Raw genomic sequence first — 288,358 nt, forward strand, 5'->3', positions numbered from 1 at the left:
GTTTTGGGGTTTTTTTACATCCTGGAAAGGTATATAAAATAAAGTAATAATACTATATATTAAAATTCAGTAGAAATACTATAAATGTTTTACAGTAACTTGATATAAAATTTGTAGACGATTTTTTACAGTGCACAGCCGCCTCCAAAGGAAACATAAAAAACATGTTAAACATTTCTCTATAGGTGTGTTCAGGACAAGTAAGTTGTGCAGGTAGTTTCTTTTTTAACTCTTAAGTTATTCTTCATGTGCTTGTTTAAAAACCTGCATTACTGAATGCCTCAGTGGTCAGTGGTTTTCTGCTGTGATGACAGTGATGACAGGCGCGCATCTGTTCTATGTTTGTGTTTTGTTCGTAATTGTTACTCAGTTCAGTTTTATTTGTTCAGGGACTTTTCTTTTTTTTTAAATTTTACACAGTTACTCCACTCTCATAAACACTAGGGGGCAGCATACTGCGACTTTTGCAGCCGGAGAAAACTACTGCACAGCAAAGTTCAGTGAAAACTGAATATGAAGCCAGCGACAGACAAAGAAAAACACCGACAAATGTGGGGATGAATTAAAAATAAAAGCTGGATTTTGCGTAATACAAATCACATACAGCGGATGATGAGGGTATATCTGTAAATAAATAAATAAATGTGCATGTTTCACGGACCTGAATAAAGCTAAAGGAAAACAGGTTTTGATTTCACCAGGACTGTAAATGCCATTATCTATGAAATCGCATAAATAAAAACTCGGTAAACACAAAACAAAAAATATAAGGTTTTTGATTTAAGTCGATTAAGCAATGTTAAGTTGACTGATTCTCCTATAGCAGAAACTTGTTTTTAGCTGGCAATAAAGGAAAAAGAAATAACATTTTATTGGAATATCTTACTTTTTAGAGATATTTAATTGTTTTTTTCTTAATTAAACTTTCAGTCATCAATTAGTTATTTTATCTTTATCCTGTTAGTAGTTTGAAAATACTTTTAAAATTTGGATTTCATTTAGTCATATGATCCATGAAATACCAGAAATGGCTCCACAACAAAACAACAAACTTACATTTTTGTAGTGTTAAATAATTTTATTTATATTAATATTGTGACTGCGTGAAATATCTACGTTTTTATTTTCTGACTATAAGCCATTGACTAAACCCTGGCAATTCCTAAATAACTATAACTTGAAACCTTAGGCAGCGTCCCACAAGGAGCTGCAACGCTTTCAGTGTTGGGGCTCTTATTTTGAAATGTCACCGGATCTGTAGCGTTTGATTCCGTCAGCCTTCACAGCGGTCCGGAGCAGCCTGTCAGTCCTCCGGTCTACTTTGCTCGCATCATTCACGTTAGCTATGTGACTGTGTGGCTGCTTCTTCTGCTTCCCGGACCCCCTCTGCGTCCCGGTCTCTCCGGTCCAGCGTCTGTTCAGGATGGATCAATGCAGAGCTAAACTGGAGTCCACCAGTCTGGTGAAGCTGTACGGGGAATTTACGGGGACCAGTAACCGAAAAGGCAGGTGTGCCGTCATCCTGACCGAGAAGGACCTCGTCGTCCAGAGGCTCACGTCGGCACCTGTCGGACGGAACAAGGTGGTGCTCAGTCTGAAGGACTGTGTCGGCTGCCGGGCTTACCGGGGAAATGACAGTGCGGATAAGGCAGCGTACTTAGTCGCCTACTTTTACCCGCTCAAACGGCGGTGGATGAGTTCCAAGGTATCGCGGCAGAGAGTGGAGCAGGGCTTTCGGCTCGCCTCGCTCCAGGACCCGCAAGCTAACCTGGAGGAGGCAGAGAAGTGGGCTCGCGCTGTCCGAGAGCGCTCTGCCCGGCAACAGTTCCCTAGAAACGGTGAGTGTTGGATAGCAACGACAGCGGAAAGTTTGCAGGTAGTGATAGAAGCAGGATCCCACGCTGCAATTACATTCATCTCTGAATGAGTATACCACTGTGATACTGAGGCAAATATGAGTTTCAGTCGTCACCAAATGACTGTTAACCCACACCTTTGCTCACTGGTGAAAGAGAAAGGTTAGTGAAACGAGAAAGGTGCCGCCTTTTTTATGTATATTTTATCAAAAAGTAGGCAGTTTGCGTATAAGCAAAATGCTAACATGTTAAAAGCTAGGCTTAATCTAAAATCAGTATGCTCAGTTGTCCTCGCCTCGTTTTGCTGATATAATTTTAAAAAAAGACTAAAACAAGACACTTTTTAATATTTTATTCTCTTTTACTTCGTTTCTTCGTTTTGTAAGTGCAAAACATCGTGTAAGTCACCTTCTATTTCTATTTCTTCTATTTCAGTTAATTACCCCCCCCCCCACACACACACTATTTAACCTACTTCAAAATCTATGTAGGTGTTGACCTACATCTTCTTTTAATCCAGCATATAAAGGCTTTTAGTGGCACACAGTGCACTGTGTTTAAAGGTAAGCTCAAACATATTTGTGGTCTGTAAAATGTTAAACAGTCCAAAAAGTTAGAAGTTTGCTGTCATATAAAAAAGAAAAGCGGTGCATCCTCACAAGCTGGAAGCTTTGACCTTAAAATGTTGAACATTTTTGAAAATTAATTGATTTAAAATTAATTTTACTCAGAGTAGCTTATTATCTTGTTACAGTCATACTGTGTTATTTATGGTCATGGATTGTAGTGGGAGGAGCTTTAACTGCTTTTACCCTATGATTAAAAAAGGTGATGAATCACTAAGTCTGTTCTTTGTTGTTGTTGTTTTTTTTTTTTTAACACAATTACACAAATACCAGAAGCATGATTAAATATAAGGTGGCTTTTATTTCTGTTCAGTTTCTGTTAGATTGTTAAAGCCTTAAGTGGTTATTAAAAGCAATGCAATGTACCATTGATGAGTCATCACCTTAAAACTTCACCTTTGTCTTCCTTTTTTTAAAATGCATTTCTCACTTTTCAGGTTCTATGAAATTGTAAAGTACAATTGCACTTAATGTTTACTATACAGGGCCCACTGGTTTTTCTTTCTTGGCTTATTCTTGTATCACTAAATTTTTCCCCGAAGCACCACTGTTACTTAGCTGTTAGTATCCTTATTCATTTCCTATACCAAACAGGTTTCTTGGCACTTTGTCAGATCTCTCCCGAATACCTTTAAACTGCTCCTTGGATTAATAAAACAAAAGAGCCAGTCTAAACAGAGTCGTGTTTCAGGATCTTTTAAGAAACCTGAAAAAAACCACAAGGGATTATTGCTGCTATTGAGTTAAGGTCCAGTGAAGAGGTATGTCTTGTACAGAGTCCTTACTATCAGTTCTGCTTCATCATATTTAACCTCCTGCTTACATGGATAAAACAATTGTCCTGGTGTGTTATGGAGAGTCACTTTTCAGTTCAGTATTTTCAGCCTCCTGCAAACAAACCCACTTGACATAAAAACACACCTGAGAAACATGAGACAATATTGATTGCTTCTTTTGTTAACGTAATGCTGAGACGTATGATCATTCCAGTGGGAGCTATTCTATAACCCACGATTATACTAAAGATAAGTAAAGAAATTATTTGTCCTTAAAAAACAAAAATCCAAAACACTTTTTCCATTTTCTGTCATACATATTATTTCCTTCACACAGAGCACTGTGACCCAGTTAGCATTTTCCACAAAATTTATTTTTAACAAGACAAAATATACTGCAATTCTGCTCTGCCTGTCATTGCCAGAAGAGAAGAGAGTAGACTCTTAGTAGCTCTGGAAAGTTTCATTTGCTTTGAAATGTCTTGTAATATAAGTGCACGGGTTGTAATCCGATACAGTGACTGAATGAGTGTCCCAGGTTGGGACAGCAACCCAAATAAAAGAGGCTCAATGACTTCACCTGATCTAGCTCTGCCTCTCTTATTACTGGTTTATTCAGACCAATGCTTTGTTTTTGGCCTAGTTTTTGCTTCTCACGCTGTATACTACTGACTAATTTAACACATCAAGTGTCATTGTTGCAATGATGGTTGCTCAGTTTCAAGCAAAAGTAAAGAAAAGGAGATAAATCATTTTGAAGTTCCACTGAATGCTATTTCTTTTTGGTTGTAGTACTTGTAGTTTTTTTTTTTTTCATGTTTGCATGAGGTGTTTTGTGAAACAATAGATTTGATTTATAATATAATAATGATAATAATAATGATGATGATGATGATAATAATAACTTAGATCTGTATTGTGCCTTTCAAGAAACCTAAGGATGTTTTACATAATAATACAAAAGAGATGGGAAAAGCTTTGTTAGATAAAGAGTTTTTTGATAAAGATTAAATTTATCTCACATGTTTGTAAGAGGCGTTGATGTGTAAACCAGATAAAGAGTTTCTGAGTTTTTTCTAATCTCTTACACTTACCTTGACTACCAAATACATAGGTTTTACATAGTCAAAAACTTTCCTATTTTTGGAATTCTTCTTCTTTTATTGTTGTTGTTGTTATTGTTATTATTATTGTTCAGTAATTGTTCAGTAGCACCATCACCTCACAGCTGGGGCCTCTCTGTGTGGAGTTAGCATGGTCTCCACTTCTCCACAGTCCAAAGACATGCATGTTAGGTTAATTATTAGGATAATTGCGTGTTTGGTTTACTGTAAATTGGCCATAGGTGTGAGCGTGAATAAATCTGTGTTAGCCCTGTGACAGACTGGCAACCTGTCTCACAGGTGGGGTAGACTCCAGCTCCATTGAAGATGGATGAAGTTAAGATAACAAACACTGAATATTGTTCTTGATTCTTATACATTTTCCAGTTGATCTTGATTGCCTCTTTCCTTGGCTGTTTTTGCGTGCAGTTGGGATTCTCGGTCTGCGTCCATGGCCAGCTTTTCTGCTGCATTATGTATGCTTACTAGGGATATACTCCCTGCTGAGGTTAGATCTGGATGCTATGCTTTGGTTGCTACTGTTGGTTGCAAACTAGTTAGCTGGAGCTGTTACAGACTTACAGTATGTATATTCCTTTCTTACTTTCTGTGTGAGTTGGAAACTGTTCATTACACTGACAAGCAGTAAAAAATAGTATGCACGAAGTATTGTTTTTACATTCACACCACTTCAAATGTGGAAAAATAGACAGGTTGATTGTGGCAAACTGTGTTTATGCTATATATGATTTGCTGGGGTAATTTTTTAGTCAGTTGGTTTATTGGTACCTTATATTATAATAAATTGTTGATATTTTAATTTTAGTTGCTAGTTACTGATTTGGGGGTCTAGAAACATTGGAGTGAGGAAGTGTTCCTCTTATATTTGATAGTTGTAGTAATAATAAAAGATTAATGACTCCTCGATGAAATCACCTGAATGCTGATTTTCAATTATTGTCACCTGTCTGGGTTTTGTAGGATAAAGAATCAAATAGAAGTACTGAGAATAAAATATCAGCTGAAAATGAGTCTATTTCAGCGCTACCTGCTGATGTGTTAGATTTCTGAACATTTTCACAGTCAGTTGTGGTAATTTCAAACCTCATTGTAGCTGCAGGGTCTTTGGTATCTTTGGAACAGGCTAATATGATTGCAGCCTGAAAGGGTGTCTCCAGTTAGTTACTCATTGTGCCCGAGGCCTCATGAACCATACTAAATCATGTTCAGGAGCTCTGCATCCAAACCATTACTCTAAATGAGGTCAATGCAATCCTTTCTGACCTCTCCATCAGTATTGATGCTTGTGTCATTGGCTTAACGTCAGGTGTGCTCAAAGAGTTATTCAGAAAACATCTATTTTCTATACACTCATTTTCCTTGTGTTTGTTTCCTTGTGAGATAGCTTATATAGGCATATTTCATGTCTGCTCAACTTGTCCAGTATTGCTTCTCTGCTCTAATGGTTGACACTGAGTCAGCTGCACTTTAGATCACACATACTAGTTTGCATGATAATGATCATTTATCCAAACATCTGTTAGAGGCATGACTGAAACCACCACTTGGTGCTTTTTTTGTGGCTTAGAGAATTGGTTAGGTCACAGGCTGATCATGATACCGCTGTAATTATGCAATGAAATAGTCTGTCGTACTTATTCTCACTGTTGTATTCCAATTAAAGTATTTTCATTGAGAGACATTGAACACAGCGTTGCTTGCTCAGAAAAAGGAAGTGAACAATACATTGCAGGTCATTACCAGCTGTCAGTTAGCTCTGTGGTGTGATGATGTGAAACCTTTGAAAAAATGACACGAGGTGACAGATGAGTCAACAACTCGCCACGATGGCGCCAAAAAAGACTGATACATTCCTTCTTTGGAAATTACAACTGACACCTCAGCTGCATTACCTGTGTTTTTTTTCTTAATGGTATTGTCCTGAGGTTACAAACATAAAATTTGAATGAAAAGACTGAATTCACTTGTTGACAGCATTATGATCATAAGGAAGGCGATGGTATCAGACAGAGAGGTTACAAGTATTGATTAAACCCGACAGAATATATTGTCATCTCGCTCGAGCATGTGGTTGCTGATGTCAAATGATAATGAACTGCAGCACTGCAGTGTATATAGTGGAAGTGTAATCAGCAGTTATTGTAATTCCATTTAATCTGTGAACGAAAATGTTACTGGTGGCTACACAAATTTCCAAAAATGGCATAAAAACCTGAAGATTGTGTGACACAACAACACACATCTATGAGAGCGTTAAAATTAGACAAAAATGATGAAACACAAAGAAATGACAATGAAAACAGGCTATTTCTCAGAAAAAATGGGCCCGTGAAAGAGAACAGTGTGCTATTCAAAAATGCTGCTTAAGGATACAAAAACCTTAGCTCAGCAAACTGACCCAATCAAATTACAGAGATCTCAACCAGGTGGTATAGCTGTAGCCCTGTGGTTGCTCCAGTCTACATGCCCATGTATCTTGCGTTATATAAAAACAAGTTCATTTACCATTGCCATTTATATTAGCAGAGCAAATCATAATAATGGTAAACAGGGAAATTAAAGGGACAATAGCTAAACTCAAAGAAACTCTATTCCCCTCCGTATTGTCACAGCAGATGGTTCTGTCCATTTGTTTGGCATCTTTAGTGAGATTTTGCAGACATAAGTCACTTTGTTCACACAGGTTGAGAGACCTGTACGCAATCATTTAGTAACTATCAGTCATGAGGGGAAAAATGATCATTCCCCAACTGGCTGTGTGTAATTGGTGGAGGTTAATGGCAGTCTTTGGCAAAAGGATCGCTAAAGTCATGCATGACTGCGACTTGAACCACCAGCTACCACCAGTTGCTAGGAAAAAATATATATTCCAATTGGTTGGGAAAAACTTCCTTGTGTGTTTGGTCCCAAGTATATTGCTGTGGACATAGTTTGAATGGCTGTAACAGTATAATATAGTGTAGTGTGATAAAGGGTTTTGGAACAAATCGACCATATTAGCAAAACCAAACAAGCAAACTGTTTATTCACAGGGATGACTGAATGGGGCACATTGTAAACCTGAATAGTGTGTCCTTGAGGAACAAACAAAAAAATGAAAACGTGATGATACTAGATGGATGATAATATGGGAGCAGCTTGTTTTTCGTGATGTTGGTGCCTCAGTGTCAACTGTAGAATGATGTGCTGTTTGTGTAGAAAGAGACACTTTTTGCTTAGCATCATGCAGTCACTAAGATTGTCACTAGGATTTTGCACTAATTTGTAGAACAACAACATCAGCCATTGAATTTTTCTAACATTTAGTTTAGAGTTGCAGTCCTACCACTACTACATTTATTTTAATTAATTAATATAATATATATATTTTTTTAGTATGGGTTTTGTAGTCAGTCAACATCAGTGCAGAGTTGAACTCCAGGGCAGAGCGGTGTCATTGTTTGGCCTCTTGAGACAATGTCATTGTCACTTGTAGTTCCTCATTGTCTGGATGATTTTGCTTGTGTGTGTTTTTACCATCAGACGTTTTTGAATTTCAGCATCTGCTACAGCCATGACCCCAATTTCTAGTTTTCCTTTACAGCCTTCGTTATTTGGACGATAATTTAGGTATTGTGTGTATAGAACAAACAACACTGCTGTGACTGTTATTATTTATCTCTGTAACTGAAATCATGAGTAAGGGTTTTGTTCAGGTAGTACTGTAGTGATACACTGAAGGTAATGTTTTGAGTCACTACAGGGATAATGATTTGTGCTAATGCAGTGTAACTGAATATGAGTGTGAAACAATGCAAATGGCTCTGAAGGATCTTATCTGACGTTCTCGAGGGGACTGGCATGGCTTCTTTTAGCTGCAAAATCCAGGCCTCTCTCAGCCAGTCGATGCCGTTACTAACACGTTACCTCAGGCTGAGAAAGTTGAAGCTGGGACACTGGTTTTTGTCCTGCTGCAATAGTTTATAAGTGCAAAGTAGAGTTCTATGTTATATGAACAAGTGATCAATCTTTAGAAGCAACCATTTGTTCTTATTAGCAAACTCAATGTTTTTATTCTTGGACTGTACCAGAGATTCACATCTGTAAATAATGCTTATTTGTCTTAAACTGGGTCTTGGTGCTGCACTCCCGTTCAATCACTGTATGAAATAAGCAGTATTAACTCCTCTCCATTTAAGCCAGCTTTCTTCTAATTGGCTGCCCATTACAAACAGAAGGTTTGAACAGCAGGTGGGTGGAGCTGTGTATTTGAGATGACTGCATTAAGGAAAAGAGAAGAGTAGAAACCATCTGTCAGAAACCAAACGTTTAGAGGTATTTGACTACCAGGGAGTGCTCACAGGATACTTTTCATAGTTAAAATCACGTACAGCATTGTGCTACTGTAAAATCTTGAGTCACCTCTCATTTCTTTATGATTTGGTAGGAAAATGGGACATGGGTAGTAGTTTATTAAAATGTGCAAACATACATGGAATGACTGTATAAAAGGCAGAAACAGAGTTTGAACAATGCTAAGAAGCTTGAAAGTCTATATTTAGTATGATCACCTTTATTCTTCAACATAGTCTGAACTCTCTCACCCAAGCTTTCTTGTAAATTCTTAGTCAGTTTATCGTCATTTTTGGCAAGATCTGCAACACCACTTGCTGAAATGGAGGCTCAAACTCTGACAGAGGCTGGATCCATCGTTGTTGTTGTTTTTTTTTTTTGTTTTTTTTTTACAATTGGCTGTAGACATTCACTGCTGTACTTCTCCTGCATACCAAAATTTTCAAATTTGGGTTCATTACATCATAAGACCTGTATTTTAAAAATACATATTTTAAAACGCAGATCTTTTTTATAATGTAGTAAATACGTACACAGTAAACACAAAGTACAAAAAGCGTGGGTGCATATGCAAACACAATAAGTACATTTGATAATTAGACACAAAAAAGAGCAGGTGCCATTATTTTACAAATACATGTATTTGTATTTCAAGAAATTTATGTTTTCATCTGATTTTTGCCTTTGTCAACTTTGGTTTGTCTATTGCAAGTCGTTTGAGAAAGTGCACTCATTTCTTTGACTTTTTTTTTTTTTTTTGGGATGGTCATATTTGAACTAAAAGTTATGTACTGTAACCAGTCTTTCCCCTAAATTAACCACTACCTTCTCCACCCTGTTTGTGGAGGGGAAGCATACCTAGACACACAGGCTAGGCAGGCTTTTTGGTGACACTAATTTAATGCATAATTTTCAAGCATGTCACCCCTAAATATGATGTTCTCAGCATAACCCTAACACCAAGTCTTAACCCTTAAAAAGGCATATTTGCATTACTTTATAGGAATGTAGTTACACGCGTTCTATGTTTGTCTTTGGTTTCCTGTGACAAATGAGTTCAGTCATTCATTCATTTTTAGATGAGCGGTTCTCGAGAAAGCTGCAGACTGCAGTCTGCCCATCCTGCACGTCTACGTTTTGAACAGATGCAGTCACACATCGAACACACACACACACACACACACACACACACACACACACACACACACACACACACATTCAGCAAGTTTATCGTTATAGCTGTCCTATATTTAGAACAGTAACTCTGTGTTTTCTTGTATGTTTAATGGGCATCTGTAAATTGTAGCTACAAAAAATAAGATAAGTTACGCTCACTAAATAAGCTCTGCATTATTATTGTCGTAGCCACAGTCTCCACTGTAATTCATCCCAAAGATTATCTGTTCTTTTTGGCCAGCCAAATTCTTCCACATCAATCTCACTCATCCGTGTCTTTATGGACCTGGTGTGCAGTCATGTTGGAATAATGACAAATTGTTCAAATAAAGAGGGGAGCGTGAAATTGTCCAAATTGTTTTGATATGCTTAAGCATTCAGGTGCTTGACTTTATAAACCCGTGGCCATGGAAGCGATTTGAGCACCTGATTTAGATTGATGAGTGAATAGTTTGGGCAGTATAGTGCAGTTTTACTGTTCTTCAATCGTGGCATTTGTTTAGTCAGATTGAAGAAGTTCAGAACAACAACCCGGGTGTGGTTTTTCTCACATTTAGAAGCATGTTTAATTTAGGTTCACACTCTTCTGATGAATCGGTCGTGAACTGTCAGTAGTAATTAGGGCTGAACGATTATGGAAAATAATCTAATTGCGATTTTTTTGCCCCAATATTGCGATTGCGATGCGATATGCGATTATTTTTTAAGGTATTTGTCTTCTGTATTATTAAACAAAGACAAGCAATACATCATATAGTATGGCCAATACTATATTACATTAATTTTAAACTGTTCTTTCCTGGAAGACAGACCTCTGTTATGATGACATGAGGTGATGCATGAATTGATGACTGACATTTTTATTTAACGTCTTCAATCACAACAGTATATTTGAACATACACAATAGTTTATTTTTAGCTTACAAACATCTGAGCATAAAGTGCTGACAAGGAACCCTGGTGTAAACATTAAAATGAAAGTCAGTACAATGTGCAGATTGCAGAAATATACATAAAAAAATCTGTGGCTTTACCACACTCAGTTTTTCGACAAACTACTAGACAGTCATTCAATTAAAAAATAATATTAAATAAATAAAACTAATAAATAAAAAATACACACATCTTACTGATCTCTGCAGTCAGTAACATTACACAAACACGCCTTTAAAATTTAAAGGCGTGAAATTGGACGGTCTAGTTCTGATTAGCGTCACCGCTGTCTCGGTGGAGTTTAATAAACTCGGCCGTCTGCTTCTTGCTATCTAAAATATAACCAGACACTGGTGTAAATTCTCGACTGTCTCATACTTCTGTTTAATAAGTTTTCTGTTTGACGTTTAGTCAGCTGTGTGAAAACCAAGGAGGAACCCACCCGGGGGATTAATAAAGTTTTATTTTATCTAATCTAATAACTTTAATCTCAGCCAAACCGATTTACTCACGAACAAACAAAACACTGAAAAAAGCCCAACAATAACATTTTTAGGTTGTCTAAGTGACTTATATATTACGTTTAACCCGAGCAGCGAAACTCCGCGGTGATCTGAAAATGATGTGCCGGGAGTTGTGCCGTTCTCGGCCGCATCAGTAACCCTCGAGCTCCCGGCTAGCTGTCGAGCTGGTGGGTAGCAGACGCCTCTGAAAACGTCGAAGCACTTTTGCAAATATGGGATATCTTGATAAACCGAGCAGATATTTGATGTTTACACAACTACTTTCTCGCCTGAAAATATGTTAAAAGTTTATTTTGTGACCCAGAAAGATTAGTATGAGTAATTTTAAAACTTAGTAGCGGCCGCCATTGCTGGAAACTGGAGTTTGGCTGGGCCACGCTATGAATTCTGGGATATGGTAGTAATTTGGACAGCCTTCGGCGCGTCGCTGTGACGTAATCGGTCTACAAATGCGGCCTCAGGAGGATGCAGCCCATGAATTTGGACATGTCCAGAGTATAATCGCAGCCTTTGCGGTTAGAAAATTGCACTTGATCATGTCGCGATATTATCGCAAATGCGATATATCGTTCAGCCCTAGTAGTAATAACGCTTCTCAATTCTTGGAAGTGAACCTACATATTTTATTCATAGCAGGTTGTCTGTGTTGTACAGGATCAAAAGAGAAGTCTACAATAAGCAGAGCTTCATGAGTTCTCACTGCAGCGTTGGAGGCATTGGTGTGTGCAGTCAGACAGCAGTGGCAGCAGCAGTTTTCTCCCAGTGGACCTTACCCAACATACGCAGCAATAGAACTTGATGTGCTGTCTGTAGCTCGAGTTCAGTGTCTCGTTCTCTCACCGGAGCTCACTGTAGGTACTGAGGCTCGCTGCAGCTTTGTGTCTGTAATGCCCCTCTCTGTCTAACTATGAAAAAATGCAAACAGTACAATACATTTCAAAGAAACCCTGTGAGACTTGGATATAGATGCAGGAGCTGAATACAAAACAAGAAGATGACTCTCTGTACATTATAGCAGTGAGTGCAGAAAGTTTTCTGTGCTTCGCCAGATTTCTATTCTCAGAAAAGGCTTCTCAAGTCATTCTTTGATACGCCGACAGCAGCAACCACAGTCCATTCAGGCTACAGCAGAGCAGCTGCTACACCTAAGAGTAAGTCAGTCTTTCCTAGTTTAAAAAAAAAATGTGGTTATGGGTTTTTTTTTAAGGTGGAAAACATTTACATTTCTTCCAAACAGCAGCAGTGTACACTTTTTCTTGTATATTGCTGCATTTTAGTTTTGTTTTTTGTGCTCTTGTCTTGTGACTTTACGTAAAAAAAATTAAAAAAAATAAATAAATTTGAACTAAAGGCCAGTTTGGATAACGTTAAGTATCTTACTTGTTGGTTGTTTTCTAACCTCCCTTCCCCAATCTCACTCTAGGGCCTAAAATACACAGACAGACAGCTATTAAATCCTCTTTCTCCTTTCACAACCTTTCCATTTATCTCTTAGCTCAGGATACAGTAAGGGCAACTGCGTAATATACATGCAGGGTGATTTCAATTCAAACCTCAGTGTCGTAAACTCTCTGCCTTACTTAATATAGATTTACAGAAGGCTAACCACTGCCACCTCCTCCTGCTCCTCAGCCTTCCACACCCTTTGTGGTTCTGGCTCAGCAGAAATTTGCTTGTGAGCTTGAGGAGCTTCCACTCTTTGATTTACAAACCGCTTGAAGAGTTATCACCTCAGTGCAGCTAAGTGCTCCTGCAGTTAGCTCCAGTCAGACGAGATGTGGTTTCTTTAAAGGCAGAGCCTATGATTCAGTTTCAAAAGGAAAGTCTTAACCTAAAATATCACTTTAAAATACTCTGTCAGGGCCTTTAATGGACACTTTGTTTTCTGAAGCATGGAAAGTTTCATTTATTTAAATTGGTAAACACAGATGGTAAAGCTGAGTATACACTGTGCTGATGAAAGATGACTAGCGTGAAAGATACTGTTTGTCGTGGCTTCGAAACTCACACAGTCTCCTGTATGAGGTCGATCTTTCTACAAAAAGAATTTTAAACAATGGCAGAAATTTGGGATGATCAACTCACAATGTGACTGCCACTATGACCTACAGCTGCTAACCAGCCAATAGGAAAGCAGCAGCAAGCATGCAATAGTGTGATCAACGTCACAAAGACACAAACAATAACAAACTCAAATGGAATGTATTGTAGTAAAATATGCAAAACCAAGTGTTTGGAATTCCAACAAAGAAGAAAATCTAGTTTAGGTTTGGTATCGGAAGCTCGTCTGCACGATATGTCATTTAACACTTATCCAAAGTTAACTTTCTAAAGAAGACAAATAGTTGAGGAACTGTTCCCACGATGGAGCCCACAGTTCAGCTGGGATTATAAACCATACCATATACATGCAACAAACTCAATGTCCTAACAGTTTATTAGCTTATTATGCTCCACAGTTTGTCTTGTAATGAATTTATAGGATCCTAATAAGTATACTTAAAGGATTTTGCACGTTGATTTGACTGCAAAAACATAATTAATGGCAACATGGAAAATATGGTGATTTTTGCACCCTTTTCATTAAGGCTCTCATTTTGTTCAGTATTGAGATCACGTTTATTTATCATGACTATTTATTGATTTTAATGACATCTCATGTAAACAGAACACTGCTCTCACGTCTTCACATCTAAATTTTGTATTTAAAAAAATGGTCATCTTTATTCACATAGCTTCTTAGGTAGGTAGATGGATAGATATTTTGGCGAAGGTATGTGTTTGTTGGAAAACACATCTCTTGGGCAAATGGGTGCGATTGGTTGGCGGATTCAGTGCATCTTTGCGATCTGGATGGATACACGGATGCACTGCTCTGGTTTGCCAGTCAGTTGAGTCTGTTCACCTGCAGGTAGCGTTTTCAGTGGGAGAAACATTTTGTCACTCGTCCTTGTGATGACTTCAGTGACCAGAATAAACTTTCTGGGATTTCCTTACCTGGATGATTAAGCATGTATTTTCAAAACCTACACAGGCTTATTTTGATGGATGTCTGAGGTGATGGTAGTTGATTAATGGTAGCAACCACTTCATTGTTTTTCTTGGGCTTCATGCATTAATTACAGTGCAGTTTGTGGTATGTTTTCAGGTGGTTCTATCTAATCTGAAGTATTTCCAAACAAGCTTGTCAAGCCCTGTTGTTCTGTTTGTATATCTGTCTTTTAATTTGTTCTTACTTATCTAGACTAGTCCAGGAACAGCTGTGATTGTCACATTCTGATTTAGAAAATGCTTGAGTTTATATTGCTTTGCGTTTCATGTAGAAGTAGGTGCATTTTAAATTTCGCTCCATCATGCTCATTTAATTGTGGGAAGCCAAAATCATGAATGAGATTAAAATTCAATTAGTTGTAGAACCCTAGAAACATTTCTCTCAGATGTAATCACTAAAGTGGCTTCCACTATTTATTTAATTTTTGTTTCACCTCATGTTTTTGGTAGGCTACGTTAAAATAAAAAACCCATTAGAGCGACATAAGAGAATTACTGATTTTGAAATAGTTTAACTCATTGAATCTGTCACATTGCGCAGAGCTGGAAGAGCACGTATTGTGTCAAATACAGTACGAAATAGATGTTAATCCAATAATCTCTTAAATGTGGAAACTGGATTCCTTCCTAATGGGTGTTGTCAAGGCTTAGAGTGCAAATCTGCACTGAGCAACAGGCAGAAGTGTGAGCACAGCCTGTGGTGTATCTGTCTTTCCTTCTACATGTTCTTTAGGTGAATTTTATGCAATAATATTAGCTACCAAAAAAGGTCATGTAATGTTGTCTGGGATTTCATAGACTCTTCTGTGGGTTAATTTAACACAAATATATGTAAATATATGTAGTTACCTATCTCTTAGTTTTGAATTATAATGTTTTTTTTTTTACTTCTTGGCTAGTTGTAATCATTGTCTGAATCATGGTCATCTTTTCCTATATGTGAAACGGACATTAAGACTTAGAGCAAAATATAACCCGATGTCTCATCTCTCTCTTTAAATCCCCAGTTTTCACTGAGTTTTGACAGTTTGACTGGTCCCATCTGCAGATTTATGCTGGCCGAGATGCGGGCTCAGCAAAGCGTAATGAAAAGCTCGGAATTTTTCATCAAAAATTGCAACATTATAATTTCCTAATCACAGACGGTTGATGCTTTGTCATACTTCACTGCTGAAGGGGAACTGAGATACCGGAACTACTGACTGATGAGTGCAAGTCATCACTGTTAGTCAGACTGAGTCGTAGAGCAGTGATCACACTTCAAACAGAAACAGTGACCATGTAAGGTCATAGAAATAATGAAGATGCAGCTTGATGAATATCCCTGTGTCCCTTCCTAAATACAAACACTGAATTTATATAACTTCAATTAAAAAGAGTATTAAAAAGACTGGAGAAGTTTTCACAAAAAAATTGGAATAAGTGCATTTGAAGTTTACCATGAGACATTCATGTCTGTGTCTGGTTTATACAAGCAGATACAGCAGGAAAAAGAAAAAGGAAGCTGTTTGTTCTCACACTATATATGCACCCAGAAAGCTACTATAAGAAACCTTCCCAGAAAATGTGTTTTGTTTTTTTTTTAATGTTTTTTCTTTTCTTTTTTTACTGCTCCTGGGTTTTCCCTTTCATTTAGGTTGTTATTTCCTGTGGCGAATAGCTCAGTAGTGATTATTCCATTAAGATCTGGGACGGTTCCAATGCTGTTGGTTTGAAGAGAGGAGATGAGACGTCCGTAATCACAGATCAAGTAAACGTAGTTGAGGCGCAGAGCATAGCTTTGTTGTTGGAAGTTTCCTGTCATTTTGTATCTTGATTGTTGTTTGTGAGGTTACTTTTTAATTTACACAGTTCCCTTAATCGCCTCATCCAAGATGCTGAGTTTCTTGTTTTCACCAATTTTCACCAATTGTGTGAAGATGTTCCAGTTTGACTTCTGCTGCAATTGTTATTATTTTTTTTTTATGCTTTATTTTTTTATGATAAATTGATTGGCATTTGCGTCAGCAGGGCTTTCATCAGGACTATACAGATCATCAGCAAATAAACAAACACGACGCTTATCTGCTGTCATAAAACTCCAACCAGTAGACTGTTTAGAAAAAAAAAATATATATATATATATTTGCTACAGTCTTTTGCATCTTATATTAGATGTTTTGGCTCAGTGCCATGTTGCTGCTGCAGCAGAGTTAATGATAGAGGAGGAAACCCAGAGCGTGGACAGACAGACGAGAAGATAGTGTCCTCTGGAATGTTTGTAGAAAAGCGCTATATAAATACAGGCCATTTACCATTTACCATTTAGAAGAGGAGGGGTGCCACACAGGAAGTGGCATAGGACTGGGTTTAGCCAGCAAGAACTGCTGTGTGGGTGTTGGGATGCACACACACACACACACACACACACACACACACACACACACACACACACACACACACACACACACAGACACACACACACACACAGACACAGACCAAGGTCAGGGCGTTCGGTGCCAGCTGTCGTGCAGCTGATTCATGAGGGCACTTTCTTGTCTTTCCCTCAGGAGTCCAGTCGCTATGATTTTGAGATTACTGCATCTGAATGATACAAGGAAATGTGACGTTAACGCTCTGCATTTATAAAAAGACATAACCAGCCTTTCTTGAATGCCAGTTTATAGACTAATGTGATTATTGTGTACCGTTACATACAGGTTTTACCTGCCATTACCGTTACCCGAAGGACCTTCTGCTAACCCGAAAAAGAAAAAAGAAAAGTGTAAATGTTTTTTTGTTTTTTTTTTTTAATTTATATGCTCTCATTTTATATGAGCTCAGAGTGATAGGCTGATACGTTTTGCTTTCATTTAGTCACAATAGTTTCCCTCCCTGTATGTGTGTCTGCATATGTAAACCCTCTTCTCAGATACATGAAGCAGAGCCCAGTGAAGTGAAGATAACCTTAATTACTTTAGGTTATGTTACTGTGAAGGTAATAAAACAACGGAGAGAGTAAGAAAAAAGTATTCCTGTTTCCTGGATCCATCCATCCCACAAAGCATCAGCTCAGGGGAAACCCTGCACTTAATTGTGCACAGTTCACTTGTTCAGGCTCGGCCTTGGCCACTGGAGCGCCTTGAGGCGACTGTTGTTGTGATTTGGCGCTATATAAATTGAATTGAATTGAGTTGGAGCTTATTGTACCAATGCTTTGGTGGAATTGCAAGCATTATCTTGCAATTCCACCAAAATGTGGTGTGGCTCATTTCTGAAGTGACACAGAAACTGCTCTCACACCGGTCAGAGTAGTCCTGGGTGTATTTTCAGCAGAAGCCTCGTCAGTTTGCACAGAGAGGACGAGGAGTCAGCAGGTCAGAGGAAGGATAGAGAGTCTGGTCGATTAACAAAATAGAGGAACCTGTGCATGTATTCCTGGAATTACTACAATCAAGGACACGGGTATTGAGTAATACTTACCAGTTCTTCTGCTTTACTGAAATAAAAGGAAAAAATTGAATTCTTGGGAAAAATGAGAAGTAATTAAAATGAAATTGCATACTTGAAGTGAAAATATACAGAAAACCACGTCATATTACTTCTTAAATCAAGTCCCCAACCTCTCCTTAGTGTCTAGAGCACTGATGACCTTATACAGGAAAATAATAGTGGGGATAGTGTGGGTTGTCCTCTATTAATGGATAAAGTTTTATTTGTCACTAAAATACTTTAATATATTTAAAATTACTCACTTTGGGGATTCTGATTCATGTTGATTTATTATACTGTGATTTAAATGTAGCTGAGCATTGTGACACTTGTATTTTTCCTTTATTTGCTGTTCCCTTCTGAGTTATTCCAGCAAACTAATAATGAGATAACAAATGAGAATAAATAGAATAAAAGCAAATATACTCAGGTGTGTCTATTGGCTCTAAAGCACGAGCAAAGATCGAGCTTTGCACCACATAGTCCAGATTCCAGAATTACCGGTTTAATCCACAGATGCTGCAATATTACTTAGATAGTGCTAATAAAGTGGCAGCAGTGTGTATAAAGTTATGGCAATGGTTCAGTTCAGGATTACTGAAAAAAGACTTAACGCCTGAAGAGTTCACCTCAGGTCAAACTGTTAAGGTGCCGTAACGTGTAAACCTCTTTCCGACCGGTTTCTCTGCATTCCAGCGGTATCACTGTCAATTAGGTTTTTAACCAGTTAGACACACTCATCACTAAAGCATTTCAGTTGTTCAGCTGTCAGACGTGCTAGGATGAAAATCCAATCAACTGCAAGAATCAACTGTGAGAATTCTCAGGAATATCACTGTAGGGTTTTTGGATATTGAGTTGAAACAATATAGCATGACACCCAGACTTTTTTTTATTGGATCACACTATTTTTAGAAGAGTTTATTCCCCCCCCTGTACCTGTTTGTAAAATGATCCCTTAGCTGCAGCTTGTCAAATGTAGCGGATAACTTCACCAGAGCTTTTTTTTTGCCTTTTATTTTAAATATTTCCCATCTGACCTCCAACAAAAACACACTGAAAGGGAGAGGAGGAATGAGATGGAAAATTCATGAAGTAGTTTGCTTATAGGTTTTGTGTGGGGAGGCAAGAAATGTTCTTTCTATAACTTTCTAAAACATTTGAGATATCACCATGATATCATCTTTCGTTTCTCTCTCAGAGCTCGTATCGTACTTTGCATATTAAGTAATAATCTTTCAGATAAAATGGACCTTTTAGGCTAATGTGTAATTTTTATATTAAAATGAGCACTTATTTACCTTATACTGGTAAATACAAAATCCAGTCAGTCAGTTCTTTCCCTTTAAGTCAGCGTTCCTTTAACTGGGCGCCCCTTCATAAGAACTGCAGGTGGATGCTGCTGCTCTGATTAGAGTCAGAGCTCTTCAAAAGGACGTCCCCTCTCACTTCCATCACGAGGATTCGAGTTTTAAAAACTGACTGAAAGAGCACTCTGAAAAGATTGCATTCAGGATTGCTGTACCTAATTAGTCCTCCTCAGAGGAACAGAAGGCCAGCAGCAGTTCTTCTCTGTTTTTTTTAAGCCCCCACACCCAGTCTTCTTCACTGTGTTAAAAAGATCACTGTGAGATCTTTGTAACCCTCTGATAACTGTTTCAATCCCCAATTTGCATCAACCCCGCAGTTAAAAATTTAGCAAAGAGCTCAGAGCTGTGCACATTCATCTTGAGATGCAAGCTGTGTCATTGGACTAAGTTAGTGTGTGCCACTGACCTTTGTTTCTGCTTGCGTCCACAAATTTTTCTGTCAGGTCTGTGCACAAAGTCTCCTTATCAGTGGGTTCTTAAGTAAATGAGCTGTATTTCATAGCAGCTGCAGGTACATTACAGGTAATATCACAAAATTAAATTCAGATTAAATAAAGTACATTTATCACATTAAAAGAATGCACAAAATTTGCAAAAGATCAGCTGATGCAGAAAAAATACCAAAAACAGTGGGTCAACACATGCATGCATCAGCCAAAAATCAGTTCACATTAATGTGCAGAACATTCAAGGTTCTAGTTCATGCTGGAAGTGTTTCTGTGTATGGCCCATGTTTCTGTCGCTGAAGGCATTCATTATCATGACCTTTTATCCCGCTGGGTCTATGCAGGCGATTCAGGCTTGCACTCCATCGGTTCCTTCCTGTTGCGGTATTAATGAAATATTTTAGCAGTAACAATCGTTTTGCACCTCCATCCTCTCCTTTACACGAGGCCAAAGCTGGTTAGGAGAGATAAGGCTACTGTTTGTGCATGCATCTCCAAATATACCAGTGTGCAGATTCCCAGGTGTCCTGGCTTCTGGCTTTTCTTATGTAGGAACATTTAGTGCTGTGTCTTTTGTGTTTAATATTTTATGACATTTCAACAAAAACTACTTCCTTTCTTGGTACAATGTGTGTACCCTTACTGAAATGTCTAAATGCTAGGGGGTGACCTTATTATTAGCCAACTCAATGCAAATTTGCATTTCAGCTTGGCACAGTGGATGTAAACACATTACCCTGATTAACCTTGCATCGTGTGTGCATAAAAAAATAAAAATAAAACAAAAACTATTCATCTCTCCATCTCTGTTTTTTCATTTTATTCACAAGCATTTTTTTTATGGCACTACAGAACACATACATCATCCTGCCAGGCCGTCCTCCCACTGGTGCTGAAGGGGCACAAAACACTAAAGAAAACAAGGCGAGAATTATGATGGTCTATCAAAGATATAGTATAACACAGAGACGTGTGCAGTATGAAAAATATCCGATATAATATATAATATATATATTTTCTTTAAATCATTTCTCAAAGAAGCAGTCAAGTTTCAGTTTCCCAGTATACAATTTGTGGTGTATCTTCAAACCCGTCGTACTTATTCTGATCATATTTGTGGATTCCTTTAGTTACATTTTCTTTCCTCTGCATTGTAGGGGTGTTGATGAGCCAAATGTCCCGCCCGTGCCAGATGATGCTGCTGGTGAACCCACAGAGTGGGAAAGGACAAGCACTCACGCTGTACAACAACCACATCCAACGAATGCTGAATGAAGCCGGCATTAAACACACTCTGGTTATCACGGGTGAGTCGCAGGCACATATTCTACGCTCATTTTGGTTTGATTTTTAATAGATGTTTATTAAAAAGAACTTCACATGTGCACTTTGAGAGCAGAGCTGCAAACAAACAAAACAAATCAGTCAAGCTTTTTATTCCCAGAGAATTCAATAACTGTAACTAATTCATTCAAGTCTGAAAAAGACTTGAAAATGTAAATTAATATTCACTCTATTTTTGTCTGATTTACCCTCATTTGAAAAACGAGACAGACACTTGATTTGTGCCTGATGGATTGATGAGTATCTGACTTTTAAGATAAATTGGTAATATTTAATGAATCCATCCAAGGAGGAAAAAGTCCTTGAGTAAGATCTCTGTTTGCTCCACAGGACTGAAAGAAATCATCTATTATACATGAATCAAATCATCTTCTGGGATATTTGAATTGCTGGCTCAGTTGACTGAGTGCTTAATAAAATAACGGAATAAAAAGACACTGAATTGGGAACGTTTATGTGGTTAGCTTAAAGATTCACAGTCAGCTGGTGGCTTTCTGCACAGAGTTTACATGTTCTTCCTCCCACAGTTAAAAAGATGTTGTGTATGAGGATTATTGGCGAGTCTAAATTGGCGAGCTTTTTGTTCTTTTTGGTCAGCCGTGGCTTGGATGCCATCTTTGCCCAGATCGTTCTTGCTGTTGAATCATGAACTCTGACCTTAACCGAGGCAAGTGAGGCCTGCAGTTTTTAGATGTTGTCCTGGGTTCTTTTGTAACCTCCTGGATAAGTCATTGATGCGGGCATGCAGTCTTAGAGTAATTTTGGAAGGCCAGCCCCCCCAGGAAGGTTCATCACTGTTCCATTTGTGGATAATGGCTCTCACCATGGTTCGCTGGAGTCCCAAAGCCTTAGAAATTGCTTTGTAGACCTTTCCAGACTGATTCCAATGACTTTGTTTCTCAGCTGTTTCTTTGCATGATGTGTTGCTCTTTGTCAGATGTGTCGCTCTTTGAAGTGATTTCTTGAATCTGGCACTAATCAGACCTGAATTTGACTACTGAAAATGAATCAGCTTTCCTAAAAACTGCGTTAATCACAGTTAATTCCTGATTTAAGAGTGGCAAATACTTTTTCACAGCACTGTACAAGGGGGTTATCAGGTGTGGGTTTTGATGTTTATGGGCTGATAATATTATTTTATATGTTTGGACCACCTTCAGATCTGGTGGGTTTTTTAAAAGGAAGTTCCATTCTCTTCCCTTGACCCTGTGCCTCTTCTCCAGTGTGTCAGAACCGTTATTCTTTAGCTTAATTTTCAGTAAGTGGATAAAGTTACAGGGAGACACAGCTGGTGATTAGGCAGGTAGTGAGCAGCAATGATGTTGGTGTGGCCAGAAAAGTTACAGTGACACGCTAAATGTTCATCCTCAGCACCTTAAAGAAACTGCAGTGAATTGGAGGACTAATTCATGGAGCAAAACATAGTCAGTGTATTAAAAAAATGATAAGCAGATTTGTCTTGGCATCTCTTTTTAGCTGAGACGCTGAATTTATGCTTAGGCCTTAGACGTGGGTTTGATCATTTTAAAAGAGAAGTGGATGCTTAAAGTTTGTGGTGAAATCACATTGCGAGGGAACATTGCGAGTGGTCATAATAGGATTTCCAGGGAGGAATCTAAAAATAGCAGATGCACTGATATCGGTCCGGAGGAGGGTGAGTCAATGATCTTAAACAGGCCAGGTTTGTAATTTTTATGGATGTATTGCTGTAATATTTTAATCACACCTCATATTGTAGCAGTGCATACTTACAAGTCAACCTCCCACTAGCAGGATGAGTCAATGATGACACCAACCAACACACACAGCTCAGCAAAGGCCACACCTCCATTCATGGATCTGCTTTTCTTTCCCTCTCTCTGTCTCTCTATCTACTGCTGCCCAAATCCTCTTGTTTTCATGCTGCTGCCACCATTATGTTGACCAACTGCCTCTGAACCGTAAGCATGCTGTGCTGTTATGTAATAACTTTGTGTGCACACACTCAAATACACATATGGATAAAAACAGGTCCATCATAAACACACACACATTCACACAAAATCCCCTTTAGCTGTAATGTGCTTTGATATAATCTCACGGGCCCCAATTCTGACATGTTCACCGTTGACTCTGTAATCTACTCTGGATAGTAATGATCTTATAGTGCGTTGTTAGAAACTCATCTAAAACTGTATCATGGCAGACAGATAATTCATCAAATCAGTGGAGTTTTTTTTTCTTTGAGTGTCTGTGTTTGTTCGTGAATCAGTGTCGTGTAGGTTAACAGGCAAAAAAAAGTGGTTTTCATCACAGTCGGCGGTGCACCAAGAAAGAAAGGAGGGCAGAGGGAGAACAAATCACAGTCAGGAAGAAAGAAGAAGAAATCCTCTTACGGTGCCGTGCAGAGAATGTCGAAAAGACAAAAGACTTTTTATGATTTCAGAGATGTACTTTTAGACAAGTTAATCCCGGAGAACGAATAAGAATAGATTAATCCTCAAATCTACATCTATGTAACAGCATGGCCACTGACAGGAGAACTTGATTACAACAGCGATGGACAATCTGATCAACTTCTGAAATAAATGTTTCTCTCTAATCTCTCTCAAATAGCCTAGAATTATGTCTCAGTACTAAATATCTCCACCAGGCATGTTCAGAGACCAGAGGTCAGGTGGTTAAAGACAAAACGTCATTAAACAGGGCAAAATAGTGTGTGAGCACGATCCCCAAATAGCACTGTGGGTAGTTTTACAGGTGATTTACAAACGTGATGCTTTCCTAACCAAGGTGTAGTCAGTCCAGTTTAAAGTGCAAAAAGTAGCACAAGCCTTTTTTCTGATTTAAAGATCTGCATTCCTGTTGTAGTATCTGTACACTGGCATTCACAGTTTTTTGTGTACTTTGTGAACCTTTTATGATTTTTCAGCAGGTGAACGTAAAATCAGTGTTTTCAAACTCTGAACATACTTAATTTTGCACACTCAAGGTGGAACATCACAGTGAACGAGCAGTGACCGAAACTCATGTTTGAGTTACTTTAACTTTAAGTTCAAAGTAAGGGGGCACGATATGGCCTCAATATTAGATCGTAATATCCCTTAAAGCCATCCTTTACGACCATGTAACCACGTCAGTAATACGGACTTACTGCTTGCCTTTCCTCTCATATGGAATGCAACTACTGACGCTCAGTTGAGTCATTTATTTACATTTGGTCCACACCTTACCTGTGCCTGACGTGTGATTCTTGCTCATTCCTGGGTGTGTCTCTTTGTTTGTCTGACATTTTTACATTATTCATATATTTATGCCTCTTTGCGATATGATATGGCACAGTCCTAGTTCAAAGATCACTGGAATACAACAACTGCTAATCTGCTGTTTTTTTGTTTTGTTTTTTTAAAAAAGAAAGAAAGAAAAACAGAAAAAGAGTGTTAACTAAGGTGCAGCGTCCGAGTCGAAAGATGAAACCAAAACAAAAGTGCCAAAAACTGCAGCTCCTCTTGTGGCAACTTGAGGCTGGTTTCAAAAGAGTCGATCACCACAGATTCCCATGTTAAAATATCCCACTCTGCTGCATTAAAAAGCATGATGACAGCCTGGTGCGAAATACTGTACTGGCCTCTGGACTCTGCTAAGCCTCATCCACTAGTTCCAGTCATTACATTAGAGCTCCTCCACTACCTGTGACTATTTTGTATTATTATGTTTTCCTGTCATTTGAGAAGGAATTAAAAAGTGGTCAATTTAAGTTGTTTATACCCATGTGTTAGCTCATTGCCTGTGAAAAATATGCTTTATAATGTGTTTTTTGGCACCCTTACTTTGTAACAGCATGTTTGTCTGCTCCTGTGTGTTCGTGGCATCTGTATGAAGCATACGGCTGGAAGCGTTTGTGGATGCTCTTGTAAGCGGATATTAACAAAAGTGGACAGAGTCATTATTGAATCTTGCTGTGTGGCAGCTGCGGGCACTGCCAGGGGTGGAGGATGGATGAAGGATGACTGCACTGCTGTGGGGGTCCAGTGTAGAGGAGAGAGTGTGTTGTTCTGTCTGTGGTTGTGTTCTTGTTAGTGCACATGTGAAGAAGGCCTGCTGATTCCTCACAGGCACTCTGAGATGACTGTCAGACAGTATTAATTAAACAATGTCATGCTTTTCTGCTCCGGCTCATAAACTCAATACAGACTACAAATATTTACCAGAAGAGATGGCTATTCCCTGAAACTGCTCTGTTGCTGTCTTTCTTGTTCAGTCTTTTGTTCTTTCATTTATGACAGCACTCGTCATGCTCTTTTGAAATCTGCTGTACATCTCGGAGCTCTTATTCTCTGTTGTGACCCACGTGAGGATGTTAAAACATTTATTGCATGAACACTAGAAGAAAGGGCAACGAGAGAGCAGGAATTTTCCTAGATCTCACAAAATGTTGAAAGGAAACTGTTTAAAAATCTATCGCAGCCTCCTGTTAAGCAGGAATCCAGGAAATCACACTGGAGCTGTGCAATAAAGCTGCACAAAGCGAGTGACATTTTGACAGCTGCTGTAGACAAGTAAAAGGCTCAAAATAGTAAGGAGACATTGATCTCAAATGCCAGAAATCCTGGGAGATAACACAGCATACCCGGGTACAAAATTGGCTGGGCAGTGATGCTTAAAGGGGAGTGCTGCCAATTTTACACATGAAGATACATATTACAGTGTTTGACAGTCCATATTTTGTGGCGACTCTCAGGAGGGACCAGAAATGAACCCTTTAAAGCCTGAACGATGAAATAACTGACAGAAAAGTAGTTTGTCTGACAAATTTAAAAATATTCATTTGCTTGTTTCTTCTTCTTTTTGGTCTTAAAAATGTCTTGTGCAATTTATTTAGGTTTTTACTGCTTTACTCATGTCTCCTAAACCACAACCAATCTAATATTATCAGACTGTTAATCTGGAATACTGAAATACTCTGAAAATCAGTTAAGAAAACTATACTTTGTCTATGTCGATACTTTATCCTCTATACTCTAGCATTCATGGAGGCACTCATTTTTAGGCTTTGAGAGCTGCGTAGCCAGTGTAGATAACAATTGTGGGAATACTTGTTTGATATGGAGGTTTCCACTTAACCACCACATAGTTTGTGTTAAGCTGCAACTAACTTGTAAAGTTGGTCCACGGCTTTACTGTCACTGAGTCGAGGTACGTTTTCCTCGGACACACGGAGAAGAGGGCGGTGGTGTTTAAACTCCTGTTGGCTGATCTTGCTTGAGGCCGAACTGAGGGCGGGAAATGTCTGTCAGCCCATCTGTGTCTCCATGGATCTGCGATGAGATGTTTTTCTGTTACTGTTACTACAACCTCAGAAGTGCTGGGTCAGTGGAGTGAAAGCCAAGAATTAAACAGAGTGTGCGTGTGTGTGTGTGAGAGAGGGGGGGGGATATAATTTTTACAATTGTGTGTGTACAAACTTTGGGTGGCTTCACCGTCAGGCCGCTCCCGGCAGCTGAGAAAGCTGTCGCAGTGTTTAGTGTTTCCTGCTCTATACACACACACACACACACACACACACACACACACACACACACACACACACACACACACACACACACACACACACGGTATGTTGTGCTGTTTAACTGTCATCACCTGCTGTCATGTTGCTGGAGGAGTGCAGCTGCTTAAAGATTGCTGCGGGCAGGAAACGTAAAAAGCAAGGTGGAGGTTTATTAAGCTGCCTTTAGCTGGAAGATTAAGGTCGACAGGAGGACGAGGCTTTCTGTTACCTTACATGCACTTAAACCATCACAACAGAGGAATTTGATATGTGGAGAACTGTAATGTCATTTGTGAGGCTGTCATCTCAAGAAGAATGGCATTTAAGGAAGTGCACCCAAACAGGATTTGTTTATTTTCAAGTGACACTGTGCTCTTGCAGCTGTTCAAGCCCTTGCAGGAGCTGATGCTTCAGTGCCACAGATGGGCCGGTCAGTCAGCTGGTGGCAGGATTTTACTGTAAGCCAGTAGGCTGAGATTGATGATAAAGTCTTTATAAAAGTAAGTCTTACCACTTCTCAGCCATTATAGTAATGCCTGCAGGCCCATTTGTAAATGAATGTGGAGTCTCTCAACTCTAATTTCAATATTCAAAGGGACCTAAAAACTGCATATATCATATCACTGACCATCGGGTTTTAACAAACAATTGAAAAGTTTGTGGTTTGGTGACAGCATGCAGTGCAGAAAAGAAAATCACACAGGATGTTGACTTTTACTACAATGTTTTCTGTGAAACAGCATGTATTTGATTATGGGCTGGAATCTGTCTTCATCGTGATCCTCTCACAGTGGCCTGTAATCTTCTGTTGTAGCCATCTGCTGCCCTCGTTTTCACAGCTCTGCCAATCTGTGCCAATCAGTTCCAGAGTCAGTCAAATGTTGCTCAACATGAAATTGCAGTCGGTACATTGCTGTTAAGTACCTGTTCAAAGCTAGAAACACAAAAGTTCAACAGCACTTGATTTTGTCTCCTCTCCACTGCAGCAACTACTATAAAAACCATAACAAGCAGTTCCACCATCCCCTAATGGTTTGACCGATGTGAGGAGCTATCCTTCAGCCACACCGCAGTGTTGCTGCTCTGCAGCTTTGTTGCTGATTGGAGGCCTTTTAAACCTTTTCAGTGTTCAGACTCTGCGCAAATAACTAAATGTGATGTGACTGGACTGATGAGGAGGAATTGATCCCTTCATTCTGTGGGTTTCAGGGAAGAGGAAGTAGAAAGAAAGGAAGAAAAAAATAGATCCGTCACTAGAGAGAAGTGCATGTGTGTCTGTGTGCTGGGTTAATTAATGCATGGAATCTGCATGTATCTTTGCATTAAAATCAGAACTTTAGGCATTTTTACAGAAGTAACCCAGTAATGAATTACTTCATATTTCTTCATATTTCACGTTCTGCTATTTATGGTATGTAATGATCGGTTCTCAGAGCTGTGAAAATGTGGTCTGGTCCGAAAAGACACCAGGACCAAACTGGCTCGCAACGGCACTGGAGGCGTATTAGTGTATTAGCATAACTAACAGGCTGCTGAATGAGAGCAGTGTCTGGTTTCTGTGTTCCTATTTAAAAAAAACAAACCCATCTTCAACAAAGCAGTGCGTGGTGGTATTAAAAAAAAAAAAAAGTTGTTCTTAATAGCTTCTTAATAGCTTTTGTAAGTATGAAATATAAGCACCATGTTGAATATGTAATACTAAATGTCTAAATACTTGATACTTTTAGTGGGGATACAGTGAGAAATCCAGTGATTCCATTATTTCAACAACCTAAAGTCCAACTTTACTGAAATGCTTCATCGTTACCTTAATTTTTTTTCTTATCTAATCAAATGAGAGAATGATTGCTGCTTTGTAAAGAAAAAATAAGAAATATGAAACACAGAAACACAAACCAGTGGTGCTGCTGTGTGTGTGAGTGTGTGTTTTACGCCTCAGAGCACTTCTTCTGCCCTTTAACCTTGAAACTGTTGAGAAGGAGACTCTGACAGTGAAAGAGCGATACAGAGGATTCCTACAAGAGCAGACAAACGCGAATGGAATATTCAAAAACCTGATTAAGAAAACTCACGAGGCTTGTGCAATAAAATGTTCAGATGTGACACGCGTGTGTAGGGCTGTTCGATATAACGATATATATCGGATGACGATATAAAAACGTCTATGTTTTATTTTACGTTATCGTTTGTTTCGTGGTGTCGCAAAATAAACTCTTTACGGCAATATTTTTCCATCGTTAATTTCTTAAAGTTCTCTCTGTCTCTTATATTTTATATAACCACACTAAGGACGGACAAGCGCCTCTTTTTATGTGTTGTGGTTAGCAACAACGACGGTAAAACCATTGCGTGTCCGCTTGTTTATGTTCCACATAAACCTTTCACAATAAAGCTCAAGATCCTGTTGAGACTTTTCAAAATAAACTGAATCACATGAAAGAGCAGATTATTTACGGAATCAGAAGTAAAAAAAGAGCCGCCAGGTGCTAAAAAATAGACCTTAGACTCAAACGTTAGGACAGGCTTTTCCCCGCAGCACGCTGTGTAATATGTAATGTGGGCGATCGTGGCTCAAGAGTTGGGACTTCGCCTTGTAATCGGAAGGTTGCCGGTTTGAGCCCCGGCTTGGACAGTCTCGGTCGTTGTGTCCTTGGGCAAGACACTTCACCCGTTGCCTACTGGTGGTGGTCAGAGGGCCCGGTGGCGCCAGTGTCCGGCAGCCTCGCCTCTGTCAGTGCGCCCCAGGGTGGCTGTGGCTACAATGTAGCTTGCCATCACCAGTGTGTGAATGTGTGTGTGAATGGGTGGATGACTGGATATGTAAAGCGCTTTGGGGTCCTTAGGGACTAGTAAAGCGCTATATAAATACAGGCCATTTACCATTTAATAAATACTCACAAAGAAAACGGTGGCCGTTACAACTTATGTCTAAAAAAGTAAAGTTTCATGCATCTGTTAAAACACTCGACTCCAGCTACATGACGCGCAGCTGGAAACACTTCCCGCAAGTCGAGCTGCCCGAGATTCACAGAATTTACAGAAAATGTTACATTTTTGTGATTTATATCGTTATCGGGACGATAGAATTCTTATATCGGGATATGAGATTTTGGTCATATCGCACAGCCCTACACGTGTGACAGCCTTACAAACACAAAACCTTCTAAATACTCATGGTTTTGATGTTGTGGTTTGTTGGTATGTCCACAATAATTAGTTTTTGGGGGGATTTGTCACCTTTTTTCTGAACTTTTGTACACGTGTACCTGCTTTGTACCCATCTGGATTTTTTCTCCTCATTTTAAAGTCTAAGCTTTAATCATGAACACCAAAAAGTAGAAAAGTTTACTCCTGTACCTTCCAAGCAGCTGGCCCATTAGCGACAGACGCGCATCAGATTATTCATTCTCGGAGTAATTTGACAGAGTGCTCCTGAGTAATTTAGCTCTCTCAATCTAATTGGCGGTGTGACAGGCGCTTCATTTAAGAGCATATATCAACTTTCCCTCCCACGGTGATACTTTAATTTGGAAACTGAAGGGAAGGAAGACTAAAACTACAGGAGGAGCAGGGATCTACTCAGACTGCCTCAGATGTTCGTGTTTGTGTCATGTTGCTGTCTTTTGGCCGTCCTCGCACAGCTATGCTATTCAGCTGTAACACAAGTAGCTACACCTCTGAGGGCCAACCATGACCTTCCTCTGAGGAGGAATGAAGCTGACATTTTGAGAAGGTGTCCCCCTTTTCAGATTTCTCTTCCAGGAAAGACAAACCTGCATGAGTCAACATACTTTACATATTTTCTCTGTTTGTCTTGCAGAGCGGCAGAATCACGCTCGGGAGATGGTGAAAGAGGCCGACCTGTCGCAGTGGGACGCTTTAGTCATCATGTCAGGAGATGGACTTCTGTATGAGGTAAAGACACACATGTGCACTATGTTCATAACCAAAAACACCACCGTAATCTCAAAACCAATCCAGCTGGAATATATGAACTCAGCTGTTTATTTATTCAAATATACTTTTTATAAACTGTATGTATGACAGTCAAGTATGTTTCATTTGGCCAGATTCTATTAAAAATAATGTTTTACATCGTTTTATATTTACATAAAAGCAAATTATGTGAAATCAGCATTTTTGGGCATAAATGTTTTGATTGTATGGTCATTTTTTAAAGACATGGGCAATTTCTGACATTTATTAGACAAATAACTAAAAATGTAGCCTGCCAATCAAAAAAGAGCAGGCCAGTAGAAACAGCAGTCAGCTACTCAACCCACCAAATTCACCTCACAGTCATCCATCACACAGACAGTGTTAGGTTAAATGTACATAGGCTCTGCCTGGGTTATTTCGGTCTAAAATGGTTAAAATTGCATTCCTAAAAGGTAAAATGAGTGAGTACAATGGCGTAAACACACTAGTTTTCTATTCTCTCTGTGAGCACATGAATATTAGCACTCCACAGTACTACAAAAGATTGTGCTACCAGGCTGGATGCTGACTGTTGGAGCCTGACCAATACCGGACTTTTGGAGCTGATGACAATGACGTGTTAGAGTTGAAATGGGAAAAATCATGGGTTATTGTTTCTCCCCACCACAGTATTTCATACAATACTTGCTACATAGAATATGTACAATGCTAGAAATTTCAGCAACACAGTGTAGCATTGGTTAGCGTTGTCAGCCCACACAGAGGTTTCCTAGTTTGAACATTTCAGCCAGCAGGAGCTTTTCTGTGTTTTCTCCCCTGCCTGCATGGATTTTGTTCAGGTCTTTGGTTTCTTCCCACGGTCCAAAGACGTGCGTATTCGGTTGATTGGTGATTAATTTATGTTAACCCTGTGATAAACTGGCATCATGTCTCAGGTGTACCCTTCCTTTTCTCCTATGACAACTGGGATAGGCTCTAGGCCCCCACGACCCTGAATTGGACAAGCAGTTAAAAAAGTGTATGGATGGATTGGTGGTTGGAAACTTGCTGTGCAGATGCCATTCGACTCTGCTGCACTGCTGCATGCACTGCAGGTGTTTCTAAGAGTATCATAAACTGTTGATATGATATCAATATTTACAACCTGCATTACTGTACTTTCAGCAAAAAATACATTGTAAATGCAAGTAAACTATGGACAAAATTGGGCCACACTTTCTCTTGATATCTGAATGTAGCTGCTTTCATCAAACACCTTGTGAAAAGAATCATTCTAAAGAGCTCACTGAAGTCAAGCGTGTGACTGTAACAGGATACCGCTGCTGCAGCAAGTCAGTTTATGAAATTTCTTCCCTCCTAAATATTCTATGATCAGCTCTAAGTGCTATTATTGCAAAGTGGAAGTGTGTGGGGACCACAGAACCTCAGCCTTACAGTTCCAAACCTCCTCTTGCATTAACATCAGCGCAAAATCTTAATTGCATGGCTTTCCACGGTCACCAGCTGGTGCAGGTGGCCCCGTACTTTGGTCCATACAGTGTATATCTGTCACTGGCTAGCTGACACAGTAAATTTTTCAGGCCACCTTACTGAGGCTGTATTTTCTGTGTGCGTCAGGTGATAAATGGTCTGCTAGAGAGGCCAGATTGGGAGGAGGCCATCCGGACACCGCTGGGTATCCTTCCTGGTGGATCAGGCAACGCCTTGGCTGCATCCATACATCATTACTCTGGGTGAGGCATGCACACACATGCACAAATCAGTCATCAGCACTCTGTAGAAACCTCAAAACCTTGAACCTTTTTTTTTCCAGTTTTGGACTGTTGGATAGATAAAGTAAAACATCATCTTAAAAATAAAGATCTTTTGGTTTTGCAATTTTAAAATTACGCTAATAATTAATGAGCAGATTAATCGGTAGTAAAAAATGATTCGTTTCTCATGATGAACCCCTGGTGTAGAGCTCCACCGAAACCAGTCCAGCCAGTCTGTGAACATACCAGCCTGAGCCACACCATTACATGAGCAGCATGCACATACCTGTGGTTAAGTGATTTAAATCACATGCAGTGTGTAGTTTCAACCAAACAGTAGCTGTCATTAGTAATTACTTTCTTAGCAAGTGATTGTAGCAGGAGGAGGTCTGTCTATTTTTATTCTCACGTAAGAACAAAGATCTGCAGACAAGGACTCTGAATCGTGGCTCTGATCCCTTTAAGTGTGGTTCAGTGGGGCCTGTTGAACCTTCTGTTTCTCATCAGTCATATAACAACAGCTTTTTCTGTAAAATGTTGTGGACATGTTACAGAAATCAATAGGACGTATTTATGTGCAGCGTTGCTGTAGATACAGCATCTTTTGCACAGCTGAACCTCAGACACACATGGTCCTGACTCCTTTTGGTGCTTTTCGTTGTAAAATGCACTCCTCTCATCTGAATTAATTATTCATGACTCATTCAAATGGGTTATTGTTTGGAGATCATTCAGCCTGAACACAGGACAGAAAGAAGAAGTCAGAGGGACAGAAGATAAAGGAACTCGTTTACTCTATACATGCAGTGACATTTATTATAACACAAATACATACAAGCAGCTTACTCGCGTATCACACACTATCCCTGCAGTGACACAGTTTGGTCTGTAGTTAGTGGGAAACTCAAACACTCAGAACACAGTTGATGGGAGGAGTTTAAAAATCAGTTAACCACATATCACCTAATAATAAAGCTGTCCTCAGCTGATATCAGCATATGTATCAGACCACGTTTATCTGTAAATGTTCATGTAGCATAAACTGTTACTAACTACTGTCTAAAAAGAAAAAGACCAGTGGCGTTGTTTATGAAGTACAGTGTCATCGGTTTGAGTCTGAAACCTGCAGTACATCAGGGGTCAAGGACATCGTAATGATCCCTGAGGGCTACAATCAGCAGAAGTCACTCAACCATCAACCAAACAGTTAAATGCAATAAATATAACATCATAACACGGAAACATCTGGAATAAAATATTAACATTAAAAGCTGTTATTTAAAAGGTCAGTGGCAGCAGATGTTATGTTTTCCTTTTTTTAATTATCTGTGCAATAATAATGATGATGTTGATGATGAGAAGAAGAAGCATACCTTGTTTTTTGTTGTATTTTTTTCCAGTTTGCAGTAAATACTGAACCATTTATTGGTTACATGACATAATTTACTCATTGCCTTCACATGCTGGGCCAGTGACTCCTAAATCATCTTCTTGATGTGTCAGGACTCTTTATGCACTCATACTTCCTTGTAATTACCAGAAGCATAAAACAGGACTGTCACTCTTAGCAGGGCACGATGCCAAATCATCACTTTGTGCGGCCGTTTCTGTTGCATCTTAACATGATGCTGCAGTCACATTAGAGAAAACAGTGGATGGACACTGGGGCACGTCCAAATTATTGCATTTGTGTGCAGTGAACGAAACAGTCTTGACAACAATCTTTTAAATGGTCAAGTCAAAGAAAGAACCAGGTATGGGCGACTCGCAGTCAGTTGCCATCTTCAAAGCAACTGGATTTGAAGATTTGAAACATGATTAACAAACACAGCCTTGATTTTATGTAGGAATATAACAAGAGTGCAACCAGTTGCAAACCAGTCGAGGCCCCAATTGCAAAGAGATGTTTTACAGACAAGTTGCACAAATCAACACAGACTGATTGATTGATTGCAACATGTTGCCCTCAGGGTGTTGCTGGTTAAGTTGACCAGTTGGTCACTGTAGCTTCTTGCAGTTGGTCTCCAACAGCCATTGCCTACAATTGTTTCTTGGTTAAGGACTTGCATCTCTGTTTAAGTGGCTCGTGTCAGGTGTTCTCAGTTCTTCTTACTGGTATTTATTTCCACTAATAGGCAGCTCACACCACTGGAGAGTGTACGTGCCTAAATCATCCCTTCGTTTGGTACCAAAACATGTGACACGCAGTTAATTTTCTTACAGGTGGTTGGTTTGTTTCATAAAGATGTGGCTTCTTGGTCCATTTCTATACAAATTTGCGTCCCTCTATGTAAACAGCTTTTGAACTGTGGCTTCTATTTGTGTGTTTAGATATTCTGCTCTTTATACTCTAAAGTCACCATGTGGGAAATGGGGAAAAAAGCTTGTTTAAGTGCTTTGAGGCGCTTCCTTTTCAAGCTGCTTCTTTTTTTGTAGGTCACATGAGCTTTATCTGAGCGCCTCGCTGTTTTATTTAATTAAATAATTTTTCACTCAAGTGTTGTTTTTTTCGGCGGGTGTTTTTTGTAGTCAAGCAGTTTTTTGTCCTGCTGTCTTGGATTTAAAAAAATAATAATGGGGGGGGGGGATTCCAGACTGAATAAAAGTTAAAGTGAATATAGTCAAACTGAAGAAAACACCTCTCACTGGTGGTTTATTCTTTCATCTGCCAATCAGCTTCTCATCTCAAACAATAGTCTTCCAGTGAGAGCGGCAGCAACAATGGGAGGAAGGGACCAGATTCTGCATTGTTTACTCTCCTCTCACAGTCCCGGGGCATCCAGAAAATCTCTCCCTCTCTGTCCTGCAGTAGCCCTGGCCAGATTGTATTTGGTATTATTCCCAGCTGAATGTCGGGTTCACCGAGGCTACGTGGATCAAACGAGCGACAGCTAGAATGTATTTGGTGTTATGCAAAACACTGGCAGTGTGCAGGTTTGCTGGCTGAGGGTCTAATTTGCTTCTGAGCAGGAGCTACAACGTCATCCAACCATCAATGGCAAGCCATACAGTTCTATATCGCTTGTCACAACGGTACCACCCCCACCACATCCGTCATCCCATCAGGAGAGCAACAGATTTATTGCCCACTCAGACAGGAATAACAAGGAAATGACAGAGAGCAAAGCCCACAGCGCCAGGCGCACCACTGATGCTGTGGACACATGACAGAAGACTCCGCGGAAGCGGCAGGCCCTGACAGGAGTCCTGGATGGGTGCAGCAAGGCTTCGCCGCTTAACTAACACCAGCAGCTTCAATGTGTGTCTGTCACAGGCTGTAGTCTCCCAATGCTTCAAAGCTACCACCATTATTCCAGTTTGAAAGAGACCAACCACTTCAGTGAGCTACACTAACATTCAGACCTACTGACTGTAAATAAAAGATGGATAGATATGGAAAACGGCCCATTGGCTCCCTCTATCCATGACTTAATTTCACACTTTCCTGATGAGTTAGTTGTTGAATACAGTGGGATGTTTGTGTTGTAAAATGTGAATAAATATGTAAGTCAAAGTCTAAGAGGATAAAGCACATTTTTAGTGCAGTTGTACTTTTATCCTTCTTTTGGACTCTAATCTAATCTATTAGTTGTAATCAATGAGATTTTAAACTAGTGATTGAGAACCTAAAGCAATTAGAAAATGTTTACACAGGTCAAGTGATCCAGGAGGTCATTTTTATATGTTCTTATCCATGAGTGAGACCCACAAATAGACCTTGATGCATCATCAGTGAGCAGAAGAGTGTGTGTTATAGTTAATGTCACTGCATGTTTAATATAGGAGAGAAATTAGTGCATTGAAATGTGGACAATAAATGCAGTTTAACCTCGGTGTTCCTCAAGGCTGCATACTGGGACCCCCTCTGTTCTCATTCATGTTACTGTCCACTTCACACACAGTGAATACAGCTGCGCACGACACCACAGAAACAGTAGTTCTCAGATTAAACTCAAGCGATGACTTATGTGCTAAACACCTTTAAGACACTTTGCTTTTCATCGGTGGACATCAGTCAAAGGAAGATGGCTGCCGTTCTTGAGCCTCCATCTGAAGCTTTTTTCTGTTAACACCGAGCTTCTCCTCCACATTGTTGCTGTGCACTTACTCTATACTTTAAGGTATTGTACAATGAAGAGCTACTTTTGGCTGGTTCCCTATTCACAAGGTAGGCAGGTAGCTCCACATGTTCTGTTTTTGTTTTTTTGACATCAGATGGCCTTTCTGGCGCAACCCCAAAGGGATTTGTGTCTCCTCCTGGGATCAAACCGGTGAGCTTTCTTTTGTTAGGTAAATCACTAAACTTAAGATCGTGTACCATGATTGGCCAAATATTTGACTATTCAATATTTGTTCGTTGGGTAGGCATTCAGTTTTTCATTTTGGGTATTTGAATCTCTCTTGTTAACCTGCTTTATTTCACCTCATTGTTGCTAACATGTTGCTAAATGTTTGACATTTTTATGCCACAAACAGCATCCTGCTGCTCTCTGATCGCGTCTTGCTCTTTCTTCTGACATTGACAGAACTATCTCTCTGAAAGTAAATGTTGCTGAAATCTGCACACAGTTGCACGCTGCTCACAAAGGTTTATTTCTTTGCTCTTTATTACCCCAAACAATCCAAGAGCACGTCTATAAATCATGTTGTGGTTCGGTGCTCTATAAATTGAATTAATACCTTTAACACATAAAACTGAGAGGCAAAGCAGGATGAGCTGGAAATCGCCTTATAATCAGATTATTTCTTGACCTTTTTACCAGAGCGTGATTATACAGTAACAGAGCTGTGAAAATGTAGATGAGTTTGTTTGGAAAGCTAGACTGATGAATAAATTCAGGATGTTGAATATGGAGATATCTGAGCTCCGCTGAGACGTCCATTCCTCGCTGTAATTGGCCGTTGGCTGTAACAGCCGGCAAATCTGTGGGTGCGTGTTAACGTGACCTTCCACCTCTGTATCCGTTCTCCCAGATGGGGTCGTCTTTGTTATCTGAAGGCCCACACTGTCCTTCGCCTACACCCCCACCCTCTGAGCTTTGTAGGGGCTCCACCTCTTCTCTCCCCCACCTCAGTGATTTCAGATAGCACAACAAGGTCACCGTTAGCCCTGTATTGTATAACGCCACTTTTTAAAGTTCACTTACAAAAACACAAGGATGCCTTGACCCACTTCCTAAAAATACAGAAGGAGCCTTTCTGTTATATTTTGGTGTCTTTATCTTGTGTTTGAAACCAGATTTTTTAACTGCCTCCTCCTGCCAGACTGATGAGGGGAAACTCTGTCTGCAGAGTCTCAAATGATTTGTTGTTGATATTTTATGAACTGAAACATAAATCAACACTGAAAATCAGCTTTAGTTTAGTTGAGGGTCTAGATATGTTTCCAGTTTGGATCAGACGCCTCTGCTTTACATTACAAAAGCCCGTCGCTCACATTTAAATAGATTTCATTGCAAATAATGATTAAATGGAACCAGAATGGAAGCTGTTCTGAGGTGGATGTTTCTCTTTTTATAAATAAAGCTTGGATTGTGGATCAGGAGGTAGAGCAGGTCATTTCGCAGTAAGTCTGTGGAGGAGATCTCCACCTCCACAGTTTGCATGTTGACGTGTCCTTGGGCAAAATGCTGAACCCTTAAACCTGCTCCCCTCCCATGTGACTGAGTGTGCAGCAGGAAATGCATAAATGTGCTTGTACAGAACAAAAAACACAAGGAGAATGTGGCCTGTAGAGGTGATTTCTAAATTAAGCTGTAGCAATAAAATAAATATAAGTGGTCTTTGGGTTTTTAAATGTCTAACTTGCATATTTACATGTCAACGTTTCAAAATCTTGTCGTATATTTACTTTAAGGCTGAATATTCTGATTATTTAATAATATGCACACTGCTTTCTTGATTAACTGATATATTGTTGTGAGTTGTTATTTTTAAAAATCACATTTATCCAACAGCTGAAGATGTACAGTTAACAACGACATTAATTAATCACCACAATACATCCTAAATAATTTACTTGCAAATCACTTATAATTTATTCATGTGGTTGTTTCAGCCTAACTGTGGTCGTGTCTGAAAGCAGGAGCTGCCATGAAATGTTTAGCTGCCATGAAGTGTTTAAATGTCCCCTCTCCTCCTGCAGAGCCTCTCCTGTGACCAGCGAGGAGCTCCTGGTCAGCTGTGGCTTCCTGCTCTGCAAAGGTCTGGTGTCCCACATGGATATGGTCTCCGTCCATCTCTGCTCCAGCCCCCGTCTCTTCTCCTTCCTGTCTCTGGCCTGGGGCTTTGTAGCGGACGTCGATATAGAGAGCGAGAAGTACCGTCACTTTGGCGCCGTCCGCTTCACCATTGGCACGCTGGTGCGGCTGGCCTCTCTCCGTGTCTATAAGGGCAGGCTGGCTTACCTGCCCGCCACCAAGGACCACAACAGCGAGGAGGCTTTGAGGAGTAACACAATGCTCTGCAAGGATCGGGTCCCCCCCGTGACACTACCTGCTGTAAGAGGAGACTCCTTCCACAACTCCTGCCACTCCAACAACTCCCTCAAAGTGAGGCGGGTGGAGAGCACGCCTTCCCGAAGCGTCACCAAAGCCCTCCCCGGCCCACACGATTCCCTGCTGCCACCTCTGGATCAGCCGCTGCCCGACGACTGGGTGGTGGTGCCGGAGGAAGACTTTGTCCTCATGCTGGCCATGTACCAATCCCACCTGGCGGAGGATCTCCTGGCGGCACCAGAGGCCACCCCGGACGACGGCGTCATTCATCTTTTTTACGTTAGAGCGGGGATATCGCCCACCGCGCTGCTGAGGCTGTTCCTAGCTATGGAGAAGGGTGCACATCTGACTACTAACTGCCAACATCTGGTGTACACTAAGGTGCGGGCGCTCAGGCTGGAGCCGTACTCGCCCAAAGGAATAATTACAGTAGACGGAGAGGTGGTGGAGTACGGCCCAGTACAGGCCGAGGTGCACAGAGGCCTGTCGAGGTTAATCACTGGATGAGACTGAACAATCTCGACTGCCCGCTTTCATCTCTGCTCTGTGACGGCGTTTAACAATAAATGTGTTTCACCTGTCGCATCAGGAGCTGTGCAGCTGCAGGAGCAAAGCAGCGGATTCAAGCCTCCTGATGTTATTACATTAAAATGAGCGGAGTGTTCAGTATTAGACAAATAATGAAACAAACTCCAAATAATGCCATCAATTACACTAAAAATGACTTTTTTTCAAGCTTAGGTTGATATTTTATTATTAAACATTCTTTTCACAATAAGAGATTTTAGTACAGATATTTTGACCTGTAAATCAACACAAACTGAGTCCGTTCAAAGTTGATGCAATTGGCTCATTTCAAGCTCCATACTAGAGTAACATCAGTGGCTCCACAGTGTAGTGGTTTACACGCCCCAGTTCTAATTCCAGGAAGAGACACAAATCTCTAAACATGCGTAAAGCCCTGTGTGAAATTTGGGAACAGCCAAAACTGACCTTTTTATTATTCACAGTTAGCTTCCCTTCCCTTAAAACTGCTCGACGACATCAGAAAGATTCAAGAGTAGAGAAACAAATGTCTCAAACTGAGTGTTCAGCTCAGTTTTTCCTCATTTCCTGAAGTCTGTGAATATGTTTCTTTAATGGTTTTTGTTTTGTTTTACAACATTTGAAAAAAGAGGAAATAAACATTAATTTAGCAGCACAAACAATTCAAAAAGATCTGATGTAACAGGCTGTTATTGTGAAAAGATTTCATTTAAAAGTATTAAGCATCATTAGGTTTTTAATTCTGATTATTTAATGTGACTGTTAATTTAATACTGAACACTCCGAAGCCATGACTGTGTGAACTGACGGCAGTCCTGCCTCATTTGAGCTAAAACACAAACACATAAAGACCCACACGTTTCATCATCCATTCATCAAACGTTCAGCCTCCGGAGAACGAAAATCCATCACCATCTTTTTCCCGGCGTCTCGTTTCATCGCGGCTGCACGGACAGCGACGTTTGTCTGCGTCGCAGCAAACACATCAGCCAGAATTACAGCATCTTATGCAACGACGGGGGATTAGTTTTCTCTGGCCTTTACACTCCTCTGCAGTGCAGCGTGTTTGTGTCTGTTTGTGTGAGAGAGGCTGAAACTCGTAAATGAAAGCCTTTATGGACCTGACCTTCAGGAGGGAAGGTGCTCGTCTGTGTCACGGGCGACGCCAAGGCAGGAAAACGTCTGTTTCTTCATGGTATCTTAAAGTGAACCGCAGCTAAGCACATTGTATAAATAATCATTAGATATAAGTATTTATATTTAATTTATTTATATTTATTTTATCATGTATCAGAGCTTCGTGGGGCGCTCCTGCACCAGCGTTCCTGGTTTCTGATCAGAGGCCGTCACGTTGTTTCGCTCTCTGAAGAGTTTCTCATTGTTGCCTTAAACTCGTTAACTTGATCCTGTTTCTTAAAAGCACTAAAGGGTATTTCACACATTCAGTAGCGCCTCCCCAGTTCCCGATTTTTAAACCAGCCACGTTAACTTGTCCAAGCAGAATTGCGTTCAACATATCTTCATCCAGCCTAGAGGCTGTGTGGGCCTCAGCAAGTGAATCACACCAAAATTTAAGTAGAAGTCCTACTGGAACGTTGGGAAATTGAGTTTCAGCTGTGGAAGCTGCTGCCTGGCATCAGTGGATCCAGACTTGTCTGGGCGAGAGAGGTTCCCTGATTGCCAAATTTAATAGATTACAAATACGAATATGTATTCCATCGTTTAAGTGAATCACGGGTTAGAGTTGGGGTCACTGATGGCGACGGGTGAGAGTGAATGTAAAGAAGCAATCCACCTTAAAACACAGTAAACAAGCGGTCACACCCACAGAAATCTCACACAGCTTTGGCACCGTTTTCACGTTCATATTTCCCTCGTGACTCAGACTTTCTTTTGGCACGAGATTTTCATAAAGCGGCAGGAAAACATCAGAGGAGGAAAATTCGTTAGAGGTTTTGTTGACATAAACAGGGTGTGAAATCTGCGAGGCGATTGCTGCGCTTCCATCTTCACTTGCGACAGTTTTCAGTTTTTGTGTCTGTTTTTTTTGGTTTCGCAGGATGAAACCGCTCCAGTGAAAAATGTTCACAGGCACATTTTGTGTGGATGTGAATTCTGATTAAGCCCGATTTGTTTTTACACTCGCAACAAACAAAACTCCCTCAGCCGTCGTGCTGCATGCCGGACCTTAAAAGCTGCAGAGCTCTTTGCCCGTTTAGAAAAACCACTACACCTCCAGCAAGTGTTTAAGTGCTCGCGGGTGGAGTTTCTCCCTCAAACAGCTGTGGCTCTGCTCCTCCTCACTTACGTGATGCTTCAGTTTGTATTTTTTTTTCCTTGCCTCGCTCTCTGCCATCCCGTCATTCTCACCATAGCACCCATCATCTTCTTCTGCTTTCAGCCATCTATTTGTTGCTTTTGGTGCCACTGCAGAGCAGTCACAGCGCGCACACACAGTGGCAGATTTATCATCACCGAGGTGTCCTTAGCATTGAGCTTTAAATCACAGAAAAATGGCTGCAGATTTCAAAATGTTTGTGAACACTGAGGAGCCTTAAACAGGGGTTTTGGGTGGAGCTGGTTACACAGAGTGTGAGGGAGTGGACATGGAGGAGGAGAAGGGGGAGATATTGACTTGTTAAATGCTGCATGAGGTGGGCGGTGTTGTGTTCCTTCCCCCTCACCCCGGGAAATCATTGGGGAACATTAGTAGACTGTCCAGATGCAGTGAGTCAGAGGAGGACGTGTTTCACTTCAAGCTGAGCAGTAAAATGAGGGAGGGGAGAGGCGACGGTGATCTTTAAGTCCACATACGAAGGAAAGTTGTGGAGCTTCGATGTGCCTACAGAGTCGCAGTAAACATGCTGATGTTTCCATGTTTTATTCAACACGCCAACGACTGTTTGAATCTGCAAAGGCTCAATCGTTAGAGACCAAAATTTGTTCCCTCTTCCGTGTTTTTTGCACAATGTACGCTTGTTGCCAACGCCACGTTAAAGCCTTCGTGGGACGTCGAGGTTGTGCTTCCATAGTATAAGTGAATCACGGGCCCTAATTTAAGTTTGTGCAATCGTGCTGGAAACCTGCTCGGTCCAGCTGGGGGATGAAGCAGGATCAACCTGCTATGATGATGTTCAATTATCTGGAAATTTGACTAAATTTAGAAGAAAAATAAACCTGCTCTTAAGCAGCAGCAGGTTTTCTGCTCTGTCTGAAAAAGCAAACATTATGTAACATTTAATTTTTTTTTCTAATGCAGAGTCCATTAGAGCACTTACATCTTTTATTTTTAATTTTTTTTTCAGTGCAGTCAAATGTTTTGTCCTGTGGTAGTGTGCCTTGATTGTGCTGCCCCCCGGTGGTTTAAGTGTGGCAGTGCAGTTAACTTGCTGCTTTTGGGTCAACTGAAGAAATGCTCATTTGTTTTTTTGGACACATTTAGAGACACCGATGAAAATATTTTATTATGAAAATTAAAAATATGCGAGAAATGGATTAGCTCTGACACGTGCTGACCCCATTTTTCTTCCTTTCATCTGATTGGCCAATGTCACATCAATCACAAATTTAACAATCCAATCAGAGAACAGATGGGTTTGGCTGTCATACAAAGTATGTACAAAATATTTATGATCACAATTTGAGCTCATACATGGAGAGTCAGACCAGTTTTCCTCTGTAGGTCGATGTGACTGAAAATCCGAGTGATAGGGCGATGAAGGACCTGACAATTTGCTGTTTGTCTTTATCTGCTGCTTCTGAACCGCTGTCATCTTCTGTGTTTCAAAGTTTACGGTGAAGGGAAGACGAGTTGTTTTTATTTTATTTTATTTTTCAGTCATGCTGATTATTGAATGATTGATTCTTTATTCTAAGAGAGATCTATTTTTCCATTTAGATGAATGTAAGTTTTCTAAACTAATCAAATCACTCTACTGACGTGCTTTTGACTGAAACAAATAAATTGAATTATGACAAAAAAGACAAACTAGTGTTTGGTTTGTGAAACGCTGGCTGCGTCCTCCTCCTTCCTGCTGTCAGGATGAACTTCTCCAAAAATCAGATGTTCACTGAAAGGTTTGCCTGCACAGCTTATCTTATATGTAGGTCAGGGACACAGTAATTGCGTCCACGTGGCCTGAATACAAAGGAGGAAGATATCATCATCATCATCATCATCATCATCATCATCATCATCATCACCACCTGCACAAGGACAGAAAACTCAAAGGAGAAAAGTTTAAGTCATGACTGGGTCATGCATCCTGCATCTAGCTGCATCACAGGGTGATTTTGCAGGTTTACTCTCAGGTGTGTTACGGCTTCAAAACTACACCTGAAGACATAATCTATCACTGACAGGAAACCTGCAACGCAGTTCTTTACGATTAAATGTTCAAGTTGCTTTACAATTTCTGACATTGGACCAAAATGAGTGGGTAGGTATGCAGCGCTGCAAACCTCTGATCTGGTGTGTTAATGAGGGATGTGTCCAACTCAAATCCACCCTAGGGAGGATTATTGAGGACAAATGTTCCACATTCAGGGCTTTTGATAAAAAGTTATATTAATCTTGAGTAAATATGATAATTAAATAGTTGTTGAAATTGTGGAGCTCATGTCTCCACTTTACCAAGATCTGGAAGAAGACCTGGACTGCCATCCTCAGATGAGAGGAAGCTGGTTTGGTTGTTCAGGAACAACCCAGGAGCCACTGAAGCTCAAGGAGTTATTAGAGGGTGCCAACCAAGAAAGAAGCCCCTACTCCAAAATCATCATCTTCAAGCTCGACTCGGCTGCCCACACAAGCCAAACGCCTTCAGGAGAAAAGACTGAGCTTTTTGGTTAGAGGAGTAAATGTGAGGCTTTCAAAGAACACTGTACCAGTTGTCAAGCATGGTGGTGGTAGAATCATGCTTTTGGGCCGTTTTGCTGCCTGTGGTACTGGTACATGACACAAAGTGGTGGAATAATAAAGAAAGACTACCCCTCCAAATTCTTCAGCTTCCCCTCAAATCAAGAGCTAGACAGTTGAAACGTGGACACAGATCTTCCAACACACTAATGATGCCGAACACACAATTATTATTTTTTTTTAAAGTAGATAAAGGCGGATACATTTTAGCCCTGGGTGGATTAGAGAAAATCCAACATAAATTCAAACTAGCACACCTAATTCTTGTTTTTTAAAATGATTAAAGATGCTGTACAATCATCCCAACCCTAGAAAAAAGAACTCATCAAGAGCCCAAAATTATGACATTCATGCCCATGATGTTCATATGACAATCTCAGCTGATGGGCTGCAGGAAAATCAATTTGTTTTATTAAATGTTCTGCCTCTGCTGACTCGAAATCTCAGTTTCACAGATACGGATTTATTTTGGTTTAAACACCTGGAGACGCTGGCGCCTTCATTTTGACCTCGACCCGGTCTGAGAGCATTTCAGCTTCATCATCTGGAGGGAAAAACAAAAAAAAACTACAACACAGCATCTCTCAATGTTTCAAACCATTCGTGTGTTTGAGGCAGTGTAGCTGAACTAGCCCCGAGGCTTTGCCATATTCATCTCTACAGCAGCCATAACTCTTTAATTCAACCCAATGAAAAGGGACCAATTTCTTAAACAGTCAGACCAGTGCATTCAACCACCAACTTCCTAATCACCTGTCCAAGTAGGATAACAGGTGAGGCTGGAGCTCATCCAAACAATGGACAAGAAGCAAAGTTCCCTCCGGACAGGTTGATAATCCAGCGTTAAGAAAACGATCATCCGTGCTCATGTGCCGCTCCATACACCTGCATACTTTGTTTTTCTTTCCCGTTCACAGCTGCATCAGGGTTTGGATACACAGGTAATTGAACCTGTTCATTTCCAGCATGTCCTCCACTACAGCAGCAGGCTTGATTCACACTGGACCTTTTAGCTCCTCCCCCTTTAACCCAACTTTTTTCTGATTGACTGCAACGTGCAAACAGAAGGTTTGAACAGCAGGTGGGTGGAGCTTCTGTGCCTAAGATAATGATATTCAGGACCTCCCTTCTTTCTGACATCATACAGGTACAAAAAAATAAAAAGTCACTGTAAGAGCTTGTATCTGACAGAGAAACAGGTTAAAAGTGGAGCAGGTCGCCTTTAATAACATTCATTCATTACCGAGTTTGTACTTTTCAGGTGATTTCCTTCTTATTATTTTTGTATCCGGCACAAATAAAGCCACAAAGCTTCTATGGTAATGCTTGCAAAGTTTAATACATCACTGTACAGTCGTCTTAAAGCAACAAAAGTAAACCATTAAAAAGATGAAACAATAAGTACAATACACACTCAGCATTTTGTACATACTCTACGCCCCGACTCATCACAACTCAAGTTTGTGTTAAATATATACTGTATGTATTCATATATTTCAATATAGTCATGATGTCTGTACAGAGGGAATCAGGCTACAAATTATAACTGAGTTCCTTTTTTTTGTTTGTTTTTTTAAATATTATATCAATAACAGGCCACTGTGGAAATGTAGACATCGTACAGTCAAGTCTTGTGTGTAGCCCATTCGAAAGGCTTAAAGCAACAATGTTACATGCTTTGGCTGTAAAACAAACCTCTCGCATTAATAATAATAATAATAATAATAATAATAATAATAATGGTTTCAATCTGAAGAATATACACACATACACAGAAAATTATACAAAGCGTCATGGGCTTGATATCCTGTCGGACTTTTATTTTGAGATCTAGAGATGGATTCACATTTTCTGTTAATGCTTCTGTTGATAAATGAGGACGAGGGCGAAAGATGAAGATGGCGGGAGTAATGTCACCTCCTGGTTCTCGGTGGAGCCGGGGAGGGAAACACGCTCCTCTTGAGATGTGCGACATTTTACGAACAGCAGCATGATGACAGGAGGTAAAAAAAAAAAAAAAAAGAAAAAAAAAAAAAAAAAAAGAAGAGGGAAACGATGCTAGAGGCAGCAGTAAAGGCAGTGAAATCATGAAAAAAGTAAAATCTGAGAAGAGGAAAACAAATCGCGGATGCCTGATTTCCACATCTGATACAGGGGGAAGAAAAGAAAAAAAAGGGGGGGGGGGGGGGGGGGGGGGGGTAAAAAAAAATGGAAGACAATACAAAACAAAAAATACCCTCATGTTTATTCGTTTATTAATTATTATAAGTCTCTAAACGCAGCGGCTCTTGGCTTGTTGTTTCTATACTTTCATACTCTTCTGTTACTGCTTTCTCATCCACAAACACTTCTCAGCATCACAGATCAGCACAGGCAGCGCTATTAAAGCATCACAGGGCATGTCTGACCTGTCCAATAATAATAATTACTAATAATATTTAGTAGAATAAGAATAACGAATGCAATTCTTTCAAAAGTTGTAAACACAGAATGCAGATTTTCCTCAGGAAGCACGATTGGACCCAAAGGTTTGAGTTTCACAGCTTTGTGGAAACTTTGTAGCTAAAACCCCTTTTTTTTCTCCTTTCATCCAAATGTAAGATATTTACTGTAGAGGCGTCATCCCATTGGCCACTTGAATCAGAAAACTAACTAAAAATGAACAATTAGGCAGATTAATTATATCATCAACATTCATACTCGACTGCAGTTTACGTTCTGATCTAATTCAACTGGGCACGTGCAGTTTGGAGGGGGAACGAATCAGAACACGGCAGCGGTGGGAAGGGGAATGAGAGAAGGGAAAAAAACAAAAAACACTGGAGCAGGATTTTAGTGGTTTTTAATGCGTGTCCAGGCCTGCGTGGGTTAATGAGTAAAGCAAGACACAAGCAGCTCTGTACACAAGAGATCATTAAGAACAATTCAAGTAAGGCAACATGTTGACATGAGATGGCGGAATGGATGCCGTGTGGATTTTTTTTGTTGTCGTTTTTCATTGTTTAAGTTGTGTCATCTGCAGTGATGTGGGGTTGACTACAGTTCAGTGTAGGATCAATGGATCAAAAGTTCGACGTTGGCGTACGAACCGCCTTGATAAATCCTCCGACTAAACTGCGCCACATACACTCGCCCGACTGGCCGCACCGCGTGCTCCTCTGCACGCACACCAAACAGCTCCAAACCTCCGGAGGTTGATTCGTATGTAAACTTTGCCACTCGATGTTCGCCGCGTGCTCCGGTGATGAGCGAAGGAAGATGCCAGCGAGCGTGTGGTGGTAGAAGTGGTCTGTGGTTGGCAGTTTTACTGACGTTCGGCCTGTTCTTCTGTGAAGATTCGCGTGAGTGTGTGAACAGAGAGAATTTGGCAGAAAGCGTAACAACCGGTGAGAAAAAGTGGTTTTATGCGCGTCGCCTCTCCCAAACTTGATTGTCCTTTCGTTCGTTCGCTCGTTGTAGTGCAGGATGGTACAGTGATAACATCAGTAGTGCTACAGATAGCTGCAGTCGACCCGTCGCTGACCGGGAGCTGGGCTGTGCAGTTTTTCCAGTGGTACCCAGTTACTTCTTCATCCGGCAAATCCCCCCCCCCCCAATACGGCAGAGGATGCTGGAGGCTAGTGGGATCATGAGAGGGGGTGTAGGAGAGGACATGGCACCGATTCCTCATCTCACTCTTTTTTTTTTTTTTTCTTTTTGCATCCACGCCACCACAGTTCTTACTGGCGCCACTTTTTTTCCCCCTTTTCTGTTTTTTTTTTTTTTTTTTTTTTAACCTGCGTCCATGAAAAGATGACAGTGTGTGAATGACGAGGCAGCTCCCTCAGGTGTGTGTGCAGGTGGGTGAGTCGCTCTTTATGCTTCGCACTCGTCTGCAGGGACACTGAAGGAAACAAAAACATGATCAAATCGTCGTCCCGAGCAGAGCCCGCTCACGCTCCCGATCAAAGGTGCGGCTCTCTTGCAATCGTGGTTCGATTATGGGGGCAAGAAAAGGCAGAATGTTGTGGAGTTCAGGGCAGCAGGAGCAGTAAAGACTAAGAAATGGAGGTAAAGGTTAAAAATGTGGGCAGTGCTGGGGGCTTAGTGCAGCTCTGGACAGGGGTACAGCAGACAGAAAGCTGTAGCCCCCCTCTCCCAGACAACAAGTAATGGATCCTCCTCGACGGCTTGAGGCGGATGAAAAGGTAGAAGAAGAGGAGGAAAAGGAGCAGGGAACAGTGCAGTGGCATACTGGGAAAGGATGAGGAGGCACTTACTTGTCCTCTGTGTGCTCGGGGATGCCTGCGGCTGCCAGCGCAGCTCGGTACTGCTGCAGCACGCCTCGGACGCTCTTCACGAATCCCTTTGAAAGCGGGAAGAGCGGGAAGCCGATGTCGGGGTAACCGCTGCCCTCCGGGAGGAAGCTTCGGTAGCTCTTTCTCCTTTTCTTTGGTCTCACCACTGGCTGGCTCCCCGAGGAGCCCGCCCCTCCTGCGCTCGCTGCGGCAGAACCCAACTCGGACGTCCCGGTGCGGCTTATGGAGCCGGGCCCCGCAGCGCTGCCCCTGTTTTCACTGCCCAGAGAGCTGTTCCCCAGGTTGCTGTCGCAGTCTGAGTTGTTGCCCAGCTCCTGCTGAGAGGCTGCTGTGGTGGAGGGACTCAGTCCTGAATCCTCCAGCTCCTCCTCCATAATACTGGTGACGCCTGCTCCCGTGTATCCCTCCTCCCCCGCCTTACCGGGGCTGCTGTGGGCCACCGCCACGGGCCCCGATCCCAGGGCCAGCTGCTCATCCAGAGGCTCCACAGATGAAGGTCGGTCCTTGGAGTGCTGAGCCCTGCAGTACGGGTGTGCGGCCTGCCCTCGCTCCGCAGAGTCGTGCAGCTCCAGCCACGACTCCAGCCGGTGGACGAGCCGCCAGCCATTAGAAACAAAGTGCTCCTGGATCTCCTGCTTGAAGACCTCAATGGGATTCTGGAGGAGTTGCGTCATAGACTGCACCATCTTGATCAGAGCCATCTCATTGTAGCAGCGACTGTTCTCGTATCCCTCCTGGAGGCCTCGGTCACTGTCGAAGCCGGCCTCGTTGTAGTAAGGCTCATTGACGAGGATAAGGCCTGCAGGCACACATCGAATCAGGATTTGTGAAAAACAGAAAAATAGCTCAAGACTGTGAAATCTGCTAATTCAACTGCAACATTTGAAGCTAAAAGATATCCGAGATTTAAAACCTGGATTCTGTTAGTCTGGCAGGCTGCAGATGTTGTATGGACATGGTGTCATGTCTGTGTGTGAGGCAGATATATTTAGTTGAGTAACTTCTGAGCAAATGAAAACATGAATAAAACATTTTCAGCTGCAGAGAAGAGAAGCAGCAGTGTGTGTGTGTGTGTGCTTGGTATTACAGCAATCTGGGGACCTACATCAGTTTCATGTTCACATTGTGGGGACGTGTCTTCCTTGTGAGGACAATGTACTTTGTTAATTTAGGAATGCAAGCTTTAGAGGTCAGAGTAAGTAAAGGTTAGACCAGGGTGAGAGAAAATCTGCAGGAAATGAAAGTGAGTCAGTGTGAGGTCCTCTGTAGTGATGGATGCACAATCTGTGTGTGTGGGTGTGTGATTGCACTAACCTTGTATCGAGATGAGGACTTGCAACAGGCTGGACTTGCTGGTCCATCTCTCAGTGCCCTGCAGATCACAGCAGCATTAAAACAGCTCAGCACTGACGTCTCTGACTAGTGAACAGTTCACTTAACGCTACAATAAGCTAAAGTAAAGTCGTCCCCAGATTACACTTTTCTCACATTAGATTACAATAAAACATCCAAAGGTACTGTGTGTGTGCAGCCCGGACACTTTAAACCCCAAAACATTCAGCAGTTATACAATTCGTACTTTAGGTTCATATGTTGAGAGTTTAACTGTAACTATAACCTGGTTGGTTACAGTTACAGTGCTGTTTCTAAGTTAGTCCTCTATTCTTTTCATTAAAGGTGAAAGAAATGTGTGTTATTCTCCGTGTCTCCAGCTATCTTGTCTCCCTCTTCTCTTCCCTGAGCCTGGTTCTGTAGGAGGTTTCTTCCTGTTAAAAGGGAGTTTTTCCTTCCCCCTCTTGCCAAGAGTCATATATCCACCCTGAAATCCACACCACTCTAATCATCCATAGTGGTTGAATCAGCCACACTGAAGCAACAGTGGAAAAAAACAAAACAAAAAACCAACCTACTACAATCAGGAAAATCTGAAATGTGACACCTCGTACATCAGACACACCAGAAAGACTCTACTGACTGCCAAGTCCAATTAATTTAAAAGTTTAAACTGGTTTAACAAAAACACTTCAGGGTGAGCAACTGAATCTTTCAGGCTGAAGTTTGGAGAAACACACTTCACTGATGTTGTTTATGATTGGGTGATGAAGAAGAGGGACAGATTGGTGAACACCGTACTGCAGTGACCTGATAAAAGTCCACTGAGAATACTCTGAATCATGTGCTCGGGCTACAAAGACCATCTTGAGGCTGTCCACACCTCCGGCACTCACCTTGCCTATCCAGGTGCCCAGCAGGCTGACGCAGACCTTGCCGTTGTCGTAGAGGTTGGGATTGAGGCGGCCGCTGCACTGGGACAGGTATCGAAACAGAGGCGGCACAGCTGGGTAGATGTTAGGCAGCTGGATGTCAAACAGGAACACACCGTCCTCGTAGGGCGTACGAGTCGGCCCTTTGATCAGAGCCGAGAACAGGTCCTGTGGTGGAGCGACAAAAGAGAAGTACATGTTTGATGTTGTAATCTAAAGGAGGCCGATGTTCAGGCGTCTGCAGGAGAATACGTATGAGATAGCAGAACAAAGTACAGCGCAGCAGACGTAAGAGTAAAGCCTGGCTGCTTCTACCTTTCATTCCCTGTAATTTTTTAAATATTTATTCTTTTATTAATACTTTTAAACCTCATGCTGGCATTTGGGTTTGAAAAAGGCCCATTAGTGATCATGAGGCTTTTAAGAACTAGCAATTTAATTTTATGCTGTCAAAACGACTTTTTCCAACTTAAAAATGTAAGTTGTGTAAAAGGAATGAAAATATTTTCTGCACATTTGTGGCCTTGAATCTCTGCTGAAGGCATTTTTTTAATACAGCGGAGAAAAACAAAGGCTTTTGAATTACTACATATCTACAAATGGTTGATTTCACCTAAATATGAAGGTGGTGGTAAATTTGTGTCCTTGTTTAGTGTCTTTTAGTAAATCTACAGATTTTCCAGCATTAAATGAAACCGTCCAAATTTGGAGCATATTACTAAAGAAGAATAATCTGTTTAATGATTGGGATCATTTCCTGCTCCATATTTTTACTCTTTGACTCCACTACACTAGCTTTGCATAACCTACAGTTCAAAATAATCCTCAGCTTTTACGCAACCTTCAACTCAGCTCTTCAATTAATCTACACTGTAAACAAGACAATTTAGCTCCTCCCCTTTTAAGCCTTCAGACACGCTCACAAACTTTCTGTTTCCGAGAAGAAACCAAAGGTGGAAAATCAGGAAAAGCAGAAAAGTTTAATTCTGAAAAATGACAATAAAAGCATGCACTGCTTTACTTTCCCGGCATTAATGACAGGAAACCCACCATGCGGTCCTCAAAGGTTTTGACCATGATGCCATCAGGCAGCGATGTCGCTAGCAGAGCCATTTCCTTCCTCACCGTGCTGAAGAACTTCTTCGCCTCCGCAGGCTGGAACTCCATTTTCTTAAACGAGTGAGTTTCTGTGAGAGACAGAAAGGAGGACGGCGACGAATGATGACTGAACACGACCACAGTAAGAAAGAAATCTACACAATTAACTGAGCATTCAGTACACAAAACGATGCGTTCACAGGTGCGACTGTGTTAGTGAAAACCATGCAGGGAAAAAATAAATCCTAAAGCAGCAGATCAGGCTGATGGTGATCTGACCCACTTCTGACACGACGTGTATATTTATTGTATTTGCCGTTCATCCTCTGTCCTCCTGAACGATCTGCAGGTCTCTACTGGACTTACAGGTTCAGCTACACCGATGATGTAAACCACCCGATTGTGCCCATAAACCATATAAAGCAAACATGGACTCAACATCTGTGTTTTGGCCGCAGCTGTGTTTGTGTTTTGGAGCCAAAATTGACCATATTTGGATGAGGGGGCGGGGTGTTTAGTTATCAGCTACGGCGAGTTTGGGAAACCATCCGCAGAGGCCATAACGGTTTTCCTGCAGGCTGTAAATAAACTTCTGTTGTCTCTATTTTTGAAGCCAGCTTAAAGGAAGTGCACTTTTTTAACATTTCAAGTTTACTTCATTTTTCAGCTCTGGAGAAAAACCAACAGCAACATCTCAGCGCATTTATGTGGTTTGTCAGTACTTTTTCTTTGTAAAGTTAACAGACAGAAATTCCTGCCTCAGACAGTCGAGCAAGGTTCAGTAAAGATCAAGACACTGGAAAAATAAAACCAAAGGAGATCTGGAGGAGGATAGATGGTGTAAAACAAAGACAACAAGCGTGGGGGAGGAAGAGGAGGCGGAGGGGAAGAGAGTCACAGGTTACACATCTGAATGTCTTACCTGGTGCCCACTCTAGCACCGAGAACACCTCCCCCTTGGCACTGGTAAATGTCACACCGGGTTTGCCGCCGCTCTGCTGGCACAGTACCGGCGTGTCACTGAGAATCTCACTGGGCCACTCCTGCTGACCTACGGGTGTCTGCGCCTCCTGCTGGGGCTTTTCATCTCCAGCTCTCTCTGCCTGTAACGCAGCGACAGGTAAGACGCGGTCTAATGAGCGGAGATATCTAAACGAGGTAAGAGCAAAATGATTGTACACACCTGTTTAACACCCGCCTCCATCCCTGCTCCCACACTCCCCACTGCCTCCACCACAGCTTCCATCTTCTCCTCCTCCACGATGGCCACGTTGTCCAGAGTCTTCCTCAGGTTTTCCTGGAGCTTCTTGATATCGTCTAGGAAGCGTTTCTCCTTGGTTGGTTTTTCTTGGGTCGTCGGCGTCACCGAACTCGCCACGTTAGTCATGGAAGCGGGTTCGACGGAGGTCGGGGAGGTTGGGGAGCCACCGGTCCAGAGCTGCTCCACAGTCATATTCTTCAAGCTCTCCAGGATCTTCAGCGCCTCTTTCAACTCCCTGAAGCCCCGAGAGGCTCCATCCTTACCGGGTTTCTCCGCTCCGTTCACAGCTCCTCCTGCAGCGGTTCAGACACAAGCCGACAAAATGACCACAAAAGCAGTTTACAGCAAAAGACAGAAACTGTTTCTTTGATGCGAAAGCACCGTGTGATTTTGATTATTGACTGCATCAAATTTTTTTTATTGTTTTTGCTCCATTTGACTTATTTTTATTTTTTTATAAGGGGTTTAAATATACTGTTTTATATACACAAACTAGTCAAAATAAATGCAAATAAATCCATAAAATGTGGTCAACAAATTCCACCAAAATACCAGAAACGACGTCACATTATATATTTTTTAATATCTTCACTCTTTGCATGAAAAACATCCACGAGTCTTCAGTTTATAGGTTAATTTCTTTTTTTTTTTAAACAGCCAGGTATCATAGTTTTTAGCATCCAGTATTCAAAAAAGAAGAAAATTTGAACATGTTGAGGGTTATTTTCAGATTAATAAACAAACATGCTGATCTAACAAGTATTTAAGGCAGCAGGACGGTGGATGAGTCATAGTGAACTACAACTAGAGGCGAGAAATATAATATAGGAAAATGCCATCAAGATAAATACTGAGATGTTTTGCAGAATTTTAGAGCAGCGTGTGACTGGAATACATAATACTTGCCTAAAGACATGAACTGCACTATAAAGTTTGATGGCAGATGTATCTGAGAGCTCATAAACCAACATCTGTTGGTTTCTTGTTTCTCTGTGGTTCGTCACATGGTCCATTTAATGGCTGACTGGTTACAGCTCCATCCAGCTGCAACCAGCAGCTTTTTTCTGCAGCTGTTGATGACAGCTGTCTGAAATAAGCTCGTAAGACCAGACTAATATTTTTTTTGTGTGGATGAAACTTCTTCCAATGAGTTCCTACCTCCACCAGAAGCAGGACTCGCCATAGACGCTTCGCCCTCCTCTCCTGAGACTCCTTTGGTGGGGCTGGTAACCCCGGCTTTGCTGCCCTCCTGCGGTGGGATGATGAATGTCGTGGAGCCAGTGGGCGTCGGGGTCGGCGTTGCAGTATCCGTGGCATCCGCGTTGTTCACGTGGCTGTCGTCCTCTGGGGTCAGACCGTTGTCTGTCTCCCAGCTGTCGCTCTCGTCCTCCCACTCCTCGGTCGACAGAACGCTGCTCGTTTCTTCCACCGAGTCGTAGTCCGTCTCCTCGATCTCCGATTCCACGTTGTAGAGGTGCTGCAAGAGCGATCGGGGGTCAGAAACAAACGTTTCACCTGCGATTACGCAGACATCACAATGAGCTTCAATTGCTTACCTGTGGCAGGACAATGGTCCTCGAATTGTCTGCCCACACCACCTCTACTTTGCTGCTTACATCCACCCTGTACACCTGACCGACTGACGTCTGAAAGGAGGCAAATATAGGGACGATTATCAGCAACAATACAATATGAAGACTAAGAGGGACAAAAGTGCAGCAGCTAGTGTGTGAAGTACTGCCTAAAAAGCCTTTTTAGGATTTGATATTGACTTTTCCCCACGGAGAGGTGCAAAAGAAGCAAACTGTTTCGAGGCTGGGAATCAGTAGAGGTTCACTCCATGTAAAAATCACCCAAATCTGAAAAGAAATTTCCACCTGACCTCCTCAGAATCAGCCGTTACGATTTTTCTGTATAACAACTTGATGAATGAAGCCCTGAAGGCCCTCAACTTACAAAGAAGGTGGGCTTAACATGTGGACTTGATTTGTCTGGATTTGAGTTCTCATAACCTTTACAGTCCAGGAGAAAGACACGCGTCATTTTCATGACTCTTAAAAAAAACAAAAAAACAAAACAAAACTGAGTGTTTCGTGTGTTGGGCGGTCGGTCGCATCACTTTACCTCATTTTCACAGTCGTTCTGTCCGTTTTCCGAGTTCCATATTCTGATGACGATGTCGGTCGTGCGGAAGTGAAAGTCCGGATGATCAGCGATGTCGTAGACACTGACATCCTCCTCCAAACCGATGACCTAAACAACACAGAAACAAACGTTTATGGCCTGTTTCTCCTCGTACCTCTGTCGCCCACAAACATTCAAACATTAAAGCTTGTGATTTTCACAAGCTTTAAATCACAATCGCTGTTTTTCCTCCTGACTGACCTCCACGTCGTCACTGGTGGAGTTCAGTTTGATCCATTTCACCACACACGTTCTGCCTTTGTGATCGCCAGACTGGATCATGCCGTACACCCCGGGGTCCTGCAGCGCTTGGGCTGAGGTGAGCACACATGCATAGCTTAGAGATCAAAGTAAACTCTGTAAAACACAAATATCTGTACTTTTTGGATTCCCGTTTTAAAGAATATTATGATGTGAAGTTAACCTCTATGGATTCTACATAAAAACATTTTCATTTGCCGAATGGCACTACCGTACATGACTGTAACATCACCATTGTGATGTTAATCCCGGTGTATTCAGTCCATTTTACAGAGACGCTTTGGCACAGTTACAGAAAATGACCTACATACTGCAGGTACTAAGTGGCAGAGAGGCCCATACACAAAAATACCCACCAATCTGAGATCAAATCTGAGATAAAAGCTTTTCCTTACGTCGTTTATCTACTACAAAGTCGCCGGGGCAAAACTCGTGGCTGTCCAGGTGCTGGATGGGGTAGAGGTCGTTCGATCGGATCCCCTTCTCCACCCGGCCGTCCTTCCACATCACATCAGCCGTGGTATTCGTGGATACGACTTCCACTGCCACTCTGCAAAAAAAAAAAAAAAAAAAAAAAAAAAAGAAGAAAAAGACAGCAGAGACCTCAATCTTCTCTCCGATTTCTCAGTTTTCCTCAGATGACTTTTATCCTGCTTCACTGCCATCCGTCTGGTCCTGCTGCATCCATTGTGATAACAGTGTGCAGTACAAAAGTGGAACACTCTTACACTTAACCTCAAATGCAGCGTGTGAGCAGAGTATGAGTGTGTCTGTGTGGTTGAGGAAATGACACCATTACTGAAAGACTTGACGAATCGAGTCGCAAACCCTTAGACAAATGAGAGCTGGATGGACAGACATGCAGTCAAAGCGAGAGATGGCAGGTCTTTCCGAGAAAGCAGCTGCAAATTTAACAGGAACAGGTGTCATTCCCACGTCTCTTACAGACAACTCTAAAAACATAAACAGTGGACTGCTAACTCTGGTGACAAACAGAAGAAACTAGATGGAATTTACTCTCGTGTGCCGGCGTTTGTGATTTTAACCCACCGGTCTCCGGGCTTGAATTCGCGGGAGAACTTTGTCCTCTTCTTCTTGTGCTTCCTCTTCAGGTTGCGGATGGAGAGCGGGATGCTCTTCTTGCGGTTGGTTCCCAGACCGCCGCTCTGAGAGGAGGCTGTGGAGCTCGCTGATGACGTTAAAGAGCTGCAGCGAGGGAAACAAGTTCTTTATGCAAATGCAATTTTCTGTGTATTAAGCATGCAAAAACTCATTTTTCCCCTCAGTATTAGGTTTACTGAGTGATGTCTTTGGTCTGAACTGTAATAAAATGATGAGAAACAAAGTGGGTCCAGTGTTGAACAATAAATTTATGCGCTCAACACATACAGGAAACATTTTAGACACAACTGTGCAACAGATCTGCAATAAATCCCACATTTATGAAGCTTTTAAGCTCCACGTGATGTTGAAGTCACATTTAGAGCAGTTTTTCCCGCTCAAATTTCCACTTTGGACTGTTTACTCACACGCGCATACAGCACTTTATTTTGTGCACTCTAAGCATTTAGTCTTCATGTCCATGACCAATTTAGAGTCACCAATTAACCCAACATGCATGTCCTGGGACCGTCTTTGGTTCGAGACACGATGATTCAGCTGAACTGTTACTTTCTCTAAACCAGGCTTTAGTCTCTCTGGTTTCCAACAAAACACATTTACATCCCTTTCAGTTTAATATAATACCGAGTTAAAATGTGTAGAGCTGTCCGATATCTCACTTTCCCCAGAATCTCACACTTACGCTGTGTTTTCATATCTTTGTGGGGACATAATTGACATAATGCTTTTTCTAGCCACTTAGCCTAAACCTACCCATAACCTTATTGCAACCCTGACACTGAAACCACATTTTGAGTCTCAAAATGCCTTCAAACTCGTGGGACCTGGATTTTGTCCCCATAAGGGCTGTTGGTCCCACAAGCATAGTAAACTTACAATTTTTGGTCCCCACAAAGATATGTAAACACACACACACACACACACACACACACACACGACTGATTTTAATTAACAAGCAGCTCAGCTGTATTAATGATGTACACTGAACCTAAACATCTGCCGGGCATCTCAGCTGATTAATTACAATAAGCAGAATAATTAGCAGCAACTCTGACATAACAGAAAGCTGACTTTTTATTTCCTAATGCAAAAAAACCCCCTCTGTAACCTCTGTAATCTAACTGAACCACTCACGAGGATCATCACAAATATATATTAAAAGCGTTTCCTACTGTCAACCTAATTCTCCTCCATTTAGTTTTAGACCAAAATGGTAAGCCCTCACTTATGTTTTCAAAAAAAAATTAAATATCACACGAATTAACTATGAATTTTAAAATTATTTACATCTACAAAGAAGCGGTTTGTATAGATGTTTGTTTTAAAAGCACAGAAATAAAAGATGAAAAAAAAAAAAAAAGACATCGTTGAGATTCTACCAAACCATAACACAGAATTCATTCAAACATGCCTTACATTATAAATGATACTTTTCTTATTATTAAAGGAAACTGACAAGGATTGTGTCAAGTTTTTAATTTCTTAAATTTGAATAAAAATGACTCAAAGCTATAATAAATTATATTAGAGCATTTTAGAATTGCTTATAGATAAATTAGACAGCATAAATGTTTTTGTAAAGGGTAATAACTAGGACCCTGACCTGGTGTCGTCGGTTTCCTCTGCAGCCTCGTCATCAGCGTCCTGCTCGCCGTGTTCAGCCGAGGCGTCGTTCTGCGAGTCCGGAGCGTTCTGAACGGGAACCGCGGGACCGTTGTTGTTGTTGGGATGATTCGAGTCGGTCTGTTCAGATCTGTGCTCGCCTACAGGGAGAAACAAAGTAAAAAAATAAATACATTTAAAAAAGGATTATTTACATTCATCCAGTCAAAAGGAAAAATCATCAAAATTCTATTTGAGAAAGAATTTAATTAGCAACAAAGAAGTTATGGTTCTGTAAACCAGGTGAGGCTCTATAGTACAAAACCTGGTTATTTATATACGCTAGAATTGTATATAAGAGCCACTGGAAATAAACAATATAAGGAGGTGGGGAGATTATAGACTCAAGAATATTCTCCTTAAAAAAATGTTTTTTTAAATTAAAAGGGACTGAATCCTTCCACCTCTTAAAGTTCTCTGAATCTGATCTCTTTTTGATACATGCTGTATTACTGGGTGTGTGTTTTATGATCTTCTGGATGTTTTGGCACCTTGTAATTCGGCGTTCTCTGTCTTCTTCCCAGAATCCTTCTTGAACATCCTTTTCAACTGCGCACACGCACACGCACACACACACACACACAAGCAGTGAGATAGAGCAAAGGCTTGAAGATGATCAAAGAGTGTTTTTAGGTGCTATCAGTCCTTCTAACACTGAGTGTTAACAAACATTCGAGAGCAACACTCTGAAAATACACCAGCATCAGAGATCGTCCCCGCTCTTGTGTAAAGCAGCTGGTTTAAGGTGCTAATGTGCTTCTCTGGGGAAAAAAATAGCTCTTTACAGAAGGAAACAACCAATTAAGAACACATGAAAAGACCAGTGCAAGTTTATCCACACCTTTCTGGCAACAGGGTCTTCAGGCAAAACAGGGGCGCCCTCAGGTCCATCACAGGTGATGCGTGTGGCATCACCTTTGGCCGGGAATACGTAGAGGGCCCTCTCTCCCAGCTGCCTCTGGGTGTGGTCGTAGTAGCCCAGACGCCTCACCCTAAATCCAAACGGGAGAATGACTTTAACTTAAAATCTAAACGATATCAATACACGATGCAAACTGCACCCAATAAGCAACGGTAACAAGAGCAGCTTGTGTACGGAGGCAGACGTAGCTGCAGTGGGCACGTGTGGATGAGTCACTGCACTGACCTGCAGAGGTTTTCCTGTGTGATGGTGGAGGCAGGCGGATAAACGCTGTCAGAACCTTTGGGCGAGTAGCTCTTGGTGATCCACGTCACTTTCAGCTCCACCACCTTCACCTGAAGGAAGCAAGATGACATCCAAGTGAGTGTTTACATTCATGAAGAAGTACATTTACACATAGACTCCAATTCATTAAAAACAACTGAACGTGTTAATTAAAAGAATATTGTTCCATCTGCCTGAATTCATCTCTCGAGTGATCGCTAGCTTTCGCTGTAAAAGTAAATAAACATTTTAATTACAAAAAAATCCCCAAAAGGCCTAAATTAAGATAAATAATTCACTTAATGGTTTTACTGTTTCTTCCCATTTTTTTAGAAAGGGCCCCAGGTGGTCCAACAGCTGTTGGTGTGATTAAAATCAAAGAGCATTTTCTTATTTTATACAGAAGGGAAGAATTCAAAATGTTCATCCAAAGATTTTAATTTAAATTCAGTCGCTTATTATTCAAAGGAGAAAAGTTTCAAGGCATAACAAACTTATATAATAACCAACGAACCCTAAACGAGTTGCTTTCCATCTCACATAATGTGGCTGCTGCATAAAAGAAAAGATTGCGTACCTCTTCTACCACCACCCTGAACTTGCACTTCCTGCTGAGCACAGGTTTGACCCCTGACAGCCACTGGACATTGGAGAAAACTTTGGCGGGACCAATCAGGACCTGTCCCGGGTAAAAGCCGTACGCCTCGTCAAAGAACAGACCCTGGATCCCAAAAACAACAAGAACGTCACAAAACCAAGAAGTGAGAGCGCAACATAACAAAGATACAAGTACATGTATGAAGCTTCATCAATGTAACTTTTATTAAACACACAATGCCAAGTACATTTTTAATTTGTTTTTCTTGAAGCTGCACAAAACCGTGAGGAAAGAAAAAAAAGTCAGCAATGGGATGAATGATCTATACTTCATAATGATGCTCATCAGGGAAAGACTAAAACTTTGGGCCTCTGAAAGCGCAGACCCTCTCATCCTCATCATCTTTCCTGGAAATGCCAGCATTAGTACAGTGGGGCAAAAAAGTATTTAGTCAGCCACCGATTGTGCAAGTTCCCCCACCTAAAATGATGACAGAGGTCAGTAATTTGCACCAGAGGTACACTTCAACTGTGAGAGACAGAATGTGAAAAAAAAATCCATGAATCCACATGGTAGGATTTGTAAAGAATTTATTCGTAAATCAGGGTGGAAAATAAGTATTTGGTCAATAACAAAAATACAACTCAGTACTTTGTAACATAACCTTTGTTGGCAATAACAGAGGTCAAACGTTTACTATAGGTCTTTACCAGGTTTGCACACACAGTAGCTGGTATTTTGGCCCATTCCTCCATGCAGATCTTCTCGAGAGCAGTGATGTTTTGGGGCTGTCGCCGAGCAACACGGACTTTCAACTCCCGCCACAGATTTTCTATGGGGTTGAGGTCTGGAGACTGGCTAGGCCACTCCAGGACTTTCAAATGCTTCTTACGGAGCCACTCCTTTGTTGCCCGGGCGGTGTGTTTTGGATCATTGTCATGTTGGAAGACCCAGCCTCGTTTCATCTTCAAAGTTCTCACTGATGGAAGGAGGTTTTGGCTCAAAATCTCACGATACATGGCCCCATTCATTCTGTCCTTAACACGGATCAGTCGTCCTGTCCCCTTGGCAGAAAAACAGCCCCATAGCATGATGTTTCCACCCCCATGCTTCACAGTAGGTATGGTGTTCTTGGGATGCAACTCAGTATTCTTCTTCCTCCAAACACGACGAGTTGAGTTTATACCAAAAAGTTCTACTTTGGTTTCATCTGACCACATGACATTCTCCCAATCCTCTGCTGTATCATCCATGTGCTCTCTGGCAAACTTCAGACGGGCCTGGACATGCACTGGCTTCAGCAGCGGAGCACGTCTGGCACTGTGGGATTTGATTCCCTGCCGTTGTAGTGTGTTACTGATGGTGACCTTTGTTACTTTGGTCCCAGCTCTCTGCAGGTCATTCACCAGGTCCCCCCGTGTGGTTCTGGGATCTTTGCTCACCGTTCTCATGATCATTTTGACCCCACGGGATGAGATCTTGCGTGGAGCCCCAGATCGAGGGAGATTATCAGTGGTCTTGTATGTCTTCCATTTTCTGATGATTGCTCCCACAGTTGATTTTTTCACACCAAGCTGCTTGCCTATTGTAGATTCACTCTTCCCAGTCTGGTGCAGGTCTACAATACTTTTCCTGGTGTCCTTCGAAAGCTCTTTGGTCTTGGCCATGGCGAAGTTTGGAGTCTGACTGTTTGAGGCTGTGGACAGGTGTCTTTTATACAGATGATGAGTTCAAACAGGTGCCATTCATACAGGTAACGAGTGGGGGACAGAAAAGCTTCTTACAGAAGACGTTACAGGTCTGTGAGAGCCAGAGATTTTCCTTGTTTGAGGTGACCAAATAGTTATTTTCCACCATAATTTATGAATAAATTCTTTACAAATCCTACCATGTGGATTCATGGATTTTGTTTTTCACATTCTGTCTCTCACAGTTGAAGTGTACCTCTGGTGCAAATTACTGACCTCTGTCATCATTTTAAGTGGGGGAACTTGCACAATCGGTGGCTGACTAAATACTTTTTTGCCCCACTGTATGTGCTGCTTTTATGTGTGCTTCTTTTATCTCAAACATAACCCTCCACAGAGCAGTTTGGACCTGCGGCACCTTCGTGTCAGGGTAAGCCCGGGATTAAATCTGAAGTTATCTACTAAGCCTAAAATTCTGCTCCATAGTACAGGCTCCTGGACACCTGAAGCTGAGGACTGATCCTCAAATAACAGCGAGCACCAGAAGAAATAAAATACAAAGACGGGAGCAGCACGAGTGGAGAGGGACAGCATTATCAGAGCATGTTCAAACTTAATTTTAACAATTTCACACACACAAAAAAAAAAAAAATGGTGAACAGACAGCTGTCACTTAAATTTCAGCCTCTGTGGGGGCTATGACCTCTGAGCAGCAGCCGGGACAACACACGAACAAAGCGAATGTACCTGAAGTGACAGATCAGAGCCGGTGGCTACGTACCGAATCACTGACGTGTGGACAGACATCATAAAGCTTGGCACCGTCTTCCACGCTCATGGAGCACCTGGAGGGAGCGAGACGAGACATTCACTGGATGTGGCACCGATCGACGTACGTTCACGCGATCCAACAGACCGTCACATGGTCACAGTACACACTGCCTGCACACGCACGCACGCACGCTTTACCTGGCTCCATTGGACAGCTTGAGGATGATGTGATTGGTCAGGTCGTACACTTTCCCCAGCCAGAAGTCGTAGGCGATGTAGTCGCCGTACATGAAAGACTGAAAGCAACAACAGCAGGAGCACATCAGCTTCACACTGTGTCAGAGAATTAACTTATGAAGGGCTTTTTCTTCTCGACTCGACTAGATTCTGCTCCTCGGTGTAACCTGACTGCTTAAGAGAAACTGAATATAGTAAATGTATCTAAAATCCAACAATATGAGGACAACTTTGGATAACAACATCCAATTACATCATTTTGTGTCCATCGTTTACTCAAACGTAACAAAAGGTGCATTTAATCCTCTTAATGACTGATGCCAGAAATGATCTTTAGAGTAGTTTCCATCCACATTTGTTGATATTCATCTGGGTTTTCCTGCACATACAAACATTTGTCTTCCACCAAAGATGTTCTGGCCTTTCAATAAAGGAAAAATCACTTTTAAAATGTGCTTTCAATCCCTTTAAATTTCCTTAAGATAGGGTTTAATTTACTCAACAATTACTCATAAAAACAAGAAAAACATTCTTTTAAATCAATGAAAACCTCTGGGCAGCTGTGGCATAAACCTTACATTGGTTAGTGGTCTTATAAGCTTGAAAAACACTGTATATTTGGACCAATCAGAGTTAAATGTATGGTCACCCCCTCAAAGGCACAGTTTGAGGTAACGAAATCTGATTTAAATGTCAAAGTATTAGAATTTATTTCTGCACTTCAGTGCTTAAATTTCTGCAATGTGCACAACAAACGTGCGCGGACGGTGACCTTTTTAAGAAGATCGCCTCGTTAGCACTTGTTGTGGGAAGTGAGTGACTCTCTGCTGTCCCTGTGAAGTGCAGCTGACAGGACAGCAGTGATTATGTTACTGAAATCAGCTGTAAGGTTTGTAGACGAATCCAACAGTCGGTAAAACAGCTACAGGAGTGCTGTGCACCGCATTTGATCTCAGAAAAGGAAATAAAGACTAAACCCATGCAGTGCTGTGAAAGCATCTGTGTGTGAGAGCAAAGGCTAGTTAGCAGCTATGAGCCAGACTCACACTGTGAGTTCCAGCTTTGCGTTTTCCATTCAGTTTAACATCAGTTTGTTTCCAGAGCTGGTTTGCTCCTGTCGGCCTGTTTAAAAATGTTTCCTTTTAATGCCGTTTCTATTCATGTGTGTGTTTTCTTATTAATACGTTACAGGTCCTATTAGGAAGATGCTTAGAACAGCAGAGATACTGGAGAGATACTCCACTCTAAGAAGGTCAAATGTCAAACTTTTGCACCACTGTTTCCATCAGGTCGGACGTGTGGATGAATCTGACTGAAGACTAAAACTAAACACACTTCCTGCATTTTTATTATAAAAAGATTTGTAGGTGCATAAAATGCTTTTATTAATAATAATAATAATAATAATAATAATAATAATAACAACACACACATACCAGTTAGTGTGAAAAAGAGCTTTTTTCTTACTCCTCAAATGCGGCTGATGTAAAACACATTTAAGGTGGTCGTGCATGCTTTATATCTTTATGTGTTACATAATTCAAAGGTGTGTAAACATCACGCGAGAGGTCTCAAACAGGACTTTTATTTCACTGGTCTCAGCATTTCCACTTTCACTGTTGTAAATAAATTCAGTCCGATTTCTACTTCCTGAGACTCGAGCTCTTGCTCTTTTTAATTTCTCCCAGCTAACTGGGATTAGTCAAACCTGGTAAGTATCGCTTCTGAAAGTAATTATTTTTAGTTTGTTATAGGCTTGCTTAAGAGCCTAACACAGCAGAGGCAAGTATAAAGTGCAGAAAAGCCAAAATGCAATGTCCCCATATGAAGCTACAGAGTCTCTAGAGGTCAATTTAGGAAAGTTGTTCTGACCAGGACCACCTTCCCTGTTATTAGAAGCCTTTGCTTGCAGTAAGAAAAGCAGTTAACTTGAGTAAAGTATAGATTATTTATATAGGACTGTTTAAGGCAAGAACGTGTCACTGAGTGCTTAAGTTGAATTCTCCTCACGTCAAACATCCACAAACGTTAAAAGAAAGCAAAGCAGAGAAACTAATTTAGCTTAAAGCAAAGCAGGGCAGAGGTTCTCACGCTGAACTGAATCTTAGTAAATTTGGTCTTTCGGCTCATCTTCTTACCCAGATGTGCTGCAGGTCTTTGCTGTTGACTGGATACAGAACGCAGTTGGTTCCAACTAATTTCACTGCACACTCGATGTTCATGTTGGTCACGGAGCCACACTGGTTATCCTGAAACACAACAGAGACGCACATCAGCCTGTTAGCACCTCAGACCTTTTAGGAGTTTTTTGCATGCACAAGACCTCGCACTGTGAAGAAAACCTCAGAGCTTAATGTTTCATTTGTATTCAGACTGCGTGTTACACGAGGTAAGAGTCTCCTTTCAGTCCTCTACACGAGCAGACCTGCAGTAATATTCGGGTCATGCCTGATGCAGCAAATGAAACAGAGTGATGAACAGTGACGTGACTGTCAGAGGGAAAACGAGAGAGCGGCGCAGACAGAGAGAAGGTGAAAGAGTTCCAAACAGGCGGAGGGCCGCACTCACATTAGAGTTGTTTCTTCGCACGAAGTCTCTGATGACGATCGATCGATCTTCAAGTTTTAACTGCAAGAGAAAGAGCAAACGGTTTGAGAAAATGGTGGCTAACGCAGCTGAGTGACTTCATGGTTAAGACATCTCAATGCTCACAGAAGCTGCTGAGTGTGTGACACTGAAATTGGATCATCATCTTCTTATAATAACCCTTACAGCAGAGGAGAACGCTGCACATCAATAACTCTAATGGAGCCTGGACACAGAGCTGGAAATTAACCAGCAATGAAATCTATTTGCACTCGGACCATAAGAGCGCTACTTATGCAATTTGTCACACGGGCATCCCGTCCTCACCCACACGACCACTCGGCAGAGCTGCAACGCCCTCTGAGAGCAGATAAACGACTCTGCTGTCCAAACAAAGAGACGCATTTCACTGAGCCGGCCAGCAGGAGTGTTTATTCAGCACCGGACGAGTCAGCAAACACAATTTCACTTTCAATTGCTAATCAAAACACTGAAATAAAAGAATACAGATCCAGTAAAACTGAAATGGTTTGTGGATAGTCTGAGGGGCGGACAAAGTCACAGCTTGCAGCGATCGGAGAGGGCAGAAAACAGAAGCTGTTGGACTAAACTTGGCATCGGATCAACTCTCAGAGGGAAACATTGTTCCTGTGAACTGAATTCTGCTGTGTCACGCCATGCCTGTGCGCAGGAATCCAGACTGAAAACAGGCCTGCAGTAAATTAATTAAAAAACTAAACAAAAACATGCCTGCTGTAATGAACAATGGCTGAGCAGCAGCTATAGAGAGTTTCAATGCTTTTTGGATGCCAACACACAGATGGTTTATAATTAATGCTTAGAGAACAACATTAAAAAACGATCAGCAGGTAAACGGCATAAAACGCACTCCTCATGTTCTACCAGGAGTGTGAGCTCCCCGTTATCAGACTGATTTACAGCCCGCGTCCAAATTCAGTTTCCATGATAGATATACACCTTCTCTGTTCACACATGGGTTTTTCTTTAGAGAGGATACGTTTTAAAACGTTTTTAAAAATCCATTAACTGCTGGCCTGATCTCCAAATATGACTAGATCATGTACACAAACTACATAAAGGATGTCAAATTAATTTGACATCATGGGCAACATGAGCTGAAGTGGCCTGGACTACTGAAGACTGCCCTTTCTGCCCATGTAAAGAAGTTTTGCTGCGTATTTAACCCCTGAGATGTCTTAATGATGTCTTCATTTCAACTGTACATCGCAGTTTTTCTCCTTGATAAAGGAATAGACCCTGCCCTTTACTGTGGATTTTATTTCACTTATATGGATATCTTGGTTTCTCCTTTAAAAAAAAAAAAAAAAAACCCCAAAAAAACAAACAAACACCAAAAACAACTCCGGCTCACATCCTTGCTGTGCATTTCCTTCACCTTTAAACCACAGCATGCAGGACTTCATGGGTTCATACATGAAACAGATGAAACACCAGTGAACAGCTAGTTTAGTTCAAGGTCATACAGGGAGAGCAGAATTATTAGGCAAATGAGTATTTTGTCCACATCATCCTCTTCATGCATGTTGTCTTACTCCAAGCTGTGTAGCTCGAAAGCCTACTACCAATTAAGCATATTAGGTGATGTGCATCTCTGTAATGAGAAGGGGTGTGGTCTAATGACATCAACACCCTATATCAGGTGTGCATAATTATTAGGCAACGTCCTTTCCTTTGGCAAAATGGGTCAAAAGAAGGACTTGACAGGCTCAGAAAAGTCAAAAATAGTGAGATATCTTGCAGAGGGATGCAGCAGTCTCAAAATTGCAAAGCTTCTGAAGCGTGATCATCGAACAATCAAGCGTTTCATTCAAAATAGTCAACAGGGTCGCAAGAAGCGTGTGGAAAAACCAAGGCGCAAAATAACTGCCCATGAACTGAGAAAAGTCAAGCGTGCAGCTGCCAAGATGCCACTTGCCACCAGTTTGGCCATATTTCAGAGCTGCAACATCACTGGAGTGCCCAAAAGCACAAGGTGTGCAATACTCAGAGACATGGCCAAGATAAGAAAGGCTGAAAGACGACCACCACTGAACAAGACACACAAGCTGAAACGTCAAGACTGGGCCAAGAAATATCTCAAGACTGGTTTTTCTAAGGTTTTATGGACTGATGAAATGAGAGTGAGTCTTGATGGGCCAGATGGATGGGCCCGTGGCTGGATTGGTAAAGGGCAGAGAGCTCCAGTCCGACTCAGATGCCAGCAAGGTGGAGGTGGAGTACTGGTTTGGGCTGGTATCATCAAAGATGAGCTTGTGGGGCCTTTTCGGGTTGAGGATGGAGTCAAGCTCGACTCCCAGTCCTACTGCCAGTTTCTGGAAGACACCTTCTTCAAGCAGTGGTACAGGAAGAAGTCTGCATCCTTCAAGAAAAACATGATTTTCATGCAGGACAATGCTCCATCACACGCATCCAAGTACTCCACAGCGTGGCTGGCAAGAAAGGGTATAAAAGAAGAAAAACTAATGACATGGCCTCCTTGTTCACCTGATCTGAACCCCATTGAGAACCTGTGGTCCATCATCAAATGTGAGATTTACAAGGAGGGAAAACAGTACACCTCTCTGAACAGTGTCTGGGAGGCTGTGGTTGCTGCTGCACGCAATGTTGATGGTGAACAGATCAAAACACTGACAGAATCCATGGATGGCAGGCTTTTGAGTGTCCTTGCAAAGAAAGGTGGCTATATTGGTCGCTGATTTGTTTTTGTTTTGTTTTTGAATGTCAGAAATGTATATTTGTCAATGTGGAGATGTTATATTGGTTTCACTGGTAAAAATAAATAATTGAAATGGGTATATATTTGTTTTTTGTTAAGTTGCCTAATAATTATGCACAGTAATAGTCACCTGCACACACAGATATCCCCCTAAAATAGCTAAAACTAAAAACAAACTAAAAACTACTTCCAAAAACATTCAGCTTTGATATTAATGAGTTTTTTGGGTTCATTGAGAACATGGTTGTTGTTCAATAATAAAATTATTCCTCAAAAATACAACTTGCCTAATAATTCTGCACTCCCTGTATTTGTGCTTTTCATATGTATACCGCTTCCTTTAAGATACGATTCATTTATCCCAAACTTGGGAAATTCCTTTAATTTCTTATTTGACAGATACGGTAAAACGCTTTACTGCAGCGGTCTCCAACCTTTTTTGCACCACGGACCGGTTTATGCCCGACAATATTTTCATGGGCCGGCCTTTAATGTGTCACAGAGAAATACAACAAAATAAAACTAGTACCGGTACCGAAAAAAAGAAGATTTATTCATAACACACGTGAAAAGACCCAGGAAAACCGAGTTAATGATCAAAACAATAACAAAATAACGCTGAAAACCGATAAAAACCCTGAAACTCATACATTTCACACCTGAGCCTCAACTCTCGCGACCCGGTACCAAACGACTCATGGACCGGTACCGGTCCGAGGCCCGGGGGTTGGGGACCGCTGCTTTACTGTACTTAAATGTTAAGTTTACTCTACTTTTAATCATTAAAAGTAGAATAATCACAATTAGAAGTATTTTTGTTACCTCCATAGTGCCAGTAGTTATGCTTGACTAAATGGTATAATGCTAGCTAACTCAGTTGTTGTTGGGCTGTTGATGCCTTTACATGGAACAAACTGCAAAAATAAACAAAAACAAAACTTTGAATCCCACGGAGGCAGGCGCTGTTCAGTTTGTGCATAAACACCACACACTACACCCGAGAGGACAAAAACACCACCTGCTGTTACCAAAAATTCATCTACAAAAATACTGGCGGTGACCAGTAGTACCCTTTAGCCTCCTAGTAGAGACACCTACAGCATGAATTTCAAAATGCTACGTGACTGTGTTCTGAAGTTTTCACATTCATAAGATTTTTAGAAAACTTGACCTTTGACTTCTAACCTTGAGGTCAAGGTCACTGAGACTCAAACTTATTTGAGATTTTTAGTAGAGTCGAGGTGTCACATTCACAAACTTGTGAATGTGACACCTCGACTCTGTGATCTGTGATTGTGAATGTGACTTTGTGATCACATTCACAAGTTTGTGAATGTGATCATGTCGCTTGCGTGCCCGGCAGGGTCAAAACAATACCCCATCAGACTTTTACGGCTGAGGGGGGAAAACGTTCAGGGTCCAAAATCACCAAAATGTGCAAGAGCGAGGTTTTAATGCCTCAGATTGCTACATTAGGTGTTAAGAGTCCAGTCAGGGCAGAAACACAAAAGTGCACCAACGTGAGACTGTAAGACGTGGACCGTTGCTGAAGACACAGGACTCTAAATGGGGGAAGTGACCCAGAAGTAGCTCTTCAGATTCTCCAAATATGAAAAGAAGGTGTTTGAGTGCTTCTTTCATTCTCCTTTAGGACGAAATACACTGAACCACCCTTGAAAGAAACAAGGATAACACAGCCCCCACAAGGGGTTCATTACCTGGGACTTTCCATCAGTTCTAGACCCAAAGAAGCATCTTGAGAGGTGAAACATCTTCAAATAAACCTAAAAAAGCCTATTTGCCTTCTTTTAAACTCTAAAGATGACACACAATTCACAGAGACACACAAATAGTACAGCTCATGTAAATGTTAACCGAGCGTTATGAGAGGTGAACTCTGAACGGTACACTGCTGTGATAAAAATCGGACTTTCATGAAGTCGTTCACCTGAATGAAGAAGCTCTAAACAACAACAATGAGCTGCGTGAAAATAAAAAAGTGAATTTCAGGCTTAAAGCAAATTCACTTTGCATTTGTTAGGTCCTCAGTTTGATCGCTGCCATCTTGTAGCCTCATTTTTTAATTTTACAGCCTTAATGAAAGGCGGGAGTTACCCTGGATAACGATACGCATGGACAGGATGAGCAACTAATTTCAAGACAACCACCTCCTCTGTTCCTAGACAACTAAACCGTGTGTCCAAAAACATACAAGCGAGAAAAGTGACTGAATGAAATGAAGAAACACCAGCACTAAATACCACCACCCTCGCAACAGAGTTTAACATTCCTATGCAGCACTCAATCAGGTGCTGGCTCCCAAACTGGCACTCAGTGATGAAAACTTTGAAAACCCCTGCTGTAAAAAGGTGACCTGTGGGAGGGCCTATTTTCACTATAGGCAAGTGGAAAAGATGGCTTTACTGGCAGGAAGAGAAGTGGCAGCGAACCAAAAAACCAGAGTTTGGACAGACGCAGATGGAAGTAGAGGAGAGAGTAGAAATCGAATAAAATGAGAATAAGAAGAGCGAAAGTTGATCGTTAACTGAAACGGATGAACCAGAATTGGTTTGTAAAAATGCTGCAACTTCAGTGGTGTGGAACTGGTTTGGCTTTCGTCCGTCAGACACACAACAAAGCACTATTTTTGGTAGAGCATGCTAGCGGGCCGTCGTTATTGCAGTGTTTTTTTGAAAATACGGCACACTTAGATCAATCCTTTGATTTTTCTGAAAATCGACAGTGCCCCTTATAATCCCGTGTGCCTTGTATGAATTCTGGTTGTGTTTACTGACCTCGAAACGATTTATGTGGTACACGGCGCTTGAAAATCTGTCAAATGTTTTAGTGCGACTTTGCTAAGCTACGAACCCGGATTGTTGGAGCATTACGGCTATCGTAGGCAGGCGCCTCGCGGAGTGATACGTACTGTGCTTCAACATAATATTACCGTGTTGTGTGTGTATAACCTCTTTGTAAGTTTTGTGGATATTATACATGGTTATGCTGAGGATATGTCGGCCAATTGCCACTGGAAATGCCTTTTGGTTAAACTGTCAGCAACGAATTTGCATTTGCACTGTTGAATTTTTATATAACTTTAAACAAGCAGCTTTTTTAAAGTGCATTAAGTGCAAATACATTGATGGTTTTTTTGTTTGCACTAATAAAGTTGAGTTGTAAAGAATTTTGTCTAGTGTCAATTATATCGTCAGTTATATCGTTATCGCAAATTTTCAAATGTATATCGTGATAAATATTTTGGGTCATATCGCCCTGCTCTAATGGGGATGGAGAAAAACAGGAATATATACTTATATCAGACTCATGTGTAGGTAAGCAGGTAATACTGCTATTATTAGAGCTGAAACAATCAGCTGATGAGCTGACTGATCAGAATACTAATCAACACAATCCATCCATTTAGTTTGTTAACTGCTTATCCACTTCAGGGTCATAGCGAGGCCAGACCCTGGACAGGTCGCCACTGTTGGGCTAACACAGAGAGAAGGCCACTCACACCTGCAGCCAGAGTCACTAATTAACAAAACATCACTCCTGTCTTTGGACTGAGAGGGTCATTTCTGGGTCATTTTATGCCTGCACAGCAGAGATTCAGAAACAGGGCTAAACTCTGCATCAGGACAATCAGCACACAACTCTTCAATGTTTGGAAATACATTTTTAATTTTACTGCAAAGAGTTGGACTAGAAATGAGCACAGCAACAAGAAGGTGCTGGAGATAACAGTGAAGACTGTATGGCTGCAGTTTGTATGAGTAAAGATGCCCAAACATCCTGTTGAGGACAGTATGAAAAGCGCCTGCAAGCACACACACACACACACACACACAAGCTCTTCAGCTTTATCTTACACTGTAACCCAACTCCTCTGGTTTCTGGGAGAGGAGCCACTGAGTGTGTGTGTGACTGTGTGGAGGGGATATAATCGATGGGTCGCCATGTTCCCTTGTACTCGATTAAACATCAGCTTGTCATCTCCTCATTTCTCTGCAGCTCAGGATTAGAGCATGTACACACACCAACTTCTGTCCCTACTTATCTGAAGCTTTTAGCCAAGAGAAGAGCTTTTTTTGGACAGACCCACAAATGCAGCTCTTCTTCATTAATATTCTTTCAGTGCTTTGTGCTGCAGTGCGCTGCTGTAGTCAGAAACGCTGCGTTTAAAGCACAGGTACAGAAACATAACCACCGAGTGCGAACGCGCTGGTCAGGCAGCTGTTAAAAGTGTCCTGTTGGTATCAAAGTATAATCCACTTAACATGTGTAACTGTAATTTTAATCCACCGTACACCTTGTAACTGGATTATGTCATTTACACTCTGTTCCTTAATTCTGCTAGGGAGCTGCATGCCCCCGCGGTGGTAGCGACGACTCTCCAGGAAGAGGTGAAGTTGAGGAGGAGGGACGGCGCTGCCATCCCATCGAGCAACGCGTTACAAAAGTGATAAAGCAAAAACATTTTCCCCTCCTGATACTGTTATCTCTCAGCAGAGAGGATCGCCTGGGCTTACAGATCTGGTAGAAGCTGCTTTAACCACCAATGAGCTACATGCACCCAGTTTTGTCTTACCCTTGATTTAACTGTATGTTTGTGTTCAGCATCAACACACATGAAACATTAGAAACCTAAACCTTCGAGTTCCTTTTTTTATTTAAAATGCGTGAGTTGTACTGATGTCTAAAAATACAAATGGTCACCATCTTACAGTCTACGTCTCTTACTGCCTAAATGAGTGATTTAGGCAGTAATTGAGGAACTAAAGGGAGATAAAAAATAAAAAACCATATATTACACCTTTTTTTGGCTGATCTTAAGTGCTCTTGTTTCATCCAGCAGTGTCTTGGTTGACCTTTGCATTACTTACTCTCTTTTACCATGTGTGTAAGAAAGAGAAAGACTTAAAGGGAGGTAGGGGAAGGGGCAAAACAGCGAGGACAGAGAAAGAGAAAAGACGAGGAGAATCATATACAGTAAACACTGGACAGCCTGGTATCCCCGCTCCAAGTATCTAGATTTTGTCTTCACAGTTATTTGAGCCATACCTGGCCTAGCCCCTTACCTTTCCTTGGAAAACCCTACATAGACCAAGCAACCCCTAACAACACAGCTACTGGGGCCAGTAGATGAGGTGTTTTGGGTGTGTCCTGGAGGGGATCTGGGGACAGAGCCAAAACACGATGGAAGGACTTTGTCTCTCAGAGAGCTTGGGATCGCATCAGTGTCCTGCAGGAAAGGTCAGGACGTCACTGCTCAGACTAACAGCAGAAACTGAAATCAGTGGAATCAGAGGAGTTTGTGTGTTATGTATCTGTGTGATAAATAGTGAAGCTAAATGAAAATAAAACTGAAGTTGTCATTTTTGGCAACTTCAATCACATCGATAGCACTCTGGGCCCCCTTTCCTCCTATTGTAAAACACATGTAAAAAACCTCGGTGTCTACATTGATGGTTCTTTTAAATTGAATAAGCAGGTGAGTGCAGTAGTTCAGTCCTGCTTCTTTCAGTTAAGACAGCTAGCCAAGGTAAAGCCATACCTCCCAGCTAACGTCTTTGAACGTGTTATTCACCTTTTCCTTACTTGCAGATTGGACTACTGCAATTCATTGTATTTTGGTCTAGACCAGGCCATCATCCATCGTATTCAGATGGTCCAAAATGCTTTTAGCTTCTTTACACTGGCTTCCTGTCTCCTACAATTTAAACTTTTACTTTTTGTTTTTAAGTCACTTAACGCCCGAGCCCCTCCTTACCTGTCTGAGCTCCTCTCTGCTTATGCTCCAGGAAAAACCATGAGGTCTAGCTCAAAATTGATGCTGTCTATCCCACAGACTAATCTCAAATCTCGTGGTGATAGAGCCTTCTCCGTGGCAGGTCCCAGACTTTGGAATAGTCTCCCCCTAAATATTAGATCTGCACAAACACTTGAGCAATTTAAATCACAATCGCTGTTTGAAATGTGCTATATAAATAAACTTGACCTTAAAATAAGTCAGAAGCCAAGTACTAATGAAAGGTCACAGCTACTAAACTAATGATGCAGAATTAAGATGATTCCAGTGTACAGTAGCTTGAAAAACAACATTATTAAACTTGGATGTTGATAGAAAAACGTGACCCTTGCAGAAATACTGATGTTCGCAAAAAAGTAAAAGACAACTTTTAAGTTTTAAGCACAATTTGCTCAGGTTTGTGAATTTACTCTCACATCTGATTTTTCTGCAGAGCAATCTGGTGAGCATTAATTTAGCACAAAAAACAAACAAACGAACAAAAAAAAAAAAAACAAAACCTTAAAGAAATCCTCCACATTAGCAGTGAAGCGATGATATCTCCTTAAGGAGCAGAAAGAGTTTGACAGCTTTAAGGTTTGTTTGGAGGTCAAATTAAAATGAGGCAGCGCTGTGACTTTGTGAAATCTGAATCTGAAAGCAGATGAAGGAGGAAGGTTCCTCCTCGTTACTCACATGATGCACACAACTCCTCGAGGCACCTTGAAATCAAAGCTGTGTCTCTGCACCACTGCTGCTGTGGTGATTTATGCATTTCTTCCAAAGCCACAGGTTCACACACACATGCGCACTAATTAAAACTGGACTTTGACACGCTGAGTGAATGGCATATCTCTTGACATTACCGGTAACACACACACACACACACACGCACACACACACGGCTGATTACCCTGCTACACCGATGGGTCACAGCAAAGCACTTGACTGTTGCTATGGCTCATATAGAGATGAGGAGGAGGGAGGCGGTATGATGAGGTGGTGGGCACAGACTCCGACAACAAAAAGGGAAAAAATAAATAAATAAATAAAAAATGTTTGTGTGTGGTACTTGCCTCGGAAAAAAGAAGAGCAGCAACCTTGGTTGTCTCTTCATCCATGCTTTTAGGGCAGAAGTGGCCAGATTGATAACAAGAATCGATGGAGGCTTTGATTTTCCAGCCTGATTTGCACGAGTCATTATTCAGGTGCGGCACAAAGATGGAGAGGAAGATGGATGCTGCAGAGAACTGCAGCTTGGGGGCCACGCCTGCTCTCTGACAGACAGCTTTCTATACCGGGCTCACTTCTCCTTCACTCTGTTGTCCATACAAAGAAGACACCCGAGCCACAAACACGGGCGCATTCAGTAGTAACAGGTAACATTTCTCTCCACACACGGCTAACTTCACTGAATATGAAGCCAGAAGGTGAAATTCCACCCACAGATGCTGCTAAAAATCTGTGATAATGAAGGTGCGACGTAGCACAGCTACATCCTGCACCTCCGCCTTCAGCCACAGGCAAACTATGCTTCAGCTCAGTGGCGTTTGGGAGAAAAATCGAAAAAAGTAATTTGCAGTTTTGAAAGAAGAGACAAACAAACTGTAAAAGAGCAAGTGAGGCCTTCTGGGTTACGTGGATCCTGTGAGAACTGCGCTCTGGGTGGCTGCCGAGTTGTTTTTATGTGAATGACTTCAATGATTTGTAAGTGCACAAAGAGTTGGCTGAAACTGGTTTAAAAGCAGTGTGTTAGCATACTCAGTAACTGAGTAAGCCAAGTTCTACAATTCAGGTAATCTGTTGCAGAGCTACTATAGGTTCACATTTCATAGTTCCTGCTTGTTCTGAGCTAGATAGGTACAAGGTACAAGACTGTGTGAAGAACTACTTTTTTTTTTTTTTCCACAGTTAAAAACTGCTCATCCCAGAATGCATTGCAATTCTAGACATACGCAGACACTCACTCTGGATGAACTTCTTGAATTTGAACCTATTAATCATCCCGTTGTTGTATAATTTTTTTGTATATATTTTATCCTTGTTATCAATGTAGCACAGTGCTTCATGCTCTACAGCAATCACCACTCTCGCCATTTCTGAAGTTTACCGTTTATTAAGCTACCTGTCTTCACAGGTAGAAACATTTCCATGGTAACAGAGACTTCCACCAATCACAGATGTGGTTTCAATTTAGGACTGTGGGCACGGTAGTTCTTTTCCGCGACTTTTCCGGGGGGTGAGGGGGAGTCTGCTTTGGATGCTTAAAATATTATGGCTCGTAATCAAAATCCCTATGTGGAATCTCAATGGGATTATTACCTCACTGCATGCTGGACTATTTGTGAGCAGCAAGATTTCAGAAGTCCAGAAGAGGTATTAACTTTTCTCAATCATGTAGACATCCAAGTATCAAACAAACCAGATACACCAAAACCTCACGTAAAGGTTGGGATGACCATTGAGAAAGACTAAGCTCGTTCACATCAAACACGACATGAACTAAAGAGGTGAACTGATGCAAATCCACATCCATGCAAGTTAAAAACGTTTCAGGCAAAGCCAGTACACTCAGATGCAAATGTACAGTAGGTCCGTCAGGACGATGTAAATTACATGTGCAAGCTAATTAAAAAAAAAAAAAAAAAAAAAAAAAAAATGTATTGAAAGTTTTATTTATTTGTGACTCAAAAATACTTAAATGACTTTGCTAAGCAGGTCGCCCTGATAATAACAGACCTACATGCACGGGCAGAGCTTCGCCCCATGCAGTAGCTGAATCAAAAGCTAAATTAGCTCATATATCAAAAGTTTTACAATTCAATCAAAAATTAAATGCATAAAAACACGAGCTGTGTTGTGAGTAGTTTCATGATGTTGAGCTGACTCATCACAGTCAGTCTTTGAGTGGTGCTGCAGTCTTTTCTCACTTGTTGCATTTAACAGTGCACCAACAGCATTTGTCCACTTTCAAAAACTGATCGTTAGTTTATATAATTTATTAATTAATTAGTAATTAATTAAGACTTCACAGTAGAATGGAACAATGTCAGAGTCTGCACTGTGGGTCTGCTGAAGCTGATTATGGATAAAACTGAAACGTGTCCGTGTTGAGTTAATGTGAACAGCCTCTGGATCAGATATGTGTGGTGTAGAAGCGACTGATGTAACCGTCTCAAAGGAAACAGGGTCATATAAAACATTTTAGATGTTGTTTGTAGCATCTTTTCAGAGCCTGATGGTTTATGTTCATAACTAGGGCTGAGCATTTAATCTGTTTTCACCTTCAATTACAACTTTGGTTCCCAATGACTTACAGATTACTGTGATCCCAATGATTTACTGATCATCAAACCTGTTGCCATAACAACAAGCCAATGTTTGTATACACTACGGTTTTGTGACTGTAACCATTGCGTTACACTGACAGTTTTCCTACCATTTTTGTGTCTTTTAAAAGCCAATTTCATTCTGTGCTGTTATAACAGTCACCAAATTCTATTTGTTTTTATCTTTCAGCAAAGACAAAGTACCTTAATCTTTGACACAGTTTGCCAGTTCTTCTGCCAAGCGCGTCTCTATTAAGCATCTAAACATAATGACACGATGAGTCAGCGTGGGATCACTGGTTTCATTTTCATCAACGCCACTGATTAAAATCTCATAGGACTCAGAAAAAACATTATGATAAATTTCCACTCATTTTACATTTATGTAAATATTTTGTGATGTCCTCCTAATGAAGTAGCCACAGACATAGCATTAGCTAATGTCCTGCTCCACCACGTTGTCTACTAATCAAAAGGTTGATAGTTTAATCCCCATGTCGAAGTATCCTTGGGTAAGATGCTGAACCCCGAGTTGCCCCTGATGCATCCATCAGAGTGTGGGTATGTGAATCTTAGGCTTGTATGAATGCATGCGATTGTGCGTGAATGAGGCTTATAATAACTTTGCGAATGTGTTAAAAGTTAAAACAGCTCTGCAGACATTAACTTGACAGCTGGCGTATGTAAAGGGGCTATGAAAAGAATTCTAATAATAACTGTGATACACACCAACTAACTGCTAAACACTACACAGGCTGCTACTAATTCAGCACTAATTACAATACCGTTAGGAGACCCTTTGAACTTGTGTGGGTTGGTTTGTACACATTAAAGCCTCTCGCTCTCACACTAGTCTGAAGAACTGCTGTCACAGCTTTGTGATTGGCTGTCTGATGCTGCACAATGAGGTTCTCACATCAGACACTGATTCTGCAAGGATGGTGATCTTAAAATAAAGTAAATACAGTAATCCTGAGTTTATTTAAAAGTGATGAAGCAAAAAAAAAAAAAAAAACAAAAAAAAAAAAAACAGATCAATGATTAGTCTTTGCAGTTTTGTTTATAAGGCAATAAACTGCATCACCAATAAATCCTCACACCCTGATAACCCTTCTTGCTGCTGCAGGACAGCCTAGCTGAAGCCTATTGATTTGGACACAGGAAGGGTGCACGGCTCTATTAAAAACAGAGAAGGCACAAATCCTTTTACCGATGAAGACCACAGGGGATCGACAGAAGGACTAATAGCACAGTATCTATTATAGAGCAATCTCCTTGCTGTGTAATTTGAGAGATGAAACAAAAAAAAAACCCAACAAGGAGCACTAAGAGCCGCAAGACAGCACTGTACTGTATATCAGCAGGGAAATGAGTAGCAAAAAGAAAAAGAAGAAAATGCAGTCACAAAAAGGTGGAGAATAGAAGATGGAGACAGGAAGAGGGTGGTGGAGGATACTCGAGAGTCAATCATTAAGACAAAGAAATGGATGTGGGGAAAAAGAAAAGAAAAAAACGTCAGGAGAGAAGATGCCGAAGGGGAGGAGGGCGCAAGGAGCTGGAGACAGGGTGTGACGGGGAGAAAATGAGGATGAGCTGTGAACGTGGTACAGACGAGAAAGCAGCCAGCCCAACAAGTGGGAGATCGAGACAAGTCCCAGGAGAGAGACAGAGAGTGAGGAAACCAGAAAAAGCAGGAGCCAGAAATAGACAAGAGTGCAGCAAAAACAGCAGATAGTAAAATGGAAATACAAAGGGGAAGAGCGAGCGGGAGAAAGTAGACTGTCTCCCCACTGGGCAGGACCAACACTGCAGAGGAAAACAGAGAGGATGGGAAGATGAAGGAGGGAGAGAGAGTGAGGAGGAAAGGAGGCTGGCTCTTTAAGCAAGGCAAGTCACCTCAGAGTGCAGCTATTCCTGTGTGTGTGTGTGTGTGTGTGTGTGTGTGTGTGTGTGTGTGTGTGTGTGTGTGTGTGTTCCATTATCCCATCCAGTCAGCACCACATTACATCAACAGTCTCTAACACGTCTCTGTCAGGACGCTGGCTACGGCTGTATGAAGGAAAAGAAATATCGATACAAAATTTAAACAAAAATAATAAAGAGCGAACAGGTCCAAAACATATTAAAAATGTAAAGAAACTAGTGTGGTAGTCTAAAAACTAGACTTTTATTACAAACCCTTGAAGTGGACCTTTGGTGTATATTTCCAGGGGGTTTCTTGGACTCAGTAAGAGTAGCTTTGCATGATTCACAAATCAAAATACTCCTCATTTGTCTTATTTTGAGCCTTTTAGAACAAACCCTTTTAGCTTCTCTGCCTTTACAGTCAGTCTCCATAATCAGCCCTCACTGATTGGCTGCCCCTAATGAAACAGAACGTTTGGTGGGTATGAGGACATCCACTCTTGACATCATACATATAAAAAAAAAAAAAAAAGAATTTAAAAAGTCTGAGCTTTTAGCGCATAGTTGAACACGCACTAATAATTAAACTACTTCGTATCAATATGAGTAACCATACAAGTGAGGCTGAAATCAGAGAGAAGCACATTAGCTCTACCTTAAAAAAAATGAAAGAAATGAGTCACAATAACAAGCGCTGCAGTGAACATGACGTTATTCTGTCCATTTAACTGCGTCAGAGCATGTAAACACCAGATTATATGAAAATCACATCCCACAACAGCTGATTTTATTCAGAATGAAAAAGCTGTGAATGCAGCTGCTGTTAATGAGAAGGTGGAGAAGGTGAAGGAGGTGGTGGGAGGTGGGGGAGATGAGGAGAACGCAGGGGAGCGAGAGAAATGAAGAAGGGTGGGATGGAGATAAAGACACGTTTGAAAAAAGAAAAAGAAAACAAAAAAAAACAACTCTCAGACACAACAGGCACCTTTTATCCTTTAAAATCATCAGAACTGATGATTTTATGTCTAAATGAACACTTTAGTCACTTTTCTGTAAAAGCTTGAACGACAAGTCTGACAAGTCGTGATGAGGAACACGCATGTTTCACTTTCAAGTTTGAACGCGGTGCTGACAACAGTGGAATTAATGCAGGGATTAAGGTTCCTGTCTGCGCTCGTCTCTCGTGCAAGCATGTCTGCTCACTGTAGACACGGCAGACAGGAAACAAAATTCATCTCCCGGGTTACAGTAAGAAAACCGTGACCTCATACATTACACATCAGTTGGTGTTCTATGCATCTGTTAACCAAGCAGCAGAGAAGGCTAACGTTAGCCCCACTCAAACTAATCTGAGATCAGACTTCAGTTAAAACCGAATGTAACCAACGGCTTAAACGGTTCTTTGATTTACACCATATTAGTACAGACAGTGTTTAACCTCATCCATTAGACTACTCAGGTTTGACTGTTTCATGACTTTAGACTAGTGAGCTAGTCTGATTTTACTCCCTGTCCTGGTCGTGGGCAGGTCTGAATACCTGCTGGACATCTAGTTTAACCAGCTCGGTCTGACAACATCTCAGTGAAAATGAAGTTTAATGTAGGCTGTGTCAGAATAAACTGGCACTGCACCAGAGCAATGTGTAACCAAATTCCCAACAGGCAACATGGACTTTAACCAGCAGGAACAGATGGCTGCTGGTGCCACGATTAGCCAAAGTCTGCAAATTAACACAGCACCAATGTTTACCCACATTTTAAAAGGTCGATTTAAAAAAAAACAAAAAACTAAATTGCCCAAACCCTCATACAGTCTGTAACAACTTGGATGTAGCTTAAATGGAAGGAGGATAACAGAGCAAGATGATCCACGAGGCCTGAAGTCTTCAGAGAGCACAGCAGATTCACAGCTTGTCCCGTCCATTTCACACTTTAACAACAAACTGGTTGCACTCTAAAAGCCATGACCCCCGAGGAGGAGGTCTAAAAGGTGAAAAAGAAAAACATCAGACATATCCTTCCTTTACCTGCTGAGCAGCTTCATCACAACCTACCTAGACATCCTCCATGTCCGTCTGCGTTTTCATGATTGCTCTGATGGATAAGACAACAAAGCAAAGTCACCGCGCATTTAGCAGCATCGTAGTCGTGTGCCGTCTAGAGCACCATCAAATGCTGTCAAATCAATAAACTATCACACACTCAGTACAGCATGAGCTGCACTCGCTGCTCGTGTGTTTATGGGTAATTGATGGTTGAAAACAGCAGCCGAGGAGTCCTCAAAGTTATTGCTTCGTGTCTATTTATTTTTGACGTTTCGACGCAATAGTACACGGACTGATTTGCATTTTATTTAAAACTGGTTAGAAGTTTTTCCCCATTTTCTTCCCCCTGTTATCATACAGTTAAGTTGTCTTTCCTTCAGCATGCACAGCACTTTGTTCATTTTAAAATGTGCTTGTGAATAAACGTAATAAACTTGAACTACTTTAGTGTAACAGTAACGCACAAAATGACAGTTTCAAAGAAAAAAAATGAGAAGTTTCTGATTTATTTTTCCCCGAACAATTCAAACAAGACAGCAAGTTGACTAAACATGATTTAATGTTGACGAGCAACATTTTCAGATTTTCTCCTGATCCAATAAAAATAGGTCTAAACACTGCATAACTGTTCTAGTCGTGAAGCTTGTGTTTTACCAGTCAGAAACCATCTCCAAGAAGACAAATAAATAACTTTAACCTGAACATTTTCTTGAGGGATGAACACAAAACAGATGTTTGCATCCACTATTCACAGACTTTTGCAGCTACCTGCTGCAGCATGTACAGTCAGCATTAAAGAAAAAGAACTTCATGCAATTTTAGGAGGATTTCTTCAGGTGTGATGAGCAGCTGCAGTGCAGCGCTGCAGCTGCTTCACTGTTCTTCGAGGAAGCGTACAGTACGGTGGCTGGTGCCCTGCCCCTCGTCTGTTTGTTTCCCTGCCTGGCACCTGCACAAACCATAACCAAGGCTCTGGGCTCCAAAGCTCCGTTGGGCGGGCCTTGGCAACAGCTTCGTGTCCCAGATTACGCCAACGTCTGCCAGCCTACCACGAGCACCTGCGGGAGGCTTCTGAGCAAACTCCACTGACGGATGCATACAGTCATCTGATGGGTATTAGTGCTGAGCAGTGTGCGACATCCGAGTAGCTGTTTTGACAATCGGCAACACTCAGGTGACCTTTAAAAGACATAAGACCACAGCTCTGAAGGACTTAATCAAATTCTACTGATCCTACTTTTTTAATTTTTAAAAACAAAAACGTTTGATTAAATCCAACTTGAATTGCGGCAGGTTAAACACAGAGGAACTGGCAGAATAAATGATTTAGGTTTTAAACAAGCTGAGCAGACTAAACAAGTGGAGATAAGCAATGTGATTAATATCATCCGCTCAGTCCAGACAGTAACTGTGTTTGCTGCTTTATCAACTAATCAAGCTTAATCAATAAGGACGACACACGCAGTCTGACACCACAGCGAAGTGAATGAACACTCAATTTTTCCTTTGTGTGTACTGTGATGTATTGCGCGATCATCCTGCAGTCAGACTGGACTTAAAATATTTGTGTAATCCAACACAGTGTCATTTTCGGCTATGTAAGAAACAAACAGGGAGGCATCCACACAAACCCCTTCCTGCAACCACAGGAGTCGTTGTCTGCTGGCCTGCTTAGGAAAAATGCAAATGTAAGACACTTTGCACCATCTCCACTTTTCAGACCCTTTAGTTAGAGCCATCCTTTATATACAGTCTATGAATGCAAGCCATGTTATCGTTAGATAACTGAGCTAAAAATGCACCACAAGTTTGGTAACTTGAATAAGCAGAGGTGAAGCCAAACACACACAGGCTGTCCATCGACCTGTCAGTCAGAGCAGCCACACCCCAGGAATAAAATTTCAAGCCTCTTCGTACAGTTGTTATAAAGTGATAGAACTGTGGTAAAGACTAGAACATGGACCCTCTCATTCAGACCTCCACCACTGGCGTCATTTTTAGCCACAAACATTACTGCTTGCTTGCCATGTAATGAGTGTTTGTATAATTTGTATCATTACATTGCTAATTCCCACCCCTAAAGCTAATCACACCTATTCTACTCGGTCAGATTACTCTGTGCATTTCTTGAAATACTGTCCTCGGTGATCGATTTACAGTAGGGCTGCCACAAACGATTATTTTGATAGTCGACTAGTCACCGATTATTTTTGCGATTAGTCGACTAATCAGATCATCATCCATTGAACGTAAAAGTACAGCTTATTGCACCAGCAGCATCTGCTCTTATATAACTATCATTAGCTTACAGCTTTAAGTGTTTAAGGTCTGTGCTAACTAAAAATAAAGACAAGATGATAGTTAATTGAATTCTAATTAAATGTGCAGATTGTTTCGGTGGAGTTTAATAAACTCAGCCGATTTACTCAGGAACAAATAAAATACTGAAAAAAGCCAAACAATAACATTTTTAAGTTATCTAAGTGACTTGTATATGTTTAACCTGAGTAGGGCGGTGGGTTTGAAAACGATCTGCCGGGAGTCCGGTGCTCTCATGGCCCCCGGCTAGCTATCGAGCTAGTGGGTAACAGACGCCTCCAAAAACGTCGGAGCGCTTTTGAAAATATGTGGTGTCTTGATAAACTGAGCAGATATTTGAGGTTTACACAACTACATTCTCGCCTGAAAATATGTTAAACGTTTATTTTGTGACCCAGAAAGAATAATAAGAGTAATATTAAAACTAACTAGCTGCCGCCATTGTTGACAACTGCGCTGGGCCGCGCTATGAATTCTGGGACACAGTTTCTTCTTCTTCGGGGTTTAACGGCAGCTGGCATCCTTGTACATGCAGTGCTGCCATCTTCTGTTTCAGTCCGTTATTACACTCTTAAATCCTGCTACTTATTCCTGCTTTTGGGATCTTACAAAGCTTCAAATGACGCGTCGACTATTAAATCAGTCGTCGACGATTTTGATAGTCGACGTAATCGTGACTAGTCGACTAATCGTGGCAGCCCTAATTTACAGTCACTTTGTTTAGCCTCCACGTGTTTAACAGAAGAACCAGAAATAAAAAAATAAAAATACAGCCCGACCTCGTGTTTTAAACGCATTTCAGCAGTAAGATGATCTCTTCAAGTGCTCGGCAGCGCTGCAGCTAAAATGCTTTTGAAGAGGCGAGGGCTCGATGGGACTAAAAGCAATGTATGTGATCATGACCAGAAGATGGATAAGAGGTGAAAGAAAACCGTGTGGTGCAGTGGCCCGAGTGTAAATCAGCAGTCAGCCCACACAGTGAAAGACATGTTTCTATTGTGTAGGTCAGCTGGGGGGGTTGACCACACTTGTGTAGCTGGATGGATGGGGGCAGGGTGGAGGGCCAGGTTGACAGATGGGAGTCACCCTGCGGTTACAGCATTCAGCTCTTCCTCCCACTTGAAATTTTGATGGATTTTCCCCCCATTTGCTGCAAACAAGAGCAATAAACCTGTTGTTCACACAAGAATTTAAACTAATTAAACTACAAGCCTGAGAGACAAACAGACTGATGGCTGCCATCACCGTTTCCATGCTAAGGATAGCATACAGTGAATATAACCCCCGCCCATGTAGGGGTGTTCATGATTTCCTAATAACAAAATAGTCATCTTATTATCAAAAAAACAAAACAAAAAACAAATAGCTTATGTAACTATGATTTCTCTTATACATTTGCATTTTCTTCCATCCAGCAACTAGTATGACGTAACACAAATCTGCTATAAACTAGCAGGAGTCAGATCAGCAGATCTTTTCCAGTGAGATCCAAAATTTTTAATTTTATTAATTACAAACTAAGCTCTACATTATCAGGCTTGAACCCATGCTAAACATGCTTGAATGTACTGTATGTTGGGATATGTACACTTATTCCTTTTCATGTACTTTGTTAAAAATTGCTATTCACTCAGGACCTGCACGATTTTTCAAAATTCCAGGTTTCACCAGACTGGCGTGTTTTAACAGCACCACATAGTGACTGTGGTACAGGAAAATTGGAGTTGTGGTACAAAACTGCAGAACTGTTCCCCCCGTAGACCAAACAGAAGAAACCTGCACAGACGGACTGCTACAGCTGCCAAAAGGTTCTGTGTGCAAGTCACAAGTCTACCAAAACTATTCAGTAATTTGAGAGCACTTTGAGTTGAAGGACAATCCAAAGAAAAGGTTCCCATATAAACGCAGCATCAAGCTTCCCTAAATAACTTGCTCAGCAGTGCCTTTAAAACAAACAGAAAAAAAGAAAAACCTTCCAGCACGATGAAAAGGCAAAAATAAATGCAGTAAGACCTGGAGTCTCCCTATTCACCGGGATTTATTTATGTCTATTGATCCAGAACTTCCTGTTTCAGTTGCAACATAACGATAATGGCTTAGCATAAGCGACAAAATGCTAATGTTTTATTTCCTCATTTCACCGTGGGGTCAAGCACTGCGAGCAGCCGAGTGGAATTTATTAATCACAAATCAGATCAGTCTGATTTGTATTCAGAGCAGTGAACCTTAATGAATGCATAATGCTGCTAACTCGAGGGCATTGTAACGGGCAAGAGCAGCGAAAGTGGGAGCTCATCATATGACAGCACGCCAAGAAAGCCCTGACAATTCAACTGACTCTGAGAGCAGAAGGTGGGATGAAACCATTCCCAGGGTACAGAAAAAGCCTGCACATTACCATAACAGCCACCTGGGACTAAACTGTCAGCATGTCTCATTTCCAGTCAACATTTTTATTTTTTTTAAAATTCACTTTCTCATGGTGTAATTCACTATTTCAGTGAGGTTGGTCTGAGCATGATGGGCTGATGTTAATTAATGACCCATGACAAAAATTCAGCACGCTGTCTGAAAGTGGAAGCAGACTCCATCGTATGAAGTTTTAGCGCCACGAAAAGGGAAATGCCATTTCCTTCCTCAGAGAGAACAATTCCACCTACCTGAATTAAAAGTCACCAAAGATCAGAAAGCACAAGTTTTGGTTGGTGCTCTTGGATGGATACATCATATCCATTGCTTACATTTCCCAGAGCTGCTGGACTGCAGTTTGTTGGAATTTCCTGCTGATTTTCAGATTCAAGCACGTTCCTGAACATCCCGGCTCTGTTTGAATGGTCAGGAGACCAAAAACTGTAATCGCCAGTAGAGTTTGTGTCTTCCGACATGTCCAGAGAGACGGTCTTGGCGGAAACACTCAAAAAGCACCACCTGGTGGTGGTGATGTGGTCAGGTATGTATAGTTGGTATATGGTGTCATAGGTTTGACAACACGGAAGATGAGGTCATCCATTATTTAGGTCAATTATTGCTATTGTTATGTTTTAGGACATAGGGTATTTTCTGCACTATGAGGCACTTAAAATCCTTTAATTTTCCTTATGTATGAATTCTGGTTGTGCTTACTGACCTCGAACCGATTTTATGTGGTACAAAAATCTGTCAGCAAATGTTTTAGTGCGACTTTGGTAAGATAGGAAGCCGCACCGCTTGATGGATTGTCGGAGCTACCGTAATCAGGAGCCTTGCAGAGTAATCAGGGTCCAAAACTCCATCCGCTTCAGGACCTGAAGTCGAACGAACACTGCCGCATCTTTGAAAGTTAAAAACTGTCTAAATTCTTTCATCTGTAATAAAATGATCAGTGTTGCTGCTTTACCAGGTGTAACAATTAAGTTTAACATCCAGGCATCCATGAAAACAGAATTTATTAAATTTAACGGAGTTAAAAGTTAGCAGGAAGTTAGCTCGCTAGTTTCCACCTAAACATGATATACCATGTCCTGACAGAGATTTCTGAAAAAATTAAAACGTACAGCTCTGCTATCACTTCCAACATAAATGAAGACCGAAAACTAAACAGCAGTGGCTTTTTAGGGTTACTGAAGTTGGGCTAGCTGGTATATAATGATGTGCTACGTGATTACCAGCGTCACAGCTATGTTAGCATAACAAACACAGTGAAGCTAGAAGATGAACGCTAACTTTTTTCCACTCGATCCAATGGTTGGGGACAAATGCAATCGCATGGCAGGATGCTGTAAACTTCAGTCAGGAGAACAACTGAGATAATCCATCCACAATACGAGGTTAGTGATTAATATACTGCAACAACATGGGAATAGAGCAGCTGCGAGAGAATTCCACATTAATTAATCAATGGTACGGAAGTGGAGGAAGCAAGAAGAATGAGTTTCGTAAAGTTTGACTTATCTGACCGTTTTGTTTCACTTAATGCCCCTTATAATCCTGTGCGCCTTATGGCCCGAAAAATACGGTACCGGTAATTTAACATCTGTGAGTGATACATAAACTGACAATCACATAAAAGTAATCATAAATTAAATCATATAACAACAGTTGTTTTTCTTGTGCAATTGAATGGTTTTATTGGCTTGACATTGCACAACAACTCAAAGTTTATGGCGTCGAGAGCTGCTAACGCTCTGACCGCTGCTAACGCTCTGACCGCGACAACCTCTTTAACATCAGCAGCACAGCTTCTCATATTGTCCCCACCCTTCACCATATTAGATATTGGGCAGGCTTAAAAGTAAACACGGATGTTCTCAGATGTTTAGCGCACCGCCAAATAGCTATTTAAATGTACACTGATGTCGCTGGTGCATTTTTAAATAAACAAAGTAACACCGAACATGTCGTACACGATGCATGTTCACACCACAAGCTCAGCAAGCTTGCCGTTTCATTTTCACTGTTCCTTCCTCGATGTGCGTTATACTAAAAATCAATGGGACCGTGTTGTAACGTCAGTCAGGAGGGTGACCACAAAGCCCAGATAGAGTTTTTAAAGAGTCTGCAACATGCAGATAAGCTCATAGTCGTTGATAGTTTTTTATATCAAAAGTAATACCAGTGGCGTACGAGGCTGCTCGATGGGGCACCACGCCTGCTGGCAGATCTTCATTAAACTGACCACTTTGTTTAATCTCATACTGTTTCTGGCAACACTACGTTTGTGTACATTTTAAATCTTTGCGAGGCTTCCTCGTTGTGCAAGCAGAGATTTTAGCATTTCAATCATTTTAACTTTGAACGGTTTCACTTTCATGCGCTAAAATGAAGCAACAAAGAAACTACATTAGACTGATCGCCTTGTATCATTTAGAGTTTGCACATAATGGTCGCAATGTCCAAAATCTTATTTCGCTGTGAAAATGTCTGCTTTATGAAACCCGAGAGTAACTCTAAGCATCACTTTTCTCTCCACTGATCGCTCCTGAGAGAAAACGTGAAGTGAAAATGAGGTGCAGCCTGCAGAAAAAAATAAATAAATAAAAAGTTGAAATTTTGTGCAAACAGCACCTTGAAGATGTGCAACTTTGCATACTGCAGGATGTGATCATGAATGATTGATTAGGATGTAAAACTGTACTCTCAGGATTTATGCAAAATGAGCTTGCTGAGACTGGGCGTGCAGATAAGCACAGGAGAAATCACGAATACGACACACAATGAAACCCATACATGTGCACATCGACACAGAGGACATGGTGCTGCGTAAACATCAGCGTCATTGTTTAAGGGGCGCGTCGTTCTGCCTTTGTTCTGACTGAGGTCTGAATGACACTCAGACCAGAACTTTTCTCATTTAACTGGAAAGACAAAGCAAGGCAGCGCTGGGCTCTAAAATAGGCTTCTTCTGGTCGCATCCTGTCTCTGAAATGAGTCTGTGTGAGCTTGTTCCAGGCCTGTCCTCCTTTAAACTCTGTGACCCTTTTCCACAAAGCCCAGGAGAACCCCAGAGAAGCTTAGAGGATGCACAGAACAACAGGTTTGCAAAGTCTGCACCTGCTAAAACGTCTTCATTATCTGGTGGTAAAATGGTAAAACTACACAAAGATGTACGCAGCAATTTACATGTCTAACTGAACTGAAGCTGACAAGAGGTTTTAGAAGGCTGAGACTGTAGTTTATACCGATGCAGGTTAGCGACTTTCTGTACCAACATCACATATGTGCTGTCCAGATTCGACTGAATTCAAGGTCTGATGCTGAAGCGCTCCACACTGCTGTTCCTCGAGGCTGGCTCCAAAATCCAGTCACTACAGACTTCCATGTTAAAATGTTCAAATGTACAGCATTAAAAAGCATGTTAACTGCCCAGGAGAAAAATGGTTTTAATCTCTGATTTTTTTTTATAATTCATCCAGGGTGGAGTGGGTGGAGACGAGTGTCGCAGGTGATTTGTGACAGAAGAATAGTGGCTAAAGCAAAAGGGAAGGTTTCAAAGATGGCTGTGAGGAGAGAAATAAAGGGAGTCAACCTGGAGGTGGCAGAGTTGAAGATGCTCAGAAGAAATAAGGCTATCAGAGGGACGGCTCTGGTTACGGTTTTGGAGAAGAGGTTAGAGAGGCAGGGCTGAGATGGTTGGACCATGTGCAGAGGAGGGATAGTGGATATATATGACAAAGGATGTTGAGGAGGTTTCATGGATGTAGTGAAGGAGGACATGCAGAGGGCTGATGAGACAGAAGAGGATGCTAGGGATAGAGTGTGATGGAGGCAGATGTGAAGACCCATATAGGGAGCAGCTGAAAGTAGAAGAAGAAAGGATGCTAGAGTTCAGGGCGTGGCCACTTAGACAAATACAGGCAGCAGCTGACTGCACCAGACAGTCAAAGTGTTACGGACCATTTAGATTCCTCTGGTCAATTTTTGTAGAGCTTAAAATCTGAGTGTCTGGCACTGTTACCAGCATTCATGCTTTTGTGTGGTACTCTGTTAATTATTATGAGTGAGAAAAAGGAAAAAAAAGAAAAAAATCAATACAGCATAGTGTCAGTGTATTTTTGCATTGTTATATTGTTTCGATACAGGGGCGCCAAATATGAATATTTCGTTAAATAAATACATTAAATACAAATACTTTGGGAATATTACGACCCAGGGGGTTCAACCTACCTGATGGGTGGCAATCTTTCTACAAGCTGTTGCAGTCTGATTTGGACTGACTGCAATCACTCAGAGAAATCGCCAGAGGTTTGCAAATATTTGCTGTCTACTTTATAAATGCAGACTTTAAACTTCAAAACAAATGAATGGCGTCCAGGAGTCTAAATCTATATTTCATACCTCAATAGCCTTCAGAATTTTAATCAATCACCTTGATATCTCAGTTAAAAGGTATTGATTCATATTGGTTGCACTCCACATAATCGCCCCAGTGTTGAACATACTGGTAGTATCAACAAACTACTGATCAACAATGACAGCTGAATTTTTAACATACAGGTTCACAGTGTCCAACCACCACCAACGAGTGATGTAATTAATTAAAGTTAAAATAATGTCAACTGTACTATTTGGGATGCAAGAGTCTAAATTCTTGGGTGCTGGTTTAGCTCATGGGTAAAGCACCTGACCCATATCAAATCTGCCTGAGGACATTTGCACAGGCTTCCCTGATCTTTGTACCCTTTTTGTACCCTCTTCACTTAACAGCCCCTCCCAAAAAATACAACCTACACTAGGTTTAGTGTCCTTAAGGATGATCTGAAACTATGAATTAACCGAATCTCCAGGCGCTGATGCCCAGACAGGGTGCTGCACCAAAAAGCTCTTTGTGATTGCTGTGGTCACTCGTCCTTTGCAGAGAAGACTGACTTCTTTATTCGCCAAGTGGCAGTGAAACTGAAGAGTGCAACACTTGTGTGTTAATAGCTAATGTTTGCCTTCAAAGTAAAGAGTTACGCCTTTTGAAAGATGGTGGTTTCAGCAGTAAGGTACAACTCTTACATTAAAGGTGAGCAGTGTAAATTTCACTAGTGCTCAATGGTTTGTTGGCAAATACGGGCAAGTTGACACCTTCCATGCAAACTACAGGCGACTGCAGCAACCACAAGGAGGTTATTGGCACAGCATACAGTTTGCAAAAGACAGCAACCTCCAGCAACCACTCTCCATCCAGTCTCTAGGTCTGTGTGAACTAATGCAAAAAACTAATTCAAATCTTCTTGGTAATGTTCCCGACATTTGAAACGACAGAGAAAATACAAAGCACAGTAATCAACAAGATTTGGATTCAAATGACTAAAAGGACACTACAGAACCCCAAGGCATGGAGGTAGATCGAGCAGATAATTGGGTGGAAGCAATTATTGTTAGTGTTAGATATGTAAAACCCTGCTATAGAGGAGCATTAGAAATTATCAGCCATAGACTATAAATTCTCAGTTCAGCATATCTGCACTATCAAAATTATATTAAAATATTAAAATGACCAGCAGCCATAAAAAAAACTAAAAAAAAAAAAACTAAAAAAATATGCTCACAATGATGCAAAAGAAGCAGCACGAGTTTGGTTTCAATGTTCTGAACTAATTAAGGTAAATAATAAACGCAATGAAAAGTAAATGTGCTCTAAAGAAATTAAAAATTTCAAATTAAATCCCTGCTGTTCAACTAACTCATTCATTGTGACTGAGCTGGAAAACATCTGCAGCTGATAGAGGGGACAGGGCAACGATTACAGCCTCGTTCTCCTGGTCTGACCTCGGTGCTTGGGATCAGGTTCAACTCAGATATGTATGTTTATATAATAATAAGAGATCTATCACACACAAAGCTTGGTCTCAGGCCAGGTCACACCCAGCTGAGGATCTACACTGAGTCAAGGATGAGCTAATCAATAGGTGTAAGGTGTCTAAGCAGGGAGGTGCACCTGACAGGACCTGTGCAAGACCCTACCTGTCCGGTCAGTGGTGTGTGTGTGTGTTTGGTGTACTAGCAGCGAGCTGGCTGCAGTCAGGTGGATCAACCCTGCTCAACCTGCCGGGACCAGCTGAAATACATGAGGCTACGAGCTAAACTGCTAGCTAGCTTGTGTGCTTGAATGCTAGCCAATTAGCGAGCTAGGCTGCAGGTTTTAGTCTGATGGATCAGGTGAAGCTGATGACTGCTTGGGTAACAAGTCCGCCGATCACCCCCCTCTCCAAAAAACCACAACAGGCAGGTGAAACAAAGCAGTCCTGACGTCAGGCTGAGATAACCACCGACTGCCGGGGTAAACAGTAAGCACGTTAGCAGCTGTGTGGTACCTTTGTCTCCCTGATGTCCTGCTTCGCACCTTCGGGGTACCACTGGACGCGGACAAATCCCCTCCCGAGAGGCCGACTTGGGGTGTCCACGGCGCTCTCAGTGTCCGAACCGCACGGTACTCGTCCGCCTCCTCCACCGCCGCCGCCGTCTCCGCCTCTCCCTCCGCCATCGTCGAGGTCCGAGTCTGAGTTAAAATCCTCCTCGCCGTGGATCATCCGTACGAGGCCAAACCGGACTGAGCCGCGATATCGTCCGGAGACCAGGTCGTGGGAGAAGAGCAGCCGCTGTGAGCCGTCCGCGGTGGGGGAGAGAGCCATGGAAGGAGGCTCGGAGCCCGGGCTGGCTACGGGAGAGGGGCCCGGTGTGGGTGATGATGCCGCTGCTGCTGCGTCTGTCTTGGCCGCTGCATCCGATGCTACGGGCTCCGCCATCGCCGCTGTTGTCAGGGAGCGATGCTGGAGCGCGAGGATGACGGTGGAATAAAAAAAAACTGTAACCTGGAAGCAGCGAAGCGCACGTGTTTACGTAGCTACGCGGGCTACGTATGAAGCGCAGTGTGGCAGCGTCATCACGCAGTACCCGCTGTCACCACTGAGGGGCGCCGAGAGCCAGAAACAGGAGCCACCGAGAAAGACCGCAGGCTGTACGTAAAGTATGATTCGTAATCTGCTGATGGGAGACTCTCTAACTTACTCTAATTGTGTACATTTTTATTTTACGCCAATATTTTAATGGTTACATTTCGTTTTCTGCTGTAAATTACTAATATTTATTATTATAAATTTCATCATATTTAGCTATGTTCCCTTTTAAATTATATTTTCCTAAGTAACGATAGTTAAAAAAGACATCTGTGTGTGTGTGTGTGTGTGTGTGTGTGTGTGTGTGTGTGTGTGTGTGTGTGTGTGTGTGTGTGTGTGTGTGTGTGTGTGTGTGTGTGATCCTTTGTGGATCTTACCTAAATGATTTAATATTGTTGCACAGTGAACACTATACAAATAAACATGCAGCTCAGTTAACAATAAAAAAAGTTTTCCTTTATTTATTATTTAACATCTTTCCACAAATATACATCTGAAGTAGCCTGAGTTTATTAATTTTCAGTGCCCCATAATTAAACATCAGTTGTTTGCTTTAAGGATATATCTGTTTTGTTTTAGATTTGGTTTTTGTGGGGATTTTTATGATAATCTTCTCAGTTTCCAAGTTCTCAAAGACATTTACAAAGTAAACCCCATTAGTGTACAGGAGACAGAATATGTGACAGTTTAATCTGTTTTTAAAGGAACAGGTCTATAAATTTGTGAAGACTGAAAACCAGGAAATATTCTTGATGTGACTTGAATATTCCATCCTCTTCTACTTATCTGATTCAGGGTTACCTATCTCAGACAGATTGAGAGGCAGGGAATACTTTGAACAGGTTACTAGATTATCACAAGATTCACACGTAGAGAAAGACAACCATTGACACCTACAGCCACCAAATAACCCAACCCAGGCATGTCTTTGTGACGAAGACATTGTATCCAAAAACAAGCTACAAAAACACAGGGGGGAAAAAACACGGCATTAACAATATTTAAAACCGTCTCATACCTAAAGACACAGGAGAAAACACAGATAACAGATTATTTATATTTCCTTTGCTGAACAGCACTGTTGCGACTGTCTCAACATCTTCAGCACAGTTGCAGTTTTGCAAACAAGAACATGTAAAATTTGTCTTTTAGGAAGAACGTGGGGATAGAAGTGTTTAGTGTCAGAAAAGGAGGTGTCCCCATTACATTTATTACATCACCTGACCTATAAACATGAGCACAAAAGTCAACCACTGAAACTAATTTTTCTGTTCAGCACTGCAAATAAATAGCTTTCATTTGTTATCTTAATAAAAAGCTTTTTTTGTAAATTCAAGGATGACAACAATAATTATCGTTTCGCATTAAATAAGCACACTGGTGAATTTACTATTAGACAAATATAAGTCATTTTGCTAATCATCAGTATTGTTAATTTAGTGTAACTGTGGCATAAACCTCACATTTAGGTGGTGTTTTAATAAATTTGTTAAGCATTGTATATCCTGCTCTCGGTGTCAGTTTGCATTAATTTGTTGGGAAATGCCCTCTAAAAGCGATAAAATGCAGTAAATTATTTTATGATTTCATCTCATGAGGGTAAAAGTTTGTTTGGAGAGGATAAATTCTTCAGGGAGCTTAAAACCCCACCAGGTGACAAACAAGCTCCTACACATCCTGTAGCCTAATCCTCTTACAGAACTGGAAAAATAACCCATGGAAAAATCGTGAACTCTGCTTAAAGCGGCTATGGATAGACAAAAGTCTCCTTCGGAGAAATCACATGAAGAGTGGTAAGTCGAGCCCTTAAGTTGGCCCAGTTAAGAAACACGCAATCTCCTCAGTGTGACAATTAATCATCACTGACGTTCTGATGATTAACCAGCCAGAAAATAATTTTCCAAATATCTATACCTACGTTATTGTGTTTATTCCAACCCAGTCGCGTCACTTTATGAAACTTAAACCTGACTTTACAGCAGGCGAACACGAGTTTGGTGTAGGAACTAAGCAAATCCAAATCGGTTGGTCTGATGGAGGCAAGACGATTATCCCTCCTGTAAATATGTTTATGGTTCAGTTTACTCACGGGGAGTAAAGGGTTTATCCATACAGCTCACTTCAGGATTACAAACGGTATAAATACTGGAAGCGCTCCACTCTGTTCAGTCTGCGCCAGTTCTCGCTGTACAGTTACGCGCGGATCACGGACAGCCAGACAAGTTTCATCTCGTTGTTTAAAAAGAGACTGACACGAAATCAGACAGGAAATTGTCAGCGCAGCACTCTTAGTTTTCCTGCGAAACTTTCTGGGAATAATCAGGACTATGTCTGTGGTGAGCGCAGTGCCTTTCCTGAAGCCTCTCCCCATGCGCTCTCCGGTGCCTCAGGGCCGCCGCCACACGCTGCCGGCCAGCGAGTTCCGCTCCCTCAGCCCGGAAGATGCCATCAGTGTATTCGAGATTGAAAGAGAAGGTAAGCAGACTCTTTGAACTTACGTTACAGAGCAACGGTGCTTTTAAATACCTGCCTGAATTTCTTCAGAGGACGCGCGTATTTATGCAGATTTACGCACGCCAAGCGTCTTTTAAGAAAACTGCGGGGAGAGATTCTCAGCTAAAAACACAGATTTTATTTATGTTCTCCGACTGAATAGAAAGCTCTCTACAAACCTGAGCCATCACTGATTTTATTCACGGGCAGATTCTCTTCAGTTAACTGTCCTGTACACTTTCCTTGTGCTTAGCAGTCAGTACATTTGGGAACATTACGCTCAGCTTCTTTAACATCCTGCACAACTAATAAAACTGTCTGATTGTGGCAACCGTGACCCTTATCTTCTTCCTCCTCCTCCTCACACAGCTTTCATCTCTGTCTCCGGTGAGTGTCCTCTCCACCTGGACGAGGTGCGTCACTTCCTTACTCTGTGTCCTGAGCTGTCTCTTGGCTGGTTCGAGGAGGGACGGCTGGTGGCTTTTATCATCGGCTCACTGTGGGACCAGGAGAGGCTTACCACGGTAAGACGGAGCGGAAGACACCTGGACAGTGATTTATCTCCGGTTGAGAGTCGAGCAAAGATTCAACACAGATTAAGAGAGGCGCTTCAAGTGCATAAAATTCAGTGTATGGTGATAAATCTTGCCGACATACGAGTTTAGTGCCAACCGAAGAGAGAACAACAATAATCATGGAAGCTGCCTGACAATTTCTTTTAAGCCTGCAGCTGTACGAGTTTTAAGTTTCCACCTAGCAGAAACAATAAAAAAAAAAAATCAGATCTTAAATTTCTTCATGATGACGCAGTTATGCGAATCCAACCAAGAATGAAAGACTGTTTGCTATAAACATTTAATATTCGAGGACTGCAGGCTGGAGTCAACATGTAGCTGATATATTTTCAAAATATGCAGCTTTTAATCCCAAATACAATCATCATTATCATTCAAGAGTTTATTCACCATCTTTTAATTCTCATACTTTTCATTCAACTAAAAGTTATGATGATGAATCCTGCTGACGTCATTTTAACTCCAATATGAAATTATTTTTAATGAAACCAGAGTCATTTAAACTTGAGCCCTTCATTTAGCTTTAATTATTAAAGATGGTTTTTGGGGGTCTTTTAAGCTTTAAATATTTCTGTGGGTACCCAGCAGGATGTTTTACTTCTACTGACAGCTCTCCTCTTCCTCTCCAGGACGCCCTTACGCTACACAAGCCTCACGGGACCACCGTTCACATCCACGTTTTGGCCGTCCACCGGACCTTCCGCCAGCAGGGAAAAGGCTCCATCCTGATGTGGCGTTACCTGCAGTACCTCCGCTGCCTGCCCTACGTCCGCCGTGCCGTGCTCATGTGTGAGGACTTCTTGGTCCCCTTCTACCAGAAGTCAGGCTTTAAAATGCTAGGCCCCAGCAACATCACGGTGGGGCCCCTTAACTTCACAGAAATGTTCTACCCCGTGAGGGGCCACGCCTTCATGCGGCGCAACAGTGGCTGCTGAAGACACAGACTTGATGTGGATTCTCTATAGCTGTGAAAGGAGGTGAAGACCCCTGAGAAACGGGGTACAGGGGGCACGTGATGAGCGGTGCAGTGAGTGTTTGTGATCATCGCTGTCTGTGAGTGAAGCCTGTTTGTTTGGCAGGAAGTGACGTGTGAATTCTGACCCGGAGTCTGCAGAGAGCCAAAAACAGAGAGATGTCGACAGCAGTGGTTTGCAAAAGTGTCCTGAAAGCAAGATTTGATTTGCATTGTAGTGAGTTCGTTACACAAAAACCAAAATCCCAAATCTTTATTTTGATAAACGCTGGACATTTGTGTCCAACAGAACTGCTGCCTTCTTTATTTCTTTTATTTTTTTAAACAGTGAGGACACGTTTAAATAAAACTAATTCCTTTAGTAATTCTCCAATAATATGTAACAGCAGTTAAAATGACAAAGGAGGGATATCAGCAAGGCTAAATATTAACATTTAACTTCTATTAAGACTTCAGTGATCCCGTGACTGACCGTTTATAAATCGGACGTGTGGCACTTTAAAAGTCTGTCTTCTTTATGGTCTTGTCAACTTTTTCTTGTAGACAGCCTCCATTTTTGCCTCGGAGTCTTAAATCAAGACAAACTCATTTTTACACTGTTTTGTTCTAATAAAAATTTTATTTTCTAACCTCTCTGTCTTCATATGTTATTTACATTTTTAATTACTGCTGAACATGAAAGGGGGATGTTCATTTTGACATTTTTCTGGGCTTGCTGAGGACCGAAGTGTCTGGAAAAACTGACATTTAAAGTTTGTTCTTGACCGAAGAAAACAGCAACCGAGGAAACATATCTGAAGCTTTCAGCCTTCAATAAATGTCAAACTCATTTTACGACAAAGGCCATATACAACCAAGTGACGACTGAAACTCCGCTTTGTCAGTGTAAAGATACTTAACTACACATTTAATCTCTGTGATATCTTAAACAACCGGAACTTTCTCTTATTTAATTGTTAATCTATTACTTAGTTGTAGTTTAAATGGCTGTGGGGGAGGTCTATCAGTAGAAAAAGATGTAAAATGTATAAAAATTACAGTTAAAAAAGGTCCAAAAATGTACACTCTCCTTCATATTTTCCAAAGCTGTCCTGCAGGCCGGATTGGAGTCTTTGCCAGGCCAATACTGTCCCCCTGCACTAATATATAAAAATAAAAAAATCAAGTGATCTCTATAAGTCTTCCTTTTCTCCACATCTACAGCAGTTCATCATATGATGGGTGTATTGCTGGGGAGTAAGTGCAGTCAGGTTTGGGAAAACATGAAATCAAACTACTCACAAACGTATTGTTGACAGTGTAATGTATTTTCACATGGTTGCTTCAATACACATAATTTCACATATAACAGTACCGTGAACATCTCCTCTAATTAATTTTAGCATTCCCCTTTTGTTCCAGTAAATAGGGGGGGGGGGGTGACATTATTTGGTCCCGATGCACATGCAGCTGGCCGTACAGCTGCTGCATACAGACATGATGGTGGAAATGGCTTGTTGTGTTTCATGTTAAACATTCAGATGCGCACACGTCAAAAGGCACAGTAAAGGTTTCCTTAACAAAAAGAAGAAGAAGAAGAAAGAAGAGAGGTGGATGTCTTTGTTCACACTTTACCCGCCAAATGCACGAGGGCACGTCTGTATGAGTCCTGTGGCTCCAGCAATGCAAAAAACAGTGACACAAAAACTCAAAACATCTGAAGCATCCAACAAGAGACCTACTCTGGATGTTTTTGTGTTGTCTTAAACGCAGGATTATCCATCAGTCAGTCCTATAGACTAACTCACGTAATCTGATAATCACTCAGTAACTAAACTCACATAATCCTCCACACAACGGTCAATATTGTGGTTCTAACAGTCCGGGTCAACTCAAACAACAACCCCGAACAACAACAACACCCGTGATGGGGAATCAGTTTCACTTCAGGCTGTCGGGCCTCTGAAACATGTCGTTTCCAAATCTGCTTGTATGTGTGCAGAGAAGTTTGTCCAGGTTTGAAATCATTTCAGAACATTACCGAGTGAAAATGGAGAGGGCGACGCATTTTACGGTGCATTTCACCAACATTTCAGTACCTGGGCGAAACATGGAGGTGATCCCGTGAGTCTGACTGTTTCACAGAGTTGGAAATGTAGTACAAATCTTAATTTGATCTGAGAAAAGCAGCCCGTGAGATCACTGCTAAACAAATACCGTTTTCTTGTGTCCATTTTTTTTCACAGATTAAATTAAAAAAAAAACAAAAAAAAACCCCAAAAAAACATACAGTTTAGGCACCGCTGTGTTACCAGACACATACGATCAAATAGTGATTAAAAAGTAGAGCTCAAGTAAAAATTTGTTCGTGGCATTGGCATACGGAGAAGTGGCTGTAAAAAGATCATGCATACACGAGCTCATAAAAGCAGCATGACAACTTGCTTTGGTAGCTGAGGGTCAAAAAATGTCTCATTATTTACAAAGTTGATTACAAGCAGTATTCAAAGTATAACAAATGCCTCTGTTTAAGGCAACTAGGTGCTGTAGACTGAACCGTGCCTTAACTGCTGTTAGTACTTGGATCACATCATTAACTTTAGCATAACATTTCACTGCTCCGGAGACTATCGACATGCCAAGTGCATACGCGCAATGGGCAAATACAAAAACAAAAAAAAAAATACAGCAGCAGACGGCGTCTGTAGTGTTAATCCAGTGTTACCGAAAACAAGGAAGCATCTGAAATGGGCTACAAGATGCTTGATGACCCGCTGTGGTATCGTCGTCCACAGAGTTAAAGGGAAACGACTGTCAGACAGAGTCGTTCAAACCTCCTTCTTTGACTCGGCTTCTTTACTTCAACACGACTCTTCATATACACTGAAGGAGTCTCTCACTCCGTAGATCTTTTGGATCCATCAGCTCTTTGCAGTTTTAATGTCCTGAGTGCCTTTTCCTTTTTTATGTTCATCAGTTAGCAAATTAACATTGCAGGTCGTACCAGACACAGAGGACTAAAAAAGGACTGGATATGTTTTATGGAAGGAGGAAAGTCACCTGACTTTTGAGGAGGAAGTGATCCAGTTCTGGTTGCATGGAGTTTGAGTAGAAAACAATAAAAAAATAAAAATAAAAAAAGAGAGAGAGATTTAAAAGTTCCCACCCAAATGACTGATCACATCATTGCTAGTAGGCCGTCAGCACAGGCAGTTTGATAATTTAGATGTCATCTGTGGCCTCCAGACTAGTTCACCACATGTTCGATGTCGTGGTCTATGTCGTATTTTTCACAAAACTTGTTTGTGATCGGTAAGCAGGTCAGATGCTCCAGCCAGTGCAAGTTAATTCGGCGAATATAAAACCAAACGATGAGGGAAGCGAACAGTCCAACGTAGGCCAATAGCGAGACGGCGATGAGGATACGTTTCCGGTACTTGTCGAATGTCCCGAAGGTGACGTAGGGCAAGAAGGCAAACGAGAGCAGCAGGCCGCTGAGGAAACCGAAGATGTGGGCGATGTTGTCGATCCACGGCAGAAGGCCGCACAGGAAAAGGAAGAGCATGATGCACGACAGTTTAGAAAAGGCTTTCCAGGGCTTCTCCAGCATCTGCCAACCCTGAAACAGCTCAACAAAGAGGCAAGCGAGGAGCCCAAACTGAGACCCCGCTGGACCCACCTGTCAGGAGAGAGAGAGAGAGAAAAAAAGCCAAGTTACACAGGAACTAAAGAGGATTCCTGCAGCATGCACGCTGCTTCACACAGTGTGCACAGAAAACCTAAACGCCTGACGCACTGGACCAACGCATGATAAGCATCAGGTGCTTTTAGTGTGTCCTGTTAGGGGGCAAACAGGATGTCAGGGTGACTCTAACTGCTCCACTTAATTGGCACATTACACAGGCTCACACATGGTGGTAGTAGTGGTGGTGATGGGTGGGAGAGGGGGGACAACTCCTGGAACAACTTTCCAGGAGTTGTCAGAACTGTAAAATTTAATTTATTTTTTAAAAAATAAAAACACATTTTAATAAGATGATTTGTCGAACTGTGTTATTTGCAGAGGAAACCATTAAAGTGAACTGTGTTTGTTTAAATGCGAACCAGGTCTCTGAATTAATCAGTGATTTAACAACAGCAAATAAAGTGCAACAACCAGTTAGCTCGCTGACAGACAGACCAGGCAGACGCGCCGTTTAGGCCCAGAGGAGCAAAGATTTAACCTGATTACCGAATCCTGGCAGCAAGTACCAGGATAGTATTTTAAGTAACAATTATTTAAATCGACTCATTATGAGTGACACTAAGAGGCTTAATGCAGTGTAAACTGTAGTTACTGCAAGTAAGGTAAGGATAAAAACTCACCAGCATCTCTCATAAATTATTCTTTAAAGCAAAGCAGACAGAGGTTCAGAGAAGTTTCTAAGCGACTCTCAGTGCATCCATACTGAAGCTTTCTAACCGTAATGCAGGTTTAGTTGTGCACAGATTATCTTATGTTAAAGATCCAGTTCTGGGGAAGATGTGCAGTATGAGCCCAGGGTCACGCAGTAAAGGTGAGCAGATTAAGGTGACGTCAAAGCTTGGCCTGGTGAGAGGCAGATGGCTAATCGGCAAAGACATTAAACACCCACAAACATTTTTAAAAAAAAAGAAAAAAAAAGTGCACGGCAGTCCACCCACACACCCCACACACGCAGGCTGACACGCTCCTCACACGAGTCGTCGTCACTATTAAACCCCTCATTCAGAAGTAACCTGCTCACTGCTCTCAAACTGAATCAGAAGCTTTGTGTGTTCCCGTATGACTCTCTCATAATCACCTAAATGTTTTTGTACAAATAATCTAATGAATTATATTAAGAAGTGTTCTGACAGACAGACACTCCTCTCCAATTTCTCCTTGAAAGTAACGTATATAATCTCCAGGTATCCCTTTATATTTCTCCAGAAACCACTCTTCAAATTCTTTCACTCAAATACCAAGATAAAGAAGAAAACTCACCGACGTCTCACTGTCAACACGCTGACTTTTGCACTGTTTGGATTGTTTTTCCTGTTGTTTAAAGCTTTTAGGTTTCACATTCTCACAGTGTCAGGATTTAATTAATTCTAAAATGTCAAGTCTATTAAAGTCTCTGAGCGTGAACAGCTTTAATCTAACTGAAGGCAGGTAAATGTGTTGTAATAACTCCACAGTGAATTACTTCTATACTGTTAAGCAGCAGGACAGGAAGCACCTAAAACGGAGCCAAACAAAAGTTTAAAACTGAAACAAAAACTCAAGATAATATATAAACAGTGGACATAATATTAGTCAAGCTGACTCTATTTGTTACAGTAAAAGCAATAAAAACATCGTTTTAAAAAGTTATCCGTTTTAAAGACACCAAACCCCAAAACATGAAAGTTGGGTCGAGAACTGATTTTTTAAAGCATCCAACCTGAGCAGGTGCACCTCCTGAAGTATATCAAAGCCTTTTAATGTAACTTAAACTGCTTGAAGATGTTTTCTGGCTCCTAAGAAAAAAAATGTTGTGGTTGTAAATGTGAAAGGAGGAGGAAGGTATGGTCAGCATACTTTATGTTGTATGCAGCACTTTTACATTTAGCGTACCCTGCACTGGTGGTTAGCAAAGAGACGTTTGACTGACATTATCAAATAATAAATATTCATGCTTGCTCGTCTCTCGGCAGAGCTTAATGAACTGAAACTAAAGTTGTTCCTTCACAAATCCGTAGAGCTCCTTTACTTGTGAAAACTATTATTTCCAGCCACAGCTGCTGTTTGAGCCATTTTTGCTAAAGCCACAGGGGCTCCTTAATTCAACAGTAAAGGGATAATCCACTTAAATCGCCTCCTTAAGTGGCCTCACTGCATGTGCTTCCTCTGGTTATTCCTGGTGCGTGAAGACATGTGAGCTGGTCACTGATATTTAGAACTACAGTAATTGTCAGGTAAAAACAACTGGAGCTCGCTTATAAAATCAAGCCATCGTGTACGTAAATGTGTTACATGTTGGTCTCTTTATACATTAAAACTGTCCCCTCTATCAGTGAGGAACTGTTTCGTGTGTGTGTGTGTGTGTGTGTGTGTGTGTGTGTGTGTGTGTGTGTGTGCGCGCGCGCGCGCGTGTCTGGACCTGGACCTGTTCAGGCACGTGTGGACCAGGTCTGGTCTCTGCAACAATCGTCTTTGTTTAAAAGGAAAAACATGAAATCCCATTCACTAAGTACCACAGCAGTGGCCTTTGTTAACCCGCACAATGGCATTAGGCTAATCTCTTAAAGGGGAAACTGGACTATATAGATACATTCAGAAGAAAGCAGGCTTGCTGGTAAAAAGCCCCCCCCCAACGTTTATTCATTTGTTGTTGGGGTTTGTTTTTGCAAAAATGACAATGAATCACTTAAAGTAGTGACCATAGTAGTGTTACTCTTTAAAAAAAAAAAAAAAGAAAAAGAGTGAAACACTACTGCTTCAGGCGAGATCTGCTTTCCTCCTTGTAAATATTTACGTGTATGAAATTCAACCACATCGGCTGATTTAATCTAATATTTTCTGGTGAGTTTTTTTTTTTTTTTTTTGTTGTTTTTTTACAAACAATAATGCAGACAAGGCAGACAACAAAGGAACAGCATCAACTATTTAGAGCCTTTTAAAACGACATACAGACATCAGTTAACATAGCATGTAGCTGCAGCTGATTCAGCAACTATTTTCTATCTCACACTTGATCTTGTGTGAGGATTGCCTCAACTTTCCTTCAGCACATCCAGCAGTACGGTTATATGCAACAGAACTGTGAATAACAGGTCACCTTTCTTTCTTTATCCCTGCACAGTCATAACTGATTACCCTGCTGGTTGCTGTGCTGTTACCGGTCACTGAAATGTTGGGAGCGCTGTGACACGTCTTTCTTGGATGCTTTACGCTCGGTTTGGTGGGGCTGCTGCTTTCGCAGTAAAGTTGTCTCATGTGCTGTTAACCCAAGTTCGGTTTCTCCAGGCACTTCCACAGTTAATACCACAAGTGTTTCCTGCACCCCTCTAAACCTCTAGACTAAGATGGTCAATTCTGCTCCAATAATCCCCAACAGGAGAAACCCTCGTCCAGTGAGTGAACTCAACTAAGCTGAGCTAAGCCACAGAGTTTAGACAGCAGGCACAGAAACTGCAATTCAAATAAGAATGTAACACAAAACTAACGAGAGCTGGAGCTCACACAGGTGACATTTAGACCTGAACTCAGATTATAGTGTAGCGAGAAATACATGAAGTGAAACAGCATGACGGTTTCTCCCTTTAGATAATTTAGGGGGTAAATGAGGAAGAAAGCACATAAGTATATACAATGTCTGATTTTACATCGCAGAAATTTGACAGTGTGAAAGTACCTGTGTGTCAAGTGTGAGTGCTTAATCAACAGAAGTACATCCAATCCTGTCAAAAGTCACTGCAACTCAGATATGTTGGTGTTTAGAACAAAGTGTGTGAAAAGCTGTTTTTTTCTTTCTTCAGCATCGTGTCCAAGGACACACTGGCATGTGGGCTGGATCGAACCAGACCTTCTATTTAGTGGGCGATTTGCTCCTGAGCCCCAAGTGCCCCACATATACAGACTTAACAGATTAAACAGAGTTTCCTTATAGCGGATGCGACTGGAATATTCACTTACCAAGGACACTTAACTGAAGGTTTAACATAAACTTTCAGACAAATGAATTTAAAAAGCTTAAGTGCACAAAACTTCACATCCTGTGTGCCTTGAAACTTTCAGAGAAAAAAAAAAAGTGTATTAATGTGTATTTACATATATGTGACGAACTCACCTCGGCTCTGTAGGGCAGGAAGAGGGCAGAGGCGAGGTTACCAGTGATCCCACTCAACATGTAAATGATGGAGATGCGAAGCCAACCTGCCAGCTTCTCCAGGTCCCTCAGTATGGTCATCTGGAACACTACGGACACCACGCAGTGTAAAAGCCTACACACACACACACACACACACACACAAACAAAGGTTATCACTGGTAACTAAAACTCCTTTCCACCACTGCATTATCACAAATATGCATTTAGGATTTTTTTTTTTTTCCCCCATTAAGCTCCTTTGGCTTGTTTGCTCGCCTGCTTTTAAAGGGTTACATCTGAGGGAAATCCCTTGTGCCTGCCTGGTATTAGTATTACAGTTCTCATGTGAGCGAACGTCTCACGAGCACTGGGTCCTCAATTAGAAATGTTTCATTAGTTTTGAATCCTCAAGGATGCTGACACAGTGAAACTGCATTAAGTAATCACTCATAGCAAATTAATGAAACAGTTCATTGACTGTGTAAAAGGCTTTGTCATGGCATATTACACAGTCTCACAATATATCATCAATGCTACATTCAGCTGAAATAGCTCATTCATAGATAGACGTGTCAGAAATTAAAAGATCTGTGCAACATAGCCATAAAACATGACCACAGGAAAAATAAATCTTTGTCTTAGGACGTTGCTGCAGGGGGAAGTGCGTACCCAGCATGTAGGAAGAGAGAGAGCCAGAGACGGTAGACTTGATCGGGAACGTCAGGATTAAGGAAGGGCAGCAAGCCGCACACATCATCCAGACAGTGGACCTGTGTAACAACACTGCAGTCAGAAACATACTAAAGAAAAAGACACACACACTCATCATCATGCACACACAATACCTGTGAGCAGAGGGTGGCTTCCTCGTGGAAGTAACCATGCATGAAAGTGCAATACTCTCTGGTTGCGATTTCACATCTACAAATAAATACATAAATAAAATTTTATTTATTTATTTAAAACAGATGACCTCAGAGTAGCAAAGCGCTTTAGCAAACACATGTTTCGCACCTGCCCTTAGTTCCTATGCAGCAGGGCCGTCCTTTGATGTTACAGTCCATGTGTCTGTAGCCTGTGTGACTCCACTTCTTTGGATATGTACAGATCTGACAGCAGCACAGGTAAAACCAAAAAAAAAGGAAAAAAAAAAAGAAAAAGGAAAATTAATATAAAATGTGGTTCAGATGCAAGTGAACACAGAGTAGCAACAGAAAAATGAAGAATGAACGAGGCAGCGGTGGCCCCTCACCGGCCACGTGGTGATGTCATCCTTCCATAAATGAGGCTCTGCAGAGGCAGGCTCCTCACATATTCTGTTCACAACAAGAAAAGCATCAAAGTGGTGAAACGCTGCTGAGTCTTTAATGACACACTTTAATTAAGCTTCATATCCTCACCTGGGGTCCTGGTGACAGACAGAACCGGACGACCTACTGATGTTTTCCATTTGTTCATTGTCCCATTTAATAAAGGTGGCCAGCGTCTCCTGCATGAAGTTATTATACATTTATATTATTATAAATATTTAAGACACAGTTTTCTTTCTCATTTACCAAGCACAGCAAAGAAATGAAAAACGGATTATGTTTCTTTTTTACTGCACACCCAAAATCTGCATCTAAAGGGGAAAAGTTCAAGAGTACAGCAAAGACACTGTGAATGATTAGCACGAGCGTTTAAGTGATTATATGCTTAAAGATTATAAACTCATGTGCACAGGTATGTGTATATTATCACGTACAGAGCAGCCGGAGCTGAGGGTCTGCACACATCCGGAGTTGTCATTCTGAACGCAGCAGCCAGAATCTTTCTCGAGCTCTCTGGCCTTCTCGATCAGGCTGACGATTTGTGCATCCCGACGGATGCAGGGGGAGAATTTTGCCCCCAGGTGGATGAGGTCTTCCTAAAAATTGATGGAAATGATTTTAAAGATCAAAAAAAATGTGGTAACACACATGCTAAACACAGATTAAGATGATAAAGAAATAAACTGGTGCCTGTCTATCTTTTAAATACACAATTTTCCCCAAAGGTATTTACTCCTGTATCCAAATGTTGATGTTGGCTCTGTTCATCTGGACGTAGCGTTTTTAGTGGGGGAGACGTTTCATCACTCATCCAAGTGACTTTTTCAGTCTCAGCTGACTGCAGGTTCCCTCAACCTTATAAACAGCAAATTTGCACAATGACTGAACGTAGCACCACTGAGGGAACAATGGGCTGTGAGGTCAGTTCCTTGATCATTAATATGCAAATTGTCATGACCATTGATCAACAACCACTGATCAAATCCTGTTGATCAAAGACCACTGATCATTGATCAAGGACCACTGATCAAAGGCCATGAGTACCATTCACAGAAAGTTGGGAAATGGCTGCAATCACAGCATTGTAAGAAGGTGAAGATGCCCCCCTCCTCGATTCAGAGATGGTCTTTCCCTTTTTACGTAAATGGCCTCCTTGACTCAAACCTCCATAATGACATCTCTCACTTTCTCAACAAAATCCACGTTGTTCTGGATGTGGTGTTCAGAGCTGTCTACAAGCGGGTTGAGGAGATCAAAGCCAGAAACTTTGAGATGTTATAGGTGACCGAGTTGATCATACAGACAATTAGTCTTAAAGGTAAACCCTGTTTATTTATCTTGGGTAAACCATACAGACTTTGTGTAGATTCGCCTGGGTAAAACCTGTGGTATGAGGTCCCGTCAATACCATTGTCTCATTCTAACTGCATCAGACAATCTATCACCCTCTTCCTGTAACCACTTCCTGGGTCTCGTTTCAGGGGTTTGTAAGTATTTACAAATTACATATCACGATGTCATAAGTCACTGGACACTGTGAACATCCACGGTCACCACTTCATGCATAATGGACCTTCCATGTATATGGACATGTGCAGGTATATATGTCTGTATATGTATACATATGTATATTTAGTGTGTACGTGTCTATAAATAGGAATAGCAGTGGTACAATAGCTATATCAAGCTATATAGTTTATGTCTTCCATATTTCCAACTATATCCATAATCACATACTGTGTATGCTACCATTGTATATAGTGTATTATCTTACTTTTTTTCATTGATTGCACTTATTTGTATTTTTGCATTTCCTTCTGATATCTGTACCTGAGCTGAGGTGACGCAATAATTTCCCCGTTGTGGGATCAATAAAGTCTTATCTTATCTTATTTTTGTCACTGAGCAGTGACAAAATTTTTCTCATGATATTCTTCCTTGCACTTATCCTTGTCTGTTGGAAGGATGATAATGTTATTGTCATTACTAAGAAAGGTCCATAAAGTCATGGATGAGCAAGTGTAGAAGAGACTGACTGTCTTAATCTCAACCCAAGTTCATAAGGGTGTGAAGGCAGACGAGTGGATACTTTTGGCAACATAGTGTATGTGCTCATGCATTCAAACATAGAAGTTCCGTTATTTTTCTTAATAAATTACTAAAACCGGTCAGCTCAGCCTCCATTTAAACAATTTACTCTCACAACTGAAACGATCAATTTTAAATGCAGAAAATAAATTGACATTTTTAGGCTTGTAACTTAATAAATGCAGTAAATCATCACTGATAAAACATGAAGTGAGAAAATAAAGTAAATGCACTGGAGGAGGGCAGAAGTGTCCCACCTGAAAACACAGCAAACCTAAACTTCACACCAAATGTGAGCTCCCTTTAGCTGTGCTAGTATCATACATTCTGGCTGTGTTCATTTTACCATATCGACCATTTTTGGGAGCTGTTCCCTTAGGTTTTGCACATCTAGACAAACATCCAAAGCCGTTCTAAGCACATTAATAATACAGCTAAACTTACAGAGCTTGGACCAATCCAGAAGTTCTGTTGTTGGACATACTTAACACTCTCATAAATGCCTTTGTTCTTCAGCACCTACAGAGGGCAGCAGAGCATCACAGTTTACAAATGAGTCTGATCAAGGACTTGTGAGTATTAGCTTGCACAGTAATACACATCTCTTTCTGTGAGTTTTAGGACACAAATACAGCTACTAAAAAGTTGGTAATATATTTACATTGAGTGTTCAAGAGCAAAAAAAGGAATTCTAATTTCAATACTGAGTTACACTACGAAATGTTAACCTTCAATTTTCACACTGATATGAAACCTGTCATGTCAAAAAGTATATTTTCTATTTTTAAATATTGCTCCAAATTAATCTGTGAGATATATACTTACCAGCTCAGTTGTCGAATGTTGTGCAAACCCAACAGGGGCAAACCCATACGTGCAGCAGGCCAGCAATGTGATAACGATGTGGACAAATGTAATCCAGTAGGTAAAGTAGGGTCTGAAATCATGCACACCACAAAACAGTGCTGTGAATCGAGTAACAGCTAAAACAAAGACTAACCAATAAATACTTTCAGCACTTTGTCAGCCTAATTAATTATCTCTCTCTGAATTGTGTTATGTTGATTTAAATCAAGCAAATAATTCACTTGTATATATGCACAGTGCTCATTCCCAACCTGTGGCTGTGGAAGTCGTCCAGCTGCTTCTGGACGTTGCTGCTAATGCTTCGTCGATACTGTCGGTTTAGCCATTTCCCCACAACTCCCAAACCATACTGACGTTTTTGCTTGTCAAACGCAAAGTGCTTCACTTGGGAGGCAATGCGACGTCCGCGACGTGGTTGAGCCATTTCGTGGAATAGTGTTGGCATTTTAGGAGCCTGTGATAAATCCTTACTGGGACTGAGAGGAAGACAGGTATGCAAGACAGAGAAAGAATTAGGGTTAAAAAGGAAAAAAAACAAAACACAATGTGTGCAATTCAGAGACTTTGGTTGAGTATTTATATTTACTCACAGGCTGGAAGGTTGCTCGCAGGGAGCAAAAGAGGCAGACAAGGGAGGCGACTCAAAGACATCATCGGCCATGGAATATAACTCATCACGGACATCACCCTGTACAGAGGTAATGCAGGACACAGAGGACAAAAAGAGAGGGCAGTAATTAACGTGTAGTCACATGTTATGTGTTGCTGTATGGGACACAAACAGCGAGGAAGACAGGAGGACAAAAAAAGAAAAATACAGTCACAGAAAAAAATGGAGGCTGAGAGAAGAAGCAGGTAAACAATGACAATCGAATGAAAACATAGAATTTTGTCAAACAGAGTAAAAGCAAGGAAAGAAACTGCTGCAAAGATCCGGGTGCCAAACGGGTGGCTGCGAGAGCTGCTGCTGACCTTACTGAAGAAGAGCGACTCGGATGCATCTGCAGAATCCACAGTGTCCTCGTCCATCCAGCTGGGCCTGACAAAGCTCTTCCTGGGGAAACTGCGACCAGCCTGTGGGCCTGCCAAGCTGCTGCGACCCTGAACAACAAACACGCCACATGACATGCGGTTCTTCAAGTGCATAAAAAAGGAGAGATTTTAATGATGCTAATAATGATAAAAACAATAAATGCTGGCATTTACTGTCATTTTATTCAAAGGGATGGCTAAAAAGCATGCAAACACAGAGGAAACATTAAAGGCCGGGATTCGAACCAGTGCTCTTGCCACTCTGCTTTTCATTTCCACCCACCCTCAACAGGTTGGACGCAGCTCTGATGCTCATGCGCGCGACGGACTCTCGCTTTCGTTTGGGGAAGCGACTGTACCCGGAGCGCTGGCTGGTGAAGGAGATGAGTGAAGCGACGCCTGGTGTGACCGGACCCCCTTGAGCTGTTTGAGGTGTTCTTGGAGAGCGGCTGTCCAACTCATCCTGGCAGCGGAAGGCTCGCCCTCGTGCCAGGGGGTCCACAATCTAGCAGAAAGAGAGATTAGGGTCAGCCTGATAAAAATACTTCACTGTGACAGTCACGTGAATTTGAACTGGTAAGCATCTTTACATATTCCTACTGTGCCGACGTTGAAGAAGAAGCACTCTGTGGGTGAGCATGACAGGATCATATTTATAACTTACAAACTTCACAGTGCTGACACTGGGAGAGAGAGAACTGCTTTATGTGTTTGTGTAAACGTACATATATGTAGCAAAGAGGGAATGATGGTAGGTGTGTGTAGATGAGGACAGAGAACAAAAAGATGAAAAAAATATTGGATGAGTGGAGCAGAACTGTCTGGCACAGACTGAAAGAGAGACATGATTCGTCTGCAGCACAGATGGTCCACGTCTGTAACTATGCAGCACTTTAATACAGTGTCTTCTTGAGAAATCTCTCCACTTCATCAAGTGAAAAAATGCAGGTGGAGAACAAAGAAAAAAAGTTGAGCTTCTTGGCAGTTTAGAAATGGAAAGTCTTAGTAGCTACACATGGAGCCTGCTGTGTGTCATTCTGTTTAGTTTCCTTCAGAACAAAAAGTTTTTCTTTTCTTACAAAAGTATCAGAATATTAAACAGAAAGTGCATCATGTTTCCTGGATGATGTTCTCCACTCAAGTTAAAATTACCGATAAGGTAGACATTTAAATAAAACTGTAGCATCCTAACAGTAGGATAACACACTAAGTGACGCTGTCTTTGTATGACGGTATTATACCCTGGGCATCCTGTGGGCAGCTGGTGAATCCAGGCTCTGGTCGATGCTGGTGGCCGTCTCGGGCTCTCTGTACTGGGGCTTCAGCTTGCCATAGCGCTGGCTGCAGTGGCGCAGGCTCTTCCGGTGCCAGACCTGCTGATTAGTCTCACAGTCTTCGCCCACACCGAACCACTGGGCTGTACTCCTGGAGGGACAGAAAGATTGTTCAGCTAAAAGAAGATATTCACAAAAATGACCTGAAATGTTTAGCATATACCTATTCTTAAAAGCTACATAAACAAGAAATGAAACGAAACATCCGAGTCTTGTTTTTCACCTTATATGAAGAGAGTAGATACTACCACAAAAGAAAAAAATAAACAGTTACATTTTGACACCAAATTACACAATGCAGCTTTGTTCAAGCTGATGTAGCTTGGATAACTTTCATATAAGGGAAGTCAAAAGTCACGTACTGTGCACTCTTAAAGACATTAGTGCACTTTATTACCAAACATTAAATGTCTTGACGCTTGCTGCACGCTCAATGACTGGACTATTAGGACATGTAGTTGATAAATGGGAGTAATTAAATGACTGCAATTAGGATTAGGATTATGAAGAGGAGATTTCTGGATGAATGAATTGTGTGTGCTTGATAGTTTTAGGTGAATGAACTGCAGGGAACAACACCCAGACTTCTTTGAAATACACTTTAGGGGAGAATGCTTACATACATTTGATTTTTTTCTGTCTCCCAAAGCTACTTATGCCTCCACTGTAGGTGGAGTCACACTTGACTCTGAGACAAAAACAACAGCAGAAGCAGCAGCAGAGCTTACTTTCGGATGCTTTGTGAGAGCGATGTTTGTCTGCTAAACTTCTCCCGTCTTTCTCTTGCTGAAAATTCTCCATCTCTATGTCCATCGACGCTCTCTGACACAGAACCGGTCGCTTGAGCACTTGGGGTTTTTTTCAGGGATTGTCGTGGTGGCTGACCAGAAGAAAGGAAGCGAAGAAAATGTTGTCATCAGAAATCTTTGCTGCTATAAAATATATAAGCTATAAAAACTAAATAATATTGCCTGTGCAGGGGGAAAGCCTGTCAAACGATCAGGTTGCAAGTACCTTCATAATTAGGCCATGCTCAATCTCCTTCCAGAGGAGTGAGGACAAATGCCCTCTTTTACACCAGTGGCTCTTAAATGTTATTCAGTTCAATGCTCCAAAAATGTTTGTGCCCCACGTGACAATTTTTAACATCAACAATTTAAAAAGGCATTAAACTCCCCGTTTCTAGCTCCAATCACCCCCCCCCCCCCCCCCCCAAAAAAAAAACAAACAAAAAAAAAAAAACACACACACACCTTCTGAAACAAAGCCTTGTTGAGCAGGCTCCAATGGTAACATTGACTGACTCCAATGACAAAAACGTATAAGACTTCCTCTGTAATCATTTTTTCTTAAGATCTAGTTGTTATTACTCTACTTAACTAAAATGCTTTTCATATGTAGTTTTTGTTTTCAGTTTTAGTTCAGAATAATAACACTGCCTCACACATCCTGATTAAGTATTAACTATGGCACATGATGCAGCAAATCAGTACCAAATTTAGGATGATCTAAAATTGTCTTTGTAATGGAAAAGCTAGTAGCATAAATACCTGCAGTGCAAAGCCACAGCACAAATTTACATGTTTATTACACTGCTTGCCTTTTAGAACAGTTTAAATGTGACATGCTCAGTTGAACTCTGAGCACCAACTAATTTGTGTAGCTAAAATGCCTTTGTTTGTGTTGCTAGCATGAGGCCCGCCGTTACAAATATATGGGCTACACAAACTGCCAGATAGTTGTGCCAACAGCCTGCTTGCGAGAGCAAGTGGCAATTACAGAGGCATCGAGGAACACTGTGCTGCTTTAATGTGTTGTAAACTCTTAAAAGTAAAGTACTGCCCATCATCGTTTATTTTCTTCTACTGTGCATCCTGAGTCAAATGATTATTACAAACCATTTATGAAGTAGTCCATCAGCCCATTAATCCATCCATTAATTTTCATAATCGCACAGTGAGTGAAACCGAAAATTGATCTGAACCTCCATGTGAGCTACCCACAAAATATCCAGACATGTTTTTTGGACCATGTTTATGAAGCAGATTGAGAGGAATGTGCTCTTTACTAACACAAAATGAATAAAAAGCCTTTCTTTGAAGAAATTTGTTCAGTAACAATCACAACACTCGGGCTTTTTTTGGCTCTGTTTTAATTCTGTGTTCATTGAGCTGATCTTTGCTTATCTCCGTTTAAATGAAGAACTTTGTGCTATACGCAGGAGTGAGTGATTCACAATGAGTTATTTTACAGGTCACTTTTTAGATTTCGCTACATTACATGTGATGTGAGAGAGTATGGAGCTTGACAGGCCACTAGTAGTAGTAGCACAAGAAAACAAAAGCTAAATAATGGTAGAGTAGAGAAGACATTTGTAAATATTTTCACACATTTTTCTGGGGAGAAAAAACAAGTTATTTTAAAATTGTATAATTGAGAGAAAAAAAACCCTTTTAAACCCTTTGACAACATAAAGAGTATATCAGTATTATGTTTGCCAGTCTGTGCTAATAAGAAAATCACCACACTTTGTGGGTAGTTTGCAGTATTGTAGACCATGTTAACCTAGTGCAGGACAGACTGTAGTGTCCGTGATCAACGTCAGCTCAGATGTAGTAGTCATCAATTTGGATTTCAGCCAGTAACGCTCTTCAGTATCACTTAGCAAATTACACTTTTACTTCGGTTTTTTAGTGGCTAGCCACCGGAAGGCATCCATGATAGTTCATTTAGCATGTACTAATATCTTGTAGAATTCATTGTGTTAAATCCACAGAGAGCAGCAAACTTCAGAGACAACAGAAGCACAGACCTGCTCATGAGTCAGTCTATATTTTCAGAGTTAGGGTCCATGTCAACCCTACGTGTTATGTGACAACACATTTAAATAACTGTTGCATGATACCAAGCAGTGAAGGACAGGGTCAGGTAAAAAAAAAAACACAACCAGCCTACCTGGGACATCACTGCTTCTGGTGGAGGGATGGCTATTACAAGGCTGGGTGGCTTCTTGCTCTTTAAACGACTATCTGTTCGGCCCTGGTACGGAGGAGGCTCCTCCCCTTCGTGTGATGCCATCCTGTCAGAGTGCTGGAGCTGAAAAAATCATGACAAAACAAAGTTTGTATTATTATTTGATAATCTGCATATATGCATGTCTACGGTGAGTCTCCATACATCAAACCTCCAGTAGGTGCAGAGATTTACTGGCAGGTTAAAACATAAATGGAAATACAGTGTAAGACAAACACGTTGAAGTCCGGACTCTGGGAGAGGCTAATCCATGACTGATACTGCTCCACTGTTTTTGTCTGTCCAGGTCTGCTTTTACTGCATTGGCAGTGTGTTTGGGATCATTGTCATGTTGAAAAATGAAGGTGTTCATAATTCCATCAATTTTGACAACATCCACAACACCACTGGCTGAAATGTAGCCACAAACCATGCCAGAGTATCCACCATGTTTTACAGATAGCTGCAGACATTAATGGTTAGCCTCTCTCCTTACCTCCTCAGCATATTCATTTTTTATGTTTGAATTATTCATAGGTCCGTGTTAAGTAGTGCAATTAAAAAAACAAACCCAGGTTGCTCCAAAAATAGTACAAGACTGGACTGACAATGAATGTAAAAGCAGCCAAAGTCCACAGAAAATCTCTGAAAACTTCAAGAAAGTCTGGGGAACACTTCAAAAATAAAAAATAAAATAAAAATAATTAGAAAGTCAGGCTCCTTGGAAGTAAAATATAAAATAATGAGGTGTGGCACAGTACTGTAGGCTTCAGTATTACTGTTCATAAATATAGTGATTAATGCTTACTTACAAAATGTTGTACTGAAATATATCGAAAGAATATTGAATGCTCTAGCAGAGTCTTTATTTAAACTGGATTTATGAGCATGCATAATATATATTTATTTATTTATTTATTTATTTTTTTCCCTCCCAGGTAAGGTCAAGAAGAAAAAGAAAGAAGAAGGACACATAAAGAAAGAGAATAAAAATGTCATATTTAGAAAATGAAATGCTTTTGTTTGCATTTATATCAGGTCTCTGCTGTGGCAGTGGACCTAATGCCTTCCTTCCTACAGCCAACAATAACCGAAAAAAGGAAACCATTACAGTCTATCCAAACAATCAGCCTCTAACAGCAACTGGCTCCCTTCCAGTTCCATCTGCTACTAAAAGGGGAAAAAAAACACTGCCAACTTTCTTTGCTTTTGCTTTCCTTGCTTTTTGATTCAAGGCAATTTCTTAAGTGATTCTTTAAGGCTTTGCACAGAAATTGTGCTGTATTAAGAAGAGAAACCTTCTCTTACATCAAAGTGTTCAGGTCACTTATGCTTATGTAATTTTAAAGGATGAGGAAAACAGGGCAGAATGATACATCTCCCGAGTGTTTCAATTACATGTATTTAGCCAAAACATCAAATAAAGCAATATATTTGTTTAAGTTTATAGTTATAAATATTCATTTTATTAGTAAAATCTCTTTGTAAGAAGGTGATACATGTGATACTACACTCAACAAAAATATAAACGCAACACCTTTGTTACTGCTCCCATTCCCCATGGGATGGACGTAGAGACCTAAAATTCATTCCAGATACACAATATAACCATCCCTCCCAAACAGTGGTCACAAATCAGTCCAAATGTGTGGTAGTGGGCACATCTGCTATATTGAGATAATCCATCCCACCTCACAGGTGTGCCACATCAGGATGCTGATCTGACATCATGAGTAGTGCACAGGTGTACCTCAGACTGCCCACAACAAAAGGCCACCCTGGAATGTGCAGTTTTGTCTCACAGCAAAATGCCACAGATGCCACAAGCAATGAGGGAGCGTGCAATTGGCATGCTGACAGCAGGAATGTCAACCAGATCTGTCGCCCGTGCATTGAATGTTCATTTCTCAACCATAAGCCGTCTCCACAGGCGTTTCAGAGAATATGGCAGCACATCCAACCGGCCTCACAACCGCAGACCTCGTGTAACCACACCAGCCCAGGACCTCCACATCCAGCAGGTTCACCTCCAAGATCGTCTGAGACCAGCCACCCAGACAGCTGCTGGAACAATTGGTTTGCACAACCAAACAATTTCTGCACAAACTGTCAGAAACCGTCTCAGGGACGCTCAACTGCATGCCCGTCGTCCTCATCGGGGTCTTGACCTGACTCCAGCTCGTCGCCGTGACAGACTTGTGTGGGCAAATGCTCACATCCGATGGCGTCTGGCACGTTGGAGAGGTGTGCGCTTCACGGATGAATCATGGTTCACATTGTTCAGGGCAGATGGCAGCTGAGAATGTCCCAGTTCTTGCATGGCCAGCATACTCACCGGACATGTCACCCATTGAGCATGTTCGGGATGTGCTTGACCGGCGTATACGACAGCGTGTACCAGTTCCCACGAATATCCAACAACCTCGCACAGCCATTGAAGTGGAGTGGACCAACATTCCACAGGCCACAATTGACAATCTGATAGACTCCATGCGACGATGTGTTGCACTGCATGAGGCAAATGGTGGTCGCACCAGATACTGACCGGTTCTGGGTCCCCAGACCCCCAATAGTGCAAAAAACTGCACATTCCAGGGTGGCCTTTTGTTGTGGGCAGTCTGAGGTACACCTGTGCACTACTCATGATGTCAGATCAGCATCCTGATGTGGCACACCTGTGAGGTGGGATGGATTATCTCAATATAGCAGATGTGCCCACTACCACACATTTGGACTGATTTGTGACCACTGTTTGGGAGGGATGGTTATATTGTGTATCTGGAATGAATTTTAGGTCTCTACGTCCATCCCATGGGGAATGGGAGCAGTAACAAAGGTGTTGCATTTATATTTTTGTTGAGTGTATATCTTTTCTGGAAATATACAACATCATGAATGAGTTATTTATCAAAAACAACTGAATGCGAAAAAAGAAATGGAAATACAGCACTAGTGAAAAGTTTGGACAATTAAATACCTAAATATTTTAACTAAGTGATGCAAAAATGATGTAATTATGAGACCACAGGCAGCCCTGCTCATTGATTTTTAAACAGTTAGAGGGATAGCTCCACCACACAAGAAAATCAGTCATACTGTGACTCTGCTCAATAAGGAGACTCTAAAAGAATTAAAGATCTTTGACTTCGAATGAAAAAGCAGCTGATAAACAATGATGTCACATAACGGTGATCAATAGTCTCCGTTAATCATGATACATTCGAGGTGGTGAGTAATCGCTATTGTTTTCTCAGCTTATTTTATTGATTGAATGTAATAATGGTGATCTAATAGCTTAAGCTTCTCCTACTAATGCATGCATTAAAGAATAAAACAAATACCTGTATTTATATTTTTATAATGCAATTGCAATTTTGTCAGTTGTAAGAGCAGCACACACAGCTAAATAATTAGAAACTTGATATTTTCAAATCAATGCACTTTAGTTAATTTTCAAGTTCTAAAATGTCAATCTCAGTTTTATATGTAAAAACAAACAAAACAAACTACAATTAACACTTTTTTACAATTTAAATAATGTGAATTAAGACTAAGCAATAGCAATATAAAGTTTTCAATCATGCAGTGCTGTTTCTGCCAGTCTCAAAGTGAATCATTTCTGATTTCTGACTTTAGTTCAGACAAAAACAAACAAACGTGAAAGTCACTTTGAGCTGCCGCTTCAACCATTTACACTACTTACAGTTTCTGTTAATGTAAGCTGTGGAGATTATGTGCTTATATCAATAAAGCTCCACACCACACTGTAGAAAAATACTCAAAGGACCAACAGGATGACTCCTTTTAATATCACTTTGTCTCACTGTCAGTGTTTACTAACAACAAATCGTATTTATTGAATTGCATTGCGCGGATGACACAAATGACATATCCTCAACTTCGTTAGCCAAGTTGATGGAACGGAGCTGGTGAAATAGGACTCATTATTGTCTACACAGGGACTGAATTATACCGTCAAACTTACTTATCTTTGTCTCCCTGTCTTTACAAATCTCAGTTAATGGTGTAGCAAGCAGCCAGTCTATTCCTGGAGCTCAGAGTGTTTCACATAGCATTACACAGTGCATTTCCAGAGAAATTCAAGGCATTGCAGACATAAAACACCACACTGAACATAATGTCATTTTGCTTGGCTTGGCCAAAACATCCATTATGTCATTATGGTGTTCAGAGCCCTGAATGCTGTCCTGGAGTTGTGGTTTATAAAATCAATGCGAGTCCCTGAGTGTCTGGGACAGGAACGGCTGCAACATGGAAACCTGACACCAGCTCGGCCTAGTTTCCACTACAGAGCTGAGGAATGGCTGCGCAGGGCTAACCATAGTGTAGGCAACACTTACTCTGTCCACATACAAACAAAAAACACCATTTCTAAAATACCTTTATGTTATTACGAGTGTACATTTCAACACGGATCTCAATTAGGTGTGCTAAATATTTGAAGCTTAGACAGAATGCCTGGTTCAGCCCTCCAGAGACAGAAGAGGTTACTGGCAATCCAGCCTCTGGTTCAGTAGAGTAGTGGGCAGGGGCTGGAAATCACTCAGATAATGAAATAGCTAGGAATTTAGCTAATGGATGGAGTACTCGGGTCTAACCAAGTTTATCAATGTATGCAGGCAGTTGTTAGGGTCCATACTAGAAAACATATGGGTACAGATTGTAGAAGGATAACAGCGACATATAAAGAATAGAAACACAAGAATTGTATTAATTTTTGCAATGTTTCCCCCCCACATACACTTTACTTGCTGCCAAGGTAATAATAACTGTTATCCAATTAATTTTTGTGTTTATTTTTACTCCATTTGTATTTTTTTAAATCTGAAACTATCACTCACCCTTCACAGTCATTTTGAAAGCTCACTTGACAACATTTTTTGAACCCTGGACCTTTCACACAGAGAGAGCAGATTTACTTGAACTTCAATTATAATGATGTGTCTCTGTGATATAAAAATAGTGATATAAAAACAAACAAATACACAAAAAACCAAAATGAAAAAACGAAACAGAAACCAAGGATTTGTTTCCTAAGCGTCCTTTAAGCCACTTCAGTGGGACTTTAAGCCACGTCAGCCTTAGACTAGTCTAACTCTAATACAAGTATAATGCATTATCCACCACTTTATGTTGCAACTCTACATGCATTATTTTACAATTGAGCATCATTTTAAGCTAATTTAACAAAGATGTATTTTAGCTTCTGTTATGATAACAGAACATAACACAGCCGTGTCAATTGTTAAGAAATGTTGGTATGACAGCTGAAATCAACAGCAAGAAAAGGATCCTGGCATCCAACTTTTCAAGTTGGTCAATTTTTTTTTTTTTAAAGAAATTTGGAAAACAAAGAAAACAAGTCCGGATCCTGTTCAACAAAATGTCAAAAGGCATTCTTGTTTGTTCTTCTGTAACTTCATGCAAATGCAAACAGATTGCCAGCATGTTGTCATCAGTCTGAATGAGTCTTTGTCAATGAGCACAACTCGAGGGGACTTGACCCAACTGGCTGCCAGCTGGTTCTATTCTGCCTTTATTCCCATAGAAAAGGAAGGTTAATGAGCATGAAAGTAAAAGTCAAATGTGAAGATCTATCTATGAAGACATCAACCAATATGCCATTTTTGATGGTTTATCAAAATTTATTTTAACTGGTGTATTACTAGAAACAGATTGGTTAACACCATGGTTATTGTGCTCTCTGCCTGTCAGAGAGCACCAGGAACGCTAACAAAGTCATATGAATGAGACCATGTGAGAAAAAAAAAAAGATCATATATGAAACTAATTTAGTCACGTTATGAAACCCTATGATCTTCTCTAGCTGTGTGAAAGCCTTTACCTCAACCAGAAGTAGAGATGGCACGATACCACTTTTTTATGTCCGATACCGATACCGATATCATAAATTTGGATATCTGCCGATACCGATATGAATCCGATATAGTGTTTTTTAATCAACAAAACTGTTTTTTAAATATCTTGCTGCATTTTGTATAAGTTCATACTCAAGTTTAAAACAACAACTACACTAAAGCTATTCTGTTATACCTGTATGCAAAAAAAAATATTTCATAGTACAGCAATACTGATCAATCTAATAAACTTAAACCTACACCATCCTCCCTATTCTGGTATTTTAAAGAGTACTTAGCATAAATATTAAGCAACCTAACTAATAGGGTTCCAACTCCCAGCAACAACAAAAATAAAAAAATAAAAAAATAGGGAACCACCCCTCACGCTCCACCTCATGATGCTTAATCGCCGTAATCAACCTTAATTTGATGCAGTGTGAAAAAAAAATGCACAGAAATCAATTATTTTTCAAGAAATATTAAATAGATTCAACATCTTTCTTCAACAAAATTGCAGACTGCACAGATGGTACCTTCCCAAAGGAAAAAGTACTATAGCTTACTAGGGTATATATTAGACTTAATAGTTACTATATACAATAATGGACTTCTATTCATTTTGCATCAAATTAAAACTTTGGCTGTCAGATAATTATTTATTAAAAGCTAGACATTTTAAATGAGAATAAGAAAGAAAAGTATGTCTTTGTGCCCCCTTTTCCCTGTTAATGCCCTATCGGCCCCCCTGGCTAAACTTTGCTAGATCCGCCCCTGCACAGTTACCAGCCGTCAGCTACGTAGAAAAAGATCCTCGAGTAGAAAGTAATATTAAATACATTCTAACAACAGCTTATCAAGCTTAAACGTGCTGCTGTTGTTCAGCCGCTGGTTTCCTCTTTCTGGTGCAAAGTGGGCCAAAAGCAAACAAGAGACACGGACTCGCGACAGAAAAGCCGATCAGCTGATCGTTAAGCAGTTTCATGATTGAAGTAGCAGCAAGAAGAGGCAGTCGCTCCATATATCGTTTGTTAAGCTTAACGCAGGAATGCTTTACAAACATTCAGAGATGGACTTACACACTTGCTTTACTTCTCTCGGGGATAACTTTGTCGGAGATGAAATGCCGGGTTGCTAGCGAAGCTCCAAATGCTATCCAGACCACCGACAGGTCCCGCATGCCACAGCCGCTCTATCACGTGATGCATACTGCTCCGACGTGCTAACCTGAGGTGAGTTACGGTGTGTTGCAAGTTTTGTGAGGTGCTTTCGTGATATTTAATGGATCGGATTACATTTTTTATTTTTCTCCGATATCCGATCCAGTAATTTAGGTCAGTATCGGACCGATACCGATACGTAATATCGGATCGGTCCATCTCTAACCAGAAGCAATGACATCAGAGCATATTTTCTAAAGCACCGAGAAGCCTCCCTTTCAAATCCATGTGCATTCCTTCTTTCATGTTGCAGATATGTTTCTATAAAAACTGAAACAGTGATACAAATCAAAAGCCAGCTGTTCAGGTTGGAACTGAATAAGAAACAAGTAAGATGTAAGATAAAACTGTTTGCTTCCACAGAACAACAAGAATAAACCACAAGAAAGACAACTGGAGGGGGAGTAGATTCGCTGAGGAAAGGACAATGACCACAATGACATAATCAGCAGTTTGTCACATGATATGGAAAGTACTGACACATCTTTGCCTCTCTAGGGTCTAATAATTCAATGCCTCACCTAACTGCTCCCTACTTGACCATTGACCAGCAGGGATGAATGTGCATGTGAGTGATGTCACATGGTCCTCTGAAGGGGTGTCATCATGGTTCAGTTTCCCCCAGTGTAAGGCCTGTCCTCCGCGTATTCTTGGTACACTGTCTAGTTTTAGCAACATGTATGGGCTGCAGACGCACACAAGGCACACTCTCTCTACCTGTTAAACCTCATTCACAGCATCTTAATGCATGTGCAATCCTCCAGGTAAGTAAATCCCAAAAGGATGATTCTCTTCATCTGGACGTAGCGTTTTCAGTGGGAGAAACATTTTGTCAGTCATCCAAGTGACTTCTTCATTCTCAGCTGACTGCAGGTTTCCCCAACCTTATAAACACTACATTTGCACAATGACTGAACGTAGCCCACTGAGTAAACTATAGGCTGTGAGGTCAGTTTCTTGATCATTAATATGCAAATTGTCACGACCATTGATCAACAACCACTGATCAAACCCACTGATCTCATTCATGGTCCACATGAGGAAAGATGATGAGTTTCATTTTATGCCACACTCGCTTTGCACAGCAACTTAGGGATTCCACTGATCTCAGTGATCAACAATGGTCACCAATCAGCAATAGCTGGCAAGTCAAATTGATATTTAACCAGAGTTCCCCACCAATGATCAGAACAAACAAACAAAATCAAAAAAACTAAACAGAAACCAAGGATTGGTTTCCTAAGCGTCCAATGGGACTTTAAGCCACTTGACTCTTAGACTAGTCTAATACTAATAAGTCATACTGGTTATTACTTAAATAAATAAAAAATATAATTCATCATCTACCAATTTATGTTGCAACTCTATCAGTACTAGATTTATATTCATTTGAATTAACCTCACTATGGTTTCATGTTGACATCCATGGCACATATGCATGCAAAGACTCTTGCAACACAGAACTGTCTGGCCACACACGCAAGTTTATGTCATTACCCCTGCACTGAAAATGAAATGCATGAGTCATCTATTATCATGACCATCATAAGAAAACCGAAAGAGCCAGTATCTGTCTGTTATTCTGATTACAAATTAGACCTTAATAGAACTGGTGAAGGTGAAAGTGGGATGGAAGGCGAGCATTTTTTTAATATAGGAGGGGACTGAAAAATAACTACAGGACAAAAGACAGAAGTTAAGAGTCAGGTTAAATATTATTAATGAATGCCATTTTAGCTGCTCAGGCTATATCTGTCCACTTATAGTTACTATTACACAACGCTCTCACGTGGAGTCTACGTTCTCTCTCTGGAAGTGAGAAATAAACTCCCACTGTGTGCTCTCTCACCAGTGTTGTGTTTTCTGTATTTGGGCCATGCAGCATCCACCTCAGTCCCATTCTCTGACCTGGCAGCAATTCTGTAGTATCATTTACTGGAAATCGCACAGGGGGGTTGACAGGATGATCGGACTATGGCAAAGACCCAAAAACCTAGACTGCACTACTGGTACAGATAAGAGAGGGAGAAAGAGAGCAAACTGCTGACCTTCTAGTTAAGGCATTGCCCACGCTGGATCCAGTGTCTCAAATTACTATGCATCACAAAGGCTGTGGTTCCCACCACACTAAAGTCAGCCTCAGGAGATTTTCAGGTACTTCTTCCTGATTTTGAGGTTTGGAGGTGACCCAAAAGTCAAATCCGAAACCCATGCTTGCAAACCTGTTAGCATTCTCAATGTGCTGTAAGTAGGAGTTAGTTCAACTTCATCTGCTCCTGTGAGTCTATTGCTGTAATTTGGGAGCTCATCAGCTAGTCTGCTGACTTCGAATGGAATTATACTTGGTTTTGGATGTGCAACAGGACAGCTGTGCATAATAGTCCTTCCAATTACACTATTTCAAGTCTGCTCAAGTCTCCCTGAAAGATGCATGTGTGTGCATGCACTTACATCCCCTGATGACTGTGAACATATGGAAACACGTTTTAACAAGCTAATAAAAACCCAAATTATTGCAAGATGGAAAATGCAACATTGCTATTGCTCTCTATGAAGATTGTGTACTTATATAAAAATTATGTTTAGGTAACTGCACTTGGCCAACAAGAGGACAACAAAAGGGAAACATTAGTCTATGTATAATATAAAATATAAAACCACAAAAACAAAATATCTACTACGTGTTTTGGCAGCAACTCAGTGTGTATTTTTGGCATATCTGAAGCAGGGGAATGGTTGGAAAAACAAAATCGATTCTGTGTGCCTCCACAGCAGTAAAAACAATGTTCTTGGTGTTTACTGTGTGGAGAAAAAGCAGAAGCTTGCTGAACTGGGTTGACTTCAATGTTGCAAGTACCAAGCCCAGAATTGTTTTTCTACATTTCCATTTTAAGCATTCTAACCAGAGGAACTTAGTAGTAGTTGCACAAGCCTTACATTTGCTTCATGGATGCACATAGTGAGTACTGACAGCAGCAGGAGTTACCAGAGTGCCATGCCACTACATCCAATCAAGTAGTGGAGCTATGAGCTAAAGACAAATGTGAAATCTGAGTTGACTGCTGGCTCCTGACTGCAGACAGCTTGATAATGTTATCTGCACAATAGGCAGACTGTAATGAATATGTGTCATCACTGCTCAGATCGACTGTGCAAGGCATATATCATTTGACTGAATTGTATTCCACTCAAAGACTCAGCCTTGTGAGTTATTGGCCAATAAATCCTCCAAATGTCTCTGATCATACAGTTCAGTGATATCTACCAGGTGTGCAAAATGGTTTTAAAAGGCGTGTCATAGTCTCCATGTCCACAGGTCTGCTCAAGTCCATTTGGGTCCAAGAAACAAACAGAACAGAACAAAGATCGTAAAGCTTCATCCTGACCTCTATGTGTCTGATTTTTTATTTTATTTTTTTTGCAACCATGTGGACTTGTGTGTAGAGATAATTCAATACAGACAATGCACCAGCAATTAAACCTGACTTTACTTGAATATAACAGGACTGATTACTCAGCCGCAGTAGCTGACTTTTGTTAAGTAAGGTAACCAAGCATAAGAGCATGGCAATAATCAGAAGACGGCTTTCAATCACCAATTCCTCCAAGTGTTCTTGGTTGCCCCCAGAATAAGGAATAAAGCACCATATGAATGTGTGAATGTAGCCTGAACTAAAGAAGAATAGAATAGAATAGAATTCAACTTTATTGTCATTGCACATGCACAGGTACAGGGCAACGAAATGCAGTTTGCATCCATCCAGAAGTGCTTAGTGATATAGATATATTACAGTATATATTAGCAATAATATAGATATGTAAGTATATTACAGAAATGGGTCTATTATGTTATAATGTACACGGTATGAAGTATGTTGTGAATATTCTATAACTATAAGTATGTACAGGCTGTAGTGAGTACAAGCTATGTACAGGATATGGACAGGATATAAATATGAAAAACTATACAGAATATGAAATAAATAACTTTACAGGAATCTGAGATATACAGCTATACAGAAATGGGAACTATGCAAGTTGTAAACAGTTGTAGGATTAAAAAATATCGTATGTACAGAATGATTGTTTACACAGAGCTATACAGTAGTGCAGTTAAGGTAAGTGAGGGTGTGGATAATTTCTACAGAGGCTATATAAAGTGCTAGTGGTTGTGAGTGGTGGTTCACTCCATGTTATTATTGTGTGTTTGAGGGTACAGTTGTCCATTGTGTGTGTGTGTGTATGTTCAGTCCATGAGTTAACGTGGGTCAGATGTCAGGAGGCAGAGTTCAGGAGTCTGACAGCTGTGGGGAAGAAGCTGTTCCGGTACCTGGTGGTCTTAGTCCGGAGGCTCCTGTGGCGCCTCCCAGAGGGCAGGAGGGTGAAGAGTCCATGTGATGGGTGACTGGGGTCTCTGATGATTTTCCCAGCCCTTTTCAGACACCGCTTCCTGTAGATGTCTTTTATGGCAGGAAGTGGTGCTCCGGCGATGCGCTGGGCAGTTTTCACGACCCTCTGCAACGCCTTCCGGTCCGAGGCAGAGCAGTTCCCGTACCAGACTGTTATACAGTTGGTCAGGATGCTCTCGATGGTGCAGCGATAGAAGTTCACCAGGATGTCTGAGGACAGGTGGTTCTTCCTCAGAGTCCTCAAGAAGAAGAGGCGCTGGTGAGCCTTCTCGAAGGCTCGAAGTACTAACTATACTACTAGTCTTTTTCCCCATCTCTGCCTTCACTATATTTGGACTAATGGTGCTTACACGGCAAGTTCCAATTTAAGGCAGGAAAAACTCTAAGCACGATAGTGGAGGAGTGATTATTCTCAGAAAAGTATTTAATCTTGATAATAGCCTTGAGTGAGCCAGTGATCATGTCACATGGTTGAGCTTCCAACATGAGTTAAGACCTAAGATGCACAATTACGCTTTACTTTTTGTCATAAAGACTTGTGAATTTACTTCTCTGTTACTTCTATTATATAAAGACACTGTTTTTTTTTTAATTACAAACCCTACTCCAAAACTGCCTTATATGCTTTACATTGAGTTATTTTATGATTTGCACTTATATTGTCAAATTAGCATGCAGAAGAAACAGCTGCTGTTCCCAGCACTGACTTGGAGGCTAAATGAGGAACTAACCCACATTACTGCCTCATAAGTTCTTTTTTAACATCAAGCCTTACACATGCACGTAAAACTTGACAGGCACGCATGCAAAAAGCAATTCTACTGTTCTACTTAAACACATTTGTCTTCAGAATACTTGCAAATAAACAGGAGTGCACTGGTGCAAAACTGTTCACTGAAATGTGAGCTCTTACAGTTTGCTAATGAACAGTCCTTAACCTCTGCAACATGCCACACACATCAGAAAAGAATAAATATGCATGGACACAAATCTAAAATCCATAATTTCACACATGCAAGAACTAAAAGGCTTAGAACAAGTGTGAATCATATTATGAGACATCGGTACAATGACGAGTGAGAAATGAATAATAACGCAAACTGTAATTTATTTCATTATTAAGCTGAGAACAGCTTTGAGGGTTGAAGTCAAAGAAGAAAAAAAGAAAAAAGTTCACACCCTCGCACAGACTACGTCTCACATCATCATTAAGAGCGTGGACAACTCTGCCAAGTGCCAATTTGTATGTGGGACTTGTCTACACCAACACTGCAAGCCTGGACTGTAACATTAACATTGTGTATTTATGCTGGCTGTAGCTCTAAATGAAAACAGGGTAAAAAAGATAATTACATGCCGATAGAAAACGACGCACACTACATCTGAATCTTATGTTATTACATTAGCTGATATGGTGCAATCAGACATCATCCAACATTTCTACATACACATTGACAGCGCAAAAGAACAACTGTTTGCCTGGTGGTAGCTGCAATTAGGCGTCGGGCTGGTTTGTTTCAGCACAATTTCATGTTTTTCATTGGTAAAAACCAGCAACTGGGGTTGTCATGACTGAGCTGAATAAAGTTAAGGCACAGGGTCTCTGTTGCCTTACTTAACAGAAGTATAAACATTTTTCTGTCATTTCTAGGCTTTTTTATTTATTTATTTTAGGTTTTAGCAAATTAAACCTCAATTTTAAAGTTTAGACATCTGGTGAATGTCCATTGGGGCATGGCCAAAACCTCTTTTGGGTTTAACCTGGGGTTCAGCATCTTGCCTAATGATAATTCAACACATTGACAGGAGGAGCCAAGGATCAATCCACTGATTGGTATATGACCCGCTTGACCACCTGAGCCATATGTGATGGCTCAGACAGAACAGTGTGTATGAAATCAGTTAACTAGAATATGTGGCTAGATAGTTAGAAAAACATTCATGTGCTGTCCAAGTGTTACCTCAGGCCTGGTGTCTAAACCAGACAATAATCTGACCGTCAAGAAATGGTACAGTGGTATATATATTCATCATCTGTTATTATTAGTATTATTTCATCAGGTCAGAACAGTTCTTCACTTCTCAGAAAGAGACTGACTCACTGGCTGACCTTTATCAGTCCAAACTTTGCCTTCTAATTCTCACATTTAATGGTTTCCATTCAACATTTTATGGCAAATACAGGGGTGTTATTACTTCAGCCCTTTAACTTCTGAAAGCTGAGGCAACTGGAAGGAGAAATGGGACAAAGTTTTGTCTGTTAAAGGTGCTGAACATCAACGGCAGCAGTCATATTCTTTACTCCACTCAGTTACACAATCAGCACATCTATACTGCTGGGCAGATGTATGCAAACATGACTCTAAACAACACGCTATTTGGGATTAGATTCCTAAATTCACAGCCACATATTTATATAGACTTGTTATAGTCTATATAGAGTGTTTTTAAATATTCTTCCAAACAATCAAGAATCCAAAGTAAAGGACTCATAAAAAAAGAACATGCTGCTTATGAAAATATATTTCCATCCTATCTAGGCTTGTTAATGGAGCCTTTGTGTCTGGTCAAACAGAGATGGCAAAGAAACACCGTGCTGTAAACGAATGACTAGACACGATAACGAAAGGACTGTGAAAAAGACTCACAACAACCTGGCAAGCAGCCAGCAGCATACCTTAAAGCAGCGGTCTCCAACCCCCGGGCCTCGGACCGGTCCGTGAGTCGTTTGGTACCGGGCCGCGAGAGTTGAGGCTCAGGTGTGAAATGTATAGTTTTCAGGGTTTTTAAATCGGTTTTCAGCGTTATTTTGTTATCGTTTTTATCGTTAACTCGGTTTTCCTGGGTCTTTTCACGTGTGTTATGAATAAATCTTTTTTTTCGGTACCGGTACTAGTTTTATTTTGTTGTATTTATCCGCGACACCTTAAAGGCCGGTCCGTGAAAATATTGTCGGGCATAAACCGGTCCGTGGCCCAAAAAAGGTTGGAGACCGCTGCCTTAAAGGTTTTATAATATGTGACAGCGTGAATACAAACAACTACATGCTAGAAGGAATATAGTAGATTACAGCATCCTTAGCAAAGAATGAAGTCATAATCTTGCAGTGCATGCTGCAATCTATCCTCATCATTATCGAGTTTTGTTTATGTCCCGCAGCACGTACATGTCTGTGGATGGGAGAAGATATAAATGTAGCAAGAGAGTGACCTCCCAAACTCCACTGTTAAAGCCAGAATCCAGTCCAGAGTATTCAGTCATGTGGAATAAGACAGGGAAAAGTGCAGTCTGTGCAAAACCCTTAAAAAAAATTTAAATAAAAATAAATAATGTGGGAAAGAAAATTAAGTAGAACAAAATAAAAGGGACCTCAGTAAATCACTTAATGGAATGAAGACAAATAAAATAAGCTTACTAAATGTAACCAAAAAAGGAGAAGCACCGAAAGAGTCAGATGGCATTAAAGTGGCTCAGCATAGTGGATGGTGTGAATGTGTGTGTGAATGGGTGGATGACTGGATATGTAAAGCGCTTTGGGGTCCTTAGGGACTAGTAAAGCGCTATATAAATACAGGCCATTTACCATTTACCATGGTGCACACCCAGTGCTTCTGAATGTCTAATAAATGCACCTGTCAAAATAAAAAGGAGTACTCTGCTTTAACAAAAACCTTTAATGTAATGTTAAAGCAGAGGACTCTTTTGAAGTGAGATTCTCTTGGCTTTTTTTTATAGAAGAGGTCTGATTGTTACTGTTGCTAGGTGTGTAGGGTTAAAACTCATCATGACTGAGCCGACAGTCATTATGCCAGCAGGCACAACAGTTGAGTGCTACTGAAGGCGTAGGAGAGTGTGCGAGTTTCAGTGGTGTCTGTACGTCTCCAAAGAGTGAGAGCAACAATCAAAACTGCCCCCTCATTCTTCGCTTCCAACCACAATACCTCTTGATGATGACTGGCTCTAAACAAAACCTTAAATCTTTACTAATACCATTACATTTCTTTGGCTGACGATGATAGCACTTTGGTGGCTAAAACAGATCAATCGTTCCATTTCAGATCCATTAGAAGATGATAAGCACGTTTGAGAAGCACCTTGACTGTGACCTAACGCATCTAAAACGCTGCACCTTTTCCAAGAGTCTTCATGCCCAAACTTGCATACCAGCAAGCTTTGCAATGCTGCAGCTACAGCCTTGGCCCACGCCATGAGTTCCTTACAATCCTTAACATGAATAACTAATCTTACACAAAACAACACATGACACATGTGAATGTTGAAATGCGACACTCAGAAAACTGCTAGCGTAAGGCTTTTGCCAGATAAATTCCTCTCAGCTAGCCCAGCTTGCCTTTTTAAAAAAAAAAAAGCGAAACAGATGAAGCAGTCGCAAATCTGCTGCTGCAGTGCCAGAGACAGAATATGAGTGAGGACATTTTGTCTCCCCTCTGAAACTGGCATGAAATGTGGAAGGAAATTAGCTTTTCAATGCCGCAATAAATATGCAAAGTGGACATGGACTCCTCTGCACTTTGAAGACTTCTACATTATCAACAAAAAGCTTTTTTGCAGATTTACGCGTCTTTGGATTTCAAAGCATTCCTAGAACGTTCCCATATTTTCAGATAAAATGTCATGCATTGTGGAATGAGGTTTGGCATGGAGGAAAAAAAATCCCAGCATATGAGCCAGTAGCTTGATACTCCCGTAACTTAAGTGGGTGGGTTTTTTTTGTTTGTTTGGGTTTTTTTTTTGTTTTTTTTAAAGGGGCTTACCATTTTCTGGGTGTGTTCTTAGCTGAAAACAGATAACATCATGGAAGACCCCCAAAAAACAAAAGGACAAGCTGAGGGCTTTCCATACTTACCACTATAAATGCATGGAAATGAATGGTATCTTTTCCAGCCTTTGTTGTTGAGAGAAAAAGAGGACTGTGGTTTGACAAATGGGGAAGTAACAAAAAATGAAAACTTAAACCTCTGAGCAGATGTATCTGACAATCACAGTTTCACATGAAAAGAAACCCCGTAAGGTTCAACGGAGGTAGAACCTAACAGCTTGTTTCCATCTAAAGACGATATCTCATTTTCTAACTGAACTATTTCTAAAAGTTAAAACTTCCGACACTGCTCAGTCACGCTAAAAGAAGAAGTTACTTTTCATTGCTCCCTTGTCACAAAGAAGTTAATTTGGCAGAGCTGGCAGAGTTTTTGTGTCTCTGGCTGAAACCAAACAGACAAAACTGAACCAAGAAAACTTTTGAGATTAGACCATCCACAACACGAGGACAGTTATTAAAATGCCACTGCGTAGTTTGGATTACTCGCTGTGGAAACAGGTTAAGGTTAGTTGGTTTGACAGTGATCCTTGTCTGAAGTGTTAAAACATGTTATTTTCAGGGCTGGAGTATATGCCACCCAACATAGGATCAATACGTCATCAATTAAGAACCTTTAAAATCAGTTTGACAAACAAGTAAAAGCAGAACACGCAGATAACGCATATCCCATAACGTCCAACAAAACTGTGTACTTTTTGAGAAGTAAAGCTAAGCAGATTAATGGCATGACTTCTGAAGGTAAAATAAACGAATTTGCTGACCTTTGACTTGTTAAACTTGAGCTTAGATCCTTTTGTGTTATTGCTGATTGATAAAAACGGGGACATGTGACATTTTTGGCTTTTTTCTGTGGGAGGCTGTCAAACAAGTAAGATGAACTTTCTGAATGAAACTAGGCTACAGTTTTCTTTTGTAAAGAGGTGACAAATGTGAAACTGGTGCAAACATCACATGACTCCAACCACACAGAAACAGCTGTTTGCTAGCCATTACATGGAAACACCGTGCCTTCTGTGCCTGTTTATGTGCCAGTGAATTTCCTCTTTTTTCTGAATTTCCTTCATGATTGCATAAAGTTAGTAGAAAGTTAATGTAATAAGCATATACCGCAATAATTCTCTTTTTATTTCATGTTGTACACAGAGATGCAGAGCTAATACAGGTTTCAGTTTCATCCTGTGATGTCAGTGAGGCTGGGGTGAGCAATATAACATAATGATTTCATTACATGACTTTAAAGTCAAACTGTGTGATGATGTGATACTTATTGCAGTGATCATTTTGATCATATCACCCACCTCCCTCCCACATATCAGGGGTGGGTGACAATGACGCTACACTAAATTTCAATTTTAAAATTAGCTCCTGAAGTAACCGTGATGCTTCGAACTACTTGCAAACCATCATTAAACAAATATGCAGTAAGAGGCGGTGAAAGAGAAGACCTCCACTGAGTATAACTAAAGTATATCTGCAACACTTTTTTGTCTCGACATTAATCAACATGTGCTTGATATGTGTTTGCGTCTACACGGCTTTCTGCCTCCAACCAGTGAATCAGAGAAGGTTCAATGCTCTTTTTAGTAACAAAAACAGAGTAGACAACTCTCTACAAGAGCGATGTCAAACACGTAGCCCTCCAGAAGGTCCAGTTCAGCACCATGGATGGCTCTGCATTGTGTTCAGTCATTAATTATGTCATGTTTTTCAGTAAAACTGATATTTCTGTCGTAGTGTTGGTGCCTGGATTACTATAAAGAAGTAACAAAGTATTTTTGGATCTAGACACATTATTTGAAACATAAAGACATAAAATGCTATTGTTCTATATTTACAAATCCACTATATGTGAAGATTTTGTGCCTGTATAGCTCCACTGTGTACATATCATAGTAAAAATGTATTGACAGTAAATGAATGTGTCAAAACCTGAGATCTATTATTTAAAGCTGCCTCTTTTTTCCCCCATTGATGTTCCTGTACTTCTTTACAATGTTCTCAAAGAAATTTAGAGGGATATGTTTCCTCCCCCCCCCCATATAGGTTATTAAATTATAGCTTTAGCCCACTTGAGATCACACTGAGCTTTGTGTGTCCTATGATAACCCAGGACTTAATTCCAGGAAGTAGGTTTAACAAACAACTCTGAATTTGTTAACCATAAGTTAATGGAAAACCCACATTTTCTGTTCTAGAGAGTTAACTTAAACTCTGAGTTAGTAACCAAGGTAACAGACTCTGCGAACTAAATCTGCTCACTGGCAGATTTTTGTCAACATAGTCTAAGTTTCTCTCTGACTCCTCCCCTCCTGCTGCACCCAAATCAGCTGACTGACCCTCCGATTCATTTTCTCATTCGTAACGTTCTTTAAAATATTTAACTGATCGCTTTTACAATACTTCAGTTGTCAGTCTATATGGACAGAGAAAGCAATTACATAGCAGATTTATGATCAGCTCAGAATAAATTGCCTCCATGTTTCTAAGTATGTGACTCTATGGACAGTACTGCAGCTGTCAGCCAGTTTCCCTCCACTGTAAATATTTTTGGACTGTAACAATCACTCTTTAAAAACAACCTTATCTGTCAAAGCTTTAGAATAACTTACTGGTTAAGGATTATTTATTTGTTGTGCTGTTTTTGGTCACACGGATGGAAAAAAATGTTTGTCATACTCAAAGATGATTGATCTGTGATTAGCCTTTCTGAAAGTTCTCAAAGGTTCTCAAGTCTATTCTTAAAAAGTTTTTTGAACATGCTTCCTGTAATACGACCCTGCTCTACAGTGCATAAGGAGGGAAACAAACAAAACACAGGAAGTCCTAAAAACTGTGGTTCCTTTAATGGGCACATCCAGCTGGCTCCAGAAGAGCGTCCCAAAAGACTCCCACATTAACATGTCCAACTGTACAGCATTAAAAACCATGCTTACTGCGAGGTATAAAGCCTGTTTTGGCCTCTACTGACAGTTTCCCACCTAAACACAAAACCATAGTGTTTTTTTTTTCTCTTTTAAACATGTCCAACTGAATGCTGGAGTTAAAGGTGTAGCCACTTTAAATGACAGGTGTCCCAACACAGGAAACTGAAGCTGGCTGCTGTCTGGCAGGCTTTGGGTCAACAAACTGAACCTCTGAGTGTTTGTGCAAACTGTCCAGAAAGTTTCTGCTTCTCTGTGCGTGAAATTGTAGAGTTTTGTTAGTCTGGCGGCAGCAGATTTGCAAGTCTGTGGTACAGTTAATAGATGCAGATTGCTAACCAAGCCCGCTAGCTAGAGGATACCGCAACATGCCACTATCTCTCCCAAATATGGTCACATGTGGCTTCAAAAGATTAACACAGCTTAATACTGAGCCTTCAAAAAGACTCCAAACCAGTGTGCAACGTCTTTTATATACAGTCTTTGGTTTTAACTTTAAGTACACTGACACTTGAACGCAACTATTCCTACCTGTTGTGACTTGGTTAACTTCTAATCAGCATTTCAATAACTCACCGCCCTGCCTCTGTTTTGGTAAAAACTAACAAATGGAAACACACATTTTCAAAATCAGCAGTGACACACAAATGGTTTCACGTTAGTTGTGTCATACTTTCATGTGAAACCGTCCGTTCCTGTCATTCCGGGGAAACATGGTGTGTCAAACCCACCTCTTACCTTCCACGAAAAATAAATGGGAGGGGTGTAAGGCTTACGGCAAATTCAATTTTTCGGCACACGGCGACTACGATTAACTTTAGAGGGAGAACATGAGAAAATCCAAGAGGATTAATTGCATTCATATGCACTTGTCCCAACAGGCAGAGCAACAAAGGGCTTGCCGAGGCGTGCTTTCAGCCGCTACTCTAACATTAGATGTAAACGACCGTTGGAAGCTAACGCCGACACTGGAAATGTCATTATTAGCAGTGCTGTTTGTTCCTGTTTAAACGCTTTGACTCATCTAGGATCGCATACAAAAAAAACAGTAAATATTACAGCATTAGTACACCTTATACTGAGCTATTAGGTGCTTTCATATTAAAAGCGTATTAATAATGACCGTTGACCCCCGACCCTAAGTTAAGTTTTAGCGATTGCAGCGTCACAAAAACAAATAAAAGAGCTGTAGAGTGCTATTCCACTCACCTCCAGGAAGAAATGCCTAGATTATAATTCATTAGCAGAGAGAATATATCCGAAATGCAACGATACTGTGGGTTAGTGTCCAACAGCGTGTCACTACTTCCCTCTTTCTGCTTCCAACATCCTTGAAGAAACCAGGGGCGGAGCTAGGACCCCCCGACACGGGCCTGAAAGAACAGGAGCCCGAGAAGCAGGGGCGGTGTCAGTATATGTGTTCTTGTCAAAGTCTCCACATACACAAAAACTAACCGAAATAATACTGGTTCCTTAAAAATGGAAATTAGTTTTACTCCTTGTAACTTTGGTCAATGTACCAATTCTTTTGCATGTGTTTCTTGAGGCTGGGATGTTATGAAGTTCAGCCTGTGTCATAGTTTCTTTTCTGAACTTCTTAAATTTTGAAACATAGTCACATAGAGATGGAGAGGACATGCTAACTCCACACAGAAAAAAGCCCCAGTCAGATGGTGGATGTGAATTCATGACCTTCTTGTTGTGAGGCAACTATCTATGTAGCTGTCCCTAATGAAATGACAGCTTAAATAAGAGTTTTGATATTTACTGGTATAGAAAAAGGTATTCCCTCCTACAAAAAAGAAAAAATAGCTTCCATTTATGCTTATTGTATTTACTTTACAAGGGAGTTGGGATGATGTCATTCAAATCAAATACATTTTTCTTGTTCTTCACATGATTACTGCCAAACCATTAAACGTCACACTTTGTGTGTGTGCATATTTAATGTTTGTCCCATACAAACATACCTTTTAGCTTACATTTAGAGCTTGTTGTGATACAATCACCATTTGGTGGCAGAGGGTGACAAAGATCATTTACTTGATCAGAAATAAATATAGTGGTGCTCACATGCAGCCATGAATATCATAGTGTTTTGAAACCTGATGTGAGTAGCAAGGTTTAAATCAACTGAATTCTCAATAATCCTCCTAACTCTTAGACTGACCATTATTTACAAAATGAACTTCAAGGTTAATTTACATACATCGACCCCTGCAGGCCATTAAAAGAATACAGGTTTAATGTATTTCTGAATTAGCTTCACTTTTTATAACCAGAAAATACATCCATCTCTTACATGTGCATCATAATAATGGATGTTATAATATAGCTTATTATATAAATAGACATAAATCTATTTATCATAAAGTAAAAAATAATAAATAACTAAAGCTTTGAAATAAATATTTTGGAGTGCAATAGCACCCTAACCGTAGCCAAAATACCAAATAAGAAATACATAATAGTGGATACATAACAGTGGGCTACAAGCAGAATTTAGAAACACTTATAAAACTTTTAGTACATTAAAACTGTACTTCAGTAAAGTACTCAGAATAGAGTAATTGTAAAATTACATTATTACTGCAGCTGTCCATTGCCCCCTCACCACACTCATATGCATAGAGGTCATTTACTCCAACTCCTACACAAATATGCAGCATGCTTCATTGCACTGTCTGGTAGCTTATTCATTAGCAAACAAGCTGCTTATTCTACATTACAATCCTGTGATTTTAATAGCAATGTGTGTACATTACTTTGTACCCATTCAAAAATCAGTCTTAAGGAATAGTGAACTACATTTTGCAGTAGTTGCTTTGTATTTGGACCAAAGTCATATTTGCATAGTAATTCAACAAGTTCAAAGACTAGTTTACTACTGAAATATTTCTCATTACTATGTAATTTGTTAACCATTAACAGATCAAGCTGTTGCCAATTTCAAAGCAGTAAGGAGTAATTCTGCAGCTGACGCACCTGCATTTCTGGATGTGTCTGATCAGTTTTATTTTATTATTTTGCAATGATGTTAAATTTTCGTTCGTGTAAACTGTAAATGTTTTTCCATGTAGGTTTGCAGTACTTCAGGTACTCGTGTAACATTGCCTACTATATAGCTCGAAAAACATTCCTTTCAACACTTAGGGAAAAATAATATATAGAAACCAAAAGATCAGTGTGAATACAGAATTTGCCTCTAAAGCAAAGTTAAGCTTCTTATTCTCCCAAAATATTTCTGCAAATACTTGCGAATATTCATTTAAAGGAACTCCAGGATTTTAGTGTCCAAACAGTTGGAAGTAAAAATAAGATACTGTTGGTCAAAGCCAGAAAATTCTGAACTGTATACATGTCACTCATTAATTTATTTCTCCAGATTTTTGTGGACTTTTTTGGTGGGTTTAAAAAACAAACAAACCCACACACAATGGTGATATTTCAGGTCATGTCTTTATTTGCCAACCATAAAAACTGTTCTTACTCATTGAAACATGTTTTTATTTTAGCTTTTAAAAAAGAAAAGAAAAAAAAACAAACCTCAAACAGCTTACTCTTATATAGTGATCATTGTGACCGTTTAACAAATCAAAATAGTTTTGTGAAAAAAACAAAACAAATGAAATGCAATTACTTGTGAGAATATTCTGAATTAGAGTCAAGAAGAAGAAAATAAAACTCCTCCCCACCCACAATGACTGCACAAATTAGAAGACCAGTGTTACGAACAACTTTGTCATCAGAACTTACAGCAGACCCAAACCATTAAATACAGGATCGAAACAGAAGGAGTCATGTGATAACATTCTGAATTAATGGTCAGGCAAATAATTATTATACAAATCATCATCGTCTACAGCGAGGTTTTAGATTTAAGCTCACTGCCCAACAAGTCATTTACAAAAAAAAAAAAAAAAAAAAAAAAAGTAATTTTACTGCTTTGCAGCATCACTTAAACAATTGCACTCTGAGATAAAAGGAACATTTTAGTAAACAAATTCATTTAGATTTCTTAGATTGAAATATGTTAGAATAAATGAAAAAACAAAAAAAAAAAAAAATCCATCCAGACCTTAACATAATCATGCTGAGCATTTACAGATACAGAGCCGATACTGTCAGAAACTGAAGCTTTGAGAATCCTAGCGTGCTGAACTTGATCTTCTCTCAGCCCCAAATTTTTTCCACCGTCTCAAATGTGCACACTGCCTCTCAGCTGTCCAGTGAGCTCAGCTCCTATTTATGGAGCACCAATACGGCGGACTTGCCATGTGACATAATGTTGGTCATTGTGTGGGAACAGATGCGGAATAAGAAATAAGAGAAGAGGCAGACAGATTCACCTTTTTGACTGAAATAAGACAACTGGAGGATTTAGGCAGTTAAAGGCTTGTGGGGACTACAGCTGGTGACGTGGGTTTACAGCCGACTGCAGCAGATGCTGTTAAAAACGGCCACATTTCTGGGGTACAGATGCTGAACATTTGATACTAAAACAAAATCACAGATTTCAAGTGAGCCATCATTTAGCAGTGACTTTTACGATCATTTTATTACAATAAGTGACTGAAGAATCTCTCTTTATGAAAAAGTTTTTCAATCGAAAATTGTATCTGAAACAAACGGAAGTCTGCCATGTTATTGGTTGAATCTTGGTTGAATCACTGATGTGAAACTACTCCTTAAGCAGTACCATGATTGATAAATGTTATGGACAAACAAAAGCCTCTTCAAATAATTAAGAACAACAGTTTGTCACCCTGATTTTACCATTAGCCGATTGCCCACATTATGTAACAATCAGACATTCTGTACTTGCTAGAAGAGAGAGGGAGAAGAAAAAAGGAAATTTCAGGCATGCAGCAAAGAAATTGAGGGGAAAAAAACTGACCACAAATAATACTTTGCAGTAGATGTTCTGTTCAAAAGGCAGGTCAGTCTAAAATTGTAAATGTGTGATTGTTAGTGTTAAAGCTATTCTTCAGGTCTCTCAGTGGGCTCACTTTATCAATTTTCAGTCTTGGTTGCATTTCCATTTCCCTTCATAAGACACATCTACTCACTTTAAATTCCCTTCTCTCACTCTCTACTATCTTATAGGGTTAGTTCACCATCTACCATGGCCTTAAGAGGGCTAATATTTGAAATATACCAGCTGGTAGCTAGTAAAAAGCCTCATGGGATAGATTAGTACTGTTGAGCCTGCAGAGTCAAAGGGTCCGGCCAGGAGGTGAGGTTCATGGATCAGTTCACAGTTTGGACCGCAGAGGCTTCAGGTACTTGTGGAAAGATTCGTGTACCTGTAGGGAGGGGGAAAAAAAAAGTTGCTGAAATAATGCATTGCATTGTACACAATGATCACACAAACAGGTTTAGTGTGAGGTTGGATTTGCCAACATCTTCATTTTCATATAAAACACACTCGAGTTCCACGCTGCTGATAAATGCAAAGAGCAGCTTAGCATTAACACTGTGACCATACAACCTCGTGGGCTCGACTGACCTCTGTAGCATTGAGGGGGGATTTGCGAGCCCACTCGAACATGTGCTCATAAACATTCCCATCGTATCGTCCCAGGACCGAATTCAGCTTCTTGTCGTGGATGTCAAAGGCATCCGCCAGGGCCACAGCGTTGGGCCTCAGCTGAGCCAGCAGCTCCTTGATTCGACTAGAAATCTGCATCACCTGAGGCACACTCAGCAGTCCGGCCTAGAAAAAGAATTTGAGAAAAACAAAAAACAAAAAAAACCAAACCCACAACACCAGCAGCTGTAGAAATTTGGATCTTAGATCAGACCAAGCTGAGCAGTAGAAAGAGCCTTGAAACAGCACTGTTGTGCTTATCTGCTGACCACACACATGATGATTTTGCTTACCTGTAGGAAGTCTCCAGAGTTCTTTGTGATGCCATACAGGGTGTAGAGCAGAGCCAGGGTTGACAGCACTGAGTGTACTGCAGTATCAGCAACCTCCCCAAGCTTGTCAGTAAAGAGTTTCACTACAACATAGTGACAGTGGGCCTGAACACAAGAGAGAAAAAAAAAAAAAGAATATACATATACACACATATATACACATACACGGGGCGATCGTGGCTCAGGAGTTGGGATTTCGCCTTGTAATCGGAAGGCTGCCGGTTCGAGCCCCGGCTTGGTCAGTCTCGGTCGTTGTGTCCTTGGGCAAGACACTTCACTCATTGCCTACTGGTGGTGGTCAGAGGGCCCGGTGGCGCCAGTGTCCGGCAGCCTCGCCTCTGTCAGTGCGCCCCAGGGTGGCTGTGGCTACAATGTAGCTTGCCATCACCAGTGTATGAATGTGTGTGTGAATGGGTGGATGACTGGATATGTAAAGCGCTTTGGGGTCCTTAGGGACTAGAAAAGCGCTATATAAATACAGGCCATTTACCATACACACACACACACACACACACACACACACACACACACACACAAGAAACAGAAGAACCGAAGATACTGACTAGTAACAAACAACCTCCAACTTTAGGGCAATATTCAAAGGGTGACAGATGTTTTAGATATTCTTTTCAAGTAAAACCTTCCAAGGTTAGTCATAATTTATTCATAAAAAAGGACAATCAAGCAAAATTGAACTTACATTTGAGGCTCTGACCAGGTCAATGGCGCTGTTGTTCCAGGCATCCTCCTGACTCTTCCTGCGTTGCAGCTCCTGCTGGATGCTCTTCGCTGCCAGCTCCACTAGACTATAAACACAGAAACATAGCGTGCATTAAGCAACAAAGCCAGAATTACCTCCTTGTGGTTGTAGGTAAGCTGCAGTTTTCCATCCCAGTATGTCTAGACTAAAATGTGTACCGAATGCTCTTCAATGGATCAACATTAAAGATTAGCGCTGACCTACAGAGTTGCATACTGAATACAACTAAATGTGAGTACGATCAGTCTTCTCTTTTTGATCTATAATTGTGAACGAAGAGTGTTTCATGTCACACTAAAGTTGACTTTTAACCTTTTGTGATGGAAAACAAAAAAAGATGAGCCCCTCCTATGACAGTAACTAGTGTTTGCATAATAGACTTAATAGATAAATAGCAGGTTTACACCAAAGACTTGGAGGAAGATAGTACACTAGTTAACCTACAACATTCAAGCTTCAATGAATACATCTAAAATTGGGCTTAGACAGGGATTATGAAGTCCTGGATTAAGGCAAGTAAGCTAAAAATGAGGTTTTATGCTGTGAAATAATGATAAAAAAAACAAACAAACAAACGTTTTTGTGGCATTGCTGATGTTATGACAGATACTGTAAGAGCGGTTTCTTCTTTGGTGGTAAACAAAACAAATGCAGGGGTACAAAGAGAGCATTTTACAACTTGGGGAGGCAGAGCAGCCACCAACCTTAAACACAAATTAACTGAATTAGTTTGAGTCCGAAACGATACAGTATGTGCGCCCTTTGGATGAAACGAGAAACTTCCAGGTGCCTCAAATAATCAGAAACACGTGGATTAAGATAAAAAGGGGAGATGAGAGAAGTTGCCTACGCTCCCTGACAAACACTGCTGAGTCCAAGTTAAACCTGCCTCCCTGATGGATTTATTTAATCTTCAATTTAGAGACGCTTTAATCCTCCCTCTTGCAATCGCCTTAGTTAGAGCAGGCAGAAATGTACGACTGAGCAAATGTCAGACTGTGCAAGTCCATTTTTAAGAAACACCAAACAAGCTTTTTAGTCTGGTTCTTGACTAAAGCCTCACCCCTCCCAAGCCTTACCTACCTGCCAACACAGAGTCAGTGTTTGACACCATAACACTCATTTAGTTTTTTCAGATATGTCAACTCCTCTTATGAAAAACTAGCCTTTTACTACTTTCTTTTCATCTGTTTAGTCCCAATACTTTAAGCATCATTTTCTTAATACTATTAAAAAAAAAAAACAAAACAAAACAAAAAAAACAAAACACCCAATTATAAATGCATATTTGCCTTTTAACCCTCTGATGTTTAAAGTTGGACCACATTTTAAAAAAAACCCACACTTCCACCACAGTTGACACTCCTTGCCGGATGGGTTTCGATAATGACAGCTGCATATCATGTCACATGCAGGAAATGACCAACAACTGCAGGTGTAAGTCAGACTTGCACTAGCAAACTGAACTATTAAAGAGATCAGTAGTGACGACTGCAAAACTTGTTTTTAAAAAGAAAATACGGTGTATAACATTTAAGGAAGGACAACACTCAGTGGAAACCCATTCCCAAATATGAATGGGAATCAAAAAGCAACTTTGTCAGAGACCATCGTGATCATGGTTCTCAGTTGTGAAGTGGCAGCATGGAGAGGGCATATTTTACCACCCCGACTGCACTTTACTGTGTAGAAATGTTACTATACACAGTAAAATACACAGATTTCTTCTCTGTACACAGTTTAAAATTTTTTGTACACAACTTCTTTTATGGTTTTTCATTTTTCTAATATCTCCAATTGACTTTTCTTCCTGACTTCTTCCTTTTGCTGCTGGAGCGTGAATTTCCCCAGTGTGAAATCCAATGTTCAAGTTCCACCACCTTTTCTAATGTACGAACCCAGAAAACCTGTACAATTCTACTAGATATATAAATATTAAGGGCAAATAAAAGGAAACGGGTAATATTTCATGTAACAAGGTCATCATCTTTCCCACTGCTTTCTTACATGGCTGCTCGGAGTTTGTAGACCTCCGTCAGGCTAGTCAGGTCATTGATGTCAACCACTGTTGGCCTGGCAGCGACGGGCTGTGGCTGCACCCTCCGCACATCTGCTTCGTTCAGGTATGACACAATGCCGCTCAGCTGCTGGCCTGCCTTAGCCTGTTTGTAGCTCTTCACCAGGTATCTGCAGACACGAGTGCTCAGTTTAACAGTTAGATGCGCAAGATAGCTAGCAGCTGCGTTTCTATCAATTGAAAGCTTTACAGAAATATTTACTGTACCTATTAGAAATAAAAGTTAACATATCTTCATTTTTCAACTAACTGCATGTTTTAGTCATCGGTGTGAAGGTGAGTTTATGAACGGAGCTTATATGTTACACCACCAATACTGACACATAATTCAGCTTCAGTAGTTCTCTAATTTGTGGTGTTAAATGTCACTTTGCGTTACCTGGCAGTCTGCAGCATCATGACTGTATTCTCTCCTTCGTAGGTGCAGGTAGGGGTAAACTCAACATAAATGTCCGGCAAGGCACTGCTTCGAGAGTAACCGTGGCCACCACATGACATGCGGCACACCTCGATGGCTGAGGTCGCTTCCCATGAGGTGAAGGCCTTCAAACCCGCAGACAAGGCATGGAGCTGTGAATTAGAGAGCAAAGCAAGTGAAACAGATTAATTCATAGCTATGAATGAATTAAACTTAAGAAATGGGAACAAATATATGGTTCTGAGACAGGCTGGACTGAAAGTAAGTGGAAGAAAAAAAAAAAAAAAAAAAAAAAAAAAAAAAGCAGTCTGTCCAAAGAAAGAGGACAGGCCACCATTCCACCAAAAACCAGCAACCGTGCCATCAAACAAAACCATATGCCACACAGATATGCTTCAGAAATGTCTGGTAATTGCTTTTCTAACATTTTGCTCAAAATTCCAAACAGATTTGTTTTTTTAAAATGTAAAGTGTAAAAATCTATTTAAAAAAAAAAAAAAAGAAAAAGTGTTTTTAAATGTTATGTGATTAATCTGTCCATTGAGCAATTAAGCTTTGCTGCCCCACATGAGGATGGCTGGTCAGTACCTCAGGCATCTCGCTGAAGTCTCCCTGGTTGATGTCTTCAGTAATGCGGTGGTAGGTCTGCCTCATGTACTGGCCAACAAAAGTGAAGGCATAGGCTGTGGCCAGCAGAGGGAACAGCTTGTACTGCTGTGTCTGATAGTCGAGGATCTGAGGCTCTGGCTCTCTGTGCAATAGAAACACAAAACTATTATTATTTTTTTTTTTTTCATGATTGAAACAGTGACGCAGACGAGTGAGACCACCGAGTTTAATGTCTCAGGTCTTTTTTTATAGTCACCTATGCAAAAGTTGCAGATGTGTCAATCCTAGCTGTTTGCACTGCAGTATACTTCACATCACATACCGCTGGGATTCATTTTTCCTTTATGCTGATATTCGGGCAAACTAGGAACCACTAGTAGAGTGAAGTACTTTAAAGTACTAGTGTAACGTTCAGCCTGTTCACTTGATTTATTTCAGCTCAACTACAAATTTGTTTTTACTCACTACTTTTGAGTCATGAGATGTTTGTGCAAATGTTTGCATTGACAGCGATCAACTGTCCACTGACCCTGGCCGTATTTCAGACTGGTGACGCACGGCACTGTAGCGGATGGCAATGGTGGAGGACTTTGCAAGGGCTCGAGCTGACTCGGCGACAATCATGGAGCGGATGAACACCATGGTGCCGTAGGTCAGCTTAGTACTTGGTGGTTTCACATAGGTTCCATCTGGCTCCACCTGGTGGACAGAGTCATATTGAAGCCCCACTTGAAATGTATTTATTCTGTATCCATATAACCACCAACAACACCAAGTGTCAATGCATATTACCAAATTGAATAAGTATTTTTTGAGTAATTCTTGCAAGGCATTTGCAAATGTAATCCCAATGAGGACACAATTTCTGACACTCATCAGTTAAACCACCACTGTTAGCACAGATTGGCGCTTGATTATAAAATAATCTGCATGGAGCAAAAGGACAAGAAATGGTTGAAACATGACCAATAACTGTGCATTATTGCAGTAACGGGGTATAATTTCAAGATCAGCTATTCCCTTCCCAAACATCACAAACAAAGAGCTGAGGTAAATTAATCCACTCATGGCGAATCACTGCTGTTAAAAAGACAAACTTTCATTTCACCTTGGCGTATTTCATCAGCATGTTTTCCCGTGGAATTCGTACGTTCTCCAATTTCAGGAAGCCGTTGTCAACTTCATTGAAGCCAAACTTGGGGCCAATGTCACCAACAACAATACCTGAGAGAGAAAGACAAACAAAGCTAGTAAGAGAAAAAGTGAGATGGACAGAAAGGATGAGGACTTACTTTACAAATATCACATTCAGAAAGTCATCACAGACTGTGGTTACCTGGCAGGGGTAAATGTGTGTTCATATCTCTGATGGGTACGATGAAAGCATGCAGACCATGGCAGTTTCCAAGAGTGTAAAGCTGTGCTAACACTATGGCATGGTTGGAGGTTTTCCCAACTAGAAAGAGAGGGTGAAATGGTTAAAAGCAAAACAAGAAAACCCCACAAACGCTATTCATGATGAAACCCCAGACCTAACGGAGTCAAAACACTTACGTCCTCCGGGCCACCACTTGATGGAGCTCACAGTGGGACTGTTCAAGACAAACTCTTGAGTGGCTGGATCATATGTGGCTGTGGTCTCCAGCCCTCTAAGGTGTGTGCCTGGAGTGATTCAATATGTCAAAGGCCACCAGACACACATGCAGAGAACACAGTTAAAAAGCAAAAGTAGTGCATCACAATGCTGGTTAGACATTAGCAGTCGATCTGATGATTTTTATGCAAAACTACTACTACTGTTAACAAACATGCCTAGACTAAAAATTACATTTACAGAACACAACTTTAGCATCAGAGATGGAAAAAAAAAATCTAAGTTTAAACTTATAATAAATTGACAGCACATTTGGCCCTTGAGACTTAAAATGGAGTATCCAGTATAAATTGACTTAAGTAAAATAGCTGAATCCACTTCTCTCCGAGAGAAGCTTGTAGGTGTTTGACAGATCTTAATTTTCAATCACAATTTTAAGATGATTCAGTTCTATGCTGTTTAAGCTGGATTTTACTGGTTTTTAGTTAAAGACATAACAGCCCATGCTGTTAAAGTATAGTAAAGATTATTAGTGAAGACAAGAAAACAAAACAAAAACACAAACCAGATAAGAAGAGCTACTGTGGAACAGGAGGGGTGGCCAGGGAGTAGAACAGCCAGTGAGAAACTACTCAATGTTTCTCTGTGTTTACATTTTTTTTTTAAAGTTCTGAAAGGAAAACTTTACACTTGTCCAGTGGCCCCGTGGACACAGATGTTATGTAAATGAATCATTAGTTTCAAGATTTTTTTTCTCTTTAACAAAGAAAACACTTCCACTGTTAGAGATATACTGGATGCATTTACCATCATCTAATCTTAAAGTAGCACAGTGGTTTAACTCTTACTTTGTTTGCAGCAGTTCTCTAGTTGACTAAATTTACCTAAATTCCTTGAAGTGTCTTTAAATAAACCACTTGTACACCAGCGCATATTTTGGTTGGTGAATATACATATTTGAATAATAAACCAGTGTTGAATGCCATGTGTAAAATAAGCAGCACTAAGTTCTTTCTTACTTTAAATTGCAACCAACCTGACTCAATAGTTTGTGGGAATATCGACAATAAAATTAAAAATGGCATCGTGTTCCTAACTGGCCTACTCTGTTTCGGACTTCATTTTACCGTGGCCCATCTCAGTCTGAGCGTAGGTGCCGATGATCTTTAGGGTCCAGGCGGGCATGAAGAAACGGTCCATTTGCTCTGGGGTGGCCTGGTTGAGTAGTGTGGGCAGGAACATCCCGAGATGAAGATCCAGGGGCTCTGGCCTGTCAGGGTGCACACATCTTGGCCACGCAAGGCAGTGGGAAATGGGGAAAAAAAATCAGGTTGTAATGTAGAAAGGGCGAGGAGAAGGGACGCAGATGGTGGAAATGATTATGAAGAGTTTAAGACAACGTTAGCAGAGATGAATGAGAAGATAATGATGCAGTTTTGTATCCGCAGAAAGAATTATTTACAGGAATTGAAATAGTGATGCAAGAATAAAAGACATGTGCACAAGCAGCAGAGAAAGAGGTGACAAAGACAAATTAAAACAATTTGTCAGCATGACATGCATATTGGAATTGCTGATTTGATCATGTGGTGAGAATCTAACTTCAAACTTCATAAATGCCATTTTCCAAAAGTTTGTCTTTAGTAGCTGGATCTACACATTTACCCATACCACTGACAGGGATGACCAAGACTTGAACTTTAGCCTACTCTCAGTTTGGGTTGCTCAGTTGGCAACAACTCAAAGCCACCAAAAATGTTTAGGGGAGTTGAACGGATACATAGATGTAAACTGGACCTGCTTGTTACAACGCTGACAGAATGTATATTAATTAAGTCTAAAGAGATAACTGGTAGTGTTATTTATATGCTCGTTTTGAATATGATACTAGTCACATGTTGGGAAATCAAGTTGGGATGGGGCAGCCAAAGTGGAACATTTAATTATTAACATGACTTTGTAGTTACAAAAACAAAACAAAAAAGGATAGTGCTTTCTTTGGTCCTGAGATCATTTACAATGGACAAAAATTGTTTAATGATTTTTGGAACCCATGGTTAGAGTGTCCTGCAGGCTAAAGAGGAGAAGGAACATTAAACAGTCCAGTCATTGAAAGGATTCAGTGTGTCGTGAAAAAAAATAAACAAAACCAAACAAACAAAAAAAAACCCCAAAACAAAACAGAAGCAGTTAGTTCCTAAACAAAGGAGCAAAAATGTGCCACCCCCAACTTAAATAAAATAGTGTAGCAGGCAGCAAATTCAAAATGAGCAACTGTTGCCAACACACAGTGCAGAGTTTTTATTTTTTTTTTGCATCATTTTCAGTGAATATGGGGTCTAAATCGCAAATTCCAGCAGTCTGATATTAGGAATAGCCTCACAAGAGTGTTAAGGCACCCTTGACCACAACTAAGTGTTCTCTCTAACTGACCCAGTGTAGGCTCAAACCAAACTGAACTGGTGAGTGAATACAGGGGTAAATATTAAGTGCAGCTTTGTGACAGATTTACAAATTCAAAATAACATCCACCAGGCTTTTTAACAGAAAGCCACCAAACAATAGCTGCTTGGCCTACATTCTCTCTCACATAGATTTGCTAATTTCTCAGATTACAAAGAGACATTCAGAGGCCTCATTATGAACTCATGAGCCACAAACTTCTGCAGCTTATAATGCTGCTTCTCTTACTCTTTCAAGACTTCATGAAAAAGACAACTGAACTAGTTTCATGTTTCTAGTTCCCATCATTTCAAATCCACAGGCCAAACAAAGACAGGCCATCTCTGATCAGTTATTCAGTCTTAATTGTTAAAATCATGCATAGAAAAGAGTGCAAATCAGGGGAGCAATCAAAATATACACAAGCTTCATAATCGGGGCATTATCAACATAGAAAGGGGAATGAAAGAGTCAGTGGGAAGGAAGTAGACTTAGAAACTGCTTATGGGAAAGTGTTGATGACATAAAACTAGTTTAATATTTAGGGTCTAAATGGGAACTTCTACTGAAGCTACGCTAATAGCATGGATAGATCTACATGTAGCGTCTTTTAGAAAAGCATGCAAACTGCAAACACAATCATAAGGACACACATGCAACTACTTTGGATTTTCTCAATATTTTGCTTCTGTCAAACACATACAAGAAATTAGAGTTATGGTTTTAAATGTTTTATTCTTTTGCTCAAATGTGACTGCTGATCATTTATCAGCAGAGGATGATAAAGTTTTGTCCAAGGGCCTTAATCAACATTCAGTAAGTTCAAAGCTAAGTCCAGGACTGACCGTGACCCATCTCAGTTTGGGCATAAGTGCCCATCACCCGGTAGGACTCTGCCAAAGGCAACCATTTCTTTTTTTGGTGATGGTCACATTGGCTGTGCAGGAATGGGATGAACATGGCAAAGTGTAGTCCCAAAGGCTCCTGATTGTTGCCTTTGACCATACTGGGTAAAGGGAAGTGTACACAAGTGTGGTTCAGACAATGTTAACTCGCATATTAGACATGGATAATTTGATTACATCCAATTGGAAGTTTTCTACATACATCAAGTTTGGATCTGTCAAACACATACAAGAAATCAGAGGTATTCTTGGTGTTAAACACTTTTCCCATCCTGCTTAAAATGGCATTTTGCCTGGCCTTAGAGATCATTTATTAAACTTTTTTGGGGAAAAATAAAAATTGTAAATTTGAAGCGTTTCAACACAGAATCATTAAGTTTTGTCTAAGGAACTCCAGAAAAATTAAGTTAATTTGTGTCAAAAGCTAAATCCAAGACTGACCGTGACCCATCTCAGTTTGGGCATATGTGCCCACCACCTGGAAGGACTCTGTCAGAGGCAACCATTTCTTTTTTTGCTGAGAGTCACACTGGCTGTGCATGGTTGGAAGGAACACCCCAAAATGTATTCCCATAGCCTCAGGGATGTTGCCTTTGACCATACTGGGTGAATACAAGGTCAGATTTACCATCAACTCAAATGTTAGATGACTGCATTATTTTATGACATCAAGTTTATTTCCTATATAGTGATATTAAGTTTGGATCTGTCAAACATACAAGAAGAGAGAGACACTCTGTTCAACAGTTCCCAGTTTTGCTAAAATAAAACAACCCCAAAATAGTCTCGTCTTCCCCAAAATATAACTTAGATTAAACTCTCAAAAGTTGCAAATTTGAGGCATTTTAGCACAGCATCATGAAGTTGTGTCTAAGGGTCTTAAATAGTCAAGCCAATAAGTTTAAAGTAAATCCAAGAATGACTGTGACCAGTTTGGCCAGATTTTACCAAGTGGAGCAACCCCCCCCCCCCCACACACACACACAAAAAAAAAGCAAAAATGCAAGTGAAGAGATCTAACAGTACTCATTTTAAAACAAAGATGCATGGACTTTAATGTACAAAGTGTGCTAATTAGCCAGTCAAAAATAAATATACCCAATGAACCCAGTAAATAACCAAAACAGTGTGTGCATTAGGGCTGCCACAAACGATTATTTTGATAGTCGACTAGTCACCGATTATTTTTGCGATTAGTCGACTAATCAGATCATCATCCATTGGACGTAAAACGTACAGCTTATTGCACCAGCAGCATCTGCTCTTATATAACTAGCATTAGCTTACAGCTTTAAGTGTTTAAGGTATGTGCTAACTAAAAATAAAGACAAGATGATAGTTTGTTTCAGTGAAGTTTAATAAACTCCTTGCTATCTAAAATATAACAGGACACTGGAGTATATTCTGGAGCATCTCACACTTCTGATAATCAGCTGTCTGCTTGACGTTTATTCAGCTGTGTAAAAACTATAACTTTAATCTCAGCCAAACAGATTTACTCAGGAACAAATAAAATACTAAAAGAAAAAAAAAAAAAGCCAAACAATAACATTTTTAATTTATCTAAGTGACTCATATGTTTAACCTGAGTAGCGAAAGACGGCGGTGGGTTTGAAAACGATTTGCCGGGAGTCCGGTGTTCTCACGGCTCTAGTTAGCCTAGCCCCCGGCTAGCTATCGAGCTAGTGGGTAACAGACGTCTCCAAAAACGTCGGAGCGCTTTTGAAAATATGTGGTGTCTTGATAAACTGAGCAGATATTTGAGGTTTCCACAGCTACATTCCCGCCTGAAAATATGTTAAACGTTTATTTTGTGACCCAGAAAGAATAAGAGTAATATTAAAACTAACTAGCTGCCGCCATTGTTGGAAACTGAGCTGGGCCGTGCTATGAATTCTGGGACACAGCTTCTTCTTCGGGGTTTAACGGCAGCTGGCATCCTTGTACATGCAGTGCTGCCATCTTCTGTTTCAATCCGTTATTACACTCTTAAATCCTACTACTTATTCCTGCGTCTTTTGTGATCTTACAAAGCTTCAAACGACGCGTCGACTATTAAATCAGTCGTCGACAATTTTGATATTCGACGTAATCGTGACTAGTCGACTAATCGTGGCAGCCCTAGTGTGCATGGAAATGCAGATTTTAAACATGTGCTTCTCTACAAAAGCATTTAACAATTCAGATGAACTGGAGGCAGTGGAAGGAAAACCAATAGGGAATGTTTGGTTTTCTTTTTTTCTTTTTAAAAATGGGGCAACCCTCTTAGAAATTGCTGGGGACTGTGTGCAGATAAATCTGTACGATCTCTAGACAGATCCAACAGCTCAAGTGAAATACATGACAAACTATTACAGCGATTGTGTAGATAATGAACAAAGAACTTTGCTTACAGTCAGATCCTGACCCATCTGCTTTTTTAATAAGTGGAAACATTTTTCCCTGTATGTTATGCAATGTTGCAAGCCAAAGCCCCATTAAAAGCTGTATTTTGGCAGACATTTCAGTACAGCATGCATTATGTGGTAGTGGGGAAATTTTAAAACATTTAAAAATTAAAACAAACAGGTAACATGTCATGTTGCAGAGCTCTGTGTGTATGCACCTCTGAGAAAAAGGCACAGAGTTGCTCTTGTGCTCTTTGCAGTTTTCATTGTGGATCAATCTCTATGCAGAAATATGACATTCAACCTGAAACACTCCAAACCCATCTGCTCACTGTTCCTCATCAAAATATGACAATAGTCTTCAGTAATATGAGGACCAGAAGAATGTGGGGCTCAGCTCTAAACATGCAGGGTGAGAACTCAGTGACGAGCTACAGATCATTTGGGGATTTTTGACTGTTAATAAATCTGGACATGTGTCTTGACAACTCAAAGGATTTGTATGAATATGTGCAGTTTACAGTGGAAGTAAAGCTGCACTGCATGGTAGAGCTTTGAAGAATTGAGTTTAAGTAAATGCACACAGCTCATGAAGAAAGCGCACGATACGTGGCAGATTGCTGCCCTCTAACACAATTTTAATCTTTTGCGAACTTTGCTCCAGCTGCTTTTGTTGTTGACTTAGTTGCCAAGACTGGTTTAAAAAAAAAAAAAATCTACTTGATTGGGTTCAATTTGGAGGGGGGAGGGGGGCTCTTAACCTCCTAGGACCTGGCGTCCACATATGTGAACATCACATTTTGGGTTATTTAGACCAAAATACTAAAATTTGCTCTACAAGGGCCTGATATCCACTTACGAGGACATTATACTGCTACTGTTCTATCGAAATTTTAAACAAAAATCCTCATAAGTGGCTCTCATTTTTCTCAGAAACAAAAATTAGGTAAAACTTTTTTTATTTTTTTTTAAGTAATTCTTTGTTTTTACATTCATCAGGTTCCAATCAGCCCAAATATCAAAGAGAAATTAAAAATGCATGCCGTGGAAGAGTTCGGGTCTTAGGAGGTTAATTAAGAAAACTATATTAGGGCCGTTCATGTAACATCTGTGACACTGTTTGAGATTATTGCTCGGGAACAAACATTGGTTTTCGTTGCTTTGCATATCGCACACGAGCTGACAGAGAAGGTGGGTGGATAATTTGATTACTGTCAAAGTACAGTCGGGGTGTAGTAACATTAACGTACACCACATACACGATACTTTACCTTTGAGCCTCACATCATTTGCTTCATAAGAACATTTCGTTAAGCCTTTTTATGAGTATACGCTGAAATGCACTGAGTGTGATAAGCCCCCCCTCCCCACTTATACTTCTACAGATGAACAGCATCTACACACAAACGAGTGGATTTAAACATTTGCAGGCTGTTGTTTAATAACAAACCCATTTACTTTAACAGTTGGCTTTATGAGCAGATTCCTCTACCACATACCTCTTATAGTGGTAGATCTCCTCTGGGTCAGCAATACCATACTCTCTGAGCTTCAGGATCATTTGGGCACTTTTTCTAACGGCTTGGTCATAGCGCTCACTGCGGGACAAGAAGTTTGGGTCTTCTTCCTTAAAGTCTGGGTCGCTGAAAACGAGTGACTCTACAGTGGAAATTCAAACATTCATGCATTAGTAAGGCAGCTACTAATTGAACAGGTATGGCACGCTGAAAAGGATGAATCCCACAAATACCTCAAGGCCAAACACATAGTAAGCCTGTTTCACCAGAATTGAGTAGGACACAACCACTCAGCATCCTATAATAAACTGTAAAGAAGTCATTCGCTTAGCAGAATGGTTTTAGTGTCCCCCCCCCTATGTAAAAGACAGTAATTACATTTCTAAAAGAGGTCACATGGGAAGCTGGGATTGCTGCAAAGGTAACTCTACACATAAGCTGAGTTCAGTTCTGCTTAATATCAATAACTAATTCTTTCTCTTTATGAAGTTATTGGTGTGATTCTCCAGTCCCATGTGGCCCCTTGGGAAAATTAATTGTTCCCCCCTGTCCTGTGATCCCTGATGACACAAGAAACAGCTTCCGTTAGCTTGGCATTAGCAGTTTATCAGTTTACATGAGAGACACATTAACCTTTACTAAAAAAAAACACTGCAAATGCCCGTTTATTGATTTCCACAATGCCAAATTCCAGCTTGAATTTGGACATTGGAGTACCGGATGAAAGATTTCACTGTACATAAATATACCTCCATAGTAATCAGTATGCGCCTCAAGTTGTACGTGCTGAACTAACATTACACGGGACGTGTCAGCAGTTTGGGTTCATCTACCGCTGTCCACAATAAAAAAAAAAAAAGAGGAAAAAAAAGAAGTGGGTTAAAGTGCATTGCTTCAGTACAGTGAAACGCATGAAACGTAATCATAAATATAAATGACACTAAAGCCGAATTTAGATTCGGATCGCATAAAAATCATTGTGGCACAGTCACCTTCAGAAATGCCACTTTAAACTAATAATTCTGAGACTGATATCTAAAACATATAAAAGTGTGTTGCACCCCGGACACTAAAAGTCACCTGCAGGTTATGAGAGCTGCTAACACCTTAGCTAACAGCCGATGGAAACACGGCTGTGCTAACATTAAACTTCTCTTACCTTCACGTGAGTGTTTTTTACTTAAATACAAGTACAGGTCCCATGATCGTATTAAATCAAAACAGTCAGCAGCACCAAACGCGTTAAAATAACATGTTTTGATCAAGGAAGACATTTACAATCTCACCAATTTCTCGCCTTCTTCTGGTCTTTTCTGGGCCACCGTCCAAAATAAAGGTCAGTTTTTCGACGTCAAACGTGGCATTTTTTCTTTCCTTAACGATATCAGGATTCATGGTTCCGTCTCAGACTGGAAACAATACTTACTACTTAAAACTCCTGCAAACTGACGGCTTCTCCTGAATCGGCCTCTTATCCACGCAGGCGCAGAGAGGCGGAGGTAAGCCACGTGACATGTAGCGCGGAAGTACCAAGTCGTCTTCAGTTAAACGACTCTTAAATTTTAAATATACAAACCAAACATTTTTTTTTAAGAAATCGGGATGCTGCCCTTAGCTGCAGTTTTTCATTTCCCCTGGGAAATAAACTCTGGAAGCGTGGAGGAAGGACAATCAGTCAGAACATTTGGCAGGTGGGTTTTGTTTCAAACTAGAAAAAAATCTTCCGTGTGTGGTTAATGAGATCACGAACAGCCAGTTGTGACAAGCATAATATCTTGTATATACCTGATCTAATGTGGTCAGAGAGGACAGAATCAGACTTATATTAGTAGAGCTACGACTTTTGGTTGTATTTCAGTAAATTCGATATTTAATTTAAATTTTCTAAAGCATCTGTTTGTTGATTTAGCCCACACACCTTTATTCTTCCATAGGCATTAAGAGGGTAAGTAGCAACCAGATGCTGAGAATCAAATGCAGTTGAGCTATTGACCATGGGTAAAATGTGAACTTTTGACAGTTTTCTGGCTAGGAGCATTCAGATGTCTTTTAACATGGTGCCAAGGAGGAAAAATATCAACAATGATCTTTGATCATTAAAGCAATCTTCACTGCTTATCTGTCTGAGATGGATTACAAGACCAACCAATCTAAAGTCCATCGTTCAATAGTGAATTATTCACAAGTGGAAAAATATTCAAGACCGTTGACAGTCTTCCCAGAGGTCCATGCCCCATCAAATTCAACTAAAGGTCAGCCGTCTAATGGCCAGAGAAATAGAAAAAATGTTAGTTGTCAAAGTATCTTGAACTCTACAGGCTTCAGTTAGCCTATTAAATATTAAAGTTCATGATCATACTATTAGAAAACAAGACCAAAGCGGAGATATTAGACTATAATGAACAGCACCACATTTGGCAAATCAAATGCAGCATGTCAGCACGAACATTATGGGCCATAATTCCTCCACAATGATATTAGACACCGATAAAGTCATTTGTCAGAAAACGATTACTTCACGTTACTGTTGTTAAAGGTCAAACCACCTTCAAGTTACTGAATCATGAGGTGTACTTAGTTTTTCACTGCATGTGTTACAGTTAGAGACTTATTATACTTTCACAAATTAAGGCAATAGGATGCAGTACAAGTAAAAGGTGTTTGTAAGATAGTTAAAGTCTGAAAAACTGTTATTAAAACCATACAGTTTCTGAAAATTTCCTCTTAAAAATGAAAATCTTTGAAAATGAACTTTCTCTGCACTCTAGGATTTTTGCTGTCTTCACTGACTGGCAGCAGCACTGAGGGTGGTAGATGTTGACTCAGGCAGAAATGACTGTGTAACTGACATTAATGATTTCATAGCGCTTCTCTGCTCATACACCTTTATTTATCGTTATCCCCTATTCTCCTGTTTGTCACCTAAAACGTAAGTAATTTATAAAGTTTACTTTTATAATTAAAAAGTAAACATATGTCTGAACACAGACAGAACACAGACAGTGGAAAAATGTCAGTCCTAGTTTTACTGGATCTCAGTGCAGCATTTGATACAGTTGACCACAACATATTACTCAAACGACTGGAGAACTGGACAGGTCTTTCAGGAACTGTACTAAACTGGTTCAAAACATACTTAGAAAACAGGAAATACTTTGTATCAATAGGTAACTTCACATCCGAGCAGACAAGTATCACATGTGGAGTTCCCCAAGGTTCCATCTTGGGACCCCCTCTGTTTAACATTTACATGCTCCCACTGGCACAGATTATAAAGAACAACAAAATAAACTACCACAGCTATGCAGATGACACACAAATATATATCACAATGTCACCAGGAGACCGAGGCCCTGTACAGGCTCTTGGTAAATGCATTGAGGAAATTAATGACTGGTTGTGCCACAATTTTCTCCAACTAAACAAAAACAAAACTGAAGTAATAGTCTTTGGCGCCAAAGAAAAACGATTACAGGTCACCAGAGAACTTCAATCTATACATCTAAAAACCACAAACCAGGCGAGAAATTTGGGTGTAGTGATGGATGCAGACCTAAACTTAGAAAAACACATTAAGACAATAACAAAATCAGCTTACTATCACCTCAAGAATATATCAAGGATAAAAGATCTGATGTCTCAACAGGACCTGGAAAAACTAGTCCATGCATTCATTTTTAGTAGGCTTGATTACTGTAACAGCATCTTTACAGGTCTACCTAAAAAATCAGTCAGACAACTACAGCTCATTCAGAACTCTGCTGCTCGAGTCCTCACTAAGACCAAAAAAGTGGACCACATCAGTCCAGCTCTGAAGTCTTTACACTGGCTGCCTGTCCGTCAGAGGATAGACTTTAAAGTTCTGATGCTGGTCTATAAAGCTCTGAATGGTTTAGGACCAAAATACATCAGTGACCTCCTGACCCAGTATGAACCTTCCAGATCCCTCAGGTCATCTGGATTTTATCAGTTCCCAGAGTCAGAACCAGACACGGAGAAGCTGCATTCAGCTTTTATGCTCCTTATATCTGGGACAAACTCCCAGAAAGCCTCAGATCAGCTGAAACACTCAGTTTATTTAAATCCAGGTTGAAGACTCACCTATTCTCAGCTGCATTTGAATAAAGCACCAAATCCACACTTTAAGCTTAAATTTCAAAACTTACACTAACTACTGATCTTATCTGTTTTGATTTTATATACTGTTTTGTTTGTTTGTTAAGCTTAAATTTCAAAACTTACATTAACTACTGATTTTATCTACTGTTCTGATTTTATCTGTTTTAATTTAATATACTGTTTTGTTTGTTTGTTTGTTTGTTTGTTAAGTGGGTTTAGAGCTCTGGGTAGCTCCCCAGCTGGGTCTAGACTGGGTCTAGAGAGTATTTTAAATTCAGGGAATTTAAAATAGAAAGTAGCTCGTCCACAGAAGGACTGGTAGCTCCCCTTACGATAAGGGTTCAGATCGCGCGAACAGGTGTGAAATGTGTGTGTTTAGTTAGTTTGTTTGTTTGCTTGTTTTAATCAATTTTAAATCATGCTTTTTATTTGTTTTTGTTTCTAATGTCTCTGTAAAGCACTTTGAATCACCTTGTTGTTGAATTGTGCTATACAAATAAATTTGCCTTGCCTTGCCTTGCCTCACCTTATTACTATCAATTTAAAAAACAAATGGAGCAGATTAAACATACAGAAGCTACTGTGTTGTTCACACTTTATGGCCCCATTGGCTGTTCATTAAACCACTAAAACATACACAGATCAGCGATTATATCTTCTACATAGATTTAGACCGTACTGCCCTGTTTACACACTTTTTAAAAAAAAATATTGAAGGGTAGCTTTTGTGAACCGGTTGTGTAAATGATTATTTAAATTGTAAATCATACAAAGTTACTCTTGTATAGCTCAATAACTAAACCACGGATCTGGAAATGAACCAAATTCACTTTAAAATGTTTTACTCATTTTTTTTCAGACTTGTATGCTATCAGCCTGAGGAGTCCAGGGCTACGCTGTCAGCACAGCATGCTTCTAAAGAGCACCGTGTGGTTGTCCACACCTTGTTTGTGGAGCCCTTCAACCCCATAATTGGAGCCCAGTACACTGTGCTGGGTGAGATAGAAAATGATGAGAGTAAGAGAAATATTTCACACAGACAGACAGTGTGCAAAAATGTTGCAGGGGACTGTTCAGATGTTAATTTACCCTCACATAACTTAAAAATGGGAAACATTAAGCAAGTGTCAGTTTGTCCTGTGTGTGGTTGACCTGATGCCAGCTTTAAATGCTATGTTTGTTTGTTTGCGTTTGTTTTGGAGCGACCGTGGCTCAGGGGGTTGGGAAGTGTTGGGAAGCGTCTGTAACCGGAAGGTCACTGGTTCGATCCCCGGGCTCTCTGTCCTGGTCGTTGTGTCCTTGGGCAAGACACTTTACCCTTCCGCCTACAGGTGATGGCCAGAGGGGCCGATGGCGCGATATGGCAGCTTCGCTTCTGCCCCAGGGCAGCTGTGGCTACAACCGCAACTTGCCTCCACCAGTGTGTGAATGTGAGAGTGAATGAATAGTGGCATTGTAAAGCGCTTTGGGTGCCTTGAAAAGCACTATATAAATCCAATCCATTATTATTATTTTGGGCAAATGTAAATTGCAGTTCAGTACCAGTGAAATTTCTTTGACTCTATTTAGCTTTATGCTGCCTTTTGAAAAATTTAATTCAGGGATGATGTTTTAGTGCTATCACCTGCCTGTGTTTGTAACTTCTTGTCCTACAGGAGTCGGTGCAATGGTCCGTGCCCGTGTGCTGAACTGTGTTGACGGTGTAAACATTGCCCTTCTGGAGAAAGCCATCACTGAACAAAGAAACTTCTTCACAGAGAGGGAGCGCAAACTGGGTGCACAACCTGCAGATGCAACATGATCAGGGACTTTATTCATGTGGTTTCTTTGGTCATCAGAGCTGCAGTGATGCCCCTTGCTGTGCTGTCTGAACAGTGAACTTAATAACTGTCTAAATTTGCGTAAAAGACACGGGTTCACTTCTGAGAGTTTAAATGACTGTCCTGATCTGGGATTTTTCTGCACTTGATCAAGGGATTGCTTTTAAACAGCTAAAGCCCCGCATTAGTGGGGCATTATTAGATTTTCTTGTAGGGTCATTAAAGAGTTACAAACAGATGGTTTGGGTTTATGGCTCATAAATATGTCACATTTTTAGTTTTGTCTGTGATTCTGAAGACTCAAGGTGATGATTCGGCATGGACACAGCTTTAAAGATATGAGCAAATATCCGTATGCATGTAATATGATAAAACTTCACTATATGTCCAAACATACTGGGCCATCAGGAGCAGCTTGGCCATGGAAACATCAGTGCCAGAAGAGGTTAGGATTCTGCAGCTGTTAAGCCAGCAGAGTTTTGGTGAATATTATGCATTGCACCTCAAGCTGGTGCCCCCTTTCTGTAACTGTGCGTTGTCTGCTACTTTGAGACTGAATTGCGTCCTAAAAACTTTGCAAACGTAATATTGGGAAATCTCATCTGACTGTTAAAGTTTAGGTCAGGTTTATGTTGTCTGTCCCATTAATTTTATCAGCCAAGTGTGTTCTTAGCAGAAGTTAATATTAAGAAATGATCAGATGTAGAAATTTTTGTACAAATTGAAATAAAGGATTGTTTGAGTCATCAGTGGCTTCCTTTTAAGCCCCTTTTTGGAATCTATCATTTGCCTTAAATGTTTCATGAAAACAATTTTAATATTAGTCTAAGATCACCCAAGTAAATTTAAAAATACAGGTTTTATTGATTAATTTATTTAATATTTGATGATTTAATTTATTAAGGAAAAAAACTATCCAAACCTACGTGGCCCTATGTCAAAAACTAATCCCCCCACTTTTTAAGTCATGAATTAACCGTGATTGAAAACTTTTTGTTGGAAAGCTGGGTTCTAGTTCACTAACCATACCCAAGCCTGATCACTGTCAGGCAAGTAGAATAAAAAAACCCACTTAAATAGAACCTGTTTGATAAAGTGAAGCGGCCTAAAAGAACTCACAAAGCAACACATCATGCCACTGTCTAAAGAAATGGCTGAGAAACAAAGTTACTGACATCTATCAACCTGGAAATGGTTACAAAGATATATCTAAGGCAGTGTTTCCAGTGAACAACCCTGTGAGCCTTTATTCACAAATGGAGGAAACAGTGGTGATCCTTCCCAGGAGTGGCCAGCCAACCAAAATTACTCCAAGAACACATCATCGACTCATCCATGATTTCACAAAAGAACCCAGAACAACAGTTAAGGTCCGTGTTATTGATTCAACAACGGGAAAAATACAGGACAAAGATGGGAGAGTTCCAAGATGAAAACCACCGCTGAACAAAAATAACAGAGAGTCATTGCATATTTACCAAAAAAACATCTTACTGATACCCAAGACTTTGGGGGAAGTAGTCTGTGGATTGATGAGATAAAAGATAAACTTGGTGGAAGGGTTGTGTCCTGTTGCATCTAGTTGTTTCATAAAAAGAACATCAACCCGACAGTCAAACATGGTGGTGGTAGTGTGATGGTCTGGGGCTCCCCTGCTGTTTCAGGACATGGACGATCAGTTCATTCACTGAAGCCCAAGCTCACTTGGACAACGACTAAGAGCACATCAGCAAGTCTACCTCTGAATATCTCAATAAGCAAATAAAAAAGAAGGTTTTGGACTGCCCAAGTCAAAGTCTTGTATTTAATCTTGTTGAGATACTTTGGCATGACCTCTATTACACGATTATATTATATTTTTCTAATATTAAAAGATGTTTGATGATCTGAAACATTTAAGTTTGACATATATAAAAAAAACTAAGAAATCAAGATGAAGTAAATACTTTTTCATAGCATTTTTCTTTACTTTAGAGACTGCACAGCATTGAAAATGAGAGTCCATACACTTTAACCATTATAATTTATTTTATTGATATTTGTTTCTTTATAAGGTATCAAACAAGATAAAATTCAATGAACAGTTTTGAAGAAAACCCAGGAGTAATACAGAATCAATTAATCTTGGCAAATACCATTGCACCATGTCCCAGTATCCCTAATAACACATTAATATTAAAGATAAACTTCATTTATACTGTTTTTAAATTAAACCAAAAAAGAAAAATCTGCCCACATCAAACATTTTTAGTAAACAAAAAAACTCAGCAGCAGTTATTTTGGCTAGAGAGAAAGCTTTGCAGTAGAAGACTTTTCCTGAGTCAAAATGTCCATTATAAGTAATGTATGGATTTCATATAGAAAAGATGTCTCCAAAAAGTAAACATATCTAAAATCTTGCATATCTAGTCGAATTGTACACTGGACTATAACCAGACCCTTTGGAAGAGGCAGGCAGCATTGGTAAGCCTGTATTTGGGTCTTTCCTGCAGCGATTCAGAGCTTGCTTGTAGTTGATTTTCTCCTTTGTGATTGGGTCTATAATATCTTTGATGTAGGCGGACTCAGTTTCCAGGTCTCTCATTATTGTGTTGTCAATCATTCTGGACCCAACGGCATCCAAGATGCTAACTCTGTGACCGGTATCTGGATCGACCAGCCCTCCGGTCAGGTGCTGAGCCTCCATGAAGCGAATGGCAGTGTCCTTCGGCATCCAGCCTTTCTGAACAGCCTTTCCCACAGACAAACGCTCTTTGGTCACAGGGTCTTCAACTCCAGTGAAAGCCTTCTGTGCATTGAGCAGTCTCTGGATTTGACTATCCTCGATGAGGGCTCTGTTTGCTGCCTTGTGAACCGTGTATCTCCCTTTATTGCTGATGTCAATGATTCCTCCTGTTGATGCCTGAGCCTCCAGAAGTCTTTGGGCAGTTGTGGAATCAATTAGCTTACTCACGGTGGCATTGCGTATTGTGTAGCAGGTGTCAGTGTCTGTATCTATTATTCCAGCAACTGGGTAGGTTTCTTTGGCAGCAGATAGGTTAATAGGTGCTGAATTGAGTGATGTGGTGGATTTTGGGGTGATTGAATTGAACTGGGACTGCTTCTTGTTGTCACCAGCGACGAGCAAGGCAAATTCTGAGATGGGAATTTTTCCTTGTTTGTACTGTTGCAGATCATATTCTGTCAATCTTCCGTCCTTCAGCGCATCTTTGATGGAGTACTGCTTTCCACTCTTGCGATCCTGGAGTAAAGATATCTCCCCATCAGGTCCCAATGAAGTGATCTCCTCCCAGTCACACTCAAGCTCTTGCAAGTGAATGTACTGCGGACGATCAATCAAGCCCTGAAAGTAGGCATCATAAGGAGACATGTCTTTGCCGGTAACTGGGTCCAAAATTGTGATCTTTGTAGAGACATTGGTCTCTTTGGTTCTTGTTTCTGCACTCTCCTCTCTCTGTAGGTTCTGTATAAGCTCACGGATGATGCTATCTCGCTGATGGATCTTGTCTTTTTCGTCCAAGATATCCCTCTCCAAACGCATGACATCAGACTCCATCTTAATGCTTCTCTGTCTGCTCATCTGTGTTCTTTCACTCATCAGTCGGCTCTGCTGCTGGAAGGACAGGCTGATATCGTGCCTCTTGCCATCAAGGGATCTAAGTTCACGAGTGAGGTCTTCCTTCTCTCTCTGTAAGGCATCTCGGTTCATAATCAGGGTTGTCTCCTCTCTTGAAGTAGCAGATTTGCTGTTCATTAGGAAATGGATTTTGTCATTGAAACGTCTAAGTTCATCCTCGAGGTCTTGTCTGGCAAATTTACTTTGAGACACCTGTTCTCTCAGGCGATCCCTCTCAGCCTCAACTGCCTGGTCTTTTTCAACACGGACAACCTCTTTGTAGACTGTCCTCTCACTGGACTTCTCTTTCTGCAAGATTTCAAGCTTTATGTTGATGTTACGGATTTCTCTCTGCAGTCTCAGAATATCACTGGTTTCCTTGTCCATGTCTGACCGCAGACTGCTTGTCAGCCTCTCCAGTTTCGGGTCTCTCTCCACCTTGAGCACCTCCTCGACAACTATGTTTTCCTCAACAGGTGGTGGGGCATTTTCCAGCTGTGAGATACGCAGTTTAATCTCTCTGACTTCAGACTCAGCTTGAATCCTCTTTTGGCGTTCAACACTCTCTCTGAGGATCCTCTCTTTCTCTTCCACCTTTGTTCTTAACTGTTGTAGCTCCAGTTCAAACTGACGCCGGTTCGTTACTTCTTCATCCAGGTTCCTGCTAAGCCTTTCGTGCTCGACCATTTGCCTTGGGTCTTTCTGCAAACGAACAACCTCTTGGAGAACCACCTTCTCTTCTGGTTTCTGTCTCTCCAACTGGATGTATTTATTTTTCAGGTCAAACACCATCTCTTCAATGGTGCGCCGAATCTGTGTCTCTTCCCGCACATTATTTCTCAAGCGGTCAAACTCTTTCTCTTGGAGTGGATCGGGCTCATACTTAATAACTTCTCTGGTGACAAGTTGGGTCTCTACCTTTGACTTTTCAGCCTTCCACTCATCTCTCTCTTGCCGGAGCATTCTCAGCTGGTCTTGGAGGGAATCGTAATTGCTGTGTAAATTATGCACCTGGTCATTTAGCCTCTGAATTTCTCTCTCATTTTCGGGGCTTCTTTCCTCTTTAACCACCTCTTGGAAAACTTCTTTTGTTTCAATTCTTGGCTTCTCTGACTGAATGATGTTGAGTTCAGTTGTCACCTTGGTGAGCCCTCTTTCAAGGTCAGAGCGCTGCTTGCTGCAGTCTTGTATCTCTTTGCGGAGCCGCATTATCTCCACCTCTGTGTTTGGGTCTATCCTGTAGATCTCGTTAACAATTTCCTTCACCTCAACTCTGGGTTTCCATTCGTAAACTTCTCTGTAACGGTTGTGGAGCACCGTCAATTCATTGACCAGAGAGTTGTTTTCAATTCTCTCTTCCTCCAGGCTTGTTCGAATATTCTGGGATTCGTTGATTAGGTCTTGGTCTTGTTCAATCTTTTTGACTTCTTTAGTGATTATCTTAGGCGCAATGTTAGGAATCAGCCTCTCTAGTGCATTTATCTGACTCCTTGTTTGGAAGATGTCATCATTGAGGAGCTTGGTCCTTTTGCTCTCGTCAGAAATTTCTGTCTCAAATGTTCGCACTGCTCTCAGCATCTCTGGGTCTTTCTCCACTTTAACCACTTCCTTCTTAACCACCCTCTCTTTGATTGTTGGCCTCTTCTGCTGGAGAATTGTTACTTCTGTCTTCATCTGAATATGCTCCCCATCCCTCATCCGAATTTCTTCTCTCATCTTCGTTATTTGATCTCTCAGCTTAGCAGCCTCTGTATCCAGCTGGGGATCTTTCTCAAACTCTGTCACCTCTCTAGTCACCAGTTTTGGTGGAGCGCTCTTTACGGTTTCTGCCAGGGTGGTGACTTTTTTGTTTGTAACCTCAACCTCAGTTTGTATGGTGGTGCGCTTCATGATTTCCTCATGTAGCGTCTGCTGCAGAGCCCTCAGATCACTTTCCACTTTTGGGTCACGGTAGTACTTTAGTACTTCTTTCTCCTCGACACGTTCAACTCCACGGCGACTCTTCAAAGACAAAAACCTGTCTTTGAATGTTCTCAGGTTTGTCTCAGCATGAGTCCTCCTCTCCTTCTCCTCCTCCAGCTCTTTTACCAGACCATCTAACTCAAAAGCACTCCTTTCAGACCGCACTTGCTGCTGTGCCACTGCTTGAACTGTCTCTTCATTCTGCAGCAGGAAAAGCAAATTTATTCAAAGTAATATTATTTGCAATGTAGCTTTAGTTTTATGGAAAGCATAATCTAAATGCATACAAAAGATAATAAATTCATTCACTGTTTTCTTACTCGTGATATGAGATTCTTAGCCAGGCCCATCTGTTTTTGGCGCTGGGTGTTTTCAGCTTTTGTTTCAGCGTAGCGGTTCACCAGACTCTTTTCCTGTAATAAGCAAACCTCATGTCACCTCGATCTATAAATAAATGTGAGAAGTGTGTATCATGTTGAAAAACACACAGACATTACCTCTTTCTGAATAGCCTCAGACAGTGTGGGCATACGTGGTTTCTTCGGAACGGTGGCGCCGGCGTCCTCAAGCGTACTGTTGTACGTGTCAACGTTGGTCTCGTACTCCTGCAGAGACGTGAAGATTTAAAATCTTTGAATTGTTTCATGTCATTTGTTGCCTATTTCAAAATCTTTAAGTACGAGCCATGTCTGCTAATGTTAAAATTAAAATGTATTAATTTACTTTCTGTGTTGCCTAAAATGCATTTATGCATTCTATGCTTTTTTAACTTTCAACACATTTGTCTTTACACTGGATGCCCTTCCTGAGGGAAGTCCCATTAGCCCCAGGATTAGCATTTCCTCCCAGGGTTGTACCGCTACACCATGGTTCCATAAATTATTGTATTATATTATTTATTATAAGTTAGGAGTCTTACATTGAGGAGTTCCTGCAGGTCTTGAGAGAGGCTTGTCACCTTTTCCATGTCAGCTTCCTTCCGCGTCAGGTCGTCCATCACCCTCTGCAATGAGTAGGTATAGAAATATTAATCACCTAAAGTTACTGTCCTGTCATAATCATAGTGAATTTCTACAGGTTCATATTGAGAATAATGTTTATACATCCATAAATCAAAAAGACATTATGTGTGGAGTGGGTAGCCAGGTTGTTATTTTATTCTTATGTGATACTTAAAGGTAAATAATCAGAAGACAGTCTCACCTCTTGAGAGCTCTTCTTAGCAGCAATCTGAGACAGATCGTCATTGGGGCTTATCTTGTTTGTTGGCAGGTTGTCCAAGAATGAGTTCAGGGATTTACATGTGCTCTGGAACTCCTGGTTCTTTCCTGCAGTTTCGAGTAAGGTGCTTTCTCTGAGAGGAATATGAGAGGTATTAGGCACATTATGAGGTATTGGTGTATTAGGTACATTATGACAACAGAAACGCCTTATGTAATGAAACCTGTTTTACCTTTTAGTAGTGTAGTAGCACATTTTTATAGGTTATATATAGATGTATATAGATTTATAGATGAAGTACAGATGAACCCCATTGCAGGTTGCAAATACCCGATCTAATCGTAAAGGTACTTCTCACTTCCTTGTTGCTTGATTTAAGTGATTTAAAAGGCTGATGAGGGAAAACCACTGTAGTCTGTCTTTCTAATAAAGCTGAAGGGACTGAGATGATGTGTTCACAGTCTGACTCTCACCTCTCCTTCAGCTGGTTGGCAACATTGGTATAACGTGCTTGTAGCTGCTTGACCTCTGTTTTCTGGCACTGGATGTCCGGGCAGTACTCCTGGTAGTCCTGCTGCAGAGAGCTGCACAGCTGCTCTGTGGTCTCCAGATCCTTGCTGAGCTTCTTCATGTCATTCTGAGCAGCTGCCACAGACTTTTGCTGGCTCTAAACACCACAAAGGAGATGTTCAATTCAAAGTGAACATTAGAGATATGCAAGAGAATTCAAATTTGTATGGTCAAGACTTCCTTACTTGAATTTCCTCAGCACGGGTTTCAATTGCTTTTGGGCCATTAGGGATCGGACCATCTTCACTCAGCCTTTTCTCAAAGCCGGAGACGAGACCATCCACCTTCTTGATCTGTTTCTCCAGGTTAAGTGAGGCATTTGCTCTGCAGAAAAGAAGATAAATAAACTACTAAATATACTAAGGTTATCTGTTATCTAGATCATCTACTCAAGTAACACAACTTAACAAAGATGGATAGAAGAATGAAAAACTGATTTAAGTTTTTAAAAATGTTGTTCCAAAATCAAACCCCGCCATAAAACAAGCTCTTACTTCTTATTGTAAAGGTCAGCAAGTGCAGCAAGGTTGTCAGACTTGTTGCTGGCAGCACTGAGTTTGAGCGGCAGTCCCAAAGAGGTCCCGTTGGGATCTTTAGCCAGCAGGGGCTGCATGCCAGCCTGTGCAGCCTGTTGCTGCTGCTGTAGAGCCTGTAGTGTCTGAGCAGTTTGCTGTAAAGAGCATCCATACAACCCTCCATTAAACATGAGATATAAGTATAATTCACAGCATAATCATTTCATGCTGACAGTCTGCAGGAGTGAAGAATCCCTTTATGCTGTATAGGGTATGAATGCATACACACACATACGAGGATAATAACAGCAAAATAATGGCTTTTATATGGTTTGTTTTAGTTTCTTGGTGTCACATGGTGAATGATATTTAGCTGGTGCTGATGCTAGTTTGTGTTTTTTCTCACCTCCTGCTCCTTCATCCTTTTGGCCAGATCACCAGCGGGATCACTGCGGCTCAGCGGGGCTCGCAGACGGCTCAGCATGCTCTCCTCAGCTTTGGCCAGGTCATTGTCCAGCTTGTCCAGCTGCTGAGAGAGGGCTGCTACTTTGGGGTCCATGGGGGCAGAAGACACTGGGGCTGAAGGAGGAAAAGGAGAGCTTTTTAAATGGTTGATCTCACTTTAGTTGTGGTTTAAAGATGCAGTGATTGCATATAATGAGGACACTTATGCATTTAATTAATTGACAACAACCTAACTGCTGGGCCCTGGAGATTTCTGATTTGTTATTCTTCAGGGAGTCGGCCAGAGCGGCTCTTCTCTTCTTGATGTCTGCAAGCTCCTGGCCCAAACTAATGAACAAAAAGAAAGGGGCGGAGTCAAAGAAAGGGCAGACGTCGGATGTGCCATTTGAGCTGTTTAATAATAAAGCTTGTCAGCACTTACAGGTCCACTTTATCAATGGCCTCTGAGTCAGGTGGTGGGATCTGGAAGCAAACTCCTGGGAATTTTTTAGTTTTTCCATCAGTGGAAATGACATTCCAGTTCGCAACGTCTGAGTTTGATTTTAAGGTGAACTTGTCTCCTCTTTGCAGAGAATCCTAAAAAAATAACGATTGATTCAGTCAGACAAGTCACTTTTCAAAGTTGTTGTTGTTTTTTACTGCAGCCACATGCAGTTAGAGTTTTACATTTAGACAAAAATTGTTCCCCACCGTGCCTGTTTCCCAGTCGCACAGGGACTCCACAGTGATGGCTCTGCTGGGGGTCGTACGTCGCAGTTTCAGTGGAGCGATGGTGGTGCTGCGTTTCCTCAGGTCAGCCAGCAGCTGTTCACATTTCTGCACATCTTTCTCCTCCGCCTGGTAGGAAAAACACGCAAAGATTAAAAAAAGATTCCAAACATATCTTTTCACATAATTTTTCTGCTGGGTTTAACAAACTTAGTGTAATATCCCGCAAAATGAACCTCTGTTTCTTCCTGATTTCAGTACCGTGGCAATGAAAGACTGCTCTATAACACATCTCAATCAGTGGGTGGTGGCAAACCAGGTGTGTGAGCACCTTTAACTCATTTTATGTATTTGTTTTTGTTAGTTCTGGTGTATATTGGCAGGACTGTAAAGTTTCATGTGACCTGCCCAGCAAATTAACAGTTTTCCTTCAGTCTGCTGTGTTTACACCTTATATTTTCTCATATATATGTCCATTTACATATGAATAAATAAATAAACTTTGAGAATTATTCAATAAATATAACTCAAAGACTTTATAATTTCCCTTTTTAGGCTTCCACTGAACAGAATCAACTTTTGGAGACTTTCCCTGTTTTACTTTTGAACTTTGGAGTCTCCTTGTCTCCAGCTTTGCCTGCCCCAGTGCCTCATTTTCTATCCAAATCTCCTTCTCATTCACTTTTTTAAAATCCTCACTGCTAGCTTGAAAGAGGGGTGCAAGCTGAATTTCTTATGTGTGCTGAGTTGCAGTACTGGTGGCTGGACGTACCTCAAGCTGCAGCAGTTTCTCAGTTTTGCTCTTCTTGCTGAGAGTCTTGGGGTCCAAGGTGCTGTTGAGCTTGGTCAGCGACTCTGACAGCTGCTCGCTGTCATATTGGTACTGAAAAACGGAACAAAGCACACTTTTTGTTTTGTTTTGAGTTTATGCATAAAATCTGCAAATGGTGATGACAGAACAGGTTGCAAACTGAGCACTGCATTGCGATGAACTCTGTCTCACCCTTTTGAAATCCTCCACGCTGTCCAGGTGCGTCTCTTGACAGATGCAGAGATTGAGGAATTTCTGCCACTCATTTCGTACATCATCTCTTTGAGCCTGGAAATATAATGAAGGGAGTTGACATACCTTTAAACAGCATTCAGGATGAAAGAGTGAAGCTGATGTTGTTAACGGGCTTTTCAAGTACCTGTATTGTGTCGCTTGCGGGGTGCTTCATCTCAACAAGTCTCTCGCCTTCGTCCTGGAGTTTGTTCACCTCGGCCTCGTGGGACAGCAGACTGTTGTTCTTGAAATTCTAAATGAGATCAAATCAAAATTGATGTATTTATGTGTGACTTCATCCAGGTACAGAACCAAAACAACTTCTGTCACACTGGACAGGCCACACCTCGTGATTGGTGAGCCTTTCAATTCTATTTTTCATCTGACTTAAAAACGCATTAATCCTAACCTCATACTGCCTCCGAACGTCAGGAGGGTCCAACATGTGGTCACTCCAGTCTTGCTTTTTGATCTTATTCTGCTCTTCTGCCAGGAAGTTCAGCTCCTTGTTGCAGCTCTGCATGTACTCATATAGGCTATTAAGGTAGTGACGGCGCCACTTGGAGTTGTCCTTAGGAGAAATAAATTTAAATGGAAAGACAAATGAGTACCCCTAAAATAATTTTTTTATTCATTTATTCATGTATTAATTATTATTTCTTTCTTTCTTTCTTTTGATTTTTTAAATTTCTTTAAATTTTTTTTACTTTTTTGGGGGAAATTTTAAGCAGAAATTTACATTTTTCATTTTTTCTCCAACAAAGAAAAAAACAAAAATTGGAAAAATTCCCTCAGAGCTTTTTACACTGCCAAAACCAAAAGTGAAATAAGACTTGTGTTTATCTTTGAACATTAAGTGACTGAAGCAACTCACCAATAAGTTGTTGTACTGTTTTTTCAGAGTGTCGTATTTCTCCTTAAAAAACAAGACAGCGAATGTGAGCGGCTGTTTGAAATGCTTTTTGCTTAATAAAGGACACAAGCTGCAATCAGTTTTAAGTAGAACACATCATGCAAGCATGTGTTCTTGTGTAATCATGCATGCAGACCTTGCTGCCAGCAGAAGCGAGGCAGAGCTGCGTGTTGTAGGCGTCAATCTCTTTGTGTACGATGTTGTGAGCAGCAATCTGCTTCTCCAGATCAGCCATACTAGGGCCAAACTGCTCCACATCCACCAGTTTCTGAAAGCACAGACACCAGAAGAAAGCAGTTCATGGAAATGTAGTGATGAGATATCAAAGGACAGGTCTGACAGGGTGAGGCCGGTAAAACAAAGAAACAAGTGCATTTAGATTACATTAGGATTAAAGGATACAGTTAATGTTATTTATTATTAAGCAATCCTGTGAAAGGGTGACTGCCATTTTCCCCACCCTGTAGTTCCTAATGGAGACTTAAATCTTTTTAAAAGACTGCAAATATTTAGTTTGATTTTTTTCAAAACACTTGATGTCGAGGGGGTTTGCAAAGTGGCTTGCAGGGAGAACAGCAAGGGTGGCCAGGCTAGTGCTAGCTAAAAAGGGAACTATAGATAGAATTACATAGAAATTACAGATTGCTGACATCATGTCAAAGGAGTCTGATTTCTCTACGATGCTCAAATAAGCAACAGTGCGACTCAAAGTTTGAACAGTTTTTGTTACAGAGCGTCTGACTACAGAGGAAAATACTTGTTGGTGGCAGCAGTTTTAAAACAGTTTTTTGTCCTTTTTGTTGACAATAAGAGCATTAATATTTAATAGAGTATGAAAGACTGACGTGGATGTTCAGACAGTGTAACAGTACTTACTTGCTTCTCACTTAAAACAGGCCCCCAGTCAATTAAGGGCATCCGCGACACATCATCAATCTGCTCGTAGATGTCTCTGTAGACGGTACAGTCCTTCAGCCAGCGCTCATGAAGATGAAGGACACTGGAGTCATCAAAGGGCAGAAAAGACACAAAGAAACAAACAACTGTGGTTAATGTGGAGCTCCAATGAGTTCAAAGTTAATGATATTAAACAGCTAAAATGTTTTAAAATCCTCAGTATGTTCTCAGAGGAGGGACCAGGTATACTGCAAATCTTCTGTGTTGTATTTATTCTGCATGAACTCACTCGCTCTCTATGTCTGTGGCTTGTGGATGTTTTAGGTTCTTGGCTTTGTCAACATCTATGAAGAGCTTCTTCAGCAGGCCCTCAGCTTCACCCAGCTCATCTGAGATCTCCCTCTGATGCTGGTACGGCAGCTCTTTCTTGTCATTTTCAAAATCCTGTCAAAGGCAGACAACAGATAAGGTGACGTTTTTACAAAGCAATGAGGGTAATCGTTCATAAAATTAGAGGTTTTGTTTTGTTCTTACCACAGCAAGCAGCTCCTCAGCCCTGAGGACGTTTTTCTCCACCAAGTCTGCATCTTTTTGCATCTGGGTGATCAGCAAGGCCAAGTCGGTGGCCTGTGACCTGCAGCAGACAACAAAGGTCAGAGGTTGAACAGCAGCACACATCATTTCAGGGATGATACAGAATTGGTAAGTATACGAGTACTCCCACGCAGAAGTTTTGAATAATTAACAGCTTGATTACAGTCAAACCTTATGGTGTGCATTTTTATGAGCACTCTCACTACCAACAAAGACTTATTTATATTTGTGGACAAACTTCACATCCCCAGGTCATCCTTTATATAAAAAAAATCTGCACAGTGAGGGTGTTTTTATTTTTATTTTTTCCATTCAGTGTTTTTTATTTTGCACAAACTGCACAGTTTCCAGATCTTTTAGGATGGAGTAGGATTTTTCCACCCTTCGCACCACACCCAAAACGTTCCTTAAATTCTACCCATTCTTGAACTTTGACTGTCACTCCCTCTGTCAGTGTTTGTGTTGATTGTGTCGCTGCTCGGAGTAAAGCAAAGCAATGACTAAGATTGTCAAAATGAGGAGGAGGAAGACATTCCATTGAGAGATTAGCTACACCCATGAAGGTGAAGTCTTTGGGATTGGAGACAAATATTGTATTTGTTTTATTTAAGAGGCTTTGTATCTACTGCCTGAATAAATCATGGGGTAGAGCTCAGTTAAAAGTTAAATTAGATTAAATCAAAGTTTTTGCAAACTGCAAACTGGGTTTTGGAGATATGTTTGTGTATAATTGGTTCAGCAATGTGTGTGTGTGTTAAAAATAGACTTTTTAAAATCCAGGTTTTGCCTCATTAACTGAGATTTATGTATTTTACACAGCTGTATAAAACTGTATACCACCTCCACACACACACACACACACACACACACACACACACACACACACACACACACACACACACACACACACACACACACACACATTCTAAATATGGCAACTTTCAACATATTACACTTTTGCTTTTGTTAGTAATGAAATGTGCGATACATTGCACAGCAGTCTCTGAAGTTTAAAAAATGTTGCTAAAGTAGAGCTACAGTTCAAAAAATACAGATGAAAAAATCTTAGCAGCACAATTTTTTGGTGTATCTGTCAGTGTCAACATTAAGAAAAGAGATATGAAAAGCTGTCAGACTGGGCTGGACTGGGACAAAAAATCAGCCCAGGTATTTTGACTAGAGACCGGCCCACCAAGTATTATAGGAAAAACCATAAAGCCTTTGAATGAAAACAAACGCTGTTGTGACAGTGATGCACAGTCTTGTTGGTATATATGTATGATTTCTATGACGATGAGGGATGAGAGAAGAAGAGGAAGAATAAACACACAAATACACAGAATAACTCCAGCTTTGTGTCTTTTTTTCATTCTAGCTGAAGTATGGGACAAATCGCTTGCTTTTCACCTCAACATGGATGTATTGTAATTGGTCCAGCCCAGAGTCGATCACAACCATTGGACAATCCACCACCTTTCATTGTTTATACCATTAACATAAAAACGAAAAATCACTATCTGCCCACCGGTAATAACCATGTTATTATAAAGAATAACATGGTTATATTAACCAGTGTAAGTAAGTTTACTTATGAAGCCCTTTTAACAGATAAGTAGTCACAAAGTGTTGCACATAAAATAGAGTAAAATAGATTTAAATGTGAAAAACATAATAAAAACAAGCTCAAAGATCAAGACAAAGAATAAACGAAATCAAGAAAATTAAACGATTTTAAACTGCTTTTTTAAAAGAGAGTCAGCGCTTTTGAAAACTGCTTATAGAGGAAATGACCAGTGGGCCGAGGATTCAGTCTGAGAAAGGTCACACTGATGCTGAAATTACACTTATGTGCAAAACGAAATCAAAGAATCTGGTTCTGCAGCTGCTGTCACAACGACTGCCCTGTTCCTGCTCACTCAGCAGGAGGGACAGGTATGCATTCCCACCTTTGCAGTCAAAGAAAAACCTGTTTAGTTACCATTGTTTATAGAAACAGTAGGTGCAGTGGGCTGTGGAAGAGATTTATCCTCTTTGCTCTAAAAAAACAAATGATCAAATAAATACATGAAAAAAAAGAGTCTGTGATCATCAGACAGAGGAGCATGAGCCAAACATACCAAACACTCGCTATACTACGCATGGCGCCATTTTTCCAATAATTGCACTCAATTTGGATTTTTAAAGGTAAATTTTAAAAGTGGCTTTAATCTCTAGTTTGTCTTCTGTAATATACAGATCTTTATATTTTACTTTTTTACTTTCCTACATGTCGGATATTTAGTTCTGAGTTTGTCTTGATAAAGGTGAACTGTGTAGGGACTGAAATGAATAAAGGTCTGATTTCTGATCTCTTTTATTTAAAGCTGTCACCTTTGGTTTATTCACTTTATTCTTTTATTAATAGCAGATAAGAATTACTGGTCACACCCATACATTGATGTAGACACATACAGTATCTGCATCAAATGTGTGCTTTTTTTTTTTTTTTTTTAATCAAGCAGCAGTGTGATATTCCTGTGCAGGAGTGGCTGTGCAGGGTTTTCCAGGAGTGTCTTGTAAGGTGATACTTTGAGTTTCTCATAAGGTGTTTTGGGGGAACTTTATGCTTTCCTCAGCATGAATCAAGTATTTGTGCGGGCTGCTTGTGTGGTCATGCTGAGCTTTTAGCCAATTTTAAAAAAATGGTTAAAGAAATCGTTAAACTGCTCTTCTTCAACAGTTGGTGGTTTTTAGTAAATTATTAAATGAATGACTGCTACAGAAAACACTACTATGAGACCAGTTTAAACTGGATTATCTGCATAATTTAGAAGGGCTTGCCTGCATTTTTTAGATGATAGTAAGATCTCACATCTTCTGCACAAACACCCTCATTTCCCCCTCAAGCTAAACTCATATTGTATAAAAAAGGTCTGATTTCATAGTAAAATTAGGTTCAAGAATTGTTATTTTACAACATGACCACTGGAGCAAAGAAATGGATGTTGAATGCCGAAATGAATCTGTGCTTTACAGTCAGCAGAGTCATTATTAAATCCCTGCGTAACCAGCGCTCTAATCTGTGATGTAACCAAAGGCACCAGCAGAACAAGATGAATGTCTGAGAGCCGCCCAGACTCAACACACACAAATACAAATTTTTCCATGACGTCTTTGGGCTTTTCGACTTCTTGGAGACTCAGCCTGACCCGAGCATTAGCTGCCACTTTTACCTTTATTTGTACCTTTATTTTAAAAACATTAAAAAACGTCCCAGTGCCATGTCTAATGCACAAATCCATACATCGCAGCTCTCCAGCTGTCCGTGTCATTTCCAACAAACACCCAGGAATCATCTTTGATTGCGATTCACAAATTTTTCTTAAACTAATAAATAAACAATTATCAGACAATAGAAATGACTGAATGAAATGAACAGCACTTCCTGTGCGTCACTCTGTAATGTACAGTTAAAAACCAACGCCCACATGAGAGGCAGAAACCAGCTGAGCAAAACGGACAACCCAGCCCTCATCACGCCTCAGCAGAGAGAAAATATGTCTGAAGCCGAGCCAAGGTGAAGGCACAAGCCGGACACCACCTGACGGTGAGATCACGTCAGCGGTCTTTTGTTACTCCCAGGAACAAAAAGGTGAAGTGGTCGGCTTTGCAGCTGAATGTGGGGCTCTTTCTATGAATAGAAACTGATCCTGAGGAAACCTGAAGAGAACCCATCCTCAATACTATCCATTACTTAAAAAGGTGATCATCCCACTTCGCCGCTTTGAATGCAGCGACTTAAATGGCGTTCTGATCTGTGATCCGGAGACTTTTGGCAGATTTGCCATGAGTTAGATTCAGTGGCTCTTCATGAGCCTTCTCTTTATATTTAGCACATGAAAATGACCTCACCCACATTATGCATCAAATGGAATTCATTTTTATTCGCAATCCTCTAAAGCAGGTTGCTGTCAGCTTTATGTAAATGTTTGAAACCTGTGCCACCTGACTGTCATATTTCCATATCTGATCTGAACAGCTGCCTAGCCTGATAGGACTCCCTACATCTTCAAGCAACAAAAGCTCTCCAATAATCATTTTGCACAGACAGAAAGTTTCTCTGTGAATGATTTTTTTTCTCCAGTACAATAAAATTACTAATACAAATGATCTGACACCTGTCAAGGGTCTAACACCAATAAATTAGGTTTAGGGTAAATTTCTGCCTGATAATCAGGATGACAACATCTTTCAATTTCACTTTTAGTCGTAATTCCCTCATTTCACTCGTCCTCTTGCAGGACACCGATGCACATCGTGTTTACAAAGTAAACTTGACCCCTGGCTTGTATTTAGCTTTCGCTTTTTCCAAAAGATTAACTCTCACATAACTCAGCACTTGAAAGCAGTGAAGGAATTCCCTAGGAAAACATGCATTAAAACCTCATTTAAACTTGTAATATAATAAACCACAAAACAGACGCACACAGAGAAAGAGGGCAGCAAGAACACACAGGAAACATGACACAGTTCTTGGCTTTAGAAGAACAGGAACAGGAGGAACATGACAGAGATACAGTGTCACCACACTCATACACGCATTCATAAAATCCACAGTGAATAACTCACTTGCTGATCTTCCCCGAGACCTTGAGTGTACCATTCTTAGTGTCCTTGGAGCTCTCCTTTTTCTTAAACATCTTGGCGGATGTCAAGCAGAGATCCTGAGTAAAAACTCTCACTCTCTCTCTGTCTCACTCCTTCTTCGTCTCTGACTCCCGCTCTCTCTGGTTCTTGTCAAACACACTGAAGTATACAAACACACACACACTCATGTCACCACGGTGTTTAATGCCAGTGGCTCCTCCCAAACAGGTTAACAGGTGTGTCAACGCCCAAACATCCACCTTGCAGAGGACGACTGGACCGACCTGTTCTCTGCACTCTCCCTCTCTTCTTCCCTTCTTCAGGCCAGCCCTTCCTTTCATTGGGCCCCTGACACACTCTCCAAACTCGCACAGGTCTTTTAATTACCAACAAAGCAGGAATGCATAATTCAGAAAGCCAGAGGGAAACGCTCCATTCCTGCACTGTTCACTCGGCTCTGTGTGTCACACGCATTGTGAAGATTATATCCCTTGGGATAATTATAGAGCTGAAAAATGATCCAGTGCTACAAACCCAAAATGGTATTGAACTGCAAATCTGATTCCTTAAAGGGATAGGTGAGTTTTGTCACAAGGTTTCTCTCAAGGTTATTCGTATAAGAGGATACATAATATTAGGCAACTCGATTTCACGTTTACCCCAAAAAAGAAATAATAATTCTGGCCTTTCAAGACTTCAGTGAATAATACCAATAATATACCAGAATAATACCAGTCTGGTTTTAAAGGTAGCAGCACAGAAATTGGGCCTTACAGTCTTGTTTGCATAAACTGTAGATAAAAGATTGAAATGACCACTGCAACATCACCGTAAAGTCCTGCACACCTCAAAACCCTTAAAAATAGAGACCAAGATACTGAGCCGTTTGTAAGAGAAGCTGAACTGCCCTTTTAAAAGGTTTCTATATAAGTTGATTTCTTTTTTCCACCAGAGGAGTTGTCCACTGCTGGCCATTTGAAAAAGCACTGATGTATCCATATTTTACACATGTGATTCTTAATGATTGTTAATATTGGATCAAACAGCCCTAAAGTGTCTGATCTGGTCTGTCCTAGGTGATTACATAACTCACCCCCATTAGAGGTACGTTTTCTGAGCTGCTCTTGTCTTATTTAAAGTTTGTGTATCATATGGGGTCCCTCAGGGCTTAGTTTTGGATCCACTTCTGTTACATTTGTGGACTACATCATAAAGTCATACAGCAATTCATATTATAAATAAACTGAGGCTAAACAGTTATACTGTTTCTGCCAACAAACTCAGCGCAGCGCTGATATCAAATATCTATTGAAAGAATTTTTTTTTAAAACCGACATATATTCTAATAATAAACCCATGAGGCACCAGATTCCCCTTTATTGATACCTATGTTGGTGAAACCTTGTGAGCATGGCAAAACACACACACAACCACACATATATTTTCAAGGTTTTGCCATATGTGTAATCCACATTGTGTAAAGTGACGCATACGGCTAATGAATATTACATTTAATGTAGAATCAATATAGCATTATCCCCTTTTATTTATTTTATCCCATCTAATATATTTTTTATTTACTTATCCATATTTTTAAAAAGAATATATTATTTTTGTGTAATCTTTGCAATTTGTTTCCTTTTTTAATCGCATGTAAAATTTGCATTGTAAATACATTTTTACTTCTGAAGAAGGACAGTTACAGCTCTGAAATATCTGAAATATGTAGCACAGGAGGAGTTTTGGCACAACAGCTCACTGTTGATTGGTCTGAAAGGCATTTTTAAAATTACAATTTTTAACATTTTTTTTTCTCCCAGTGTAGATTAAATCTCTTTTTTGGACTGTCATTAATTGAATTTGGTTTTGTCATAATGACAAGTGGCTCAAGGTGCTTTTATTGTAAGGTAAAAACCCTATAATAATACAGAGAAAACCCCAACAGTCATATGACCCCTCTTTGAGCAAGTGCTTTGGCGACAGTGGCAAGGAAAAACGTTTAAACCTCTGGCAGAATCAGGCTCAGGGAGGCGGCCATGTCCTGTGACTGGTTGGGGTGAGGGGAGGAAGCCAGTATGAGGACATGCTGTGTGAAAAAGAAAATGTGCGATAATTATTAAAAGGTTATCCTCATTTCCAGCTCAATGTTTTTATTTTTGGACTGTTATTTTATTATGTTATTATTTGTCTTATCCCTGGACTGAAACTGGACCTCTAAAACAACCTGTTTTAAAACCTAAAGACGAGTTCACATCAGAGCTGTGTGCCCGAGATGATCCTCTCGGCCTGATATCTGTCTGAAACTGAGCATTTGGTTTACATGCTGACCTCATTGCTAATAACCTGCTTCATGTTATATATGAGCATCCATTATTCTAAATATATGTGTAACAGCTAATTGCTTTCAACCACACCTTCCTTTATTATAGTTACATTTTACTTGAGTATTAGAACATTAAAAATTTATATGGAAGACGTGTGTAGAAATAATTAGCAGCAGTAAAATAATCAAAGAAAGAAGTGATTCCATGTGTGAGTGATAAGTGGACGCAGAACAAATGGTCTTTATGTTATCCCATATTTCTCTACCTCTGTATCCTGTTAAGTCCCTAGGATCAGAGATAAAGGATATATTTATTATCCCGGAAAGAAATGTGCTGGAGAATAATCACACTACCATGAAGGAAACATAAACAGAGACTAAATACCTCATAGAAATCGCACTGACTTATTTAAAGGTGACATCTGCTGGGACAATTTCGTTTATAGGTTTCTGTCTTGCATGCTGGAAAACTCTATCTACTGCCAGACAATAGCAACTTGATGCATTAGTATATCCAAGAAATTTCTCTGCTACCATAACTAAAAAGAACACAGCATTCCCAATCTGAGAGCTCCAAATTAATGAGAATATTCAGGAGACGATAGTTTACACAGTGAGATCAATTTTTTTTCCCCTTTCTGATTTTTCCTTTTTCTTCCTTGAGCCTTTTTTTCCTGAATTTATAACAAGGAAATTAAGTCGTTCTCATTTGGCTATGTCACCCTGACACCTCACTATTAAGCCTGAGTCAAAGCTTGGAGCAGACCTGTGCCACAAACACTGAGGGACACTGTGTACAGTCAACAGTGGAACATCCAAAGGGTCAGAAAGTAATTTACATAACACTTTCATATAGTGGTACATGCCATAAATCTACTGATTACAGGTTGCCCCATACACTGGAACGTTTAGTGTGCAGCATCTAAAGACGTGGAAGTTATTCCAGATCAGGGCGTCTCTCTGCTGCATAGCAACAATTGGAAATCACGAGAAAAAATGTAGCTAAGCAGCTTTCATTGCAACAGCGAGAGCACGCTGTGCTCATTGGTCCAGTCACACAACGTTTCTCTCTGGGTGGGTCTACGTGTCTGGAGTAACATACTTTTTCACTTGCTCACATATATTGTATATTGTGGTTGCACCCAGGTAACAAACTGTAGCAATACTTTCATCTTAAACCTCAAGTGAGCTGCTGAAAATGACGCATAGACAGGGGTCATTTTCCTCTATATCAGGGGTGGGGAACTCCAGGCCTCAAGGGCCGGCGTCCTGCAGGTTTTAGACGTGTCCTTGATCCAACGCAGCTGATTTAAATGGCTAAATTACCTCTTCAACCTGCCTTGAAGTTGTCTGGCAATGAACTAATCATTTGATACAGGTGTGTTTACCCAGGGTGATATCTGAAACCTGCAGGACACCGGCCTGAAGAGCATGACAACACTCGTGTTTATGTTTTACATTCAAGTTTTTATTGATTTTGTATGTTTTTTGAAAACATATACTTAAACCTGTATAAGATGGGAAAAAACAAAACAAACAAAAAACACAAGAAAAATGCTGGTGTGCACCCCTCCCCTTAAAACACTCATGTTTTTTAGTGACAAATGCCCCCTGAGCAGGGAGACAAATGTCTGCACCACAAATGCAAGACCTCGTGGAAAGCAATCATTAAGATTCTTCGGGATTAAAGGTCAGGCGTTTCTCCGGATGTCAAACCTGCAGTTCACACACATCCTGCAGCTCATTTTGAGCCACATTAATGTAGCAACTATGTATCTGTATACCTGTAAATTCCAAACAGCTGAACAGAGAAGAAACAACAAAGGCAGAGACACTGCAAGGGTGTGCCAGCCTCTTCATTCACCTTACACACAGCACAGCTGTCTGCTCATACTTTGATGGTTATTCTAAATTCTGGACCTCTCTTGGAGGAAAATGCGTAACACAGTAACACAGAATGTTGTTCAACAGTTTTAGCCTTTGGTTTTGTTCTGCAGATAAGCATTCATCTCCACCCCATAAAGGCTTAAATATTTTCAGTCTATTCTAAATAGTACACATTTCTGAAATACCACAGTAACAGTGCGCATGTGTAGGTTGGGGGGACTTTTTACCACGGAATATTCTTGGTTAGAAGATGGGGAGACCCCCCCACCCCAAAAAAACCCAAAACCCACTAATGTCAGATCGAGGTTAATAAACACACCTATATCATTATTCTCACTTTTCAGTGCACAAACAAAGTAAAGCTAAACATTCACACCCTGCTCAGGCATCCAATGCACTCCCACACCCTAACACAGGAGCAACTGAACACACACACACACACACACCTCCATGCCTACTGTCCTCAGAACACGTCAGTTTAACAGCAGTTCTTTAGCAATCAAACTATGCCCGATCAAAATAAATACTGCCAAAAAGAAAAATGTGAATGAAGAATGACAAAAACAGCATTTGGTGCAAATATACTTTAATTACCAGGCTGGAAACTACATGAAATCATACGATCTCCTCATTTCATTACTCTCGTCACACACACACAAACGTTTCCAGCATCTACAGATTATAGCTATTTTGTTTTCCAGGCTAATCGAGGTAAAGTGCTGGAACTGTTCCAGCCCATCCATCTTACTTAGCGTAAAAACACATGAGTAGGGAAGAGGGGGGGTGAAGACAAAATTAAGCAACAAAAAAAAAAAGAAAAAAAAAGTTAAACATGTTAGTGAGACTGAAACTGTCCTTTCCTAGTGTTTCACCAAGTCTCACAGGCAAACCAGATCACATAAAGATCAGGGGTTTCAATACATCCCGACAAATATGTAAAACAGAAAATCCACAGACATGTCAAAGGTGATGAAAACATTTTTGTAGTCCTTCCCATGACAGACAGAGGTGTGGTGTTGGCAATGCGATGAATGAAAGGTTGCTAACAGCTCCTTCAGTGTCCTGATGTCTGCCACTGTCCTTTGTAGATAAATACACACCATTAAAAGCTTTACAGTAACAGATTACAGTCTCATGAGCTGAACCTGCCGTCAACAAGCAGGTACCATTTGAAAACATGTAGCAGAGGGACCTTTAAAGAGCTTTCTACTTCCAGCGAGACGACGCTATTGAAGCAGTTGGACCTTTGACAGGACGTCAAGTTTGAGGGCAAGAAAAATGCAACAAAGTACAAATAAACCAAGTAGCTAAAACTAAAGCAGGATAATACAACTGTCATGGAGGGAATCCCGCCATTATTATGACTGTAAATAAGCAGCCTCTTACTGCAGTGTGTGTTGTATGTGACTGCTTTAGTTCTAGCTGGTTAGTGGATCTAATGAACTGCCTGGTGAGTTTAGGCTCTAACTACCAAAGAAATAAAAACACTGGCCAATCCAGCTTCTTTTATTCAGAAAGGATCATTTCAAACTGTGACTCATACCTTTGTCATTAGTCATGCTAGCCCTGTCCCAGTTTCCTGAATTCAGAGGCTGGGTTTCGAGAGGCTTTGGCGCAATGACATAGGACGACAGAGAAGAAAAAACAGAAAACCACAGACTGGAAAAATTTCTTCTTGCGATTATTAAAAGTACATCACATCTGCAGATGAAGGACAGCCCTACACCTTTGACAGTGACAGCTTTGTTTGTTATGATGTGGTGCCCACCCACAGGGCACTTAGGAGGAACTGGATGTTGTACATGTTCGGATCCTCGCCGCTACTAAATCACAACCAAGTGGAACAACTAAAGGACTAAAGGTGTACTCACACTTGTCCTCGTGTGCCTGCACTCAGGCCTGAGTATGTTTCTGGAGGTTATGCTCTGAAGATTTTCTTCCAATTTTTCCTTAAACCCAAATTCAAACATCTCCTCTCCACTCAGAGACACGTGCTACAGGTCACGTTATAGAGTTTAAAGTTAAAGACAGGCACACTTACAGTGAAACCTTGTTCTTTATTTACCACTGATTTATTGGTTAATAACTGAGATGTTGAAGCAGCGTTTCAGCTACGGACCCATGGCCACCTGTTTTCTTCTAACAGTTACACACCGGTCAAAACAACTGAACACTGGGAGGAGCAGCTCAGTGCGAGTACACTCTTAGGCACCTGAGCAAGCTGACATTTCTTGTCCCAACACAAGGTCTTGTGGCTGTACAGTGTTTATGAGGATTTTTATGCCGTCAAAGCAACAAGGGGCAAAGATTACAAACTTTAGTTTGTGATGACAGATGAAATCATACAGATGATTACAGTTTGGTCAGCTATAGGTCTTGTAATTAATGTTGAGGCTGATGAGATCAAAACATATCTTTTTGTTTTTAGAGGGCTAAGAAAAATGCAGAACAATCCATTTACAAAAGGAAAAAAAACACAATATGAAGGCGCATTTAAAACACAGGAGGGAAAAAATGTAATCTTTTACCGTGAGATTGACAGCTTGACTTCACTCATCAAAACCACGGCATATTAATGTCTTAAAAGTTGCCAACACCTCCATTGCTCAGTTTAAGGAGGGAGCCTGTATGCTGTGAAGCCATGCAGGCTGATACGATTACTGAAGCTGGATGTGGACTTGGGTCATAGTGCTACCATTTCATTAATCTTTCCGAGAAGACTATATTGACTCCGTCTTCCTCAGAACTGCCAACTCCAACCCCTCTGCACATAGGCACTAAAAATTAAACATAAAAGACAAACTGAAATGATTCTAACTAACAGCTGACCCAATTCTGGCTGGTTGCAGTAAACTCTGGGCCCTGTGGCTCTCACATGGAGGTTGAAGTGTGGGTTTAGGTTTAGCTGCCGAAGCCAAAAATGCCCTTGATGTAGCCAGTCAGACCGCCCTTGCCCTTCTGTTCCACCTTGTCATCCAGCGGTGGGAAGGCCACATGGTTAAGAGCAAGGTCAAAGAACAGAGGCTTGCAGGGGATTGGCTGGAAGTCGGGTGGGAACTGGACCAGACTGGGCTGTTTTCCGACGAGACTGGGGTCAAAGCGGAAGGTCTCCAGGTGGTCACAGAGGGGCTGCGTGAAAAAGAAGTGAGGAGATGAGAGCACTGGAATCATAGGGAACAGAAAGTTCAGCTAAATGAAGAAATAAAATAAAAAAGCAGCAGAAAATGGAGTGATGACAACCTCATCAAACTGCATTTCTTGTCATAAATGTTAAAATGGCAGATCACATCAAGCATGGACACAAATTAAAATGATGAGATTAGCATATGTGCAAATAATCCCTTGCTGCTCCAAACACTCATTTTCCAAAAAGAGGATATCCCTAATCTCAGCTCTGTCTGTTAGAGCACAAGCCCCGCCCTTTGTTCTTCAAATATTGTGTCTGTGATGGGCAACCAATCAGAAGAAAGCTGGCCTGACACGAGAGGAGCAGAAATTGCTTGCGTTAGGCCAAGGCCAGCATGACAGATAAGATTTCGAACTTTGACTCATGCAACTAAAGCTACTGCAGTGCAGACTGTGACAGATCCACTCAAACTTATTCCAGTTATTGAAATTCCTAAAAATTAAGTTTTATCACAAAAATAGATAAACGTTAAATGACATCATCAAAACCACTTTTCAAGTTTTTATGTTGCAGTTTGTTAGACGCAAATATACAAATTAAGCTTCACCTCGGCTCTTCAGGAGTAATATGACCGATAAGTAATTAATCCACAGAGCTCGTTTATTTTATTCGTACAGACACAAACGTGCAAGAACCATGTGTCTGTGTACGGCTGTAGTGTTGAGCAGCCTGAGGCTTCCTCCTCTTACCGTGTTGTCTTTCACCAGCTGCTGAGGAACTTCAACTATCTCGTCGGTGTCTGAAACACAAACACATCTCTTCAGGACTGTACAACAGAGAAGACGACTGCTGGTTTAACTGTTTAACAACTTCGAGGCTCGCACCTAAAATGGCAGCAGCTTGAAGTGAGTATTTTTCAGCGTTGACCTCAGCAATGAGCTCCTGGACATCGGGGAGATCCTGCAGAAATTCATGATGAATGTAAATTAACGTAGCGCAGTGATATTTTTGTTAAACTTTGATGTACCGTGTGTTCGGGTCTCATTGCATTTCCCTAACAAACAACATGGTTTGCTGCACAGTTACTTATACTAACTAAAAATCTAGCAATTTATTAGTGTTACTTAGAACAGATTAGCAGGCATCTGCATCTTTGTGATCCATAAAGCTTTTTAATAACATTTATTTGTCTAAATATAATGTGTTGTAAATAACTAAAATGGCAACCTAGATAAAGATGAGGCTTTGAAAAGAGGCCTCCACAATGAGTAACGCCATGACTCATGTTTGAGGTGTGTGTGTGTTTGCTTGCATGTTAAACCAACCTTGAGGCTGTTGTTGAGGCTCTTGGCCTTAGATTGGACTTCCTTGGCATATTTCAGCACCCTTTCATACAACACCAGCGCCTCACTCCACTTCTTCACTAACACATAAGACTGGGCTATAAAGAAACACCTGCAGGAGGCCAAAGAAAGCAGCTCATTAACAACATGTGGGTTTATGAACTGCAGAAGCTTTCATGGAAATGTGAAATGGAACAAAGCTTAGAGATACTTTTCACATCAGGACGCAGGTGTATTTGCGATTGTAAATACGACACTTGTTGCACTGTTTGAATTTCAGCTGCATTGTTTGATGCAGAACATGTTGAAAACCAGGCACAAAAACACTGACCTGTAGGCCTTGTAGACCAGGGTCTTCAGGGACACCTCCTTTTGGAAGGCGTGGTCATCCTCCAGACCCTGCAGGGTGGAGAGCTCTGCCAGACTCTGGATAGTTGGAGGAGGTGGTGGTGGGGGAAAAAAACAAAACAAAAACAAAAAACAAAACAAAAACACAAGATGCACATCATGTAACTATGGTAACACAAACATCAGGCTGTACACCTTAGAGACAGAACTTGATAACAGGACATTCACCTGCAGGATGATGTCATACAGGCGGATGAGATCCTGTGGACGGGGCCCCCTCTTGTTCTCGTCGGCCTCGGGCTCCTTCAGTTTGGCCTGCAGAGTATGAGCCATGCTCTCATTCCTCTTCACCAGTGTACACAGCTTAATGTAGGTCAGGTAGCTGGGAGAGAAGAGCAGCAGTGATTATTCACTTACGGCGTGCGATCCCTTTAAACTCATCAGGTCTGTAAACCTCGGCTGAATCAACTGCAGACATCGTCAGGAACCATTAACATGCCTTACAGGCGCTCTGCAAGTTGAACCAGACTCACCCGACACGTGTTCAGCCTAATGATGCCCCGACCTGACAGGTTTATACATGTCTGTCTATCAAAAGATGTTAGAAGTTGCTAGTAATGTTTCCAAACAGCCAAATGTTCTCCGATTTCATCCTCCCAAAAGTGAGCATGTGTTTGTAATTTCACAATAAACTGAAGATCTGTGTGTTACAGTGTTGTCTGCATGAAGAGACGAGGAGGGGAATGATCAAAGTGTTATTGACTTACTGAGATAAGTGGTAAAGCATTTAGCTGCAGCTCTAATCCTATGACTGACTAACTTAACAGAACCAGGAGTAAAATCGAAGTACATTTTTCTTCCTTTTTTACCTGTGCAGGTACTGCAGGTTGGACACCTTCCCAGTGTCACCATCAGAGCTCCTCTCTCGCTGTTTCTACAGTGATAAAAAAATTGATAGATTTACAAAAAGGAAAAAAAAAAAAAAAAGCTCTTTAGTTGAACCTTCTAGTATTCCCAGTTTCAGGTATTTACAAGCTACATCTTCACCACCTCTCATTCTTGTCAACATCACAGCTTTTCATCCTGCTGAATCTTACCGCCTCAGTCTTGAGCTCCTCTTTCACTGCCTGGATGGTGTCTCTGCACTCGGCCAGCAGGGTCTCATACAGATGTTCTTTGGTTTCCTCATTAGCTGCCTGAATGACACAAACAGATCCAAAGATGAGGATAAAGGAAAAAAAATAAATGTAGAACTTACTGAATAGTAGAGAAGGAGGGAGACGGGCGTGTTTCACATTCTAAGCAGAGAAACGTCTCAGATCGTACCAGCACGGTCTTTACATTTTTTCATCATAGATTTAATGCAACTAAACGTCTAAGTTGGCAACAATGAGGAAAACCCAGGGGGTGAAGCCTATGTGTGAGGATGGCACATGCTGAAGATGAGATGATGTACAATAGATGACTCTGGAAAGTAAAAACAGAGTACCTATCAAAAATGCAGGTTCAGCAGTAACACGACACACTGAACGCACTGAAGCAGTTTTTCAGCCTCCAGTTTGGCTTCCATGTATCTCCTTACTTCGATTCAGCTCTCTGTACAGGTCAGCTAGGAACATACTTTAACACTTTCAGTTGCTTTTCTTCTGCTTTCTTGTAGCTACAAAGACTGCTTTCAGCTAAAAGAACACTCAATACTCTGAGGCCATCCTAGGCACACACAGGCAGAGCGGAGAAGGGGAGGAAGCAGTCGCGCCTCTTAACATGCAGACTGAAAGTGGAGATGTTCACAAATCCTTTTTATGCTTTTTGTAGAATAACTTCCAAGCAGATTTACGCAGCGATAGCAGCCATTTAACCAGACTGATGAGATTTGGCTGAAACTTGATCAGATCATAAAAGGTTTCTACCAGATTGTGCAGACGTATCTCATTTAAAACGCGATCAAGCAAACATTTGATGCATGTAACAGTTTTAGTACTTTGATACAAAGAGCAACAGTTAAAGCAGGAATGCGACTGACAAACTCGGGGAGAGACGCAGGTATGTGGCCCGGCAGGCTGCTGATGCATTCCTGCACATAACTCATCAGCAGTTAAGACACTGTATAGTTTCAGGGTTCAGGTCTTTAAGAATGACACGATTGTTCATCATCTAAGCCGTCTTTCATCACCACACTAATACAACAGGCCTGTGTTAAACTGAGATAGTCTCAGAAAGATGCAGGATGGGTTTTACTAACACTGGAAAAAAGCAAAGTGAGAGCAATAAAACAATTACAGAAGGACTGATCACTCATAAAAATATCAGTTTTAAGTATTTAAAAGATTTTGTGGATTACATTACTGTGTCTCTGTTGTTGCGAAAAGTTGAGAAAACACAGTAGAGGAATGTTACAAAACAATTCCTTGTGGTGGCAAACCTGATAACAGATTGTTCACAAGCCTTCTCTCTCCCACCCAGAAAGGTGATGCTGCTACGCGTTTCACACTTGTGCCAACACCCTAATAAGGCCTAGAACAGCCAGTTCTACCTGTTGAGCATTCTGTGCTGTTCGGCAGGAGGGCTGGATGGATACACTGGTTAGAGGAGGAAACAGCCCTTCAACTAGGGTTGACATTTGGCCCTACAGTGTCTCCTGTCCCCTGAGGCCACAAGCAGAAGAACAGGTGCACATTGTGAAGCTAAAGGTGCTAGAGCTGTGACACAATATAATGTGCATACTATGCAAAAATCCTTTAATTGTGACCAATAAGAAAAGCCAAATGTGATAAAAACTGCCAGCGCTGCAGTTCTTCTCCACACAGTCACTCACAGCCACCTTTAACCGCCTTTTATGCGACAGTCAGACCTAAAATGCTCCATCTGAAACTAAAATGAGCTGCTGGGTGTAGCCCTGCATTCATGTGCGAGGTGAAATGCGTAGAATGCAGTTGTGCGATGAGAGCAGCTGCATGCCTGAGACCTGAGTGGCAATGGGTGTGACAGGTGTGTCTGCAGGGTGTGCTGAGTACTCGGGCACAAAACAGAAGTAATGAGCTGTGGCGACAGCGAGGGGACATGTGATACTATCAAGAACAGAGTGCCACCTACTGAGATTTTATGGAACTGCACAGTGCTCTCAGGGTTGTTTTATGGTTTTATTAAACCGTTTTAATGCTTGACGAGTACCCGACAGCCTCCAGCAGGATGAAAGATTATTTAGTTAAGAAGAGACTTTTATGCTTTTACTTATTTCCTCTCATATATTCACTTTTACTTAGAGCTGGGCGATAGAACGATAACGATATGTATCGCGATATAACTTTTACTCGATAGAGAAATTAAGCTATCGCGATAGACCTCGCCGCTCTTGTCCTCTTAAGAAGAAAAAAAAAAAAAAAAAAAAGGTCAGCCGATCCGTTGCGTGACTTGCTACGTACAGCACAAGTGCCAAGCCGCACGTGTGTTTGTTTGGGAAGCAGCCAGCGCATAATGGAGGAAATGAGTGTGCCGACTAGAAAAATCAACCGAGCGTGACCGAAGAGAAAACAGATGATGGTTCCCATGCCGGAGAGATTGTCGAACGGAAGAGCCATAGAAGTTCCGTAGTTTGAAGGTATTTCGGCTATTTCAAGTCTGACAAAAAACAGAGTAGCGCGCACTGTAAATTGTGCCGAAAGCAAGTCTGGAAATACAATAAACTGGTGCATGCGTCACACTGTGCGCCGCGTTATTGTTTCGGTGAAATGAATTTCTACAATACTGTTACTGTTAATTCTACTGTCTGCAGTGTTTAAATGCTTACATATACACACAGTTACTGTCCGTCCACACATACGACTCGGTTCTGCTTCTATGCCCCAGCTTTGTTTACTTTTTCCCACCGAGGCTTCTAGACTTCTGATTGGCCAACATTTCTGCACGGTTAGGAATCTAGCGCCACCTGCTGCTTTGGCATGTTCATAGCAGCGTTTTCCTTCATTTCTGCCTTTATGTGTGGACGGGATTATTTTTTAAAACGAAAACGGAAAATCTCCGTTTTCAAAAATACCCGTGTACGTGTGGACGTAGCCTCAGTCTCTGACTGGAAGCGCTAATTCGTCATTCGGCTTTTGTCAGACTAAAGTAACTGTTAAAACTGTTTGAAAAGCTCAGCTATACAACAAGGAGAGATTGAGAATTTCCTTTTAGTTCTCAGTTTATTTGATATTGACAAAAGTTAGTCAATCTTGTCTGTTCTTCTGTAAAACAAACTAAGATTTATTTTTAGAATTAATATTTTGTTTCTAAGTGGAATTGACAATTTAGTAGTCTCTGTTTCATTTGTTCTATTTTGAAACTTAAACGCTTTAGCGGCTGCCTTTTGTGTAGTTTGCAATATTTGCCTTTATTTATCTGAAAAAGTCTCATGTTCCTTAAGTACATCTACCCTGTTGAACTTATTATGGGAAATAAATATTTAAAAACAAGCTGCTGATTATTTCACATTTTACTTGTGAGCAACGGCACATTTAAATCTTACAAATATAGTTATTTGGCTTATATCGTGATAGATATCGTTATCGCCTGAAATGAAAAAAACATATCGTGATATGAAAAAATCTCATATCGCCCAGCTCTACTTTTACTGTACCGGACAGTCACTGAAAACATGCAAAGGTTTTGGATATCGAGCTCATCTATATCAGGGATGTCAAACTCATTTTACATTGTGATCTGTTTACATACTTTGATCTTAAGCGAGGCGGACAAGTGAAACTCCCCTTGCTGTCATTGTAAACAAGTGGAACTACACATTTAATCAATGAGACATCTTAATAAAAGAAAAAGTGTTTTCAGTACATGATAAAGAAATGCCGCTGTAGTAAATTAAAGAATCTGTCAGCACGACTCTTTAGGCTTAAATTACAGAAAATTAATATGTAAAATTACAAAAAGTTATAAAACAAAGTGTTAATTCACAGAAATTTTAATTTTACTCTGAATTCACTGAAAAAGAACCATAGTTTCTTTTATTTCTCTTATAGATAGTGAAAGTAGTCATTTAATTGCTTTAACTATCACTTAATTGTGTTGTTTTAGTATGAATGGTCACATACGAGGTCTTAAACAGATGGAAAAGCTGCCAAACTTATGAAAATATAGTTAAAACACTTAAGACATTTTCCAAGTCAGTCCAACAGGTAAGACTGGAGTGTCTGTACCCAGGAATTATGTTTGTCACTACCTGATCTATATGCAATTAATCCTTATAAGCTTAAAACTCAAATCAAGGCCCAATTTAAGAATGAAAATATAGAAGTGGGCCTGAATTTGGAAGTGAAAACAAAAATAACAGGCTCGCCTTCTAAGGATATAAAAGGCATGTGGCAGCGGAGAATAAGAAACAAGGTTGAATTCATTACATTAAAACATTGGCATTTATAAGCAGTCTAAATGGGTCATATGAGCACACAGAATCAGTGTTGTGATACATACTGGGTAGTCTCTGATAGTAGCTCTGCATGAGGCAGTCAGGAAACATAAGGAGGGGTAGGGCTGCTCGATTATGGCAAAAATGATAATCACGATTATTTTCACTGAAATTGAGATCTCGATTATTTGACGATATTTATTTAACAATAACAATGTGTTGAATAATGACTTTAAAGATTGTCAAAAATAATATAAAATAGTGTGCAAATACTGATAACAGTGCAAATGTTTGCAATATAAAAAATAAATGAAAAATGTAAACATCTATGTTTAGTGAACTTTGCAGTGTTGCTCTGTGGTGCAGCTACGACACTGTAGCAAAGTTTACACACTATGTCTACTTGATCCACGTCTGACTCCACGAACCCATAATGTTTCCACACCACTGAAGTTTTTTTTTTACCTCTCTTTTCAACCAACGGCAGTCACTCTCCTCTCCAAATAACTTCTGCTGAGCTTCCCTCGGGTCCTCTTAATCAGCGGTCTCCAACCCCCGGGCCTCGGACCGGTACCGGTCCGTGAGTCGTTTGGTACCGGGCCGCGAGAGTTGAGGCTCAGGTGTGAAATGTATAGTTTTCAGGGTTTTTATCGGTTTTCAGCGTTATTTTGTTATCGTTTTTATCATTTACTCGGTTTTCCTGGGTCTTTTCACGTGTGTTATGAATAAGCCTTTTTTTCGGTACCGGTACTAGTTTTATTTTGTTGTATTTATCCGTGACACCTTAAAGGCCGGTCCATAAAAACATTGTCGGGCATAAACCGGTCCGTGGCGCAAAAAAGGGTTGGAGACCGCTGCTCTTAATTGTTGTGACACGTGTTCGAAATGCAGAGAGGTGCGCTTGATTTGCCACACGGAGAGTAAAGCACGAGGGAGGGGCTAATAATCGGCTCAGTCATTTTTAATGATTGTTGAAAGCCCAGATCGTAATCGTGATTAAAATTCGATTAAGTGAGCAGCCCTAGGGAGGGGTAATGACCAGTGATGAACACGATTATATTTGTACTACAGAAGGAATCTATTCACTTATTGTCTTTGAGTCAATGTCTCTGCAGTTGTTTCCATTGTTTGCAGCCCAAGAGACATAGAAAGGACAACCAACATTAGGAGGTGCAACAACATGCGTTTCCCACTGAGTTTGTTTATATGCTTAAAAAAGAAGGAATGTGTGAGAGGCTGACCTGAGCGATGGCGGCCTCGTTGTCTGCCAGACCCAACAGGAAGACGCGAGCCTTGTCAATCTTCACAGGCACCGTGCGTCCTCGCCACTCCACTTCACTCATAGTGGCTGCCTGCTTGGTTCGCGCCTGAGTAATCAGTGCCTTGAGGGAAACAAAACAAACCCTTCTGGATGTAGTACACGATTACACAGCTGTGTAATATTCTTGTTTGGTATGTGCTCCCCCCAGCAGTTTAATCATGAATTACAGACTGATTAACAAAAGTTTTACCCCTTCGTGTTTACCTCTAGTTTCTCAGCCATCATGCCACCTCCTCCACCAGTCAGCCTCATCTGCATCAGGTCATTGATGGCATTCTGATCACCTAAAATCAAATACAACCAGGGAGTGAGTGTGTGTTTGTCAGTGTGCAGAGGAAGGACTGAACTCAGGATCGGTGTTGTGCATCAACAATGACACTGAGAAGAACGACTACAGCAATGCTGACCAATATTGTAAGCGCAGTAGCGAATGTTGGGCGATATCTCGTCTACACGCTGGCGGTACAGAACTGCCAGGTCCTCAGTGAAGGCACTGGCCAGCTTCTCATAAATGGTCCTGACAAGACAAAAGTATTTATCAGTGGTTTAAAAAAAGTGAAAGAAAAACAAACAAGAAAACCTCCCATTATTAAAAGAAGAATTAAAAAACAAAAAACAGAGTGCAGTAATGTTAACGCTCACTTGCACTTGTTGAAAGCCTCCATGGCTTGTTTCCACTCCTGCAGCTCAAACTCCACCATTCCAGTCAGGTATGCAGTGTAGGCCTGAAATAACACCACAACACATGATGAGGAGCTCCTCTGTTCATTCCCTCACCACACTTCATCAACAGTAAAGGTGGGAATCACCAAGACTCTCCATGATATTATCACATTATTTCACTCATGATATATTATTGTGATTTAACATTTTTGTGATATCTGCAGTAGCAAGTACTACAATTTATCATCTTCTTTCAACTCCAAATTATGTCTCCAAAGTTACAGTTAAACTCATTTTTTTTCTTTTGTTGCAAAATAAGTACACAACACTGTCACTAAAGTTTGCTGTAGAAGTTGCCATAAGACAGAATCAGTCTGCTTTGAAACTGATATCAGTCTGCGATGGAACAGGGTCAAGTTGGCAGTTACATACATGGAAATCTGTTGTCTACGCAGACAGAAATGACCCTCTTTTCTACAAGAATATAGCCAGAATACAATCAGCTGGCAGCCAGTTTAGTTGAGTCCCCTCAAGTTGTGCTCACTGACACAGAGTCATTCAGACCGCTGACAATCTGTCTGCATTTATAGATTAGAGAAAGCAACTATTCACAATCCTCTGCCAATTTCCCTGAATAACTGCAGTCAATCCAAAGGCACACTGCAACTGTTTGCAGAAAGGCTGCCTCCTCCAACCTTTCAGCCCTCTTGTTCAAAGTATTCCAAAAGTATTTTATTGATTAAAATATCAATATTTGGTGTCCCTGTGTAGATAAAATATCGTCATGAAATATTCTGCACTGTTTTTCTAATTAACAGTGTTTGAAGTTCTCAAATCTTACAGTTGAAAGACAACAAATCGAAAAGTTAAAGTTATTCATCTCTGAGGCTGGGACCTCGCTGCACATCCACTTGTTATTCCACACACCTACACGGGTCAGTTAAAATGAATTTGACCTGTGTACCTGTGCCTCCAGTTTAGTTTTGGCGTCCACACGGGGGCTTTCGCAGAGCTTCTCCAGCTTCTCACTGTGCTTTGCAGCCTTACGTAGTCGTGACAGCAGGTGGAAGCGCTTACGTGGCTCTGTATTGGCCTCCTGCTTCAACTGCATGGCGTAGCTCCATGCACGCTCTGCTTCCATCAAAACCAGCAGAAGATACCTGAAAAAAGGTGGCATAGCTGTATAAACAGTTTGTTTTTTTATGTGAAAGCATCAAGCCGCTGAACTGTTCCACATCAAAGCAAAGTGATCTGTTTAAGTGTTTCAAACTGGAATTTCCTTAATGTAAAGGTTCCCAAACCAGCAGCCAGTTAACTACACGTGAATGACCAGTTAAAATTATCTAAGTCTAACCTGTTATCAGAAAGCATTTCCACAGTGACTTTCTTCCCAACAAACTTGTGTCGGTTTCCCATCTTGAAGCCAAGAGTCTTGCGGAGGCGCCGTAGCCTGCGGGAACAGTAGCCCCTGGAAACAGACAAGGATTTTTTAAATTCTACATTACAATAAATGAAATACAACATAGACAAAAAAAGTCACCACGAAACTTAATATGCAGGAAGATCAAAGAACATAAATGATCTATCACTATATCTTAAACTCCGCAAATATGAAAATGTGGCGAAGATAGGTGGACATCAAAAGCTTTGAGTTTAACTTTAATCCACACCTGTTCCATTTAACTGCATTAAACCATAAATCTGAGCCCAGCATTGTGAACAGAAGTCTCATGTCAGTGTCTTTACATTGGGTGGGAAAACTGCTGCACCACACACAAATCTCCACCCTGTAATGTATGACCTGAGCCAGCTCACCTGTATCTCTGGTAGTCTCCATGCCTGAGGCCGTGCTGCTGCTGGGATTCTTTGATGATTTGCAAGACTGAGATTAAACTTTAAGGTACAAACCTTATGTAACCATCACACACGTTACTCTGAGGGGCAGTTAACCATTTATTTTCAAGCATGAACGTTTCAGTTTTGATAGCAGTTATTGTATGCAAGCACCAAGACAGGCTGTTTTAACTATTGTAACCGCTAATGAAACTCAAAGATGACATCACATAATAGCTAGCAATCTTAAAATATGTCCTCAGACCCCCAAAATAAATTGTGAATACATAAAAATCCCCATTTACCACTGACAGCCTGCTTCAGTATGACACGTAGCCTAATAACCGCTAGCTTATCTTCCAACTGAGTTAGCTAAAAGCTAACGTTAGCTTAAGAGCGTGAAACATGCTCGCAGAGGGAAAACGTCAAAGAGCACGTGTCGTGTTCTTAAGGATACTTTCCAGTCCGAGTCCTCCATCCGGTAAGTTTTCTTTATTTTCTTCCATTAGGGAAACTTTAGCGTCGTTTTGCTTGTCTGCGGCCATCTCTACACGCTAACAGCTAAGCGGCACACATACACACATGCCCAGTCAGAGGTGCAGCCAGGGACCAATGAGTGCGCAGGGAGGGGCAAACTTCGCGAGACTTTGCTGATGTGCCTCATGATTCAGTCGATTCATACGCCCCACCGCCCCCGGAACAACAAATAAACAAAAACAATCTAAATAAATTAAAAATAAAAAAACTTTTATTCTTCTTATTATCATTATCAATACAGCTACTGCTATTAATTATAATTAGAATAAATTATATCATCATAAAATTAAACCACCCCTCTTTGCCTTTAGCTTCCTCCCACAGAGCAAGTAACATTAATAATATTCAGAGGTTATAAAGGGATAGTCACCAATGTACTGACCAATTTATTTGTGTTTTATTATAGCAGTTTCAGTCCTCTGTACCTGTGTGGTATCATGCTGTATTTTAACTTTATATTTGAACTAAACTACAGTTTACTAATACGGTAAGACTATTTTCTTAACTGCTTGTTCCATTATTGTGAACAGTCTTTGAACCTTCAGGAAACAAGAATCAAAATTGCCATCAACAACCAGAAAAAACAATACAATATAAATATTAAAGAGGGATTCCATATCTTTTAATAGAAATGTAGAGACAAATCCAAAAGCTTCCTCCTCCGTGACCACTATGTAGCCACCAATTACGCACAGATAAATAAACCTGATATAACCATGTCAGTGCCTTGAATGTACTGCGAAGAGACTGTAGGATCAGTAAGAGCTGAGTTAGCAAAGTTAAGAATACAAACTCTTGGGGTACATGTATACACACAGTGGGTTCATGTGCACCTCTATCCCAAAAAGTCTCTTATTTTTGGACCGCTCTGAGGAAATATGTTTCACAAGCATATCCCTGACCATAATTTTGTTTTTAAAAGGAATGCAAACTCAGGCAGGTGTTCGAAAAAACAGCAGGGGCATTCAGATGTTGTCAGCTGCAGAAATGTATCTGAATAGAAAGTTTTTGATCTCCGAGATGTGCATGGTCTCTTTGATGGTTGTGTCTCTGCTGCGGACCTGAAGAAGGCCACTTTCCAACGTGTTCTCACCGATGATGATGGTGAAAAGAACGCCCATCTCATCGTATCTGCATTACATCCACACAGAAACACACAGGCACGAGTTTAAAGAAAGGTAACGTAATTCAATTTGCATTATGTGCTGATTTAACGGCATTTACTTGGCATTCAGCTGCTCCATTGATGTTGGCAGAGTTTCAAGATATCCAGGCCACACAGAGATCTTTGCTTCCAGGAACTCCTGCAGAAGGCCTTCACAAATCTGAAGAAATATATTTAAAACACTTTTAATGCAATTTGATGCAAGTCCACAGAAGGAACACATTCAATCAGATCCTTTTAAGGTGAAAAATGTGTATTTGCACAGAAAAACTCCACAAAGAAAAAGCATGCAACATGTACTTCATGTTATCATTACCTGCCTCAGCTCCACAGTGGCTCCTCTACCAATATTTAAAGCCACTTTAATGGGAACCAACACTGGATGCAGCTTCAGCACCTGAAATCAACAGTGCAACAAATCTCATAAATAAAAGTCACGCCACAAATAGGAAACCCGCTGACAGTTTTTCTGCACGTGCAGCGAGCTGTTAAGCACAATCACCTTTCTCTGGTGCAGCTTTTTCTTGCTCTCTTCTCTCTTCAGCTGCTGGAGTGAGTTGGACAGAAACGCCATCGCACCACGGTCCATGTTTGCGGTAACGGAGACGACATGAGGAATAGACCTTCGTCCATCTTGATGCTGAAAGAGGTCAGGTAAGAGAAATGACACTGCGTGTGATTAAACTGAAGAAAAGCAGCAACAGACGAGCAGCTGCCCGTGTTTCTTATGAGACCTGGTGGTTCTTCTTCCTAAAGCCGTTTAGTTCAACTGAGATTTCTGAAAGCCTCTATCAGCTGGGAGCTAAGGGAATTTTTGATATCAATTTGACTTCCTGTTTTAAGACATTGTCAGAGAACCAGAGCCTCTGCAATAGCAGCTTAGGAACATGACTGAATCTCGATCCCGACTTAAAGCACACTCTAAAAGAAGCAGACGGACCTGCAGTTTGGACCGGTCTCCTTTGTGTATGTGCAGCAGCTCGGCATCTCCTCGACTCCACAGTGTCTCCAGGACCTCCTGACCCCACGGGAAGTTGTAGATGATCCTCACACCGCGAGATGCCGCCTGTTCGAGCTCCTCCTGCTGGACTTCATTGCTGCTGAAGTCGGACGGGGAGAGGGCAAACTGGATAAACAGGACGACACAAAGAGAAAAGCTGAGTTATTAATGTTTGTAGTTTATAAGGCTGGGAAAGTGTTCTTACAGGAAAATACATTTATGCACTGGTGCATCACACCGTTTTAAATTTGTCTGAGATGTTTCCCTCCTCAAAGACTCACTTTTCTCCACCACTTCAGCCTCTGTCGTGTCCAGTGGTCCAGCCACTGGGACGATGTGCGAGGAGAGCAAAACCACACTAGAGATGTTTGCGTGACCTCAGCTGAGCTGACAGAAAATAGAATATACAGTGTGTTAATATGACATACTTACCTCATAAGGTCTGAAAAAGGTTAATGTGAACTCATGAAATACTGTATTAATATTAAAAGTCTAGCTCAGATAAACAATATAAAGAAACAAAATCCCAGTGAAGTTTGTTTGAATTTTTATTTTTCATAAGTGTATCCACACAGACACTCACACAGGTAAGAAACAACAGACGAAGCCTCACCAACCAGAGCCTTCTGCAGGCTGGAAGCACAGACCCGTCTCAGCCAGACCAAACGGCAGCTTCCTGTTCACCAGCTCTAACGAGGGGACAAACTGCTCCAAGGCACCTGGAAACAAAACAACACGCGTGAACCATCAAGACTAATTTGAAAAAAATAATTATTTTTTAGTTTTACAACAATGTAAAAGACAGAGACATGTTAAACAGAAATGTTACTAGCTGAGTTTCTGAAGCTGATGAGCACTTTCACACAACACTGAAGTCCTGGCAGTATCCTTAACATGGTATTTCAGCTCTTGCCATCATCTTTCTTGCTTACTGAGTTTACTACAGTGTGAAAATAATATTCCAAGAACAGCTCGTTTCCATTCACCTTACTCAAACAAAAGTACCACAGTGTTGGCATCAAACTGGACAAACAAGTATCAAAAGTATTCATAAACCATTAAAAGAAATACATGGAAGATCATAAAAGCAATAACGTGAAACAGTTGGTATACACGGTGACTTTGCTTGTAGTTTATAAATCATCTGTGGTGTCATTACTTTACTGTGCATGTTTAATGCTAGCTCTCAGTATAGAAATAAAAACGTGTATGTTATGCTCTATTATCATCATTATTTATTACAGGTGTGTGAGGCAACTTACCTTGCAGTAAGTTTGTTCTCATACTTGGGGACCTCTGCAGGAGCATGTGCACCTCCTCAGCGAGCCGCCCCTTGCTTAGCTGCTTCTGCCCAAGTCTCTGTTTCAGCTGTTCACATTCAACAATCCTCAGCTGGCCCTGTCCACCTGTAGGTGCTTCCCTGCTGCTACTGCTGCTCAGGGTGTTAATCCCAAAAACCTGAGCTCCGGACCTAGTCACTGAATGCCACCACTGGTCCAGCAGGTTTCTCCTGAGCTCCATGCCCAGAGGTCCATAGCTGCAGCACAGCCCGCGCTGAAACAGCTCCACGTTAGCGTGACCAGGAGAAACGAAGAACCTGTCCACGCAGAGCTGCAATAACGTAGTGACCTGGTCCACAGTCTCAGTCTGGGATGTGCTGCAGCGTCTCCAGCTGTGCTGCTTCAGCGTCACAGTGAATGCACTTCTAGACAGGATGTTTCTTACACACCGAGTAAACATGATGAAGAACCCGCTTCAGAGAAAGTTTCATTAGCAAACAACAAGCTTTAAATCCTGTAGATTTAAAATATTCGCTAAGTGTACGGTCCTAAGTGGCCGCATACCGCAGTGAAAAGATGAGTGCATACGGTGGTTTGAATAGTACATGTGAACTGGGCTCACTGTGTTAAATTCCCAATGAAAGCTAACTTTAGCGAACCTTGCTAAAAGCAGCGTCTACAAATACAGACGGCTGTCGGTGCATTTAAGAGTCGGACGGTTTCCCTGCTGTCACACATCTAATGTCCAATTAGCCGCTGCTCACACTTCACATCTCATGGGAGACACATATTTCAGCGTTAGCAACGCATCTGTTACATGTGGTGGGTGATCCGGAAATTAAATCCTTATATCCGGGTAAAGGAGACTTTCAAAATAAAATGGAAACATCTACATCCTTCACCGATTCAGTGATATGAGTGCTTTTCTGGCTCACAGATTAAACTTAATTCGGAAGTGAATGGAGGTGGTGATTGAGTCTGTATTCATTACTGTACAAAAACAAAAATAGCAGTTTAATTTAAATAGATTTTTTTAAAGTTCATTTATCTGATTATAGCGTACACTATGATTATAAAACTACAAAAAATGAAATTAAAAAAAGGGTACTTGTAAAAATTATAATATAGTTAATAGAAATGACTACACCTCTGATTTACCTTTAACCAATCCTTGACCTTTACTGTGAAATATTTAATATGTGTATTTCATTTGATTTCAGTTGAAAGTGCGTTGCATAGATGTCGCCAGGTGCTTGCTCATAGGGTGTCTTCTGAATATCTGAGGTTTCTCTGTATTATTTTGGGGTATTACCAGTTAAAATCATCAATTGCACCATAAAACTTTACTTTCCATAGACATTATTCTCTGCGATAATTAAATAATAATAATAATAATACCCCCCCCCCCCCCCAAAAAAAAAAAACCCAAACAAACAAAAAAGGCAGGTAGGGCCAGAATATTTTTGAAAGACTGCATCTCTCAGCTGGCTCGGGAACTCTTTGGTGTTCCCTAGAAAGAGCTGCAGGTTGGCAAAGGGTTTAAAGCTTTGCATTACGTGTTGTCCCAGTGACCCAGATAATCAACAGAAAAATGGATGGACACACGGGTGAAAATTGACAAAAAAACCCCAAAACAGCAGAACAGAGCTCTGCCAGCTTCCCTGTAACACCACTTAGAGGTATCAAAATCTACCCCCCCAACCATCCAAAAAAAACCAAACAAAACAAACAAACAAAAAAACCCACAAAAATCCCCAAAGAGAGAGAACACAGACACACAAGGTTACCATCTTTTCTTATTTTTATTGAAAAGGGCCACACGCACCCCTTTTATAGATGATCTCCATAACATCACTTTAGGCATACCACAAACTGAAAACACTGTATTACCTAGTAAAAATAAATTACTGAGGAATGTAACAAAAAAAAAAACAAACAAACAAAACAAAAAACCAAAAATAGTCAAGGAAAAGTGCAGCAATCATGGTTGCACTATAGGAGACGTATTTATGACTCCATGTAATGCTCTGGGTTTACGGAATAATTCCAACCCTGCTGTAAGCAAAACAAAGTTAAACAGTACAAAGGATAATAATATTAATAATAATAATAGTAATGATCATCATACTGTAAGATTTCAGGACGAAACAAAAATCATGTTGGTTCCATTTATTGTGCATATATCATATCTACTGAGGGAAGGGTGGTGGCATGGTGTAGGGCACCATTGGTGGTGGTGGCGGCTGCTGCTGGGCCTGTGGGGGCGGCGGCTGGGAGTTGAATGGGAATGGTGGGTGGTTCATACCATTCTGAGTGGCCCTCTGCATACCCCCAAACTGAGGGGGACCCTGGAAGCTTTGGTTACCAAAGCCGCCCACCTGGTTTGTAGGAGCGCCAAAATTACCCTGTCCATTGCTGTTGCTGTAATTGCTGCTACCATAGTTACCACTAGAGTTACCACTATTGCCTCCATAGTTGCCACCATTTTGGGCCTTACTGCCACCAAAGGAGCTCTTCGGCCCACTGCCAAACCCTCTGTCGCTGTCCCTGTAGCTACTACCACTGAAGTTACTCCTCCCACCCCCAGAATACCTATCCCGGCGATCATCCTTGTAGCCACCTCTTCCCCCCCTTCCACGACCTGTGTGAGACAAAGGAGAGAGAAGGAAGGGTGGGTTAAAACACCGTGGCTGTGGCACCAAGACACAGAAACCAGCATCAGGGCTGCTATGAGATCGTAAAACCCCCCAAAACAACAAAAAACAAACAAACAAAACAAGTCACAATTCCCCTCCTTGAATCGCTACCTTATCGTGGTGGAGGGGTTTGTGTGTCCCAGGGATCCCAGGGGCTATGTTGTCTGGGGGCTTTTGCCCCCTGGTAGGGTCTCCCATGGCAAACTGGCCCTGGGTGAGGGACCAGACAAAGAGCGATTCATAAGACCCTTATGAAAAGGACACCGAGGGAACAGTTTACCCTGCCCGGGATAGGGTTACCGGGGCCCCGCCCTGGAGCCAGGCCCGGGGAGGGTGCCCGAGGGCGAGCGTCTGGTGGCCGGGCCTTAGCCCATGGGGCCCGGCCGGGCACAGCCCGAAGAGGAGACATGGGCCCATCCTCCCGCAGGCCCACCACCCGCAGGAGGCGCCATAGGGGTCGGGTGCATTGTGTGCCGGGTGGCGGCCAGGAGCGGAGGCCCTGGCGGAGTAACCCCCGGCTGCCAAGACTGGCAATAGGGACATGGAATGTCACCTCTCTGGTGGGGAAGGAGCCTGAGTTAGTGCGTGAGGTTGAGAGGTACTGGCTAGATATAGTCGGGCTCACCTCTACGCATGGCTTGGGCTCTGGAACCAGTCTCCTGGAGAGGGGCTGGACTCTGTCTCAGTCTGGAGTTGCCCCTGGTGAGGGGCGGCGGGCTGGGGTGGGTATTCTAATATCCCCATGGCTTGCTGCCGGTACGTTGGGGTTTTTCCCGGTGGACGAGAGGGTTTGTTCCCTGCGCCTTAGGGTCGGGGAACGGGTCCTGACTGTCATCTGCGCTTATGCGCCGAGTGGCAGTTCAGAGTACCCAGCCTTCTTAGAGTCCCTGGGGGGGGGGGGTGCTGGAGGGTGCTCCACCTGGAGACTCTGTTGTCCTGCTGGGAGACTTCAATGCTCACGTGGGTAACGACAGCGAGACCTGGAGGGGCGTGATTGGGAGGAACGGCCTCCCTGATCTGAACCCGAGCCGTGCTTTGTTATTGGACTTCTGTGCTAATCACAGTTTGGCCATAACGAACACCCTGTTCGAACATAAGAGTGTCCATAAGTGCACGTGGCACCAGGACGCTCTAGGCCGTAGGTCGATGATCGATTTTGTAATCGTATCAGCAGACCTGCGACCATATGTTCTGGACACTCGGGTAAAGAGAGGGGCTGAGCTGTCAACTGATCACCACCTGGTGGTGAGTTGGATCAGGTGGCGGGGGAGGACGCTGGACAGACCTGGTGCACCTAAACGCGTAGTGAGGGTGTGCTGGGAACGTCTAGCAGAGGCCCCAGTCCGCGAGATCTTCAACGCACACCTCCGGCAGAGCTTCAACAGCATTCCGAGGGAGACTGGGGACATTGAGTCCGAATGGACCATGTTCAGCGTCTCCATTGCCGAAGCTGCTGCATTGAGCTGCGGCCGCAAGGTGGTTGGTGCCTGCCGTGGTGGTAATCCCCGAACCAAATGGTGGACACCAGAGGTGAAGGGAGCCACCAGGCTGAAGAAGGAGTCCTATCGGGCTTGGTTAGCCTGTGGGACTCCGGAGGCAGCCGACAGGTATCGACAGGCCAAGCGGAATGCGGCTCGGGCAGTGGCTGAAGCAAAAACTCGGGTGTGGGAGGAGTTCGGAAAGGCCATGGAAAAAGACTTTCGGACTGCCTCGAAGAGATTCTGGCAAACCGTCAGACGTCTCAGGAGGGGAAAGCGGTGCTCTACCTGCAGTGTGTATAGTGCTGGCGGAGCGCTGCTGACGTCGACTGAGAAAATTGTCAGGCGGTGGAAGGAATACTTCGAGGACCTCCTTAATCCCACTGACACGTCTTCCGAGGAGGAAGCAGAGTCTGGGGATGAGGGGAATGACCCGCCAATTTCCGGGGGCGAGGTCACTGAGGCAGTTAAACAACTCCTTGGTGACAGAGCCCCTGGTGTTGATGAGGTCCGCCCCGAGTTCCTGAAGGCTCTGGACGTTGTAGGGCTGTCCTGGTTGACACGCCTCTGCAATGTTGCGTGGAGATCAGGGGCAGTACCTGTGGACTGGCAGACCGGGGTGGTGGTCCCCATCTTTAAGAAGGGGGACCGGAGGGTGTGTTCCAACTACAGGGGGATCACACTCCTCAGCCTCCCTGGGAAAGTCTATGCCAGGGTGCTGGAAAGGAGAGTTCGTCCGTTAGTCGAACCTCGGATACAGGAGGAACAATGCGGTTTTCGTCCTGGTCGCGGAACACTGGACCAGCTCTTTATCCTCTCCAGGATACTTGAGGGTGCATGGGAGTTTGCCCAACCAGTCTACATGTGTTTTGTGGACTTGGAGAAGGCATTCGACCGTGTCCCTCGGGGTGTCCTGTGGGAGGTGTTGCGGGAATATGGGGTGTCTGGCCCATTGCTATGGGCCATTCGATCCCTATACAACCGTTGCAAGAGCTTGGTTCGCATTGCCGGCAATAAGTCGGACTCGTTCCCGGTGGGTGATGGGCTCCGCCAGGGCTGCCCTTTGTCTCCGGTTCTGTTCATAATTTTTATGGACAGAATTTCTAGGCGCAGCCAAGTGGCGGAGGGCTTTCGCTTTGGTGGCCTCAGAATCTCATCTCTGATTTTTGCAGATGATGTGGTTCTGTTGGCTTCATCGGGTGAGGGCCTCCAGCTCGCACTGGAACGGTTCGCAGCCGAGTGTGAAGCAGCGGGAATGAGGATCAGCACCTCCAAATCTGAGGCCATGGTTCTCAGCCGGAAAAGGGTGGAGTGCCCACTCCGGGTCGGGGGATGAGTTCCTGCCCCAAGTGGAGGAGTTCAAGTATCTCGGGGTCTTGTTCGCGAGTGATGGGAGAAGGGAGCCGGAGATCGACAGACGGATTGGGGCTGCAGCTGCAGTAATGCGGACGCTGCACCGGTCCGTCGTGGTGAAGAGGGAGCTGAGTGTAAAAGCGAAGCTCTCAATTTACCGGTCGATCTACGTCCCTACCCTCACCTATGGCCACGAGCTGTGGGTAGTGACCGAAAGAACGAGATCGCGGATACAAGCGGCAGAAATGAGCTTCCTCCGAAGGGTGGCTGGCCTCTCCCTTAGAGATAGGGTGAGAAGTTCGGCCATCCGGGAGGGGCTCAGAGTAGAGCAGCTGCTGCTCCACATCGAAAGGAGCCAGCTGAGGTGGTTCGGGCATCTGACAAGGATGCCCCCTGGGCGCCTCCTGGGTGAGGTGTTCCAGGCATGTCCCACCGGGAGGAGGCCCCGGGGCAGACCCAGGACACGCTGGAGAGATTATCTCTCGGCTGGCCTGGGAACGCCTTGGTATTCCCCCGGATAAGCTGGAGGAGGTGGCTGGGGAGAGGGAGGTCTGGGCCTCTTTGCTTAGGCTGCTGCCCCCACGACCCGGCCCCGGATAAAGCGGATGAAGATGGATGGATGGATGGACAAGTCACAATTAAAAAGTACAATTACTTTATTAGATCTAAATATAAGGAAAAACACCTAATAACTGATAGAAGAACGAATTGCAAAGTTCAGTAAGGATAATAAAAATCTAGTGCTCTACTTTGAAGTCAGTTTATTTCCCCCCCAAAAAAATCAGATTTGAACATTATAATAAGCAACATTTCATGGTTATTATCCATTCTTGGACTGTACTGGAGTAGCTACACCTGTATGCTGTATCAACATTTAAGGTGGAACTACTATGCTTTTCCTTGAATATAACACTTCTCTCTTATCCACAAACACATACACAAATTGTAGGTGCAGCCCCGTGACGGAAGGTGGGGTGAGAGAGAGAATGAGAGAAGTCAATTACAATCAATATATTAAAAATATGAAAAGAAAAAAACAAAAAACTTTCTAACCTTCAGTTGTATAACTGAGTTTTAAATGGCCAAATATGAAATAAAAATTATAATAATTACAATAAATATATTCTTGATCACCTATTTTTGATGCTGAAATGTCAAAAAGAACTAAAATGGAGACGTGCCAACCAGATGCTAGAGAGAAAACTTAAGGTGTTGGCGAAGCTGTCCCAGCGTATGCCTGAAATAACCATATTAGGCATATCCGTCTCTTGTATAGGTCCATGAACAACGAAAACTGAGTGTTTACAGCAGTCTAAACCATTTAACTTTTATTTAGAGACTAACTCCTGATACTTGGATCTCATTTTTTGGAAAAGACTAATTGGTTCACTTTAAATCGCCTCTCTAATAACATCACTGATCAATAACAAAAACTGAGTATCTACTCGTCAGTAAGTCTAGCTCACGTTTAAATCCTAATGTAAATAAGAATGACATTTTACCTCCTCTGTCCTCTGCCATCTGGATCAGCTTGGGGTTAATGGCCTGGTTGGCCTCGCGGAGCACAGAGATCAGGTCACTGGCTTGTTTCATGTTGTTGGGGGTGAAGAAGGTGTAGGCTGTGCCCGTTTTTTGACTTCGGGCTGTGCGTCCAATGCGGTGGATATAATCCTCGGAAGAGTTAGGGTAGTCATAATTGATGACAAATTTCACATCCTCCACATCTGTGAAAGTGTTGCAGTGTGGCAAAACAAAACAAGGAGGCCACAAAAGATTTTGCACACCACAACAGCCAGATCAAAGGGAAAAATTAGCAACTGGGAAGGCTGGGGAAGAAAGGCGACTGTTAGCCTGTGGAGGAAACACGTTAAAACATCAGAATTGCGTACAAGTCTACTCCATGGGAATACTACTGTGGGAAGAGAGAAACGATGCACACTCCAGTTGCTTACCATAATCAAAAGACATGACTCTCCCTTTTGTTAACCAAGGGAGAAAAAAAAATGAATTTAAGTCTTACCATTAAGGAGTATGCATTCACTAGTCCTTTCCCAATGCAGCGAAATCCCCCACAAATTGTCAAGTGACATCCAGGAGCTTCTACGCAGTTGGGCCACGATATGCACTGGGGCCTCCTCGTGCCAATATAGGACCATTGAGTGGTACATTTTTGCATGTCCAGGCTTTTCCCAGTACACTCTCAAAAGAAACTTGTTATTAAAGGCCGCACTGCGCGTCTTGCCAAGACAAAATAGACCGAGTACTAATTTAAACAGGGGCCCGCTTCAAAAACCATGAAAAAGAGCCAAACATTGAACCCTGTGGGACCCCTGAGCGAACACAGAACAATTACCACCACCCCCACCCCCTTCATCAGTATCATCAAGGCAAGATCTTCCAAGAAGCCAGTGTTCACTTGAGAAAATGTCTCTTGTTGGCAGGTCTCGACATGACTATAAAACGCAGGCGAGGGAGGAACTTTGGTTTGAGCTGACTCTCTCTTTTTCCACTCACTAGATGCTCCCACTACCCCCTAAACACATGTGCCAGGTCTCCTCAATTTTCAGAGACATGATTTCAAACTGCTCTCTCCATTTTCAAGGAATCCAGCACTTTGACGGCAAAAGAAAACAACTGAAAGCTTTGACAAGCTCACACCCATGCTATGTGATACAAGCTCTGAAAGGTAACAATTGTTCCAAATCTCAAACAAGTGACTTGCAATACAGCGCTCTCTAACACAACAGCATGCAAGGCAAAAGTCACAGCATCAAGCATATCTCTGTTTTTTAACGTTTGAGTTGGAAACAGCTGGATGGCATTTGTCAGGTGAAATCCATGGACAGAGAACAGATGTGAGCGTTTTTCAACAACATATCAGAGACAAAGGCTTAGCCACACAGCCTTTTGAAGATCACTGGCACACAAGAGCTTTCACCTCTCTAGGCCCACTGGGTGGCAAGCCAGTTGAGCAATTCCAATATGTCATCCTGCTCCCTCTCGAGGCCTGGGACTGTCATGCCTAGCGCCTGCCACAAAGACTCCACCTTAAGGTGAGAAAAACTCAGAAAATGCATAGAAAAGTTAAAGAAAGCAAAAGCACTTTCTTTAAAATAAGTGTAACACTGATAATAAAGTAGTACTATTCAATGCCATACTGACCTAAGCCACGGGAGGCCACATCTGTTGCAATGAGAATTGGCGCTTTGCCATATCTGAATTCTGGAAGGAAAGGGACTAAATTGAGTAAAATATAGAGTAACAATGATTGTTTCAATATTAAAACCCAGATCCATTTTATTAACACAAAATCATATATCTTACCGTTAAGGACCCAGTCTCTCTCCTGTTGGCTCTTGTCTCCATGGATTCCCATTGCAGGCCACCTGTCTCACACACACACACACACACACACACACACACACACACACACACACACACACACACACACACACACACACACACACACACACACACACAGTCAGCCTAGATTAGTCCACTGTCAGTCCACTGAGGAGCATGTGTTGCAGCAATCTTGAAATGCCTATAGGCTCTTACTTAGGCAGTTAATATGAACCTTTATCTAAAGTAACTTTAATTTTATGTGTTTCTGGGTCAAAACCTGCATGTATATTTACAGCAAATGTGACACATGTTGCTTCAAATATTTGCTGAACTTGACTGTAAATTAGGGCTGTTCGATATAACGATATATATCTGATGACGATATTAAAACGTCTATCGTTTCATTTTACGCTATCGTTTGTTTCGTGGTGTCGCAAAATAAACTCTTTACGGCAATATTTTTCCATCGTTTTGATGGTCACTGTAGTGGCTATATTAATTTCTTAAAGTTCTCTCTTTCTCTTATATTTAATATAACCACACTACAGACGGACAAGCGCTTGTTTTTATGCATTGTCGTTAGCAACAACGACGTTAAAACCATCGCGTGTCTGCTTGTTTATGTTCCACATAAACCTTTCACAATAAAGCTCAAGATCCTGTTGAGACTTTTCAAAACCTTAGACTCAAACATTAGAACAGGCTTTTCCCCGCAGCACGCCGTGTAATAAGTACTCACAAAGAAAACGGCGGCCGTTACAACCTATGTCTAAAAATGTAGTTTCATGCACTCGACTCCAGGTACGCGACGCCCAGCTGGAAACATTTCACGCAAGTCGAGCTGCCCAAGATTCACAGAATTTACAGAAAATGTTACATTTTTGTGATTTATATCGTTATCGGACGATAGATGTCTTAATATAGGGATATGAGATTTTGGTCATATCGCACAGCCCTACTGTAAATACGATTTAAAAAAAAATTAAGGATATGGACTCCTTACCCATCTCTCCTCATCCTCCTGGTGAGCTCATCACAACGTCTTTTGGTCTCCACAAAAATAATGGTCTTGTTCTCCTTTTCACTCATGATCTCTTCCAGCAAACGGATCAGTCTTACAGAGAGCAGACAACAGAGAAAGTCTACTCATTATTCATCTACTAGCTGAATAAAGTTCTCTACCAATTTAAAGCACGTAAATTTACGTTTTGTGTCTAAATGGTTAAAGTAAAATACTATGAAGATGGTATGAACACAACAGGATTAGAGCCATTTTAGATTTAATAAGACATTTTTCTTTATCTACAGTACATAATTAAATATAGAACATGGATTTTCATGTTTAAGCACTCGTTAAGGGTGGTATAAAGCATTTACTCACTTGTCCTCCTTCTCAAGGTCATTGCAAACATCAACTATCTGCAGGATGTTATGATTGGCACTGAGCTGCAGTGCTCCAATATTGATCTGGACATAGTCCTTCAGGAAGTCCTCGGCCAGCTGACGAACTTCCTTAGGCCAGGTGGCGCTCCACATCAGGGTCTGACGGTCTGGCTGGTAGAGAAAAACAAACAAACAAACAAAAAAAAAAAAAAAAAAAAAAAAAAAAAACCAGAAAAAAATAAATTTTACCAACACAGGTTTACTTGATGTATTCTGGTTCAGTTCTAGGTCTTCATCAAATTTTTGAGGCCCTTAAAAGACTATGCAAATTACGTATCATAAGAAACCACTAAAATAGCTGCCATCTTTGTGGCATGAAAACCTGTTTTGACACAGATTCTTAGAAATATAATGTTAACTGTCTGCAAAGCAAAAGCAGAAACAACCTACCCGAATTTGGTCCACTATTTTGCGGATCTGAGGTTCAAACCCCATGTCCAGCATGCGGTCAGCTTCGTCCAGCACCAGATAGGTGCAACGACGCAAATTAGTCTTACCGCACTCCAGGAAATCAATGAGACGACCCGGAGTGGCGATGCAAATCTCAACACCTTAAACAAAAACCGAGAAAATAGCGTTTTTAAACTTAAAACCAATACAATTAAACTGTAATCCTTAAACAAAAACTTTAAAGAATATATACCTCTTTCAAGGTCCCTGATTTGGGGCCCTTTGGGCGCCCCGCCATAGATGCAGGTGCTCTTCAGACGGGAGGCCCTGCCATATTCAGCCGCCACTTGCTGCACCTGCTGGGCCAGCTCACGGGTTGGTGCCAGCACCAAGCACTAAAAAAACGATTTACATTCTTTTTAAGTCTGAACATTTCAGCTGTTCTTCCACATGACAACAAATATGGATGACACATGTTTATAGATTAAATATCAAAAAGTGTGGGTCTTGAAAGTACTGTAGATGGGCAGCAAAAAGTCATAAATGGAAGAAAATGTATTTTTTTTATTATTTTCTGTTTGAATTAAAATGTAAATATTTAATATAAATATTTTTTCATTTTAAAGTCAAACTTGTGCCTTGTCAATAGATGGAAAAAACTAAAAGACTGCAGAGGCTATGAGGATGTAAAAAGGCATCAAGATATATAAATGAATCACTGAAAACACAAAGGAGGAAAGATTTTCAGATTTCAAAATGGCAGTCAAAAGGATGGAATTGGCTGTTTTACACAGCAAGATTTGTATATTTACACAGACAACATGAATATATTTTTTACTTACAATAGGCCCATCTCCATGCTCCAAGAATGGCTGGTGTTGGATGTGCACAATTGCAGGCAGAAGGTACTAAAAAGGACGAAAAGGAGTGAATCTTGCAAGTAATGCAACTATTAACATAACAGTGTAACATCAGTGTTTTGAAAGAATAAAGAGTTGTCTGCCATATCTCCATAACATCAGTGCTGTGAATTTCTTACAAAAGACAGCAGTGTTAACATGGTTTTAACTAAGGGTGGGCGATATAAACAATATACGATAGAAACGATATAAATTTGGCCAACGATAGAGATTTTGACTCCATCGCTCTATCGCATGTTGATGATGTCATCAAGCTGCGCCTGTTTTGGTCGAAACCATTATCATCTGCAAATTATGGCGGGCGACAGTCATAGCAAAGAGATAAAGCACTTTTGAAATATGGGGAAAGCCAAAAACTGCGCTTCCTCCACTTCCGTAACATTGATTCATTAATGTTGAATTCTCTCGCAGCTGTTCTATTCCCATATTGTTGCAGTATATTAATAACTAACCTCGTATTGTGGATGAATAATCTCAGTTGTTCTCCTGACTGAAGTTTGGCCCGTGTATAGCATCCTGCTATGCGATTGCATTTGTCCCTGACCACCAGAATCCCTCACGTTAACTTTTATCGAGTGGAAAAAAAGTTGGCGTTCATCCTCCAGCTTCACTGTGCTAATGTTATGCTAACATAGCTGTGTCGCTAGCAATCACGTAGCACAACATTATATACCAGTTAGTCCAACTTCAGTAACCCTGCAAACGCCACTGCTGTTTAGTTTTCTGTCTTCATTTATATTGGAAGTGGTAGCAGAGCTGTGCATTTTAATTAGTTTCAAAAATCTCTCAGTCAGAACATGCTATGTCATGTTTAGGTGTAAACTAGCGAGCTAACTTCCTGTTAACTTGTAACTCCTTTAAATTTAATAACTTCTGTTTTCATGGATGTGAAACTTAATTGTTACACCCGATAAAGCAGCAATGCTGATGATTTTATTAAAGATGAAAGAATTTAGACCGTTTTTAACTCTCAGTGTTCGTTTGACTTTGGGACCTGAAGGGGACGGAGTTTTGGATCCAGATTACTCCACGAAGCTCCTCACTACGGCAGCCGTATAGTGCAGCTTACCAAAGTTGTACTAAAACATTTTTTAACAAATTTCGGTTCGAGGTCAGTAAGCACAACCAGAATTCATACATAAGGCACACTCTCGATTTTTGAGAAAATTAAAGGATTTTAAGTGTGCCTTATAGTGTGGAAAATATGTTATACAGAAGAAAAGAATATATCGCGAAATATATCGTTACTGCACCTGCTTCAAATTATACCGCAATATGCATTTTAGGCCATATCGCCCAGACCTAGTTTTAACTCAAAACATTTTGTCCAAAATGGATATTTTACAACTCATAGCATCTGGTCAGTCTCAACGGAGCCACTCTTAAACTTGTATACACTCACTGTTGTCACCTTAAAAAATATCAACAGTGTTATACACATTTTTTTTTCAATTTTGCCTAGTGAGTGGTGCAGTAAGGTTACCTTGCCTTAAATGGCTGTACTAAATAATACAAATTGACAGAATAAAGAATTTATTATGTTTTTCTCTTTGGTGAATTTAGCCAATCATGCTGCAAAAAATTCTATACTGTATTATGTTTTCAAATGCTTTGGAAAGCAAAAGTAACCACATAGCACCATTAATTTTATTCCCCATCTTGGCTGAAATGGTTTTAAAAAAAAAAAAAAAAAAAAAAAAAAAAAAAAATCTAACTGTATAACACTTACTGCAAGGGTCTTCCCAGAGCCAGTCTGAGCGATTCCAACCATGTCTTTGCCACTCAGGGCTACGGGCCACCCCTGAGACTGGATTGGAGTTGGTTCAGTCCAATTTTGTTTGACAATTACATCCATAACGTAGCCTGAGGAAGCAAGACATGCAAGTTTAGTAGCTGCAAGTTGAAATATCAGCATAGGGTAATAGAGCAGGCAGGCAGTTCTTAATTATTTAAGCAGCATGAATTTGTACTCACTTGGAAATGCAGCTTCGTGGAACTTTACGATCGGTTTGGGGCAATCTCTGCCTTTAACCGTCACTTCTTTGCTTCTTCGGTACTGTTCGACCTCTTGCTGGAATTCCAAAAAGAAATAAAAAGACACAAGTTCACATTAAAGCAGCAATACCCACTGAAATCATGTATAATTTTAAGAGCTTTACATTTTATGTTTTTTTTTTCCTAGTTAAAAAAAAATAGAGAAAATTATGCAAAATCAGGCCTTACAAGTGGTCTGCGGGTGACATCTGGGTGCTCCTGGTAGAAGTTCTTTTGAAACTTGGGAAGCTCATCGAGGTTCCAGTGCTTCTTTCGCAGCCTCTCACCAGGGTTGCCGAACTTTCCAGGAGGAGGTCCACCCCTATTGCCTCCTCCACCACCACCAAAACGAGGAGGCCCACCGCCATATCTTCTTGTGAAAAAAAAAGGAAAAAGAAAAAAAGATGCCACGTATAAAAAAAAAAAAAAAAGAAAACAAAGTACCCTTTTGTTAAAATAACAATTAACTGCTCAGCCATTCCTATAGAAATATTCTTAAGGATGCAAAATGAAACACTGCAATTGTTTAAATAACTGCAGTCTAGACTTTTTCAGGTTGGCTTAAGCTATGAATGAAGTTAATCGCAGCATCACTGCTGAGGTTTTCGCCTGTTTGGTCAATTTCTTCAATCGCAGCGCTAGATGTATTTCCTGTCTCCACAGTTTTATAGCACTATAAGGAAACAGCCTTTGTAAAATAAATATAAAGGCATTTGTTACACAAAACACAATCTTTCTATTATATCCATTTTCCATGTATTTATTTACTGGAAGAAGAGGGTATTTGTGCCCACTTAGTTTGTAAAACTTAAATATTTACTTTACAGAAAATCAGCACCTGTGGAATTTCGGGAAAACGGAAAAGTGATATGATCGAAGATATGCTTTGTATTTTGTTTTTGAAAATAACAGCATTCACCAAAAAGTACCCATAGATGAAATAAATGACAGCAAAGAAATTCATTAAATGGAATAAATACAAGTTTAGGACCAAACATTTGTAGGTTGAATTTTTTCACTTTCACTTTCTTTTTTTTAGAGGTTTTAGCCAGAGCCAAAGAATACAAACTGGCACTGTGAAATACAAGTTATTTTTTTAAGCTCATTTTGGTATTTATGGTGTAATTTAGATTATTATAATATACTTTTTTAACTTAAATAATCAGACAGCGTAAAAACAAACAAACAAAGACAGACTTTTTGCCGAAGGAGATCACATACAGTGCTTTGGAAAAACAAACAAACTTTTCCAGATGCCACCTTACGATCTAATGATTGCACCTCTATTTAAACAAAATAAGATTTAGATCCCTTTTTTAAATACTTAATAATTGATTTTAAAAATTGGTATATGAACAATTCAGCTTTTTAAGTAGGGCATGGCAGAAATTTAAGAACTACACCCTTAACTGTCAATAAACTAATCTTTTAGACAGGCGTGGTCAGGACAACCAGAAACCAACAAACAACAAGAAGCTGTTATGTCAAATGCATACGTATAACAGGCTAATAATTACATATGAACTTTACTTTAAAAAAAAATTAGATAAAGCAGTTAAGATTGTCTCTCTCACATAAGCCATTTAAAAAATATTTTAATTTTAAAGTCCTTTGGTTTAAAATGTGTTATGCAAATAAAACTTGAAACTGTAATTATCATCTTTATGAAACGATGGCTTTTACTTATGTATATATATATGTTTTTTATTTAGGAATATTTATTCATTGTAGCTTTCGTTTTTGATGAAACCTAGTACTGAATAGGCTAAAGCTCCAGGCTGCATCTTTTCAGTATATTCTATGTTCTTTCCGCTTAATTCAATCCTTTGCCGTTCTGCTTTTTTTTTTTTTTTTTTTTTTTAAATGGGCATTTATTTAATTGTCATTTTCCGAGAAACTGCCTATAACTTGCCTTTTGCAGTAATTTCACAAGTACATTTAACCAAAACAAACGCTAAATAATGACAAAAAAATTGTAATTAAAATGTTTCATAAACAGTCCCACATTATATGTATATATTTAACTTTATGTTATTGTAGTATATGTATACAACACCAGGTTTACTAACATTAAAAACCCATATACAACTATGAATGCTGTACAGACTGAACAGGTTCAAACCGCTTATGCGGAGCCATCTTTGAATACCGCTTCCGCATAAACAATAACATGTCACATCACCGAGCCTGACGTGACCCGGTTAATACACGGTTAAACGGGGCTGTTATGAGGTTTCGTTTTGCCTCCGGTGACAGAAAACGACTCTTTAGTAATAAATTGGGCCTCAGCGACATAAATCTTGCACTCTCAAGAGAAGACACTTCTGCGTCACATGCTCCGGTAACGGGAAGGCTGACGTGCAAACGCCGACACGGAGCCGCCGTTCGCTGCCATTTTATCTCCAAACGGCAAGGAAATGGATTACATTACACTGACAGGGCGCCGCCCGCATAGAAACAAGCGTACATTCTAATACACGCCTTTACTTACTAACAGAAAGGCGACAATAAACCACGAAACCCTCGCAGTGACATTTGTTTTGATACGTAAGACAACGCTGCAGCCAACGGCCGAATGCTACACTTGGCATTTTTTGCTAATATTAAGGAAACCCACACTTACCCTCGGTCTCTGCCACGATCTCTGTCTGAAAAACCTGGCATTGTGTTGTAGACTGCAGTGGAAAAAAATGGGATAAGAAGAAATATCAGCTGCCGGCCTATAAAACAGGCGAAAAAAATCTACGAGCTGAAAGCGCACCGGCGAAATAAAAAGAAAATGCCGGCAGACAAAAGTCTGTCTACCGAGACGGAAACGAGGTCAGACGGGACGGATAACATTTGTATCAATGCGCGTTTTTCATTCGTATTAGCTGTGGTACTATTTTATGTTCGCGTTCAGGACTGTGACGTTTATTTCTACAGTTGATACAAACCTGCTTTCTTTGCTTTCTTTCTATCTTTCCTTTATCCGCCCCGTTGACATCAGTAAAAGCATTTTTCAAAAGCATTTTTCTGAGAAGTGTATGACAATTGAACAGTAGTGCAACTACCTCCTCCAAAGTGAATAAAGTAAAAAAAAAAAAAAAAATCTACACTCCTTCCAAAAAAACTAGACATCCTTTACATCCATTAGACCTAACGAAGATCCTGGCAATTGAGTATATACAGATGTTTATAATGCAAACCTTTAAAACGGTCCACATTCAAAAACAAGTCTGTGATCTCTTACTGGCATGATGTTTGGGTAACTGGAAATATGTTGTTTTCTAAAACTCTTTTGCCTGAATTCTTAGATACAGTGTGTTTATTTAATGGAATTTACATGGGATTTATCACGTGTATGTGTTTTGTTGGTGTGATGGGGCTCCAAGGTGTTTAGGATTTACATATTCCCAACATTGTGAGAGAAGGACAACAGCAAGAGTGAAAGGGAAAGTTTACAAGATGTGAGACCTGCTGTGATGTAGGGTTTGGAGAAGGTGGTACTAACTAAAAGATAGGTGACAGAGCTGAAGATGTTAAGATTTTTGTTGGGAGTGTGCAGAATGGGCTGAGTTGAAAATTAAAAAATTAAAAAGTACATCAGGGAACAGCTCAGGTTGAGCTGTTTGGAGACAAACGCGAGGAAAAGTTGAGATTCAACATTATGCACTCCACACTGTATATAAATGCCACTTGTTTTGCACATATTCAACTCTGTATATTTTATATATTTTATTACTATTATTATTATTATTATTATTATTATTATTTTATTTTTTTACTATTTAATTTGTAAAAATGTGTACACACACACACACACACACACACACACACACACACACACACACACACACACACACACACGTAGGAAAATATTTAGTATACACATCCAGAAATGCATACACTATTATATATTGTACATATATTTATTAGTTTCAGGTTGGCCATTCTTGTATTTTGCTCGTTTGTGTTGTTGTGTTTGCACATCTCTGTTGCTTGTGGGGCTCGCACACAAGAATTTCACTCGCATGTGCTGTGCCAGTGTGCCTGCACATGTGATGTGACAATAAAAGTGATTTGATTTGATTTGATTTGATTTGATTTGAGATTGTTTGGATGTTGGAGGAGGGATAGTGGATAGTGGAACAAAGGATGATAATATGGAGCTAAAAGGGAGGAAGAAAAGAGGAAGACTACAGGGAAGGTTAATGGATGTGAATGAGGACATGCAGAGGGTTGTTGTAACAGAGGATGATAGGGATAAAGTTAAAGGGAGGCAGATAGTCAGCTGTGGCGACCCCTAAAGGGAGAAGCCGTAAGAAGAAGAAGAAGAAGAAGAAGAAGAAGAAGAAGAAAGTGTGTACATGCCCAGAAACTGCAGATAAAAATTATTAACAAATTGAAAATGAAATTCTCCACACATCTTTTATTTCCACTTCATCTGTTTACTTGTGCCTGTTTCACTGAATATCCCCAAAACTACTTAACAGATTTCAGTGCCATTTTGTCAACAACAATGACAATACTTTTACAATTTTCTTTGTTAAAAATACCGATGTTTACCAAATGTATGGCAATTTAAAAGAAACATAACTCAGTAGAAACCTTGCCCACTTTAAATTTTGTACACTTCATTGTACTCACTAAAATATCCCTGGGTTATCATGTGGAAATAACCAAATGCTGAGTTTCTTTGGTCATTGTGATACAGAATACTTGACATTACATTCTTAATCATTAAGCTATAGTTTTCCTCCAGATCTTCCTTTAATTGAACATGGCCAGTAGTGTGTAAATGTTAAAGTGGAATAAATTTCATAACTACCTGACAAAAAAACCATTATAACATTATCAATTTGATGGTTCATATCTTGAGCAGCGTGGCATGCCAGATGCATAACCTCATTTTTTGTTCTTTCCAGCAATATCCAGAGTAACAGCAAGTAAACATTTATTTGACAAATAATATTGCTAATTCACACAGTTCATTCACAATTAATCAGAGATATAAACATTATATGAAAAATGTTTATAAGCCACCGGTTAATGTACCTGCAGAAACAGAAAAATAAAAATAAAATTATAACCCAGATATTTTTACCACAGGCAGTCGTATTTTTGACAACGATGAGTTGTTTATACGTCTTGCTTATTATAAATCTTTTTTTTACCTTGCAAATTTTGTATTTCTTGTACAATTACACAAGAACACTATCACTAAAATGACACGTGTGAATGATTAACATCTTCTTCATGTATATCATTACATCCTATTTTTTCTTTAAATGACACAACCTATGATAGCATATAAAAATATGACATTTTGATCTGATATTTGAAGCTGACACTGCACACAAGCTGATTTATACTTGATTATTTTTCAAAAGTTATCTTTGAATCAGTGTTAATATAATTGTACAACTATGTAAAATGCCATGTCATGTTAAAAATCAGTAATTCTGTCCAAATGTGTTTGAATGAGCATTTTTATATATACGTAGGCTACTGTTGTGTGGTCAGCAGTGCTGTTGCATCCATCCAGTAGCGGTTTTTGATACGGGCGACACGGGCGGTTGCCCGGGGCAGCATCGTGGTGGGGGCGGCATCACGGGCATCGGCAAAAAAAAATAAAAAAAAAAAAAATGCTCGTACTCATGCTGCCCCGACATCAGCCAGCGCATATTGGGAATGGCATAGGCACCGATCGGTTTTCTATCGCCCATTTCCTGTCCTGGGAGTAAGGGCGCCTGCTGCTTGCTGCACAGGGAGGAGAGGGCGGGGCGGCGGGGGATTCACTGGCTGGCTGAAGCAGCATCTAATAACCAACTCGCAAAATAAAAACAAAACAACAAACACGAATACACCAGACATCATGATGCAGACTTATAATTTGCACCGATGTTTTTTCGAAATTCTATACGCGAAAAGTGAGCGCGAGAGCCCTCGGTACTGCTGAAGTCAAAGTAAACTTTATTGTCATCTCCGCTACATACAGTCCAGTATATAGAGAGACGAGACGACAAGGCTCCAGTTACAGCAGTGCAAGTAAACAAACAATAAATATAAGAAAAGTAAGAAAATAAATATACACTTTAGGACCAGGGGTAAAGGGATCAATAACAATTTAAAATTTATAATTTACAGTTTGATGATTTAATGTCTCACACACAACCCGTGGAAAGGGGTTCATAATGTTGTAAATCCAAGCCCATTATGTATTCATGATTTGAATCCTGAGTTGTGTGAAATCCCAGAAATACACCTTAGACAAAGTGAATCTGTGAACTAAGGTGTAGGTGTGTTAGGTTATGTTGTGGTGATCCTTGAGTTGGGGGATTTGTGTTCATACTGGAGTGCAAAATTAAAACCAATGTAAGATGGACAAGAAAAGTTCAAAGCCATCAGGTGCTCAGTTTAGAAAAAAGAGAAAAGAAGAGGAGGAGAAACGAACAAAAGATACAGGTAAGCAGATGTGTCATTGGATAATGGCAGGTCATCCTGAAACAATCAGAATCAGAATACTTTATTAATCCCTAAGAAAATAATGTGGATTACAGTTGCTCCAAGAAGAAATGGTAAAAATAATAACAGTAACAGACTAAACTCCAAACAATACATTATGTTACAGATTTTAATATTAATTAGTCATTGTCAATTGTTGATTTGTCCTGTTCTCATTGTATGACGAATTATGATGGCTGTTTGGTAGCCATTTGCATACAATGCATACTCTCTCTCTTGATATGTGTGTGTGTGTGTGTGTGTGTGTGTTTCTCTGGTGATATTCAGTATGGTTCCGACAACAGTTTTATGTTAATGTATAATCCTTAATATGTTTTATGTGTGTGTGTGTGTGTGTGTGGGGGGGGGGGGGGGGGGGGGGGGGGGGAGGGTGTGTTCGCCCGGGGCACCAAACAGGCTAGGACCACCACTGCATCCATCCATTCTCAGGTCCTTCTTTGATCACGGCCATTTACACTGAGCCTTGGAATTTTCTACAGAGGGAGAGAGAAAAACATGAGTAAGGAAGTAGTTTCACAGTAAACACTCTGCTTTAAAAGTGTGTTTAATGGATGCTTTGGCTACCCAGTTTATTAAAATCTAAAATTTCAATCGATTACATTTTTAAAAACAAAAATATATTACATTATAACATTACGTTGCAATATAGTTTAAGTAAGCCAATTTTTGAAGTTCACATTTGAGCAAATTTGCCTTTTCAGCATGAATGATTAACTTGGTTAACCTTAAAGTGCCATGGCTTTGACAGCAAGACCAGAAGGAAACTTTACATTACTCAATTACTTTACTGAAGTACACTTTAACCAACAATATTTTGAATTTAAATATTGTACTCCAAGCAATATATTTTAAAGGTTTTGTTTCCATATATTATAATATATTATGTCTTATTGTTATAGATAAAACTGCCCAGCCAAATTAATTAAAGTAAGTTATGTAAATAAATAAATATCTAAGACATTAATGTAATACATGCATTCCTTAATAAATATTTATTGTTTGCTAATATAATGTCTGTTTTAAATTAACTACAAGTTTAAAATTATTATGTCTAAAATTATTGATTAGAATATTATTTATTTATTTATTTAACTTGCATAAAGATAAAAAAAAACAAGATAATTAGATGATGACCTCAAGCCTAATATGCTTTATCCTAATTTTGGAAAACTCATTAAAGCATTAATTTTCACTATAACTTAAACACTTATCTAACAAAACAATTTTCAGGTCTCTTACAACACCACTTAGACACAGTTTTCTTAGACAGTTTTCTACAGTGTGTCAATCCTGGCTTCCTGTGAGCACTATCTTCATTTATTTATTTATTCTTTTTTTTCTCTGCTTTCTTGGTCCCCCCTGTGCCACTCTTGGGAAATATCTCTACTTTTATATAAACATGTGAACAAAGAGAACTTGTTTGCTTGACTCATTGTCTCACTTATAAACACAGAAGTGAGTGTGCTGAAAAGGTTAATGTGGAACCTGAAATCGCCTGTGTAACAACACAACAAGGAACACTTTGCCTTATTTCCTAATTTCTGCGTAGATTAATGGCATCAGACATTCATACCAAATTTTTTTTAAACCTTCTGTCTTCTTTTTTTTTCCTTTTCAAATTTACATGTGCTATAGTTTACAGATTGTTATGTGAACTGTTTTTGTGGCTGTAAAAGCTAAAATATTTGTTTTAATAATACAGATTAAATCATAAATTAAGTAATGCATTTTTTTTTAAATGGAGCTCCTTGTGGGTAAATAAATTCTAGTAAATGTGTTTGGCACAACATCATATTCAGATCATCATCATCATCATTGCAAAAGCTGTCAGACTAAAAATATATATAAAATGTCTGTTTAGGGGATGATCCATTCTCAGATCCTGTTAACAGAAAAAAATCTTTCCAAATTGCTCATTGAAAGACAAATCGCAGAGGTAACAGTCTACTTACTACAGAAGTCCCGGCAGAAGCATTCTCTTTCATTTCTGAGATTTGCCAGTAACTGCAACAGCTTCTCACAGTTGTTTTTGTTGTTATTCACTGTTGTGAAAGTAAACAAATATGTAAATATTTATAATAAAAAAAGCAGTACATATGTTCTATGATATAATTTGAAATTCTGTTATAATTTGTAAATTACATTTGGAAAACAAAACAGAAACTCACTTTGGACACCAATACAGATGATCCCAACCAGGAGGAGAAGACACAACAAACCCAGAAACATTGAACAACTTCTGAAATGATTTCTCTTTCTGGTTTTCTCAGTGACTAAAGGTGTTTAACAAGAACAATATATAAGAAATAGACGAATAATTATAGATTCATAAAAGAAGCCTAAATTATAGTGCAGTACATCTAAACACATTTTTAGAGGTAACATTATTGCATTTGCTCTAGCAAATCAGCCAATAAATTAAATATGAAAATCTGGTAAATAGAATAGAAATGTGTGTGTTATTGTTATTCATACTTCTCATGAGCATACCTGTGTGCTGAACTCCTGTCGGTCCAGGGGTGTTTGGTGACGTACTCTCCACCCAGGGGTTATCATACACTCTCAGGCTTTCTGCACTTACATAGATGTCGACTATACTTTCCTTCTTCTTGTCAGAGGGAAAGTCTTTGATGCTGCCCGGGTTAGCGTACAATCCTTCCGACATTATTTTGTCAGGCTATGTTACATTAAACACACACCTGTTGCAGTTTTTTCTACTGTACTCTAAGTATTCAGAGTATTTTTGAAAAACTTGATATAACAGCAGTTGTGTCTGATTTTTCAAAAAAGAGGTAGGACACAAAACAAAAAGAGGAAGATCATAAAAATGGGAAGTCATAGATAATTACCATTTGGACACCCACTCATTCTTTTTAGAAACTGATCGGTGCTAAACTTTGCCATTTGATTTGTGGTTAAAATAATGTAGATAGAAGTAGATATTGTGTTCACAGTTCCTGACCGAGGCATTGTTTAAACAGAGAAGAGAAACAAGAAGTAGGCGAGGCTGAAACAAAGGAAGGGACTCTATAGCAGTGGGCACGATGACTTCTTCAATGTCAAATATACATATAAAACATATGAAAAATATAAAAAAAAAATGTCAATGAAATGGTAGACTTTTAAGTCTGGTCACGAATATCAACTTGCAGAAATTGTTTACTGACATCATGGTAAATGATAAATGGCCTGTATTTGTATAGTGCTTTACTAGTCCCTAAGGACCCCAAAGCACTTTACACATCCAGTCATCCACCCATTCACACACACATTCACACACTGGTGGTGACAAGCTACATTGTAGCCACAGCCACCCTGGGGCGCACTGACATCATATATCATGCAGCATTCTTCTACAGAAATGTCCTCCAGCTGCATGATGTCAGAAAACAATGGACAACAATGTGGACTAAATCCTAAAATATCAGTGAAAAACATTATAAAATGCTACGTCTGGGATTTTTAGTTATTAGTCAATAATTGCCTTTAAAACATTTTTTTTTAAATGTTTTTCTGAAATAAGTCTTAAAAGTCTATACTTAAAAAAAGTCTTTTTATAGCACCTTTATGTGAGGGGACTGTTTTCAAAGAACATGTATAAACTGTATGTGTGTGTATTGTCTTTGATTCCCACATAAAAATTTGGTTTCTCTTTTAATGTAATGTATGATTCAGTTACTCCTCCAACATTAAGGCTGCCCCAGACAGCAAACAAACTTCAAAACTTTTAGAACACATGGCTCGCTTTTGGTAAATTCTCTGATTGGCTCAAAAATCACGAGGCGAACCTTTGCCTGAGTTTCTGCAGTCATGCTTTGATCTGACTGCAGCTTTAGGACAAATTTGAGCCAAACATTCATTATTATGTGTGTCTGCACATCTGTTTTCCACAAGTCTTTCTACTTACAGAGCCTAATTAGAGTTTCCTTTCCCTACTGCTTTTTCTCACACTCTTTCTGATAACTTGTTCTTCCCAGTCTAACACTTAATTTTCATCTGACTTCACGATTAATGAGGCAGCATAATGAATTCACAGCAGTGACAATAAAAAAGCGCCATGGCTGTTTCCAGCTGAAATAATCATCTCTTTAAACTTCTTAAAATATGCTCTGTGCAAAACATTGTGGGGAAAAAAAACACATTCTACTGATAATGACTTACAGACTCAATTTACTTAAGAAATTAGACTGTAAAGTTTTTATATGATGTAGCATTTTTTGTATTAATGGTATAGATCACCACTGCTGCTGAGGAACAGAAAATGGGAACATAAAGCATAAAATTGTTGCATTCAAAAACATTTTCACATACAATAATAAAAATGGTTAACTAATGCCTATCAGTTGAATAAACTGAACCTCTTCTAAATGCTACTATAGTAATATAGGATTCAGTAACAGATATAACTAATTATTCAGTTATTTTAATTAGCATCTTTAGCCTGTGATAGCTCATAAAATTAACAAGAATTGATAAAAAAAAAAGATTTATCAGTTGGTTTGTTTATTTATTCATTTGTTGTCACTTATTGTATCACACAGCTATTTATACATGAAGAATGCAGACTGCAAACCCAAATGCTCAAAGTCATTAAATACATTACACCACAAGTAATTTGAACTTAATTTTAATAAAACACTCCTACAAACTCAATTTCTGAACTGCATATCAATAGTCTGATCCTTTGTTTCTCCAGACTGGATGCTGAAATATCAGTGAGCAGGACACCAAGCACCAGCTTATTTAGTTTTCAGTCTCACATATGAAATTTCTTTGAAGATTGCATTGCAAATCATTCCAGTTTGAGTTTGGCTTTCCTTCACTAAGTTCAGCACAGTCTTCGTGTGATTCCCAATTATCCGGCTGTGTGTCTCTCCAGTATCTACAGATTAACAAACAGTTCAGTCAAAATTAAATTCACTTGATGTCAAGTAATAAACTTTCAGATATAAGTTATGATGGCACAAATGATTGTTTTATCGACAGAAAATGACGTTTAAAAACCCAGAAAGGTTTATTTCAATTGGAAATCAGATCTTAGATTCTTATTATTGCTCAGTTTCTTTTCTGAACTTGCAACAGACCAGTTTTGTTCAGCATACAGCTGCTTTGGAGTGTGTTCACACCCCTTCAGCTTTTAAACACATACAATGACAACCCCTCTCGCTCAGTTGTTGGCATTTGCTCTTCCTCAGATCTCTGCTCTGTGTGCTGACAGACATCTTTGGACCAGTTCTTAGTGTGTCGCTTGCACTCTCAACATCTCTGCTCCGTGCACGCTCAACTCTCTCTGTACACCGTTGTAAATGTGCCACAAAACCAACCAATCACAGACTTGGATGCAAAAATTCTCTTGGCTGTTTTGGTTTCCAATCAGCTCGCTAGCTACTGCATTCCGGAAACACTGTCCAAAGTGTAGCTAAATCCATGTTTTGGTCAGTATGTTTAATTATTTTATTTTAAAATATATATATATTTTTAAGACCGTTGTTGGTTTTAATCTAGTTTAAACCAAACCAGTCCATTGGATTTAGCTACATTCTGGACCGTGTTTCCAACTGAACGAGAGGGGCTGTCCTTGTGTGTGTATATGGATAATCGCAAACACTGAAATACATTTCTTGCATGCAGCAATTAATTTTGTTTGCTCAAATGAAACTTTTCTTCGCTAAAAATTATTTTCTCCTCAAAATGCAACATTTGTAATTTCAAAGTTTTTTTTAAAGTGCGCTGAGAATAGAGGACCAAAAATGATGCCATACTTTTGTACTAGACTGCGTCTATGACTGATATGTGCAGATAGAAGCAGAAGGCCATTAATATCATGAGGAACTGCACCTACACCTACCTACACGCCATGTCTGCCGTGGTACAATGGGACTTCTGCTTCTGAACCTCTGTGCACAGCATCTGCAAATCGGGGCTGTACGAAGTCACTTCATCTTTGCGCAAGACTGTAAGCTGTCATCTGTATGGAAGCCCGTTTTCCGCCACTAAAAAAAAAAAAAAAAAAGATCCATAACTCGAAATTTCGAGTTATTTTCCTGAAATTTCGAGAAACCTGGAACTTTTGATCATTAAATGTCACCCCTTCTGTCTTCCTTGGGAATTCACCATAGTCATAGCCTGCACAGTCTACATTCTGCTTCACACAGACTTGGACACTGCCTTATGCGAGCTACACAAGGCTCTCAAACACTTCACCAGGATGTTGCACTCATTGTCATGGGAGATTGTAACAAAGTCAATCTCAGACGCACATTTTACAACCTTTACCAATACATCACCTGCCCTTCTCAGGGGCAGTAGTACACTGGACCACTGTTCTACTCCGTTTAAGTACTGTTACAGATCACAACCCCTGGCGGCATCTGGGAGTCAGGCCATTCCGCCATTTTCGTTATGCCTGTTTAAGAACAAAGGCTTAAGCAGGAAGTACCAGTCACAAGGGAGATCGCACACAGGACGGACCAATCCATAGCCACGCTGCGTGTTTGATGATGAGCTTTATGACTGGGACATGTTCCGGCAAAATTATGATGACATAGACATGTTTAAGGAAGCGGTTGTGGGATTAATTGGGAAGCTAGGGGTTGATACAGTAGAAAAAAACTATCATCTGAACATTTCCAAATTAGAGGCCATGGGGGGACAAAAACATCTGTGAGTTTCTGAGGCTGCACACTGCCACCTACAAAGCAGAGCTCGCCTCTTTTAATATGGATCAATACAAGGCTACATCATACATTGTGCACAGTGTGGTAAAAAAGGACAAGCCGAACTATGGGGGAAAAAAACAGTCTGACTCTAGGAGCCTATGGCAGGGACTGCGCACAATAACGGACTATAAACAACAAGCCTCTACAATGATGAATGCCGACACTTCACTGGTCCACCAGTGAAGACAAGGCGCTAATCCTCACAAGGCACACCGTGACGAAAGCTTTCAGTAAAGTGAACACCAGGAAGGCAACAGACTCAAGGCAACAGACTCAATGAGCAGCTAACACCGGTGTTCACAATCTCAGTGTGGCTCAAGCAGTGGTTCCCAGGTGCTTCAAACAGTCGGTGATTGTTCCTGTTCTAAAGAAATAACAGCTTGCTTGTCTCAGTGATTACCGCCCAGTAGCACTGACTTCATTTGTTATGAAGTGTTATGAGAGATTGGTCAAAGACTTCATCACTTCTTCACTTTCTGCCACCATTGATTCACTACAGTTTGCATAGTAGACCAATTGCTCCATGGACAATGCCATATCACACCTACTACACACAACCCTGTGCCATTTGGACTCTGGCAGGGGAAACTATGTTAAGATGCTATTCGTGGTCTACAGTTCTGCATTCAACACAATAATCTCCTCAAATCTTTTTACCAAGTTGAAGGGTCTAGATCTCAGCTCATCACTATGTCAGTGTATCCCCAACTTTCTCACAGACAGACCCAGCAGTGAGGCTGGGAAAACATGTCACTCCCTTTATCTCACTTAGCAATACCTCCATTGTCAAGTTAGCTGACACTGTGGTGGACCTGATTTTTGATAACATCGAGAAGGCCTATGTGGAGGAGATCAGGAACCTGGAGAACTGGTGCCAGAAGAATAACCTTCTCCTAAACATCAGCAAAACTAAGAAGCTGATTGTAGACTTCAGCACAAAGCAGGTGAGAAATTATGAGCCACTTTACATCAGTGACGTGTGTTGTGGAAGTTTTCCATTAAATAAAGCCTGCAGACGAGCAGTGAGCGGTAGCTAACATTCTTTAATCAAAACACACAAAGAACAGACAACCAAGGTTGTGGAGAGTGTTCATCTTTAATCTTCCCCACAATCTAAGCTCTCACATGCAAATGGCAACAACAATAATACAGAGGAAAGACCTTCTCCAGAGTGTCAAAGTACTTTGCATGGCAAAGTGAAACAGCATTAGGTGGTCATTTCCAGTCACGGTCATGGCTCCTGGTGTCTGTGCCATCTACAGAGTCATAATTCCAACGCTGATCTCCCTCTGCGCTGTCACCTTTGGAGCTTGGCACGCTCTCTTCATCCCTCGATTTCTGTTCCAACGCGGCTGTAGATTAGGAGCAGAGCAAGTCGTACACTCCTGTAGTCTTCCTCAACGTCAATGTAGAAACTTTTTCACTTTATTTTAAGATTTTGCTGTTCAAAATCTCCTCATGACAATCTTTCGGAAGCCCAGTGTCCACTTCTGCATAGCATTCCGTGTGTCACTTGTAAATAAAGCTCACTTGCAGTAAATCAGTGCCGGCACTTGCGTCCATCTCTCACCACTTCACATGACTGCTGCCGCAACTGTGACAAAAGGTTTGTCCACTACTTTTGATTTCTACCTGCAGGTGCTGAATTTGTAAAGCAGAGTTCTTGCAGAGCTGCTGTGATTCATCTGGGCCTGCTGTGTCTTTTCCTCCTGATGGGACTCATAACCCTGGTTTTGCTTTGTAAGTACAACAGAAATATAATTAGCATGCCAAAATCCTCACAGGCGATGCATGTATTTTATGATGATGTGTCCAACACAGTCACCCAAGGCAAATCTCAGTGGGAAATGGAGGCAGTGATGCTACACAAGCTTTACGACAACGTGACCAGCGAGAGTGACAGTTGCTGACTTGAGCAAATTCTCAAAAACTTATTCAAGACAAATTATGCATTCCCTCTGAGACCACAAAATGTGAAAATGCTTGACATAATACTTTTTAACATATACAGCTTTTAAATACATACAATGATATTTTTGTAAAACTGGATATGTTGTGTGCAGTGCCTTTTGTTTCTGTTTTACATGAAGTTTTTTGAATTTGTACCACTGATTGCTTCTTCAAAGCAATATTTTGAAAGGCTCATGATTGGGATTATATGGATTACAGTAAGACAAGATTAATCTCATTTTCTTAAACAGACTATAAACAAAACTGGGTGGCCTCTAATGGCAGTTTGTTCCAAGTTTCTTCGGAGCCGAAATCCTGGGAGGAAAGCCGACAAAACTGTCGTCAAAAAAGTGCAGACCTGATGATTATCAACAGGAACAGGTTTGTGTGTGTGTTCAAACATAATACAGATGTGTGTAGAACAAAGAATTAAACACTGAATGAAAACAACTGATACACTGATACATCACTTTAAGTTCTCTATGGTTACATTTTGTTTCTCTCTTTCTAAGAAAGAACTTTGTGAACAAGTTCAAGAAGAATTTGTGGATTGGACTGACTGACTCAGAGAGAGAGGGGACATGGAAATGGGTGGATGGGACTCAAATGAGCACAAGGTTGAAATAAAAATAAAATCTGTCTCTTGTCCATAAAGTATTTTTGTGTTATTGTGTACTTTAACAAAAATAATTGGGTTAATAGGTTACTGAAAACAAAAGACTGACTGAATTGTTGAGCTTAATTCTTATAATTTTATCTGTATTACAGCTTGTGATGTAGCATAGCTTAAGCAGCAAGGAAGGTGATAAGTAAATAGCATTAGCAGACGATTGAAGTTCTTTTAAGTAGTGATGTGACGTTCTGTATCGAGGCTTCGAAGCTTGTGTCGAGTAATGGAGGGGGCGTTTCCGCGATGCGCGTATCGAGGCTTGCTTCATTTATGGGAGGAGCTGAAAATGATGACTTCCGAAGCCTCGCTGCCCGGCTGTACCACATGACTGGTTCATGACGTGGTTCGAACTTTGCCGCGAGATTTGACAGCGATATAAACCCCTCAGACTTCATTCAAAATGTAGGTGTTTGATGGAGAGTTGCGGTTAGTGAGAGTTTGGAGGTTTATGAGAGTGAGGAGAGAAAGTCAGGAGAGAATGGAGCCAGCTAAGAAGAGGAGGATGTCCTCCCCTGTGTGGGAACATTTTGATCTTATTCCTCCCAACAAGGTATGTAAATTTCTACAGAAGATGTATTTTCATAATACTGATGGTGCGATACAATTTATGTTAAGCTGTCTTTACTTTTGTACAAGGTGAAGTGTTTGCTATGTGCCAGGGAGCTGGGATATAACAACAACACCTCATCCATGCTTAGGCACTACAGAGCTTTGCATGAGAAAAGAAAACAATACTATACAAAATGAAAAACCCTCCATTTGGTTACACCCAGCGATGCAATCATTGACCTCATGACCCTGTATAAACAGGAAGTAGTGGGCGGCCCTCCCCATACACCTGTCTCCCATATAGGACCTGAATACACTGAGTATAACCAAAGCAACATAAAGAAACATAATTTACCAGACATGTGCCTGTAAACAGAAGAAAATTCAGATGATCTGATGGTATAGTGTTTGCTTTAAAACACATGCATGGATGCATAGCTGGACTGGCCATCGGGCATACCGGGCATTTGCCCGGTGGGCCGCTGGCGATTTTTTGTTTTTATGGGCCGATGGATTTTTTTTTTTTTTTTTTTAGGAAGGGTATATATAATGAAAGGTGTTGGATTGGCCAATTGGTCATGATCGACTCTGGGCTGGACCAATTACAGCCGAGGAGGCCGAATGCACCCGCCCCCTTGTTTAGCAATCACGTGATTTTCGCGCATTGCATGCCGGGAACTCGTGGCAAAACAATCCAAGTACCGCATCAAATGCAAGCATTTGCAGCACCGCAAAACGTTCATTCTCCGGTTCCAATACCTTATTGTTTTTTCTTTGCCGCACAAAAAAGGAATGTACAAAACAAAAGGAGAACAATGCCGGTCCGTACAAAGACAGACTCGACGAAAAGACAAAGAAAAGATACGAGGAAAAAATCAAAGGTGTGAAAGGGTCAGACCCTTACGAGCACACAGAGGGACAAAAGACGTCAGCGTGCTGCCCAACTTTCACCACGCTCATATTTATAATTACACGGTTCTTGGAGTGAGTGCATACACTCATGAAGTTTAGTAACTTCAGGTCACTGCAACAAGCCCAGGTACAGTTTACCGACGGATGGGTACAGGACCTTGAAACGCACCGTGTAGAACGAAAGACCATCGTACGAACAAAGGTAAGTTTACCAGTCTCACAAATCGTCGTCATAAATACACATTCGTTAACCGTTTATTAATAGGACCTTTGAGCTCAACGGTAATTAATTAGTAGTGGAAATAATTTCTGGTTCATTACAGAAATGTAGCAGTGACAATAATACTGTATGCTGTAATCGTACTGGACAATTAGTGATACAAAACAACTGTTTTATCCTGTGAATAAAAGTATATGTTTTTGTCAATGTACCATGGTAATAACAGAAGTGAAACGCAATATTGTGTCAGGACAATTTACTATTTATGCACAATAAACAAAGGAGCATAGCGCAACAATTTCTGTTCAGCGCCAGACTTGCTTGTAACCTATATCACCAATTATGTTAAGAAAAATGACGTATTAACGACTAAAAACTCTGACCTTTGTGGGAATGCTTGGAGCAGACTAACATGTGAGCTGGAGTGTTCTGAGACGTTATATTTGGTATATCCAGACCATCCGTCGGCTCTTACTTTGGAAACATGGCTTAAAACATTTCTCTTCAACGACGTAATCCGATTTAAAAAAAAAAACGATCGGCTTCCCGTGGCTGTCATGCGACCGGCTGTTGCAGTTGATAATACAACAGCTTCTTGCCATTTTTTGTGTTTCTTTTTATCGCTGTGTAACTGAGTTCAATTGAAAGCCTGCGTGCGCTAGTACCTCTTGCCAGAAGTTCCCAGAATCCTTTGCGGTTTTACCCCTGAATGACGTCACATTTTCAATCTTTATCCTGGTGGGCCGGTCTCTAGTCAAAATGCCCGGGCCGATTTTTTGTCCCAGTCCAGCCTTGCATGGATGTAAAGAATGTAACTACTGCTACCACAAACAAAACCCGTGATAGTGTGTGTTAAGAGAAGTTACACCAGCAATGTCTAAATTAAAGCATTATGGCTGACTGTAAAATAACAGAACACAAAATAACAATATTTGCAAGTGACAAATGGCAAATCAATTCCGTTCTAGCCACTTTGTCACACAGCTAAAGAGCCAAATGGTGGCACACAGCAAAATTGTGGAGAGATAAATAATTACAATGCAGAAGACAGCTGGAATGATCCACCATGTTCCAATAGACAATTCTGGATATGTGAGAAGAGAGTTTCTCCTTAACTTAACATCCACACCCAACAAATACTGAGATGAGATGACACATATGGAAAAGACATATCTCAATCTTATAAAGTTTGTATCTGTCTTGTGTGAAACTTGTATGAAAAGCATACAAGAGTGAAAACAGATTCATCCAATTAGTCAGTCGTCTGTCACTTTTTGCCAGCCAGGAAGGAGAAGCCAAACCCCAGGTAACTCAAACTAAGAAAGATGTATAAATATAACATAAAACAGAACTTTGACCTTGCAGTGTTAATATGTGTGCACACTAATGATGGCCAAATGAAGCTTTCTGAAGCACTGAAGCTTGTATTGAAAAACAGTTCACTACTCGAAGCTTTTCAACACAGTCCTCTCTGGTGACATCTGGTGGCCAAAAATATGAAGAGCAGCTTGAATCCACAAAATAAAACCAACTGCTTCATTATGATTGCCCACTCTACAGAGTGGAATTCTGTCTGATATTGGGCCGCCGTTGTGTTGCTTTGAACTTGTATTCTTTGGTGGTTAAAAAAATGTGGTTTATTTGTTTAATAAATAATTTTGACCAGTAAACTTTCCTTGTTCAAACATGCACTGGTGTGGTCTTTCTTTGCTTGTGACTTATTGATGTTGGTAAATACAATAATTGAAAAATACCACATTACATAAAATATACATATAATAATGTACAACACATTATGGAGTATTATTCTGCTCTGAGGTCCTGCCTCCATGCACTTATGCAATTAACCGCTACACGGGTATATTTATAAATAATATTATATTAGGGAAAATTTCCAAGACATATTTCTGACCTTGGGGTAGAATTGATTGTGAACTGGAAAGGGAAAATGCTTATGAACTTGCAAATTAAAAACATGATGCATTTAAAGTAGCCCTTTTTTCATTTTTATTTAAGAAGAGAATTTGTTCTAGTGTGCGATGGCCGAACCTGTTCCTTTTTGTGGAGATAATTTCTCCTGCCCTAAGGGAAATCCCTTCACATGGCACAGAAGAGGCTGGAGTGCAGAGAAACTGGTAGAGATGCAGTTATACATTCTAACTGGACCCCACAAACTATCAGATAAAGAGAATAAATAAATTCAATTGCTGCACATTTGGCAGACTAACATTTTCAGATTAATTAAACAATAAAATATATATTTTTACAACATTACATGTAAAGAGTCAAGTGGAAGTTTTTCTAAAGTTATTTAATGATATTTATATTATGGAAGCAGATTTTTGATATTTTACCTTTTTCCCGTTTTCAGATATAATAAACACGCACAAAACCAAAGCAAACGGCAAAGTAAACTAAAGTGAATTAACTGGTGGTGAGGTGTGGAGCTTACCACGTGTGGCTTGCCATCACTTGCATACTTCGATTGGCCCAATAGCAGCGAGACTAGTATGGGACCAACGTGTAATACAGTATTCAATATGAGCCAGTATCACAGAGTACAGGAATGTAATCGCTGCTGTGTCTATTCATGATGTGTGGATATGTCTAAAGTTCCGTATATTAACATTTACACTTTTCACTACATTTTCAACATGTTTTTTTAAAGGGATAATTTCGAGACTAGTAGCACTCCCAAATACTTAAATTCCTCAACATTAATTAGTTCTTGTGCACAAACAACCTTGTGCACAAGGTCCACAAGTTCCATTCATCCAACGTGTGAAACCTGCTGTGAGGACAATTAAAGTGTGGCCAGAGGGGACAGACGCAGTGCTCCAGGAAAGATTTAAAAACACAGACTGGAATACGTTCACCCACACAGACTTGGACCAGTACGCCTCATCTGTACTGGATTACATCTCCAAAACCACAGACAGTGTCACCACCCAGAAACGGATGACCATGTACCCCAACCAGAAGCCTTGGATGAACCGGGATGTTTGTCTCCTCCTGAAGGCCCGCAACACCGCCTTTAGGTCAGGAGATGCACATGCCTACAGTACAGCCAGGGCTAATCTAAAGAAGGGCATCAAAAAAGCCAAACACCATTACAAAAAGAAGGTAGAAGAACACTTCTCCAACTCCAACCCCCGACGCATGTGGTAAGGACTCCAGACCATTACAGACTACAGGACCACCGACCCCTCCCCCACACCTTCTGATGCGGTGCTGAGCAGGATCAATGTCCACAAGGCTGCAAGTCCTGATGGCATCCCCGGGCGTGTTCTCAGAGTGCGTTCTGAGGAGCTTGCAGGAGTGCTGACAGACATATTCAACCTATCCTTAGCCCACGCTGTGGTACCGGCCTGCTTCAAATCCACCTCCATTGTCCCGATACCCAAAAACTCCAACCCATCTAGCCTCAATGACTACCGCCCAGTAGCACTCACCCCCATCATCACAAAGAGCTTAGAGCAGCTGGTCCTAGCACACTTCAAATCCTGTCTCCCCCCCCCCCCCCCCCCCCCCCCCCCCCCCGGGACCCCCACTTTATTGTGTCAATAAAACTTAATTGAAGTTTTGATGTTGATCAAGTGGCGCATTCACTGAAGCACCATTTTTTCCTTTGACAAGGCAACATAAAAAAAAAAGGAAGGAGACAATGAAAAATAACAAAACATAGTAAATAAAAGCTTACAGTACATTAAAAAAATACAGTAGTATACTTCCTGCAGTCCAAAAGGTTCAGACTTGTTCACAGTTTTTTTTCTTTTGTTTATGTTTGTGTTTGTTAACATGTGATTTAAACATTCTTATATGGCAGGTTAGAGACTTCCAGCTCTGATTTTGAGTGAAATTTGTATTTCTTCCCTGCCAGTCCTGCCAGTGCTTAGACTTTTTATTGCTTTGGGTAGATTTACCAGAAATCTGTAACTCCCACATCAATGACAGTCACATTTTCTGACTAGAGACCTATATTTTTGTATCTAATTTGTGAAGGAAGAGGGGAAATTGATTGTGTAAGGAGAATTTGTTCGAACATAAGGAACAGATTCAGAAAGCTAGAGTAGTACAGTCTTGATTGCATTGCAACCAAAGCAACGCATGTATTTTCTAAAAAATTATCATGATGCAATAAAAACTTAAGTAGGGATTTTATGAAAACAGTAAAATGCATGAAAAAGCCGAATTATACAGTAGTAGCCCAGTGGTTTGAGAGCATTTCTGAGTTTGAATGGTGCTTCTAAGTGAAAGTATGTGGAAGCAGTTGAATTTCAAAAACAACAAAGTGTTGGTGGAATTCTGGAAGTTTTTAATTTCTATTCATCAATGGGAGCAGAAAAGCCACAAAAAAGCTGAATATTTTAAAAAGTATAAAAGTTAAATAGCAATAAATGGAAAGTATAGCTGGAGAGAAAAAAAGTAGAATAGTTAAAATAGAACAAAGTATGGAGAAGTAGTTAAAGGCCAAAAGACCTAAAAGGGCAACTTAAAGAAAAAGAAGAAGGATAAAAAATAGGAACAAAACAATAACATGCTTTACAGTATGCTTTACAGTGTGAATGCTTTACAGTATTCACAAAATAATCAGCTAGAAGACTTTAACGATGGGCAAGGGGACACTGAGACATATATTCACATGAAAATAATACGAAGCTAAAGGCCTAAACAATGTAGAACATATTATAAATTCAGAAATAAATCATGAACCCAAAGAAACTCAATACACTGGCTCAAATAACCCAGGAACCACAACACAAAACTATGAGGAATGCTCTTTGTTTTGTGCATAAACAAACAATGTTGTGATGGTTTTCACAACTATGAGACCTTTAGCAGGCATTTAGGTACAAAGACAAAGCAACTGAACAAGTGTGTCAGATCTCATAAAGATTGTATTACAGTAATGTGATAAAATAATGTCACACAGGAAGTTTGGACTTTTTAAAAACACATTATAACATATACAATGTAATTTAATTATATATATAATGTAAAAGATGGCCTTCTCTACTGTTTCTATTCATACTACATGTATGATATATTATAAATTCTTTCAAGTCAACAAAGCGCTGCAGTGAGTGTTGTGTGCATATTCAAATGCAAAGACGAATGGAGTTATAACACAAACACAGTCTTGAGGCATGCCACCAGTCCTCTAATTTCCTGTTAAATAGAGAACTGCTTGTGTCAATATATTTTCACGTTCAGATCAACTACAAACAACTTCAGAGACTCTCTCAAAACACTGATCTCCTCAGAGACTTAAAGACCCAACTGAACCTCCAGTCATGGCTGAAATCTATGAGAATACAGAGGAAGTATTAGGTTGTCACAGAAAGTACAGAAGTGAGCATAGAACTTCAGAAGACATTTATATGAATCAGGAAGCGATCCAAACTGTGCAACTTAAAACAACTGGACCTGCACCCCCAGGTAAAAAACATATCTATAAATATTACAATTACATGTTGCTGAAGTTTTGTCGACAAACAAAACTAAATCTAAAATTAAGAATTTTATATAAACTGTCTGAAGAAAACAAAAGACTAATTTCAGGAAACGCAATCTGCTGTAGAGTTACTGTAGTTGTGGATTTTTTGTTAGCTGTTAATTTTGATTGAGATAACAATAATAATTTAGTTTTGATTAGTTTCTGTCATGGTCCTGGGTCTGTGACCCAGTGAGTTGAATTGTTTATTATTTATATCCCTGATGTTATGTTATGTTATGATGTGTGTGTTTCAGTTTTGGTATTTCTAGGTCCTGGGTTTTGACCTCTTTGCCCCTCATGTTATTCTGTTCTCCCTCTGTTCCAGTGTAGTCAGGTCTCTGTGTAAAGCCTGCGTCTCTGAGTCTGTGTCTTTGCATGTGTGAGTTTCCTGTTTTATTGTGAAGTCCCGTGTCTTATGTGAGTGTGTCTGGTTTTGTTCCCCTTGTCTCTGATTTCTCCCAGCTGTGTTTTCCTCCTGTCTCCTATTCCCTGATTACTCTACCGTGTATATAAGCCTTTTGTTTCCTTCTGCTTGTTGCTGTTCTGGCTGCGTTTTCTCCCCGTGTTCCTCTATGCGTTCATTCTTCATGTACCTCTACTCTCTGTCTCCTTGTGTTCAGGTTTGTTGTTTAGTTCTAAATTTTCCCAGTTTCCAACTATTTCTCAGTTCTGTTCTCGTGACCCTTGCCTTTTGTTGCATGTCCCTCTCCACAATAAAGCTCACTCACATCAGCAGTGCCTGCATCTTGGGTTCTCACTTATAACCCCACACGTCTGCCGTTGCAGCCACGACAGTTTCAGTGTTAATCGAAGTTTACACTGTTGCCGGTGTTTGCTTGTTTGGAAAGAGCTCAGAAGAGAAAATAATACAATACGAATACTTTGTAACTAACACTATTTGTGTCACTGACACCAAGACCCATTCTCAGATACTGATTTTAGGAGCAGAAATGATCACGTACTACTTTTTGATAAAAAAAAAAAGAGAAGAAATGAAACTGGTGTTATATTAAATTTGAGGATATGAACATTTTTCATTTTTAGACATAACAAATTTTGACTTCTACCTTCAGGTGCTGAATTTGTAAAGAAGAGTTTCTGCAGAGCTGCTGTGATTCTTCTGGGTCTGCTGTGTCTTTTCCTCTTCATTGGACTCATAACTTTAGTTTTTCTTTGTGAGTACAACAGAAATTTAATTAGCATGCTAACATTCTCACAGGTGATGCATTTATTTAATGATTACGTGTCCAACACAGTCACCCAAGGCAAATCTCAGTGGGAAATGGAGACAGTGATACTACACAAGCTTTACGACAACGGGACCAGCGAGAGAAACCAGTTACAGACCAGTTACAACAACCTGAAAACTGAACAGAGCCAATTACAGACCAGTTACAACAACCTGAAAACTGAACAGAGCCAATTACAGACCCGTTACAACAACCTGGTTGAAGAGAAAGAACAGCTCCAGAAAAGATTTGACAACCTGACCACAAACAGTGACAATCTTCAGAGAAAGCTTCAAGGTAATTATTTCTTAATGCTCAATGGCCATTTAAAATTCAAGTTTTTTGTCACATACACAGTACAACATGTAGGGAAATGCTTGTGTCCGAGCTGGGACAGGCTGCACCATTCCAGGGCTTTGGTTTAGCAATGGGGGGGGGTCTAGCTAGGACCCTTACTGGATACCGGGTGGGAATCAAACTTTCAAATCCCACTCTAAAGGTGTGTAGTCTTACCACTATACTATCCAGCTGCTTATTTGATCTCTAATAGCAATTTAACAGTGATTAAGGATCTTGGGGGGAGAGCAGCATAGTGATGTGTGGTTAGCACAACAATCCTGGGCTTGTGTGGAGTGTGTGGAGTTTGCAAGCAGAATGTATCTTGGGAAAGGCCTTTGAAGGGTAAAGTTGTAAATGTAAACTGAGGCTAATGTGAGTGAACATATGAATATTCTATACGTTCATATAAGCTTATTTAGACCGTTTATAGTGGGGCATTAACCTGCATTGACAAGAAACAACCTTCTGATGTTTAACTGGCTTCTCAGCTCCAAAAATAACTCTAGTGTTCTTCATGTTAATAGAAGACATGTTAATACTGTGGTTTTGGTTCAGAGTGTGTTATGCTACAAATTACTGTAACACCATCAAGGATTCAAAACGAGAAGTGGACAGAAGAGAAAAGTTGATTTCTCCCTAACTTAACTTTAATTAACTTTCTCAAGACAGTGACAGTTGCTGACTTGAGCAACATTACCAGACATAAATTATTAAATCCGAGAAGCACTCCCTCTGAGGTCACAAAAATTTAACATTTTTCAAATTTTTTTGTGTTTTGAATTTGTACCACTGATTTCTTCTCCAAAGCAATGGTTTTTAAAGGCTTATGACTGGAGTTGTATGGATGCTACCCGTCCCCCAGTAAACCCAAATTTTTATTCTGATTTTCTTAAACAGCTTATCAACAAAACTGGGCGGCATTCAATGGTAGTTTGTTTCAAGTTTCTTCAGAGAAGAAATCCTGGCAACAAAGCAGACAAGACTGTCTTCAAAAAGGTGCAGACCTGATGATTATTAACAGCCGAGGGGAACAGGTGTGTGTTCAATCACAATACACATGTGAATGAAACTGCATGAAAACAGAGGATACACTGATGAATCACTTTAAGTTCTGCATGTTTACATTTAGTTTTTCTCTTTCTCTTTCTTTCTAAAAAAAGAACTTTGTGAACCAGCTCAAGATGCGTTTGTGGATTGGACTGACTGACTCAGAGACAGAGGGGACATGGAAATGGGTGGATGGGACTCGCATGACCACAAGGTTGAAATACAAATTAAATTCCTTTCTTGTCCACAAAGTCTTCTTATGTCATTAAGTACATTAACTAACTTATTTTAACTAATATCATGTCACACAAAACCAAAGACTGACTGAATTGTTGAGTTTAACTTTTATAATTTTATTTGTATTTCAGCTACTGGAATAGTGGGGAACCAAATGGTGGCAGAAATGAAAACTGTGGAGAGATTAAAACTTACGACTCAGAAAAAAGCTGGAACGATGAATCATGTTCCAATGAAAAATTCTGGATATGTGAGAAGAGAGTTTCTCCATAACTTAACATCCACGCCCAAAAAATAATGCATAACACAGAGCCATGAGATTAACTCCTGAAATGAAGCAGAACAGAAAGCAGTGGACATTTACAGCGGGTAAAATAAGTATTGAACATGTCACCAATTTTCTGAGTAAACATATTTCTAAAGGTATTATTGAAATAAAATTCTCGCCATATGTCAGTAACAACCCATCCAATCCACACATGCAAGGAAATTAAACCACAGATGTCCATAAATTAATCCATGTTTGATAGCGAAAACTGACACAGGGAAAAAGTATTGAACACATGAAGAAGGTGCAAAAAGTCATGACACCAACTTAAAACTATCAGTAATAAGAAAGCAATCCTGCCACTTAATGCAAATTAATATCACCTGATTCAGTCCCAACTTATGGGCTATAAAAAGGTGATGATGATGATGATGATGATGAAGCCATTTATTTGCCACTTGCAGTTGCCTGCAGCAAGACTTGACCTCTCCCGATCATACATACAATACACAAACATCACGTTGGGTTGACAGGTCAGAAATGATGGTTGTTTGGGTTTAGTGCGAACGCGCTCCATCCAACTTTAAAGCCGATCTAAATGTCAGTCACTGGTCACCGGGTCTGTCAATTCCCCGTTGAGGAGCTGTGAGCTTCTCCAAGATCCATGTTGCGTTCAATAAGCACAGTCTGAGAACTCACAGCCCTTCCCATCATTTACATCATAGCGGCTAGCCTTGTGGGGTTTTCTTTCTTCAATCTTCGAAAAGCCAGGGCCAGCTCCGATCAGCAAGAACCCAGTTACCATGGTTCTGAATAGGTATAAATCTTCTATGTCCTCAATTGAAAGTCCCACCAGGCACAAACGTCCCTCCGGTACAATCAGGTTGTGCAGAGCTACAGAAAGACCTGAAATTAGCTGATACAATTGTTTCAAAGAAAACAATAAGTGACACATTCAACTGCGATGACCTATATGGACGCTCAGCAGTGGCGGTCCTAGCTTGTTTGGCGCCCCGGGCAAACGTTCCTCTGGCGCTCTGGCGCTCACTTTTTGTGTATAGAATTTCGAAAAAACATCAGTGCAAATTATAAGTCTGTATTATAATGTCTGGTGTTTTCATGTTTGTTGGTTTGTTTTTATTTTGTTTTATTTTGCGAGTTGGTTATTAGATGCCAGAGAATCCCCCGCCGCCCCACCCTCTCCTCCCTGTGCCGCAAGCAGCAGGCGCACCTCACAAACGGAGGGCGCCCTTACTCCCAGCAAATGGGCGATAGAAAACCGATCGGTGCCTATGCCATTTCCAATATGCGCTGGCTGATGTCGGGGCAGCATGAATATGAGCAAATTTATTTTTTTTTGCCGATGCCCATGATGCCGCCCCCCACCACGATGCCACCCCAGGCAACCGCCCGTGTCACCCATATCAAAAACCGCTACTGACGCTCAGCATGCAAGACTCCATTGGTGAAGAAAAAGCAAGTCAAAGTGTGTTTTAAGTTTGCTGAACAACATTTTGACAACTCTGTGAAATATGATGTGAATATAGTCTGGTCAGATGAGAAAAAAACTAAACTCTTTAGATGCCTTAATACAAAGCTTGCTTGGAGGTCAAAAGGCATTGAATATCACCCAAAAAACACCATATCAACAATAAAGTTTGGAAGTGGGTTCATCGTGGTGTGAGGATATTTTTTAACATTCAGCACTGGCACGCTTCATATAACTGAAAGAGGAATAAATAGAAAAAAGTACAGAGAGACCTTTGATTAAGAGAAACTGCTGCTATCTACCGAAGAAATGAGTTTGAACATTCCAATAAGACAATAATGATTTCTCATTATTTAGCATAACCTAATTGATGGGTATCTATGGTTTGCTGTCTTTACATGTGTGGATTGGATGGGTTACAACCAACATGTGGTGAAATTTTCATGTCAATTGCACCTGTAGAAAAATATTTACCTAGAAATGTATTTAATACCTATTTTACCCATTGTATGTGGAAATAAGTGTTTTTGCAATGCAAAGCACATCAAAAGAAATATTGTGCTCAAAATACTCATGTTCATGTTATACAAAAAGATTATGTTGTCATAAGTTTGTATCGGTGTGTGAAATTTAACCTTGAAAACATTAGCAATTTAGACTGTGAGGAAAACATTTACTGAGTCTATCTATCTATCTATCTATCTATCTATCTATCTATCTATCTATCTATCTATCTATCTATCTATCTATCTATCTATCTATCTATCTATCTATCTATCCATCCATCCATCCATCCATCCATCCATCCATCCATCCATCCATCCATCCATCCATCCAGCCAGCCAGCCAGCCAGCCAGCCAGCCAGCCAGCCAGCCAGCACATAATAGCAGGGTGCAGGATGCTAGCAGGCAGGGCATACATGGAACGCCATAACCAAGTGGCCGGCATAGTATACAGAAACATCTGTGCCGAGTATGGCCTGGAAGTCCTGAGATCAAAATGGAAGACGCCCCTTAGGGTGGTAGAGAATGACCGAGCTAAGATCCTGTGGGACTTCAAGATACAGACGGACAAACTGGTGGTGGCTAACCAACCGGACATAGTGGTGGTAGACAAACAGAAGAAGGCAGCCGTAGTGATAGATGTAGCGGTTCCGAATGACAGCAACATCAGGAAGAAGGAATACGAGAAGCTGGAGAAATACCAAGGGCTCAGAGAAGAGCTCGAGAAAATGTGGAGGGTGAAGGTGACGGTGGTCTATTAAACCCGATTCTTTGATCCCCATGATAGAACAGAGAAAACCCGACACAGAGTGGTCAAAACATTTATAATTCTTTATTCAATCATCTTCCGGAAGAGAGAGCCCTGCACAGCCCAAAGCTGGTTGCAGAATCTCTAACATTAGAAGCTAAAAATGTGTCTCATATAGGTGTTATTTTGGTACTTTACACGTCACACACAGCCTCAATACAAAAATCTCCTTATATGTTACTAGTTCCTCTTTTTCTGTCAGATTTCCGGTGCAGCTCTGCACTAGACTTCCCCTTTTCTTTACTTCTCCTTTCTAAACTCTATTGCCAGGGCAACTTGTCACCCTCTGACCTAGTTCTTTGTCACCTCTGGGCCTGGTTCATAAAGGCCTATACATAAAACAATATAATCAGAGAATAAACATTAAGAATATATATTAATTACATGACAGGTCCCAGTGGTATCGGAGCACTAGGTGTGGTGACTCCACAGCTAGGTGAGTGGCTCCAGCAGATCCCAGGAACAACACCGGAGATCTCTGTCCAGAAGAGCGCAGTCCTAGGAACATGCCACCCATGAGTTACTTATGTAATACCTGTAATACCCCGGTTAATATTTTGCCTCTCAGAATAAGTAACTGTTTTTTCTCTTGTAGCAAAGGTGCATAATACAAACTGTGGCTAAATATATGCTATCCTTTTACATAAAGTTGATATTCTTTTCACTCGTGACATATGTATTGTTAAATAAGTTTAACCATTTTGTTGTTTGGTATCATGCTAAAGGATATTTCAGCTTGCAGTCTGAAGGAGCCAGGGATCAGACTATTGATCTGCTGTACTGTGTTTTTCTTGCATAAAAAGCTTTGCAATCTAAAAAGTTATAATGTTATTTGTTTAGGTAACAATAATTAAATAAATAAACCTACTGTTAGTTTAGAAAAGACTTCTGTGCCACTTTTCCTAACCTGGAAGCTGAGAGATGGCCTATTCCTGACAGGGAGACAATCCTCTGCACTTTAAATAGATGATACATCCTGCTGGCAGCAATTCCAGAGAGCAATGACCACTTGTAATGATCGTCACATTCTTCATATATCCATGTTGGGCAGAGTGTAAATACGAGGCTGAATGTCCTTTGTACAAGCAACACACTGTGTAGAAAAGTCAGTGTAGAGAAATTCAAGTAGTCAGCCTGTCTCACACTAATCAGAGTGCTCATTATATCACACAGTAATTTGCATTGCTTTCCCCCTATTGCTAAAAACAATCATGCAGATGTTAAATGGGATAGTTAATCTGTGAGGTTTTGTGACATCACGTGCACATTGCTCAAGGACACGATAAGCGGTAGCGATCACATCCAATCACTGATACACTTTACATAGAAACTACCACAACTTTTCCCCCTCACGATGCTTATATTCTGCTGTGCCGCCGAGGGCAGCAATCATCAAGGACAAAAAGAGAATCTTTTTTAATCACTGTAGTGATGTGAAAATGAAGCCATGAACCAGTACTGAACCTCCAAAAGTTACTGAACCCCCCCCCCCCCCTCGATTCAGAGATGGTCTTTCCCTTTTCACATAAATGGCCTCCTTGACTCCACGCTCAAACCAGCGTTCCTCCCTGTCCAAGATGTGTACATCCTCATCCTTGAAAGAGTGTCCACTGGCCTGTAGGTGTAAATAGACTGCAGAGTCTATTTCAGCCAGGCTGACAAAAAGTCAGAGCTCTTTTGAGTCAACCATCCCTTTAACGTTAACTAGTAATGACTTCATGAACTTCTTCACAAATAAAATTTCTATCATTAGAGAAAAAATTACCAGTAATCATCCCACAGATGTAATATTATCTACAGCTACTTTTTACCATTGATGTTAAGTTAGACTCTTTTTCTCCAATTGATCTTTCTGAGTTAACTTCAATAATTACTTCCTCCAAACCATCAACGTGTCTTTTAGACCCCATTCCTACAAAACTGCTCAAAGAAGTCCTGCCATTAATTAATTCTTCGATCTTAAATATGATCAACCTATCTCTAATAATCGGCTATGTACCACAGGCCTTCAAGCTGGCTGTAGTTAAACCTTTACTCAAAAATCCATCTCTAGACCCAGCAGTCTTAGCTAATTATAGGCCAATCTCCAACCTTCCTTTCATATCAAAAATCCTTGAAAGAGTAGTTGTCAAACAGCTAACAGATCATCTGCAGAGGAATGGTTTATTTGAAGAGTTTCAGTCAGGTTTCAGAGCTCATCACAGCACAGAAAGAGCTTTAGTGAAGGTTACAAATGATCTTCTTATGGCCTCTGACAGTGGACTCATCTCTGTGCTTGTCCTGCTAGACCTTAGTGCAGCATTCGATACTGTCGACCATAATATTCTATTAGAGCGATTAGAACATGCTGTAGGTATTTCAGGTACTGCACTGCAGTGGTTTGTATCATATCTATCTAATAGACTCCAATTTGTGCATGTAAATGGAGAGTCCTCTTCACACACTGAGGTTAATTATGGAGTTCCACAGGGTTCAGTGCTAGGACCAATTCTGTTTACATTATACATGCTTCCCTTAGGCAGGATCATTAGAAGACATAGCATACATTTACACTGCTATGCTGATGACACCCAGCTCTATCTGTCCATGAAGCCAGACAACACACACCAATTAGTTAAACTGCAGGAATGTCTTAAAGACATAAAGACCTGGATGGCCGCTAACTTTCTGCTTCTTAATTCAGATAAAACTGAGGTTATTGTACTCGGCCCTGAAAAGCCTAGAAATATGGTATCTAACCAGATTCTTACTCTGGATGGCATTACCTTGGCCTCCAGTAACACTGTGAGGAACCTTGGAGTCATTTTTGACCAGGACATGTCCTTCAAAGCACATATTAAACAAATATGTAAGACTGCTTTCTTCCATTTGCGCAACATCTCTACAGTTAGAAATATCCTGTCTCAGAGTGACGCTGAAAAACTAGTTCATGCATTTATTACTTCCAGGCTGGACTACTGTAATTCATTATTATCAGGAAGTCCAAAAAACGCACTGAAAAGCCTTCAGCTAATCCAAAATGCTGCAGCAAGAGTACTGACAGGGACTAGAAAGAGAGAGCATATTTCTCCTGTTTTGGCTTCCCTTCATTGGCTTCCTGTTAAATCCAGAATTGAATTCAAAATCCTGCTCCTCACATACAAGGTCTTAAATAATCAGGCCCCATCTTATCTTAATGACCTTGTAGTACCATATCACCCTATTAGAGCACTTCGCTCTCGCTCTGCAGGCCTACTTGTTGTTCCTAGAGTATTTAAAAGTAGAATGGGAGGCAGAGCCTTCAGTTTTCAGGCCCCTCTTCTGTGGAACCAGCTTCCAGTTTGGATTCAGGAGACAGACACTATCTCTACTTTTAAGATTAGGCTTAAAACTTTCCTTTTTGCTAAAGCATATAGGGCTGGACCAGGTGACCCTGAATCCTCCCTTAGTTATGCTGCAATAGACATAGGCTGCCGGGGGATTCCCATGATGCATTGAGTTTTTCCTTTCCTCTTTCTTGTCCATAAAGTCTGTTTATGTCATCAAGTACATTAACAAAAATTATTTGGTTAATATCTTGTTACTAAAAACCAAAGACTGACTGACCTGTTGAGTTTAACTCTTATAATTTTATCTGTATTTCAGCTACTGGAATAGTGGGGAACCAAATGGTGGCAGAAATGAAAACTGTGGAGAGATAAAAACTTACAACTCAGAAAACAGCTTGAATGATGCACCATGTTCCAGTGCAAAATTCTGGATATGTGAGAAGAGAGTTTCTCCATAATTTAACATCCACGCCCAACAAATACTGCAGAACACAGAGCCATGAGATCAACTTCTGAAATGAAGCTGAACAGAAAGCAGTGGACACTTACAGCGAGTAAAATAAGTCACCAATTTTCTGAGTAAACATATTTCTAAAGGTATAATTAACATAAAATTCTTGCCATGTCAGTAACAATCCATCCAGTCCATACACGTCATTATTACAAGCATGTATAATAATGAAAAATGACACGGAAAAAGTATTGAACACATGAAAAAGGTGCAAAAAGGCATGGAGAGCTGTGACACCAGCTGAACTGTATTAGTAATAAGAAAGCAATTCTGTCACTTAGGCAAATTACTATCACCTGGTTCAGTCTCAACTGATGGGCTATAAAAAGCTGTGTCATTACTGAGGTTTTGCTTAACAAACATCTCATGATGGGTAAAACCAATGTGGTCTCTTGAGACTGTTGCAACACATATTGATAACAGAAGAATTTCTAAACTACTGAAGGTTCCAGTGAGCACTGTTGGGGTAAAAAAAGAAGTTGAAAGAACATCATTATACCATAAATTGATCAAGACCTGATGATCCCAAAAAGATTTTAGACAGAGAATTGAAAACAATTATTAAAAGAGATGTTCAAGGCCAAGGACCCCTTGCAGAAAGCTACAGAAACTAGCTGATACAATCATTTCAAAGGAAATAAGTAATGCACACAACTGTCATGGCCTGTGTAAATGTTCAATGTGGAATACTCCATTGGTGAAGAAATAGCATATTAAAGCGCATTCAGAGTTTGCTGAACCACACTTTGACAACCCTGTGAAATACTGTTAGAATATAGTCTGGCCATATGAGACTAATACATAGCATGTTTGAAGGTCAAAAGTCATATAACCCAATAAACACCACACAAATAATAAAGTTTGGAGGTGGGTTCATCATAATGTTGGGTTATTTTATTTTTCAACATTCAGCACTGGCATCTTTCATATTATTGAAAGGAGGATGAATGTAAAAATGTACTGTCGCGAAATCGATCAATGTAGAGCAGTGTCACAATCCACGGAGGCCCCAGAAAAGTGCAATCAAACGGTGAGTTTATTAACAGCTAGGAGAAAACATCAGCATATGTCTTCTGACAAAAATACATATGGAGAACACTTATAAAGCAGTGGGAGAGCTGCAGCGGGAGAGCTGCAGCGGGAGAGCTGCAGCGGGAGAGCTGCAGCGGGAGAGCTGCAGCGGGAGAGCTGCAGCTCTGAGTGCGAATGTACAGCAACCGTGTAGGGATTAATAAAAACTTATCAAAATGCCACTGGGTCTGCCGTGTATGTTTACAAAGACATTAGTTACAGTGAATGGTACATCTTGTACATCTTTAATGGCTATAAACAGACATAGAACTTCTCTTTTCTATAACACCTTCCATACAAGGTAATAAACTTCAAGCCCTCAGGGTCTCTGGGGCAAATTATTGACTCTGGTCATCTGTTACCAAGTAGACTAAAATACAGTTAGAAGCTAAATGAGTTAAGGCCTCAGGCCTGACACATTCCTAGATTATATGTGTTATTGTAAGCATGTATTGCAGTTATCCTTTATGCTCTAGTCTCTAACACAATAGATTGTGAAGACGTCGCGCTTCACAAAGCTTAAGACCCTCTGTAGACTAAGCAACAACTCTTAATGAGCACAAATACTATGCAATGTGTATGAAATACTTCTGACTGTACTTGTAAAAAAAGTTAACATAATGGAAGGATCCTCAAATGAACATCTTCAATAAACAACTTTAATGCAATATCAATACTGTGAGAAATATTATTAGATGAAATAATGCTGTAAAGAATGTTATCAATGCGATTATAATGATGCAGATTATATGGCAGCAATAAAAGAATTTCTGTATCTCCACAGTACCAAGATTTTCTTGATAAACATCTGCTGCCATCTACCAGGATGATGAAAATGAAACGAGGGTGGATGTTTCAGAAAGACAATGATCCCAAACACAAAGTTAAAGAAACTCTTAGCTGAAAGAAAATGGAGCTGCTAGAACAGCCCAGCCAATCGCCTGACCTGAATCGAGCTGAAAATCTATGGAAAGAAGCAAAGCTCAGAGTTCACAGAAGGATCTACAGAACCTTCAGGAGTTGAAGATAGTTTGTGTGAAAGACTGAGCCAAAATCACACCCAAGCAATGTAAGTAGGCATCGTAATTAAAGCAATCATCGCAGACAAAGGCTTTTGTATGAAGTATTAAATACATTTGAGTAAGCATGTTTAATACTTTCCCCCTGTGTTATTTCTCACTTTTAAACATAACCTAATCTATGCATATCTATTGTTTGATTTCTTTACATGTGTGGATTGAATGGGTTGTTACCGACATCTGATGGAAATTTCATGGCGGTTGCACACCTACAAATACATTTACCTAGATGTGTGTAATACTTATCCTTATATCCAGGATCTTTAACCAGCAGGGGATCTGCTTTAACGTGACTTGTTATTACACTAGATTGTAAGCTATATTTGATTTAAAAATTACACATTTAAAAAGGAGAATGCTTAATTAATCAATGCTGTGCTTAAACAAGCACAACATTGCTCACTATCCTCATAACAGTTTTTTCACTACCCTCACATACATGTCTGCCACTCATGACTTACTTATGTATGCTGATTCAAATTCTGATTACCCCAGTTCCTCTTTTGCCTCTCGGAACAAGTGACAGTTTTTTCTCTAGTAGCAAAAAAACTGACTAAATACAGGGAGTGCAGAATTATTAGGCAAGTTGTATTTTTGAGGAATAATTTTATTATTGAACAACAACCATGTTCTCAATGAACCCAAAAAACTCAACCACAACCACAGCCTCCCAGACACTGTTCAGAGAGGTGTACTGTTTTCCCTCCTTGTAAATCTCACATTTGATGATGGACCACAGGTTCTCAATGGGGTTCAGATCAGGTGAACAAGGAGGCCATGTCATTAGTTTTTCTTCTTTTATACCCTTTCTTGCCAGCCACGCTGTGGAGTACTTGGACGCGTGTGATGGAGCATTGTCCTGCATGAAAATCATGTTTTCTTGAAGGATGCAGACTTCTTCCTGTACCACTGCTTGAAGAAGGTGTCTTCCAGAAACTGGCAGTAGGACTGGGAGTTGAGCTTGACTCCATCCTCAACCCACAAGGCCCCCAAGCTCATCTTTGATGATACCAGCCCAAACCAGTACTCCACCTCCACCTTGCTGGCGTCTGAGTCGGACTGGAGCTCTCTGCCCTTTACCAATCCAGCCACGGGCCCATCCATCTGGCCCATCAAGACTCACTCTCATTTCATCAGTCCATAAAACCTTAGAAATATCAGTCTTGAGATATTTCTTGGCCCAGTCTTGACTTTTCTCAGTTCATGGGCAGTTATTTTGTGCCTTGGTTTTTCCACACGCTTCTTGCGACCCTGTTGACTATTTTGAATGAAACGCTTGATTGTTCGATGATCACGCTTCAGAAGCTTTGCAATTTTGAGACTGCTGCATCCCTCTGCAAGATATCTCACTATTTTTGACTTTTCTGAGCCTGTCAAGTCCTTCTTTTGACCCATTTTGCCAAAGGAAAGGAAGTTGCCTAATAATTATGCACACCTGATATAGGGTGTTGATGTCATTAGACCACACCCCTTCTCATTACAGAGTTGCACATCACCTAATATGCTTAATTGGTAGTAGGCTTTCGAGCCTATACAGCTTGGAGTAAGACAACATGCATGAAGAGGATGATGTGGACAAAATACTCATTTGCCTAATAATTCTGCACTTCCTGTATGTGCTGTCATTTAACATGAAGTTTTATTTGATATTCTTTTCACTTACGATGTATGTATTGTTAAATAAGTTAAAGCAATTTGTTTTGTTCAAACAAAACAAATCTCCACTGTCTTCTGGGCATTCAGCACCAGGTTGTTGTGGCTGCACCAGGACACCAGACGTTCAACCTCCCTCCTGTAGGCAGACTCATCCCCGTCCGAGATGAGTCCAATAACGGTGGTGTCATCTGCAAACTTGATTAGCTTGACAGACTGGTGGGTGGAGGTGCAGCAGTTAGTATACAGGGAGAAGAGCAGGGGAGAAAGAACACAGCCCTGAGGGGAGCCGGTGCTGATGGTCCAGGAGTCCGAGACATTCTTTCCCAGCCTCACATGCTGTTTCCTGTCCATCAGGAAGTCAGTGATCCACCGGCAGATGGGATCAGGCACATTCATCTGGGAAAGCTTGCCTCGGAGATGGTCTGGAAGGATGGTATTGAAGGCAGAGCTGAAGTCCACAAACAGGATCCTGGCGTAGGTTCCTGGGGAGTCCAGATGCTGCAGGATGAAGTGTAGGGCCATGTTGATGGCGTCATCTACAGACCTGTTGGCTCTGTATGCAAACTGCAGGGGGTCCAGGAGGGGGGCCGTGAGGGTCTTGAGATAGGAGAGAACCAGGCGCTCAAAAGACTTCATGACCACAGATGTCAGAGCCACGGGTCTGTAGTCATTTAGTCCAGTGATCCTGGGTTTCTTGGGGACAGGGATTATGGTAGAGGACTTGAAGCAGGCAGGCACATGACATGCCTGCAGTGAGGAGTTGAAAATGCCAGAAAACACTGGGGCCAGCTCGTTTGAGATATATAAATAATGTCTTAATAATCATGTGCTGAGTGTAATGAAGGTTTGTGGGAATGATATAAATACAACTTTGGAAAGACTGATTGGCTGGTCAGTTTGAAGAAGTTGTATGTTACCAGCGGGATAGGAGGGACTAACATGAAGTTAAAACAGTGAAAGAGGAGTCAAGATGGCAGTTTTCAAAGGTTTATTTCCTGCTAGTTTTAAAGTTCTGGTCCAGACTGACATTTTGGACTTTCATTTTGGATAACAGTCAAAAACAGAGGTAGTCACAGGAAGAGTAAAACTAGTATTCTCCATGGTAGGACAGTCTTTAGTATGAGCAACACCAAATAATTGTGAAGAGGAATAAGACAGTCTGAGGAAGGCGTCTTTGGTGGCTTAATGACTGCACCTCTGCTAATGGGATTGCTGATGGCTGCCCCACCAACAGTCATTTTGTTACTGTGTTTTGACAGGAGTATTCTCAGTCTTAGATATTTCATAATTGCGAACATTCTTTTCATAGCTGAGCCCATAAACCAGCAAATCAGGATCCGTTTGCATGGCCTCCATAGAGAAAATGTGACCAGCAAAAAATAGTCACCCACCTCACGCTGTTGTAAGCCGCGGTGGTGATGTGGATGGTTGTGGAGGCACCCCCCCCCCCCCCCCCCCCCCCACACACACACACAACACACATCAAAGTAACAGAGCTCTACTCAAAAGCAGGCAACAAACAATACTACTAACTCAAACAAACTGACCTACCTAAACAAGAAAAAGGGGAAACTTAAATAGTGGTCAAGACCCAAATTGCAGTTCTCCATATGGGCTTGCTCCATCCCTTTTCCACCTCTTAGCTTATCCAACAAGGGACTGGGAGCAGATTCCATTGAGGTAACTCAGAAAACAAAGACAGACTAAATCATAGACATAACAGTATAAACTAAAATTTGTGCACTTATTTTAGAATACAGTATTATGTGATTTTATAAGTAAATTAGTTCTAAACCAAAACCAATTCTTTATTACCCAGTAAATTAATTTACATATTTAAAGAAAGACAAATATGTAAGTGTAGTGTTATTGTACATCTTTAATGTAACACTGATGTTTAGTTGATATTACCACTGTATCTGGCTGTAATTGCAGCCGTCACAGCTGCTGTTAGCTGCTGTAATTTAGAATTAGCCGGCATTACTGAAACCTTCTTTTAAGTGGATCAAGCAATGTTGTACTTGGTCACTTAGTGACTTTCATACAATGTGAGAATATAATCAAATTGTTTATCAGAAGGAAAGCATGATTTTTTTCCAGCCAAAAATTTCCTGCTATAATGTTAGCTTATCACCCGCAGAGGTTTTTCTTATTTAGCAGGCTTGTTTTCAGCTGTCTTGAGACAAAAAGGTGTCTAATCTTCTGATAATAAGTCATTGTCACAATATCGGGAATAAATAAGCATGCATATGCAGTTATTTGTATGTTAGTTTCCTGACTTCGGTTAAGGTGAAAAGGTTAATATTTTATCTAGATGCCAGTTAGGTTGTTAGGACGTCTTCTCAGATGGTAAGAGATAGAAATGATCCTTCACATCTGGAGTCTTAAGGTGCAGACACAAATTAAAATTTGCCCCTACAGTAAACAAATGCCCACAAATTTTATTCTTCTCCTCATTTGGAATACAATGTATGTGGCTGGTCTCTAGCCAAAAGTGCAAATAAATAGAAAGGTGGTGCACACTTCAGCTAGTGTATTCAAGATGGTGGGGAAACATGGTGGTTTCCACTGGTAGCCATATGTAATTTTAAAGGGTTAATTCTAAGTTTATCAGAGTGCATCAGTTTCATTTTTCTGTTAAATAAACTAAAAAAAGAGAGAGCGATACATCCAACTTAGTTCACTGAATCAATTACAAAAATGATAATGGCTGCTTATTGGTGGTGGGTTCACCTAAAGAATGAAGTATATGTCCATCTCTCTGACCTGTCTGTAATGTAAAATATAAATTTTGCATCAAAAGTAGTCTGTGCTGTGAGAAGAAGTTACAAAATTAAATTATTGAATTATATATATATATATATATTAGGGGTGCAACGATACACAAAATTCACGGTTCGGTTCGATACTTTGGTGTCACAGTTCGATATTTTTTCGATACAAAAAAATGTTCATGCTTTTTTAATTTGTCATTTATTAAAATTATAAATATATATTTTAACTCAAACGTACAGTTTTTAAATTTAATGTTGCTGAAACAACAAGGGGATAAAATAATAATTCTATCTGATTGGGAAAACACTTTGGAAAAGAGAGTTTATTACAGAGAAATGGCTCTTTCCAAAATAAAAGCTATACTCTATGCTTCTTCCAGGGGATACTCTCAGCAGCATATTAAATATATCAGGTCCCCATAAGGAGAATCATGTGCTAACGGCTGTCTAAATGACTCGGGTAAAGTTTGTAGCATGCATGCTTGTTGTTTTTGTCTGCTTCCACTTATCTTTGCACTAGGATGATGTCGGCATAAATGTGCAGTCATATTCATTTTGTTCCCACTAGTGCTGTCAGCGTTAATCTGAAATGACGTTAACGCCACAACATGGTAAATCTCCGTTAACGAGCTACCGCCGATCGCCCCGTGCATGGGGCTGGACGACGTCAACACGTTAACAAGCTAACTGCGCTAACACACTAGTTCCCACCCATGTAATTGAGCATTGCGTGGCACATTCGACATACTGTTTTACTTTTGTCCATGACGTGCTTACCTTCAGGGTCATACTTCACATGAAGACCAAGATAGTTCCAAAGGCCAGATCTGAATGAGGGTGGGGGAGGTTCAATTTGCCATGTTGCAATGAGCTTAGCTCCTGTCTTGCTAGCTTGCGCTGCGCTCAGTGGATCTGCGCTCGACAGTGCAGCCTAGGCGGAGTAGTCGAACGCAGATCCACTGAGCTCGCTACACAGACAGCATCGTCAGAAGAAAAGTTGATCAAATAAATTAAAAATTTTGTATTGTTCGATACATATGCGTACCGAACCGAAAGCACTGTATCGAACGGTTCAGTATCGATACGAGCATCGTTGCACCCCTAATATATATATATGGGATTTCCAGTGGTGGCTAACCAACCGGACATAGTCAAACAGTAGTGATAGATGTAGTGGTTCCCAATGTCAGCAACATCAGGAAGAAGGAACACGAGAAGCTCAAGAAATACCAAGGGAGCACCAGGTGTGGTGACCAAACTAGGCGAGTGGCTCCAGCAGATCCCAGGAACAACATCGGAGATCTCTGTCCAGAAGAGCGCAGTCCTAGGAACAGCTAAGATACTGCGCAGGACCCTCAAGCTCCCAGGCCAAGGACCCGAGCTTGAAAGATAGACCGCCAGCAGGGGCGAGCGGGAGAGGAAGTGTATATATAGACAAAAAGTGTTCTTACTGTGCCAGCATGTGTGCAAATGAACTCCCATGCAGTGGTCATTTCTACTGTTCTACTTGTACTCCAAGTATGACATACAGTAATTGGTTTCAGTTGAGTGTTGTCTGTGTATTCAAAGGCAAAGACAAATGCAGTCATAACCCAACAACAGTCCTGAGGTGTGCCAGGATTCAGGGAAATGAAAGCAGCATTTCATTCCTCTAGCTCTTAGTTTCCTGTTAAATAAAGAATTGCTTGTGCCAGTGGATTTTTACACAGTTCACACGCTCACAAAATGCTGATCGCCTCAGATACATAAGGACCCAACTGAGCCAGCAATACCAGTAAAATCATGGATCAAGCCTATATGGGCATGGAAGAAATATCAGGCAGCAACATAAAGTTGAGAAGGCTGGTAGAAACTTCAGAAGAGAATTATATCGATGATGAAGTGAGTCAAACTGTGCAATGTGAAACGACTGGACTTGGACTCCCAGGTAATAAACAAAAACAAGTAAACATATTAGATTTAGATACTGCATTGATATGTGATGATGAATTATTGTGCAGAAATAAAACAAAAAGTAAAACTAATACCGGGTAGATGTAGGGTCCGGTTTGCTGCAAAGTTACTGTAGTTTTGGATGTTTTGTTTTTAATTTTAAAGATTTATATTTTAAGGTATTTTTTTAATCTGTATTTGATTGTGCTGAAATGACTAGTTGACAGGTGACCCTTGGCCCATAATTTTGATTAAATTATAATTTTTGTTTTTAATTCAGGACAGGCTCAAACACATTCAGCGTGTGTTTATTTCAGTTCAGTTTTAATAGTTTAATAAACCAAAAATCTTTGGTTTTTATTAGTTTCAGTGTTAGTTTTTATTTATACTGTGGTGTGTGGTTGCCGGATTCTAAGTTCAAAAGAGAAAATAATACAATAAAATACTGTGCGACAATCACAGTATTTGTGTCACAGCCATAATCACACAGAAACAAGTTTGCTTCTTTGTGGTCAGATGTTGATTTCAAGAGCAGAAGTTCACATGTTACTTTGTAGAGAAAATAGTATTTTATGTTATGATAAACTATATGAGGATGTAAATATTCTTCACCTTTAGCATTGTAACAAATATAAACTTTTACCTGCAGAGTCTGAATTTGTAAAGAAGAGTTACTGCAGAGCTGCTGTGGTTCTTCTGGGTCTGCTGTGTCTTTTCCTCCTGATTGGATTCATAACTGTGGTTTTTCTCTGTGAGTACAAGAAATATGTAATTAGCATGCTAAAATCCTCACAGGCAATGTTTTTATTTGATATTGGCATGTCCTACAGTCACCCAAGGCAAATCTCCTGGTGAAATGGACACAGTGTTGCTACACAGTCTTTACAACAACTTGACCAGCGAGAGAAACCAATTACTGACCAGTTACAACAGGCTGACAACCGAACGAGAACAGTTACTGACCAGTTACAACAACTTGAAAACTGAAAAGGACCAATTGCTGACCAGTTACAACAACCTGACAACCGAACGAGAACAGTTACTGACCAGTTACAACAACTTGAAAACTGAAAAGGACCAATTGCTGACCAGTTACAACAACCTGACAACCGAACGAGAACAGTTACTGACCAGTTACAACAACTTGAAAACTGAAAAGGACCAATTGCTGACCAGTTACAACAACCTGACAACCGAACGAGAACAGTTACTGACCAGTTACAACAACAAAGTTAAAGAGAGAGACCAGCTCCAGACAAGATTTGAAGACATGACCAAAAATAGAGACAATCTTCAGAGAAAACTTCAGGGTAATTATTTGTTTCCATTTTATCTCGTACAGAAATGTTTTCCTTTACATTTGAAGTTAACATTCAAGTACATGACGGTGTTGTTGTTGTTTTTTTTCTCATTTAATGCATTCTTGAATCACAGCGTTAACGATACTGGTTAAGACTTAAAGTGAAATTCAGTGTCCCTTAAACCATATTAACATCTGGACAGTTCCATACTATTAAAAAAGAAAGCCTCAGTAAAACCTAGAATTAAATGTAAATTAAGCTTAATGTGAATATATGAATATTTCATATGTTCTTAGTCTATTTAGATATAGCTCATACTGGTGCTTTAATCCATGTAGAGAAGGAAAAAAGATTCTCGTCATTTTTATCTTCAACTTCAACCAGTATGTCTCAGCTGTTTTTTTATTTCCATATTTAGTTGTGAAAGACACCTAACCAATGACAGAAATTTTAATACTGCAGTTTCAGTTCACAGTGTGTGTTATGTTAGAAATTACTAAAGCACCATGAAGCCTTCTAACTGAGAAGTGGACCTTGGACAAAACCTCGAGTTTCTCCTTATTTTCAGTGGTCAGTAACAGTTGCTGACTCAAGCAAAATCCTTAGATAAAATATATATTTCCCACACACTCCTTCTGAATGCACAAAAATGATGCATTTCTTTTTATGTTCTTTTAAAACACAAAACCAAAATAAACCTTTTTTATTTGATGTAAAACTAGACATATTGTGCAACAATAGGACAGTGTTTTTTTTCTTTCATATGTTAAAGCTTTGTGAATTTGTACAACTGACACTTGTGTAACAAATATGTGAGGCTAATTATGAGATATTAGCCTTAAAGATAAGATCCTAACAAAGCCCAAATTATTATTCTGTTTTTCTTAAACAGATTGCCGAGAAAACTGGGTGGCCTTCAGTGATAGTTTGTACCAAGTGTCTTCGGAGAAGAAATCCTGGGAAGAAAGCAGACAAGACTGTCTTCAAAAAGGTGCACACCTGATGATTATCAACAGGCGAGAGGAACAGGTGTGTGTGTGCAAACATAAATTAATGTACTATGTTCAGAATAAAACACTGAATGAAATCAGAGAATGCACTGACACATCACTTTAAGTTCTGTATATTTACACTTACTTGTCTTTCAACTAGAATTTTGTGAACCAGTTCAAGAAGTCTTTGTGGATTGGACTGACTGACTCAGAGACAGACGGAAGATGGAAATGGGTGGATGGGACTCGCATGACCACAAGGTTGAAATAAAAATTAAATTCCTCTCTTGTCCATAAAGTCTTCTTATATCATCAAGTACATTAACTAACTTAATTTAATTCATATCTTGTTACTAAAAACAAAAGGCTGACTGATCTGTTGAGTTTAACTCTTATAATTTTATCTGTATTTCAGCTACTGGAATAGTGGTGAACCAAATGGTGGCAGAACGGAAAATTGTGGACAGATAAAGGTTTACGACTCGCAAAACAGCTGGAATGATGAAACATGTTCCAATAAACACTTCTGGATATGTGAGAAGAGAATTTCTCCATAACTTAACATCCATGCCCAACAAATAGTGCAGAAAACAGAGCCATGAGATCAACTCCTGAAGTGAAGCTGAACAGAAAACAGTGGCCACTTAGGCTACGTCCACACATACACGGGTATTTTTGAAAACACAACTTTTTCTATGCGTTTGGGCCTTTTGTCCACTGAAAACTGAGATTTTTTAAAACTCCTGCCAGGGTGGAGATTTTCGAAAAACTCAGTTTTTGCGTTTACATGTGGACGAGCAAAATGGAGATCTAGCCACGCAACGTCAAAGGTGTGCGCCTTTTTTAACGTCAGATCTGCAGTTTTTACATGCTTACATATACACACGCAGTTGCTGCCCCTCCACTTGGAAAGACAGAGTGAACTTTGGATGTAGCTTTTACATTCAACACACTCTCACAACCTAAGTGTAATATTAAGGAATAATTCCACCTCACTGTCTGTCCACACATAGGACTCATTTCTGCTTCTATGCACCATCTAGACTTCTGATTGGCCAACATTTCGACACAGCATTATATCATAGAGATATTTTAATAAAAAGGAACGTGTGGAAGATGATTTTTTTTTTTATTAAACGAAAATGGAAAATCTCCACTAACAAAAATACCCGTCTATGTGTGGACATAGTCTTAGATGGAAACAAGTTTAAAGGGTTTTCGCTTTGCTTTCTAAATCAAGAATATCTTTTGTTACTATATCCAGGATCTTTAATCAGCCGGCGATCTGCTTTGGTGTGACTGGTCATGACAATTTTAAGACGTGTTAGATTAAAAAACTTGCTCAACAATCCCATGCTCAAAAATTCTCATCTTATAGAAAAATATTCTGTTATCATAAACTTTCCATCTGTATTTACAATTTAATCATTAAAATGTTGACAATTTGGACTTGTTTTACTCCACCTGACTCATTTATTGAGGAAAGACTGAAGATTTAGGAAAAAATCCTCTCAGTGTGCTGTGCAAAAATGCAAAACCCAACCCAAGTTTTCGCTCTCATGTATTCATTTCTAATATTGTTCATCCTAGTCCTAGTGAAAGTCTTAACATATACAGCTCTGCCTCCCATGTTTTTGTTAGTGCAAAAACCATAACCTGAACCATACATCACAGTAGGCCTGCTGCCATCTTGTAAACCTTCCCTTTCACGCTTCCTGCTATTCTTCTGTCCCAAATCACACCTGACACTGATCTCCACTCACTCTCCAGTGCACTCTGAATTGTTAAACCCAGGAATTTAAACTCATCTATCTTTACTACTTCTACTCTTTCTATCCTCACTCATTCTGTCTTACTTGCATTCCTCTTCTCTCTAGATTATGGCTCCACCTCTCAATAGTCTCTTCCACCTGGTCCTGCTCTCACTACAGATAAGTATCGTCTGCAAACATCATTGTTCACAGAGACGTCTGCCTGACCTGATTTGTCAACTTGTCCATCACAACCGCAAACAAGATCTCTGATGATGGGCTCAGAGTAGATCTCTGATGCCCTCCATGCCCACCTTTAACCCGTCTGTCACTCCTATTCCACTCCTCACGACTATCTCACTGTCCCACATTACCCTTTGTTCTTCTCTGCCACTTCTGACTTCGTGCAATACCTCAGCTCCTCTGTTTTTTCTAAATTCATAAAAGACACAGTGCACCTCTTCTGACTTTCTCCATACCGAGAGAAGCACTCTCACAGCAAACATCAGCCTGTAGTGCTTTTTCTTGGCATAAAGCCATACTCCTGCTTGCTGATCATTATGTTGCTTAAAGATGGTATGGTTCATCAACTTTATCCCTATTCAATCTTTTTTCTTGCAAGTACCCAACAATCAATAAATGCATCCAAGTATATAAATTTACTGAATATTTTTATTCAGTAAACTTGTATACATCAATAATAAACACAGTTGAGACAATTAAAGCAGTAGTGTTATTCATCTGATTTATCTGCACTGGTTTTTATTTTGGATCAAAGTAAGAGTCATTGTACTACAACTATTGTAAATAGAAAAACTATTTAATCATTTTGAAAGCAGCATGCTAGGTTACCATAATGATAATAAAAGCTGAGCTGCAGTGGTTTCTGATTGCGTCCAAGCTGCAGTAATACCACTTATTGTGATATGTAGGAGGAAAGAAAGTTAATTATAGTGCATATAGTAAATGAAAGCTTTTGACCGTACTTCAGCCAAAGTAAAAAAAAAAAGCAATTTAAAATTAAAATTACAGAAAGAGAATTTTTCCAGGATAACAATTCTGTAAAAACAAAAATTTTGCATACAGGAAGCTTAAACTAAAGCATTAACTTCAGGATTAATGCTGGGTTTTCAGTAGTGCTCTGGTTTTACTGAACATACTTCATAGTGCATGCTACAGCTGGAACTTGTTTGTATTGAGTTTTAATAGTTTAAATAGCACTTTCCTGTTTAATAGACAACCACTTGTGTTAGTGGATATTTGGAACTACAACTTGCAAATTCAGAAACTCACAAAACGCTGTTCACCTCAGATATCTGAACACCCACCCACCTGAGTTAACAATGCAGATTCAAATCATGGATCAAGGCTGTACAAGCACAGAGGAAATATCAGGTGGTCAGAAAAAGGAGTCCAGAAGAGTAAAATAATACATGTAATGACTGGGACCCACACACTGTTATTGTGCATGTTTATTGCAGTTGCACACATATTGTTAGAGAGTTATCTCTAGGATGCCAGTGCGATGGCTTCCTCAGGACAAGGACTCTTTCCAGATATACTTTAAGGAGCATTAACTGGTTGAACAGCAGGCCAATAGGTACAGCAATTGGCATACTCAGTGAGATAGTGATGTGTCGCAGCTGTTCTGATATTCTACTTATCTATGTGATGTACTTCTGTATGTTTTATCTTTTACGGCAATTTTTACCTCTACATTTGAAGCTAACACTTTGATAAAATGATCTTTTTATCATAATTGTGACATAAAGCAGACATGATATCTCATTTAATACAGTGGTCAAAATAGAGTATTAAACATCTCAGGAAAAGCCTTTGATAAAAAAAAAAAAAGTCCCAGTTCATACTATTAAAAAAGAAAACTTCAGGAAAACCTCAGAATTACATGTAAACTGAGAATAATGTGAGTGAAAATATTAATTTCCCATACATGAGTTAAAACTGAAGTAGATCTGAACATCTCATCTGTTTCCATGTTTAGCTGGAAAACACACAACTTAGTTCAGGAATGTTAATAAAGAGAGAAGTGGACCTTCGAGAAAAGCTCACTTCTCTCTAACTTGACCTCCAGCTTTTTCTGAATTTTCAAAACCTGTGGTTTTCAGCCACAGCGGCTATTGTACTGGATTCTTCTGTGACCTCCTGGATAGGGTTCTCTATTTGTGGGAAATGTCTCTCACCGCAGTTTGAGGGTGTCCCGAAGCCTTTGAAATTGTTTTGTAGCCCTTTTCCAGACTGACAGGGATCAATGACTTTGTTTCTCATCTGTTCTTGAGTTTCTTTAGATTGTGGCATGACACAGTTCATACTAGTACTTTAACCTGAATAGACAAGAAACAACCTTTTGAGGTTTAACTGACTTCTCAGCTACAACTGAGATAATTCATGATGTCTCAGCTTTTCTATATTTAGGATAAATGTGGAAATGTTAATACAGCAGTTTCAGTTCATGGTGGGTTATGCTAGAAATGACTGACCCTTCAAAGTAATAAGTGGACAAAAGTTCACAAAAGTTATTGTAATGCAAGCTCACTTTAATTATTTGGTAAACTGCAGTTTTGTGGGGCAATCATGGTAACCAGTTTGACTGAGGAATGCATCTCAGATTTTGGGAAGTACCCCTCATATTTCTTTAAAACTGGAAAGAGGTCATTAATCAGAATATGTAGCTAATCTAAAGCATAATTAAAAAACTGCAAAGCAAAGAAAAATGTGTTGCACTCACAGCTGTCCCAGTGAGTGGTGAGTTCATTGCACTTTTGCACCAAGAGAAAATGTCTCTCCTGTTTGTTTATTTATTTGACTCAACAATATGTCAGATATTTTTCCACTTTTACAATTGTGGCTTTACTTGAAAGCTTTTTCAGTGGGAGTGGGATAGCAAAGTGGCTTTAGCCAAATTTGCCATCCACCCTTGGCAAATTTGCACCCTGCCCATTGTGATATAACCCTTTAAAGTTCACCCAAAAAGCATTTGTTCAACTTTTCTCCTTTGAGTACTGAGAAAGAAGATGACCATCCAGTGAACTAATACTTGCTCCTGTTATGCATCACAGTTATTAAAGCAGTGGAATCTGATATTGAAACTACGATATCTGCTCATGATGTTTGCCAGGAAGAAAAAATGCATGATTTTAGATTCAAAACCTGAGACTTATAGGTTTGGTTTATTAATTTACTTTAAAAAAAAAAAATCATTAAATGTGTTCTTTTTCTGCCTTAAAAAGTGTGGGGGAGTTAAAAAAAAATGAAAAATGCTGGATAGTTTTTGTTTCTTACAGTATGAAGGTTAAAACTGTCGTACAAACAACAAACAAATCCTCTGATTTTGAAAAGGTCCAGTGGCAACCTCAGATTTGACTGATTTTACAGGGAGCGGCACAATGCTGTTCAAGTAACTTGCCTAAAAACTTTCATTTGTCACAATTTAGCGTTTGAACCAATGAATAAGTGTAAAATAGAAAGGTATTCTAAGAGCATGTTCACATGGTTGTCTCCTAGTTTTTCATGACAGTGACAGTAAATATCTACTGTACCACTTTATTTTTATAAAGCCTTACTCTACTCTCAGATTTATTCGTTTTATATTCTACTGTCTAAAGCAAAAGAACATTTACTGTTACAATAACAGTAAATGTATGAAGAGATAAATGTATTTAAATTTTTTGGACTTTGGATATTTTTGACAAATATCGATTCTACCTCCAAATTCAAAATTTGTAAAGAATCAATTAATTATTTTTTAAAAGCTTTCTGGGTTGTGTTGGGTTCTGCTCAGAGGAATGCAGCTTTCTCCAAAAGGTTTGAGCTGCACTTTATTAAAAGTGCTTGTATTTGAGCTGCTCGTTTGTTAGAATAGCAATCAGTTTTAATTTCTAATTCATTTTGTTGTTTTTCAATTGTAATGGTATTCATCATTGAACAAGAAAAAAATAATCCACCCTGTCTAAAAGAAAGTATCAAAAAATGGGTGTTAAAGAAGTGATGTAATGAGTCGCCCTCTTGTGGTGGGTTTGATTTGTGATTAGATGTTTAATGTCAGGAAGATGGGTGCATGATCACTATGAGCAGATTGTTGCATTTACTTACTTGCTGTGAGATAAAATTACTGAGGAAAAGTTCTGAAGGAAAGAGGACAAGTAAGTGTCTTCTCTGGAAGAGGAATTTCTCACCTTATCCATAATTAATGTTTTTTTTATTATGTTTGCAAATATTATGTCTCCAGATTCTTGAACTACCGAATGAGTTTGAATGGTGAGCTAACGATAATTAGAGTCTCTAACTAGTAAACTCTGCTGAATGGCACTGTGATAAAAATTATGCATGAAAGATGGGAGTTTTTGAGAATGTGGATAGTTTAATTTTAGAATAGAGACTTTCATTTATAAACACTGGCAATCCGCCCTGTTTACCACTAAATGGTTGAGAGAATATTTTGTCATACTTGCAGATCTTTTGCTTTTTGTGGATTTGTGATGCAAACACAATTTATTTATCCTTTATGAGTGAATAACATCATCACAGGCATGACCAAAAGAAAAAAACAAGGAAAAAAACATTCTCAATTGTCAACAGTCTTTTGTCATTTTAAATTTGCCTTTTTGTATTTGATTTTTCTACATTTATTTGAAATATATCAGTTCAGGAGCGAATGTTCAGAATTTAGACTTCAAATACAGGAAATTTTATTACAGCAAGTTAGCGAGAGCAATGCAAAACCAAAAGCAAATAGTAAAAATCACAAAACCGTAATCAGCCTACTTCAGCTATACTGAGCTAGTTAACCTTCTCTGAGCTAATGCTGATTTTGTTCTTGTCTTTTGTGAGGAGAGGTTTGAGAAAGGATGAGCATGTCTGGATCCAAAGATGCACTTATCCCAGTGTTCCTAGTTGATGATAATTACTCAACAGGGAAGCAGCACATAATCCAATTTTTCATTTATATATTGATAAAACGTATTCTTCTATTTATCTTTTAATAAAGAACAAAAATGTTTTGTAATTAGAAAAAAATTTAAAGACTATTTTGCCTCAGTCAAAATCAGCATCACTCAGACTTTAAGCTCAATTTAAGATGAATATGACATAAAAACACAAAGAAATCAATCAGAATCAGAGAAGAAAAGAAGACCAAATCAATCAGTGTCACCAACGAATGTGTTCTTAACACAGACTGCTACATATAAAATCATTTTTCTACTCAATGTGATTAATGGGAGGGATGAGGAGAGGTGCAGAGTTTTTGCCATTGTCGTTATTACAGGGATTGAAGTATGGGTAGAGTTTCTCAGTGAAGGAGCAGCCAGTAAAGGAGTAGATAAGAGCTGCTGCATCTATATCATAAAAGGAAACCACACCCTCCTCATAATCTACAAACACTCCCACCTTCTCAGGACCAGACGGACGACAGACACAGACATCATGTTCATCGAGAGCTTTGTACTCATTTCCATTTCTCAGCACTACAGTCCAGAATCCATCCTCGGGACTAAGAGTCATTATTTTCTTCCTGTCGATCGACTCTCTGGCCACTCCCAATTCCCAGTCAGTCTTTCTTTTAACTTGAGCCTCATAGTAAAATCTGCCTGAAGAGAAACTCTGCTTTCCTAAAACACAAACACAGTAAGAAAATCTCTCCGGGTTGTCAGGAAGATTGTGCTTTTCATCTCCATGATTCACTTGTTTTCCATCATCAGACAAGATGAGCTCAGGATGTGCTGTATCAGCATCAAGACTCACATCCACAGCATACTGCTGGACCCTCCTCAGCTCAGCCTCAAACAGCTTCTTCATTTCTATCCTCAGTGTCTCCTCCAGCTGAGCCACAGCTCTCATCACAGTCCCCTCATACGTTGGTGGAAGGACGATGACCTCAGTCCAGTCCTTGGTAGGTGGAACAGCTTTCAGAGATGAGAAGCTTTGAATAAAGTGGAGGTGGTCTTCAGAGCATATTAGATTCTTCACCTCAGAGCTCCTCTTCTTCAGCTCTGAGATTTCCTGTTCCAGCTCTTTGATGAGACCTTCAGCCTGTTTCTCTGTTGTTTCCTGTTTGTCTTCTATCTCCTTTATGACCTTCTTCAGGCCTTTCTCAATAAACTCCTTCAGAACAGTGAAGATCTGAACACCTTCTGTTTTCTGTTTGTCTGCAGCATCTTTACTCATCTTCTCTGACTCATTGATCTCCTGAATCTTCTGTCGTCTCTTCTCGATCATTTGCTGAATTTCATCATCCATTTTCCTCAGCTCTGTCTTCTTTTCTTCAGATTCTTCTCTCAGAGGTACAAACTCATGAGTCTTGTGGTCTAAAACAGAGCAGAGCGTGCAGACACTTGTCTGATCGGTCTTACAGAACAGCTCCAGATGTTTATCGTGCTTCATACACATCCTGCCTTCCAGGTTCTCCACAGGCTCAATCAGCTGATGTCTTTTCAGACCTTTGACTGTCAGATGAGGTTCTAGGTGAGTCTCACAGTAGGAGGTCAGACACACCAGGCAGGACTTCAGGGCCCTCAGTCTGGTTCCAGTGCAGATGTCACAGGGAACTTCTCCTGGTTTGGCAGCTTGTTGCTCTGCGCTGCTCCTCTTGGCTTTCTGTTGAGTTTCATCTCTGAACTGAGCAACCACCTCAGAGAACAAAGTGTTAACCTTCAACAGAGGTCTACAGTAGAAAGCCTCTTTGCACATGGGGCACTGACAAGGAGCATTTCTATCCCAGTGCTGAGTGATACACTTCTTACAGAAGTTGTGTCCACATGGTGTGGTGACTGGATCAGCGAACACATCCAGACAGACAGAGCACAGAAACTGATCTTCAGATCGCAGATTACTGGCAGCAAACATATCTGCACTCTGGGAACAAAAGTCAAAGCATGATGAGTTAAAGTCTAACGATTTTCTGTGAGTGGTTTAGAACTGTCGAAGTGGGATCATGACAGCAATTTCAGATGAGGCAAAGAACTTGAAAAAATCTTCAGGGTATAACTATCTTATGTTGCATGGAGTCCAAAAATCACAGAATCACATCAAATAATTTAAGAGTAGAGTAATCCACTGAGAGACATCACCTGCACACTCACTTTATGTTTCTACATGTAGAGCTTACTCACTAAGTGCTGCCGTTCACTACAATCTCCTGACTGGAGGACTCACCCCGAGCTAGTTTTAGGATTTTTAGAACTGTGTTATATCAATCAGGTCTAAGAAGTTAATCCCAGGACTTTATGTTTGTTTACAAGTTTAAATAAATTTCTCATGTTATCCTGCACTGTTTCAGATGAGAGTGTGACTATGTTTGGTTTCATAACCACTTCTTTAATTCTAGTCATAGTTTAGTCCATGGAAAATCATTCATCATCTCTCTTCAGCCGTTTTTTCCGGTAAAATATCTTTAATATATTTATAAAGCCATGCATATTCTTTTTTTTACTTCACACTTCCTGGTTCTTAAGTAAGTGGGGGTGAATTGGAATTTGGCACTCTTAAAGTTTCAAGATTTTTGCAGCAACTTTTAACACTCATAACTTCATATGGATACAGGAGGAGACTGAAGCATGCCGTTTTCAGCTTTAAAAAAATTACATTCAATTGAATTCTACACTGGTGTCATGATTTTTCTGTAGCATACTTTGAGGATCAGCATCGTGGGATATCAGGATATTAATAAATTGCACCAGTTTAATGTTGGTGACGTAGAGAAACAGAAACAAGTATCGGTACCCTGTACTTTCTATGTGTTTTCTGATCATTCACTGGAGGAAACTTAAAAAAGGCAATTCTGGCTACATTTTGAAGGCTTATGTCACCATGTGGTATAGGTGGTTGCTCAGTGTTTAAGGACAACACTTTCTCAGCATCTTTTCAACAGCAAATGTTGTAAAATCCAAAATATGTGATATAATTCCAAAAAATAAAAATCAGGTCTGCTTGTCAAATGCAAACAAAACACTATGCATCATGTGTAAGCTGACAGAAAAAAAGTATCACTTTAAGAGAAAAATTAGCTGATTTTGAATTTGAATTCAACAACATTTCTGAGACTTAAAAAAAGAAGGAGAAACATTCATGAGAGTTAAGTTTAATTTAATATAGATAATTAAAACAAACCACTGTAAAAAATGTACTCTTAAAATTTTAGCACTTACAGTATAAGTGAAGTTTTGAGTTAGTGTGGCTCGTTCTGTACTCACCAGTATTTGAGTCACTTGCTTAGAAACAAAAGATGAACACTGTTTGATTTTGAGACACAAATCCAGAGCTTTCGGCTGTAGTACTGCTATTACTCACACTAACATTAAGTTTCATTTCAAGAATTTGACGTTTAATTTCCTATTATTTCTCCAACTCTTCCTGCAGGTGTTTGTTAAGGTTTTGGTTCCTCTTTCAGGTCCACAGATGATTATAAAGTGCTAGAAAAATGAAGGTAACACTCGATCACAGACTCAGTTAAATTCATAATCTTTCAGTCCTATTGAGGAGATACTAAGGCTGTTACACAAGAAGAGATGGGCAAGGATGAGTGTATAAACCCAGCAGTACCAAACTGTCAGAAACAGACTCTGTGAGGGTGGCATGAGGGACTGACGTCCTTTAGTGGGTCCTGTGCAGAGCCGTGCAGCTTGATTGACATTTACTTGTGAACACTAGAACCAGCAGGTTGTCCAATGGTGTGCCGGTTGTCTTCACAGATGAAAGGAGGGTCACACTGAGGACATGCAACAGAAAGTCTGGACCTTCAACGTCTTCCACCATGACCAGTTTGACAGTATGCTGAGTAGGCAGTTCACTGGTGATCAAAGCACTGATGAGAGAGGATGCTGCAATTTGCATCAATGGAAAATAAATTTGACAGTCGTCTGCATAATAATGGAAGCAAATATTATTTTTCTGTAAAATTATTCCAAGTAGTAACAGGTACAAATAGAAAAGGACAGTTCCAAGAATAGAGCCTTGTGTAATCCCGCCAGAGGAGGGCAGCAGAGGTGTAGGTAAAGGTTCTATCAGAAAGGTGGGTCCTAAACCATTGGAGAGCTGAGCCAGTGATGCCCACCCACTGCTCCACCCTGGACACGCGGATCTCAAGGAACACAGCGTTAAAAGGCAGCTGTTCAGTCCAAAAGCACAAGTAGCACACAGTCACCAGAAGCTATTGCTAAAAAATATAACATTAAAAAAGCCTTAATAAAACATACTGATTGCTTTGGTGAGCTTTTAGTCCTGGCTGGAACACTTCCAGAATTGCACATTCACCCAGGAAGGACTTCAGTTGGGTAAAGGCAATTTTTTGTAGGAGTTTAGAAAAGAAAGGTAGCCTGGAGACAGCCCCTGAAACAAAACAGAATGGTCAAGGCCTGTTTTTTTTCAGCGAGAATTGCCCAAAAATATTTTTACAAAAGGTCAATGTACTGTTAATAATGGCAAGAATAAAAGGACCAAGGGTAGGAAAAACCTTCTTAAGGAGTTGAGGAGGAATAACATCAAAGGGGAATCCTGATGGGTTTATACTGGAAATGAACTGTTCTGATAAGGAGAGACAGGCTCAAAGTGGTCAACAAAAGCCAAACAGGGTGTTGAGATGGATGGATCATATGAAGGCCCTAGTGCTTACAACTTTCTCCAAAAAAGTGAAGACATTTGTCACAAACTGAATTGGAAGTTTCCAGTCCTTCATCCCTCCACATGAACAGTTTCATGAACAATAAGAACAGAATTTTTAACTTTGATTGTTTACAGTTTAAGTTAATGCTACTTGAGTTATTCTGACATGTCAGTGTGAAATGAAAGGTGTAAAAGTCCAGCAGCAAATTTGATTGGTGCATTTTCTTTTCGTAAACACCACAGTGCCTAACTTTTCCTCCCTTTGTGTTTAACCCTCCGTTGCAGACATTTTCATTGCTACATATCTAAAATTGACTCAACATTATCTAATAGTTCCTTTTCAGTAGATTTAATGATATTATTGATTATTAGGTCGAAAGGGAGAAACACTTTTGTTTTGTACTGTGTTTCATGTAGTGTGTTACCACAATACTTTTTATAGTATTAGCTTTTATATGCTCAACCTGATGAGATCACTCTTACTAGATTAGATTAGATTAGATTAGATTAGATTAGATAGAACTTTATTAATCCCTCGGGTGGGTTCCTCTGGGAAATTCGATTTCCAAAAAAGCACAGCACCGACAGAAGTTACAGTTACAGAATATTATATATATATATATATATATATACACACACACACACACACACACACATATATATATATACAAATACAGAGACAATATAAATAAAATATACGAAGGGGATAAATAGAATAAATAGGAATAAAAATAAAAATATAAGTGAATTGCACATTTCAAGTATTGAGGTCTATTGCACTGTTGACTATTTACAAAAGTATTGCACAAAAGGTATTGCACAGTGAGGTGAAGAGGCACTACAGCTTAGTTGTTCCCTCCTTTGTCCTCCTGTTTCCCCTCCCTCTCCCCTCCAGGGAGGAGTTAAACAGTCTGATGGCGTGTGGGACAAAGGAGTTTTTAAGTCTGTTAGTTCTTGTCTTTGGGAGAAGCAACCTGTCACTGAACAGACTCTTCTGGTTGTTAATGGCCGTGTGCAGAGGATGCCTGGCATTGTCCATAATGTCCATCAGTTTCTTTAATGTCCTTTAATGTACTAACACCGCCAATGAACACCTACTGTAAAGTTACAGCAGTGCAAACTACATTAACAGTGGAATTTGCAAGCATTCATTTCTTGATGCAGAAAATGTTGAAATTGTTCTTATGGGTCATTTCATGAGAGGTCATCAAATACTTCCATCTCGACCATCATAGATTCCCCTGAATAAAATAGGGGAAATATATTATTCCTAATAGATATTACACAAAGGTTCAGGTCACCTGTGTCATGATTTTTCTTAAAAACAGTATTTCAAGGGACATAAGAAAAGTCACGTGTTATAATAATGATTTTTATAATACATGTGATATATAGAGTATAAGATTTTATATAATATACAATACATTTTTTGATGCATCAATGCTGCTATTTATCTGAGTGCAAAGAAAGTAACAACCATTGACTGTTGTCTCTGACTGGGGTTTAAGGTTTATCCTGTTAATGTAAAGAAAGTCTGTTTATCATTATTAAATCTTTTATTTAAATAGATAATTTCATTGAGATCAAGCCCTCTTTTTCAAGAGAGACCTGTGTACAAAACATATATATAAAAAATATACAGACAGGCACATGATGATTGAGAAAACATGTCCTATGGTGGAGACAGCATTGAAACACATCATTATTGAAGACATAATTACAGATTGGCTGATTGGCTACAAGGACATTTCCTAAATGTTTTTGCTCCATTGGTTTAAACGACACTAGACTAGACGTCCTGTTTTCCCTCTTAAAGGGAGAAAAATGTAATTGTGGGGGAGTGTGAAATTATGAAAATTCAGTATTGAGAAACATGTTGTCAAAGAGAACAATAAAACAGCATTACAATCTTTTCACAGACCACTTTCAAATAAAATGTAATAACCTTTCTTGTCTAGTTAATGCGATTGATAGGAGTGATCACAAGAGGTGCAGAGTTTTTACCATTATCATTATTACAGGGATTGAAACATGGGTAAAGTTTCTCAGTGAAGGAGCAGCCAGTAAAGGAGTAGATAAAAGCTGCTGCATACACATCATAAAAGGAGACCAAACGCTCCTCATAATCCACAAACACTCCCACTTTATCAGGAGCAGACTGAAAAGAGAGAACGGCTGCTGGGCCAGTACATGCTGTGTACTCGTTGTTGTTCCTCAGCCATAGAGCCCAGAAACCATCCTGAGGCTTTACTGAGTTTCCTCCCTTCCTGTTCACTGACTCTCTGGCGACTCCTAAAATCCAGTCAGTCTTTCCTTTAACCTGAACCTCAAAGTAAAATCTGCCTGAAGAGAAACCCTGCTTTCCTAAAACATTTGCAAAAACTGTGAATCTCTTTGGATTGTCTGATAGACTCTGATTCACATTACCAAAATTCACTTGTTTCCCATCATCAGACAAGATGAGCTCAGGATGTGCTGTATCAGGATCAAGACTCACATCCACAGCATACTGCTGGAGCCTCCTCAGCTCAGCCTTAGCAAGCAGCTTCTTAAAATGTTTTTTGAGTGTCTCCTCCAGCTGAGCCACAGCTCTCATCACAGTCCCCTCATACGTTGGTGGAAGAACGATGACCTCTGTCCAGTCCTTGGTAGGTGGAACAGCTTTCAGAGATGAAAAGTTTTGAACAAAGTGGAGGTGGTCTTCAGAGCGTGAGGCCTGCTTCAGCTCAGAGCTCCTCTTCTTCAACTCGGAGATTTCCTGTTCCAGCTCTTTGATGAGATCTTCAGCCTGTTTCTCTGTTGTTTCCTGTTTGTCTTCTATCTCCTTTATGACCTTCTTCAGGCCTTTCTCAATAAACTCCTTCAGAACAGTGAAGATCTGAACACCTTCTGTTTTCTGTTTGTCTGCAGCATCTTTACTCATCTTCACTGACTCACTGATCTCCTGAATCTTCTGTCGTCTCTTCTCGATCATTTGCTGAATTTCATCATCCATTTTCCTCAGCTCTGTCTTCTTTTCTTCAGATTCTTCTCTCAGAGGTACAAACTCATGAGTCTTGTGGTCTAAAACAGAGCAGAGCGTGCAGACACTTGTCTGATCGGTCTTACAGAACAGCTCCAGATGTTTATCGTGCTTCATACACATCCTGCCTTCCAGGTTCTCCACAGGCTCAATCAGCTGATGTCTTTTCAGACCTTTGACTGTCAGATGAGGTTCTAGGTGAGTCTCACAGTAGGAGGTCAGACACACCAGGCAGGACTTCAGGGCCCTCAGTCTGGTTCCAGTGCAGTAGTCACAGGGAACTTCTCCTGGTTTGGCAGCTTGTTGCTCTGAGCTGCTGCTTGCATTCTGTTGAGCTTCATCTCTGAACTGAGCAACCACCTCAGAGAACAAAGTGTTTATTTCCAGTTGAGGTCGTCTCTTGAACAGTTTGTTACATAGGGGACACTTGCACCTAACATTAATGTCCCAGTTCCGGGTGATGCAGTTTTTGCAGAAGTTGTGTCCACATGGTGTGGTGACTGGATCAGTGAACACATCCAGGCAGATGGAGCACAGAAACTGATCTTCAGGTTTCAGATTACTAGCAGCAAACATGTCTGCAGTCTACAAAACAAAAGTAAACATTTTAGGGAAAAAAATTTTTTTTTTTACAGATGTCTGATTCAACGGGTTTAAGAAAAATATTTGGGAATTACCTTGTCTCTCATTTGCAGAAGCTCACAGGTAATGGGACAATTAGGTAAGCTGTTTCATAGCCAGATGAGGTCTGTTCCATCATGATTTCATGAAAAATGAAATTGCTTCATACTGTTGATTCTTTTTTTATAGCTTTTCATTTTTCACTTTAGAATATGAGGCCCAAAGAGATGTCAGTGCAACTGAGGGATCCATGATTAAGCTGAACAAAACAAACAAAAACAAACAAACAAATTAAATCAAAGTAGTAGAAAAAACTTCAGGAGTAGGCAAATCAAAAATCTGGTACTTTCACTGAGCAGCTCAGCAACACCAAAAGGCCCGAAAGACTTCAAGATAACTAAAGTGTACGATGATGGAATTATTTCTTTTGTTTAAAAGAAAAAACAACTTCACATCCAACCAAATCAAGAATATTATAGATGAGGTATCACTGTTAAAAAAAGAGATGCTTTTATGAATGTAAACACAGAGGATTTACAAAACTGCACAAATTGCACACACATAATTATGCAAAAAACATTAAAAAAAGTAAGTTTTAATGTCTAGGCCTAGACCAAATCTAGACCAAAACACTAAATTTTGCTCTACAAGGGGTGGAGGGGTGAGGGGAGGGGTGGGGTGGGGGAGGGTATGCCCCCCACACCCCCGTTGCCGAGCTTAAAAACTGGCATCTTTTGCACGTACAAGCACGTGCACATGCACTCTCGTGCACGCGCGTTCACTCATCCGAAAAGGGGCACTTCCGGGCCATGCGGTCCCACTGCGCACGCTCTGTCTTCTCCTAGCGGGATGTGTTTTAATAAGGTTCATCAGCCGCTGTTGGCATTTTGGCTTTTCATGGTAAATTTATACAAACAGGAATTACTTTGTCTTTTTACACTGACACTATAGAAAGGCTTTTGTTGTCAGACAATCGAGCTGAAACGGCAGCGTGTTTTATAAGCAGATTTTCGACGGTTAGTTAAACGACTACCTGTGTGTGTGTGTGTGTGTGTGTGTATATATATATATATATATATATATATATATATATATATATATATATGTGTGTGTGTGTGTGTGTGTGTAGACTTTTGTGGGATGATCATTCCATCTCACAGCAGCACTCCGTTTTTACAACGAATTCGAAACAAATTCGAAGCGGACCTTTAGTTTTGCTTTTGTTTTGTTTGTTTGTTTGTTTTTCGGGAATATTCCACATTTAACTTTGATGATATTACCTCCCATTTTGCTCAACACAGCCTGCGACAGACTGGTGACCTGTCCAGGGTTTACTCTATGATAGCTCGGATAGGCTCCAGCCCCCCGGCGACCCCGACAAGCATTAATAGAAGAGAATGGATGGACCTTTCTTAACATCAGTCTCCAGTTGAACTAATCTGACATTTCACGTGAAGTAACATTAAGAGAGAAACGGTGCCTGTTAAACACAGCAAATCTGATCAGCTGCACTCACCTGCATTCCAGTTTGTTGTTGAGAGAAAAAAAATTTCCTCTTAATCTTCTTTAGATACGGAGATTGACCTGTCTGCAGCTCTAATTTTACTTTGACTAACTTCCACTTTCATTTCAGTAATTTGATGTTGAATCCTTATTGCTCCGCCTCTTCGGCTTTGTCTTCTTCTTCCGGCTTCAGGCGGGTTTGACACGTGGAGGGCGTTTTGCTGCCCTCCTCAGGTGCTACGAAGTATTTCGAAGCATGTGAGGAGAAATCCTATAGTCCATAGTCTATAGAATTGTCTAGTACGTCGCAAAAAGTTGAATAAAGAAGTTATGGTTTCCAATTAGTCCAAGCTGAGTATTATGTCGCTTACAGTTTTCTCATAGCTCAATTCTAGCAGAAAAGTTATTCTCACCACTCTTAAAGCAGATCTTTAAACAGTAGCATAACAAAACACTGAGACATCTGTGTGAAAGACACTACAACAATCAAAACCTTTTTCACAATTGTGAAAACATGAATAGTCATGCAATCACTTCAACGCTGTAATTAATGAATAAAAACATTTCACCGCCTTTTAAAGACTGAGCATTCAAAATGTTTAGTTTTTTTCCCTCAAAACCATTTGCATCAGAAAGCAGACAAAGCACCAACTACTGTGTAGTCCACCAACTTCACACTACATACATTCAGCAACCAGTTGATCAGGTACGCCTGCTCCAGTGGCATGGTTTTTGATGTCACTTAAGCTGGTGTGAGTATTTTAGAAACTGATGATGTCCTGGGATTTTCCTGCACGACCATCTCTACGGTTTACAGGGAATGGTCTGAGAAAATATCCAGTGAGGAAGAAAATTTGTAAATGCTGCCCGTGCTTCTGTGAACTATGAAGCAGATTATTTGTTTTTTTGGTTTTTGTTGTTGTTGTTTTTGTATCAAATCTATTGTCTTTTGTTGTTGTTGTTGTTGTTTTTGTATCAAAAGCTAAATTATTGTTGAATAGTTTAAACTTTTTACTTAAGCTAATTGTTTAAAATGCAGCATTTTCTGCAGCAAGCATTGATTTTATCACTTACTATAGCAGATTTACAGAATAACTAGAGGTTATGGTCTGAATAAAGAAGAGATATAGCATTTGAACTACTGACTGTCAAAGTATAACCTGACATTCTAAAGAGACCAAAGCCAACAATGAATCAGTTATATTAATATGTTGTTGGATTGGTCTTCTGCTATTTCTACTCAGTAAATTTAAATTGGCTTAAATTAGATTAAGGGCTGCAGTGAGTGTAGTCAGCCCATTCAAAAGCAAAGACGAATGCAGGCGTAACCCCAGCAAAGTCTTTACAGAGGGCCATGAGTGCCAAAATGAATCAAACAAATACATTATTAAATAATTTATGAAATGTGTCAATAATGATCACAATTTTAATGGCATCCTAGCAATGGCGTGTCCAGCGGGGTGGCCTGGGGGGGGCACAGGCCACCCCCCAAACCAGACTGGCCACCCCAGGTGCCACCCCAAAGGCAAAACAATAAAATTCAATCAAATATCAAATGTCCGATTATGTTTTCACGGTGACGCTCAGATATCCGAGTGTAAGTGAATGCAGCATCGCTTCTGCGCTATGCGCATCACGTTAGCAAAGGTAGGAGAGCCAAGCGCGAAAGATGGCACTGCAGGAAACAATTTTTCGGTGAAAGAAAATGAGGACAGAATAAATGTCCCGGTAAGTAATATTAAGTTTGTTGAGTTTAGTAAACTTCGGTGAAATTAGAATACCAAGGAAAAAAATAACACTTAAAGAATTATTGCAGCCGTCGAATATTTCAGACAGTATGCTACTGAGGGCAGCTAACATAAGAGTTATGCGTTATAAGATATAATCTAAGTCGTAACATTGCTGTATGGAGCTGCAGATTTGGTTGCAGGTTAACATAGCTGGACTGGCCATCGGGCATACCGGGCATATCCCCAGTGACTTATTTTTTATTTTTTTTGTAACGGCATGAACAATGAGAGGTGGTGGATTGGCCAGATGCAGGTCGATGTGTAGAAATAAGTCCGTTGTTTGGTGGTGGCTATGACGGGGCTTCCACAGAGGCAACAGGTGGATGAGGGAAGGGGAGGCAGGAGGAGAGACCCGAAGCAGCCACCAGTCCGAGTGTCAGGTGAACTGAACTTCAGGTAAGAAGTTATGACCTGCAGTCTATCTGGGTCAGATATAAACCAAGTTTAGGTGGAGTTTATTTTCATGTTGCTGACTTTTTACTGTCAGTTGCAATAACTCATACTGCGTTCTAGCCAGTTTGACGGAGTTTTTATACAGCTGGGTGGGTGCTATGATGTTACTGATAGTGAACTTTATTTTATTCATAAGGTTAGTAGAGTTGCCAACGGCTCCTTAAAAAAATGGAATGGTCCCTCATTCAGAGAAAATATTACGCGTTTCGTATTGAGCTGAGAAGAGACGCAGTTTGTCCCGGACTTTAGCTAGAATGAAAAAAAGACACAAAGCTGGATTTATTCTGTCTTTACGCTGCACAGCTGCCTCTTCTCTCATTCTCTCCCCCTCCCTCTCCTGTTGCTACTTCAATCATGAAACTGATCAATGATCAGCTGATCGTCTCTCTTGTTTATTTATCGCCCACTTTGCGCCAGAAAGAGGAAACCAGCAGATGTTGCGCTAAACAACAGCAGCACGTTTAAGCTTGATCGACTGTTGTTAGAATGTATTTAATATTAATTTCTAGTATCAGCTGATGTTTGCTGGAGCCACAGCTGTAAAGCTGCTGGTCATGATGTCTGTTTAGATATGTGGTGAGAGGGAAACATGAAGATGAAACCAGGAGATGTCCTTACTGAACCATCAGAGCTGAACAGGTGATGGAGAAACAGGTTTACCTTTTAGGTGACATGAATGAGTTGAAGGGAAGTTATGAACTGTTTCTGAGAGACAAATAACACCAGGATCCTTTTTTACGTAGCAGACAGCTGGTAACTGTGCAGGGGCGGGTCTAGCAAAGTTTTGCCAGGGGGCCAGGTAGGGTATTAACAGGGAAAGGTGGGCACAAAGAAATACTTTTCTTTCTTATTCTCATTTAAAATACCTAGTTTTTATTAAATAATTATCTAAATCTTACAACCAAAGTTTTTATCTGACGTAAAATGTATAGAAATAATACATATACCAACAAGACTGTACATCACTGTCACAACAGGGTTTGTTTTCAGTCAAAGTCTTTATGGCTTTACTACCTGGTGGGTCGGTCTGTAGTAAAAATGCCCAATTTTTTTGTCCCAGTCCAGCCCTGCAGGTTAATACTGGCAGTGTCACCATGCCAGCTGACTGTATTTTATCATCAGCCAGTGTTGTTCTTTATCAATATTACCAAAGTTTACGATAAGGCAGCATAGAAAGTATTTACTTGCTTTCAGGTTTCATTCAAATGTTAGTCTTTTCAGTTGTTTCCCCACTTTTTTCCTGTTTCAAAATCAAACACCAGTTTGTGAGAAGATTATCTTCTTTTTTTAACAGGCAGATAAAGTTTTGCATTGGCATTGGCTAATTTGTCAATTGTTTGTTACAAATGTTCGTATTTTAATTTTCAAAAATGTTTTTGCCCAAAACATATGTGCACTATATGTCAGTAAAAATACTATGCAAATATTGTTGTCCTTGACTGCTGAGTAAACACTGACAAAGCACTGATTGTATCTCTTGTACTTTATCAACGCAGTATCTAAAAACTTTGCACCGTAGTGGTTAAAATCTCATTCTAATAAGAGTTAAAAGTGCATTTGGTTATTAGGTTTATAGGATTATTGAATTATGGTTAAGGGTTGGTAGAATTTTTTTTTAAAACATTATCTGCCAATTAAATCTGCCACCCTTCTCCAAATCTGTGCCCCTACCTGGCCCCCCCAACAAAAATTTTCTAGACACGCCACTGCATCCTAGCCCCTGCACTGTCAGGATTTATTACATGCCATGTGAGCACAAGCAGTATAATGTTTTCATCTTACCAGACCTCAGTTTCCTGTTAAATAGAGAATCACATGTATCAGTTTCACACAGTTCAGTACAACAGTCTGCAACTTCAGAGACACTCTTAGATCTTTTCTTCAGAAACCCAAGACACAGCTGAAACCAGCAACGCATCTGAAAATCATGGAAATGCGCTACAGGAATCCAGAAGAAATACCAGGTAATCACAGAGTGTTGAAAAAGGGGCAAAGGTCAGAAAGCCTAAAGAGGACCAAACCCTTAAGTTTAATAACATTTATTCTTTATTATGTTTTTTATTAAGTTTATGCTGTTACAGTATTGTAATATTTTTAATTTAAACCTCACAAACTAACCCATACTATAATAAAAAAAAAAAAAAGAAATCATGTAAAACAGCTACATGCAGGTGTTTCAGTTGACAAAATTACAAATGTTTTTTTTAAATTTACTTTTGTGAATCTAGTTTTAGGTTTTAGTTTATTTTAGTTAGCATAATAATCTTCATTTGTGGTCACGGCTTAAAAAGAAAAACGCAAATTTTAAAAAGCAGTCACTGCAGGCAATATTACAAGAAAGATACAATGAGAAATTCCCCATTTAGTGTCATTATTCAGTATTTTTAGTCAAAATCAGTCTGTGAAATAGGTATAAACCCTTTATAACTGCATACATTTTAAATTCTCAGGACAGAAAAGCCAATACATAACATCGACCTTTCAACTTTGAAGATGTATTTCCCAAACAGCTCATATATGAGCATACTAAGTAAAGCCATGCAAAACCTTTTTACCTTCATACTATAAAATGTGCCCAAATTATAGCTCTTGAAAGTACGGGTGGGTAGGTTGAAATTTAGTGGTTTTAATTTTTCTGTCATTTTTGAGCCCCCAAAACTTCTTAAGTATAGGAAATAGACAAATTCCATTTTTCTAAAATGGAAACAAATTTAAACTCTGTTAAAAAATGTAACCAAATAAATTTTGGCCAGCTTTGCTACAATACTTGCTACAATTAGCTCAAATTTCAGTTCATTAAGTAAGACCAATAACTCGATTATAAAAAAAATTCTCACCTTCCAAGGAGACAAACTAAAAATGCCTTCTCATTTTATTTTACATTACTGTATTTAGTTGTATTTAACTATTTCAATCTTTTTGCATTTAAGAAAATGTTTTCTTTTAAATTTTTTATTCTAACATGTAAATACAATGAAAGGGTTTAGTAGGGGCCCAGCAACCCTGGCAAGGATATGCGGAAAAGAATGGATGGATGGGTTTAGTGGGGGTTTTTTGTATGTACTGATCATTAATGAGGTAAAATGTATTACTTACCCAGTTCCCTAATTAATACATAGTCGATAGCTGCAGCCCTAAATTAAGTTGAACATCTGTCATGTTGCTCTTAGCTGATTTTTTTACTGCACAACAAACTTCTTAAAGTATGTTTAAAAAGAAAAATGACACTCTCGGAGTGGTTCGTGTTAAATGTGCTAATTATTTTTTTTGTTGTGACAGTAAATGTCTGCCGTACCAAATTGCTTTGACAAAGATAAACGCTGTTGTGTATTGAAGACAATCATCCTCTTCAGGCGCTGATTGAAAAACAGATGTTTTTTTTTTCTACTTTGTAAATTAAAAGAGCAGTTGCTAGTGTCACCGTTGTTATTAGTCGCCAAATATGAGGTTGTTAATGTCTTATGTTTGCACACATGTTGAAAAATACTGACTTCTAGCCCCAGGTACTACATTTGTGAAGAAAAGTTCCTGCAGAGCTGCTGTGATTCTTCTGGGTGTGCTGTGTCTTCTTCTCCTCACTGGACTCATAATTCTGGCTTTTCCTTGTGAGTACAGCAGCTAGATAGCATGCTGATGATGTCCTAAATGGGTGTTCATTAATAGAGCTTGTTCATTTAATGTTCACATGCCCAACACAGTCAACCAAGACAAATCTGAGTGGGAAGAGGAGGTGGGCAGACAGAGAGCATTACAGATCAGTTACAACAACTTGAAAACAGAACAAGACCAGTTACAGAAAAACTACGACAGTGTGGTTCAAGACAGAGTCCAGCTCCAGAAAAAAGTTGAAGCCTTGACCAAAGAAAAAGATGATCTTCAGAAAAAGTTTCAAGGTAATTATTCCTCTGTCAGTGCGCCCCAGGGCAGCTGTGGCTACAATGTAGCTTGCCAGTGTGTGAATGGGTGAATGACTGAATGTAGTGTGAAGCGCTTTGGGGTCCTTAGGGACTAGAAAAGCGCTATACAAATGCAGGCCATTTACCATTTTATTTCATTCAAAGAAAATATGTTCTTGGGTCTAGCCTTTATTCTGATGATTCAATAATAAACCAATAGTTTATAAACTGCAACAAACAAAACGTGGTAGATTTAGCACAGACCCTGCCTACAAGACATCATAAATAAATATCATAGTTAAATGTGATTGCAAAATGTTTTAAATTCACATTTTTCAGTTTGTTTCTTTGTTTGTTTTTACTAATTTCTTGGCATCATAAGGAGCATGGCTGCACTGTTAGACAATAACAGTTGATACATGAAGTATTTCAGAGCTCTGAGATAAAATTTCCCAAAGGATTCATACAATAACTTAATGCCACTGGACTTAGAAAATAAACAATCTTTTGATGCTGTTCAGGTGAATTCCTGACTCAAACTGAACTCACTCAGTTTGCCTTCACTCTTTTTCAATTATGTACTTGAAGTTGCAAATAATAATAAAAAAAGACAACCAAATACAGAGATGACTGTACCACCAACATTGTGGCTTACGCTTAGGGCTTCTTGTGTAAGAAATGAAAGCAGCATTAGAGTCTTGCCACATTGATGACAGTGATAAGCAGCTTCCTTTCCATGCCTTTTTTTTTACCTACAGCTGCTGATGCAGATTACAGCGGAAATCACTTTATCACATTTTACACATCTTCACTAGAAGTCACCAAAGTTCAAATAGTTTTCCTATATAATCTTATATCTTTCTCATCTTCTCAGCCCTGAGAGTTACTATTAACTTTGTGCACAATTGGAGTAATTAAGTGCACATTGTTAATGAACACGAAAACAAATCTAAAAATCAAAGTGCTGAGAACACTGACTTGAACTATGTCTTAGGAAACACATTCTGACAAATTGTGCAACTATGACAGAAAGTTTTTTTCACCACCAAAGTGTTTTGAATTTGTGTCACTAACTCCAAAGCAATGGCTGTGAAAAAGCTCATCATTAGGGTTAAGTGAAAGCTACCTCGTACAATGTAACCCCAAATTGTTAACATTCTTCTTCTATTTTTTTTATATTAGATTTTCAGCATAAATGGGTGTATGTTAGCGGTAGTTTCTATTACATGTCTTCAGAGGAGAAATCCTGGCAAGAGAGCAGACAAGACTGTCTTCAAAAAGGTGCAGACCTGGTGATTATCAACAGCCAAGAGGAACAGGTGGGAGTGCATTAAAAATATTTAAATGAAAATTAAAATGAAATCAAAGTTCAGTTAAGTGGAGGCTATATAGATACATCAGTTTAAACTCAGTATCCTTACAGTTGGTTTCTCTCTTTTTTAAAAAGAACTTTGTGAATCAGTTAAACAAGTATTTGTGGATTGGACTGACTGACTCGGAGACAGACGGGACATGGAAATGGGTGGATGGGACTCGAATGACCACAAGGTTTAAATACAAATAAAATCCATTCTTTAGTTTGCATATATTTAAGTAAAAAGATACTGTTCATGCTGTCTCATTAGTATCTAAGTTACAGTTACTGAAAAGAAAAAACTGATCAGATTGTTGAGTTTAACTCTCATAATTTTATCTTTATTTTCAGCTACTGGAATAGCGGTGAGCCTAATGGACTCAAAAATGAAAACTGTGGGCAAATAAAAAATTACAACTCAAAAAACAGCTGGAATGATGAAAAATGCTCTATTTTACACTCCTGGGTGTGTGAGAAGAAAGCTTCCCCATAACTTCACATCAAGTCCATCAAATAATGCATAAAACAGAGCCACAAGATGCATTTGTGAAATGAAGCTGGACAGAAAACTGTGGAAATTTACAAAGAAACAAGTACACACAGAGGCTTTTTGCTTTGCTTTCAAAATCAAGAACTCTTTTGTCGCTATGAACCTTCTCAGTGATGGAGATCTGCTCTGGTTATAACATTGTTAGCTGTATTTGATTAAAACCAATCCCCCGCTTAAAAATACTCATCCTATAGAAAAAGACTCTCTAACCATAAGTTTTCTATCTGTATGTATATTTTATTCTTTTTACTTAGTGTGGCTCTCATTTACTATCTATCTTTTTGTTGTATTTGAACTACAATGCAGTGGTAGAAATTAAAAGTACTTGTGCATGTATTATTTCGCTAGTGCTTTTCATGTGTATGCCTTGCCTACCTTTTTATAACCTTGTGTGTTTGTGGCATCTCAGAAGCAAGGAGGGAAATAGTGAACACAAACAGATTGTACTGATATGACTGAACTACACTTGTTGACTGAATATCAGAGGGGTGCATAACCTAAAAGTGGCAGAATTATTTAATTTCTGTTAAGTTTTAGGCTTGCAAGAATTAATTGGTTGCTAGCAATAATGAAACACAGCAGCTATGGGAACAAGTTTAATATTATATTTGGAATGGGCAATATGACATATGCATGATATTCAATAAATATTGGATCTGTTATTTCTTAAAGAAAGATCTTTACATCCTTTTATGTCTGTCTGCATAAATATTGCTATTTTAACATACTTTTTTCAGGTTTTGCAGAAATACTAACCAGATAGCCACAAACACAGTCCCAGGAAAACAATAGATTACTTAAACATACTGGGCCATGCTTGTGGTACTCAATACTACTGTGGTTATAACTGACAGGAAATATTCTGTCAGCAAACTGTATTCAGATATTTCCCTTGTTGCATATGCCCCACAGCCAAAATTGATTAAAGCTGATAACTTAGAGAGAAATGACATTGCTTAAAGAATTTCTTAAAGAAAATTAAAATCCAAACTGGCAGCTGATTCCACAGAAGAGGGCCCTGAAAAGTTCTGCCTCCCATTCTACTTTTAAATATCCTATAGGATGCACAAGTAAGCCCTTAGCATGAGATTGAAGTGCTTGATTTTGGTTGGTCTATGGTCTTTGAAGTCTTTAAGATACACTAGACACAAGTTTGGTAGAAATTTAATAATTGTTTTGCCTCCCTTTGTCTGGTTTCCATTAACCCCTGAGTGCTGCTCAGACGGCGTGGCTCAGAGCTTTTGTTCAGCGCTCTTTTTGTTTGAAAAGATGTACAAATGACATGTAAAAGATATTTCTTCATAAGGAAAAATTTGAAAAGAAAACAGACAAGACTGTCTTCAAAAAGGTGAACAAAGTCAAACAGCTGTTCAAACAAATTCAGTTCAGTTTGATTTATATTGTAGTATGAACAGTGCATCACACACACACACACACACACACACACACACACACACACACACACACACACACACACACACACACACACTGCTTTGATGCAGCTGCAACCTGTGGGCAGAGCACAAATAAAGTGGCCTATTATTATTTCATCCCACCAGACCTTCATTTCCTGTTAAAGAGAATCACACTTTTTCACACAGTTCTCAAAACTTTGTTAATCTCAAGTTCCTGTTCAGGTTGTAACTGAACCACAGCACAGAATAACATCATGGATGACATTTATTTAAACAACATAGCAATTAATCACAGAAAGCTAAAAGGGGACCTAAATTCCTCAGAAAATATTTATGTCACTTATGATGATATCCAAACTGTGGAGATGAACAGGACTGGACTTTCACCTGCATTCACAGGTAATAAACAAATAATTTGACACTGTTACAATTTTATGCACAAACACAGGCAACTTTACTAAACAAAAAAAAACCCATTCTTTTACCTGTTTTAGCAATTTTGTATTTTGATGAATGAGAATTGACTGACCTGACTGAATAACGCTTGCTTTTGGCTACAATGTACAGTGGGGCAAAAAAGTATTTAGTCAGCCACCGATTGTGCAAGTTCCCCCACTTAAAATGATGACAGAAGTCAGTAATTTGCACCAGAGGTACACTTCAACTGTTAGAGACAGAATGTGAAAAAAAAATCCATGAATTCACATGGTAGGATTTGTAAAGAATTTATTCGTAAATCAGGGTGGAAAATAAGTATTTGGTCACCTCAAACAAGGAAAATCTCTGGCTCTCACAGACCTGTAACGTCTTCTGTAAGAAGCTTTTCTGTCCCCCACTTGTTACTTGTATGAATGGCACCTGTTTGAACTCATCTGTATAAAAGACACCTGTCCACAGCCTCAAACAGTCAGACTCCAAACTCCGCCATGGCCAAGACCAAAGAGCTTTCGAAGGACACCAGGAAAAGTATTGTAGACCTGCACCAGACTGGGAAGACTGAATCTACAATAGGCAAGCAGCTTGGTGTGAAAAAATCAACTGTGGGAGCAATCATCAGAAAATGGAAGACATACAAGACCACTGATAATCTCCCTCGATCTGGGGCTCCACGCAAGATCTCATCCCGTGGGGTCAAAATGATCATGAGAACGGTGAGCAAAGATCCCAGAACCACACGGGGGGACCTGGTGAATGACCTGCAGAGAGCTGGGACCAAAGTAACAAAGGTCACCATCAGTAACACACTACAACGGCAGGGAATCAAATCCCGCAGTGCCAGACGTGTTCCGCTGCTGAAGCCAGTGCATGTCCAGGCCCGTCTGAAGTTTGCCAGAGAGCACATGGATGATACAGCAGAGGATTGGGAGAATGTCATGTGTCCAGATGAAACCAAAGTAGAACTTTTTGGTATAAACTCAACTCGTCGTGTTTGGAGGAAGAAGAATACTGAGTTGCATCCCAAGAACACCATACCTACTGTGAAGCATGGGGGTGGAAACATCATGCTATGGGGCTGTTTTTCTGCCAAGGGGACAGGACGACTGATCCGTGTTAAGGACAGAATGAATGGGGCCATGTATCGTGAGATTTTGAGCCAAAACCTCCTTCCATCAGTGAGAACTTTGAAGATGAAACGAGGCTGGGTCTTCCAACATGACAATGATCCAAAACACACCGCCCGGGCAACAAAGGAGTGGCTCCGTAAGAAGCATTTGAAAGTCCTGGAGTGGCCTAGCCAGTCTCCAGACCTCAACCCCATAGAAAATCTGTGGCGGGAGTTGAAAGTCCGTGTTGCTCGGCGACAGCCCCAAAACATCACTGCTCTCCAGAAGATCTGCATGGAGGAATGGGCCAAAATACCAGCTACTGTGTGTGCAAACCTGGTAAAGACCTATAGTAAACGTTTGACCTCTGTTATTGCCAACAAAGGTTATGTTATAAAGTATTGAGTTGTATTTTTGTTATTGACCAAATACTTATTTTCCACCCTGATTTACGAATAAATTCTTTACAAATCCTACCATGTGGATTCATGGATTTTTTTTTCACATTCTGTCTCTCACAGTTGAAGTGTACCTCTGGTGCAAATTACTGACCTCTGTCATCATTTTAAGTGGGGGAACTTGCACAATCGGTGGCTGACTAAATACTTTTTTGCCCCACTGTAGCTTTCCATCACCAGTGTGTGAATGTGTGTGTGAATGGGTGGATGACTGAATGTGTAAAGCGCTTTGCGGTCCTTAAAGACTAGTAAAGCACTATATAAATACATACTGTTGTCTACAGTTCAAGCAACTATTGGCTGTATGTATGTCTCTGTGATCATAACTGATCTCATATCTCACAATACGCTAGCATTACTTACAGCAAGTGTCTAGTGGCTCCTGAAAGCTCCATCAGAAAGGATCTTTGTAAAGTTTCACTGCATCAGAGTTAAAATAATTATTAGACATGGATGAACTGTCTCAGACAAATGTTTCTGCGTTACTGTAAATGTGTTTTACTATAGTCTGTTCTGGTTTTGAGATCAGAATCTTAAGAGAACTTTCCTGACCCCCATCATCAACGCTGGTCAGTTATCCTAAAAAAGCAATGTAGCAAATGTAATGTAAATAACATAAGAGTTTTGGAAAATTAAAGCATTAAGTCTTTTATCATTCTGACAAAATATCAAAAAAGTATCACCCTGACTTAACTTAAACAATATCGAAGAGAGTTGTGTTTTTGCTATCATAGTAGGTGGGTAATGGATCAGAAATTAAAACTGGGTCATCGTGGTGATCTAGATTTTTAAAAATCAGGGAAACAAAGAAAATATAATTTATTATTTTTGTCTAAATGACAAAAGGACTGCAGTCTTCTTTGATAAGAAAGGGTCCCCTGTGATGGAGAGACCTGTACCTATCACATGGTAGCCGAAAACTTGACCAGAAAGTGGAATGAGTTGCAGACCAGTTACCGCAGCCTAACAATTGAACAACACCAGTTACAGACCATGCACAGTATTCTGAAAATGGAACGAGACCAGCTACAGAAAAGCTACAACAATATGGTGGAAGACAGAGGCCAGCTCCAAAAGAGACTTGAAGACATGACCAAAAATAGAGATGATCTTCAGAGAAAGTCTGTCGGTAATTATTGTTATTTCACCTCCATAAAAACAAAACAAGTTTTGGGGGGATATTTTGAAGTAAGTAAGGCACAAATGTTTTTTTTTTCTCAGCACATTAATAATCCTATTAAGGTTTAGGAAAAATATCAGGAAAAGTAAGGTTCAGTGCATCCCAAATGACATCTTAAGTAAATCTTGGAGCTAAATGTGACTCAACAAAAGTTTGAAGTTTTGAAATAATAGAAATTTATTTTCCAAAGCAGCACACATGCAGTGTTGGTTCCCCGTGTTTGATTTATACAGTATATGTCAAATCACCCAATTAAAACCACTACAAAAGAGCTGATATAATACTGTAATATCTCAGTTAAGACTGCATTTAATCACTTAATTCAGCTGACTTCTTCGCTCAGGCTGAGCTAATTCATGATGTGTCTGCTGTTTTTCATTTCTCTATTTTGTTGTTAAAAAACTGTCAAACAACTAAATGCAGAAGTGATTCCACTACTGACAGCTGCTAGAAATGACAAAAGCAGCATCAGGCCTCCTAACAGTGATGAGTTCACTGCAGAGATAAACTCATTTCACTCCACCTGCAGACATTCCTGTGTTTTTTTTTCTTTCCTTTAACAGGTTGTCTGCGAGAATGGATGCACTTCAATGGTAGTTTATATTACATTTCTTCAAACAAGAAATCCTGGCAAGAAAGTAGAAATGATTGTCTCCAGAGAGGCGCTGATCTGGTGATTATCAACAGCAAAGAAGAACAGGTGATTTTCTAAATGTGGTTTCTGTCTATATGTGTGTTGTATATATGTTGTATATATGTTATATATATGTTATATATATGTTATATATATGTTATATATATGTTATATATGTTATATAATACATATATATAACATATATATATATACATATATATATATATAACGTATATATATTTCTTTGTCTCAACAAGGAATTCACAAGAAATTTTCAAAAGCTGATGTGGATAGGATTGACTGACAGTGAGAAAGAGGGGATCTGGAAATGGGTGGATGGGTCTCTGCTTGTTACAAGGTTTTACTTTTTTCTTATTGTGCTGCACCACAAGATAAGTTAAGTTAAGTCTATCAAGTCTTAAAATCATTTATATACGACCTTGTGTCGGTGAGTGCAATGTAAAGAGAAATTACAAAAAGATCTTCATGTCTTCTCTCTTCTCTTCACTCTAAAAAGAACATGTCAACATGGCTTAGGCCTGCAAAGTTCAACAAATCACAGAACTTCTGGAATGTGCTGTCTCAGTCAAAGTCAGAATTTCAACTAGACTGCGTTTAAACAAATGGCCAAAAAACACAGCAAACTGAAGCAGCATTGTGAAAAAGAGTGGACTAAAATTCTTCTGCAACGATGTCAAACAGAAAGAACTTAACGTTACTGCTGCTAAACATAGTTAAACAAGATTCTGAGTCATGCGGTGTGCTTACTTCTTCACATACTGCTTCTATATTTTGGCTTAAGGTTTGTTAAATAAATTGTCACAAACATCTGAATGGCATACACATTAATTTGTGAGGACTGAAGAACAGGATGTAGGAGGCAGAAGTTAAAGCCAATGTAAGTATTTAATGTCATTAAGTCCAAACGTTACAAAGTTCAAATCCAAAATTTCTGAATTAAGAAAAATATGGATACAACATGATGGCTTGATGTGTTTTAGAAGAGATTTCACAAAATGATTTGACAAACAGGAAAAATATTGCAGTCTTATAGCAACATAATTTTTGATATCAAAATATCTGAATATATTTTTTGTACAGATCCCATTAACGACTACAACTTTGTTTACTAAATCATCATTTTTTTCAATTCACTTTATATACTGCCATTTCACAACAGTCACCTCAAGTGCTTTATCCTGTAACGTAAACTTCCTAAAATATTTAAAAGAAACCCCAACAGTTACCATATCAGCAAATGATTGATTAAGTACGGAGTGGTGTATGAACCCACAGGGAGTGAAAAGAGACGTGTAAAGAAGAAACACTCAGTGAATCACTGAAGTCCCCCCAGCAGCCCAAGAGTAATGCAGCATAACTAAGGATACAGGGTCACCTGATTCAGCCCTGACAATAAGTTTAATCAAAAAGAAAAGTTTCAAGCCTAATCTTAAAGAGAGAGTGTGTCTTTTGCATTGTTTTTTGTTTTTTGAAATATTGTATTTTGTTTGTGTTTCAGCTACTGGGCTACTTTTGAGCCAAATGGTTTTCCACAAAGAGATGAGGACTGTGCAGAAATAAAGAACTTTCATTTCCCAAACAACTGGAATGATGAATCATGTGACCTTGAGAGAGTCTGGATCTGTGAGAAGAAACTGGCTACATAAATCAGCATCCAAACTCATCACACAGTGATAGAAAACAGAAAAGAAGTTCATGAAATGTATATGACTGATCCTGCTCACTGTTCCCTACAGTATAAGCTTTGCATTAAAAGTCCTTATTATCACTTCCTTGTACATGACAGTGTGTGATATAAAGAATCTCTATATTCTGTATATCTGTATATAGTATATCCCAAATATATTTAGGAAGTATGCATACTTCCACAGTAGCAGTCATGTACAGGTGATCAAATGCATTGGATTACCTGATGATCAGTAATTGTGAGTACCAAACTGCATTACAGTTTGGTACAGAAGCTGCTCTGCCAGCAGCCAGAAATCACTACAGAGGCTGGTGAAAGCAGCAGAGCACATCACTGGCTTGAGGATTCCTGCCATTCAGGACATCTATCTCCAGTGCTGCCTCTGCAAAGCACACAGCATCATCAAGGACCACAGCCACCCAGCACATCAGCTGTTCTCCTTGCTACCATCTGGCAGACGTTACAGGAGTCTGTCTGCTCGGACTACGAGACTTAAAAACATATTTGACCATTAAGCCATACGACACCTCAACCACAACACTTAAACAGACACACACACTCCACAGATGCACTGAGAATCTGTCCTACAGTTTCACAAGTACATTGTACACTCTGCACTGGTCACTTCATTCTTATTAGTATTCAAACAGATAAAAACCTTACTCTGTGCAATACTGTACTAACTGCCACTCAAAATTTTGTACTATTCAGTTTGTACTGCTGCTCACTCCTGCCACTTTATCTCATGTGCAATATCCCATTTGCTTTCTTTTTAAACTACAGAAGTCTCTTTAAATGGCCACATGATGGTGCTGCTGTATTGGCTCAAAAAGATTCGGTTAACTCCACCAAAGTTTAAATATTTAAATTACACATCACATAAAAATGACATAGTAAAAGATTACCTGGTCCTAAGCAAGTCTTAAATTTCTATGAATACAACCTTACAGCTGCAACAGAAATCAATGTTAAGAGAAACAGCGGGAATAGTATCTTTACATTGTAAGGTAAAGAGCCTGCAATGATACAGGATTCTTAATTCACTAATTCGTTTTTTGTATAGAGCATTGTACATCTGAACAAAATGTCTTTTTTGGGTGGTTTATCTTGTTCTCTCTCTTGATTTTGTTTTACACAGTGGAGAAGTATTTTCCTCATCGTGCTTGCATATTTGTGGACCTGAAGAGAGCGTTGCTGACTACAGACAACTACAGACAGTTGCAGTGCGAGCGTATGTGTAGAAATGTGGTGGGTTTTGATGTTTCTTATACTCCCCACAGTAAATAAACAACCAGAGATCAGATCGCCGGGGTCCTTCATTCATGCACTTAGCCTTGCGGGAACTACAAGAGGGCGGGCCCTGACAGGGTAGACTGGTCCCTTGATTTAGTTTCTGTCATAGGGGTTGAGTCTTGGTCAGACCCCCTACCCAGGACCAATTTGCCTTGGGAAGACCCAGCAGGCCAAGAGGCTCTGTCATTTTCAGGAGGGCATAATGCTGCTAAAATACTTAGTAAGTGATACAATTCAACAGTTCTTGATGTTTATGTATAAAAGAGGCAAATCTGAGTTGGACCTGGAACAAACCAGTTACAAAGACCTGGAAGAAGAACTTAACCAGTTAAAAAACAGTTATAATGATCTGGCTAAAGTGCGAGAGCAGCTACAACAAAAACTTGAGATCATAAGGACAAATGAGCTTCCGAGTAAGTTATATATTTCTTTGTTCTTGTTGGGTTAACGTCATCACTGAAAGTGATCTGTACATACCTACGTTTAGCCATCAGCAGAAGGGCTACAGTGTTTGCATGCATGTAATGTTTGCAGCTGTTGTAAATGCTGTAAGTCTAAAAGATGACCTTTGACACTTTTTTCCTCTAGCCTACAAAAGGCCATCTTAACATTAATGTATCACCAACGGTCTTAATGCAAAATATGACAACTGTCGATCAAAAAACTATTGCAGTGACAAAAATCTCACTACCATAAACT

At 40.3% G+C, this 288,358-nt stretch overlaps 15 protein-coding genes across 22 annotated transcripts; 5 read left to right on the forward strand and 10 right to left on the reverse strand.

Moving 5' to 3' along the window:
- The first annotated feature begins 1,423 nt into the window (after positions 1–1,423).
- Positions 1,424–43,272, forward strand: LOC101473156 (sphingosine kinase 1). Of its 2 annotated transcripts, none has more exons than XM_004539240.3 (5): positions 1,424–1,838; positions 20,843–20,992; positions 30,380–30,474; positions 32,116–32,231; positions 38,398–43,272. In XM_004539240.3, exons 1-5 carry the CDS (start codon positions 1,424–1,426, stop codon positions 39,254–39,256), a joined length of 1,635 nt encoding a protein of 544 aa, XP_004539297.1. In that variant the 3' UTR covers positions 39,257–43,272. The 2 variants fall into 2 exon arrangements, with proteins under 2 accessions (XP_004539297.1, XP_076741186.1); XM_076885071.1 differs by lacking the exon at positions 1,424–1,838 and adding an exon at positions 1,894–2,018.
- A 2,250-nt stretch (positions 43,273–45,522) lies between these two features.
- On the reverse strand, positions 45,523–92,910 carry ube2o (ubiquitin-conjugating enzyme E2O). 2 transcript variants are annotated; one of them, XM_004539239.6, is made up of 23 exons: positions 92,354–92,910; positions 65,409–65,468; positions 64,979–65,089; positions 62,802–62,899; positions 62,614–62,677; positions 60,124–60,267; positions 59,508–59,617; positions 59,202–59,352; positions 58,852–58,909; positions 58,302–58,461; positions 56,627–56,782; positions 55,972–56,126; positions 55,517–55,629; positions 55,256–55,384; positions 54,688–54,777; positions 54,290–54,608; positions 53,054–53,424; positions 52,793–52,973; positions 51,823–51,959; positions 50,737–50,940; positions 49,823–49,880; positions 48,470–49,307; positions 45,523–48,093 (listed from the first exon to the last, which is right to left on the reverse strand). In XM_004539239.6, the coding sequence occupies exons 1-23, from the start codon at positions 92,783–92,785 to the stop codon at positions 48,066–48,068; spliced, it is 4,167 nt and encodes a 1,388-aa protein (XP_004539296.2). In that variant the 5' UTR covers positions 92,786–92,910; the 3' UTR covers positions 45,523–48,065. The 2 variants fall into 2 exon arrangements, with proteins under 2 accessions (XP_004539296.2, XP_012774560.2); XM_012919106.5 differs by having other exon boundaries at positions 45,523–49,307.
- Positions 92,911–94,336: 1,426 nt separating this feature from the next.
- On the forward strand, positions 94,337–97,605 carry aanat1 (arylalkylamine N-acetyltransferase 1). Its single transcript, XM_004539238.2, has 3 exons — positions 94,337–95,410; positions 95,798–95,952; positions 96,633–97,605. Exons 1-3 carry the CDS (start codon positions 95,263–95,265, stop codon positions 96,936–96,938), a joined length of 609 nt encoding a protein of 202 aa, XP_004539295.1. The 5' UTR covers positions 94,337–95,262; the 3' UTR covers positions 96,939–97,605.
- A 657-nt stretch (positions 97,606–98,262) lies between these two features.
- Positions 98,263–135,078, reverse strand: LOC101472273 (inactive rhomboid protein 2). The gene is made up of 18 exons (XM_004539237.3): positions 134,930–135,078; positions 114,395–114,535; positions 112,168–112,319; positions 111,347–111,530; positions 110,389–110,610; positions 110,046–110,174; positions 109,664–109,761; positions 109,325–109,549; positions 109,032–109,143; positions 108,651–108,725; positions 106,553–106,714; positions 106,209–106,297; positions 106,061–106,124; positions 105,823–105,917; positions 105,654–105,729; positions 105,478–105,578; positions 104,788–104,941; positions 98,263–100,634 (listed from the first exon to the last, which is right to left on the reverse strand). The coding sequence occupies exons 2-18, from the start codon at positions 114,515–114,517 to the stop codon at positions 100,203–100,205; spliced, it is 2,493 nt and encodes an 830-aa protein (XP_004539294.1). The 5' UTR covers positions 114,518–114,535; positions 134,930–135,078; the 3' UTR covers positions 98,263–100,202.
- A 2,082-nt stretch (positions 135,079–137,160) lies between these two features.
- On the reverse strand, positions 137,161–153,845 carry acox1 (acyl-CoA oxidase 1, palmitoyl). 4 transcript variants are annotated; one of them, XM_004539234.5, is made up of 14 exons: positions 153,638–153,845; positions 152,334–152,493; positions 148,889–149,049; positions 145,061–145,168; positions 144,843–144,962; positions 144,615–144,730; positions 144,036–144,205; positions 143,486–143,648; positions 142,859–143,049; positions 142,410–142,589; positions 140,343–140,448; positions 139,604–139,747; positions 139,230–139,436; positions 137,161–139,026 (listed from the first exon to the last, which is right to left on the reverse strand). In XM_004539234.5, the coding sequence occupies exons 1-14, from the start codon at positions 153,744–153,746 to the stop codon at positions 138,976–138,978; spliced, it is 1,986 nt and encodes a 661-aa protein (XP_004539291.1). In that variant the 5' UTR covers positions 153,747–153,845; the 3' UTR covers positions 137,161–138,975. The 4 variants fall into 4 exon arrangements, with proteins under 4 accessions (XP_004539291.1, XP_004539289.1, XP_004539290.1 ...); XM_004539232.5 differs by lacking the exon at positions 148,889–149,049 and adding an exon at positions 146,228–146,388 and having other exon boundaries at positions 153,638–153,844; XM_004539233.5 differs by lacking the exon at positions 148,889–149,049 and adding an exon at positions 148,388–148,548 and having other exon boundaries at positions 153,638–153,844.
- On the forward strand, positions 153,831–159,042 carry ten1 (TEN1 subunit of CST complex). 2 transcript variants are annotated; one of them, XM_004539236.3, is made up of 3 exons: positions 153,831–154,042; positions 157,330–157,466; positions 158,126–159,042. In XM_004539236.3, the coding sequence occupies exons 1-3, from the start codon at positions 153,954–153,956 to the stop codon at positions 158,269–158,271; spliced, it is 372 nt and encodes a 123-aa protein (XP_004539293.1). In that variant the 5' UTR covers positions 153,831–153,953; the 3' UTR covers positions 158,272–159,042. The 2 variants fall into 2 exon arrangements, with proteins under 2 accessions (XP_004539293.1, XP_024658469.1); XM_024802701.2 differs by having other exon boundaries at positions 153,838–154,042; positions 157,330–157,487.
- Positions 159,043–160,296: 1,254 nt separating this feature from the next.
- On the reverse strand, positions 160,297–175,594 carry evpla (envoplakin a). Its single transcript, XM_004539231.2, has 22 exons — positions 175,405–175,594; positions 170,737–170,836; positions 170,492–170,646; positions 170,182–170,305; positions 169,442–169,573; positions 169,267–169,308; positions 168,802–168,963; positions 168,538–168,645; positions 168,351–168,446; positions 168,120–168,230; positions 167,330–167,476; positions 167,061–167,215; positions 166,869–166,966; positions 166,581–166,753; positions 166,154–166,329; positions 165,845–165,983; positions 165,563–165,756; positions 165,072–165,222; positions 164,788–164,871; positions 164,366–164,473; positions 164,189–164,281; positions 160,297–164,069 (listed from the first exon to the last, which is right to left on the reverse strand). The coding sequence occupies exons 1-22, from the start codon at positions 175,473–175,475 to the stop codon at positions 160,680–160,682; spliced, it is 6,009 nt and encodes a 2,002-aa protein (XP_004539288.2). The 5' UTR covers positions 175,476–175,594; the 3' UTR covers positions 160,297–160,679.
- A 4,607-nt stretch (positions 175,595–180,201) lies between these two features.
- Positions 180,202–194,288, reverse strand: srp68 (signal recognition particle 68). Its single transcript, XM_004539230.2, has 16 exons — positions 194,120–194,288; positions 193,645–193,711; positions 193,184–193,297; positions 192,794–192,989; positions 191,809–191,891; positions 191,574–191,683; positions 191,371–191,450; positions 191,087–191,227; positions 185,548–185,646; positions 185,320–185,384; positions 184,679–184,832; positions 184,434–184,528; positions 184,085–184,214; positions 183,644–183,719; positions 183,509–183,558; positions 180,202–182,761 (listed from the first exon to the last, which is right to left on the reverse strand). Exons 1-16 carry the CDS (start codon positions 194,205–194,207, stop codon positions 182,534–182,536), a joined length of 1,776 nt encoding a protein of 591 aa, XP_004539287.1. The 5' UTR covers positions 194,208–194,288; the 3' UTR covers positions 180,202–182,533.
- A 100-nt stretch (positions 194,289–194,388) lies between these two features.
- polg2 (polymerase (DNA directed), gamma 2, accessory subunit) lies at positions 194,389–198,490 on the reverse strand. The gene is made up of 8 exons (XM_004539229.3): positions 197,627–198,490; positions 196,978–197,083; positions 196,646–196,751; positions 196,305–196,490; positions 195,867–196,004; positions 195,681–195,761; positions 195,424–195,524; positions 194,389–195,330 (listed from the first exon to the last, which is right to left on the reverse strand). The coding sequence occupies exons 1-8, from the start codon at positions 198,102–198,104 to the stop codon at positions 195,165–195,167; spliced, it is 1,362 nt and encodes a 453-aa protein (XP_004539286.2). The 5' UTR covers positions 198,105–198,490; the 3' UTR covers positions 194,389–195,164.
- A 937-nt stretch (positions 198,491–199,427) lies between these two features.
- Positions 199,428–214,147, reverse strand: LOC101469775 (putative ATP-dependent RNA helicase DDX5). 2 transcript variants are annotated; one of them, XM_004539228.4, is made up of 13 exons: positions 213,927–214,147; positions 211,493–211,673; positions 211,244–211,340; positions 210,999–211,132; positions 209,192–209,257; positions 208,603–208,744; positions 208,350–208,510; positions 207,898–208,070; positions 207,520–207,630; positions 206,496–206,557; positions 206,334–206,393; positions 204,674–204,895; positions 199,428–200,285 (listed from the first exon to the last, which is right to left on the reverse strand). In XM_004539228.4, the coding sequence occupies exons 1-13, from the start codon at positions 213,965–213,967 to the stop codon at positions 199,834–199,836; spliced, it is 1,902 nt and encodes a 633-aa protein (XP_004539285.2). In that variant the 5' UTR covers positions 213,968–214,147; the 3' UTR covers positions 199,428–199,833. The 2 variants fall into 2 exon arrangements, with proteins under 2 accessions (XP_004539285.2, XP_024658562.2); XM_024802794.2 differs by having other exon boundaries at positions 211,493–211,676.
- A 4,043-nt stretch (positions 214,148–218,190) lies between these two features.
- On the reverse strand, positions 218,191–220,518 carry LOC143419194 (uncharacterized). The gene is made up of 4 exons (XM_076885476.1): positions 220,301–220,518; positions 219,979–220,083; positions 219,763–219,852; positions 218,191–218,283 (listed from the first exon to the last, which is right to left on the reverse strand). Exons 1-4 carry the CDS (start codon positions 220,473–220,475, stop codon positions 218,252–218,254), a joined length of 402 nt encoding a protein of 133 aa, XP_076741591.1. The 5' UTR covers positions 220,476–220,518; the 3' UTR covers positions 218,191–218,251.
- A 14,366-nt stretch (positions 220,519–234,884) lies between these two features.
- Positions 234,885–237,661, forward strand: LOC111500387 (CD209 antigen-like protein A). Its single transcript, XM_024802808.2, has 6 exons — positions 234,885–234,947; positions 235,401–235,502; positions 235,584–235,853; positions 236,793–236,929; positions 237,056–237,156; positions 237,311–237,661. The coding sequence occupies exons 3-6, from the start codon at positions 235,610–235,612 to the stop codon at positions 237,450–237,452; spliced, it is 624 nt and encodes a 207-aa protein (XP_024658576.2). The 5' UTR covers positions 234,885–234,947; positions 235,401–235,502; positions 235,584–235,609; the 3' UTR covers positions 237,453–237,661.
- Positions 237,662–252,286: 14,625 nt separating this feature from the next.
- LOC101487112 (uncharacterized) lies at positions 252,287–256,321 on the forward strand. The gene is made up of 6 exons (XM_012918007.4): positions 252,287–252,574; positions 253,229–253,330; positions 253,410–253,889; positions 254,773–254,909; positions 255,033–255,133; positions 255,288–256,321. Exons 1-6 carry the CDS (start codon positions 252,430–252,432, stop codon positions 255,427–255,429), a joined length of 1,107 nt encoding a protein of 368 aa, XP_012773461.4. The 5' UTR covers positions 252,287–252,429; the 3' UTR covers positions 255,430–256,321.
- A 4,777-nt stretch (positions 256,322–261,098) lies between these two features.
- LOC101486825 (E3 ubiquitin-protein ligase TRIM21-like) lies at positions 261,099–263,554 on the reverse strand. Its single transcript, XM_004539363.3, has one exon. It carries the CDS (start codon positions 263,482–263,484, stop codon positions 261,841–261,843), a length of 1,644 nt encoding a protein of 547 aa, XP_004539420.3. The 5' UTR covers positions 263,485–263,554; the 3' UTR covers positions 261,099–261,840.
- A 3,417-nt stretch (positions 263,555–266,971) lies between these two features.
- Positions 266,972–271,563, reverse strand: LOC101469504 (E3 ubiquitin-protein ligase TRIM39). Its single transcript, XM_004539226.3, has 3 exons — positions 271,398–271,563; positions 269,938–270,140; positions 266,972–269,845 (listed from the first exon to the last, which is right to left on the reverse strand). Exons 2-3 carry the CDS (start codon positions 269,947–269,949, stop codon positions 268,193–268,195), a joined length of 1,665 nt encoding a protein of 554 aa, XP_004539283.2. The 5' UTR covers positions 269,950–270,140; positions 271,398–271,563; the 3' UTR covers positions 266,972–268,192.
- Positions 271,564–288,358: the final 16,795 nt, after the last annotated feature.

Source organism: Maylandia zebra, linkage group LG6 (assembly GCF_041146795.1).
Source record: "Maylandia zebra isolate NMK-2024a linkage group LG6, Mzebra_GT3a, whole genome shotgun sequence".
NCBI lineage: Eukaryota > Metazoa > Chordata > Actinopteri > Cichliformes > Cichlidae > Maylandia > Maylandia zebra.

Bases quoted from the DNA above. Each gene is read 5' to 3' on its own strand.
- polg2 (XM_004539229.3), bottom strand. From the start codon at position 198,104: ATGTTTACTCGGTGTGTAAGAAACATCCTGTCTAGAAGTGCATTCACT. The intron at 197,084-197,626 runs GTAAGTTGCCTC...TTTTGTTTCCAG, and splicing joins GAGAACAAACTTACTGCAAG to GTGCCTTGGAGCAGTTTGTC. The intron at 196,491-196,645 runs GTGAGTCTTTGA...CTGTTTATCCAG, and splicing joins GGCTGAAGTGGTGGAGAAAA to TTTGCCCTCTCCCCGTCCGA.
- LOC101473156 (XM_004539240.3), top strand. From the start codon at position 1,424: ATGGATCAATGCAGAGCTAAACTGGAGTCCACCAGTCTGGTGAAGCTG. The intron at 1,839-20,842 runs GTGAGTGTTGGA...TCTGCATTGTAG, and splicing joins GCAACAGTTCCCTAGAAACG to GGGTGTTGATGAGCCAAATG. The intron at 20,993-30,379 runs GTGAGTCGCAGG...TTTGTCTTGCAG, and splicing joins ACACACTCTGGTTATCACGG to AGCGGCAGAATCACGCTCGG.
- LOC101469775 (XM_024802794.2), bottom strand. From the start codon at position 213,967: ATGCCAGGTTTTTCAGACAGAGATCGTGGCAGAGACCGAGG. The intron at 211,341-211,492 runs GTAAGGCCTGAT...TTGGAATTCCAG, and splicing joins ATGTCACCCGCAGACCACTT to CAAGAGGTCGAACAGTACCG. The intron at 208,511-208,602 runs GTATATATTCTT...TTTTTGTTTAAG, and splicing joins AATCAGGGACCTTGAAAGAG to GTGTTGAGATTTGCATCGCC.
- LOC101487112 (XM_012918007.4), top strand. From the start codon at position 252,430: ATGGATCAAGCCTATATGGGCATGGAAGAAATATCAGGCAGCAACATA. The intron at 252,575-253,228 runs GTAATAAACAAA...TTTTACCTGCAG, and splicing joins GACTGGACTTGGACTCCCAG to AGTCTGAATTTGTAAAGAAG. The intron at 254,910-255,032 runs GTGTGTGTGTGC...TCTTTCAACTAG, and splicing joins TCAACAGGCGAGAGGAACAG to AATTTTGTGAACCAGTTCAA.
- LOC101486825 (XM_004539363.3), bottom strand. From the start codon at position 263,484: ATGTTTGCTGCCAGTAATCTGCGATCTGAAGATCAGTTTCTGTGCTCT.
- ten1 (XM_024802701.2), top strand. From the start codon at position 153,954: ATGCTGCCCTTAGCTGCAGTTTTTCATTTCCCCTGGGAAATAAACTCT. The intron at 154,043-157,329 runs GTGGGTTTTGTT...ATTTTTTTTCAG, and splicing joins TCAGTCAGAACATTTGGCAG to ACTTGTATGCTATCAGCCTG. The intron at 157,488-158,125 runs GTAAGAGAAATA...CTTGTCCTACAG, and splicing joins TGAGATAGAAAATGATGAGA to GAGTCGGTGCAATGGTCCGT.
- ube2o (XM_004539239.6), bottom strand. From the start codon at position 92,785: ATGGCGGAGCCCGTAGCATCGGATGCAGCGGCCAAGACAGACGCAGCA. The intron at 56,783-58,301 runs GTCAGGGTCCTA...CCCTCGCTGCAG, and splicing joins GAGGAAACCGACGACACCAG to CTCTTTAACGTCATCAGCGA. The intron at 54,609-54,687 runs GTAAGCAATTGA...TCGCTCTTGCAG, and splicing joins GGACCATTGTCCTGCCACAG to CACCTCTACAACGTGGAATC.
- evpla (XM_004539231.2), bottom strand. From the start codon at position 175,475: ATGTTTAAGAAAAAGGAGAGCTCCAAGGACACTAAGAATGGTACACTC. The intron at 168,646-168,801 runs GTTAGGATTAAT...GATCTCATTTAG, and splicing joins ACGTTCGGAGGCAGTATGAG to AATTTCAAGAACAACAGTCT. The intron at 165,757-165,844 runs GTAAGGAAGTCT...TGTGGTGTTTAG, and splicing joins CCCGTGCTGAGGAAATTCAA to AGCCAGCAAAAGTCTGTGGC.
- aanat1 (XM_004539238.2), top strand. From the start codon at position 95,263: ATGTCTGTGGTGAGCGCAGTGCCTTTCCTGAAGCCTCTCCCCATGCGC. The intron at 95,411-95,797 runs GTAAGCAGACTC...CTCCTCACACAG, and splicing joins ATTCGAGATTGAAAGAGAAG to CTTTCATCTCTGTCTCCGGT. The intron at 95,953-96,632 runs GTAAGACGGAGC...CTTCCTCTCCAG, and splicing joins ACCAGGAGAGGCTTACCACG to GACGCCCTTACGCTACACAA.
- acox1 (XM_004539234.5), bottom strand. From the start codon at position 153,746: ATGAATCCTGATATCGTTAAGGAAAGAAAAAATGCCACGTTTGACGTC. The intron at 152,494-153,637 runs GTGAGATTGTAA...TTTCCACTGTAG, and splicing joins CAGAAGAAGGCGAGAAATTG to AGTCACTCGTTTTCAGCGAC. The intron at 144,206-144,614 runs GTGAAATGAAAG...TCTGTCCACCAG, and splicing joins TGCTGATGAAATACGCCAAG to GTGGAGCCAGATGGAACCTA.
- LOC111500387 (XM_024802808.2), top strand. From the start codon at position 235,610: ATGGAGACAGTGATACTACACAAGCTTTACGACAACGGGACCAGCGAG. The intron at 235,854-236,792 runs GTAATTATTTCT...TTTCTTAAACAG, and splicing joins TCTTCAGAGAAAGCTTCAAG to CTTATCAACAAAACTGGGCG. The intron at 236,930-237,055 runs GTGTGTGTTCAA...TTCTAAAAAAAG, and splicing joins TTAACAGCCGAGGGGAACAG to AACTTTGTGAACCAGCTCAA.
- srp68 (XM_004539230.2), bottom strand. From the start codon at position 194,207: ATGGCCGCAGACAAGCAAAACGACGCTAAAGTTTCCCTAATGGAAGAA. The intron at 184,529-184,678 runs GTGAATGTCCTG...CCAACTATCCAG, and splicing joins TGTATGACATCATCCTGCAG to AGTCTGGCAGAGCTCTCCAC. The intron at 183,720-184,084 runs GTTGGTTTAACA...GAATTTCTGCAG, and splicing joins GCCTCAACAACAGCCTCAAG to GATCTCCCCGATGTCCAGGA.
- LOC143419194 (XM_076885476.1), bottom strand. From the start codon at position 220,475: ATGTCGGAAGGATTGTACGCTAACCCGGGCAGCATCAAAGACTTTCCC. The intron at 219,853-219,978 runs GTGAGTTTCTGT...CTTTCACAACAG, and splicing joins CATCTGTATTGGTGTCCAAA to TGAATAACAACAAAAACAAC. The intron at 218,284-219,762 runs GTAAGTAGACTG...CTCCCTCTGTAG, and splicing joins CTTCTGCCGGGACTTCTGTA to AAAATTCCAAGGCTCAGTGT.
- LOC101472273 (XM_004539237.3), bottom strand. From the start codon at position 114,517: ATGGCATCACACGAAGGGGAGGAGCCTCCTCCGTACCAGGGCCGAACA. The intron at 109,550-109,663 runs GTGAGTAAATAT...TCTTCCTCTCAG, and splicing joins TGCGAGCAACCTTCCAGCCT to TCCCAGTAAGGATTTATCAC. The intron at 106,715-108,650 runs GTAAGTTTAGCT...ATCAATTTTTAG, and splicing joins TCTGGATTGGTCCAAGCTCT to GAAGACCTCATCCACCTGGG.